At 43.2% G+C, this 243,793-nt stretch overlaps 1 protein-coding gene across 3 annotated transcripts; it reads left to right on the top strand.

Moving 5' to 3' along the window:
• Positions 1-2,274: 2,274 nt before the first annotated feature.
• gabrg1 (gamma-aminobutyric acid type A receptor subunit gamma1) lies at positions 2,275-176,604 on the top strand. 3 transcript variants are annotated; one of them, XM_087987787.1, is made up of 11 exons: positions 2,275-2,399; positions 70,757-70,905; positions 82,744-82,811; positions 103,784-104,004; positions 121,071-121,153; positions 135,414-135,551; positions 140,090-140,242; positions 148,888-149,093; positions 155,899-156,049; positions 160,529-160,629; positions 171,474-176,604. In XM_087987787.1, exons 1-11 carry the CDS (start codon positions 2,293-2,295, stop codon positions 171,615-171,617), a joined length of 1,521 nt encoding a protein of 506 aa, XP_087843913.1. In that variant the 5' UTR covers positions 2,275-2,292; the 3' UTR covers positions 171,618-176,604. The 3 variants fall into 3 exon arrangements, with proteins under 3 accessions (XP_087843913.1, XP_087843915.1, XP_043556427.1); XM_087987789.1 differs by lacking the exons at positions 135,414-135,551; positions 140,090-140,242; XM_043700492.2 differs by lacking the exon at positions 171,474-176,604 and having other exon boundaries at positions 155,899-160,662.
• Positions 176,605-243,793: the final 67,189 nt, after the last annotated feature.

Below are 243,793 nucleotides of genomic sequence, written 5' to 3'. Positions count from 1 at the left end.
CTGCTGCCTCACAGCGCCAGAGACCCGGGTTCAATTCCTGCCTCAGGCGACTGACTGTATGGAGTTTGCACATTCTCCCTGTGTCTGCATGGGTTTCCTCCGGGTGCTCCGGTTTCCTCCCACAGTCCAAAAATGTGCAGGTTAGGTGAATTGGCCGTGCTAAATTGCCCGTAGTGTTAGATGAACGGGTAAATGTAGGGGAATGGGTCTGGGTGAGTTGTGCTTTGGTGGGTCGGTGTGGACTTGTTGGGCCAAAGGGCCTGTTTCCATACTGTAAGTAATCTAAAGGAATCTAATCCAAAGTACTCCTCCATTTCCATGCATTGTGCAACATCTAGTCCATTGCCTCATCAAATAAAAGTGCTCAACATATCTTACTGGTAAATGATTAAATTACCTTGTTCCTTGGCACTTTCACTTTTAATATCATCTGCTGGCAGAAATATCTTCTTTCAAGTGCTCCTAGATTTGTGGCTATGAATTGCAGGTTTGGACCCTTTCACATATACTTAGGTTTCTGCATTTCGCACTGATTCTCCTAAATAATGCTACAATTTTCAGCAATCTCCCACTATATCCAGCAACCACATAGACTGGAATTATGTTAGCGTTAGCTCAGATGGAGAGGATCAAATTTGGATTTCATGAGTCTGATGGGATACTCCCCACTTGCCTGGATAAGTACAGCTTCAGCAACATTCAAGACGCTTGACACCATCCAGGAGAAAATAACCCTCTTGACTGGCACTCCATCTAACACCTTCAAAATTCACACCCGTCACCACCAACCTAGCGACAGCAGTGTGTAACATTGACAAAATACACTACAGGGCGTTCTGCTATAACATGCGGTTTGTCAGCGTGAATTGGCTATAATGTAATTGAGAAATTGTGGATTTATTTGGATAAGGCAAAGTTCCGACTGAATGGATAAAGCGATTTTTCTATGAGCGAACTTCTACAACGCGATTTCCTTTAGTGGTTTTCCATCATGCAATTTTCTGTAGCATGAAGTTGTAGAGGGGCACTACAAACTGTTGTGTTGTAGCAGAATGCCCTGTACAGAAATTCACCCAGGCTTCTTAGACAGTGAATTCTACCATCTAGAAAGACAATGGAAGTAGGTACGGGGAAGGCTATCACCTGCAGGTTTCCAAACAAGCCACACACTCTCTTGATTTGGAAATGTATTGTCGTTCCTTCACTGTCATTGGACTGAAATTCTGGAACTCTCTGTCTAAGGGCATTGTGGGTGTACCTCCATCATATGAACTGTATTGGTTGGAGAATGCAGCTAACCACAATCTTTTCAAGGGCATTAAAGATTAATTAATAAAATTGGCCCAGTCAGTGACACCCACATCCCATTTTTTTTTAAAGTATATAGGTATGCTATTTCTGAAAAAAAAGTTAAAATGATTTGACTGATCAATCTTATGCAACTAATACATATATGCTGATCAAATACAGAATTTATTTAGTAAATGGATTGATGCTTGACTCAGTCCAATCCAGGCCTTATAGATATTTTTTCATCAGCCTATTCAGAGATTACACACCTCTGCAGCATGTGGGACTCAAACATAGGCTCCTGGCCCAGAAGCATCTTAGTAGCCCCTTAGCAAGGTGTTGGATTTATTTTTAATAGGAACATGGTCAGATTTGTTATAACAGACCTCTAAAGCAGGTGGGACCTGAACCCAGGCCACCTGGCCTATAGGTAGGGACACTACCACTGTGCCACAAGACCCTTTGTAAAGAATTGAGTGCTGTCAGAGAAACCAGTGGTTTTGGTCCATGCTTTAACTGTCTGGGCTAACTGGCTAACAACACGATCCCATTGTACATCTTTGCTGAATACAGTTACATTAGAATAATTTTAGAATTTATTGCCAACTAGACTTATCTACTCCTTTAAGAGGCATTTACATATATTATTTTTAAATCTTAATATAACAGCTTGAACTCATGCTGAACAAACGGCCAGAATTGTGTGTTTATCATCTTTAGATGAGAATTTCACGCAGCATGTTGTAAATATTGCACCTTTAACAGAAACACAACAAATTTTCAATGCAATTGATTGTGAATCACAACTGAGCTTGCAAGTCCCACCCCACTGTGCTCTGATTTGCAGGAAAGCTCATCGATATAATTTATAGAAGGATTCTCTAAGCTCTGTGGTTGTTTTCACTGTCTGTTAGCATTTGTCGGTATAGTTCCGGTTGCAGGCTGGTTTGGATTCTTGTACAGCAGCAGAGTCAGGGTTTTCCCACCAATACTGGGTCTACGATGGGTTCACAGAAACACTGTTTTTTCACATTTTTGCTTTATGCACCTTCTTCCTTTTCCTTCAGATTGTATCTCTCTGTTTTGGTGGTGTTTGTTTTGAGAACCTGGTAAGTGCCTGGTCAAAAAAAAATGTTGCAATTGCGCCTGACAAAGGGAGCTCGCTTTTTTTTTGCTTAGTACACTGCTTGCACATCAATTCAATCTTATAAATGTATGCAGCAGTGTCCTTGAAAGCTGTTTCAGGATAACTGCTGTAACATATTCAGGATACATTTTGTATTTTTCCTCAACATGTAAGTTAAGCTAAAACAGCAATGGTTGTGTGTTCTACAATGTTTATTTATTTAAATTCTCAAAATGTGCTGCTAATTTACCTAGTATAACATGCTGTAATGCATATTTATACAATAACTGGGCTGTCATCTGTTAATTACCCTAACACGTTTTTTTTTAACTTTTTGCTAATCTGATGGCTAAATACTACCATTATTTGGTCAGTTCTGATCTTTATAAAGCAATACGCTATAGAATTGGGACTTAATGTGATGTACAGGGTTGTTCATAAATTTAAACAGGACATTTGAATTGTTATAGAAATTAACTTCAAAATTGCTATGGTGAAATTATTTGATGTATTGTTCCATTGCAGTGTTTTATTAAGGTGTATAAATTTTGCTTCAATGGATGACATTTACTCCTATTGTCATAACTGATATGTGTAAGAAACTGTTAACCTGTCCATTCTGAAGTTGTTTCAGGGATTCCTTGCTGTTGGATTACTAGAATTATAATTCTTTAACTTCTGGTCAAGAAGTCAAACAAGTTTGTGATCTCAAAATATTGCTCACTTTGAGTTATTTGCCACGGAATTGTGAATGTTTGTTTGAATATGTTAAATAGTGCCTCACAGCCATCCTGAAAATTACATTTTAAAACATTCAGTTCAGACATACAAGTCTTGCAGTTGACAATTGCCACACTGCAGATGCCCTCCATAAAACCCTCCTGGTTTGTTAAAGTTTTAAACCATCACCTTAAATGGCAGTAAGTTCATGTAAAGTTTTCTTACATTTTACCCTCTTAATGGACTGTTTGGATGTTTTCAAGCAATTAAAATTGCTCCTGACCACAGCTTACTATTTGGTGATATGGTTATACCAGATTTTTCACAACATTGCCATTCTTTGACCCCAAGCAAAGCTTTTCTGGAGAAATTGTCCATATTCCTCTTCTAACATTGCTCATTTGCCATCTTGCCCCTGCTGGTATCCTGTGCCCCAACCCCCCCCCCCCCCCCCCCCCCAAAACATTCATACTTCTCAAGACTTCACTTATTGTAATATTCTTTTGGTCAAACTCCATTCTCTTGCACTCAAGGCATCAGCATATTTTAAAAATTGCCTATATTCTCTCCTGCATCAAGATCTGCTTGCAGCTGAGCTGCTCTGGCTTAAGAACTCCCACCATCTCCAAGTTAAAATTTGTGCTGTTTCGTTCCCTTCATGATCGCGTAATTCCCATTTCTTTCACCTTTCCTACTTCTGCATTTTATCCCCATACTCCTTACTTTGACTCTAACCATTGGTGTATTTTAATCTTTGACCTTTTTTCCTTTGACAGGTTCACCTTAAGCTAACAAGGGAATTCCCTTTAGCTTCTCTGGAGCTTTCTTGGCTTTTTATAAAAAAAAAATAAGCATTTCATAAACTTCAATGAAAGTTCACTTGCCCCTCCTGTCTATCCTTGGTCTAGGGTTCACTGATTACAAATTGGTGAAGCATCTTGAAGTAGTTTTCAATGCTGGAGGAGATGTAGCATAATGGCTATGTCACAAGACTAAAACCCAGTAACTCCAGGTTAATGCTCTGAGGTCATGGATTCAAGTCTCCACCATGATATAGTTAAAGAGATTGTAGGTAGTTTCATGTGTAGCAAAAAGTTGCGGATGGCACAGTGGCTCAGTGGTTAGTATTGCTGCCTCACACTGCCAGGGAACTGAGGTGCGATTCCAGCCACAGGTAACTGTCTGTCTGTGTAAAGTTGGCACATTCTCCCCATGTCTGCATGAGTTTCCTCCGGGTGCTCCGGTTTCCTCCCACAATCCAAAGATGTGCAGGTTAGGTAAATTGGCCATGCTAAGTTGCCCATAGTGTTCAGGAATGTTTAGGTTAGGTGCATTGGTCGGGGTAAATATAGGGTAGGGGAATGGATTTGGGTGGGTTACTCTTGTTGGGCTGAAGGGCCTGTTTTCACACAATAAAGATTCTATGAATCTTGTGTGTAATACAAAAAAGTATAAATGGACCAACCTAGTTAGGTGTAAGAGTCTCACTTGGCAGTGAAACTGTAGTTGTAGACTGCAGGTTAGTGTCAAGTTGCCCATAAAATGGGAACAAAATGAGTGTAGAGGTTATTTCCGATAATATTGATAAGAGACATACAGTAAATCAAATTGGGACTTGTGCCTCATTTTAATTTCATTAGGAAGCTGCCAGTGCTATTGTTGAGAGCTCACTAATTTTATTTGGGGGTGGGAGGAATGGCTGTATTGTGAATTGCTTGAGTCACAGTTCTCATTGTTTTACAGAATGAGAGCATCTCCTGGAAGCTGCAGCTCACCTTGCTCTGATTTGCCAATCTTCCTCATGGTTAGTCTTCAGCTCCTGTGTTCTCAAGGCAGTTAAATAATGCCACATGTTCCTTAAGTCCATTAGGGCAGCAAACGTAGCTACCGATGGGTCTATGGCAGGCTGGAAGAGCCAGCTAGAGACTCCTGAGTGCAGCTGAGGATTCCTTTCTAAATCAGACTGGTGTGGCCTCTTTAGGCCTTGTGATACAGTGGGAAACACTCTCTGGTTTTCCATGCTAGAAGTGAGGTTAGGATCTCCCTCCAGGGCATGCTGGGCAAGGGAGCGTGCATCAGTCTGTACATCCTTCCAGCACACAAAAGGGTAGATATTCCTGGTTAACTATGTGATGGAAAGAATATGAGTCTCTGATAGAATGTGAGAGTCTTTGCCAGCTTAATTTCTAGCTCTGGGATGTTAAAAAATAGGTGTATTGCTGCAGCGGGTTGGACTCCTGAGGAAGCTGATTGGCTTAATAGCCAGTGTTTGATAGATTAGTGCCAACAGCATGGGATCCACCCCTTCCGCCCCAGGCATTCTGACTGAAGTGGATTTGATACTTGCCTTCATCTGTCTCTGGAGAAGACCATGCACTTGGGTTGGGACTCTCTTTCGGATGAAGGTGTAATTTGTTTTTGGTTCTGCAAGCAATACTTAATTTCTCAATTGTTAGCAAGTTTTTTTAAGACGATTTGTAGCTCAGGTTGGGGTTTTTGATGTAGGTTTGCTCACTGAGCTGGAAGGTTCATTTCCAGACGTTTTGTCACCCTATTAGGTAACATCTGCAGTGGGCCTCAGGCGAAGCACTGCTGAAAATTCCTGCTTTCTATTTATATGTTTGGGTTCCTTTGGGTTGGTGATGTCATTTCCTGTGGTGATGTCATTTCCTGTGGTGATGTTATTTCCTGTGGTTAAGTCACTTCCTGTTTCTTTTCTATCAACAAACACATCGAGTTAGACCCATTTACCACCCCCTGAGAAAAGGAACAGAAAGTGACTTCACCACAGGAAATGACATCACCAACCCAAAGAAACCAAAATGTATAAATAGAAAGCAGGAATTTTCAGCAGTACTTCTCCATTATATTAAGTTATGTTTTTTATACTGCAGTAGCCACCTCCTGCCAGTCCAATCTCCATCCTGACTGGTTAACCGAAGTGCTAGGAGAAAGTGAGGCCTGCAGATGCTGGAGATCAGATACGAAAGTGTGGTGCTGGAAAAGCACATCCAGTCAGGCAGCATCCAAAGAGCAGGAGAATCGACATTTCAGGCATAAGCCTGATGAAGGGCTTATGCCTGAGACTCGATTCTCTTGCTTCTCGGATGCTGCCTGACCTGCTGTGCTTTTCCAGCGCCACACTCATGGTTAATGAAGTGTCACAGGTACTTTAGTATGAATGAAAAATGTTTTGTACAATGAAGCTGAAGCTATTTTCATAGTTTCATAAGAGTTAGTATTTTGATTGAATAGTAGAATGCCACTTTCCCCAAACCCTTGATTATTTATCCATTAAAGAATCTATTGTTGTAATGGAGGCAAGTATCAAGTGTTTCGTCAATCATTTTATTTCCCCCTCGCCTTTCCAGGTCTGGCTTTATTAAGAAAATTCCAGTTCAATCAGTTGTTTAGTTGGTTTGTTTTGATCCCAATAGAGATTGGTCCCTTCAAAATAAATTTAAACTTCCAGTGACTGACTAAAAGAATTACACAAGATATAAATTTAAGACTTGAGAGCAACTTTACCTAATCATATTCTTGCGGGCAGCTTTTTATTTTAAACTAAACAAGAAATGCACTTTTTGGTTAGACATCTGAAGTCGCATGTTCCAGTTGTGCTTGACATTCATGTGGTTGGTTCATTCTCCAAGAATCAGTCAGTGATTGTTAGCTTCCAAGGATTCACTACTCTGCTTCCAATTCCAACTTTAAATCTCCAAACTGACTTCCATGTCAAAGGTTTTCCTAGAGATTTCTTCCTTTTGCCAAAGCTAAGCAAATCATCCAGTCTCACTTTGGTCTTCAGCTTTATGAATTGTAATTGTATTTGAAGTATCTATTGAAAAGAATCCTCTATGTATTTCATGATTTAAAACTTGATCCCATTAAAAGAAGACTAACATTGGCATCCAGGACAGCTAATTCGTTCAGAACTCCTTGAATTTGTAAATCAAAATAAACTTGCAGCTCACTCCATGTAATAATGACATGTGGAAGCCATAAAGTACTGATGCTACTTGGTAGCGCTTGGGGGTCATGCAAACAAACTTCTCCTGAAACTGCAAGCATTTTTCAATTGGGGACATGGACAGAGTACCTTTGTTTTCAATTTCTATAATAAAGCCATTTGAGTAGCTTGCTAGGTTGCCAGTTTCATACCCCTTATCTGCTTTTTATGAGCTCTTGTATCCACCCTGAAAGTTGTAAACCGCTCATTGGATAAGACCTTCAATCTGGTACAAATGAGATTTGTTTTAATTTAATGAGTTAATGCCTTGACTGAGTTTGATTTTCCAGTAAGAAAGAATCACACCAACCCGTTTTCCCCCATTAATGAAATGGGTTTTGGTGCTTTACCATCAATAGGGGTAGATTTTGGTGTCTCCAGAGTTGACAGATGCTCTTGTCACAATCCAGAGATGTGAACATCTTGCACCACCTCTCCAATAAATCAGTCTAGGCCTCACTGTTCCCACAGAAACAAAGCTACCCAGGTTTGTCAAATTGATTGAAAGGTCATCACTTTTTTTTAGATTAAGTTCAATAATCTCATAACATACTAACTTGGACACTTTTTTTGTATTTGTAATGTGTCTGGCACTTTACTGTCATGGTGAACAAGGAAATAATTTAGCATTCCATTGAAACAATGGCAAGAGACTAATTTGAGACATTATGAAATTGTCAGCTCACTGTGCTCAACAGCCTGAAAAGATCATTTTCTCTTTCTGCTTCTTTGCGTAAGAAACCAGTTCAACTAAACCAAGGAGTTAGGATGGTGAATAATATTGTTGAACTTACCTATTTTCACTCCAGCAAGTTACCAGCTATAGCATAAATTTTTGTTTGCCTTGAACCAGAAACATTTCAACAGACTGCAGTTGCACACATTGATCACCAAATATAAATTAGCTAGTTACTAAATGTTTGGTTGCAAGGTAATTGAGTTCAGAACAACTGCCTTCGAATTGAAAATGGATGGATGAAATGCAAAAATAATTGTTGTTAGATGTTGTCTTTGGTACATTGCTACCCAAAGTATTATGATTGTCTCCAATTTTTTTTACTATTCAACAAATTCAACTCATCCATTGACTATTTACACAAGTTGGTTGACCGGACATGATAGCATAGCAATATAAGTGAGTGCAAGTTGTATAATTCAGTGTTTTATTTGGATAAGATTTTCTTTTTATATACTCAGTGTCTGGCATGTACAGTACTCTTCACTACAGTAGGAAGGAGCAGCTCTTGCATTTATTCTGCCTTCGGCCATTTACAAAGCCTCAGGGCATTTCGGGTTCAATCTCTGATTGAGCTTTGCATGAACACAGGGCAGGAAACCAATAGCTCAGCTTCTGGCCTTGGAACTTTCTCTCTGCTGCAGAGCTATAGAACATTTTTTTTTTAACACTTGCTTATGGAATCTCCATCCTGTCTCTAGGAGATCTTCATTTATTCTCTATGTAGGATTGCATAGCGATCAATATTGAGGCAAAATGCTGAGTGTTGCTATCCGTTATTGCAAATTGAGTTGCCTTAGTGGTACCCTTTCAGAGTGTAGTGGAATAGAGTACACTGATGTGGGTCTGGAGTTGCATAGAGGACAGACCAGATAGGAATGATATGTTTCCTTCCCCAAGGAACATGAATGAATCAGTGGGCTTTTATGACAATGGACAGTGGTTATATTATATTATATTAGATCAGACTCCCTACAGTGTGGAAACAGGCCCTTCAGCCCAACCAGTCCACATTGACCCTCCGAAGAGTAACCCACCCAGACCCATTTCCCTCTGACTAATTGACCTAACACTATGGTGCAACTTAATATGGCCAATTCACCTGACCTGGACATCTTTGGATCGTGGGAGGAAACCCACGCAGACATGGGGAGAATGTGCAAACTCCACACAGACAGTCGCCCGAGGCTGGAATTGAACCTGGGACCCTGGTGCTGTGAGGCAGCAGTGCTAACCACTGAGCCACTGTGCCACCCCAACTATGTCCCACAATATCCATTTGGGGCTCTGCATTACTAGTCCAGTGACATTACTATTGCACTACTGGCTCCTCTACTTAAAAGATAACAGGTCCAACAATCATACTTTCATGAATTTGAATCTTCCAAATTCCTTGCCACATTCACCCTTACTAAACTTGAGGTCACACAAAGCTTTGCTTTGCTGCTTGTTTCTAAACCAGTTTCTGCTCACTTATCACTGCTCGCTGACTTGCTTTGGGCTCTGAGTAGATATCGTCTTGAGTTTTAAAATTCTCATCCTTGTTTTTCAACACTTGTTCAAGAATTAAAATCAGATGCTGATTAAAATCAGATGCTAACCTCTGGGACACCCTCCCTAGAATTTTCTTGCCCTCCCCTTAAGATACTCCTTAAAACCTACCTTTTTGCCTAAGATTTTGATTAACTGACTTACTATCATCTTTTGGTTTGGTGTCATGCTTTAATGCCAAATTACATCAAGAGCCTGTTTTTTTTTGTTTGATTGCATTGAAGATCCCTTACAAAATTGTTGTTGTGCTTGATGCAGGTGCAGGCCCAATTCCATGTTTTTAATTGCGTGTGGGGATGCAGTGGGAGCAGTGTCCGGAGATAATGGCTTACTGCTCCTGCTTGCTATTCTCTGTCTGGAAATGATCATTCCACGCACAATGAATGAAATCTATTTTATTTTCATGTGGTGATAACCATGAAATATCCTAACACCCTGAAGATGACTGATGTTGCATACAGTGTTGAAAGCCAGACAGTTGAAGTTTCCATCCTCCAGCTGCTTGTCTCTGACCAGTCTGGGCTTTCTTTCGAAGGAGAATCGTCACCAACCATTGTTAAAACTGAAACCACCTCCAAAAGGTTGAGAAGTGATTTGGTGCAGTAAACTGGGGTGAGGAGTTGCAGGAGTAGCTGTAAGAAGCGATCCAGTCTGCTTTACTGCTACTCTTGTGTTTTGTGCTCACATGACCACTCTAACTTGCTTAAAACCAGATTGGCTCCTGCTGTGACAACTCTAAGTTATCTTAGAGAGAGATTCTCCCCCACCCCCAGTAGAACAGCCAAAACACTGAGTTTTGTTTCTGGATGTCTCTTGCATAGTTCGATTTTGCTCTTGCAATTTCGAGTACCACTTTTGTTGTCTCTGCCTACATACTGAATTTTAAATGTGTTTTGGCATCCATATTTCAAAGACCTTTTGTATCCCTCTGCAGATCTTTCCTTATTGACCAGGTTTCTGAGGTATACAGGAAAGTACATTTTTTAAAAAAAGATAGTATCTGATTAGATCTTTTTTTAAAAATGTGAATTTTCTTGAGACTCCCTTTTTTTAAGATTTTTTCTAAATATTTTTAATATTACTTCAAGGCCTGTCATTCTAACTTCTACATCACATCTGCCATCTTCTCTTATCCCTACATGAAAACAATCTTATCTATACGTTTTCAGCATTATACCATCCATTTTAATTGCTACTCTTGTGTATTCCTTCTAATTGTCATTGATTTTGGTCATACTCATCCATATTTTGTCTACTAATTCCGCAAATGCGGTCATCAATGCACTGCAGTTTCATTCTTGCCTTCAATTGTTGTCATTGAAGTATCAAAATTCTATATGCTTGTTGTGCAGATTTATTAATTTTTGTCAACAGTCCACCTCCTTATCATAGTTCTCACTTGACTTGAAACATTTGATTTCTTTTACTCTGAGCCTTGCTATTTGGTCCAAATATGTCCTGGATAAATCTCCTTCTTACACTGTCAGTAATGCATCTTTTAACTTTCTGGTCGTAAACATGATCAAACATATTTATTCATAATCTGTGAAACATATACAAATCTTCTCTTTTTTTTTACTACAAGATAAGATTACTCTTGGGTTAAATTTTCCACTATTTCTCCTGGTCAAATCCAGATTGATTTCTGCTCCTAAACATCTGTTTCTCTCTTCTGATTTTCAAAATCACTTGAGCTCATTAAGCTTGGTTCTAAACTGCTTGTTCTCTACAGATTTTGGTTTCTTGGGCAACTTTTAATGAATGCCTTAAGTCACTTGACACATCTGTTTTTTTTTTGCTTCATAAATTAAAAGAACAAAAAAATTGCTGGAGAAGCCCAGCAGATTTGGCAGCATCTGTCACGAGAAAACAGAGTTCATGTTTCTGGTCCAGTGACCTTTTTCACTGTACTCTTTTTGAGTATGTGACAATAAAGCTAATTCATTTATTTATTCTTTCGTTCTGAGGGTGAGTCCTTTTTGGTTTTCCTTGGATTAGTTCAGTCTTCTGGATTGCAGTGGTTTGCTATAGTATACCTGACCAGGAAACCCCTACTCTTTCCAATGGACCTGATGGCTGTTGGTAAGGAATTGCAAACTGGCCACCAACCTGTTTGGCCATCTTATAAAGACCTTCCGTAGCCAACACGTCCTGCCGTGTGACTTCAAACCAGAGAAAGGGAGGCTACAACTTATACAGGAACTTGTACTTGGAATGAATCCAATGGTATACCCTTTATCACAAAATTGTTAATTCTGTCTTTATTCCTGAAGGATTCTTGAATGTTTTCTTGTTGTTTCATGACTGAGTAAAGTATCAAAGGAATTATTTGGTACAATACTAAACGAGTGTGTACTGATGAGAAGCTAGAGTTGACAAGTAAGAGAAACTAGCTTTGTGTTAAATTCATTTTCAAAACTCTCCATCTGCTTTGAACGAGAGGGGGTCTATTAGTGCCCACTTCACACACAGCAGTGACAAGATGAGGTATTTAGGTGGTGTTGGGAGAGGGCCTTGCCAAGTGTTTATCCTGGCAGGTTTCTTGGTGTGCATCAGGACACTCATCATCGATGCATTCCAGGCTTTTTGGAGGACCACTGAACGTTATGAATGGACTGGGGGCATTCTGGTGAAGTTCGCCGATGATATGAACTTAGGCAGATAGGCAGGTAGTTCTGAGGAGGTGGGAAGGCTGCAGAAAGATTTAGACCATTTAGGAGAGTGGTCCAAGAACTGGCTGATGAAATTCAATATGAGCAAATGTGAGGTCTTGCACTTTGGGGGAAAAAAAGAATACAGGCATTGACTATTTCCTAAATGGTGAGAAAATTCATAAAGCCAAAATACAAAGGGATCTGGGAGCGCTACTCCAGGATTCTCTAAAGGTTGACTTGCAGGTTGAGTCCGTGATTAAGAAAGCAAATGTAATGTTGTCATTTGTCTCAAGAGATTTCGAATGTAAAAGCAGTGACGTGCTACTGAGACTTTAAAAAGCTCTGGTTAGGCCCCATTAAGAATACTGTGTACAGTTTTGGGCACCACACCTCAGGAAGGACATACTGGCACTGGAGCATGTCCAGCGGAGATTCACACTGACGATCCCTGAAATGGAAGGCCTAACATACGAGGGACGGCTGAGGATCCTGGGATTGCATTTATTGGAGTTTAGAAGGTTGAGAGGAGATCTAATAGAAACTTACAAGATAATGCATGGCTTAGAAAGGGTGGACACTGGGAATTTGTTTCTGTCAGGTCGGGATACTAGGACCTGTGGGCACAGCCTTACAATTAGAGGGGGGCAGTTTGAAAAGGAAATGAGGAGACATTTTTTCAGCCCCAGAGTGGTGGGCCTGTGGAATTCATTGCCACGGAGCACAGTGGAGACCGGGACTTTAAATGTCTTCAAGGCAGAGATTTATAAATTCTTAATCTCTCAAGGAATTAAGGGATATGGGGAGAGTGCGGGTAGATAGCATTGAAATGCCTATCAGCCATGATTGATTGGCGAATAGCCTTACTTCCACTCCTGTATCTTATGGTCTTATTATGTGCTATGTGCTGCCTCTCACCTCTTCATCACCAGTCCCTGTCAGCATGGTACCGGCTGAGACCCTCTAGTGTATCATTGTCCCAGCACTGGATGCTATACATGCTGAAGAGCCTCTGATTTGGAATCATAGAATCCAAACAGTGTGGAAACAGGCCATTCCACATTGACTGTCCGAAGAGTAACCCACCCAGACTCGTTCCCCTACCCTGTTAGTCTGCAATTATCCCTGAATAATGCACCTAACCTACACATCTCTGAACACTGTGGGCAATTTAGCATGGCCAATTCATCTAACTCGCACATCTTTGGATTGTGGGAGGAAACTGGAGCACCCGGAGGGAACCCACACAGACATGGGGAGAATATGCAAACTCCACACTGGCAATTGCCTGAGGCTGGAATCGAACCAGGGTCCCTGGTGCTGTGAGGCAGCAATGCCAACCACTGAGTCACCGTATTGCCCTGAATAGTTGGCAGCTGTGAGGTAGGATTTTTATTCCCCCCCCCAACCTGAGGGGTGATAATAAACCTCCTAAATGGTTCTACTGTGAAGTCTTTCTCCTCTTCATTCCTCCTCCATAAAATGTATACACATGAGATCAACAATAAACACTTGTTTTCTACAGGGACTGCTACCTCCTCTTGTGGTTTATCCCTCTAGGATTATGGAGGACTTTGGACATAACAGCATTTTGAGTTACTATTGCTGTTGCTGTTGAGAATGAGTGAGAAAGAGACCTTAAATCAGGCACTTTGAACTTTTTCCATTTGGCAGCTCCTATAAATTAGAAGTTGAGAAAAGCCAGGTCCCGAGTGGGGATGGAGGAGACAACCTCTATGTCTGGGGGCACCCAAAAAGAAATTGGCCATTTGTTTTGGTGTGGAAGATCTCACTGATGCCCTTGACTCATGTGGCATGTGGGGTAGATTCTCATGTGGCATGAGCTCAACTAAATGTGGGTTCTCTGCCTTAAACTGGCACCTGGCCTTCCTCTGCATGGTTGATGAAATCCTCAATATCCTCCCACTTTGGTACTGTGCTGGACCACTTGATCTACTCAAGAATTCTACTAAGTCCTGGTTGGGCCATCAAATGTTGCAGCCCATTGCGATCTGAACCAACTTTGTTACAGCAATGTCACACCTACTTGCGGAACGTTTCAGAGAACACCGCTGGGACACCTGGACCAACCAACCCAACCACCCCGTGGCTCAACACTTCAACTCCCCCTCCCACTCCACCAAGGACATGCAGGTCCTTGGACTCCTCCATCGCACCACGACGACTGGAGGAAGAGCGCCTCATCTTCTGTCTAGGAACCCTCCAATCACAAGGGATGACCTTAGATTTCTCCAGTTTCCTCATTTCCCCTCCCCCCACCTTGTCTCAGTCAAATCCCTCGAACTCAGCACCGCCTTCCTAACCTGCAATCTTCTTCCTGACCTCTCCGCCCCCACCCCACTCCGGCCTATCACCCTCACCTTGACCTCCCTCCACCTATCGCATTTCCAACGCCCCTCCCCCAAGTCCCTCCTCCCTACCTTATCTTAGCCTGCTTGTCACACTTTCCTCATTCCTGAAGAAGGGCTCATGCCCGAAACGTCGATTCTCCTGCTCCTTGGTTGTTGCCTGACCTGCGCTTTTCCAGCAGCACATTTTCAGCTCTGATCTCCAGCATCTGCAGTCCTCACTTTCTCCTTGTCACAGCAATGGTCTGTCACCTGTTTACCTGTCCTTTCAGGAGAAGGCATTCATTAGGGGCATCCAACACTAATTTTGTTTAAATCTGCCAGTATTCGGATTGGAAATGCATTTTGCCAATTGGATCAAAGTTTTGTTCATAACTGCAGCGTGTCTATGGTTAACAGGTCTTTGACCCACTACTCCACTCACCCTCTCTGTTTGTAAGTGGGTGGTGAATTATGGCTGTCCCTTGTTTGACGATGTTTTATATCCTGGAGGAATTCCTACACTTCTTCCAAGGGTGGTCAGGTTTGGCTACGCATGGGCCAGTGTGAAAGTGATCCCCTTGGCTTATGGTGTGATGTGCTCCTCACGTTGACAGAACCAGTTGACCTGTAGACAATGCAAGAATGTCAAGTGTTTGTTTCTGTGGTGTCCTCTGCAAAGATCAACTGGGGGAAATGTTCAGGACTCTGTCGGTCAGTGAATGGACTTCCCTGGTGGCGGATCTGTGGTTTTTCCTCCCAGAATACTACCTGCCTCCTCTACATGTGAGCTATCTTGACACCATTGAGCAATTCCAGTTGGCAAACTGTCAAGACCAGGCGGCCAAAGTCATCACTTGCCCAGGCTGCGCGGCAGGGCTGCAGAGTTCCTACAAGGATAGGGTTGCCCATAAACTAACTGCTGTAATGTGGCAATACCACTTTGTCAAACTCAAGGGAGAGGGATCAAAGACTCAGATGCTTGCCAAGTTCTGAAAGAAAATGTGGTGCTGCTTTTCTGCTGCGGTTTTTAGGTTCCTGCTTTTGTGTGGTCAGGTATTAAAGTGTACTTGCAACCATATAGCAAGCTTTCTGCCCTTTTTTTGTGATTTGTTGTATCCTACCTGTTGGTGGATTACTATCATCTCATCCCATCTATTTTGGACGGTTGCCTATCCTTCTTGCTGGTCATGGTTCCTCCCCATCAGGAATGGTGACTGTCATTAATGAGACACCCACTCAGGGAACAGCATCTCTGCCAATCACCAGTAACCATCCTAATGTTTCAGTAACCCTCATGGAAAGCTGAAATCAAATGCTGTAGAAACAGTAGGCCTGGAACCATCCATACAGAGTATTAATATTAGGTGAGTCAGAGTATTGTACAACATAGAAGCAGACCCTTCAGCCCAACTAGCCCATGTCAACCACATTCCCAAATCTAAACTATTCTGTCTTGCCTCCGTATGGCCCATATCCCTCAACCTTTCCTAATCGTGAACTTATCCGAACATCTTTTTAAATGTTGTAACTGCATCCATCACTTCCTCTGCAGTTCATTCCATATGAACCACTTATTTTTTTGAAAAACAAGGTTGCCCCTCATGTCCTTTTTTTAAAAAACTTTCTCCTCAGCTTATAAATATGCCCCTTAGTTTTGAACTCCCAACTCTTTGTCAGAACAGGAATATGCTGTTTGCTGACTTCCTGATCATGAGTTGAATTTGTTGGGAATCGTGTTAGTTATCCCTGTCGCATCACCTCCTGCAATGGGGAATTTTCAAGCCACGATAGCACTACCTGCTATAAAACCACAACATAGCAATATTAGCTGTCATTCTACATGTCCCAAAGGCATTTTACTCATACGTGAGGAGTAAGAGAATGATCAGGGAGAGGTAGGGCTGGTCAGGGATATCGTAGGGAACTTGTACGTGGAGTCTGAGCAGATATGGGAAGCCCTAAATAAGGTTTTTACTTCGGTTTTCACTAAGGAAAGGGACCTTGTTGTGAATGAGAACTTTGAGGAGCTGGGATACAGGCTTGACCAGATCAAGATTGATGAAGTTGATGTGCTGGAAATTTTGGCAAACATTATGATTGATAAGTCCCCAGGACCAGAGCAGATTTATCCTAGGCTGCTCCGGGAAGGGAGAAAGGAGGTTGCTAAGACGCTGGCGAGGATATTTGCTCTCTCACTCTCCAGGGTGTTGTACCGGAGGATTGGAAGGAGGCGAATGTTGTTCCTCTTTTCAAGAAGGGTAATAGGGAAAGAATTCTGAAGGATAGGATTTATGACTATTTGGAAAAGCAGAGCGTGATTAAAGGCAGTTAGCATGGCTCTGTGAGGGGCAGGTCATGCCTCACAAATCTTATTGAGTTCTTTGAGGTGACAAGGCAGGTCGATGCAGGTTGAGCAGTGGATGTGATGTATATGGACTTCAGCAAGGCAGTTGATAAGGTTTTCCATGGTAGGCTCATTTCGTAAAGTCAGGAAGTATGGGATACGGGGAGATTTGGCTATCTGGATTCAGAATTGGTTGACTGACAGAAGGCAGAGAGTAGTTGTAGATGGAAAGTATTCTGCCTGGAGGCCAGTGTTGAGTGGTGTCCCGCAGGGCTCTGTTCTTGGGCCTCTGCTCTTTGTAGTTTTATAAATTACTTGGATGAGGAGGTTGAGGGGTGGGTTAGTAAATTTGCGGATGACACAAAGGTTGGAGGTGCCGTTGATAGTATAGAGGGCCACTGCAGTGTGACATAGACAGGATGCAGATGGAGTTCAACCTGGATAAATGCGAAGTGATTCATTTTGGAAGGTCGAACTCGAATGCTGAAATAGGATTAAAGACAGGATTCTTGGCAGAGTGGAGGAACAGAGGGATCTGGGTGTGCAAGTACATAGGTTCAGCAAAGTTGCCACCCAAATGGATAGGGTTGTTAAGAAAGCATATGGTGTTTTGGCTTTCATTAACAGGGGGATTGAGTTTAAGAGTTGCGAGGTTTGGCTACAGCTCTACAGGTCCCTGGTGAGAACACACTTGGAATATTTTGCCCAGTTCTGGTCACCCTACTATAGGAAAGACACAGAGGCTTTGGAGAGGGTGCAAAGAAGGTTTACCAGGATGCTGCCTGGACTGGAGAACTTGAATCATGAAGAGAGGCTGACTAAGCTCGAACTTTTCTCTCTGGAGAGAAAGAAGAAGAGAGGTGACCTGATCGAGACATACAAGGTAATGATAGGCATGGATAGAGTCAATAGCCAGAGACTTTTCTCCACTGGCATGAGGGGTCATAGTTTTAAGATAGTAGGAGAAAGGTTCTTTTTATAGAGAGTTGTGAATTCATTGCCAGCGGTGGTGGTGGAAGCAGAGTCATTAGGGACATTTAAGCGACTGCTGGACATGCACATGGATAGCAGTGAATTGAGGGGTGCGTAGGTTAGGTTATTTTACATTAGGATTAATCCTCGGCACAACATCGTGGGCCAAAGGGCCTGTTTTGTATGTACATTGTGTAAAAAATGCTGCTTTTTTAAAACCAAAATACTATGTTTTAAGAATAGCTACCAAGCATGTGCAAATGGTGCTGAGGCATAATGATGCCAAATGACACAACTGGGGTTTGGCTTGCAGCGCACCCAATTAAGATGTTCTTGTCACCTGGAAATAGCTATTCATTAATAGTTGTTGCTGTTCACGCTTGTGTTAATGTCTTTGCCAAGTTGTTTTGAGGCTGTTGTACTGCTTTGCTAAACATGGCTGTATATATATCCCAGGTCAAGCAGCATCCGAGGAGTAGGAGAATCAATGTTTCGGGCATGAACCCTTCATCAGGCACCACAACCTCGACTCTGATCTCCAGCACGTGCAGTCCTCACTTTCTCCTGTATAAGTATCCCAAAGAGATGACTAAACCATGGGTCATGTGGATAGTTAAATGATGGATGTGGTACTTGTTTTTAGACTTCATCGGCATTCTTGCTCATTTGCTTTGAGGAGGATGGGTGCCAGGCCTGCTTGAAGCAATTTTTAAGATGCTGTGTCCACCGGAAAACTATTTCTAAATGTAAATACTTCTATGGAATTCTTTGGACTTGTGGAACATGGTCATGAACCAACATTTTGTTAAATTGCTTTTGAGAAGGTGGTAGTGAGCTACTTTCTTGAATGACTATGTGCTTTCCATATTATTAGGGAGGAAATATTCTGGCTTTAGAACTGAAAGAATGGTGGTAATTTCCAAGTCAAGATGGTAAATGGCTTGGAGGGAAACTTCCAGGTGATGGTGGTATTGCCATGTATATGGTGCCACCACCTTTCTGGATGAAAGAGGCAGCACCTTCCAAACCCACAACCAAAGGAGCCTTGGCAAATTTCTGCAATGGTTTTTGTAAATGCTAGTAGCAGTAGAGCGTACATGGAGTGATGGTGGAGGAAGTGGATGGCACCACAAACGGACAAGAGGTTGCTTTGTCCTGGATTGTGTCAAGCTTCTTGAGTGGTGTTGGAGCTGCACTCATCCAGGCAAGTGGGCGTATTCTATCACACTCTTGACTTGTATCTTGTAGATAATGGGCAGGCTTTGGGAGTCAGAAGGTGAGTTAAACTCTGCAGCATTGCTAGCTTCTGACCTGCTCTTGTAAGCACAGTATTTATGGTAAGTCCAGTGAAGTTTCTGGTCAATAATAACCCCCAAGATGTTGATAATCAGCGATTCAGTGGTAACTGAGTTCTAGTGGTGGGGTTGCACATTTTTTTTCTCTCTCTCTCTCTAAAAACCTCGATCTCTCCCAGAACCTGAAGGTTGTGCAAACCAGTGACAATATCCAAGTTGTTCCTTCCACCAAATTGGAATAAGGCTTTTATTACTTTGTCCTTGAATGTCTCTAGTGACTCCCATTTTTAAATTACTACAGTCAGGTTGACTTCTATTTTTGGCATACCAAGTCGCCTGTCTGTAATTCCTGCAAATATAAGGCTGTCTGTATGAGGTGTGAAGTTTAGAATTCGTTTGAATGGCAAGGGATGGTGACTAGCTGGTCATTCCTTAGCATTTGTGGCGTGAATGCAACTTGACAGTTGTCAACTCAACACACAGATAGAAGTTGCTGGAAAAACTCAGCAGGTCTGGCAGTAACTGTGAAGAGAAATCAGAGTTAACGTTTGTGAATCCAGTGTCTGAGGACTGGGTGATGGTCACTCCTACCAGTACAATCATGGACGGATGCATCTACACCGGATAGATTGGTAAAGATGAGGTCCTGTTGTTAATTTCCCTCACCAACGGCTGCAGACCAGCCTAGTACCTTTGTCCCTAAATCCTATTTTTTTATATTGCTTCTCACCATGTTTCATTACATGCAACATTTCACACTCCCTCTTCTGTGAAGATGGAGAGCACCATTGAGAATCCTGCTCATGTTTGTGGAGTGGAAGACCTATTACTCTGGTTTCCTCAGAAGATGACTAAGGAGAGAGTAGGAGCTCTTGGTTATCAAGGTAAATGTAAAGAATATCTTGGGTTTCCTTACAACTGGTTGCCGATAGTTTTTCATGGATTTACTTTTTGACTATTTTCCTTGACTACTTCTACAGTTTTAAAAAACATTACTTGAGGCCCTCTGGTAGTACTGAGTTCCTGGTATTTGCATTGAGCTTCCTTTTTTTGCCCTGTTCTATTCCAATGCTGCTCTATACACAAGGTAGGGTGTGGATTTTTGAGAATTAAAATATCTTTTCTCGTTTGCGGGAGGACATGTAGAACTTAGAACATAGAAAAGTACAGCACAGAACAGGCCCTTTGGCTCATGATGTTGTGCCAAGGTTTAATACTAATGTAAAATATAGTAACTTAACCTATGCACTCCTCAACTCGCTGCTTTCCATGTGCATGTCTAGCAGTCACTTAAATGTCCCTAATGACTCTGCTTCCATCACCACTGCTGGCAATGCATTCCATGCATTCACAACTCTCTGCATAAAGAACCTACCTCTGACATCCCCTCTATATCTTTCCCCTAATATCTTAAAATTATGACCCCTCGTACCCGTTAACCCTGCCGTGGAGAAGAATCTCTGGCTATTGACTCTATCTATTCCTCTGATTATCTTGTACATCTCGATCAGGTCTCCTCTCTTCCTCCTTCTCTCCAGAGAGACAAGTCTGAGCTTTATCAACCTTTCTTCATAAGGCAAGCCCTCCAGTCCAGGCAGCATCCTGGTAAACCTTCTTTGCACCCTCTCCAAAGCCTCTGTATCTTTCCTATAGTAGGGTGACCAGAACTGGACACAATATTCCAAGTGTAGTCTCATCAGGGACTTGTAGAGCTGTAGCAAAACCTCACGGCTTTTAAACTCGATCCCCCTGTTAGTGAAAGCCAAAACACCATATGCTTTCTGAACAACCCTATCCACTTGGGTTGCAACTTTGAGGGATCTATGTACTTGCACATTCAAATCCCTCTGTTCCTCCACACTGCCAAGAATCCTGTCTTTAATCCTATATTCAGCATTTGAGTTCGACCTTCCAAAATGCATCACTTCGCATTTATCCAGATTGAACTCCATCTGCCATTTCTCAGCCCAGCTCTGAATCCTGTCTATGTCGCACTGCAGCCTGCAATCACCCTCTATACTATCGAAACACCTCCAACCTGTGTCATCTGCAAATTTACTAACCCACCCCTCACCCTCCTCATCTAAGTCATTTATAAAAACTACAAAGAGCAGAGGCCCAAGAACAGAATTCTGCAGGACCGCACTCAACACTGACCTCCAGGCAGAATATTTTCCATCTACAACCACTCTCTGCCTTCTGTCAGCAAGCCAATTCTGAATCCAGATAGCCAAATCTCCCTGTATCCCATACTTCCTGACTTTATGAATGAGTCTACCATGAGGAAGCTTATCAAATGCCTTGCTGAAGTCCATATACATCACGTTCACTGCTCAACCTTCATCGACCTGTCTTGTCACCTTCTCGAAGAACTCGATAAGATTTGTGAGGCATGACCTGCCCCTCACAAAGCCATGCTGACTGCCTTTAATCACATTTTACTTTTCCAAATAGTCATAAATCCTATCCCTCCGAATTCTTTCCAAAACCTTGCTGACCACACACTTAAGACTGACTGGTCTGTAATTGCCAAGGATTTCCGTGTTACCCTTTTTGAAAAGAACAACATTTGCCTCCCTCCAAACTCCGGTACGACTCCCTGGAGAGTGAGGAAGTGAAGATCTTCACCAGCAGCTTAGCAACCTTGTTTCTCGCTTCCCGGAGCAGCCTAGGATAAATCTGGTCTGGCCCTGGGGACTTATCAATCTTAATGTTTTCCCAAGTTTCCAGCACATTAACTTCATCAATCTTGATCTGGTCAAGCCTGTATCCCAGCTCCTCAAAGTTCTCATTCACAACGAGGTCCCTTTCCTTGGTGAAACCAAGCCAAAAAACTCATTTAGGGCTTCCCCTATCTGCTCAGACTCCATGCACAAGTTCCCTACGCTATCCCCGATCAGCCCTACCTTCTCCCTGATCATTCTCTTATTCCTCACGTATGAGTAAAATGCTTTTGGGTTCTCCCTAATCCTATTTGCCAAGCCTTTTTCATGCCCCCTCGTGGGTCTCCTCAGTCCATTTCTGAGCTCCTTTCTCGCAAGCCTGTAATCCTCTAAAGCTGTGCTAGACCCTTGCTTCCTCCACCTTACATTCGCTGCCTTCTTCCTTTTGATGAGAAGCTCCTCTGTTCTAGTCATCCAAGGTTCCTTAATCTTACCCCTTCTTATCTACCTCAGAGGAATAAATGCATGCATCACTCGCAACAACTGTTGCTGAAACAATCTCCGCATATCTGCTGTGTCCTTTCTATGGAACAATTGCTCCTAGTCTGTACTTCCCAACTCCTGTCTGATAGCATCATAATTTTCTTTTCCCCAGTTAAATATCTTCCCTCTGTAACTGCTCCTTTCCCTCTCCAAGGCTATGGTAAATGTGAGGCAGTTGTGATCACTGTCACCAAAGTGTTGTCCCACTGCGAAATCTGACACCGGTCCTGGCTCGTTGCCAAGCACCAAATCTAAAATGGCCTCTCCCCTCATCGGTCTGTCTACATACTGAGTAAGGAAACCCTCCTGAACACACCTGACAAAAAACGACTCCATCGAAATCATCTGGACCTAGGAGGTTCCAGTCGATATTGGGAAAGTTGAAATTACCCATAACAACAATCCTGCTACTTTTGCATTTGTTCCAGAATCTGATTGCCTATGAGTTCTTCAATCTCTCTACTGCTATTAGGTGGTCTGTAGAAAACTCCCAATGTGGTGGCTGTTCCCTTGCTGTTCCTAACTTCCACCCATACTGACTCAGCAGACAGGCGTTACTCAACGACCTTCATTTCTGTAGCTGTGATGCACTCTCTGATTAGCAATGCTACACCCCCTCTTCTTTTTCCACCCTCCCTGTTCTTTTTAAATGTTTTAAACCCTGGAACATCAAGCAAACATTCCTGCCCCTGTGAAACCCACATCTCTGTTATGGCCACAACATCGCAGCCACAAGTTCACATGTTGTGAACTGTTTTTATTGCTGATAACCTTCAAGTTACTATTTTCTTGAAACTTTGCTAAATCATTTAATTCGGTCAAATTGGACTCCAACACTCCCTTTCCACACCCACATTAATAACTTTTCTTTTCCCCCCCAAGTCTATCTTCACCCTTTTTTTGTATGATCGTTATCACCAAACTACAGTCTCACTAACACTTTTCGCCTAACAAGACTATACCCTTGGACACAAAGGGCAAAGCCACCTCTTCTCTTGGGCTCACTATATTCTGCTTCAAAGTTAGCTGCGAATCTTCAATATTGCTAATGATTTTTCAATCCTGCTTCTTCAAGTTTGTTTACACCTTCTCTTTTCCTGCAGTTTCTTTTGGGGATGTTGAGATTTTTAAGAATGCTTTTCCTCTTCAGTCAATCTATATAGCCTCTCTTGATCCTTTTTCATTTGGCATAACATGCCTTCCAACTGCTACAATTGTAGCAGTTCTCCATACACCACATGGGCTGCACAGCATCTTCAGGTAAGGCAAGGGCAGTGGGATCTGCCTCCTAATCTCAACGTCTTGGTGCTCAGACGTTGAGACCCTAGTACGTTATTACTCCCTGGATGTAGAATATCGAACAGTGAAGTACTGTCCTTCCTATCTGCCATGCGGGTTCATCTCTGCCATCCTGACAGTGGGCTACGTTTTCATCCCATGTGGAAGTGAAGTGTCCTCTTAATGAAGCTTACAACGTTAAAAATGGACAGAATACCCCAAGGCCTCATTTAGCTGGTGATTTCCACCAGACCAATCTTGAGGGTGCTACCAAAATACCATCAACATGTCTTCTGCCCTACCAGGGGGCTGAGCATCCTTGACCATTGCTACACAACCATCAAAGATGCCTCCTAACCCATACTGTGTCTGTACTTTGAAAAATCAGATCACAGTGCTGTGTTCTTCCTCCAGTTTAGTTGAAGTTGAAGTTGAAGTAGAAGTTGAAAACATGAGGACCCAATACAGACCCAATACAGCGCTGGTCTGAGGCAGCAGAAGAGCTTCTGCAAGACTACTTGGAATTGGTGGACTGGTCCATATTCAAGAATTCAGCCAACTTAGATGAGTATGCCGCCACCATCCCAGACTTCATTAGTAAGTATATAGAGGACAGCATGCCAACGAAATCAATCTGTATGTTCCTCAACTGGATGAACACAGCCCAAGTCGTCAAGCAAGCCAACCTTCCATCCATTGATTTCATTTACACTTCTCGCTGCCTTCAAAGGCAGCCAACATCAAAGAGCCCTCTCACCCAGTTATAATTACTTCCAACCTTTTTTCCATCAGGCAGAACATACAGAAGCTTAAACACATGTCCCAACGGATTCAAGAACAGCTTCTTCCCCGCTGTTATTAGATTTCTGAATGGACCTCTCAAATTTCAAATCTAATATTGATCTTGCTTTTTGTGCACCTTCTCTGCAGCTGTAAAATTGTATTCTTTGCTCTTTTCTATTACCCTCATGCACTTTGTGTGGTGTGCCTGGACTGCACACAAAACCAGATTTTCCACTGTACCTAGGTATGTGTGACAATAACAAAATCAAATCTATATTGTAACCTGTCTGCTCCATCTCACACACCAGCAGACTCCAACTAGGAATGTTTAACCAGTCATTTCTTCTTCTCAGACCATGTTTCAGTATCAGATAAGGTACTAATTCAAGCCATTTGCATTCACATCCTCTTCACTAGACTACTTCTTCCATTGGTGTTTATACCATTTAAGTACCACCAAATTACTTTGTTATGCTTTCAACCATTTTGGTTGGCCGTCTAAACTCATTTAATGCCTTTCATTTCCAATTTTGCTTCTCTGCAGACTGAATCTCTGCTCTTGTTCTCTTTCCATTGTCAGGTTAGTTTAAATCCTCTCCAGCAGCACCAGCAAAGCAGTGTGCTGATGCACAAACCCTCTGTCTAGACCAGGTCCCACCTAACCAAAAATCTAGCATAGTGCACCAGGAACCTAAAGCCTTACTTCCTGCATCATTGCTAATCTGTGAATCAGAGGGCTCAGTGTGAGGAGAGATGTTGAGGTTGAGTGGACAGGAGGTAAAACTGATTAGACCCCTCACACTTATCAGCTTTTGTTAATGTGAGGAGAGTGGTGGTTGTTTGGCTTTTATTTGGATCAATACATTGTGCTAATCTAAGAAGCCTTCCAAATGAGGTTTTTAATGTGGTTTTATGATTTAATCTTGAAAGATGTAACTAATTCATGGTAATGGGGTCGTACTAGAGGAGTGATGAACTAACTTTCTACCCTTAAGTGAATTAAAAGTTACTTTTTTAAGATTGCATCAGGAAGCACTGAAAATTTGAATGGGTCATGTCAATGGGCTGCCCAATTCTACAGACAATTGCTAGGCAGTCTATCATATAAATTTAAGGCCCTGGAATTAAAGTGAGCAAGGCCTCATATTGCACCCTAGACCCTCCATTAGTTTAAAATGCACTCTTGAGTCACAATTCTTCCAAATTGGAAGTGAGCTGTTTGGGAGCTTGCGTTTAAGTACAAAAGGGCAACCTAGGTTACAAGTATGTGCACTGAATAAAGCTGAATATACACAATTGATACAGTTCTCTTTTTCTTTATGAACCAACCTACCTGTTTAAAGCAGAGTGGTGCTGGAAAAGCACAGCAGGTCAAGCAGCATCCGAGGAGCAGGAAAATCGTCGTTTCAGGCAAAAGCCCTTCATCAGGAATAGAGGCAGGAAGCCTCCAGGGTGGAGAGATAAATGGGGTGTGGGGGGGGATGCTGGGGGGTAGGGAGAAGGTAGCAAAGTGTACAATAGGTGAATGGGGGTGGGGATGGGGGTGATAGGTCAGAGAGGAGGGTGGAGTGGATAGGTGGGAAGGGAGATTGGCAGGTAGGACAGGTCACGAGGACAGTGCTAAGCTGGAGTCCTCACTTTTGCCTATCTGTTTAAAGGCTGAGCTCAAAAATATTCAGATTGAGTAGATTTTATTTTTAAAGTCAGCGTCTATTTAAGATGGGGGGCCAGAAAGCTCCGAGGATCCTGCTGAAACCTCGTGTCCTGAAGCTCCTGTGATATCCACAGTCCTGAAAAACAAGTGTGAACATTTTGAATCTGTTTTCAGAAATGTGCAAAGCTCATTTTGAGCTGTGAAACCAATTAGAACGAGAAAGATGCTTATTTTAATCTCTGATCAGGAATTTTACAGGACAAACAGAATGCAATCAATGTATAATTTCGGGTTCTTTTTGGCTCTAAATGATAATGGTTTTGTTATTATTTAAAGCTATTATTTAAATCTGTCTCATCAATTGTTTGTTTCTTATCCAGCTTGCCCTCTTGAATCTAATCTGTCAGTTTTCCAGATTTGAATTCCACTTAGTGCTTTCTTTTAGTTTTGGGCATTGACTACTCCATTTTAATATGTTACTGTTGACTAATCTTCTATCAATTACCTGACCAATTCTTCTATCATCTGCCAGCTCTTTAATCATAACTCCTACATTGAAGATGAAATCATTAAATGTATACCAATAAAGCAAGAGGTCTGGTATTGAGCCTCCAAAGCCATATTCAAATCAGTAACAAGCCTCATGAAAACTGGACAGATCAATGGCCAGCAGCATTTTCATCTCAAATGATAGCCATCTCTGGATTTAATTTTCTCTAGATATTAATTGACATTCCCTCACTGAAACTTTCTAATCAGCACTTTGAGAGTTACCAGTAATTTAGACCATCAGTATAAATGTTGTGTGTATTGGAGGTAGGTCAAAAGCTGGTAATGAGTGAAGCATCTTCTCCGGTACTTGTCCAACATTGACAGGGTATTAGTCAGGAGCATAATGGCATGCTGGCAGTTTGAATGCAGACTCAACAACACTCCTGAATCTCAGCACCCTCGCAGAAACTGCACTAATCATTGACTGCTTCAGTATCTGAGTCTGCAATTTGTGTGGAACGTTGTGGAAACAACTCCACTTGTAACTTTGGGAAGGTCATTGAAGCAGCTGAAGATGGTTAGCATGAGGACACTACCATGAGAAACTCCTGTAAAGCTGTCTTCAAGCTGAGATTACTGACCTTCAACCATAACCATCTTCCTTTTTGTCTAGTACAATTCCAACTAGCAGAGTTGTCCCTGATTCCCACTGACCTCTGTTTTGCCTGAACTGTTTAATGTCATACTCTGTCAGATATGGCCTTGGTGTCAAAGGCTATCACTTTCCTCCCCTCTAGAAATCAGCTTTGCGTTTTTGTCCATGTTTTAAGCCAGGTCAGTAATGTGGTCATGAGTGTTAGTGAGCTTGATAGCTCTGACACCTTCCAACATTTTTGTGATCTCGACTAGACTGCGGTAGGATTTGACTGACTGACTGGATAGAATTGGTACGTGGGCAATCTTTGACGTTTCTGGTCGATGCCAGTGTTGTAGCTGTAGTTAAACTGTGTGGCTAGGGACACAGTAAGTTCTGGAGCATACATTTTCAATATTACATCTTAAGGATGTTGTCATTCTGTAGCCTTTGCCATATCCAGTGCATTCAGCTATCTGTGATATCACATGAATTACATTGGCCTTTAGCCAATGTTTATGTTGGGGGATTGGGAAGAGTTTGAAATCAATCATACATGCTGCGTTCTAGCTGAAAACAGGTGCAAATGACAAACATTCGCAATGTTGTGTTCTAGTGGCTGTACTTTACATTTAAATTATTTAGCAGTGACATTGGTCATCCTCACATGTAGTGAAGTAGTTTGTACATTGCCTGCTTGATTTGTAAGAGATGGCTTTAATTATTAATACTTGACGACAAGATCAAACACTGCCTAGTAATGTCATGGAATGGTTCATTCAACTGTCTATTTCTTTCTTTAAAGCTTTGGCCAGCAGAAATCACTACAAAAACAACCCGCCACTGCACAGAATTGCTGTTTATCTTCAATTTTCACTATTTTAACTTAGCTTCTCATTTTAACATGCACCATAATGGCTTGTCTCAACTTGAAATCCATTGCCTCTGTTGTAAACCAATACACTGTGTAAACTAACCATGTGCAGTTGTGTTGCAAATTATCACAGCTTGGGTCTAAATAACCTGGATGTCCAAACTTTTTTGCCAGGGACTAGTAAGCTGAATTGGTTAGGATGGATAGTGTTGGGTTCAGAATGACTCAGAGTGGATACTGTTCTAATTGTGGATGTAGTAGGTTTGAACTCTCTCTCTCTCCTCACCTGCTCATGTTTGAGGTGTGGAGCCCTTCAGGTGATTATAACCAGTTGGCTGTCTCTTACAGAGAAAGGTGCCTATATTATTGATCTAATTATCAAAAAATTTAACTAAGTTCTGGAGAAATAAGTGCCAATGGATAATATAGCAGTTTGTCCATTGGACAACTTATTGTTTTTCTGAACAATAATGCATTTCTTTTAGTTAATTTTGGCTAGTTCAATTAAAGGTATTTTGTAGTTTGCCTGGGTGAAGTACTAATTTGTTTAATTTGAATTAAACAAAATGAAAATGGTCTACATGGAAGACTGTAGGAATTGTCTGGAAAATTGAAGATTCTGCTAGACCATTCTTCTACACCTGGAGTCCCTCTGAATTCTTCACTTTGCTGGAGGTTCTGTTGCAATTTAAGTAAATAGTTACCCTGGAGCTAGCTGCTCTTTTCCCTCCGTACTCTACACTCATGGCACTTGAACCTCTCACTTGCCTTCTGTAATTAGCCAGTTTGACAACTCCAATGAAATAGCATAAATAACTTTTTCCTCACTGTCATCCATTCTGAGGAAAGGTCACTGAACCTGATGCATTAATCCTGATTTCTCTCCACAAATGCTGCAGCACTTGGTGAGCCTTTCCAACAATTTCTGTTTTTTTTTTGTTTCTGATTTTCAGAATCCACCGTTTTTTCAGTTTATTTTTCCTGTGAAAGGTTCTGTGTGCTGCTGCATCCTTAAACTTGTAGAATACATTAACTGACTCCTGAGAAAGAGATGTAGTTTGCCTTTCCCTGTCTGATCAATGATGTAAGGGATCTGACAATGGAAGGATGGTTCCACATTTTGGAAGGAGCCTGATTGCCTCATCCTGTTTGTGAAGATTCCAAATACATGAAGATTGGACTTCTTGGAGTAGCAAAAGTTTCTGATCATCATACTTTGCTTACTCAACGACAGATTGAAATTTATATTGGGCTTTGGAACAAATGTGATTTGGACTTTCAGAAAGCCTTTGATAAGATACCACAAAGGAGATTAGTGAGTAAAATTAGGGCATATGGTATTGGGGGCAAGGTTTTGACTTGGATTGAAAATTGGCTGACTGACAGGAAGCAAAGAGTAGTGATAAACGGGTCCCTTTTGGAATGGCAGGCGGTGACCAGTGGGGTACTACAAGGTTCGGTGCTGGGACGGTAGCTGTTCACAATATACATCAATGATATAGGTGAAGGCATTAAAAGTAATTTTAGCAAATTTGCTGATGACACAAAGCTGGGTGGCAGGGTAAAATGTGAGGAGGATGTTATGAGAATACAGGGTGACTTGGACAGGCTAGGTGAGTGGACGGATGCATGGCAGATGCAGTTTAATGTGGATAAATGTGTGGTTATCCACTTTGGTGGCAAGAACAGGAAGGCAGATTACTATCTAAATGGAGTGAAGTTAGGTAAAGGGGAAGTACAATGAGATCTAGGTGTTCTTGTACATTAGTCAATGAAAGCAAGCATGCAGCAGGCGTGAAGAAAGCTAATGGCATGCTGGCCTTCATAACAAGAGGAATTGAGTATAGGAGCAAAGAGGTCCTTCTGCAGCTATACAGGACCCTGGTGAGTCTGCACCTGGAGTATTATGTGCAGTTTTCGTCTCCAAATTTGAGGAAGGACATTCTAGCTATTGAGGCAATGCAGCCAAGGTTCACGAGGTCAATTCCCGGAATGGGGTGACTATCATATGTTGAAAGATTGGAGCGACTGGGCTTGTATACACTTGAGTTTAGAAGGATGAGAGGGAATCTGATTGAGACGTATAAAATTTATTAATGGATTGGACACTCTGGAGGAAGCATGTTTCTGCTGATGGGTGAGTCCAAAACCAGAGGACACAGTTTAAAAATAAGGGGTAGGCCACTTAGAACAGAGTTGAGGAGAGACTCCTTCACCCAGAGAGCAGTGGATATATGGAATGCTCTGCCCCAGAAGGCAGTGGAGGCCAATTCTCTGGATACTTTCAAGAAAGAGTTGGATAGAGCTCTTAGAGATAGTGGAATCAAGGGGTATAGGATAAGGCAGGAACAGGATACTGATTGTGGATGATTAGCCATGATCATAATGAATGGTGGTCCTGGCTCGAAGGGCCAAATGGCCTACTCCTGCACCTATTGTCTATTGTTTCCAACTGATAACATGCATGTTAACAGTCCCTTGAGTTATGAAATGGCCGTTAATGAAAATGGTGTTAGTGTGATTCCATTGGTTGAAATGTGAAATTAATTTGATTTGAATTTATGCATGTTCAATCTGTTAGCATCAGTATTTTTTCTATGGGGTCAACATGAAAGGAGCTGAAATCTTAGCGAGATGAAATCACCTGTTTTAATCCAGTTGCATTGTGGTATTTTTTAAAAATGCCATTGCAGGCACACCCAGAGTTTTTGTTTTGTTTTAGCTACGTATGGTGGAGCCCCAGATTGTGGAGCTGTCTGCCTCTGGATTTTAGTCACTTTTGAAAGAGACAAGCTGTATCAAACCATACCTCTCAGACTGTACTTCTGACTTCTGTTCACTGAATGTTTACCCAATTATTAACAAAGTCAAGCATAGATTCCTTTGAAGTCACTTAAATCAAGAAGATATATCAGCAAAACCAACAAATTTAAAGCTGTTTATTCTACCAAGTGCTTTTCTTTCTAAAACTTTTCCCTTTTTTTGTTGTTCTGGCCATTGAGCTTGGGAATTCTCACCTCCATTAGAAGAACAACAAATCGATGATGCAGGGGTGAATGCTAAGTCACATCTGCTGCAGATAAATGGTGATTTAAATTTTTCTGAATTCTTGCCACTAGATGGTCAGGCAGTTAAAGCCCACCAGGAGACCTGCTGATGACTCACTCTTGCTCTGTCTTCAACTTTGATTTGTTTTTCTGTATCAGTGGTTTGAATTTTCCTGTCAAGTTGGGGTTGATTTTTGATGTATACATATAGGATACAGGTCACATAATCACTTCTTCAGATGAAGAGGAGTCTAATGAAGGAAAGAAGAAAGCCCCAAAGGTAATTTATTTTTGACTTTGTGGTTTCTGCTCTTTGTGGTTACAAAGGGAAGCTTATTCATGCTGCCTACTTGTTATTCTGCAGGTGATGGCTTCAAGCAGGCAACTACACGAGTGCATATAGATCTCATTAAACCATTCTGGTTTTGCAATACTAAAGTCAGACTTGTTTCACGTTCATATCTCCCTTGCCTGATTCCAGCTTAGTGAAGCTTGTAGAATGTCAGCATCAACAGTGAATTCTGCCACTTGTAGTATTTGCCTAATCTTCCTGATAGTCATAATCTTTAATACTGTGTTAACTGGATGTGGCGATGAGGAGATTTAGACTGGAGATGTGTGTGACAGTAAAGTGAGAGCTATGGCTATTAGAAGAAACTGAACTTTCCTCTTCAGGATAACAGAGGAGGCTTTTCATCTGCGATTGGGAAAACTTTGGCACTTATCAAATCCTTGGATTTCCTTTGACGTTTTCTATATTTTTTGAATGTAAAATAGCAAGAAACAGGAATACATTATTATAAGTAAAAATGATTTTAGCTTCAATAAATCTTGCATGACAGGCAGAGTTTGGAGAATTTGAGCCATCACAATGGCATATAAGCAAAAGAAGTATTGTTTCTGCCTGTCTTCAGAGGAAGACGAAATGTCCCAAAAATTAAGCTGCATGTAGAACGAGAAGAATGTCTATAGGAGTAAAGACAATGTCACCATAGTCTTACCAGATAAGGGGGCTGCTCAGTCTCACTAAGGATGTGACTGTGGTGGAGAAAGTGAGGTCTGCAGATGCTGGAGATCTGTGGTGGTTTAACCTGAAGATCATCATACCTTGGGCAAGGGGAGAGGTAACCTCAGCTGGTGCAGGAATTGAACCTATGCTGATGGCATATAAGCCAGCTGTCTAGCCAACTAAGCTAACCTGGGGCTAAGCTGTTGCATCCAAGACCCAAAGGCCTTCACCTACAGTGCTCACATAGCTATAGAATAGTGGATGCCTTGGTGATCTTTCAAGATTCTGTACCATAGATACAATCTTATGATCTGCAGATACAAGTCCCACAAGAAATTAATAAACAAAATTTAAAGTGTGTGGATTGGGTTAATATATTAGCCTGGATTAAAAATTGCTTAGAGTGAATATGATCTGTTACTTTAAAATGTTTGTCCTTTTTTATTCACAGGTTGTAAGGCAGTGGTGTTGAACTGGCTACTTGGAGACTGACTTCAGTATGGGCAGCACGGTGGCTCAGTGTTTAGCACTGCTGCCTCACAGTGGCAGGGACTCTGGTTTGATTCTCACCTTGGAGAACTGTCTGTGTGGAGTTTGCACACTCTCCCCGTATCTGCATGGATTTCTTCCGGGTGCTCCAGTTTCTTTCCACAATCCAAAGATGTGCAAGTTAGGTGAATTGGCCATGCTAAATGTCCCATAGTGTTAAGTGCATTAGTCAGGGGTAAATGTAGGGGAATGGGTCTGGGTGGGTTACTCTTCAGAGGGTCGCTGTGGACCTGCTAGGCCGAAGGGCCTGTTTCCACACTGTAGGGAAATTAATCTTTAAATACCATGAGGCCTTTAGGTTTTTAAAGTTGGAACAATTGAGGCAGCCTGAAATAGGTGTGGTCAGTTCTGTCAGATCCAGATTTTTGGGTTTGGTTTAGTCAGTAACATCAGAAGCAATTTGGGTCTCCAGTTTCTTTCTGAATTTTCTGTTTCTTCCTCCAGGAATCTGGCTGAATTTGCCATTTTTGTCAAGAGGTGTGTTATGGGATGTTACTATAATGGAATAGTTAATTAGCAATAGGTATTATATCTATTATTTGCCTACGTTTTCAGTAGTTAAGTTGTTCTAAATTCCTTTCTTGTTTGCATTTTTACTATTGTGTTTAAATAATCAGTGCTTTTCTTAACATAGGGTAGTTTGACCAGTTGCATCACGTCTGGAACATTCAATTCACATCTACCTTTTTTAAAATGAGAAAGTTAGGGACTAGGCTACCACCTTAATATTTTCTTGGGGTCTGGTCCTCAGAAAGGAAGGTTAACTGGGTCATTACCAAGTTAGCAAACTGTGACCTGTGGGTTATCACAAGAATCCGTACTTGGGACCCCAGCTGTTCACAGCCCACATCAATGATTTAGAAATTGGGGCCAGTTGAGGCTAAAAGGGACCCGAGTCTCGCCTTAATTCACCAATGAAATCTAGTATTAGCCTTGTGATAAAGGGTGTTTGAATGTAGGATTCTTGCTTCTAAAGTATAGAACACTTGTGAGATTGCAGTAGGGGGAGTGTAGGAGAGATTCACCAAACCAGTTCCTATAAATGGTGGGCTATCCTATTGGGAGAGCTTTGTGAAAGTGAGTAAGTAGTTTTGAGTTTTAAAACCTCCTAAACCCGGAAATTTCTTAGTGATAAACAGGTAGATGCAGAAAGGATGTTGGCTTGGGCTTTGGGGTTGAGAATGAGGGAACACATTTTTGGAAACAATTGAGGACTAAAGTGAGAAGGAACTTCCTGAGTGGTGAATCTTTGAATTTTTTTTAATCCCAGAGGGTTGTGCACGAACAATCTGAGTCAGAGATGTACAGCACAGAAACAGTCCCTTCAGTCCAACTCGACCATGCTGATCCGATATCCTAAATTAATCTAATCTATTTTGCTAGCACTTGGCCCACGTCCCTCTAAATCCTTCCTATTCATATACTCTTCCATATGCCTTTTAAATGCTGTTATTGTACCAGCCTCTACCACTTACCCTGGCAACTCATTCCATACACTCATCAACCTCTGTGTGAAAAAGTTTCCCCTTGGGGCCCCTTTTTAAATCTTTCCTCTCTCTCCCTAAACCTATGCCCTCTAGCCCTGGACTCCCACACCTCAGGAAAAAGGCCTTGTCTATTTACCCTATCCATGCCCCTCATTATTTTATAAACCTCTATAAGGTCACCCGTCAGCTTCCAATGCTGACAGCCCCAGCCTATTCAGCCTCTCCCTAATAGCTCAAATCCTCCAACTATGGCAACATCCTTGTAAATCTTTTCTGAGCCCTTTCAAGTCTCACAACATCCTTTCAATAGGAAGGAGACCAGAATTGCATGCAATATTCCAAAAGTGGCCTAACCAATGTCCTGTACAGCTGCAACATGACTTCTCAACTCCTGTACTCAATACTCTGATCAATAAGCACTGTACTACTTTTTTTTTGGGTTATTAACTGCTTCTTTCCAGTTGGATGAAGTGACTTAATCAATCTCTCTATAACAAAATCACTTTTGAAAATCATTTAACAAGTCTGATCTCACACTGAAGAATCTGACAAACTGATTGATCAATAAAGACAAACATACCACCTTTCTTAAACAGTGGCACCATGCTAGCCACCCTCCAGTCTTACAGCACTTCACCTGTGACTATTGATGATACAAACATCTCAGCAAGAGGCCTAGCAATCACTTCCCTACCTTCCCACAGAGGTCTACAGGTTTTGGGGATTTATCCACCTTTTGTGTTTTAAGGCATCCAGCACTACCTTCTCTGTAACATGGACATTTTTCAGAATGTCACCATCTATTTCCTCACAACTATATCTTCCATGTACTTCTCCAGTGAACTGATGCAAAATAACTGTGTTTAAGTTGGAGACATCAGTCAACTGATATGGGAATAGCATGGGAATATGGTTTTGTGGGAGATGATCAGTCATGGTCTAGAATGGAGAAACTCACCAGGTCTGCGGTCTGGAGTGTTCCTATTTCAAGCCCAGTTACTCTACTTGCTTTTTATGCTGCTGACAAAGCAGGAGGAAGAACAAGTGGGCCTGGTGAAGTTACCCAGAGTTGAAACTTTATTGCTGGAACAGCACAGCAGGTCAGGCAGCATCCAGGGAACAGGAGATTCGATGTTTCGGGCACAGGCCCTTCTTCAGGAGAAGAAGGGCCTGTGCCCGAAACGTCGAATCTCCTGTTCCCTGGATGCTGCCTGACCTGCTGTGCTGTTCCAGCAATAAAGTTTCAACCTTGATCTCCAGCATCTGCAGACCTCACTTTCTCCTCGAAGTTACCCAGAGCAAAAGAGAATGTGTATAGTAGAAAAGGAAAGATAGCCTTTAGTGATGGGGATGAATATCAGAAAATGGGTTAGCTCTGTTGAGAGCAAATCCATGCAAACAAAACACAGGGAATGGAAGGAAGGGGGTAAGGAAGTTCTGTTAAAATGGAGAACCATGATAATGCTGTGAAGTTGTTGAACTGAGTCCTGAAGGCTACAAAAGTGGAAAATGGGGTGTCGTTCCTCCAGCTTGTATTGAGCTTTATTAGAACATTATAGCCAGACCAGGAAATGTTAGTATGAGACCAAGATGATTTATTGAAGTGACACACAGATTGTAAAGTCAGTCATTCTTGGACCAGAGGTATTCTGCAATGCAGTCTGTGTTTTATCTCTACTGTGTAAAGGACACTGCATGGCGACCAGCAGATATAGTAGACAAGATTCCAGGAAATGCAAGTAAAGCACTTTCACCTAGAAAGGTGTGTTTTTGGCTTTGGACAGTGAAGAGGGAGCAAGTGTTACACTATTGACAATAGTGATAGAATGTGCCATGAGATGTTATGAATGATTGAATAAGTCAGGATGCCAAAGAGGGAATAGTTCCTGCTGAATGGAATTGGGAAGTGAAGATGCTTAAACTGCTGGAGGAGTGCGAGAGCATGAGCCTTTTTTAATATGGAGACTGGAGTGAAATGTGAAGACAATGGGATCCCTATCATTCCTTGGAAGGAAAGGGTTTTCATGGGATGGGTGAGGACAGAAGCAAAGCTGAGGGCTCTGTCAACTACTGTGTTGGGCAGTTACTTCTAATTAATATCTTGGTGTCCATTGCATGTGTTGGGAGGATGGAATGTTGTCCTTGCAGGAATCATCTTGAGTAGTTTTCTTCTGTTCTAGGTGAAGGCTTGAGGGGCTGAATGGCTCCAACTCTTATTTTCCTATGAACCACAATCCATAAATTTGGGATAAGTGTTCAGCTTCTACTTGAACTTGGAGAATAATTCTAATCTCTCAAGTGAAAAATCAACAGGACCAGCTTGGGCAACTATCTAGTTGTGATTTCTGTTTGCATTTGAGTGAAGATTCTGCCTGCTTCAGGTTGGCTCCTGCTCTGTTCCCAAAATTATAGGGATGACCTGGAGTGAGAATGGGACTGTAAGCACTGTACTACTTTTTTGGGGGGGGGTTATTAACTGCTTCTTTCCAGTTGGATGAAGTGACTTAATCAATCTCTCTATAACAAAATCACTTTTGAAAATCTTTTAACAAGTCTGATCTCACACTGAAGAATCTGACAAACTGATTCAAAGCTAAGTGAAGCAGTGTGTTGCTTGCTTTTTAAATGTCTACTTGATGAATGCTGATTACATTTTTATAGAATTCGTTCTTATACCTGTGTTTTTCAGGTCATCTTGTTTAATGTTAATTCCAGAAATATAGGTGTTTTTTTTAATCCAATGGTGTTTCTACTGGGTTAACATGTACTGATTTCTAATTACTTCGATATTCAGTGTCATTACACCCTAATTTTGTGCAATTCTCACATTCGCTGAAGCTTCAAGGTAGCAACTAAAATTGTGACTGCCATTTCTGTGATCAGATATGCTTTCTTCCCCTTTTGTCTCCGTGCTGTTTTTACATACAGAAAAGGCTGCTGCCAATTCAATTGCTGTCAACCAGCAATCAGAGGTGATGATGTAGTTACTGGATGAGTAATCAAGAGACCCATGGCACAAGGACGTGAGTTTGAATCCCACAATGGCAAGTGATAAATTCAATTCAATAAAATCTGGAAGTAACACAAGCCCAGTGCCAGTTGAAAACAAGTGTATCCAAATGGGCAGACAGGGTTTAAGGTGAATCAATAAAAATGTGGTGACACACCTCTTACACATTTCAGAATATGTACTTTTCTTCCACAAACAATCCCTAAAAGGAGGACAAAGCATCTGAAGAATTGGAAAGCTTCCGTATTGAGGAAAAAGCATATAATCGCACAAAGACTAGTGGCAGGTCAGCTGATTGGTCGGAATATAAAGAATGACTAATCACTAAGGTTAAGAGGAAGAAATTCCCTTAAACTAGCTGGGAAGGTAAAAATGGTTAGTAAGAATAGACACATACCAACCAAATCAATAATATCTTAATCACTCCTGTTATCAGACTTTTGAATGGCTCTCATGATCTTTCTCTGTAGCTGTAACACTATATTCTGCATTCTGTCCTGTACTTATGTAAGGCGTGATTGGGCTGGATAGGACTCAAAACAATACTTTTCACTGTATCTCAGTACCTGTGACAATAATAAAATCTATTCAAATATCTGTATCTTATGAAAAATGTAAGTAAATTGTAGTCCCTAGAATGAGAAATGGAAGTTCATTGTTAGATCAATGACAAGAGCAAATATTTGATTCTGTCTTCTTCATTGAGGAGACATAAAGATTCCAGAAGTAACTCTAACTTATAAGGTGGAAGGGAAACAGCAACTCCATTGTCATTTCTTCATGAGGGGAGCTTTCCTAAGCAAACTGAAGGAGCTGTGGGATGACCAGTCTGTGTAAAAATGGACTTTATTCCAAGTATTAAAGGAACTGGTTTAATAAGCTACTGGGTGCATTGCTCACTTTGCAAAAATCCCTCAAGAAAATACAATAAAGGAGGAAGCAAAAACTGGAAATTATTGGTCAGTTAGCTTGACGCCTGTCATGAGGAAGGTGTTAGACTCTATCTCTGGATATTCTAACTGTGTACTTAGGTAAAATTCCAATTTATGATAAACAGCCAGTTTTTGTCAGAGGAAAACCTTGTTTAATCTATTTATTGGAGTCCTTTAAAGTAGTAACATGTCATGTGCTCAAAGGGGAGCCAGTCGACTATATTGTTGTATTTTCAGAAGACATCTGATAAGATTGCTGCATCAAAGGTTTTTGTGGAAAAAAATAAAAGTACAGTAGCGTGGCATTCAATTAGCCTTAGTAGAAAATTGGACAAATATAAATGTTGAATTGGAAGGATGTGACATTAGCACGGTAAATAGTAAGGAGGACAACTTTAGACAACAGAGCTTCTATAACAAACAGGTCAGATGGGAAGAACAGTGGTAAATGACTACATTTTCTAAATCCTGACATTTCAACTAATACACTTGAAGATTAACAATGCAAGGGATACATGAGTAAGGGACTACAGTGGAATGATAGGATCATAGGTCCTTGAAGGCAATAGAATAGATCGGTAAAGTGGTTAAAAAGGCATTGGATACTTGCCTTTTATTCGTCAAGGTGCTGAATAAAAGAACAGGGAGGTTATGATGGTGTTGTATAAGATTTGTTGGGCCATTGTAGACCTGGCTACCTATAAGAATGATTGATTGATTGTGCTTGAGGATGCAGAGGAGATTAACCAGGACATTGTTTGGTCTGGGATGTTTCTGCTCTGAAGAGAACCTGGACAAGTTGTTTTTTTCTTTCAGCAGGAAAGGCTGGGAGTAAAACTGATGTAGGATGTAGATGAAAGAAACTTCTCCCTTGATGGTCTATGACCAGGAGTTGTCAGTTGAATGGACTGATTTGCCAGGGCCATTTCAGAGGCCATTAGGATAAAGTGGCACTGGAGTCAATGTAGGTTACACTAGGTAGAGATAACAGATTTTTTTTTTCTGTATACAAATATACAAAATAGGAGTAGACCATTCAGCTCAAGGCTGCTCCACCATTCAAAGATGATCATGATGAAGAATGGAGGCATGAGGGGACTAATACTTTTTTTTCATGCTGGACATTGAGGGAGACAGGAACCAATGCAACATTTTAAGTATTTGCATGAGCACTTCAAATGCTGCAGTATACAAGGTTATAAGGTAAGAGATGGAAAATAGAACGAGAAAAGATAGGTGCTTGACTGGTGCATACATGAAAGCAGAAGAATATCCTTTCCATGCTCTATAACTGACAAGTGGAGTCCTGTACAACTCTCCACTGGGGGCTCAACCTTGTGCCATCTCCATCAGTTACTTCGATGAGAATGCAGCTTGAGCCAATGTGCTTTTCAAGGGATACCAAGGAAGGCAGGTATGTTGTGAAGAAGCTGTAAGAGGTTGCAGACAAATGAATAGTTTGAGGAATTAGGGAAAAGTCTGGCAGATGGAGTATTATATGGGAAATTGTGAAGTTACTTGCTGTAGTAGGAAGAATGAAAAACCAAAGTGTTTTAATTAAATGGAGAATCAGATGCAGAATTCTCCAAGGTGCAGGGGTTTTGAGTGTTCTAAAACACTGGTCAAAGCTATTAACCAGGCACTACACATGATCAGGAAGTTGAATGCAATGCTACCCTTTGTGAAGAATTGAACATGAAAGGTCATTGAACTTCCGTTTTACATAAGCTATTGGTGAGACCACTTTTCAAATGCTGTGTGCACTTTTGGTCGGAAGTATTTAGATACAGTGGAGGTGGTTCAGTGGAGGTTTACTGGATTGATACCTGGAATGGGTGGACTATCCTGAGGATAGGTTGTACAGGCCAGGCTTGTTTTCATTGGTGTTTAAAGTGAGGAGTGACTTGACTTAGAACATAGAACATAGAAGAATACAGCGCAGTACAGGCCCTTCGGCCCTCGATGTTGCGCCGATCCAAGCCCACCTAACCTACACTAGCCCACTATCCTCCATATGCCTATCCAATGCCCGCTTAAATGCCCATAATGAGGGAGAGTCCACCACTGCTACTGGCAGGGCATTCCATGAACTCACGACTCGCTGAGTAAAGAACCTACCCCTAACATCTGTCCTATACCTACCCCCCTTTATACACTTCAAACTTGAAGTGTATAAAATCCTGGATGGTCTTGACAAGTTGATGTGCAAAGCGTAATTTACTTTTGTGGGTCAGTCAGAGATAAGGGCAGATTTTTCCCACTGCATACTGTATGATTTTGTAAATCTGATTCTATTGGCTGTGGAAGTGGGGTTATTAGATATTTAAGGCAGAATGAATTAGGAATTTGGCGAGCATTTCAAATGTACCAGGTAGTGGAATGTGGAATTTTGAAAACCATGATCATCTTTTGAATGGTGGAGCAGCCTTGAGCTGATTGGTCTGCTTCTATTTTGTATATTTGTATATCAAATAGCCCATCTGATTTACCAGTTTTTGAAGAAAATTCTGTCCTGTCTACCTGGTCTAACCTACATGTGACTCCAGCGCCACTTACTTTACCCTAATGGCCTCTGAAATGGCCCTGGCAAGTCACTCCATTCAACTGACAATCAAGGATATGCAATAAAAGACACACAAATCTCAAAACAAATTTTAAATTGCTGCTCCACTCTGATTTTCAAACAGTTTTTCCTCTCTCCCTTTGTTAACAGTAGCTGTTTGTAGTGTAGTCTGGTCAATTTTCTTGGCAAAACAGAAAACATTCACTTTGATATTAAAAAAAAGTCTATTACAGTCAGCACCAGCAAAAAAAATGTCCAAATGCATGATCAAAGTAATTGGTGATTACAGGTAATTGTGGGAAAATATTACATTTCTAAATGTGTGTTTCCATTTAGGGAACTGTGTATTTTTCACTTGTAACAGGGTGAAGTATTGTTTGATAGAGGTCAATTTTCAGCAATTCTGCTATAGTTCCTCTCCTCACATTCACCTTTGGGTCCCTGATGGACAGCTGCCTGAAACCCCATTCTCTCAGCCACTGTTCAGACTGGAGGCAGTGATAACAAACATTTGGCATTTTTTTTAATAAAGCTCCTAAACACACACAATCCCAAGAAACATTGGCGCATTTTTAAAAAGAAAATTCTACGGAACCACATGCAGATATTAGGCCACATGACCAAATGCTTTATTTGAAAAGACAAAGTTTCCAGGAACATCTTGAAAGAAAAAGGTAGAGAGTTATGAAACATGAGAGTTACTTGCTCTCGAGCATTGGCAACTTGTCACCAACAACAGTCCATGTTTTTTTTTACAAAAAGAAAGTTATTAAAATCCCTCATACCTTGGTGTTTGCCATTGGCATTGGCTCTCATCCACAGGACTCTTGTTGGCAGTTAATGTCAGACATGTGGACCACAAATGAGACATTGGCAGCTAACTACCGTAGCAATTATCTTCACAGTTGGCAAAGCTCAGACACTTCATTGTTGGGGCACAGTAGGCAACTGAATTGACTGACAAAGTGGTAGTTGTTCATACCTTCCCCGTGGATGTCAGAATAATTTTGAGAAATCTCTACCTTTTTTTAACTGCAGAATTTAACTAAAATGTACTCTAGGCCAGGGATTCTAACATTTTATTTTGTTTCTGAAGCACCCTAGTCCATACTGTTTTCAGTCTATACCGTCCATAGCACCCCATAGAATAATAAGCACTTCTATAGAAATCAGGTGCTCTAAAAAATGGTATTAATTTTATGTTTTATAATTGAGGGTGGGGAGTTGGTTAACTGAGTTTGTTAGATAACTAGAGTACAATACAGAATAAAGCCAATGAAATGGTGAGACATTGTCAAGGAATAGGATAACTAGGTTTGCTTCCTTTTATTGGGCAGCAATTTACCATGCACTTGTTGGACGAAATGTTCTTCTTTGCTGTTACAATCCTACAATACTATGCAAAACTTGTCGGAATATGGAATAACTGAATTAAAAATATGCATTGTTTAGTGATTTTTGTTTTCCCCCATTCTCAAGTCATTAATCTTGCTCTTGTTTTACAATTCAAGTTGGTGCAGTCTCTTAGGAAACTGCATCAGGTTAATTGGGCAACTATCAGTGTTCTTAGTTGCAAAGGAGATTGCCAGGAGTTATCAGTAATTTTTCTCTGCTAGCCTGTGATTTTTTTAAACACTGTTGGAAATGTTAGCAAATGGCAAACAGTCTTAATTGATAACCAAGGTTAGGGAAATGTCATTGGATTGGATTAGTGGTTATGACAAATGCTGTATCAGTTGTTGCTTCACCACAGTGCATGACTAAAGAGACAAAATATTAACGTTTTCTCCTGAGAATGGATACAGTGTCTCCTTGACAACACTAATTAAAAACATTTAGCCAGTGGTTTTTATGGCAGACACTTATCCCCTACATGTATTCACTATAGGTACCTTGTTATGAGTTCTTTATATGATTTGTTCGGTAGTCCAAACTTGTATTGTGGTTAAAAGAGAGATAGGATGTCAAGGCTTTCTTGTACTCATCAAGCAAATGTACCAATTTTCAAATGGTCAAATGATTGCCAGGGAGAAATTCAACAAAAGCTATTGTGATAACTGTCCCTGATGCATTGTACATTTTCAAAACTGTCTTGATTTTTTTTCTGCAGAAGACTGAGATATATTTGTATATTTGTAGCATCTCGCAAGTGCAAATTTGTCAGTGAGTGTGACTGAGTCTTCAATTTCACTAGTGACCAATTCATCTTAAGATGGAAATGAGGATTTTCTTGCAAAGGGTTATGATTGTGTGTGGAATTCTTTTCCAGAGCAGTGGAGGATCTCACCATCCACACAAAGGTACCTTCAAACAATGGGTGCCAAGATTACCACTGATTTTCTACGTCTATGTAAATTATATATCTTGTGACTGACAATTTCACCAGATTCCCTTTTTGTTCAACAATTTTAAAGATGCCAATGGTGCAACTGTTGACATGTCAACTACCATATTCAATACATTCATTGTCAGCCTATTTGAGGTACAGTGATCCACAGATCATTAATGTACCCATTTTCTATGATGTACAGGAATGAGGTTTTTAAAGTACTATCTCTCTTTATCCTTGCTACCTTCATTCAAGTAGGCTGTCAAAATTGTATATAAATTGTTGATCATTAAATGTAAAATAACTTGTTCAAGATTTTTGAACAGCTGTTAAATTTATGTTACTCATCAAGATAATAGTGTACCCTTTGTAACAGCTTTTGTTTGGAACACAGATCCTCTTGTAGTCCTTCCTACCTTCCGACCTACCTAGTGATTGTCTCACTTTCTCTTTAATGTGTCAATGTTGCAAGGACATCAGCAACCAACATGGAGACAGTTATTCCACTTGATCCAAGACACTGTGCAAGAGATTATTTGCCTGCAGGCATGAGTCAGTTATCAGACTCCCATTTATTGACATTAACTCTGCCTTCAACACCATAACTCGAACCAAATTCTGAGACCTAGGTCTCTACTGCCCCCTCTGTAACTGGATCCTCAACTTCCGGACCAGCAGACAGCAATCTGTACGGATAGGTGAGAGTACCTCCTCCACAGTAATCCTCAATACCGATGCCCCGAAAGGTGGTGTACTCAACCCCTTACTATATTCCTTATACACTCTCTTGACCATGTGGCCAAATTCCGCTCTACCTCCATTTACAGCTTTGCTGATGACACCACTATAATGGGTCAGATCACAAACAAGACAGCACAGGAAATAGACTGCTTGATGGCATGGTATAAAGTCAATACTCTCTCCCTCAAAATGAAGGAGTTGGTCATCTACCTGAGGAAGTGGAGTTGAGGACATGCCCCTGTCTGTACCAATGGTGATTAGGTAGTCAAGAACTTCAAATTCCTAGGAGTCCTATTCATCCTTGTCGATGCCACAGTCAAGAAAGCACACAAATGCCTCCTCTTCTTCCTCAGAAGGTTAAGGAAATTTGGCATGTCCAGAATGACTCTTATCCATTTTAATAGATGCACCATAGAAACCATCCTATTGGATACATTGCAATTTGGGTATCACAACTGCTGTACCAAAGACCACGAGAATTTAGAATTGTGAACACATCCCAATTTATCATGAAAGCTAGCTTCCCTTCTACTGACTCTGTCTATACTTCCCACTGCCTCAGGAAGGTAGCCAACACAATCCAAGACCCCTCCCGCCGCTGTCCATAGTTCCCGCCTCTTCCATCGGTCAGTTTGAAAACGTGCGAACAGTTTCAAGAATACCTTCTTCCCCACTGTTATCAGACTTGTGAATGGACTCTCATAATATCAGTTGATCTTTCTCTGCACATTCCCTATAGCTGTCACACTATGTTCTGCACTCTGTTCTATTACCCTGATGCACTTCTGTAAGCTGTGATTTCTGATTAGCATGCAGAACAAACGTTCACTGTATCTTGATACATGTGACAATAATAAATCAGATCAAATTACTTGACCTTCAGCCCATCAGGTGTGCACTGATTTTTATTTTAGCTAATCCCATTTACCAGTGAATCTGGATTCCTACCATCTGATTAAAAAGATCTTTGCTCATCCCCTTTAAACTGCCTGTCTTTTAAAATGATGCCCCTTGTCATAGACCCTTCAACTAAGGGGAACAGCTCTTCCTACCCATATGTACATTCCCCTCCATCTTATGCACCCTTGATCATATTCCACCTCCACTTTCTTTGCTCTAAAGAAAACAACCTGAGCTTATTCAGCCTCTCTCTTCACATCTGAAATACCGTTCATACCCGGCAATATCCTGGTGAATCTCTTCGGCAGTCACATCCTTCCTATGGTCGGCCCAGTGTGGACTCATGGCAGCGGCGGTGACATTGGTGGAGGCAAGATGGTGCTGAGGAATGGCGATAGGATTCCAGGGGCAGTGTGGCTCCAGGACACTGCTGGGCCTGTATATCTGACTGTGGAGGCAGTGATGTTCCAGCTACCGTGGAATATGGAGACCCGGGGCACCTGAGTGTTGGCAGACAGAGGAAATTAGACTTTTGGCTTTGTTTTTCTGAAGGTGAGGTAGTGATCTGTACATTTTTCTTTTGGTTGTTTCTCTTCATTCTGCTTGTTTTTAAATCCTGTCTTATATATATCAAGATGGTGCTGGAGAATGATGACTTTGTACACTTTTCATTGTACTTCTGTATTTCTGGGCTCTAGTACACATTATAGAGTCATAGAGATATACAGCACAGAAACAGACCCTTCGGTCCAACTTGTCCATGATGATCAGATATCCCAACCATCGAGTCCCACCTGTCAGCACCCGGCCCATATCCCTCCAAACCGTAAAGAAAAATCTAAATCTAGATTTTCTTTCACAATCTGCTTACCTTCACCAGGAAGTCATCTAGTTTTTAGTTAATGCTATGATGTTACCAAACACACTTCAATGTTGAGAAGGATTTAATAAAACTAAAGTGTGAAGCTGGACGTTTTCTTTTTCCTGAATGGGGTAAATTTGAGCACTGGGTCACCCAATATTCTTCTGTCTTCCTTGTCCTTTACCTTCTTTTTGCCCTGGCCTGTGCTCGGATTACTAACCTTCCAGCTGTAGAGTGTAAATGTTCGTGGGCATGAGAATCTGTTTTCCTCTCTGCCCCTCATCACCAGGCTCCAGGGGCAGTAGTAAATGATGCTAGGCTCAGTACAACAGCTGAAAGGCTCTCCATCTTCCTAAGTAGACAGGTCCAGGAGAAGTCTCCTTCAGGATGAGGCATTCACATTGGAATGAAGTTTTCTCAGCATAGCAAAGCCCCACTGTGTCAGGGGAAATAATGAAGTTAATGGTACAGGCAGGACACGGCTTAACTTCTTTAATGCCTAATGAGAGAATTCCCACCCACCTATCTATTTAAAGACTGGCACAAGTGACATTAGCTGTGGTGGAACAATTAAAAACATTTTAATATCTGGTTATATTATCAAAAAAACCTGAAATTTATCTGCTAAATATAATAATCATTTTCAGACAGACACAATGAGCAAGCCTTATCCGTTTGTCACAGGTTACCCTAGATTTAAGTAAATAAGTCACATTAGTGAGTCTATAAGTCAAATGAATCACAATAGTTGAGTGCAAAAATTTAGGATATTTATACAAACTTGAATTTCTTGCTATAGCAGTGAAGTGTCAACTGTTGAAATGCATGCTGGGATTCTCGCCAGCTGCTTTTTAGGTGATTATTTTAAATACTTTACAAATCATGCATATGTGTGTCTAGATTTCTGATCATCAACCAAGTGAGAGAAGCTCTTTATTACATGTTTGGAATGGAAAGTGGCTTTGAGCAATTCAGTCACACACACATTGGCTCCAAATTCTCTCATTTGAGTTGGATGTGTAATCACAACATTGGAGACTACCTGCTGCCCAGGAACACAAATGTGAAATAACTGCTTGCTTAATTCTCCATGGCAGCACTGACCTGGCTGATGTGGCTCCTACCCTGTTTATATGTCACTTCATTGTAGATGACCGGTGGGTTTTTTCTCCAAGTCCAATATCTTTTAACATCCCAAGGATCTGCGCTATTGAACTGATTATTTGGATTCAAAAAGGGGTCTTTCAAATGCCATGTCCCTGGGACAGTTCTTATACAAGTCACCATGTGGGTGGTATTAGAGTCATAGAAATGTACAGCATGGAAACAGACCCTTCGGTCCAACCCGTCCATGCTGACCAGATATCCTAACCTCATCTAGTCCCCTTTGCCAGCACTTGGCCAATATCACTCTAAACCCTTCCTATTCATTGTTAAAAATCAGACAACAGCAGGTTATAGTCCCACAGTTTATTTAGAAGCACTAGCTTTGAAGTGCTGCTCCTTCATCAGGTGGTTGTGGAGTATAAGATCATAAGACACAGAATTTATAGCAAAAGTGTGATGTAACTGTAATTGTATATTGAAAAAGACCTGGATTGGTTAAGTCTCTCATCTTTTAGAATGAACATGTTGGTTTTAGTTCTTTCATGTGTAAATTGCGGAACATTTTTAAGGTTACATTCTCAAATGAACTTTAACAATTGGTGTCATGTCAGCCCAGATAATGTATTGAAGGTGTTAGCTTCTTTGTGTGAGGCTGTCTGTGCCACAATATTCAGACTGATTCTAATCTAAAAAAAAACAGATTTACAGAATCTTACATGGATTCATGCAGTTTTTGAGCGAAATAAAATGTAAATCTGCAAGTACAAATTCACCCCACATAAACCCAAGGCGTAAACCCAAGGTCCTGGTTGAGGCCATTCCCATGGGTACTGAACTTGGCTATCAGCCTCTGCTTGGCCACAGTGTGTTGTTGTCTGTCCCGAAGTCTGCCTTGGAGGATGGTCACCGAAAGGTCCGAGGTTGAATGTCCTGGAGGCTGAAGTGTTCCCCAACAGGGAGGGAACACTCCAGTCTGTTGATTGTTGTGCAGTGTCCGTTCATCAATTGCCATAGCCTCTGCTCAGTTTCACCAGTGTACCGTGCCTCAGGGCATCCTTGCCTGCAGCGTATGAGATTACAATGTTGTCTGAGTTGCATGAGTACCTGCCATGTACATGGTGGGAGGTGTCCCTACGCGTAATGGTGGTGTCCGTGTCGACACACTGACACATTTTGCAGCACCGACCCTGACAATATTGTATGGTGTTGTCCTGAAAGCTGGGCAGCTGGCTGCAAACAACGATCTGTTTGAGGTTCGGTGGTTGTTTTAAAGGCGAGAAGTGGAGATGTAGGGAAGGTCTTGGCGAGGTGTTCATCCTCATTGATTATGTGTTGCAGGTTGCGAAGAACATGGTGTAGTTTTTCAGCTCCTCGGAAGTACTGGACTTCCTATTCATATACCCATCCAGATACCTTTTTAAATGCTGTAATTGTACCAGCCTCCACCACTTCCTCTGGCAGGTTATCCCATATAAACACCAATCTCTGTGTGAAAATGTTGTCCCCTAGGTCCCTTTTAAATCTTTTCCCTCTCATCCTAAACCTATGCCCTCTAGTTCTGGACTCCCCCACCCCAGGGAAATGACCTTGGCTATTTACCCTATCCATGTTCCTCATTTTATAAACGTTCACAAGGTCACCCCTCAGCCTCTGATGTTCCAGGGAAAACAGTCCCAGCCTATTCAACTTCTCCCTATAGCTCAAAGCCTCCAACCCTGGCAACATCCTTGTACATCTTTTCTGAACCCTTTCAAGTTTCACGACATCCTTCCTATAGCAGGGAGACCAGAATTGCACGCAATATTCCAAAAGTAGCTTAACCAATGTCCTGCACATTCACAACAGGACCTCCCAACTCCTTTACTCAGTGTTTTGACCAGATGACTCCAAATGTTTTGACCAAGGAAGGAAAGCATACTAAACGCCACCTTCACTATCCTACCTACCTGTGAATCCACTTTCAAGATGCACTCCAAGATCTCCTTGTTCAGTAACACTCCCCAGGACCTTTACCATTTAAGTGTATAAATCATGCCCTGATTTGCCTTTCCAAAATGTAGTACATCACATTTATCTAAATTATTCTCCATCTGTCACTCCTTGGCCCATTGGCCCGTCTGATCAAGATCCTGTTGTAATCAGAGGTAACCTTCTTCACTGTCCACTACACCTCCAATTTTGGTGTCATCTGCAAACTTACTAACTGTAACTCTTATGCTCACATCCAAATCATTTATATGAATGACAAAAGTTAGTGGACCCAAAACCAATCCTTGTGGCACACCACTGGTCACAGGCGTCCAGTCTGAAAAACAACCCTCCACCACCATGCTCTGTCTTCTACTTTCAGCCAGTTCTGTATCCAAATGGCTAGTTCTCCCTGTATTCCATGAGATCTAACCTTGCTAACCAGTCTACAATGAGGAAATTGTTGAACTTACTGAAGTTCATATAGATAATGCCCACCACTCTGCCCTCATCCATCCTCTTCATTATTTCTTAAAAAAACTGTCAAGTTAAAGAGACATGGTTTCCATGCACAAAGCCATTGTTGACTATCTCTAATCAGTCCTTGCCTATCCAAATACATGTAAATCCTGTCCCTCAGGATTCCCTCCAACAACTTGCCCACCACTGATGTCAGGCTCACCGACCTATAGTTCCCTGGCTTTTCCTTACCACATTTTTTTCTTAAGTAGTGGCACCATGTTAGCCAACATTCAGTCTTCCAGCACCTTACCTGTGACAACCAATGATACAAATATCTCAGCAAGGGGCCCAACAATCACTTCCTTTGCTTTAAGGGTACACCTGATCAGGCCCTTGGAATTTATCCACCTTTATGCATTTTAAGACAACTTCTCCTCCTCCGTTATTTGGGCATTTTTCAAGATATCACCATCCATTTCCACACGTTTGATATCTTCCATGTCTTTCTCCACAGTAACCACTGATGCAAAGTGTTCATTTAGTATCTCCCCCATCTCCTGCAGTTCCAAACATGGGCTGCCTTGCTAATCTTTGGGTCCTATTCTCTCCCTAGTTAACCCTTTGTTCTTAATGTATTTATAAAATATCTTTGGATTCTCCTTAACCCTATTTGTGAAAGCTATCTCATGTCACCTTTTTGCCCTCCTGATTTCCCTCTTAACCAGAATATGTAACCGCTATACTTAAGGAGATGGCCTTTTGAACAATAATAGTGCAGATTTCGCAAGGGACAGTTAAAGTACTATAGTTTATTATTGTGCAGAGTCAGGTTGGACATAACACCAGTTGGTCACAGTTCCTAAATGAATATGAACGGACAGTTGTTAATTTTTTTGTGTGCTAGCATGCATGGAACTATGTATTTTCTGTTTATTTATTGGATGTAATTTTTCTTTTAATCTTTCACCCATGGATTGTGGACATCTGTGGCTGGCTTAGCATTTATTACACTTTGAGTTGCCCTGGAATTGAGCAATGTGTTTGGGTCACTTCAGAAGGGCAGGCAAGATTCAATCACTGTATAAGGGTCCATAGACACTCCTGTAGGCTAGGCAGGGTAACGATGACAGAATTTCTTTTTAAGAGACATTAAGACACCCAGATAAATGTTGCTGACCATCAACAGGGTCAGGTTTGGGCAAGCCATGAGGCTAGCTTAGAATTCCGGATTCACACACCTTTAAATTCTACCATTTATCATGATGGGATTTGAACCGAGTAAACTAGCCTGAGCCTCTGGATCGTTCATCCAGTGCCACTACCATGACATCACTATCTCTCATGCTGATCGCTTGAATGAACCATGCACAAATTTCTTCCGTTCTTTTGGTAATTACTCTGTCTATCTCCTGACATGATTCCTCTGTTATTCATGGTGCTGGCTGATTTGTGTTATATCATGTAATAATTCAGAAGGACTTTGTTTTCTTGTTACATTTGACTCATCTCAGTCTACTGATCTGTCAGTCTGTGGATGGAGACAAGGGATTATACTTTCTCCTTTTCAGCTCCTCAAGGTAATTATAATTATACCTGACCATAGGAATAAAGACAGAAAACGATGTTCTGCTCAGGTCAAGTACCATCTATAGTGATTTAAGTTTACAATTATTATTGTTTTGGGGAGCCGGGACTTTAAAGTAGAAGTGAATGTGTTTTCTCCTTTTCAGTTCGATGAAGATTACTTTACTTTTTTTCAGTTTCTGAAATTCATTAATTTTAGCAGTTTTTTTTCCAAAAAATCCTATAACTTCAGCAATTATTTTGTCCTTTTAGCTTATGTGTTCGTTTTATTGGAGCATTTAGAATCCAGAGAGAAATGAATGGAGAGGGGCTACAAACAGATCATGATCTGAGGACTTGAGCTGTCCTTAGTAGTCACGTTACACAGCTGGAAAATACCCCAGAACTTTTGTCAAATTCAGTAAGGGAAAAAGTTATCTTGTGACTGAGTATCTCAGTCGGTATTGATGAAATTAAATTGGTAAATGTGCAAAACTTCGTCAAAAGAAAATACTGGAAACTTTATCAATTTAAAGAATGAAGATGGGAATGGTACCTGAATGGAGACTCTAAAAGTGGAGGGTTTTCTTTCCTGTTTGTGATGACATTATCAAATTTTCATCTACCTTTTCTCCCCTCGCATAAACACATTTGTATTTGGCTAAATGCACACTGGCAATCTTACATTAAGTATATTCAAATAGAGTCATAGAGATGTACAGCATGGAAACAGACCCTTCGGTCCAACCCGTCCATGCTGACCAGATATCCCAACCCAATCTAGTCCCACCTGCCAGCACCCGGCCCATATCCCTCCAAACCCTTCCTATTCATATACGCATCCAAATGCCATTTAAATGTTGCAATTAGGTGATCAAATAGGTTTTGTTTTAAAACTTATGATCTATTGAGCTAGGTTTTACTTTGGAGTTTGACTGGTCCAGTACTACCATCACCTGGGATCCCAATCTTGTCAACCACATTTCAGGCCATCAAGCTTTCATCATGAAGCTTGGTTGGTTCATACTCACTGTCTTCAGAGCAAAAGGAGCATCACATCTGTAAATTCTCAAGGGTAGTGGGAAGTTTTTAAACATAACACCACCACCAAACAGACCCCCCCCCCTCCCACGTTTCTACTCGGCAGGATTTTGCTGATTAATGGGGAGTGTGCTGGAAAGTGGAGCTGAGGTCATATTGAGATCAGCCATGACTGCTGAATGGCAGAGCAGACTCAAGGGGCTGAATTGTCTACTCTTGCTACTAGATCTTATGCTATGGGATGAATAGCCAAATTGATGAGGTTGTATATGCTTGTTGATTGCATTAGGGATGTTTACAGACCCAGTTTAGACCTGAGCAATTTGAGTCTGCTCACTAAACTGACAACTGTTGACTGGCAGGTTGTCTTGGCCCACAGAGAGCTCGACTCTTCCCTGAACCAGACTTTTCCTGACTGCATGTCTCCTTTATTCCTTATCAAATATTGCAGAATCATTAGAGTCTTCAGCAGTTGCTCAAAATTCCCACTGATTTGCATTCTACCCACTGACAGCGATGTCTTTCCTCTAATTTAGGTGAAGTCAGTACTGGACTGGAATGATGAGACTCAGGCCCCACACTCTGAGATAAGGTTACTGTCTGTCCGCTTTAGGCAATACCTAATACCTTGAGTTGAAATCAGGATTTAAAGATTGATAAACAATTGATGTCTAGGTGTTTGAGATTCACACTAGCCTGTGGATGTTTGTTTGTATATAAATTGTGATGCTACATCCTGTTCCAACATTCTCCAACAAACTCCGTGATTAGGTATGATTAGATTACTTACAGTGTGGAAACAGGCCCTTCGGCCCAACAAGTCCACACCGCCCCGCCAAAGCGCAACACACCCATACCCCTACATTTACCCCTTACCTAACACTACGGGCAATTTAGCATGGTCAATTCACCTAATCTGCACATCTTTGGACTGTGGGAGGAAACAAGAGCACCCGGGGGAAACCCACGCAGACACGGGGAGAACGTGCACACTCCACACAGTCAGTCGCCTGAGGCTGGAATTGAACCCGGGTCTCTGGCGCTGTGAGGCAGCAGTGCTAACCACTGTGCCACCGTGCCGCCCACAGCACTGAGTATGGAGTCACTAGCCATTTCAATTTGTTTTTATGTTACTTCTGAGATTCATAGTGTTATTTGTATTCTCTAGATTTTCATTGCTAATTCTATTCTACTATCAGCAACAGAAGTAATCATTGAGTAAATATTAGACTAATTCATTAAACAAACAATGACATAGGTGCAGTTTCTTCACACTACAGGTATATTTCTTTATATACATGGGATGATTTTCCCAAGGAGTGACAATCACAGTCAGATTACCAGTTTGTTCCATTAGATTTTTCTGTTAAAAAAGAGTTCCGCACTTCTTCAGGTAGGAGATTCTAATCATGGCTCTTACAGAAATGCACAGCTTAGCTGAACTCTAACTGCTCCATTTGTGGTGCAGGTGAAGTATAATGTAGATAAATGTGAGCAAAAACAGGTAGGCAGATTATTATCTGAATAGTGATAGATTGGGAAAGGGGGAGATGCAATTAAACCCAAGTGTCCATGCACACCAGTTTTGAAAGTAAGCCAATCAAAGATGCAAACAGTATGTTGACCTTCATTAGTGAGAAGATTTATGTACAGGAGCAGGAATGTCTTGCTGCAGTTGTACAGGGTCTGGCTGAGATTATACCTGGAGTATTATGTGCAGTTTTGGTCACCTTTTATTGGAGGAAGGATGTTTGGTCTATGGAGGGAGTGCAGCAAAGGTTTATCAGACTGATTCCTGGTAAGGCAGGACTCACTATGAACAGAGACTGGATCAGTTAGGACTGTACTCAGTGGAGGTTAGAAGAATGAGGGAGAAGGAAGGATCTCATAGAAACGTATAAAATTCTAACCGGATGAGATTGCATAAACACGATGTTCCTAATAACTGGGAACTCCAGAACCAAGGACACAGTCGAGGCCATTTAGGACTGAGATAAGGAGGAATTTTGTCACGCATAGAGTGGTGTGACAAGGTTGTCACTTTGAAAAAATCATTTTGTCCTGGGTGTTTTTTTTTGAAGAGGTTGTGAAGGCAGTTGTGCCGAAGTGTATAGGTTCAAGAGGCTTTATTTAAAACAGTTTAACAATGGAAGGAGATCACACAGTTTTCCCAGTTCTGGTTTTCTAGGTTTTTTTTAGCTGTAGCAGTCACAATATGTTTGAATCTAGATTGGTTGCAAGCTTCAATAAATGATTCCTAACTGACTTTCTAGTAAATCTCTTCAGTTGTTATTCCCTCCTGCCTGTAAGAATCTGTGTTTCAATTTACCTTTTTGGTAAGGGGTGTGTTTATCGGATGTTACTATATTGGAACAGTTAATCAATTAAGTTATGATATCTGTATTCAGTTAAGTTTTTCCAGTAGTTAATTTATAAATTCTGCCACCTTTTATTCATGTTTTAACTGTAGTCTTTAAATTGTGCTTTGCTTAAAGCCAAGTGGTTTGACCAGTTGCATCACAGCTGGAACATCCACTTCACATCTGCTTTTAAAATAAGAAAATGTTGGGCTCTAGGCTATCTTCTTGAAATATTTTGAGGAGGTTTGGTCTGGTCCATAAGTGGTGTGCCTGTGGAATTCTCTGCCACAGAAAGCAACTGAGACAAATGTTTTCAAGGAGGAGTTGAGTATAGTTTTGATGGCTGAAAGAACCAGGTTATGGGGAGAAAGCAGAAACAAGGTAATGAGTTGGATGATCAGGCAAATTGAATGATGGAGAAGGTTTGAAGGGCCAAATTATCTACTCCTCCTATTTTTGATGTTTCTAGTACAAATAAAAATTCAACTCTCCTCAACAACCTTAGGAATACTCAAATCTCAATTAATGATTACCCTGTCTCCACGTTGAAGTTCCTCCTTCAGTTGACATGGCTGTAATTGGTTTGTAGAGTTTTCTTACTGAATTCTAAGCACTTTCAGAGCAAACACATGGGAGCTGATGATCTGGAAAACAGCAATTTTCTGCCTTTAGGGTTTCCTTCTAAGCCACTTGGGTCTTTTTTTCTCCAGCCCTGACATTTTGGATACTAAAATAGCAGCACTGTCTTGCATTGACTGAATCTACACAGACTGCCTGGCCTGTTTGTATTCTCTTCAACTCTTTTTACTAATACATCACTAAATTATACATCGTTAAAAATATATGTATTAACATACCGGGACACCCTGGTACAACTCGCAGAACAAACCTAAAGTGAAACTAAAGCCACGTCACCCCTTCCTCAAAGGTAAACTTGTCATAGTCCTCCCAGGCTATTGGGCTGCCCTCTCAGAGGGAGGGCTGGTGTTGGCTTAACCAGAGAGTCGCCAAACCTCAGACAAAGGCAGAGGTTAAGAAAGTGAGCCCTTCCATGGTAACTTTTTAAATAGAATAGGATTTCAACCAATGTTGTTGGTATCACTCTGCATTGCAAACCAGCCGACTGAGCTAACCAAACTCTTCTCCTTAACACACACTATAGAAAAACAAATTAAACTTAAAGCTAGATGTAGTTTTGCCAATTTTAAAACCAAGATTTACAAATAATAGTAATGTGAGTCTTCATGCTTTTTTTAGTTTCCTGATTATTGAATGCATCTCAGTTTATTTTCATATTCTTCAAAAACATTAAGACAAATCCTGGAATTATAAATCAGCAACCTCTGCTGCATAGTGGCTGCAGCACAGTCAAAATACTCCATACTTAAATTGCTGGAGAAACTCAGCAGGTCTGGCAGCTTCTGTGGGGAGAAAGCACAACTAATGTTTTGAGTCCAGTTCTGTCCTACCTGCTGAATTTCTCTAGCAATTTATATTTTTATTTCAGATTTTCAGCACCCACAGTTCTTTGTTTAATGCTTAGTACTTAAATTGAGATATACCTGATGTGGGCATGGGTCTTCGGAGTATTCAAATACTGTTGGATTGCTGGTACATGATTTCAATAATGTTGTTTTCAATATGTAATTACCACTCTAAATGAATGAAAAAAATTAAACAAGCATACCTCAGGATCCATTAGTTTACTTTGAACTGGTTATGATTTAAAAAAAAATGCTCAATTTGTCTTTGGCATTGATTTTGTGCAATAGTCACAGCAAGACCATTTTTCTCTTCTCTCATCTCTGCAAGCAGGGTGATACCTCTGGCTTTGTAGATTTTCCTCTTCAACAGGCTGAGTTCTGCTGTCCAAAGAGCTGCATCTCTGTTAACTATTGAAAAGTTGAAGCATTGTCCCGTGTGTTACTTGGTTATGGTGATCTTGAATCACCTGCAAATTGATCAGATGAAAAACTTCCATTGATCCAAATTTGCTCCAGTGTTGGTTTTATATCCTCCACGTTTGGAAGCCCAGTCACTTTGTAGAAGCTTTGGATCCTTCTTTTCAAATGAGAAATGACAAATGGGTTGCTTCTGGCAAAGAATGCAGGAGTGGTCGATTTTAATGCATCTGTAAATAGACAGCTGATTTAATGTCATGAATCTCACTAGTAGTAGCTTGAAATGATTTGTGAGGACATTGATTATAGTGATATCTTTAATGGCAACAGAGCAAGCTAGATCCCAGCTTGAGGGTCTGGGTTGAGGAGGTGATGAATTTGGATGATTCCTCTCAGTGAATCATAAGTTATCCCGTCAGTTACATCTGAGATTTTGCGATTATAATTCAGGGCTGTAACAGATTGCTTTGTTTTGTGTTCTTTTGCCAAATCCTCTTGCTGATTAGTAAAGTGAGAGAAAGTGGTCTCAACCATGCTATCAAGCAGCACTTACATAGCACAAAACTGATCTCTGATACTTTGTGTTCCACAAGAGGTACTCGGCTCCTGACCTCATTACAGCCTTGGTTCAAACATGGACAAAAGAGCTGCATTCCAGAGGGGAGTTGAGAGTCACAGCCCTTGACATCAAGGCTGCTTTCAACCAAATATCCTGTCTTCACATTGAGAATAGCCTCCAATGTATTGTGCGGCACTACCACCAGGCATGCCTACAAATGAGGTGCCAACCTGGTGAAGCTACCAAACAGGACTAGTTGCTTGCCAAACAACATAAGCAGCAGGTGATAGATAGAGCTAAGCGATCCCACAGCGAATGGATCAGATCGAAGTTCTGCAGTCCTGCCATATCCAGACATGAATGTTGGTGGATAATTAAACAACTCACGGAAGGAAGAGGCTCCACAAATATCCCCATCCTCAATGATGGAAGAGTCCAGGATATAGTGCAAAACAAAAGGCTCAGCCAGAAGTACAGAGTGGATGATCCATCTCTCCTCCTCCAGTGGTCCCCAACATTATCGATACCAGTCTTCAGCCAATTTCGAGGAACAGTTGGAGACACTTGGATAATACAAAGGCTATGGGATCTGACAACATTTCGGCAATATTACTGAGGACTTGTGCTCCAGAACTTGCTACTCCCCTAGCCAAGCAGTTCCAGTACAGTTACAACACTGGCATCTCCCCAGCAATGTGGGGCAAACTGCCCAGGTATGTCCTGTACATAAAAACACAGGACAAATCCAACCAGGTCAATTACCGCCCCATCAGTCTGCTCTCGATCATCAGAAAGTGATGGAAGGTGTCATCAACAGTGCTGTCAAGCAGCACCTGCTCAGCAATAACTTGCTCAGCGATGCTCAGTTTGGCTTCTGCCAGGTTCATTCAGCATCTCTATCTCATTACAACCTTTGTCCAAACATTTGGCAAAGGAACTGAATTCCAGAAGTGAGGTGAGAGTTGCTCAGGGTAGTGTCCTCGGCCCAAACTCCTTCAGCTGCTTCTTCAAAAATCTTCCCTCCATCATAAGGTTGGAAGCAGCGATGTTCACTGATGATTGCATAATGCTCTGCACCATTGGTGACTCCTCAGATACTGAACCATGTTCAAATGCAGCAAGACCTGAGCAATATCCAGGTTGGAGCTGACAAGTGGCAAGTAACATTCTTGTCACACAAATGCCAGGCAATAACAGACACTCTAACCACCATCCCTTCACAGTCAATGGTGTTACCATCTCTGAATCCCCCACTATCAGCATCTTTGAGGTTCCCATTGACTAGGAACTAACATGACTCTCCACATAAGCACAGTGGGTACAGAGCAGGTCAGAGGCTAGGAATACTGCGGCAAGTAACTCCCCTTCCCAAAACCTGTCCACCATCTACAAGGCACCAGTCAGGAGTATGATGGAATACTCCCCACTTACCTGGATGGGTGCAGCTCCAATGACACAGGAAGCTTGACCCCATCCAGGACAAAACAGCTGACTTGATTGGCACCCAATCCACTAACATCCCCTTCCACTTACCACTGTTGTATTGATACCGAATGGCAGGATGCAGATTTAAAATAATTGAAAGGAGCAAAAGCATCAGAATAAGATTAGGAACTCATTGGAGAGTCTGGGCAGGTAGATTTATTCAAACATACAGAACAGAATTACACTATTAATTGGTAAGGAAAAATATGCAGGGTTACAGGAAGAAGGTGAGAGAATGGCACTGAGTGAGTTGCTCATTTGGAGAGCAGCTGTAAACACAAAGGCCAAATTGACTTGTTCTGTGAAACAGAGGAAGTAGAAAAGCCCTATATGCTAGTTGAGGACCAAAGTTCAGGCAGAAGTTTAGGATTACACTGCTGGAGTTTGAAGGACATGAGGGGCAAAATAATTTGCCTGTGTTTTTTAAAAAAGAGTCAATTAACCATAAACGATCTAAAGAACTGCAGAGGATTAATTTGTGCCCAGTGTGCAATCAACAGGATCAAATTTTTAATATGTATTGAGATCAGCTCATGCACATGCTGATGCGTCAAAGTGAAAATTACTTTTCTTCGCCAAATCAAGCATCCTGTGCCAAGTGGGCTGAAACCCAAAATCTGAAATCCGCTGGTTAAGCACAGTGCTGGCAAAGGTCTCTCCTGAAATGCATCAGTGCGGAAATGTTTTCAAAGTATTTTTGCTCTTATGAGATATGCTGGCAATTAAAAGCATGCCTGGAAGCACCAGCTAGCGTATCTGCATACTAATCACCTTCTATGAAGACGCAATTATAAGTGGAGGAGGCCACAGAACATTAGTGAAGATAACTGAGACAGAAGTAGCTGGTGGTGTAGCGATAGTATCACTGGACAAATAATCCAGAGAATCAGGGTAATTCTCTGGGCGTACAGATTTGAATCCTACCATGCCAGAAGCTGGGATATAAATTCAAAGATGACAAAGCTCCAAAAAGTGAGTCATTAATATTAATCATTGCCCCAAACACCCATCTAGTTCACTCATGTTGTTTCATGTATTGATTGAGATATGTCATTCTTAGGATGTTTGGGACAATCAGCAATGGTTTCATCATTGGGCCAGCTTTCTTTTCTAGATTTTTTAAAATTGAATTCAAATTTCATCATCTGTTATGGTGGGATTTGAACCTGTGTTCATAGATGATGTGCCTGGGTTAGAGGGTTTACTAGTCCAATAACATAACCACTATGCCACTGCCTCCATCTTCCTTGTCCTCATTCTGAATGCACTTCACACATTCGCTCATATCTCTGAATGCCCTTTTTAATACAGTCTCTTGAAACTGCCAAACTGAGTTCAGCTGGCAATGATGTTTCAGGTACTTTTGCACCTCAGGCAAATATTCACATTGAGCTTAGTTGTCAAAACAAACTATAACAGTGCCAGACAATGGAATCTCAACTGAAAGACCAGATCACTTTTATTTTCCCCCAAGTTATTGCAGATGGCTTGTCATGCAAAGAATCCAGAAGCAGGTGGCTTATCTTCCCTCATGTTAATGCTGATATTTATTTGGATCCAAGCTCTGGCACTGTGATACATGTTCTAGTCATGTCCACTAAAACCATCTGAGATGTCTTGGATAGATTCATTGCCACCAATCCTTCTTATTCGTATTAGAGTAAATTAACTGATGCCTGAGTGGGGAAGGATGCTCACATACAAGTCTTCAGCTTGGACTCTATATGTCAATGTCATAAACCTAGTCTATGTAATGTAATGAGCTATTAAATACCAAGTTACATGAGAGTCCTTTTGTAAGTCCTCAGGCTAGACTTAACAGTAAATGGACATCACTGTTAGCTACATTGATGTAACATTGAAATTGAACTGAAACAGAACACTAATTCACACTAACAGCAACAGCCTGTTATATTCTGAGACAAAATCTGAAACTGCTGGAGAAACACAGTGGGTCTGGCAGCATCTGTGGAGAGAACGCAGAGTTAATCTTTCAGGTCTAGTGACCCTTCTTCAGAACTTTGTGTCATTAGACCTGAGAGATTAATTGTGCTTTCTCTCCACAGATGCTGCCAGACCTGCTGAGTTTTTCCAGCAGTTTCTGATTTTGTTTCTGATTTCCAGCATCTGCAGTACTTTAGTTTTTAGTCTCTTAAGATATATTCTGGGCAGGACTTATGATGTCAGTTAACCCTTTCAAGTACAAACTGCTTTATATGACAATTCTCCTCAAACCATTCTTTGATATTGGATTCTTTCACCACTTTATCAAAAATAGTAAAGTACGTTATCACCAAGCCGTCTCCCCCCAGGTCTCTCAGTTTATGAATGGCTGATGACTTGTGTTGAAAGTCTGTTGCATGAGGAGGCAATATTCTGGTACGGTTCACTGTCACATTGGAACTTTGGATCCATGATTTCCTTTTGCAGAAAAGGTTTCTAACATTTTGATGTTGCTTTAGAATGTGGTTCTTTTCCTTTGAGGATCTTTTAGTTTTCTCAAATCACCTTCAAGAATTTGTCATGTTTCTGAGAAGAAAAGTAATTGCTTTCAGGTAGTAAAGAGAAAGAGTTGCCCGTGATCCTTTCATTCTCATATGCCTTTGGATATTATCATTTTTACTGGTTCAATTATAAACCATAAGGATGACTGTTGTTTTGGAACTACATCTACTAAACAACTGAATGAACTGTATTAAAAGCCTGCTTGTGGTCTGCTCCCAGTGGCTGTGGTGTTAGGACGTCTGATGATCAGTTTTACAAGTTTTGTTTCTGGTTGGAAGACGGTTGAGTAACTTCTCCCGACATGTAACATCAGTGTAATATTCTGATCTCCATCGTGAAGAGTTGTACTTGAGCATAATTAATATTGAATGGCATATATTTCCTCCTTTGATGCAGCATTCATTCTTCTGATACTTATTGTTAAGTAGAGTTAGATATTTGGCAGATGAAATGGTTAACATTCTTCAACATGCTGCAGAAGTTTAAGAAAGTATTTTCTGCTCAGAAATGAGAAGTGTTTGCTTTTGATGTTTCACATGACAATGGCCTTATGATCCAGACATAACAGACAAATTTAGTTTATGATCTGGCTAGGGACAGTATCTTTTGTTTTTTTTAAAACTAGATGAAGTGTGAGGTTCAGAAGTTGCAATAGAATAAAGACACAAGTTTCAAACTAACTCCAATAAACTTTACTATGCAATGTTAGAATAGTAATAAAATCCATTACATACAGGAATAATATTTGATAAACATGGGTAATAAACTAAACTGTGATTGAATACCCTACAGTGTACATTAAATAACAAGTGGATGCAAGACAGAATTCTCTCAAGTTTATGTCAAATGTTAATGTTGCTTGGTGAATCTCATTAAACTTCACAAGCAAACACAGTTCTTCTCTTTTGCTGATCTGGCCTTGAAACTTTCTCTCAAGAACCACTCTGTTATGGACTACCTGAATGATTGATTGTGCCTGCTCTGGTTACTTGCCTTCCTTTCCTAGATCTATGTTGCCCTGTGATCTGGAAACATTACTCCCTCACAGGCACATCAGCTTTTTACAAGCAGTGAGCTTCACCAATCCAGTACAACTCGTGGATTTTTCTGCCCTTAAACCTTACGCAGTTGCATCCAGTGAGCACTGCGTTAGGGTTTTTCAACACCCATTCTAAGCTCTAATGAACCCACTATTGCACAAAGGCTTACTTTTCAATACCCTCACAGCTCTCAGTACTTCCTCAACTCTGACTGCAACACCACCTGCCTACCAAATCCTGTAACTTGTTTGAGTTCTGCCACACTGAGACTTGTTCTTGACTTCTGACTGACTCTCCTACATTACCTGTGTAGTTTATCTGTATCCAACAGTACCACTCAAACAAAACCGTGCTAATATGCAATCTCGTCCCTGTTTCTGTCTCGCATTCTCACTGTTTTTTAATAACATTTTGAACTACTCTTCATTGACACTCAATTGGTCCTACAGTGACGTACAGAAGACCTTACAAAAAGCCCTTCCCCTTTTGGGCAGAATCAAATGTTGCCATATTGTAACATTTGGAACTATTTGTTTCATAAATGTTACCAGTCAAAAATTGCTGCTTTGCTCAGTATAAATGATAGATACACATGGAGAATTTCATTATAGTCTCAATTTTAAGACTACTTTCAGCATTATTTTGATTTTAAGTTGTGTTCTGCCTGTGCTATGTAATACCGTGTTAGATGGTTGTAGTGTAATTTTCTTCAATTAACGTTTTGTTTCCAAATCATACAGTAACCGAGGGTCAACTTGCTTACACAGAGTGGTTTGTGTTGGAATAAGCTTCCAGAGGAAACAGTTACAATGTTTAAAAGACATATGAATAACAAATGTTTAGGGGGATATGGTTAAAATCACACAACACCAGGTGATAGTCCAACAGGTTTATTTGGAAGTACTAGCTTTGGGAGCTCCACTCTTTCAAGTAGCAAGTGGGGCAGCATCATAAGACACAGAATTTGTAGCAAAAGGTCATGGTTCATGCAACTGATAAGATATATTGAACATATAGAAATATGGCCCAAGTGCAAGCAGGTGGGACTAGTTCAGTTTGGGATTATGGTCGGCATGGACTGGTTGGACTGAAGGGTGTATTTCCATGCTGTATGACTCGATAACACTTGTCCCAGCGTCAAATTTGAACTTAATAAGATGACCATGAACGTATTGATTCCGATGATACCCTTAGGAAGGTTTAATTTGATCATCTGAGATGGTATGCTGTCGTATAAGCTTATGCATTTCATTGAAGTTTTATTTATCGTCCTGCCTTTCTTCCAAACGTGTTCTTAAAAAGGTGTTAATCTTTTGTGCAAGTATACATTTATTTCTTCTGTAGTTCAAAGTAGTCTTTGATGTTTTGTACATTATCTGGAAATGACCCATTTCCTTACAAGTTTGCCGTGGCATATAGCTGGAATTGTTTCTGTTAGTTGTATTTTTTCATGCCATATCCAGAACAGAAACTTCTACCTTCAAAGAATTTGAAGATTTAAATTGGTTTATATTGTGTGAAATTTTGGTGCTATTGATAACTTTAAAAGTCTGAATCTTCTTGACCTAGGTTGACTTTCTGTTCCCATCATTCTCCAGTGGTTTTAGATTTCTGCTTTCACCACCAAATGTATAGTTATTGTAAATATGTCAGCCAGCTGGACATCATAGAATGAATTCCCTGATTGGGCCAGGTTAGCAGCCCCAATCAGAGAGCCCTGACTGTTATAAAAGGGTTGAGTATCAGGGATACTGATAACACTGTCTCATGCAGGCACCAGACTATAGTCAAGGACTGATTACTTATAAATAAAGGGCAACTTGGTGACAGAATACTGGCTTCTGTGGGGTTACGTCAATATGGACAGCTCTTTCCATCATGAGATCCTATTTTGTTTGTAACATCTCTGAAAGAAATAAACCAGTAATTCGTATAAAAATTCTGTCTCAAATTTAGTTTTTTTGTGCATCTCCATAATCTCTCAATTTTAAAAACTAATCTTCTATTGACCTACAAAAAAAATCTACTTTAAGATATGAGCTCACTGGCTTTTCTTTTCTGGTCCTGAAGTAATTCTATCTCATGAAATGTCATTTTTATAGTTCCCTGTCTAAGTATGTGTAATCATCTGCTTGAAGGTACAACAGCTTTTTCAATTTTCATTATATTGAATTGCTGTTATTTCTCTTATTTAAATGTTTGACTTGAAAGCTGTTTTAGGATTTATTTTATAGACATAGCTGGTTTTACTGTTCAGTGTTTTAACTGTTATAATTTTTGTATTGAGTATCTTTTCAGTTCTTTTAAAAACGTTGTAATCTTTTACATTACTGGATAATGAAGATGCATTGCTAATAAAGGTTTGCTGCTAAGAAACTTTATTGTTTTAATGGTGATTTTTTAAACTTCTGTCTTTGTTTTTTTCCTATCAGAGATTAACTGTAACTTCTGTTAATTAAAGTTGGAAAGGTTTTAAAAAAGTCTGTAAAGAATCTCTAATTTCTCCTGGAAAACCATCAAGTATTTAAAGATAATTTAAATACTTTACAAACAATAAATACTGTATTTTTCCAAGATGGAGTAAAAGTCTGTAAAATTATGCCATTTGCCCTTTTCCTTAGTGGTTTTGCACTGTTTTTAACAATATTGATTTCTCCGTTTTCTTCTCATGCTTTTCCATGAGAACCGTGCACTTTAAAACCTAACAAAATGGCATTGTGCTGTTTTTCTGTTTTTAAGACTGTTCTCCCTTGTAGAACAAAAATGTTTTTGATTCAAAAATGATTCTTTAATAAGAGTTTCTTATGCTTTTTGTTTTTCTCATTCTAATCAGTCAAATTTTCCCATGCTTTTAATTATGTTCCTCATGAATGAATGTTTACTACACATTTTTGTATTCACCAGCTTTTCCCAACAATTTTGATAAAGTATAATGCTTGTTTATTAAATATAGTGAGTTAAGCTTTCTTTAGTTTTCAGCCTCTTTTGTATCTTTGCGTTTAAGGAAAAATACTTATATTTAAGAATTTTTACATTTTCGTTGATGAATTTTATTTACTTCAATATTGACTACTTTATTCCAGATTTATGATTCATGATTTTCTCCTTTGTAGCTTTGCTAAGACTCTCCAGGGTCTACACAAGCTTATCCAGTAGTCCTAACAATTCCTGGCTTCTTCATGCTTCTATAAGGAAGCTTAATACTGAAATTTCCTAAGTAATTTTTTTTTAACAACTGGCTGCTGCATTCACAGAAACCGACTGGCTCTGTGCCCTTCAATGCTGCTGAATATTTAATGATGCACAGTTTTCTGCTTGGAATCCTGATCTTCCTTCATCTTGTTCTTGAATGGTCGTAGTTTTCATAGAGCTGAAAATTTCTTCAAAAGGTTATATCTAGCATATTATATAAGCCAGTGATGCCCCTCCATGATACATGTGATGAAAGCCATACTGCTATCACCATGGTATATTTTTGGAGACTGGCTCTCCCCAGTATGGTATCTGTTAGGGTCATGTTAATCAAAAGCATCTGAGATAACTTAGGTATACTCACTGCAGTAATTTTTATTTTAATTTGTATTAGTCTGTTACTAATAACGACTAGTAATATGATGTCCAAAAGAAATTTACAGTAGAACTCAGGCTCAGTCCTGATAAATGGACAAGGTTTATTACATCATATCTACTAGCCAGTTATATTACATCAGAGTTCCTTATTAAGACCTCAGGTTAGATTTAAGAGTGAATACACTGACTGTTGGTCAGAAACACAATAGGTACTGGAGTAGATTGCCATTCAATACGATCATAGTTGATACACGACTTAGTACTTTCTTCCTGCTTTCGCCCATACCCTTTGATCCCTTTAGTGCTAAGAACTTAGACTGAGCCCATAGACTTAACACTGAATTGGACCAAACTATAATACTGTTTAGCTCCTCCCAGCAGTAGATCTTTTATATATTGATGGGCGAAATTTAACTCCTGATGGCAGCTAACCCTTTCAGGTAATAACTACCTTGTACAACAAATATTGAAGATTAATTTTTCCTATTTTACAGCGCTGTACACATATCACTTCAGGTCATTATACTAGAGTTCTTAAGCACTCTAATGCCTTTAAATGCTTACACTATGCAAGTTAATTTAATAATCAGCTTAACTTTGCTATAGGATAGAGTCCTGCTATCAATTTCTCCCCTTCTCCCAATCTATACCTCTTACCCTCTCTCAATTTGGTTTTCCTAAGATTTCCAAAACCTGCCTGACACACTGAGACATGATATCAATTTTCCCTAGTCCTGTCAACATTGACCATCACAGGCTGGGCATGTGGCCTCTCAACCAAAACTTAAATCAATCATCTTCCAGCTATTTGGAGTTCTTTGAGAGGAAATTACAAATTTTCAGTCCCACCCCCTCCATGATGTTGATTTTCCCATTCTTTCCCATTCATCAAGAGTAAAGATGTTTTACTGCAATCACACGGGGCTTCTATGAGACTGTAACTGTTCCTCATAAAAGGAATAAGAGGGCTTACATTTTGAATAATTTTTGAAATGTAATGTGAAGGTAAGTGTTTTCACACAGTGCGTACTTAGGATATGTTGTGGAGATTGGTTCAATTGAACCAATCAGAAGGAAATTGTTTTTAATCCAAATGATCACCCAATGTGTGGGGATATGGCGGAGAAGTTAGGTAATGCTGTTCATTTGAAGAGCCAATGCAGACCTGATTGGACGAATGGCCTTCTGGCTGTAACACTTCTGTGATTCTGTGTCAGGTTAGTTTTGGTCTTTGTAAGAAAGTAAGTATGCACTTGCCTTTAGAGGGGGTGTTAAAACTGTTAAATAGATGCTATGGAGAGAGGGCTGCCCTGTGAGGGAAGATTCTGTAGAATAATTCCATATCTTCCACAATTTAGATGCATGATCTTGCAATGTACAACATGACTGTGTTGATTCAGGATCTGTATCTGTGACTAAAGAATCTACAGCAAATGATACTCAATCTCACAACAAAGAGATGGCCATTTAGAAGTTTAATTAAGAAGAATTTTATCGCACTTTTTTTGTGAATCTTAGTAAAAATTCCAGAGATCTGTATATGACCAATTATTGAGCATACTCAAAACTGTGATTGATATATTCTGGGAAACCATAGGAATGTATAATATAGGGACAAAGTACTGACGAGGCTGTAAATTAGCTGTGCTCACATTACACAGTGGAGCTCATGAGGGGCAATGTGAGCCGATTCACAATCCTATTTCTTCTCCTCTTGTATGCACCGACCACTGCCATTGTGTAGCCCATGCCATGATGATGCACTCTACACTTAGTCTTGCAGAGCTGTGTAAGATCATCTTCACGATCATCTGCAGTTTCATATCAGTGAAGATCAAAGTCTCTTCCACTAGCCACACCAAAGATAACAGGGTTAGATGCTATTAGCAACTGAGTGCCCTGGCTTAGCAGCACAGATTTCATGCCTTCCTGCATGCTTGACACTCGCTTCCGACTGGCAATGAAAACCTGTCCATAGCGTGAGACTATTGATGAATGAGGAATTGGGATTATACTTACTGTATTCTGGTGGTCTCTTTGCAACAGTCCTGACAGACAGATACTTTTTAAGTTTTCTGACTTCCTGTTCCTCATGCTGACCTGTTCATTGTGGAGTTGATGGCTAGTGTTGTTGCTTCATAATGCTGAGATTGTACAGTGTGCAGCAGACCAGTACGAATCCTGATCACCACATTCCTGACACCTCCAGGGTTGTTCAGGCAGTGGGAACATTGTTTTTTGCAGCATCCATTTTCTCTCTCATTTATTTTGTCAGCATGGTTTCCATGTATACGTGCTGTGTGTATGTGCATGAGTCACATCGAAAGTTAAAAAGCATCTAGTCTCTTGCCTTGCTTCTCGCTGGCAAGGGAGAATGAAATGTAATTAGCTCTCAAAGAAAAGTATATGTCAGTGACCTCCCTTAAGAACTAATGGATGGCCAACTGTAAAATACCACAACTATCACTGGCTGCAGGCTGGAAGGAGCCAGGCCGTAACCGTTCTTCAGCAAGTCACCTTGATCATCCCCAGTGTTGTATTTTCAGGCCGATGTGTTTTATCTTCAGGAGACCAAGCACTTCTGGTTCGTGAAAAGGGTAATTTGCGACCAGCAGTCTTTCTAGATATTTTGAAATCAGCTTGACTACACTTGCTGACCCCCATTTCCTGTAAGGATTCTATTCCCATTTCCCCAGTTTCTCCATCTCTGTCACATCTGTTCTGATGATGTCACTTGCCATTTGGGAGCTTCCTATGTGACCATTTTCCTCAACTGAGATTGTGTAACCACATTCCTTCTGTCTGTAGAAATGACCCTGACTTTCCAGTTGCTTGCTATTTCAATAAACCTGCTGTCAAGCTAAAATGTCTGTCTCAGGCTGGCTGTTCCAACCAGCACAATGCAGCAGCACGTCATTTTCCACTTAGGCACTTTATCCCCTGGAGGTCTCAATATTGAATGCCACAGCATCAAAGCTGGACTCCCATGACATCTGCCCTCCATTTTTATTACATTCTTCTCACCCCACCACCACCCTGTGTCTAGTTTGTGTTGTTAACTCTGCTCTCGCCTCACACACTTTAATTTACACCTATGTTACATCTCTCTTTGTTTCCCTCTCCCTAACTAGCAACCCATTGTCTTTTGCACTGGGGCTCCCCACCACCTATTCCCCTTGCCCGTCCTCTGTCTGTGTCAAGAATATTTTTTAAATGCCATTTTCCAACCTCTTTCATTTCTGAGGAGCCATAACGGACTTGAAACATTCACTTCATTTCTCTTTCCACTCTCTCCATCATTCTCTGTTTGTTTTGAAATGAGTCTGTTCAGATGTGAATTGACACACATCTGCAGTAGGTAGGAAATCAAACCAAGCCTTCTGGCTCAGAGGCAGGGAAACAACCACAAAATCTCTATCCTCTAGCCAGGTTTGTCGTGTCTATCTCCATTGGAGCCTCAAGACATCGTTTCGCTGAATGATTGTGCGATATCATCAGGTTGGGTGGAGTCAATGCAACTTCAACATTAACTCTTACAAGACCATCTGTTACATGAGAACAGATACACATTCCTTGCTCTGTTCTAAAGATATTTTAGTATTCTTTCATAAGATTTTAAGTGTTACTGGCAAGGTGACATTTGTTTTTCATCCCAAATTTCTCTTGAGACAGTGAGGTGTCATCTTGAACCACTGCTGTCCATGGTATTGGGGCTGTGGGTATATATACCAATGTGCTTTTCAGAAAGAAGTGTCAGGTATATGACCCAGCCACAGTAAAGGAACGACAATATAATTGCCTCAAGTTGGTGAGTGGCTTGGAGGGGAACTTGCAGGTAATGGTTCTCCTGTGTATTTGCTGCCCTTTGTCCTTCTAGGTAGTGGATGCCATGTGTTTTGGAAGGTGCAATTGATGGATTTTTTTTTGGGGGGGTGGTATTTGGTGCAGTTTATTTTGTAGTTGGTATATACTTCGACCACTGTGCATTGATGGAGGGGAATGGAGATGGGGGAATTGAATGTCTGATGTGGTAGCTAGGATGCTGACCATGTGGGATGTTTTGTCCTGGATGATGTTGAGCTGCACTAATGCTGTTGGAGTTGCACTCATCCACACGAGTGGAGAACATTCCATAACACTGCTGATTTGTGCTTTGCAGATGGTTAATGGGCCTTTGGGGTATCACAAGATGAGAAGGTAGCAAAGAGTACAATAGGTGAATGGGGGTGGGGATGGAGATGATCGGTCAGAGAGGAGTGTGGGGGAAGGTAGCAAAGAGTACAATAGGTGAATGGAGGTGGGGATGGAGATGATAGGTCAGAGGGGAGGTTGAAAAGGGAGATTGACAGGTAGGATAGGTCATGAGGACAGTGTTGCCTTGGATGGTAGTGAGGGAGGAGGTGTGGGCGCAGGTTTTGCAATTCCTGGCACCCTCCCCTGCCACCGCAGGAATTGCAAAACCTGTGCCCTCACCACCATCCAAGGCAGCACTGTCCTCATGACCTGTCCTACCTGCCAATCTCCCTTCCCACCTATTCACTCCACTCTCCTCTCTGACCGATCACCTCCATCCTCACCCCCATTCACCCATTGTACTCTTTGCTACCTTCTCCCAAGATCCCCCCCTCCCACCCCTCAATTTATCTCTCCACTGTGGGTGGCACAGTGGTTAGCACTGCTGCCTCACAGTGCCAGAGACCCGGGTTCAATTCCTGCCTCAGGCGACTGACTGTGTGGAGTTTGCACATTCTCCCCGTGTCTGCGTGGGTTTCCTCCGGGTGCTCCGGTTTCCTCCCACAGTCCAAAGGTGTGCAGATCAGGTGAATTGGCCATGCTAAATTGCCCGTAGTGTTAGGTAAGGGGTAGATGTAGGGGTATGGGTGGGTTGCGCTTCGGCGGGGCAGTGTGGACTTGTTGGGCCGAAGGGCCTGTTTCCACACTGTAAGTAATCTAATCTAATCACCCTGGATGCTTCCGGCCTCTATTCCTGAAGCCCAAAATGTCGATTCTTCTGTTCCTCGGATGCTGCCTGACCTGCTTGAGCTTTTCCAGCACCACTCTGATCTAAACACATAAATAATATTCTCTAGCCACCTAATCTCCATCTTAGCTGTCCCCTCAAGTTGTTTCAGTATAATTACCTCACATTTGTTTGAACTAAATGGTTATAGGCGTAACCTGTTCAACCTTTCCTCATAATGCAAGCTGTTCATTCTGGGAATTAGAAGCGTGATCTTTCTGTCAACTGATTCTGAAAAAGTTGTTTTTCTCTTCAAATAAGGAGGCTAAAATTGTACATAGTATTTCAGATGTGGTATCACAAGTACTCTGTATAGCTACCATAACATAAGAAGAAACTGGCTAATGGATTACTAACAAAATGTTATAAAATTATGGTAATTGGGAAAAAGACAGATAAGAATTATTTTTCACTGCTGTGAGATGTTATAATCGAGTCCACCTTTTTGCAAAGGTGCAGAAGCGTATTGATTTTCAAGAAAAGATTGCATAAGGAATTGTTGGGTTATGGGGGAAAATCAAAAAATGAGATTAATTCTTTCATTGAATCTTTGGAAAGGACTTTTATGATTCAAGGTATTTCTTCAATTACTTTTGCAATAACATTCAGCCAAGAAAGATATTGAAATACAGAATCATTTGAGTGTTGCGCAGGTGAACAATGGCAAGAAATTGTGTTCTCTATCTTTGCTTTGATTTTGTTGATATTGAAATTTCCTGCTGTAATTGTCTTTTATTTCTTCTTAACCCTGTTTCTGATATGCATTTTTTATGTATCCAGTGCAAACAAAGTAGATGATGAAGATTATGAAGATACAGTGTTAAATAAAACATGGGTCCTGGCACCAAGAGTCCATGAAAGTGATGTCACCAATATTCTGAATGACTTATTGAAAGGATATGACAACAAACTTCGACCAGATATTGGAGGTAAGATGTTTAATACATTATTAGTTTTATCACATTATATATTATAATAATGTGAGAACTGAAAAAAGTATAGAGGGAAAAGATGAAAGTTAAGAGTAAGTTGGCTTGTAATATAAAAGAAGATTTCAAGACTGTTTTTAACTATCTAAAAGGTAAGAGAGGCAAGAATGGGCATTGAACTGCTGGAAAATGAAGTTGGGCAAGTAGTAATGGAAGAGGAACTGAATAGGTACTTTTCCATCAGTTTTCATAAATGAAGACACCAGCAGCATACCAGAACTTCAGAAGAGTCAGGGGACAGAGGTGAATCTAATGGCCAGCAGTAAGGAGAAGGTACTGGGGAAGCTGAAAGGTCTGAAGGCGGAAGAATCATTCAGACCAGATGGACTACACCCGGAGTTCAGAGGGGATAGTTGAACAGATTGTGAAGGCGTTGGTGGTGATCTTTCAGCAATCATTGGAGTCAGGGAAGGCCCGAGAGGACTGGAAAATGGATAATGTAATTACCCCTGTTTAAGAAGGGAGAGAGGCAGAATATGGGAAATTATAAGCTAGTTAGCCCGACTTTGGTAAGATTTTAGAGTACTTTATTAAGGATGAGATTCTAGTGTACTTGGAAGTGCATGATAAAATAGGGCTGAGTCAGCACAGCTTTGTCAAGGAGAGGTCATGCCTAACAAATCTGTTAGAATTATTAGAGGAGGTAATGCGGAAATATTAACAAAACGTCTGTGGACATGATATATTGGGTTTCTGAAGGCCTTTGACACTCTGTTGCACAGGAGGTGCTAATTAAGTTCAGAGCCCGTGGTGTTAGGTGCAAGCTATTGGCATGGAGAGCAGATTGCTGACTGGCAGAGAGGGATAAAGGGGTCTTTTTCAGGATAGCAGACAGTGTCCAGTGGAGTTCTGCAGAGGTCACTGTTGGGTCACAACTGTTCACATACATATTAATGATTTAGACAAATGAACTGAGGGCATTGTTGCTAAGTTTGCAGATGACACAAAGACAGGTGGAGGGACAGGTGGTGTTGAGGAAGCGGAGAGGCTGCAGAAGGCCAGGAGAATAGGCAAAGAAGTGGCAAATAGAATAGAATGTGGGAAAGCGTAAAATTATGCACTTTAGAAGGAAGAATAGAGGCAGTTGGATTGTTTTCTAAACAGGAAAAGGCTTCAAAAATCTGGAGTACCTAGGGACTTGGGAGTCCTTCTGCAGGATTCTCTTAAGGTTAATATGCAGGCTCAATTGGCAGTTAGGAAGATAAATGCAATGTTAGCATTTATTTCAAGAGGGCTAAATACGAGGTTTGGGATCTACTAATGAGGCTGTCCAAGGCACTGGTCAGACCATATTTGGAATATTGTGAGCAGTTTTTGGCCCTGTGTCTAAGGAAGGGCTGCTGGCATTGGAGGGGGTTCAGAGGAGGTTTACAAGAATGATCCTGGAAGTTAAAGGCTTGGCACATGAGGAACAGTATGTCTGTACTCAATGGAGTTAAGAAGGATGAGGGGGAACTGATTTAAATTTGCATAATACTGGGAGACCCAGATAGAATGGACATGAAGAAGATGTTTCCACCTGTAGGAGAGACTGGGAGCAGAGGACACAGTGAAGGGTTGATCCTTTAGGACAGAGATTAGGAGGAATTTCTTCAGACTGAGGGAGCTGAACCTATGGAACTCATTGCCACTGAAGGCTGGGGTGGCCCAGTCATTGAGTATATTTAAGACTGAGATAGATAAGATCTTGATTAGTAAGGGGATCAAGGGTTATGGGGAGAAGGCAGGACAACGAGATTGATCAAAGCTGGTATGTTTTTTCCAAAGGGCAGAGTGGGCTAGCTGGGTTGAATGGTGTAATTCTGCTCCTGTACCTTCTGGTCTTATGATATGTGAATCTATTCAGCATTTGCATCCATTTTGACAGTTCATTGCATTAACAATGCCTTTTTTAAATCAGTCATTTAGAATATATGACTTTGGGTTATTTGCCATTGAACAGAACGATTACATTTCAATGTCCTTTGCACTGTGCTTTCAACAGTAAAATTAGGAGGCTGCCACTATTGATACAGAAAGGCAACAACATAGGCTTCAGAGCACCTTGGTGGTGGTTATGTCAGTTTTCATCACTACTGACTGTAACACCATAAAACCTGGATTGTGGCACTGATGCAGGGAAATTCCATTAGTAATGACTCCACTATACTCTCTGGATTCATGGGAGAACAGCCTAAAAATATATTTGTGTCTTCCTTGGAACCAGCTTCCCAAGCAGTCAGTCAAAATTCTTTCAAAGTCAGCTGTGATCAACTCAACCTTCCATTCAACTGGCCAAAAGCCACCTACCCCAATATGTGTTGTTTTCTCAACTATCAAGTGGTCAACTTTCCAAGGGAGACCAAAGCAGCACTAAGGACTAAAACTCTCTTCCCTGAAGCCCAGTGGCATTGACCTGAATGATTGAGAGGACTTTGCTACCAATCTTTCAAAATGGTGACAACTTGTCCATCAATTTCAATCACATTTTGTATGGCAGCACTTCAATGATGAGGCAGAATGGTGGCATGGAAGGAAACAAAAACGGGCAAATACTGCACTCTGGATCCCACTAAACTGTGGGAATTCCTGTCCTGAGTGTGCAATACATGGTCCAAGATCAGGACGCATGGCAGAAAATTGCCACACTGTCATTCTTGAATCAAGGGGCATTTGACTGTGATGGGCTTCACCTTTCTCCGGTGTTTTCCCAAAGTCCTTCACTGGTCATGTTACCAGGGACATGCAGGAACCAAGGCCTAGCAAATGGAGGTGATGATGAGAACATTACTTTTCAGGATGATGTCAAATCCATCCAATCCAGCTGGTCCCTTTGAAGCATTGAAAGACAAATAGCAGGCCGAGACAATCGATCAGCACAGAGAGGGCTGAGGTGCTGCTAGAAGGTGAAAAGTTATTTTGAGCACAGTATGTAACCATGTCAAGAGATTTCTGTCCAGGATTGCAGAGGCAGCAGGGTCCTAGCGGTGTTGCTACAGATTGCAACCTTTTTTCTCCATTTGCTCTGTGCCCCTGACAACGTCCTGCTGTCCTTGTTCAATGAAGTGACAATGGCTGATACCACGTGGTCACTTCCTGCCACAGGGCTGAGCCGGTGCCTTGTCTCTGGCAGCCCACAAAGTGCAAACAACCCAGGCTGTTCCTTCCTTTTGCCAGTCATGGAGACATGGCAGTGAAGGACTTGCTAGTAGGTGCTAGCCACTCTAATCATCACAAACATATCTATCAAATGGCAGGATCTGTCTTGCTGGTGTATCCTCTGAGGTTTTTATGCTCTCTTCCTCAGATGTGGAGGGAGGGAGGCCATTCATTGCTGCCTTCTTGATACTGTGGGAATGCCAATCATAGCAACAGGTGACAAAAGACGAAGAATAGAAGTTCAGATGTTGCCTTGATGTGTGCAGCTCGAGCAACACTGAAGAAACTTGACACCACCCAGGACAAAGCAGCCCGCTTGATTGGCACCACATCTACAAGCATCCACTCTCCCAATCACTGGTGCTCAGTAGCAGCAGCACTCTAAAAGTCGCATTGTAGGAATTTACTAAAGATCCTCAAGTAGCACCATCCACCCTACGACCACTTCCATCCAGAAGGACAAGGGCATCAGATAGATGGGAATGTCATTACCGGCAAGTTCCCCTCCAAGCTACTCATCAAAGAATGAAGAACAATACAGCTTGGGCCAGCCCTTGGCTGCTCCGACAAATTTGTCCCTTCCACATTAAAGCTGTCTTACAGGATCCAAATCCTTCTATTTGCTTCCTCTTCTTGTCTTCGTCCAAGTGCTTCTTGGAAGTAGACACAATAGCAGCATTCATCAGCTCCACTGGCAGTATATTCCAAGTACTCATCATCTTTTGTGTGAAAAACTTGCCACGCACATCTCCTTTTTAAACTCCATCCCTTCTGCACCTTAAACCTGTGTCCCTTTAGTAATTACCCCTCCACCCTGGGGAAAAAAAACTCACGCTTTCCACTCTATCCATGCCATTCACAATCTTTTAAGCTTCTATCAGGTGGTTCCAGTGAAAACAAATTCAGTCTATCCAACATTTCTTCATAGCCCAAATCCCCGAGACCAGGCAACATCCTAGTAAACTTTTTCTGTACCCTGACCATAGCACCCACATCCTTCTGGTACTGTGGTGACCAGAACTGTATGCAGTGTTTCAAATGTGGCCTAACTAAAATTCTATACAGCAGCAGCATAACTTGTCTATCCTTATACTCAATGCCCCTTACGAACAAGACCAGCATTCCACAGACCTTTTTTACTACCTTATCTACCTGCACTGCCACCATCAGTGATCTACACACCCAGATCCCTCTGTATTTCAACACTTCTAAGGGTTTTGTCATTCACTGTAAACCTGTACTTGACCTTCCAAAATGCAACACTTCATATTTGTCCTGATTAAACTCCAACTGCCATTTTACTGCCCATACTTCCAGCTGATCTATATCCTGCTGTATCCTCTGACAGTCCTCCTCACTATCCACAACTCCACCAATCTTTATATCATCTAGAAACTTACTAATTAGACTAGCTATGTTTTCCTCCAAACCATTTACATAGACCACGCGCAGCAAAGGTCCCAGCACTGATCCCTGCGGAAAACCACTAGTCACAACCCTCCATTCTGAAAAGCATCCTTCTACTGCTACCCTCTGTCTCCTATGACTAAGCCAGTTCTGTATCCATCTTACACTCTCACCCCTGATGCCATGTGCACTAGTTTGCCATGAGGGATCTTGTCAAAGGTTTTAGTGGAGACCATGTAGACAACATTAACCACTTTTCCCTCATCAATCACCTTTATCCCCTCCTCAAGAAAACTCGATCAAGTCTGTGAGGTACAATGTTCCCCGCACAAAGCTATGCTGTCTATTGCTAATAAATCCATTCACTTCTAAATGCATTTAGATCTTTTCCCCGATAATTCTTTATTAATTTCCCTACAAACAATGTGAGGCTCACTGGCCTATAATATCCAGGATTATCCCCGTTTTCGTTTTAAACAATGCAACAACGTTAGCTATTCTGCACTTCTGTGGGACCTCCCCTGTGGTAAAAGAGAATACAATGTTAACGGTGTAGCAATTTGTTCTCTTGCCTCCCTCTATATTCTGGGATAGATCCCATCAGGATTCGGGGTCTTATCTATCTTAATACTTTTTAAGATGCACGACACCGCGTCCTTTTTAATAGCAACTTGGTTTAGAAATTCAACACTCCCTTCCCTGAGATCATCCTTGACCAATTCCTTCCCTTTGGTGAATACCAGCCACAAAATATTCATTTAGGACCTCACCTACCTCTTCTGGCTCCACACAGATTCTCTCTTTTGTCCTTGAGTGGGCTAACCCTTCCCCTGGCTGCCATCTTGCTTTTTATATTTCTATAAACACTGGGATTTTCCTTAATCCTGTTTGCTAATGACTTTTCATGACCCCTTTTAGCCCTTCTAACACCTTGTTTAAGTTCTTTCCTACTTTCCTTATATACTTCAAGGGCTTCATCAGTTCCTATCTTCCTAAACCTAACATATGCTTCCTTTTTCTTTCTGACCAAGGTCATAACATCCCTGGTCATCCACAGTTCACATACCTTGCCATACCTATCCTTCATTCCCGCAGGAACGTGCTGCTCCTGAACACTTAGTCACTGTCGTTTTGAAATATTCCCACATGTCTGATGTAGACTTACCCTCAAACAACCACCTTCAATCAACATTCTCCAGTTCCTGCCTAATATTTGTTGTTGTTCACCTTCCCCCAATTCAACACCTTCACCCAAGGACTGTTGTTATCCCTATCTGTCAATATCTTAAAATTCAGTATTATGGTCACTACTCCCGAAATGCTCCTCCACTGAAACTTTACTCACCTGGCCATACTCATTTCCCAAAACCAGGTCCAGTATTACCCCTTCCCTGATTGGGCTGTTTACATACTGTGTCAAGACGTCCTCCTGAATGGTCCATAAAAATTCTGCCCCATCCATGTCCCAGTCAATATAGGTGAAGTTAAAATCACCCATCGCAACAACCCTGCTGTTTTTACATTATTCTAACATCTGTCAACATATTCTCTCCTCTATCTCCCACTGACTGTAGTATACCCCCAGCGTTATGATTTCACTTTTCCTATTTCTGACTTCTACCCATACTGCTTCACTTTGAGTACCCTGATGTGTCCTCCCTCAGCACAGCTGTGAGATACTCCTTTATCAGTAATGCAAGACCCCCACCCCCCTTTTACATCTGTTTCTATCACACCTGGAACATCTGAATCCTGGGACATTCAGCTGCCAGGTCTGTCCCTCTTTTAGACAAGTCTCCATAATTACAATGTCATAGAGCTTTGGTTAGTACTTGGAACTGAGTTCATTTACCTTGCCTGTTATACTTCTCACATTAAAACACATACATTTCCGACCACCTCCTCTGCTCTGTTCAGCTGTGTTTCCTTGTATGTGCTTGTTCTTAGTCTTGTTTGCCTTGGTTTCTACTTCTCCCACAATTTCTGTCTCTACTACCCTACTCTTCTGGTTCCCATTCCCCCTGATACACTAAAGCCTCCCTAACCAGTCTACCTAGTATCCCCTACCCTACTATCCCCTAACCCCACCCCTCACCCACCCAAGGACATCAATCCCTGTCCTGCCCAGGTGTAGCCCATCCACTTTGTACGTTCTCACCTCCCCCGGAACCAGTCCCAATGCCCCATCAATCTGAAACCCTCCCCCTGACACCATCGTGTTCATCCTATATATCCTGCTGTTTCTACTCTGACTAGCTTGTGGCACTGGTCGTAATCCTGAGAACTATTTTTGAAGTCCTGCATTTCAACTTTCTACTCCGTTCTCTACGGTCTGCTTTAGGACCTCATCCCTTTCTTTTTAAACCTATATCGTTAGTACTAACGTGTACCATGACCACTGGCTGTTCACCCTACCCCTCCAGAATATCCTGTAACCACTCCGAGACATCCAGGACCATAGCACCAGGGAGGCAACACACTATCCTGGACTCTCTTTTGCAGCTGTTGTTTTGCCTTGGAAATATATTTCCATTCAAGTGTTGGTACAAAATCCTGGAATTCCCTCCCTAAGAGCATTGTGGGTCTATCTACAGCACATGGGCTACAACATTTTTCTTAAGGGCAACTTGGGATGGGCAATAAATTCTGGCTCAGTGAAGGATGCCTACGTCCCATGAGTGAACAAGAAAACTTTATTAATAATACCATTTTCAGGGGGCTAATTGAAGAATAGTACAATGGACAATGTTTGTGTCTTTCTTGTTTGCTGAGACATGGATGTTTCTATATCTTTAAAGGGCATGTCTTGGTCATCACAGGCAAGCGTCAAAATCCTTCCTTCTGAAGAGTGCGATGCTGCCTGTTGAATCCCCTCCACCACTACTTTTGGCCCTGTAGTTGGCCATTTACTATTGGACTGAGAGAAAGGATGGATTGAGTGAGATGAAAATGGGAGACACGGCTATTAGTGTTGATGCACATGATGGGGAAGAGTGGTGAGGTGTCCAAAGTGACTGAGCATGCAGCATGGAGGCATGTAGGGTAGTAATGTGGAAGAAATGAGTTTTCAAAGTCTGAGAGAAAATGTTGCATGCCAGTAGTGAGCATGTGTCTTGGTGAGGGAGGTGCATTGGCAGAGACAGACTGAATGTAAAGAAGCAGCGAATAGACAGTGACACCTATCCTGATGGTTCAGAGAAGGTCGTTGGCATTCTTGGAGCATTGCTCAGCATTTCTCTTGGTGACTAAGACTCCAATGATCTGGATAGCAACCTCTGACCAGGCTGGCAGGGGCTCGTGTTTGTGCCCTGCCTATGTAACCCTCTCACTATCCACCAGGACTCTGCCTGCAAAGTCCTGGCAATTTTCCTTCATGTCACATTTTGGGCAAGTTACTTTAAATGTGCAAACACCTCTGGACTGCCAGTACTTGACTGGGTGTACATTGGCATCTTCAGCATGGTGCTGGTACAGGAATCTGAGGATGTCCTTGCAGTGTTGAATACTTCTGTCTATGGTGAATGGGAGAATGGTGCTAACATGAGCTGAGCAGGGCACCATAGGGGGGTCATACCTAGGTAATAAGGCACATTTGGGACGATTACATGATAAACCTTTCTCGCCTTGGGGAGAGCAACCATTCAGAATGTTGATAATGTGGGATTTAGCGGTGTTTCAGGGGCTCATACAATTTGTGGATTCCCCATCATGGAATTACGTATATTGAAGGTTTGCAAATAAGTTCCCCATGGTTTTCCAGCCATAACCGATTTTGGAAAGCAGAAATTTTCATTGATACCAGATGCCTCACCTGATTCGAATAAGGAGCAGCTGATATATACTGGCTATTACAGCAGAGTCTAACATTATGCTAATTTAGTGACTGAACTGAGAGCAATGAATATTTCCCAAACTTTCATGTTGCTTCCTTTTGTTTATAGTCATTACAATATTACACCAATGAATTGCATCTTGTAGCTATAACTACTATGTTATTCTAGCAGTTTCTCAATACATCTGCAAAATCTGAAGGTTTCCAACTAGCTGTATGGAAATCACTCTTGTTCCTCCGGAATTACTAATGAGTATAATCAGCGGGAGATACCCAACAGAATTCTCCTTTTCAAAATTACATTTCACACCTTTTCAAATTAATTATGTTAAGTACTAAAATTCCACTGTCAGCAATTTCAAGAGTGATAGCAAACTCCTTCTGTCTAAATAGTAAATAATCTATTACTGAATTGGAATTTTGAATGGGCATTACCTTTTTTTTGATGGTTTAGAATTGAATGTTAATATTCAAACATTGCTTTGCTGTTTCACAACATCTCTAATCTGCCATCTGTGCAGACAGTATAAATATTTCCCTTTCGATGCACAGAACATCATTCACATATGGAGTTAAATACAGACGGTAAGAGAGAACTTGGTTAAGTTGAATTTTCTGCTGAAAAGTATTTAAAATAAAATTGATCAAATATCAAAACTTTCATTGAAATCTGCTGAAGTCAACAAGACATTGAGAAAGGTCTGATTATTAAGACATTATACTCAATGTCTTTTGGTTTAACAAAAGGATACCAGAGAAATGCTGGGATAGTTTATCTGCACCCAGCACTGTAATTACTATTATTCATGCTGATATTGCAGCCTAAGTGGACTTGCTGCATGAAAAAGAAGGTAGCATTGACAAGAAATTGTGTTTAGCTCCAGATGTTATCTTAGAAAAAGGTAAATTTACTAATACTAGGCAAAAAGAAGAGAATTGGCAGCAGGAGGGTGCAGATCCGATCCAGTCTCAGCTGTTTGTAGGTTCTCTCCAAAGCAAGGCCAAGGCAAGCTTGGCATCTCTCGAGCCGTCCTCTGAAGAAACATACTACCTGCTTGACAAGAGGTGGCTCTCATTATATATGGCAGAATTATGAGCAGCTTCCGGAAGCCTATCCAGGGAAGTCTGATGAGCATTGCAGTCATTGAAGTCGATTGACAAACAGCTTTGCCTCAGCTTGTAGCAGCTTGGTGTATGTTGAACCATGAATAAACAGTTAATTCCAAGCTGCATATGCTTGTCAGCACTGTCAGTCCATTGCAAGCTGATTGCAAGGCACAAACTCATTTGCTCACAAGCTACAATGTAGGGTGGTATTTTTTCTATCACTTGCCTGATACTTTCCAAAATTTCAACGTGTCAGAACAAGTTTCCTGCTTGCAAAATGAAATAGAAGGTAGTAATTCAAAGTTTATCTTTATATCAGTCAGTCAAAAGGAGCAGTCGTTTTTGGACTAGGTAGCACTTGATAGCATTAGGGAAGTGGCCTGTATTGTCTAACTGGAGGAGTTCTCAAAGAATAAGTCTGTAACATAATTAATACTTTATTTCATTTGTTTCCTCAAATCATTGATTTTGTATAAGGTAATAATTCTGAAGTAATTAATTTTGAAGCTGCATTGAGAGCCACCCAATCTGATGTTACACAGCTTTGCATAGAAAAGAGTCATCCAACATAAGTTTCCAATGGAAATACATCTCTCACTTCTGGCTGATCCCTTACTGATTGTCTTCGTAATTATGTCTGACAAGACAAAGTAACTGCATTTAAATATAGCTGGTGTCTTACATTATATCTTGTGATGTAAGAAAAGTGCCTCTTCTCATTTAAAATGCAACAGAAGTTTACCCTCTTTGATTCAACACAGAAAAGAGGATTTGGGGCAGCACTACCCAAACCACAACCACCACCAGGATTGTACCACAAAGCACAACATCTGGTTAGCTCTCTACGTTACAACAAACACCATGTCTTGTTAGCTTTATTTCAGCCACCAGTCCCAATTGTGTACTGCTGTTCCTATTCCATCCTTCTCAACAAATCTGAAAGTTGGTGACATTGTATCGAGCTGCACTCTGTGATAATACATTAACTTTTTATTTCTAAGTAAATAGTTTGATTACAGTGAATTAACAACTAGCTTTAAATCTTGCTCTTTTTTCACACTAATAAGCAGTGATAAAATGGAAACCCTTCACTATCAAACATGTTTTCACTTAGCAAATTAAAGCTAAGTTAAGCATTTACTCTGTTTTCAACAACCAATAATACAGATGCACCATTTGGGAGAATAAGACAATCACAGTCATACAGTATGCAAACAGACTCTTTGGTTCAACTTGTCCATGCTTACCCAGTTTCCTAAACTGAACTAGTCTCATTTGCCAGTGTTTGGCTCATGTCCCCTTATACCTGTCCAAATGTCTTCTAAGTATTGTAATTGTACATCCCACCACCGCTTCCCCAGGCAACTTGTTCCATGTATGCACCACGCTCTGTGTGAGTGTGCGCTGGGTGAAGCACAGCAAAATGAATATAAGTATCTGGTGAAATTAAGGTGAACTTCAATATGCCACTGGGTAACCAGCATGTATCTTTACTTGGGTGCAGAGCCCTGGAACTGGGAGCTCAATGGCCACTAGCCACATGTAGCTCACCTAGATGTGGATGATTCTAATCAGTAAAGAGTAAATAGGTCAGAGACACCGTCCTTCATGAGGTGATTTCTGTCTCCTACTTGCACAGCATATTGATATAAATTTTATGTTTTTTGGGGGTTTATTAGTAAAATGATAAGATGAAAGATTGTGCTCATGTTTTTGATAATTGGGAATAATTTATTTTCTTGGTAACTAATTGGTGGTCGATTATTAGTTAAGTGTACATGTGAAGTACATCTACTAGGTGAGTTGTATTGAAACGTTTTCTGGTTTGTGACTAGTCAACAAAATCTATTGAACTCATTATAATTTTCTCCATTTAGATACCTGAAGCTCTTATTCCCCCTATAAAATTGCAACATTAGCGTGCTTTTAGTGTTAAAGAGAGTATTTTATTGTTTTAAGCGAAATTTGTAAAGTTAAAAGGGCCATATATAAACACTAAGGCAGAGATAATATCTAATGATTTAAAAAAAACCCTATTGTTTCCTTACTTAACCATCCAACTGCAATTTCAAAGTTCTTTTTTAATATTCAAACTGTAATTATAAATAAGAATAAATGAAATTTTGCTTGTAAAGCTACTTAACACAGAAAATTATTCATAGCATACTATTACAGCAAAAACAATTTTTGATAAACACATTTTTGGTCTGCTAGAATTAGTACAAAAAAGCATTATAAATAGATGTTGTTATCTTTCTGCTATGGTTCCAACCTGAAATGTGGTACATTTCCAGTGAGGCCAACTATGATTGAAAGTGATGTCTACGTGAACAGCATTGGACCAGTTGATGCGATCAATATGGTAAGTCAATCATTTTGTATGGGATATATGTTTTTCATTGTGTATCTGTTTCACTTTTGCATTTACTTTATTGCTTAATTGTCAGTTTTCCACATGGTGTTTGTAGATATGATTTTTCTCAATTCATGCTATTGCGACTTTGCTGTATCAGTGAATAAGAAGAAAGTTGTTGAAACTTCCCTTTGTACTTTAAGATCAATATTTGTTTTTCAGAAATGCCAAGTACAAAGAATTTTATTTTTCAACAAAAATTGAGTCAACAATTTCTGAGTACCTTTTCCATAGAGGCTTGAGAGAACAGATCAACATTCCTCCTGCAATGTTTATTTGCCATCTTGAAATGCAGATACTAATATTTCAGTGCTCAATTGATATAGATCCTAAAATTCTTTAGGTACTGTCTTGAACTCCTTGGCGGAATGCTATCACAGTTCCAAGGAATTCATTCTTCTATTTCCCTCTTCATTTATCTAAACATCGCTAAACAAATAACTATACATGTTCAGAATTCAAGTGAAGACGAGTATGGTCCTTTACCTGGTTTGGGTCTGTTCCACGTAATTTAATTCCTGAATAGGTTAGTACTGCTGATTCCTTGAGATGGCTATGCCTTTAAGTGCCACAAACAGGCCCTAAGGCTTGCTCAATCTGCACACTTCTTTCTTGTGCTACAAATATTCTCTCTCCCCAAAAGTGGATTTGATGCTTCAAACTGTAGGTGAAGGCCTAGTTCAAAGGGCCTTGCCCAGTTTCCACAGAACAGCTGACATCTAATTCTTTGTTATGCTGTGAGTCTCTTGGTAGACATCTGTCCAATCAGCGATACCTCAGTTGGAAAGAGCAAGTAATCTCATATTGATGATGCATTGTTTGAAATGTAGAAATCAAATTCAAGTCAGAATGGTAGTGATTATCAGAAATGCTTCTCCTTATTTTCCACTATATCACCTTGTAGGGTAATTTCATTTGCGATAATGATCATTGATTAAAATTTCAACCATTTTGAATTGCCCAGGATAGTTTTAGCATTTGAACTTCATCACTATTTCTTGCTTTGAGAGGTTTGACCGTCAGATTCTTCAAACCTTAATCTCAAATCCACATTGCATAATTGCTCTTCTCTGCTGGAAATGACATGCCAATCAAAGAACAAAGAAACTTTACATCCCAGGAACAGGCCCTTTAACCCTCCAGGCCTGAGCTAATCCGAATCTACTGTCTAAACATGTCGCCCAATTCCTAAGCATCTATATCCCTCTGCAACTCACCTACTCATGCATCTGCCCAGATGCATCTTAAATGAATCTACCATGCCTGCCTCTACTACCTCTGATGGCAACATGTTTCAGGACCTACCACCCTCTGTGTAAAGTACTTGCCGCGTGTATCCCCCTTAAACCTTTCATCTCTCAGCTTGAAAGCGTGACTGTTCATTTTGAATCCTTCACCCTGGGAAAAAAGCTTATCTCTATCTACCCTGTCTATACCCTTCTGATTTTGTAGACCTCAATCAAGTCCCCTCCTCAATCTCCTTTTTTCTTAGGAAAACAAAACTAACCTACTCAAACTCTCTTCATAGCTAGCACCTTCCATACCAGACAACATTCTTGTAAACCTTCTCTGTACCCTCTCCAAAGTGTCCACATCCTTTTGGTAATGTGGCGACCAGAACTGTACACAGTATTCTAAATGCAGCCGAACCAACACCGTGTACAATTTTAACATGACCTGCCAGCTCTTATACTCAATATCCTGTCTGACGAAGGAAAGCATACCATATATCGTCTTGACCACTCTCGCCACCTGTGCAGCAACCTTCAGGGTACAATGGACCTGAACTCCCATATCTCTCTGCTCATCAACTTTTCCCAAGGCTCTTCCATTTACAGAAGAATCATAGGCAGTGGGAGTGATATATAATCTTTATTCCTTACATGCAGGAAAGTATTTTATGCATGTCCCCTTCCATTTTACTAATCATATCAACAATGTTGCTCACTAGGTCCTACATTCATGATTGTTGACATTATAACCAAAGTATAATTATTCATTTCTGGAGGTAGAAAACTAATTTTTATCTGGTCTTATCAACTTATTCACAGTACAGATGAAATTTGGTCTGCAGATTTAAAAAAAAGACGTCAGTTACAAGTTGTTCTGCTATAACATGCATTTCATCAACTTGATTTCGCTGTAACACGTTTGGCAAATGGGTACACAGTTTCTAAAGCACGAACTGTGTGTTGGCTGTAGCGTGATTTTATCGGTAGTATTTTAAGTGTTATTTGTATACTGCGATTCTTGTACAGCGTGGGGTCACCCAGGAATACAACTATTGCACCATTAGAAGAAAGGACTGTACCAAAGTTTCGTTCATTGGAATTTTCCCCATGTTATAGGGAATAGTTTCTTGTATTAGATCCTAGGGAGGCAGAAACTGCAATCTCACTGTGCTGTCACTGGACGGCTGTAATATTACCACTGCAATCTTTCCAGTCATTTGGGACCATTCAAAAAATCTATCCTGTATTTATTGTGGAAAAGCTACTTTATTGTCTGCTTTAGTCTAATTAAGTAATCGCAAGGGTCAAGTTTAAATCGGTTCACTTGCAGAATTCTGATAGACTCTAAAATATTTTAAAGCACACCGGTTGTTTTAATGGCTCACATCTCATATCTTAAATTTCCTAATTTATTTCATTCCTTTGACCATCAATCAGAATACAGGAGTTCAGTAAAAATAAAGTGACTCTACACAAAGTTGTGAAGATATTAAACTTTGACTGAATGTGCTGACATCGTGTCCTTTACCTTTCTAAGTTTTCTTATAGTTAAATGTGTTAATAAATGTGTGGAATATTTTTTTAAAACACATTCAAATGCTGGTGGTAAGTATTTAACTGTGAGAAACCTCTTCTCTCCAAATATTACACTCTACTGCTAAATATAATTTTCTCTACCTGATTGAGTTGGAAATTGTCAGTAATTTGTTTATTTTGATGTGACCAATAAAATGGCATCCTGGAGTTAAACTGGTGAAATACAGTCTAACCTCTTAACAGCCGCAAATGGCTAGAAGTATTTCTAGTGTTAATATCACTTTTGGTAATGATCAATGTTTGGTCTGAGTGGTCAAAGCATTGCCTTGAGAAATGAATGAACTTATTTTACTGAAACAGGCACAGATTATGCATGTTCATTTCTCAAGTCAATAGACAATAGACAATAGGTGCAGGAGTAGGCCATTCTGCCCTTCGAGCCTGTACCACCATTCAATATGATCATGGCTGATCATCCTTAATCAGTATCCTGTTCCTGCCTTATCTCCATAAATTTTGAGAGCTCTATCAAGGGACACAACCCTTGAGGGCCTCCACTGCCTTCTGGGGCAGAGCATTCCACACAGCCACCTCTCTCTGGGTGAAGAAGTTTCTCCTCATCTCTGTCCTAAATGGCCTACCCCTTATTTTTAAGCTGTGTCCTCTGGTTCGGGACTCACCCATCAGCGGAAACATGTTTCCTGCCTCCAAAGTGTCCAGTCCTTTAATGTCTTGATTACTCTGGGTCAACCTGCCTGGTTTAAAATTTTAAAACAGCCTAATAGTCAATTGTCACTCATTATTTCAACTTTCATGGCGACACCTCTGCAAATCAAAGTCCACTTGTCAAACAATCAGCATTCTTCCCATTCAGTATGAATGTTGGCTTTCCCCTTGAATTGGTATTCTTGTGAACTGTCCTGATGAGTTCAAGATGAAGAAAAGCTTCAGCAAAAAGTTCTTTTTTTTTCTCAGCAATACTAATGAGCAAGATCATTTATTAATCTCATAATTCTGTTTTCTATGCTGATGCAATCCTGTCAAGTTCTACAATCTCGGTGGAGAGCAGTTACATTTTTGTTTAAAAAAAGTTGAAATTCCAATTATTTACTGAAATGAATGAAGCCATAGCATTCAACACCTTAAAACAGAATTTTATCTTGTTATACAAGAGTCAAACAAAGCAAACAGTAAATATTATCTTGGCCAGTTTCCTATACTCTAAAACCCAGAATCAATCTGAAATAAACATGAATTAATAGGCAAATTGTGGTCACTTTTAAACTGTCCAGTAAAATAACAAATACACTGAAATCTGGTTTTTAATGAAGTGGCTCTATTGAAAAGGCAGGTCAATAGACTCAGCCTTAAAATCCTTCCTAACTCTGTCTTCCATAAGAAGAATTTCAGCTCCTCCCATTCTAGGTCTGAGCCTGAACCTCAGCTGACAACAGTACAACACCAACACAAGTTTCTGTGTGCTTGGTCTTCATCACAAATGGCATATTTCTGGGGAGCCTGCTCAACTCAGTCTGGATGCCATAGATCCACCAAAGTTGTCTTCAAGTAACAGAAACAGCTGAATTGAACTGTACAGTAAATGGAAAAGTCCTGCGGAAAATTGATGTACAGAGATCTGGGTGTTCAGGTCCATTGTTCCCTGAAGGTGGCAATGCAGGTCAGTAGAGTGGTCAAGAAGGCATACAGCACACTTTCCTTCATCGGACGGGGTATTGAGTACAAGTTGTATAAGACTTTGTTTCAGCCACGTTTGGAATATTGCATACAGTTCTAGTCACCACATTACCAAAAGGATGTAGATGCTTTGGAGAGGGTGCAGAGGAGGTTCACCAGGATTGTTGCCTGGTATGGAGGGTGCTAGATATGAGGAGTAATTGAGTAGATTAGGATTATTTTCATTGGAAAGAAGAAGGTTGGGGGGGAACCTGATTGAGGCCTCCAAAATTATGAGAGGTGTAGACAGGGTGGACAGCAAGAGTTTTTTTTCCCAGCATGGAGAACTCAATTACTAGGGGTCATGAGTTCTAAGTGAGAGGGGCAAAGTTTAGGGGAGATATACAATGAAAGGTTCTTCATGCAGACCGTGGTGGGTACCTGGAATGATACACCAGCTGTTGGGGATGGCAAAGTTATGCAGTGGGTGACTCACTCGTAGGTCCAATTCAGGGGAACAATAAATTGTGCCACACAAACCTTAAGTTATTGACTGTTTATTTGTGAGCTCACTGGAAGTACAAGTCAACCAACTAGTCACAAGTTACTCTGACGAGATACAGAGAGTTGCATGATTATATAGATTACAATCTTTTAATAATTAGCAAACTGTTAATTGCAGGATTAGGCAAATTTAGGTACTTTGCCCAGTCACTAGCCTCAGTCACATAGTGTCTGGACAATGCTAGTTAGTAGCTGATAAGCAAGTGGTAGTATATAATAGGTTATTGTAAAAGAAGAACATTCCCATTGTGAGAAAGAGTTTACTATCAGGTATCAGTACATCTGCAAGGTCAACCACCTCACTGAGCCTGGGAAAGTCCAAACTTAGCAAGCAGACACTAATGCGAGATTCAGAATGGTTTCCAGGCTTTTATTATGTGAAAAGATTGGCTGCTTTGGATTTAACAAATCTCCTACACCATTATAAAAGATGAAAGTTTTAATCTAAGATTGTTTACTGTATCACATTTCCATGACACTGGATTCCTTTGGCTATAAATTCTTTGAGTTTGATCTTAACCTCCACCACCACCTGATGAAGGATCAGTGCTCTGAAAGCTAGTGCTTCCAAATACACCTGTTGGACTATAACCTGGTGTTGTGTGATTTTTAACTTTGTCCACCCCAGTTCAACACCAGCACCTCCAAGTTGTTATTAGGCATGCTGCCATCCTGCTCTAGAAATGAGAGAGCAGACTGGAAGCAGTGTGGTGTGCCACCTGAAGGAGGAATTGAATGGATGTAATCTCTGAAGAGAGATTGTATTGGTGATGAGTGACACCATTGCCCTTAACATTTATGTTGCAGCAACCCTCCAAGCGCTTTAGGTGTCAGCTACCTCTTCATAATTCAAACCATTTAGAAACTATCTGAAACCCTGTATCATCATACAGTCAACCATATAAACTAAGCATTGAACTGGAATTAGCTTCCATAGCTGGGAAGATAGGTGTTTGCGAAACACCAATAAGCAGAACATTGAGTACTATCATTTCTTTGCTGGACAGAGACTGTAAAACACCCTAGAAAAGCACTTGATGGTTGAGGCAATATAAATGTTAATAATAGCATACATTTGCCAACTCACTATTGTTAATTTTATTCTTAGAGTCACACAGCACCGAAACAGACCATTCAGTCCAATCAGTCCATGTTGAACATAATCTCAAACTAAACTAGTCCTAGTCCCACCTGCCTGCTTCTGGCCCATATTCCCCTACCCCCCCTCCCCCTCCCAAACTTTCCTATTCATTAAAATATCCAAATGCCTTTTAAATGTTGTAATTGTACCCGCATCCACCACTTCCTCAGGAAGTTCATTTCACACACAAATCACCCTCTATGTGTAAAACATTTCCCTCATGTCTTTTTTAAATCTCTCTCCTCTCACCTTAAAAATGTGCCCCCTAATTTTGATATCCCCATCCTTGGGAAAAGACAATTACCATTAACTCTGTCTATATTTATTATTTTATAAACTTCTGTCAGTCGCATCTCAACCGCCTATGCTGCAGTGGAAAAGAACCTCAGCCTATTCAACTTAGACAATAGACAATAGGTACAGGAGTAGGCCATTCTGCCCTTCGAGTCTGCACCACCATTCAATATGATCATGGCTGATCATCCTTAATCAGTATCCTGTTCCTGCCTTATCTCCATAACCCTTGATTCCACTATCCTTGAGAGCTCAATCCAACTCTTTCTTTAACGAATCCAGAGACTGGGCCTCCATTGCCCTCTGGGACAGAGCATTCCACACAGCCACCACTCTCTGGGTGAAGAAGTTTCTCCTCATCTGTGTCCTAAATGGTCTACCCCGTATTTTTAAGCTGTGTCCTCTGGTTCGGCACTCACCCATCAGCGGAAACATGTTTCCTGCCTCCAGAGTGTCCAATCCTTTAATAATCTTATATGTCTCAATCAGATCCCCTCTCAGTCTTCTAAACTCAAGGGTATACAAGCCCAGTCGCTCCAGTCTTTCAGCCTAAGGTAGTCCCGCCATCCAGGAATTGACCTCGTGAACCTACGCTGCACTCACTCAATAGCCAGAATGTCTTTCCTCAAATTTGGAGACCAGGACTGCACACAGTATTCCAGATGTGGTCTCACCAGGGCCCTGTACAGCTGCAGAAGAACCTCTTTGCTTCTATACTCAATCCCTCTTGTTATGAAGGCCAGCATGCTATTAGTCTTCTTTACTACCTGCTGTACCTGCATGCTTACCTTCATTGACTGGTGTACAAGAACACCCAGATCTCTTTGTCCTGCCCCTTTACCTAAATTGATTCCATTTAGGTAGTAATCTGTCTTCCTGTTCTTGCCACCAAAGTGGATAATCATACATTTATCCACATTAAACTGCATCTGCCATGCATCTGACCACTCAGCTAACCTGTCCAGGTCACCCTGTAATCTCCTAACATCCTCCTCACATTTCACCCTGCCACCCAGCTTATTATCATCAGTAAATTTGCTAATGTTATTACTAATACCATCTTCTATATCATTAACATATATTGTAAAAAGCTGCGGTCCCAGCACTGATCCCTGCGGTACCCCACTGGTCACTGCCTGCCATTCCGAAATGGAGCCGTTTATCATTACCCTTTGTTTCCTATCAGCCAACCAACTTTCAATCCAAGTTAGTACTTTGCCCCCAATACCATGTGCCCTAAGTTTACTCACTAACCTCCTATGTGGGACTTTATCAAAAGCTTTCTAAAAATCCAGGTACACGACATCTACTGGATCTCCCTCAACATCTTCAGAGTTACATCCTCAAAACATTCCAGAAGATTAGTCAAGCATGATTTCCCCTTCATAAATCCATGCTGACTACTGTCCAGATATGTCGTAATTTCATCCTTTATAATAGACTCCAGCATCTTTCCCACACTGAGATCAGACTAACTGGTCTATAATTTCCTGCTTTTTCTCTCACACCTTTCTTAAAAAGTGGTGCAACATTAGCCACCCTCTAATCCGCAGGAACTGATCCTGAATCTATCGAACTCTGGAAAATAATCACCAACGCATCCACGGTTTGTCGAGTCACCTCCTTCAGTACCCTGGGATGTAGACCATTAGGCCGCGGGGACTTATCAACCTTCAGACCTAACAGTCTGTCCAACACCAATTCCTGGCAAATATAAATTCGCTTAAGTTCAGGTCCTTCAGCCACTGTTACCTCAGGGAGATTGCTCATGTCTTCCCCAGTGAACACAGATCTGAAGTACCAATTCAATTCTTCTGCCATTTCTTTGTTCTCCGTAATATATTCCCCTGTTTCTGTCTTCAAGGGCCCAATTTTAGTCTTAACCATATTTTTGCCTTTCACATTCCTAAAAAAGCTTTTACTATCCTCCTTTATATTTTTGGCCAGTTTACCTTCGTACCTCATTTTTTCTCTGTGTATTTCTTTCTTAGTAATCCTCTGTTGTTCTTTAAAAGCTCTGTGCAATGTCCAACTCTTCCGCTCTGCCTCCACGCCAACTTTTGATTGACAGACCTGGCCGCCTCGCAGACTGGCAGTGTCATCTGTCTCTACTGTTTCCAAAAGATTCAACTTGTTCCTGACAGGTACTTCCCCCGGGGTCTCTTGCACCTGTCTCCTCTCTGCCTTCCTCATCGTCTGCTCTCTTCTGGTACGATTGGTGTAATAACCTCGCTGAAAGATCTCGTTCTCTCGGATGAGCCTAAGGTCATCGAGTTCTTTCATCAGTGCTGCAATATGCTCTGTCAGTAGCTGAACGTACACACACTTTCCACACTTATACGAGCCAGACACACCAGAGTCGTTGACCTCCCACATCATGCACGTAGCACACTGAACCAGCTTGGCAGTCATGTCTTCACCCTCTTCAACTGTGGCGTAATCACTTCACTCAACCTCCTTGTCGAAGACTCCTGAGCTAAAGCCTCACTCTTCAATCCACAGGAACTTCCTTGGACCCTCTTTTTGGGGCAAATCTGTGGACTTTTAATTTAGGTTAGAGGAGGCCCTACTATGTAGGACCTGGGGTCTAGAACACACCCACTCAAATATGCGCCACGACTTCACTTCTGCCCAGCTCCCGCTGCTCTCTGCAAAAAAAGCGTTGCACATTTCCTCTGATTTTAGTTGGGATAACTGTGTTTTACTTTGAAAATAATGACCTATTCTAAGAAATATTAAAGTGATTTTAAAACAATATGTTTTGCTGAAATATGTGTCTCATTTGTTGTTGCTATTTTGTGCAGAAACCTGTAGGGAACCTGTTTGCTGTTGGCATTGCTTTTGCACTTTGACCCTAAATTCAACAGCAAAGAACAATAATGGGTTAGTTGAATAATTACTGGTCAGCCAAGATGGTAAAGGTAGCTATTATCTCTAAGGGTGAAAAACCTTGCTGTGCTTTGAGGGATCTCTATTGCTGAAATTTTGTGTAATTTGCTTTTAGATGCTGCATCTGCTGTAATTTCTACAGGTGGTACAGTTTCGTTTGAAATAAGTGCCAAATGTCCGTATCTGTGCTGGTGTGCACTTAGCATGTCACTTCACCACTGATCTCTGTGACAGGATGGAAAATGAGGTTCTTTGATCTATCTCATTGCTATTTGTAAGCATTATACTAATGAGTTGAAGCGTGTCATGATTATTTTTGGAACATTGGACATCAAAGCAGCTGTTGGAAAATTCCCAAGGGGTGCCCAATTTCATGTTACAATTCAGAGATCCTTGCAATCTTAGAAGGGATGTTTGCTCACCAGGAGCATGGGTTGCTGGCAGGGCAACTATACTGTACCATCTATTCTGAGTTATGATTTGTAGTGCTTTTTCAAAGTACATTTTGTATCCTTGCTGCATTTATTTGCATATCATTTAACTATTCTGCTGCTGACAAACACACTGCATAGCATGTGGAGCAACAATCTATATGGCATGTTTAACAGAACAAAGCTTCCAAAGCTTCACATGAGCATTATAAAATAAAATATTGCACTAAGCCACATAAGAGGAATTTAAGCAAAATGACCTAAAGCTTGGAAAAAGTGCCAGGTTTTAAGTTAAAAATCACACAACACCAGGTTATAGTCCAACAGGTTTATTTGGAAGCTTCCAATTATACCTGTTGGACTATAACCTGATGTTGTGTGATTTTTAACTTTGTACACCTCATTCCAACACCGGCATCTCCAAATCCAGGTTTTAAGGTGTGACTTAAAGGGAGAAGGTGAGATAGAGAAGACAAGGTATTCATGAACTCAAAGCCTAGGCAACACTGACAGTGAATGAGTAAAATTGGAGTTACTCAAGAGGCCAGAATTAGATGAATACAAATATATAAAGTTGGAGGTGGATTGCAGGAATAGGGAGAGTTGAGGTCATAGATGGACTTTTAACTATGAATGAGATTATTAAAATCAAGGTGTTGTTTGACTGGGAGCCAATGCAGCTCGGTAGTGGACGTGACAGCAGAGTTTTAAATGTCCTTATGTTTAGAGAGGCATATTGTCTGAGAGACCAACCAGGACTGCATTCAAATAGCAAGTCTAGAGGTCATGAATGCATGAATCAGGGTTTCAGCAGCAGATGAGCTGAGACTATGGATTATATTACAGAGGTGGAAATAGGTGCTGTTAGTGATGGCATGAATATATAGCTGGTAACTCATCCTACTGTAATGGCGTATTGGTGAACAGACTGATATGCTGTCAGACAGCTGCCAGAGAGAAGGTTAGATTACTTACAGTGTGGAAACAGGCCCTTCGGCCCACCAAGTCCACACCGACCCGCCGAAGCGCAACCCACCCATACCCCTACATTTACCCCTTACCTAACACTACGGGCAATTTAGCGTGGCCAATTCACCTGACCTGCACATCTTTGGACTGTGGGAGGAAACCGGAGCACCCGGAGGAAACCCACGCAGACACGGGGAGAATGTGCAAACTCCACACAGTCAGTCACCTGAGGTGGGAATTGAACCCGGGTCTCTGGCGCTGTGAGGCAGCGTGCTAAGTGCTAAGGTGTAGTTGCTTGCTAAGGAATGGAGGTTTGAGTGGGGATTGAGGAACGTGGCTTTAGCATTCCCAGTATTTAATTGGAAGACATTTCTGCTGACCCAATAGCGTGTGTCAAAACGTCAGTTTGAAATTTTAAACGCTGCGTGGAAGTCAAGAGGGGTCTGGTGGTTTAGAGCTGTGTTTGTCAGCATACGATAACAAAGAAAAAGTTGTTTGCCTTCAGGTGATGTCGCTGAGATTCAGAATGGAGATGAGAAATAAGAGGAACCAAAGATAATTCACTCTGGACTCATTTCAACATGGAAGCATGAAAGGTGACCTTATTGGAACATGTAGGATTCTGAGAGGACTTGGCAGGGTAGATGTGGGAATGTTTATTTTCCCCAATGTCGGTGAGTCTGGGACCAGAGGGAATAATCTCAGGATAAGGGGTCACCTTTTTAAGACAAAAATGAAGAGGAATCTCTTCTCTGAGGGTGATGAATCCGGAGAATTCTTTACTGTGAAGGGCTAATGAGGCTGGGACTTGCAGTATATTCAAGGTTGAGACAGACAGATTTTTAATTAGTCAAGGAATCCGTGGATATGGGAAGAAAGACCTGAAAGAGGAATTGAGGATTATCAGACCAGCCATGATTCTCACTGAATGGTGGAGCAGACATAGTCAGAGATTTGTAGTGCTGTACAGCACGGAAACAGACATTGCAGTCCAACTCGTCCATGCTGACCATACATCCTAAATAAATCTAGTCCCATTTGCCAGCTTTTGGCCTTACATCCCAATAAATCCTTCATTTTAATATACCCATCCAGATGCCTTTTAAATGATATAGTTGTACCAGCCTCCAGTACTTCTCCTTGGTGGCTCATTCCATACACGGACCACCCTCTCCATGAAAAAGCTGTCCCTTTTAAATCTTTCTCCTCTGCCCCATGCCATCTAGTTTTGGACTTCCCTACCCTGGGAAAAGTCCTTGTCAATTTACACTATCCATGTCCCTCATGATTTTAAAAACCTCTATAAGGTCACCTCTCTGCCTCTGATGCTCCAACGAAAACAGTCCTAGCCTATTCTACCTTTCGCTGTAGCTCAAACCCTCCAATCCTAGCAACATCATTAGAATTCTTTTGAGAACCTTTTCATGTTTCACAACATCCTTCCTATAGCAGGAAGACCAGAGTTGCTTGCAGTATTCCAAAAGTCATTGGCCTTACCAGTGTCCTGCACAGTCGTAACATGACCTCCCAACTCAATGCTGGCTGAATGGTCTACTTCTGCTGTTATGACTACAATCTTATGAAATTGAAATCCCCTACTATTATGACCCTATTTTACAATGTTTGTCTTTCTTACTGTCTCTGAAATTTGTCTGGATATCTGTCCTGCTATCTCTTCCTGATTTTGTTTGTTTAGGATCTATGGTATACACCCAAAAATGTAATTGCTTCCCTTGTTGTTAGTTTCTATCTGTATAAATCCATTTGAGGAGCATTCTAAGATATCATCGCTCCTTATAGGAGTAAATGACTCATTGATCCATATTGCAACACCACCTCCTCTTTTACACCATCCTATGTCCTGAAATATTGAGCTGCCAGTCCTGTCTCTTCCTCAACCATGTCTCCATAAAGCAATGCTGTCATTTCAAAGTACTGTGCATTTCTCACAAGATTTCTTGCTTAAAATAAATGCCACTCAACCTTATCATACTGATGATCTGTGGGTCTCTCGGTTCCGCAATTGGTCAATTAATGCACGTGTAAACGACTGTTTGTCTAACATGCAAAAAAATCATTTATTATATATTACACCGCTGGGTTGGGCAGACTCTGATTCACCCAGAAGTATGAAAAGTTATTGGCGATCAAAAGAATCCAACAACTTTACAGAAATTGCATAAGGTTTGTATACATTATTCATCATCAAACATGGAGCATGATCGCATAGTAACAACCAATCAATACATGATATCACTTCATGGGTAGTTGCTTGAACCAATGATATTGATTAAGTCATAATGATTTATGTCACCTTTACAAAGATTTGCAGCTTGCAAAATGTAGTATAGTATTTCCTCTACAAGGACTCGCAGCTTGCAAAATGTGGTTAGTTTTTTTATATAGCTTTAGAGACTAGCTGCAGATGGTCACATAGGAACAGGGAACCATTTTGTCTCTAACTGCAATTTAGAATTAACTGTTTTTTGGAATTACATAAGTCTGTGGTTTCTTGTTTCTGTCTGGTTCAGTGCAATCTAATTTAGCAATGCAGAAGCCATTTTGTGCAGCTCATTGATCCATTTTGTCCTACCTCCCAGAGGCCCATATCCTCAATACTCCCTTGTGCCTTAACTTTCTATGCTGTGCCTGCCAGATTGACTTGGCTATATTTTTCTATTTTTGTCTGTTCATCACCCACTATTGTATCTCTACTCATTCCCTGTTAAATTAGTTAAAAACCTCACCAACAGCACAAGCAACCCCTCCACCCACCTTCCCCACAAAGGTATTGGTTGCATTATGGCTCACTTTCACCTGTGACTTGCAAAGGTCCACCCCCCCCCCCCCCCCCCCCCGCCCCCCGCAGAAATAGACCCGATGATCCAGGAATCTAAAGCCCTTCTTCGGCACAAACTCTCCAGCCACACTTTCATCCATTCTATCTGCATATTTCTCACCTATTAGCGGGCGGAATTTTTGACATCCCACTTTTTAATCTGATGCCTAGCTCCATAGGTTCATATTAAAGGACCTCATGACTCTTTCTACCCATGCCTTTGGTCCCAATGTGAACAACGACCTCCGACTGTTCACCTCCCCCGCACCTTCAGAATACAGTGCAGCGGTTCAATGATATCCTTGACCCTGGCCCCAGGAAGCCAGTGCACCACCCTGGAGTCACATCTGTGCCTGCAGTATTGTTTGTCTGTCCTGCTTACTCTTGAGTCTGCTGCGTCTACAGGATGTTTTCTCTCTCTCCTTATTTGTGAAGCTGATTCTGATTACATTCCCACAGCCCTGTCATTCTCACCACTTTCCAAATCAGCAAAGCTGTTCTTGAGTGAGCTGTACTCTGGGGCTTTCCTGAGTGCCTCCCTTCTTTTGACTGATCCTTCTCTGACTGTGTATTTCCTTAATCTGTGGGATGACAGCATCTAAAAAGATGCAGTGCACATAATTCTCAGCCTCACGGGTACACTGCTGTGCCTGCAGCCGATGCTCAAGCTCGAATCACTTGAGCTGATCAAACCAGAGGCACTTTCTGCCCATGTGCTCATTCAGACTGCCAGGAATGTTTAAGGTATCCCATACAGACTCTACAATAGGTATTTCTGCATTACCCTGCCATGCATTTGGCTTTTAAAAAAACTTACCCTACATTTAGTAACTCCATGCTCTTGTGTAATTCACTGCTTCTCAATTGTAATTATATTTTTCAAAGTTCTATTATGCCAGACTCAAAGACACTATGGTTAAAATGATCAATTCCTTCCACTGTTTCCTGCTGGACAACATTATTTCCAACCTTGATATTCAGTAGTTTATTTACCCAATATAGGCCAATGGTGCTGCTTTGAAAAAGTACCATAAAGACTAAATTCCCACAGTGTGGTAACAGTCCCTTCGGCTCAACCAGTCCACACCGACCCTCTGAAGAGTAACCCACCCAGACCCAACTCCCTCTGACTGACAGACCTAACACTATGGACAATTTAGCATGGCCAATCCACCTGATCTGCACATCTTTGGATTGTGGGAGGAAACCGGAGCACCTGGAGGAAACCTACGCAGACAGAGGGAGAATATGCAAACTCCACACAGACAGAATCGAACCCAGGTCCCTGGCCCTGTGAAGCAGCAGTGCTAATCACTGAGCTACCATGCCACCCCACGGCACAGTGATGTCTTGCTTTACCAGTGTTGCTTTACATAATTAAGATCACAAAAAAAAGGAATAGGTGTAAGCCATTTGATCTTTTGAGCCTGCTTCACCATTCAGTTTACTCTTCCAGTACAGTTACATCTACCTGACAATGTCGAAGATTACCTAATAAAAACTGAAAGAACTGCGGGTGCTGTTCTGAGGAAGGGTCACTGGACCAGAAATGGTAACTTTGATTTTTCATTACAGATGCTGGTAGACCTGCTGAGTTTTTCCAGCAATTTCTGTTTCTTTTAGAACATAGCCCAGGTATGTTCTTTCCACAAAAAACAGGACAAATCCAACCTGACCAATTACTGCCCCTCAGGCTTCTCTCGATCATCAATAAAGTGATGGAAAGTGTCATCAACAGTGCTACAAAGCAGTACCGGCTCAGCAGTAATCTGCTCAGCGATGCCCAGTTTGGGTTCCATCAGGGCCTGACCTCGTTACATGGACGAAAGAGCTGAATTCCAGAGGAAGGTGAGAGTGACAGCCCTTGACATCAAGGCTACATTCAACTGAGTGTGGCATCACTGACCCATAGCAAAACTGGAATCAATGGGTATTGGGCACAAACTCTAAACTGGTTGGAGTTATACCTAATATATAGGAAAATTGTTATGATTGTTGGAGATTGGTCATCTCAGCACCAAGACATCTCTAAGGAATTCTTCAGGGTAGTATGCTAGGCCTAACCATCTTCAGCTGTTTCATTAATGACCTTGCCTCCATCAGAAGATCAGGATGTTTGCAAATGGCTACATAAGGTTCAGCTCCATACATAAGTCCTCAGACACTGAAGCAGTCCATTTCTAAATGCAAGAAGATCTGGACAATATCCAGGCTGTACTGACAAGTGGCAAATAACATTCGTGTCACACAAATACCATGCTATAACCATCAACAATAAGAGACAATCTAACCACTGCCCCTTGACATTCAATAGTGTTACTATCACTGAATCCCTCACTATCAACATCTTTGGGGTTATCATTGACCAGAAACTTAACTGGACTTGCCACATAAACACAATGGCTACAAGAGCAGGTCAGAGGTTAGGAATACTTGAGTGACTAACTCACCTCCTTACTCCTCAAAGCCTGTCCTCCATCTATAAGGCAGAAGTCAGGAATGTGATGGAATACACCTCACTGGCCTGGATGGGTGCAGCTCCAACACCATTACAAAAGCTTGACACCAATCTAGGACAAAGCAGCCCACTTGATCGGCACTCCGCTCCCTCCACTACCGATGCTCAGTGGCAGCAGTACACACTATCTGCAAGATGTACTGCAGAAATGCAGAAATTCACAGACAGCACCCTCCAAACCCACGACCCCTTCCATCTCTAATGACAAGGGCAGCAGAACACCATCACCTTAAAATTCCCCACCAATGGCATTGTGAGTCAACCTACCATAGGTGGATTGCAACAGTCCAAAAAGGTAGCTCACCACCACCTTCTCGAAGGCAACTTGGGACAGGCAATGAATACTGGCTAGCTAGCAACACCCACAACCCTCAAATCAATTTTGAAAAAAGCAAAATACTGTAGGTGCTGGAAATCTGAAGCAAACACAGAAAATGCTGAAGAAGCTTAGGTGTTTTCTGAAGAAGAGTCATATCAGAACTGAAACACTACCTCTGTTTCTCTGTCCCTAAGTGCTGCCAGACCTGCTGAGTTCCTCCAGTGTTTTCTCCAATTGATTCAATATGGCTGATCTTATGCCTCAGTTCTACCTTCCTTACTCACCCCTAAATCCTATCTGTGCCCATTTCCCTTTATTCCCATTATATCTACAATTAATGAGTTAAGCCTTAAATACTCAATAACTGAGCATTCACTGCTCTTCAGGATAATGAATTCTAAAGATTTATAATGATTAAGTGAAATCACTTCTCTTCTGTTCTAATCTACATGTCTGAACCTTTCTTCTGAGACTGTCATTCATAGTTCTAGACTCCCCACCCAGTGGGAGCATTTCTATCTCTAATTACCCTTTGAGAATGTTGCATGCTTCAATTAAATCATCAATCATCCTTTTTAATTCGAGAGAGTGCTAGCCTAGTGTACTTGATTGTTAAAAATCATTTAGAGCAGCAGTAATCCATAACTAATCATGATCTGTGATCGTTCACAGTTGCCACGGTGTGATCATCATTAGCGATCCGTCACTTTCTTTAGAAAACAATCTATTATAAAATTTGTCCAAATGCTACAACCCATCAGGAGTTATATTTGCTTAAAAAAATTGAATTAGCCGTTATTAATAATATGGGTTGGACGAGCTTTATATTTCCTAAAAATAAAATGCTCTGTGCTCCTTATTTGTTAACTTCCTATTGCATTATCCTGTAGAAATCCAGCAAGAATAGTTTAGAAAATAACATAAAGCTTGCACCCAATAAATAACATTTGCTGGTCATTGAAATGCATGGCTGTTTCAGGTTGTTATATAAATATTAAATGTTGAACAATTACAAATTTATGGAGACATTTGAAATAATTGCGTGAAATGTTTTTATAGCTCAGCTCAAGCACTCGAAGCTCTCCAAACTAATAGGCTTGACTTCTTTTCGGGTTGCAGTCAACACGCCTCTTTTAGGCATCCATGTATGGCTTCATTTATTTCAACGTTTAAACATTTATACTTCAGAGATTTTTAACACACCACCTATTGAGAACTAGATGTATAATCCTGAAAATGGTCTGAAGAGAACATCACTTAGCATAAAACACATCAATAATTTACATAAAATGTACTGTTCTGACCTTCAGTGGCCTCTTAAGCTCATTGCAGGGTCACATTTAGAAACTAGTTAGTGAACAGGAAGGAAAATGGAGTAGGTAGTCAGGATCTGTGAGTGAAATGTCATGTTTCTCTGTCAGGTCACATCACAGAACGTTGATATCCAGAAAATATTTGCTCAGTAGCCTACCAACGAACAGAAATGTTTATAAATCCATCATACTTCTCAGTGTATCAGATTAATGTCTTTTGATGGGAGCTGTGTGCATGCCTCATAGCAGGAGTCAGGATGTCGGGAAGAAAATATATCAGATCATGGAAAAGGCAACTTAGAAAGACACTATTACAATAATCATGAGGAACTTCAATATGCAATTGGACTGGGAAAATCAGATAACTGATCTCAAGAAAAGGAACCTGTGGAATGTCTGCAAGATGTTTTTTTTAGAGCAGCTTGTGGTAGAGTTCTCTGGGGAAGAGGCGATTCTGGCTTTGGTGATGTGTAATGAGGCAGACTGGATTAGGGATCTTAGGGTGAAGGAACCCCTAGAGAGGCAGTGACCATTGTATGATAGAATTCACCTTGCAATTTGAGAGGGAGATGCTGGAATCAGATGCAACGGTATTACAACTGAGACAAGGTAACTACAGAGCCGTGAGGGAGGAGCCAGCCAGAGTTGATTGTAAAAGAGCCGAGCAGGGAAATCAGTAGATCAGCAATGGAAGGGGTTTCTGGGGGTAATGGGGGATGCACAGCAGAAATCCATCCCAAGGAAAAAGAAATGTATGAAGCAACCATGTCTGACAAGAGAAGTCAGGGACAGCATAAAGGCAAAAGAAAGAGCATAAAAGTGGTGAAGTTTAGTGGGAAGCTTTTAAAAACCAGCAGAGGAAAAATAAAAAAAAGGGAGAAACGATGAAATACAGGGATAAGCTAGCTAGTAATATAACAGAAGATTGCCAGAGGTTTCTTCGATAAATGCAATGTTAGAGAGAGCGAAATGCGGACATTGAGCCGTTAAAAAATGAGGCTGAAGAAACGGGCATGGGTAACTAAGAAATGGCCGAGGAACTGAATAGACACTGCATCAATTTTCACAGAAGAAGACACTAGCAGCATACCAAGAGAGTCAAGGTAATGGCCATCACTAAGGAGAAGGTGCTAGGGAAGCTGAAAGGTCTGAAGGCAGATGAATCACTCGGACTAGTTGGACTACACCCCAGGGTTCTGACGGAGAGATCTGAGGAGATTGTCGAGATATCGGTGGTTATCTTTCAGGAATCGCTGTAGTCAGGGATATTCCCAGAGGACTACAAAATGTCTCATGTAACACCCCTGTTTAAGAAGGGAGGAAGGCAGAAATCAGAAAGTTATATTAATTCCCGATGAAGGGCTTATGCCCGAAACATCGATTCTCCTGCTCCTCGGATGCTGCCTGGCCTGCTGTGTTTTTCCAGCATCACATTTTTCAACTCAGAAAGTTATAGGCTGGTTAGCCTGACCTTGTTCTTTGGTAAGATTTTAGAATCTGTTATTAAAGATGCGATTGCAGAGTAGTTAGAAGTGCCTTGGAAAATAGGGCCAAGTGAGCACAGGTTATGCCTGAAAAATCTTTTAGAATTCTTTAAGGAGGTAATGAGCAAGGTAAACAAAGGAAAACCAGTGGACACAATCTATTGGGTTTCCAGAAGGTCTTTGACAAGGTGCCAAATGGGAGGCTGCTAATAAAAGCCTATGGTGTTAGGGGCAAGGTACTGACACAGATAAATGATTGGCTCACTGGTAGAAAGTAGAGAATGGGGATAAATGGTTTTATTTTCATGATGCCAGCTAGTGACTAGTGGAGTTCTGTATGGATCAGTGATGGGATCATGCAACAGATAAATGATCTGGATGAAGAAACTGAGAGCATTGTTAAGTTTGTAGATGATGCAAAGATAGGTGGAGAGGCAAGTAGTGTTGAGGAAGCAGGGAGGCTGCAGAAACACAGGCTAGGAGAATGGGTAAAGAAATGGCACATGGTATACCAAGTGAGAAAGTGTGAGTTTACGCACCTTAGTAGGAAAAATAGAGGCATAGACTATTTCCTAAACGGATTAAGACTTTAGAAATCTCAGAAAGTTCAGGATTCTGTAAAGGTTAGCAAGCAGATTTAGTTGGAAGACAAATGACAATGTTAGCATTCATTTCATGAGGATTCAAATACCAGAGCAGTGAAGTATTTCTGAGGCTGTATAATGCTGTGGTCAGACCGCATTTGGAATATTGTTGGCAGTTTTGGACCCCAAATCTAAGGAAGGACATGCTGGTGTTGGGGAATGTCCAAAAGAGGTTTACAAGAATGAATCCAGGGCTGAAGGGCATGTTGTTTGAGGAGTGACTGGCTCTGCACTCGATGGAGGCCTGGATAGATTGGATATGGAGAAGATGTTTCCACTGGTAGGAGAGACCAGGACACTAGGACGTGCCTCAGAGAGAAAGGACAACCCTTTAGAACTGAGATGAGGAAGAATTTCTTCAGCCAGAGGGTGATGAATCTAAGGAGGTCATTGCCGCAGAGGGCTGTGGAAACCAAGTCTTTGAAGTGTATTTAAGACAGAGATAGGTTCTTGATTGGTAAGGGAATCAAGGCTTGTGGAGGGAAGACAAGAGAATGGGGTTGAGAGACATATGAGCCATGATCAAATGATGGAGCAGACTAGCTGGGCCGAATGGCCCAAATCTGCTCTTATATGTTATGGTTATTCCAAGCACCTTAAATCCTGTCTTTAAATCACAAACATTAACTTGAAAGTAGATTATGTTCAGTTACTTGACCAGGTTCAACTTTTTGCAATTTTCTAAAGAGAAATTGAAGATTTGTCTAATTTGTTTATGATTTTTACTTTTGTCTATAAAACTCAGAGTAGGCTTTTTAAAAATCTTTTGGAATAATCCTTAAGTGTCGTTTCCATTCGTTGTTGAATTTTGTTTTAAACATCTGAAGCATCGAGTTTACTGCATCAACATTTTGGTTTTGATATTATTGTTAAGTTAGATTTGATGCTGAAAACAATTTTGTGTAGAAGACATGTCCATGGTGTTTGATATTATGTTGGATTTATTAAACTGCCTTCAATATCCAAGAAATTATAAAGCACAGGAAAATTATTTAAGGATGCCATAAAGCAAATATAGTTCACACTTAATAATGGAAATGTTGAAAGAGGAATATGATTCTGATTCTTTTTCAGGAATATACCATTGACATATTTTTTGCACAGTCTTGGTATGATAGCAGACTGAAATTTAATGGTACAATGAAGGTTCTCCTGCTAAATAGTAACATGGTTGGCAAAATCTGGATTCCGGACACATTTTTCCGAAACTCAAGGAAATCGGATGCTCACTGGATAACAACTCCCAATCGATTGCTACGTATTGGGAATGATGGAAGAATACTGTATACACTAAGGTAAGGCAGTTGGATAAAATACTGAACACTGTGGATCAAGCAATTCACTGGAAATACTTCAGTTCTATTTCCTTCCAAACTAAATGAAGAATTTAATTTATATTAAAGTTTGGGGTTTTAAAAAGTTCCATGTGTTATTGTGGTTGTGAACTGGTGTCAGTGGGAGCAGTGCCAAAACTGTCAGTAGACAGTTGGCTTACGGTTTTGTAAATATACTGATAATTTTTTGTGCAGAAAAATGCTTGCCAACAACATTAAGTATTAATGTTAAGCGAAGGGTATATTTTATTAAATATTATTGACTGGGGAATTAATGGCAAGGATGTCATTCAATTTCATTTGGGGAAGTTCTCCTGGAATCAACAAAAAGTCTCTATATATCCAATCTGTAATGCAGAAGACTCAATATAAGGTTTTCAGTAACCTTTAAGAGAAAAATGCACCAGGGTACAAAACTTTGTTGGTTTTATTTTACAAATAGCCCCTGTGCTCATTGCTGAGTAGCCACAAACTTTGCTCATAAATGCAACAAGTCTGTTATCAGCATGTCCTGTAAAATCATGAGTCAAATGACTTCAAACAGAATGTGCTAATTAATATCCTGAATTCAGAGTTATTTTGTGTGTTTGTTATAATTTTAACATGATTTAATTTTCCTGCAGAAAAATACTCATCCATTTCCATTCCTGAGTAACAGCTACTCAAAATAATATGTAAAGCCTGTATAGAGTTGTGTGTCACCAATCGATGAATTCTTTCAGTAGAACCTGGCCAACCAGTGCGTACCAGCACTGATGATTCATTACTCATTTTGATATTTGTCACGAATTTTAATGCAAGATTGATTACAAGTCTTGTCAGATCGGTTCAAATACTTTTCTTCAATGAGGATATTAGAATACTGAAGCAATGACTGCTTGCATTACATTCAAACCCTAATCTGGCATCTGATCGAGACCTGTTCCATGAAAACCAGGTTGAGCTTTTCAAGTGTAGCTAATAAGTTAAGTTCAATGTAATTCTGCTTGGGCATGTATTCGTGAGTGCACAATCTTAAGGCCTGTAAAGAGATGAGAAAGAAATATCAGCACTTGAGGACAACTACCATCATAATATGGAAATGTTAATGGATCTGTTCTGGAAACAGACAACACTACAACAATAAAGTATATTCAAATAACACCTTTAAAGCAAATTCTCAGTCAGACTGTAGTCAGTGGGGAATAGGGGATGAAACTTTCCAATAGGTAAACTCATACAAGCTGCAAAGGGAAATCATTACTGATGTTGAGAACCAAGCAACTCAACCACAAGATGTCATTAGGGCCGTGCCCTACACCTAACTAACTTCAACTTTGCATATAGTGGCTTGGTAATACAGAATTTCAGTTTTGCTGAAGCTTGTGTTAATTAGAACAGATGCACAATATAAACTTTGAATTTTAGCATTCTTGTCTGTCCCGATGAGTGCAAGACAATAAGCTTTACTTCAGTGTTGTTGAACCTACTTGTGGGCTCCTGTCTGAGAAGGCTTTTTATTCAAAGACAATTAGTGCTTGGTCAAATCATTGGACACTGAGCAACAAGGACAATGACACGCATTTGAATGATGACAGTGAATTATCCCAGCCACAAGACACTTGTGGTTGGTAAACAGAAGCTGCAAAATGCTACCAGTGCTGGTACCTGAAAATACAACATGAGCATTGGTGTGGATTTGATTTCATTCACACCTGAAACGACTTTAACTCTTGAAGAACAGTACTGTTTTAAGAAGACAGAGACAATATTTTCTTTTATTCATTCAGGGGATGTGGGTGTCATTGGTAAGGCCAGCATTTAATACCAATCTCTAATTGCCCAGAGGGTAGTTAAGTAAAGGCAGCATTTCCTTCCCTAAAGGAGAAGAATGAACCACTTGGATTTTTCCTCACAATTGACAATAGTTTTGTGGTTATTCTAATTTCAAATATTTATTGAATTCAAATTCCAACATCTGCCATGGCAGAATTTGAACCCAGCTACCCAGAATATTGTCCAGAATCAGGGTCTCTGGGTTAATACTACTAGCCCATCACCTCCCCATCAGTCATAGAAATGGGTGGTAAGCTGTTCATTTCCTTATTAGATGATTTAAAAAAAGTTGGCAAGAGTCATCTCAATGGATAGAGATTCCAACTCTGACTTATGAGATCAAACAAGTGTAGGAGAATCTACAAAAGATGGCTGATGCACTTTCCAGAGCGACTGTTGACAGCCTTTACAACAAATAATGAGGAACCGATTAGTGGCATTGAATTATATATTTGGGCTACAGCGATCCAGTGGTCAGCAACCCAAAACAGACTCAAAATCTGACCGGAAGAAAAGAAAGACCAAGAATGTTGGTATTGAATGCAAGGTTGACCAGATCAAAGAACTGATGGGGTGGCCCATGTAGACCTATTTTGGACTTGGACAGCATTTCTCAATTATAGATGACCTGCTGTTTGATGATAGGCTGGTCGTTCGAGTTTTTCTGTAAAATAACATGCCAGACCAGATACTCCAAGTGGCCAAATAGAGAGCTGGGCTTGGTTATCTGTGCAGAGCCCTGGATCTCAATGTGTTTGAGGCTTTCATAGCTGACTGTGAAACTTGCACCATTCATAGACTTGAGCAAAGAGAGCAAGTGATCTCCACCAGGCCATCGGAAAGAGTGAATATTGACTTATTGATGTTCAATGGCTGTTCTTATCTTTATTGCTGCTATTTTTCATGGTGGATACAGGTAAAGCAGGTTTGAAAGTGCTAACATCAAAGTAGTTATCAGGGTGTTATTTGAAATGTTCACTATATTTGGCACTCCACTTGTAGTCATGTCTGACAATGCACTTCAGTTTCCTAATGGGTGCTCAATAATGAATGGTCAGCTTGAGATTAGTTCAACATTTGTATGTATAACCAGTTTGAAAAGATAATCACAGTTGAAGGGGAAAGCTGAGCATGGGGTCAAGAGTATTCTTGTTTCGTGGAAAACATTGACTTTCATGCAGCCTTCTTGGATTAGCGGTCCACCCCATTCCAATGTTGTTTATTGCTTTCAGAATTGCTGATGGGGTGAAAGCTGAAAACGTCACTCCCTAGAAGGAAGCGATTAACTCTGCAGTTGAGTCTAAGGGGATATAAGAATGTTTGTTGAAAAAAAAGGAGAGTCTTAACAATAGATATCATTGTGCATGATGACTTGCACATGGATGTGGGACAAAGAACAAAGAAAATTACAGCACAGGAACAGGCCCTTCAGCCCTCCAAGTCTCCACTCGATCTAAACCTGTCGCCTATTTTCTAAGGCTCTATATCCCTTTGCTTCCTGCCCATTTATATATCTGTCGAGATACATCTTAAATGTCGCTATCATGCCTGCCTCTACCACTTCTGCTGGCAACACATTCTAGGCACACCACACTCTGCATAAAGAACTCTCCATGCATATCTTCCTTAAACTTTTCCCTTCTCACTTTGAAGCTGTGACCGCTCGTAATTGAGTCCTCTGCTCTGGGTAAAAGCTTCTTGCCATCTACCCTGTCTACACCTCTCATGACTTTGCAGACCTCAATCAGGTTCTCCCTCAACCTCCATCTCTCTAATGAAAGTAATCCTAATCTACTCAGCTTCTGTTCATAGCTAGCGCTCTCCATACCAAGCAACATCCTGGTGAACCTCCTCTGCACCCTCTCCAAAGCATCCACATCCTTTTGGTAATGTGGTGACCAGAACTGTATGCAGTATTCCAAATGTGGCCGAACCAAAGTCTTATACAACTGTAACATGGCCTGCCAACTCTTGTACTCAGTACCCTATCTGATGAAGGAAAGCATGTCTTCTTAACCACTCTGTTGACCTGCGTTGCCACCTTCAGGGTTCCATGGACCTGAACACCCAGATCTCTCTGTACATCAATTTTCCCGAGGACTTTTCCATTTACTGCATAGTTCGCGCTTGAATTGGATCTTCCAAAATACATCACCTCGCATTTGCCTGGATTGAACTCCATCTGCCATTTCTCCTCCCAACTCTCCAATTCTGCTGTATTGTTTGACAGTCCCCTTCACCATCTGCTACTCCACCAATCTAAGTGACATCTGCAAACCTGCTAATCAGACCACCTATACCTTCCTCAAGATCATTTATATATATCACAAACAACAGTAGTCCTAGCACAGATCCCTGTGGAACACCACTGGTCACAGTTCTCCATTTTGAAAAATTCCCTTTCACTACTGCTCTCTTTCTCCCGCTGCCCAGCCATTTTTTTATCCATTTAGCTAGTATACCCTGGACCCCGTGCAACTTCACCTTCTCCATCAGCCTACAATGGGAAACCTTATCAAATGCCTTACTAAGTCCATGTAAGTGTCATCTACAGCCCTTACCTCATCAATCAACTTTGTCACTTCCTCAAAGAATTCTAATAAGTTGGTAAGACATGGCCTTCCCTGCATAAAACCATATTACCTATCACTGATAAGCCCATTTTTTCCAAATGAGAATAGAACCCATCCCTCTATCTTTTCCAGCATCTTACCTACCACTGATGTCATGCTGTCGGGTCTATAATTACCTGGATTATCCCTGCTATTCCTCTTAAACAAGAGGACAACACTAGCAATTCTCCAGTCTTCCAGGACCTTACCGTGTTCAAGGATACTGTAAAAATATCTGTTAGGGCTCCACCTTTTTCCTCTCTCACATCCCTCAGTAACCTGGGATAGATCCCATCCGGACCTGGGGACTTGTCCACCTTAATACCTTTTAGAATATCCAACACTTCCTACCTCCTTATGCCAACTTGACCAAAAGTAATCAAACATCAACCCCTAAGCTCAACATCTGTCATGTCCCTCTCCTGGATGAAGAATGATGCAAAGTACTCGTTAAGAATCTCACCCATTTTCTTTGACTCCATGCATAACTTTCCTCCTTTTGTCTTTGAGTGAGCCAACCCTTTCTCTAGTTACCCTCATGTTCCTTATATATGAATAAAAGGGTTTGGAATTTTCCTTAACTCTACTCGCTAAATGAATTTCATGACCCCTTTTAGTGCTCTTAATTCCTCGTTCGGCTTAGGGATATTTCTCCGACATTCTACCAAAGCTTTGTTTGTCTTCAGTCACCTAGACCTTATGTATGCTTCCTTTTTCCACTTAGCCGGTCTCACAATTTCACCTGTCATCCATGGTTCCCTAAACTTGCCATTCCTATCCCCCATTTTCACAAGGACATGTCTGTCCTGCAATCTAATCAAACTCTTTTTAAAAGCCTCCCACAGATCACATGGATTTACCTTCAAGCAACTGCTTCCAATTTACATTCCCCAATTTACATTCTAAAACTTAGGGAATTGTGATCACTATTCTCAAAGTAATCCCCTACTGAAACTTCAACCACCTAGCTGGACTCATTCCCCAACACCAGGCCCAGTATGACCCCTTCCTGAGTTGGACCATTTACATTCTGGTCTAGAAAACCCTCCTGAATGCTCCTCTGCTACATCTAGACCTCTAATACTAAGTGTATCCCAATTAATGTTGGGAAAATTAAAATCTCCTATCACCACTACCCTGTTGCTCGTACATCTTTCCATAATCTGTTTACATATGTGTACCTCTATTTTACGGTCGCTGTTGGGAGGCCTGTAGTAAAGACCCAAAATTATTATGGCACTCTTCCTATTTCTGAGCTCTGCTCATATTGCCTTGCTGCTCAAGTGCTCCATAGTGCTCTCCTTCAGCACAGCTGTGATATCCTCTCTGACCAGTAATGCAACTCCTTCACCCTTTCTACCTCCCTCTCTATCCCAGCTGAAGCATCTATATCCTGGGATATTTAGTTGCCAACCATGCCCTTCCTTCAACCATGTCTCAGTAAGAGCAATAACATTATACTCCCACATACTAATCCAAGCCCTAAGTTCATCTGCCTTACCTACTACACTTCTTGCATTAAAACAAATGCACCTCAGACCATCTGTCTGTTTGCGTTCATGATCTGCTTCCTGGCTATTCTTACCCTTTGACGTGCTGACTTCAGTATCTAGTTACTTACAGGCTTTAGTTACTACCTCCTTACTGTCCACTAACTTCCTCATTTGGTTCCCATCCCCCGCCACATTAGTTTAAACCCTCTCCAACAGCGTTAGCAAAAGCATCCCCAAGGACACTGGCCCAGGTGCAGACCCATTCAATTTTAATGGTCCCAACTCCCACAGGACCGGTCCCAATGCCCCCAAAATTTGAACCGCTCCCTTCTGCAAGCCACGCAAGCATCCCGCCTATTCTTTCATTTCTATTCTGACTCACATGTGGCACTGGTAGCAATCCTGAGATTACTACCTCCGGAGGTCCTATTTTTTAACTTGGCTCCTAACTCCCTGAATTCTGCTTTTAGGACCTCATCCCATTTATCACCCATATCATTAGTGCCTACATGCACCACGAGTTGGCTGTTCACCTTCCCCCTTCAGAATGTTCTGCAGCCGATCTGAGACATCCTTGGCCCATGCAACTGGGAGGCAACATACCATTCTGCAGTCTCGTTTTAGACCAAGAACTGCCTACCTACTCCCTTTACAATTGCATCCCCTATGGGTATAGCACTTGCACTCTTTTTCCCACCCTCCTGAACAGCAGAGCCCACAACGGTGCCATGAACCTGATGAGCCATCTCCCCCAACAGTATCCAAAATAGTATACCTGTTTTGGAGGGACGTGACCACAGTGGACATTTGAACTGCCTTCCTGCTCTTTCTCTGGCTTTTGATCACCCGTTCCCTTTCTCCCTCATCAATCCTAATCTGTCGTGTGACCAATTTGCTAAACATGCCATCTACGACTTCCTCAGCATCACGAATGCTCCCAAGTGAGTCCATCCGCAGCTCCAGAGCCATCATGCGGTCTAACAAGAGCTGGAGCTGGACACACTTCCTGCAAATGAAGGAGTCAGAGACATCAGCCATGATACTGAGCTCTCATATTGAGCAAGAGGAGCATTACACGGGTCTGAGATCTCCTGCCCGTTTTAATCTTAAGATTAACATAGTCTTAATTTAGAAAGACGAAAAAGGAAAGAGAAGATTTTACCAATTACACGATACACAAAAATAAAAAAGCCTTGCCTAATCAACACACCACAGAGCCTTTCTTTTGGGTAGAGGAGGAGGGCAGGTGGGAGACACTACAAGTGTCGTGGCTCGGGTTCAGCTGCTGCCCAAATATATTAGCTCACTCACCTACCCAGAACGCAATTCGACCGCACCCACTCAGCTCCTCTCACTCTCCCCGCTCCCACTCAGCTCCTCACACTCTCCCCGCTCCCACTCAGCTCCTCACTCTCCCCGCTCCCACTCAGCACCTCTCACTCTCCCCCTCCCACTCAGCTCCTCACTCTCCCCGCTCCCACTCTGCTCCTCACTCTCCCCCCTCCCACTCAGCACCTCTCACTCTCCCCGCTCCCACTCAGCTCCTCACTCTCCCCGCTCCCACTCAGCTCCTCACTCTCCCCGCTCCCACTCAGCTCCTCACTCTCCCCCCCTCCCACTCAGCACCTCTCACTCTCCCCGCTCCCACTCAGCTCCTCACTCTCCCTGCTCCCACTCAGCTCCTCACTCTCCCCGCTCCCACTCAGCTCCTCTCACTCTCCCCCTCCCACTCAGCTCCTCACTCTCCCCGCTCCCACTCAGCTCCTCGCTCTCCCCCTCCCACTCAGCTCCTCACTCTCCCCCTCCCACTCAGCTCCTCACTCTCCCTGCTCCCACTCAGCTCCTCACTCTCCCCGCTCCCACTCAGCTCCTCTCACTCTCCCCCTCCCACTCAGCTCCTCACTCTCCCCGCTCCCACTCAGCTCCTCGCTCTCCCCCTCCCACTCAGCTCCTCACTCTCCCCCTCCCACTCAGCTCCTCACTCTCCCCACTCCCACTCAGCTCCTCTCGCTCACCCCCCCCACTCAGCTCCTCATGCTCCCCACTCCCACTCAGCTCCTCACTCTCCTCACTCCCACTCAGCTCCTCACTCTTCCCGCTCCCACTCAGCTCCTCTCACTCTCCCCCCTCCCACTCAGCACCTCACTCTCCCCGCTCCCACTCAGCTCCTCGCTCTCCTCCCCCACTCAGCCCCTCACTCTCCCCGCTCCCACTCAGCTCCTCACTCTCCCCGCTCCCACTCAGCTCCTCGCTCTCCCCCCCCACTCAGCTCCTCACTCTCCCCGCTCCCACTCAGCTCCTCACTCTCCCCGCTCCCACTCAGCTCCTCACTCTCCCCCCCCACTCAGCTCCTCGCTCTCCCCCCTCCCACTCAGCTCCTCACTCTCCCCACTCCCACTCAGCTCCTCTCGCTCACCCCCCCCACTCAGCTCCTCGTGCTCCCCACTCCCACTCAGCTCCTCACTCTCCTCACTCCCACTCAGCTCCTCACTCTTCCCGCTCCCACTCAGCTCCTCTCACTCTCCCCCCTCCCACTCAGCACCTCACTCTCCCCGCTCCCACTCAGCTCCTCACTCTCCCCGCTCCCACTCAGCTCCTCGCTCTCCCCCCTCCCACTCAGTTCCTCACTCTCCCCGCTCCCACTCAGCTCCTCGCTTTCCCACTCCCACTCAGCTCCTCACCCTCCCCACTCCCACTCAGCTCCTCACTCTCCTCGCTCCCACTCTGCTCCTCGCTCTCACTGCACCAGGTCAGCTCCTCACACTCCCCACTCCCACTCAGCTCCTTGCTCTTATCACTCCCACTCAACTCCTCTCGCTCTCACCCCCCCCCCACAGCTCCTCGCGCTCCCCCCTCCCACTCAGCTCCTCACTCTCCTCACTCCCACTCAGCTCCTCACTCTCCCTGCTCCCACCCAGCTCCTCGCTCTCCCCCCCCACTCAGCTCCTCCCTCTCCTCACTCCCACTAAGCTCCTCACTCTCCCCGCTCCCACTCAGCTCCTCGCTCTCCCCCATCCCACTCAGCTCCTCACTCAACCCCCCACTCAGCTCCTCACTCTCCCCGCTCCCACTCAGCTCCTCACTCTCCCCGCTCCCACTCAGCTCCTCATCCTCCCCACTCCCACTCAGCTCCTCACTCTACCCCCCCCCACTCAGCTCCTCACTCTCCCCACTCCCACTCAGCTCCTCACTCTCCCCGCTCCCACTCTGCTCCTCGCTCTCACTGCACCAAGTCAGCTCCTCACACTCCCCACTCCTACTCAGCTCCTCGCTCTTATCACTCCCACTCAGCTCCTCTCGCTCTCCCCCCCCACTCAGCTCCTCGCTCTCCACCATCCCACTCATCTCCTCACTCTCCCCGCTCCCACTCAGCTCCTCACTCTCCCCGCTCCCACTCAGCTCCTCGCTCTTATCACTCCCACTCAGCTCCTCGCTCTCCCCACTCCCACTCAGCTCCTCGCTCTCCCCCCCACTCAGCTCCTCGCTCTCCTCACTCCCACTCAGCTCCTCTCTCTCCCCGCTCCCACTCAGCTCCTCGCTCTCCCCCCCACTCAGCTCCTCGCTCTCCTCACTCCCACTCAGCTCCTCACTCTCCCCGCTCCCACTCAGCTCCTCACTCTCCCCACTCCCTCTCAGCTCCTCACTCTCCCCGCTCCCACTCAGCTCCTCGCTCTCCCCACTCCCACTCAGCTCCTCACTCTCCCCGCTCCCACTCAGCTCCTCGCTCTTATCACTCCCACTCAGCTCCTCGCTCTCCCCACTCCCACTCAGCTCCTCGCTCTCCCCCATCCCACTCAGCCCCTCACTCTCCCCGCTCCCACTCATTTCACTCTCCCCGCTCCTACTCAGCTCCTCACTCTCCTCACTCCCACTCAGCTCCTCACTCTTCCCGCTCCCACTCAGCTCCTCTCACTCTCCCCCCTCCCACTCAGTTCCTCACTCTCCCCGCTCCCACTCAGCTCCTCGCTTTCCCACTCCCACTCAGCTCCTCACCCTCCCCACTCCCACTCAGCCCCTCACTCTCCCCGCTCCCACTCTGCTCCTCGCTCTCACTGCACCAGGTCAGCTCCTCACACTCCCCACTCCCACTCAGCTCCTTGCTCTTATCACTCCCACTCAACTCCTCTCGCTCTCACCCCCCCCCCCACTCAGCTCCTCGCGCTCCCCCCTCCCACTCAGCTCCTCACTCTCCTCACTCCCACTCAGCTCCTCACTCTCCCTGCTCCCACCCAGCTCCTCGCTCTCCCCCCCCACTCAGCTCCTCCCTCTCCTCACTCCCACTAAGCTCCTCACTCTCCCCGCTCCCACTCAGCTCCTCGCTCTCCCCCATCCCACTCAGCTCCTCACTCAACCCCCCACTCAGCTCCTCACTCTCCCCGCTCCCACTCAGCTCCTCACTCTCCCCGCTCCCACTCATCTCCTCATCCTCCCCACTCCCACTCAGCTCCTCACTCTACCCCCCCCACTCAGCTACTCACTCTCCCCACTCCCACTCAGCTCCTCACTCTCCCCACTCCCACTCTGCTCCTCGCTCTCACTGCACCAAGTCAGCTCCTCACACTCCCCACTCCCACTCAGCTCCTCGCTCTTATCACTCCCACTCAGCTCCTCTCGCTCTCCCCCCCCACTCAGCTCCTCGCTCTCCCCCATCCCACTCATCTCCTCACTCTCCCCGCTCCCACTCAGCTCCTCACTCTCCTCGCTCCCACTCAGCTCCTCGCTCTTATCACTCCCACTCAGCTCCTCGCTCTCCCCACTCCCACTCAGCTCCTTGCTCTCCCCCCCACTCAGCTCCTCGCTCTCCTCACTCCCACTCAGCTCCTCACTCTCCCCGCTCCCACTCAGCTCCTCGCTCTCCCCCCCACTCAGCTCCTCGCTCTCCTCACTCCCACTCAGCTCCTCACTCTCCCCGCTCCCACTCAGCTCCTCACTCTCCCCACTCCCTCTCAGCTCCTCACTCTCCCGGCTCCCACTCAGCTCCTCGCTCTCCCCACTCCCACTCAGCTCCTCACTCTCCCCGCTCCCACTCAGCTCCTCGCTCTTATCACTCCCACTCAGCTCCTCGCTCTCCCCACTCCCACTCAGCTCCTCGCTCTCCCCCATCCCACTCAGCCCCTCACTCTCCCCGCTCCCACTCATCTCACTCTCCCCGCTCCTACTCAGCTCCTCACTCTCCCCGTTCCCACTCAGCTCCTCGCTCTTATCACTCCCACTCAGCTCCTCGCTCTCCCCACTCCCACTCAGCTCCTCGCTCTCCCCATCCCACTCAGCCCCTCACTCTCCCCGCTCCCACTCATCTCCTCACTCCCCCGCTCCCACTCAGCTCATCACTCTCCCCACTCCCACTCAGCTCCTCACTCTCCCCCCTCCCACTCAGCTCCTCACACTCCCCACTCCCACTCAGCTCCTTGCTCTTATCACTCCCACTCAGCTCCTCGCTCTCCCCTCTCCCACTCAGCTCCTCGCTCTCCCCTCTCCCACTCAGCTCCTCGCTCTCCCCCCTCCCACTCAGCTCCTCACTCTCCCCGCTCCCACTCTGCTCCTCGCTCTCACTGCACCAAGTCAGCTCCTCACACTCCCCACTCCCACTCAGTTCCTCACTCTTACCCCTCCCACTCAGCTCCTCACTCTCCCCCCTCCCACTCAGCTCCTCACCCTCCCCGCTCCCACTCAGCTCCTCGCTCTTATCACTCTCACTCAGCTCCTCAGTCTCCCCGCTCCCACTCTGCTCCTCGCTCTTATTACTCCCACTCAGCTCCACTCGCTCTCCCCCCCCCACTCAGCTCCTCGCTCTCCCCCATCCCACTCATCTCCTCACTCTCCCCGCTCCCACTCAGCTCCTCACTCTCCCCGTTCCCACTCAACTTCTCGCTCTCCCCCCGCACTCAGCTCCTCACTCTCCCCCCTCCCACTCAGCTCCTCGCTCTCCTCTCCCACACAGCTCCTCACTCTCCCCGCTCCCACTCTGCTCCTCACTCTCCCCCCTCCCACTCAGCTCCTCGCTCTCCCCATCCCACTCAGCCCCTCACTCTCACCACTCCCACTCATCTCCTCACTCTCCCCGCTCCCACTCATCTCCTCACTCCCCCGCTCCCACTCAGCTCCTCACTCTCCCCACTCCCACTCAGCTCCTCACTCTACACCCTCCCACTCAGCTCCTCACACTCCCCACTCCCACTCAGCTCCTCGCTCTTATCACTCCCACTCAGCTCCTCGCTCTCCCCTCTCCCACTCAGCTCCTCACTCTCCCCGCTCCCATTAAGCTCCTCGCTCTCCCCCCTCCCACTGAGCTCCTCACTCTCCCCGCTCCCACTCTGCTCCTCGCTCTCACTGCACCAAGTCAGCTCCTCACACTCCCCACTCCCACTCAGCTCCTCGCTCTTATCACTCCCACTCAGCTCCTCTCGCGCTCCCCCCCCACTCAGCTCCTCGCTCTCCCCCCTCCCACTCATCTCCTCACGCTCCCCACTCCCACTCATATCCTCACTCTCCCCGCTCCCACTCAGCTCCTCACTCTCCCCACTCCCACTCAGCTCCTCACTCTCCCCCCTCCCACTCAGCTCCTCACACTCCCCACTCCCACTCAGTTCCTCGCTCTTACCCCTCCCACTCAGCTCCTCACTCTCCCCCCTCCCACTCAGCTCCTCACTCTCCCCGCTCCCACTCTGCTCCTCACTCTCCCCCCTCCCACTCAGCTCCTCGCTCTCCCCCTGCCACCCAGCTCCTCACTCTCCCCGCTCCCACTCTGCTCCTCACTCTCCCCACTCCCACTCAGCTCCTCTCGCTCTCCCCAGTCCCACTCAGCTCCTCACGCTCCCCCCCCCCCCCCCCCCCCCCCCACTCAGCTCCTCACTCTCCCCGCTCCCACTCAGCTCCTCTCGCTCTTCTCTAGGTGAGAGAAAAGCTTTGGTGAGGTCGGTGAAATTTGTGCAGAGTAATGATCCTGGGTGAATTAATGTTGAGGATTTATTGAGCTCTGTCCATTCTGATGATGTCACATAGTCTTTGGATAGAGAAACTGTTTTTGGCGAGGTTCTGATTGAGACAAATGTGACGAACCTGGCTCCTGATAGTTAAAATGATGCCAGCCAGTTAAATATTAGTTGTACTATTGCTATCATGCAAGAAACTATACTTTATTATGTAAAACAAGTGCCATTTGTTAAGACTATGATGGCCAATCTGTATTTGAGACAGAAAGTTAATTTAGTTGGGTGGCAGCTGGTGTGTGCTACAGGGTAGTGCCAACTGTGTGGCCTCAATTCCTCCACTGGTGATGTTCCAATGAAAGACTGTTTATGTAATCTGCTCACAAGGTATGCTGACCCTCAGATTAAACCATTAATTGTAATCAGTGAGGACCCCTCTGATTCAGTAGGGCTATGGCAACTTTACATGTACTAACGAATTCTGTATATTGCTTCAGACACTGATTAGTGTCAAACTGGAAGTGCAGCTAATTTGTTTCAAGAATTCACCACAACCTGTGAAACTGCATGGACTGTGGATTTCGGGCAGCATGGTGGCTCAGTGTTTAGCACTGCAGCCTCACAGCACCAGGAACCCAGGTTTGATTCCAGCCTCAGGCATTCTCCCCATGTCTGCATGGGTCCCCTCTGGGTGCTCTGGTTTCCTCCCACAGTCCAAAGATGTGCAGGTGAGGTGAATTGGCCATGCTAAATTGCCCATAGTGTTCAGGGGTGTTTAAGTTAGATGTACTAGTCAGGGGTAAATGTAAAAGTAATGAGGTAGCAGAATGGAGCTGGGTGGATGTCTTCAGAGGGTCGGTGTGGACTTGTTGGGTTAACTGGCCTGCTTCCAGACTGGCCCATATTGTAGGGATTCTATGACTATGGATTTCCATCAGTTCTCTTGAAGGCAGGTAATCTTCTCAAAGCAGACTGACTATGTATCAGTCCCCATCTAGAACTTATTATGCTTATTAACCCAAAGGTTGAGAGAGCTGTTGAATTGCAGAAATTTAAGTGCAAACTTCATTGACTCATTGATTTCCTGGTTTGCTGGTCATGGTGGAGTAGGGACTATAAGGAGCAATGAGGTTATAGATTGTGGTTGAATATAATTCTGTGCCTGCTGATGGCCCACAGTGACTCATGGGTGTCCAGGTTTGACTTACTAGATCTGTTCATAATCTATCCTATTTAGCAAGGTGGCAGTGTCACACAACGTGGTTAAGGGTATCCTCAATGTGAAGATGGGACTTTGAATCCACAAAGACTGTGACGCCCATTCCTCCTAATACTGTCATGACAGATTTATCTGCGACAGGCAAATGGAAGAGAACAAAGTCAAGGATGCTTTTTTTCCCCAGTTGTAGGTCTTCTCAAACACCAGCTTCAGACCCAGTCTAGCAGCCTTGTCCTTTTGTCTCTGTTAGTAGTGGTACTATATCAAGTCACTTTCAGTGATGGTGAAGTTCCTCACCCAGAATACATTATATGCATTTGCTGCTCAGTGTTTGTTCCAATTGGTGTTGAGCATGGAAGAATACTAATACATTAACTGTGATGTGTGGGTAGGAGGATGGTGTTTGGGGGAGGGTGGAATTAGCTGGGGGAGGGGTGCATTGAGGAGGGGGCTGACATTTGATAATCCACAACAGATTATTCCTTCCATATGTTCGACCTGTTGCCATTAGGCTTCCTCATCTAATTCTGCTAACTCTGGAGTTAATGTTGACAACTGTCAGGAAGCTCACCTTTGACTACGTAACCACTATGCCACAGACACTGCTGGGTCTGACCTGCCAGTGGGACAGTATACACACACCAGGATTGTTGGCCCTGGGACCTTGTCTCAGAGGTATAATCAGGTACATATGACTATGGTAGAGAGGTGTTTGACTAATATTGAGACAGCTCTCACAATGTTGACGCAAACGTCCAAGAAGGAGTTTGCAGTATTGACCAAGCTAGAGTTGATGTCATTGTTTCCATTGTTTATGTCAATACTGGATGGTTTGTTCAGTTTCATTGCTTTAAGACTTTGGATTGGTTTGATACAACTGAGAGACATGCTAGGCTCTTTCCAGCAGTCATGAGTCACCGACATTGCTGTGGGTCTGGAGTCACATGTAGGCCAAACCGGTGTAAGGACAGTAGATTTAATTCCTCAAAGGACACCAGTGTACCAGATGCATTTGTGTAATAATTTTGGAGTTATCATCAGAATAGTTTTTTAAATTGAAATTAAATTCCACCAATTACCAAGCAGAAGTTGAACACGTGATCTCAGTTCAAGCCTGGGCTTCTGGTTTACTAGACATGTGTCACTATTTCTATGTCACTGTCTCGCTGCGATGGAAGCTGACTGAAAGGGGACATGCTGCGTGCTTCAGACACATCAAATGCTGCTTTACTACTTCATCCAGTCTACATTAAGTGGATCTTAATGTATCTGACATTAAGTGATCAGCTCTTTTTGGGTAAATCTACTGGTATTCATCTATAATACCTTCCCATTCTATATGAATTATATATACCTAACACATTCATGTGGTCCTAGTCTTTGTGGTTTTAAGATAGTTGTTCTAATACAATAGTTACTGTTTCCAAAGTTCTGTTAACTATATTGTCCATTCTTTGGTTGGAACGACTCTGAAACAAACATCACCACAACAATACCTCCTCTGTCAATTCAGCCTATTAGCACTTTCATTAAGCCAGATGCAGGAAGACCACATTCTAAAGGGAATAACAAATTTACACTGCAAAGTTAAAAAGGTACTGATTGGCTAATAAGTGGACTCTAATTGGTTGAGGCATTGCCATGGAGAAAGCACCAGGGAATAGTTGACCGTAAACCTTGGTTTAAACTTAGAAAAGCTGTCTGTGCTGGTTATGGTGCTGCCTTGGTGGAATACATAAGGGAACTATTGTGCCTATTCATTTTTTTTGTTGTAAAAGTTGCAATGCCTGGCTATATTCTTCCTGTTTCTAAATGTCTTGCATATGGATATATGTGGATTGTAGCAAGTGTAGGTGAGCCACATTGGCAATCCAACGGGTAATTTTAAACTGGGGTTTTTACTACTATTTATCACAGGCTGAACTTTGCTGGTCAATATACTAACTGGCATTCCCACAGCTTTAACTGTTGTACGATTATCCTTATCCCAAAAATTGGTCCTGAGCCATTTGTTGTCCATGCAAACTTGACGCTGCAAAGGGCAAATTAAAGCTTTTCTACAGGGTAATATCTACCTCAGTCAAATCATTGCACAATGTACATTGGACAAACTCATCAATAACATAATGCCAGCACTGCCGGTCCTGAAAAGTGCTCTGTGTATCTGAAGATTTCCTGGAAGGGAGAGGTTGTTCACAAACACGAGCAACAAGCCATTGCACACTGATATTACACGGTAGCAACATAAGTGGTGTTTTCCAACAGCTGAAAGGAGATTCTGTCCATCACACAAATGAGCGATGGAGTGTACAAATCTCAGTGTCAGTGCAATGCCAAGTACGTGGATCATATATCCCAACAACTGGTGGATTCAATGATACATCATATCTCTTTGGCTGTTCATAACTGACTGAGTTCCAACCAGATTGCAAGCCCCAGCAGGCAAAGTTCAGAATATAATCTATAACATTAGATATGATTCTGTGTGTTATTGAATGATCATAAGTGTGCTAATTACACTAACAACCAAGTACAGATTACCAGTTAACACTCCGGGGGGGGGGCGCATCTAGATGTTACATATACAGGGCCCTATCCTCTGCAAAAATACAGAGCCTATATCCAGACTTTGCAGCTATTCCCTTCTGTGTTCCCCATGGCAATATCTTGACCAATCAGATCCACCTTGCCAACCAGTCAACACCATATTTCTGCTGCAGTAAAAGTTATAGTTCCCCTTGATATTTCCCATTCTTACATCTGTCCTAATGAATGCGAGATGAAAAGCTTCAATGATATGTATCCTTCTTAACCATTACACAAGTGCTGTACAACAGGTACCAATGTTCCTTAAGATGCATATTAAAATGAACACTAATAAATGTACATTAATATTAACATTAGTTTTGATTGGACAAAGTTGATGATTTTATTTTTCCCTTTTTGTTTGCCACATTAGATTAACCATCAATGCTGAATGCTATCTTCAGCTTCATGACTTTCCTATGGATCATCATTCCTGTCCTCTGGAATTCTCAAGCTGTAAGTGTGGCATCATGTGCACCTTTATTTCTAGTACAAAATAATTTGGGATATAAATAATGCTGTAACAACAGCAAATTACTTGGTAGGTGCGTCAAGTAATCGATAGGCTATTAACTTCACTATATAATGGCCTAAAAGAATTAGATGGTGCATTGTAGCCTTGTTGTATGCAATGATCCTTCAAAGCACCATTAGTCAAATGCAGCTTTATTGTCTGAACATGTTGGCTCACTTCATGCTGGTCTATTGCTTATGACAAAGTAATCTACCTAAACCAATAATTTGCAAACTACATCGTAGTGTTAAAAACTGATAAAGATTATTTTAGAATTGTTTGAGTAAAACTCTCTCCCCATTATCTGACATAAACATTTTAACAATTTTATTTTGAGTCTCTAGAAACTAATTTTGTTTTGCTTTCTTTGAGTCATGTGAACAAATCTTTTTCATAATTTATTGTTGAGATGATTTCATCAATTTTTGGTTCTTGAAGGCTAAATATTGCATTTAGTGTTTTGAAAAGAATAGAATGACAGGCTGGTTCCAGCACAGAAGAAGGCCATTCAACCCATCCAAGATGATTATGTGAAGCAGCAATTCATCCTCACTCCCCTTCCCTGCCTTTTCCCTGTCTCAGATAAGATGACCAAAACTGCACCCAGTACTCTAGCTGTGGTTTCACTAAGCTCCTATAAAATTGAAGCAATCGATCATGATTCCTGTACTCACCTCCTCTTGCAATAAAGGCTAATATTCCATGAGGCTTCCTTTAAGGGCAGCACAATGGCTCAGTGGTTAGCATTGTGCCTCATAGTACCAGGGCCCTGAGTTCGATTCCAGTCTCCGGTGACTGTAAGTGTGAAGAGTGCACGTTCTCCCCGTGTCTGCATGGGTTTCCTCCGAATGCTCTGGTTTCTTCCCACAATCCAAAGATGTGCAAGTTAGGTGGAATGGCCATGCCACATCGCCACGTAGTGTGCAGGCTAGGTGTGTTAGCCATGGGAAATGCAGGGTTACAGGGATGAGGTGGGTCTAGGTGGGATGTTCTTCAAAGGGCTGGTGTGGATTCTTAAAGGGCCAAATGGTCCACTACCACATGGTAAAGATTCTATGAGTTTGCTGCACCTGCATGTTAGCCTTCAGAGAAATCATATTTAGTAGCAGATTAGGGTTGGGGGTAGGGGTGTTGGGAGAGAGTGATGTGGGGGTCAAGGTACAGTCACTGCCACAGAAATATCCAAAACAAACTTGAGATGCCTGCCGTTAACCCAATCAGGAAGGAGGGTGGCTCTGCTGGATTTGGATAATCAGTTTCTTTTGCAGCTGTTGATTTGGGAGCTCAGCTGTCAGGAAGGAGAGTGTGTCAGAAAAAGAAGCATTACACATTGATCCTAACAAGAGACAACATGGGAATGGTGTCTTCACACATTGGCATCATAAAAACCAATCCAGGTGGTGGAGGCAGAACAGTGTGTACCAGGTAGGAGCATGAAGAGGACAGTCAGACATAATCTCTCATTTTAGATTCAGTTTAATTGTAATACTTCGTGTAATTGAAAGAATAGACTGAATTTGTTTGGCCGAACCAACATAAACATTTATTTTACTGATTAATTATCCAACCAATGCAGGTAAAAGTATGATTTCACATGTTTCACGGAATTTTTAAAAATAAGTACAATAAAGTGGAAAGGAGTAATTCTTAATAAAGCAGTGATTTTCAATCAACTCACTTCAGGACACCAGCTTATGACTTTTAGCTGTCTGGGCACATGTCTCTCATTCTGTTCTGTTGACTGATGGAGTTATACAGCATGGAAACAGATCCTTCAGTCCAACTCATCCATGCCAATCAGATATCCTAAACTGAACTGCATTTGGCCCATATCCCTCTAAACCTTTCCAATTCATGTACCTATCCAAGTGTCTTTTGAATATTGTGCCTCTACCATTTACCCTGGCAGCTCATTCCTTACATGCCCCACCCTCTGTGTGGAGAGGTTGCCTCTCAGGTCCATTTTAAATCTTTCCCCTCTCGCCTTCAACCTACGCCCTGTAGTTTTGGACTCCCCTACCCTTGGGAAAAGACTTTGGCGATTCACCTGAACTGAGCCCCTTATGATTTTATAAGCCTCTATAACGTCACGGCTCAGCCTCTGACAGTCCAGGGGAAAATGTCCCAGCTTGTCAAGCCTCTCCTTCTAACTCAAGCCCCCCCAGTCATGGTAACATCTTGTAACTCTTTTCTGTACCCTTTCTAGTTTAACAACATCCTTCCTATAGCAGGGTGGTCAGAATTGAGTGCAGTATTCCAAAAGTGGCTTCACCACTATCTTGTAAAGTTGTAACATAACATCCCAACTCCTGTATTTAATGTTATAATCAATGAAGGCAAGCATGCCAAAGCCCCTGTCTACCTGCGACATCATTTTCAAGGCACTATGAATCGTCACCCCTAGGTCCCTTTGATGTTCCATTGTTTTCTGGCTGCTTTGCTGGGCATTGGTCTGCTGAGCATTGTGTGCCATGGTTATGTTTATGTTCTTGAGAGTGATGCTTATCTTACAGATATTACTTCCTATGATCTCCTGACTGATTGATTGTATCCCTTGTATCAGTTACTTATGTCAACATTCCTTTTGTTACAGCTTAGTTTACTAACTTTATAGATCACTACCAAAATATGGCACCACCAGAGTAATTTATTGTCCACTTTGAAGATATATAATGTCTTGTGCTAATGATCAGCATTGTACAGAGATGTCTCAACTGATTCATCCAAATATTCTTGAAAATTCCCCAGCCTGTCAATATCGTTTAGTTAAAGAAAATATTTAGTAAGTTAACCAAAGGCATTATCACAGGACAACTAAGGTTTTTGTTCTCCCAGAGAAAGTGTCATATTATCATGAATTGAACCCTATCACTGATTGCAGTGTGTTCCACAGTAGGTCGCTAAGTATCATTGCAAGACATAGTTAATTTGAATTTCAACGTAATATATCTGCAAATGCCAGTTTTATACTTCAACTATTATGCATATAAAATAATTAATTTACAAAGCTAAATCAATATAGGACACTGTTGCAACCATATAACCATACAAATAGTCTCTTTCAGCATTTGTTTATTTTAACTCAAGGCTAAATTACATCTTCCACTAAACACAGAAATACAGGCATACTTTGACAACATGGTATTTTATTGACGCAATTGAGCTAAATAAAACTTAATTCTTCATTTGTGAATCAGGTTAAAATAATTAGTTTTCATTTAGTTATTGAAACTAAACTCAAACCTACAGTAAGAATATACTGACAATGCAGGCCACGTCTCAATATGACTGAAAACTAATACAGAAGGTGCCTGAAGCTAACCTGAAAAATGGTGATTGACATATGTCACATAGTGCAGCAACAGCTTGCACTAAAATCTTACCTCTGCATACCTGCCACTGGCTGTACAATGTTATCATAGCTCTGAATTTAGGTATCAGGCTCTTTCTATTTCAGAGGGAATCAATAATACACAACTGCGCCGATTGAACTTTGCTCCTTCTTTTAAAGGGTTTCTTTGCAAAGTAAAATAGGAATCAAAGGCCTTAATGATGTTTCCTTATTTGCCTGTTTCTTCTTTGATCCCATGTCAAATCAAAATGATGTCAGCACTGCTGCTGATTGTACACAGCAATGCTGTAGCCTGATCCTTGTCAGGCCTGTCTGCGAGTCCAGAGGTGATCTGAGACCTGTCAAAGTGGAGGCATCAATTGATCTCGTGTGGTCTTAGTAAAGAACCATTGTTTAGACCATAATACTGTAACAAATCGGAGTGGAATTAGGCCATTTGGCCCATCGGGTCTGCTTCTCCATTTGATCATGGCTAATATGTTTCTCAACCCCATTCTCCTGCCTTTTCCCGTAACCATTGATCTCCTTACTAATGATGAACGTATCTGTCTCTGTCTTAAATATACTCAATGTCTTGACCTCACAGGCTTTTGTGGCAATGAGTTCCACAATTTCACCATCCTCAGGTTGAAGAAATTCCTCCTGATTTGATTTATTATCGTCACATGTACCGAGATACAGTGAAAATTATTGTTTTACATGCTATCCAGACAAATCATACCTTAAATAAGTCATCAGGGTAATAGAACAGATTGTAGAATATAATGTTACAGCTACAGAGAAGGCACAGAGAAAGATCAACTCTAATATATAAGAGGTCCATTCACAAGTCTGATAACAGTAAGGAAGTTTTGCTTAAATCTGTTGGTATGTGTTTTCAAACTTCTGTATCTTTTGCCTGATGGAAGTGGGTGGAAAAGAATATAACCAAAGTGGGAGGGGTCTTTGATTATGTTGATTGCTTAACGAGGCAGTGGAATGTGTAGGCAGAGTCAGTGGAAGGATGGCTGGTTCATGATGGACTGGGCTGTGCTTACAACTCTCTGCAATTTCTTGCAGTTGCCATACCACCCTATGATGCATCCAGATAGGATGTTTTCTATGGTGCATCTATAAAAATTGGTAAATAGGTACATTGGTATGCTTTCTCGACTATAGCGTAGATGTGGGTGGACCGGGATAGATTGTTGGTGGTGTTTAATCCTCGGAACTTGAAGCTCTCGACCACCTCCCCCTCAGCCCTATTGAGAAAGACGGGGCATGCCCTCCACTCCACTTCCTGAAGTCAATGACCAGCTCTTTCAATTTGCTGACATTGAGGGAGAAATTGTGGTCTCTACACCATCCCACTAAGTTGTCTGTCTCTTTCCTGTACTTTCTACCTTGTTGTTTGAATTCCAACCCAATACAGTGGTGACATCAGCAAATTTATAAGTGGAGTTAAAGCTGAATTTGGCCAAGCAGTCGTGTGTCTATAAGGAGTGTAGTAAGGGGCTGAGTACATAGCCGTGTGGGGCTCCGGTATTGATGGTTGTCATGGAGGAGTGTTGTTGCCTATCTTTACTGATTGCAGTGTATGGTTCAGCAAGTTGAGGGATCCTCATCTCAGTTCAAAACGGTCATCCCTCCACTCTGAGGTTGTGCCCGCAGGTCCTACTCTTTCCTAGTAACAGGAACATCTTCTCCACATCCACTCTGTCCAGGCTTCGCAGTATATTGTAAATTTCAATGAGATCCCCCCTCATCCTACTAAATTTCACTGAGTACAGGCTCAGAGTCCTCAACTGCTCCTCATATGACAAGCCCTTCGTCTCCAGGATCATTCTTGTGAGCTTCCTCTGGACCCCAGCACATCTTTCCTCAGATACAGTGCCCAAAAACTGCTCACAGTATTCCAGAAAAAAAGAAGTGTTTAGGTAGAGCCCTTCATGTTGTTCTAATACATGCTGCCATTGCCTTTAGCTATCCCATACTATCCTATGATGTAACCCCGTTCTTGCACTGTGTCTTACGTCATTGCCTCCTTGTGTTTATCCGCATGACTTCCACCATTATGACCGTGTATTGAAATGACTTTACCACCACATTAATCACCCACTGTGGGCAATCCAACACCAGTCATCAATGAGCCAGTCAGATAGACACCCAACTACTTTGATAGTCTTTTCCACGTTCTATGAGTTGTAGACTCATTGACCACTCCCACATTTGCAAGAGCAGATTGGACAGACAAGCTTTCATGCTGTAACAGATGTATGTACCAGACTATGCACCATAAAGCTACAGATATGAACTGTCACTTAGACATCTGTGTGCTTGTGGTGAACAGCTCACCTTATCAGAACAAAGCAGGGAGTAAAATTGCTGCCAGCACATGTGTAACTTTTCATATCCAACAGCAGTGCTAGGCACTACTAAGATTCCTGTCCATGCTTGCTTTGTGGTTGCTGGAGTGTTATACTGTAGGATGTCTCTCCTACAACACCTCCACCAGAAGCTGGAGATCCAAACTGCTAAACTTAGAAGCTGACTCTCCCATTCTTTCACATGCTGAGCTCTGTGGGATATTCCAGCAATACCAATATAGAACAAAAAGGGTTGTGAGGCATGTAATCTACATTGCCCTGTAGCACATTTGTGCACTTTCATGAATTAACCATTTTTTTCTGTCTTATCAGTAAATACTTGGGATGGTACTGTGGGTGGGTGGTGGGGAGGGAATGTCTTTCCAGAGATGTGATGAATTTTGCTGCTGTCACTACCTGATGGCATGCTGTACTCTGAATTGGAATGACCCTGTGGATTTATTCTGTGCGAATTGTGCTGCTCTGCTGTTCCTCCATGCAGCTGAGACAGAACTGATCAGGGGTAAAGTAAATGGATGCATCTCGATTGATGGGTGGTAACGGCGCAAAGGTCCGTGCTACTTGCACTGTGTATCACAAATTCCCCCATGGCATAACACTAACCTCTGTTGATACAGATTACCTGAAGGTGCCCGGAGTGCCAAAACGTTGCCATAGGGCTATGTTTATGATGCCTCTCCATGGTTATGTGGTTTAATGTGCTTCTGTACAATTTGAATTAGCAACAGAAATGGCTGGTTTATCATATTAAAAGCGACTGATGGGTCATCAGTTCCAGCAAAAGCAAGCAGTTGGACAACATTTAGAGATTTAGAGACATAGAGTCATAGAGATGTACAGAATGGAAACAGACCCTTCGGTCCAACCCGTCCATGCCGACCAGATAGCCCAACCCAATCTAGTTCCACCTGCCAGCACCCGGCCCGTATCCCTCCAAACCCTTCCTATTCATCCAAATGCCTCTTAAATGTTGCGATTGTACCAGCCTCCACCACTTCCTCTGGCAGCTCATTCCATACACGTGTCACCCTCTGTGTGAAAATGTTGCCCCTTAGGTCTCTTTTATATCTTTCCCCTCTCACCCTAAACCTATGCCCTCTAGTTCTGGACTCCCCCACCCCAGGGAAAAGACTTTGATATTTATCCTATTCATGCCCCTCATAATTGTGTAAACCTCTATAAGGTCACCCCTCAGCCGCCGACACTCCAGGGAAAACAGCCCCAGTCTGTTCAGCCTCTCCCTGTAGCTCACATCCTCCAACCCTGGCAACATCCTTGTAAATCTTTTCTGAACCCTTTCAAGTTTTACAACATCGGAGAACAGAATTGCACGCAATATTTCAACAGTGGCCTGACCAATGTCCTGTACAGCCACAACATGACCTCCCAACTCCTATACTCAATACTCTGACCAATAAAGGAAAGCATACCAAACACCTTCTTCACTATCCTATCTACCTGCGACTCCACTTTCAAGGAGCTATGAATCTGCACTCCCCAGGTCTCTTTGTTCAGCAACACTCCCTAGGACCTTAACATTAAGTGTATAAGTCCTGCTAAGATTTGCTTTCCCAAAATGCAACACCTCACATTTATCTGAATTAAACTCCATCTGCCACTTCTCAGCCCACTGGCCTATCTGGTCCAGATCCTGTTGTAATCTGAGGTAACCCTCTTCGCTGTCCACTACACCTCCAATTTTGGTGTCATCTGCAAACTTACTAACTGTACCTCTTATGCTCGCATCCAAATCATTTATGTAAATGGCAACAAGTAGCGGGCCCAGCACCGATCCTTGTGGCACCCCACTGGTCACATGCCTCCAGTCTGAAAAATAACCCTCCACTACCACCCTCTGTCTTCTACCTTTGAGCCAGTTCTGTATCCAAATGGCTAGTTCTCCCTGTATTCCATGAGATCTAACCTTGCTAATCAGTCTCCCATGGGGAACCTTGTCAAACGCCTTACTGAAGTCCATATAGATCACATCTACTGCCCTCATCAATCTTCTTTGTTACTTCTTCAAAAAAACTCAATCAAGTTTGTGAGACATGATTTCCCACGTACAAAGCCATGTTGACTATCCCGAATCAGTCCTTGCCTTTCCAAATACATGTACATCCTGTCCCTCAGGATTCCCTCCAACAACATGCCCACCACCGAGGTCAGGCTCACTGGTCTATAATTCCCTAGCTTGTCTTTACTGCCCTTCTTAAACAGTGGCACCACGTTTGCCAACCTCCAGTCTTCCGGCACCTCACCTGTGACTGTCGATGATACAAATATCTCAGCAAGAGGCTCAGTAATCACTTCTCTAGCTTACCACAGAATTCTCGGGTACACCTGATCAGGTCCTGGGGATTTATCCACTTTTAACCGCTTCAAGACATCCAGCACTTCCTCCTCTGTAATCTGGACATTTTGCAAGATGTCACCATCTATTTCCCTACAGTCTATATCTTCCATATCCTTTTCCACAGTCAATACTGATGCAAAATATTCATTTAGTATCTCCCCCATTTTCTGTGGCTCCACACAAGGCCACCTTGCTGATCTTTGAGGGGCCCTATTCTCTCCCTAGTTACCCTTTTGTCCTTAACATATTTGTAAAAACCCTTTGGATTCTCCTTAATTCTATTTGCCAAAGCTAATGTACACTTAATTCCTCAGTGGCCAAGGCACAGTCGCATCAGCCTGGATTTCCTGGTCCACAAATGGATGATCTTACTGGTGTACATTTTAAATGTGACTGAGTTGCCCAACCAATGCTGGGCCCAACGTTGCCTCTCTCTAACAGGTTAGCAGGTCCAATTCCTCTTACACCCTCCCCCCACCCTACTTCCCTGTACACTTTCTCCCAAATCTGGCTTTTCAACCTGTGAGTTTTCCCAAATCTGCATTCCTGACCTACAAGTGACAATTCTGCCATGCTTCCTGAGCTAAACTCAAATGCAAGTTAAACTCGTTGAAACACGGATTGCAGTTGAACTTTGTTTCAAATGCAGAACTTATTTGAATCACTAGAATTAAAGATTTAGTGAGGCTGCAAGAAACTCAGTTCCAAATATTGTCTCAGTCATTAATCCAACCGTCCATCCCACATTTTAAAAGTTTTAGATTTTCACTGCCTTAGATGAAAATGGTGAAGGAAATTGCCTGATCCTATGAGAAAGTGGGAGAAAGAAAGGACTGCAGATGCTGGAGATCAGAGTCGAGAGTGTGGAAAAGCACAGTGCTCCGACAGCATCCGAGGAGCAGGAGAGTCGACGTTTCATGCATAAGCTCTTCATCAGGAACGCGAGTCAAATGGGAGGGTGGGGGTAAGGCTGGGGGAACGTAGCTGGGAAGGCATTAGGTAGATGGAGGTGTGGGGTGATGGTGATAGATCGGAGGGGAGGGTGAAGCGGATGGGTGGGAAGGAAGATGGTTGGGTAGGACAGTTCAAGAGAATGGTGCCAAGTTGGAGGGTCGAATCTGGGATGAGGTTGGTGGAGGGGAGGTGAGGAAACTGGTGAAATCGAGGTTGTTGCTGTGTGGTTGGAGGGTCCCAAAGTGGAAGATGAGGTGTTCTTCCTCTAGGTATCGGGTGGCTCAGATTTGGTGATGGAGGAGGCCCAAGACTTGCATGTCCTTGGCGGAGTGGGAGGGGGGGGTTGAAGTGGTTGGCCACAGGGCAGTGGGGTTGTTAGGTGTGTGTGTCCCAGAGATGTTCCCTGAAACAATCTTTAAGTTGGCGTCCTGTCTCCTTAATGTAGAGGAGAACACATCAAGACCAATGGACACAGGAGATGAGATTTGTGGATGCGCAGGAAAATCTCCATTGGATGTGGAAGGATCCTTTGGTACCTTGGGTAAAGGTGAGGGGAGAGGTGTCTAGTAAGTGTTTAGAGATCCACTCCATTCATTCACTGATAAAGATCAAAATGTGATATATGAGAAAATGTCAGGCAATTGTTTCACTTGCTCCTTCTGGAGAAACAGAGACATTTCATTTTTATCATTGCCTTGCTTCCAAACAAGGAAAAAGTGAGGACTGCAGGTGCTAGAGATCAGAGTCGAAGACTGGTGCTGGAAAAGCACAGCCAGTCCGGCAGCATCCGAGGAGTAGGAGAATCGATGTTTCGAGCATAAGCTCATCTTCACGAATGTGGGGGTGGCCCAAGGGGGCTGAGAGATAAATGGGAGGGGGGTGGGGCTGGGGGGAAGGTAGATGGGAATGTGATAGGTAGATGAAGGTGGGGTAATGGTGAAAGGTCGAAGAGGACAGTGGAACAGATAGGTGGGAAGGAAAATGGACAGTTCAAGAGGGCGGTGCCAAGCTAGAGGATCAGAGTTAAGGCAGGGGAGGGGAAATGGAGAAATTTGTGAAATCCACATTGATCCCTTGTGGTTGGAGAGTCCCAAGGCGGAATATAAGGCGTTCTTCCTCCAGGCGTCAGGTGGCTAGAATTTGGCGATGGAGGAGGCCCAGGATTTGCATGTCCTTGGTGGAGTAGGAGCGGGAGTTAAAGTGTTCAGCCACAGGGTGGTGGGGTTGTTTAGTGAGTGTGTCCCAGATATGTTCTCGGAAATGTTCCACATGTTTCCCTCTTGTCTCGCCAAAGCAGAGGAGACCACATTGAGAGCAACGGGTACAGTAGATGATGTATGTGGAAGTGCAGGCAAATCTCTGTTGGATGTGCAAGGACTCTTTGGGGCCTTGGATAGAGGTGAGGGGGAGGTGTGGGCGCAGGTTTTACACTTCTTGCAGTGGCAGGGGAAGGTGCCCGAAGTTGAGAGTGGGCTGTTGGTGGGCATGGACCTAAGAAGGGCGTCGTGGAGGGAATGGTCTCTCCAGAACACAGATAGGGGTGGGGAGGGAAATATATCCCTGGTGGTGGAGTCTGTTGTGGAAAAGGATGATGCAATATATCTGGAGGTTGGTGGGGTGGAAGGTGAGGACCGAGGTGTTCTGTCCTTATTGTTTTTGGAAAGGTGAGTTTCAAGGGCGGAGATATGGGAAGTGGAGGAGATGTGTTGGAGTGCATTGTTGACCACATGGGAGGGTAAATGGTGTCTTTGAAGAAGGCGGCCATCTGGGATGTTCTGTGGTGGAATTGGTCCGCTGGGGAGCAGATGTGGTAGAGGGGGAGGAATTTGGAATAAGGGATAGCGTTCATGAAGTTCATGAACTGTTCAACCTCCTCGTCCTTCATCATGGTGAATGGAGGTATACAGGGACTTGGATGTCCATGGTGTCCAGCCCCAACCTCTCACCCTCAGAACGCGCAGATCTCCAATCCCAACCTCACCATCAAATCAGCGGATGGGGGGGGGAGGGGGGGGATGCAGTGCAGTGGTAGTTTGGCACACCGACCTCTACACCGCTGAAGCCAGGCGACAACTCACGCACACCTCCTCTTACCGCCCCCCTCGACCACAACCTCACCTTCCATCACCAAACCATCATCTCCTAGACCATCCACAACCTCATCACCTCAGGGGATCTCTCACCAACAGCTTCCAATCTCATAGTTTGGGAACCTAGTACTGCCCCAGTTCTACCTCCCATCAAATATTCACAAACCTGACTGCCCCAGTTGACCCATTGACTCAGCCTGCTGCTGTCCCACCGAACTTACCTCTGCATATCTTGACATCGTACTGTCCCCTTTGGTCCAGCAACTTCTCACATACATTCAGGACACAACCCACACCCTCCACCTCCTCCATGACCTCCGCTTCCCTGGCCCCCAATACCTCATCTTCACCATGGACAGCCAATCCCTGTACACATCTGTCCACCATGATGAAGGCCTCCAAGCACTCCATTTCTTACTGTCCTGCCACCCCAACCAGTACCCTTCAACTGACACACTCATTTGATTGCTGAACTGGTCCTCGTCCTCAACAGCTTTTCTTTCCAATCCTCCCAGTTCCTCCAGACAAAAGGGATAGCCGTGGGCACCCATATGGGCCCCAGTATGCCTGCCTTTTTCTGGGGTATGTGGAACAGTCCATCTTCTGCAGCTACACTGACACCATCCCCCACCTTTTCCTCCGCTACATCAGTGACTGTATTGGCGCCACCTAGTGCTCCCACGAGAGGGTTGAACAGTTCATCAACTTCACGAACACCTTCCACTGTGACCTCAAGTACACCCGGACCATCTCGGACAACTTGCTCCTCTTCCTGGACCTCTCCATCTCTATTTCCGGTGACCGTCTCAACACAGACATCTACTACAAAGCCACCGTTTTCCACAGCTACCTGGACTACACCTCCTCCTGTAGAAGCGCTATCCCTTATTCCCAATCCGTCCGCCTCCCAGGAGGACCAGTTCCACCATAGAACTTCCCAGGTGGCCTCCTTCTGCAAACACCGCAATTTCCCCTCCCACATAGTTGACAATGCCCTCCAGCACATCATCTCCACCTCCTGTATCTCTGCTCTTGAATGCCACCCCTTCCTACGCAACAAGGACAGAACCCCCCTGGTCCTCACCTTCCACCCCACCAACCTCCATATACAATGCATCATCATCCGCCATTTCTGCCACCTACATACAACAAATCATCCTTTGCCACTTCCACCACCTACAAACAGACCCCACCACCATAGATATATTTCCCACCCCCCCCCTATCTGCATTCCGGAGAGACCATTCCTTCCGCGATTCCTTTGTTAGGTCCACAGCCCCACCAACCCACCCTCCACTCTTGGCAACTTACCTTGTCACCGTAACAAGTGCAAAACCTGCGTCCAGACCTCCCCGCTCACTTCTGTCCAAGGCCCCAAAGGGTCCTTCCACATCTGACAGAGATTTGCCTGTACTTCCACACACAACATCTACTGTGTCCATTGCTCTTAATGTGATCTCCTCTACATTGGGGAGACAGGCCACCAACTTGTGGAACATTTAAGAGAATATCTCTGGGACACCCGCACTGAACAACTTCACTACCATGTGGCTGAACACTTTATCTCCCCCTCCCACTCTGCCAAGGATATGCAAGTCCTAGGCCTCCTACACCACCAAACTCTAGCTACCGAGGCCTGGAGGAAGAATGTTTCACCTTCCGCCTTGGGACCCTCCAACCACACGGATTGATGTGGATTTCACCAGTTTCGTCATTTCCCCTCCCCACCTTACCCCAGATCCAGCCCTGCAACCTGGCACTGCCCTCTTGAACTGTCCTACCTGCCCATCTTCCTTCCGACCTATCAGCTCCACCTACCTCTCTGACCTATCACCTTCGCCCCTACCTTCATCTACCTATTCCCACCTACCTCATCCCTCGTCCCACCCCCATCCCATTTATCTTTCAGCTCCCTTGGGCTACCCCCCCCCCCTCATTCCTGATGAAGAGTTTATGCTCGAAACGTCGACTGTCCTGCACCTGGGATGCTGCCTGACCTGTGCTTTTCCAGCACCACACCCTTCAACTCTTGCTTCCAAACAACACTAGTCCATAGGTTTGATATAGTTTGTATTCACTATGACAAGAAGAGGCTGCATTTGTTTTGCCATATCTCTAGCTATTGGTATTGACCCTGAAAGTTTGTCAAATGGAAGAACCAGCTCTGCCTTCCATCAGGGTTATCGGAGTCAAGCCCCACAAAAATTTAGGCTCAGTGTTTTATTGAAGAAAGGTATTTAATTATTTTTAATTTGAGAAACCTTTTACTGAAATGTAAAGCTGACTAAATTGCAATGTGGCAAGCCACGTTGAATTGCCCTGATGCTGATTGAATTTAAATAATTCAAATAACTTTGGTTATCCAGGAGAAGCTAGTGAATGGTTGTATAAGACGTTCAAGGCCTGTTCATTGAACTGCTTAGCCCCAAATCTATGTCCAACCAATCATAGAATCTCTACAGTGTGGAAACAGGCCATTTGGGCCAACAGGTCCACACCGACCGTCCAATGTGTATCCCACCCAGACCTATTCCTTGCCCTAATGCTCTACATTTCCCATGACTAATGAACCTAACCTACATATCCCTGAACACGATGGTCAATTCACTTGACCCTGTACATCTTTAGACTGTGGGAGGAAACTGGAGTACTTGGAGGAAACCCACAGGGCGACACGGGGAGAATGTGTAAACTCCACACAGACCGTCTCCCAAGACTGGAATCGAACCTGGGTTCCTGGCGCTGTGAGGCAGCAGTGCTCATCGCTGAGCCACTGTGTTGCCCTTGAGAGGAATAGATTTTTTTCTCTCAAATTGTTTGACATCAGAGCCTAGAGATCAGAATCCTAACATTCCTAGCGTAAGTGCCAGGAGTCACTGAGGTCATCATTTTGCAGGTCAACAGACCCCTATGTATCTGCCACTACACTTCATTTGAGTTATGCATTTTAAGCCAACCAAACCCAAGCAGAAAATCTACATTAATCTGTCCACTGACGACAAGCATTTACTTTCGAAGTAGACTTTTGAAGTCAGTACGAGTTAATGTCTTTTTTTTGCTATTTCTCATAAATTTCCTTTGCAGATGGGTACCCAAAAAATGAAATTGTGTATCGCTGGAAGAAAGATCCAGTTGAAATTGCTCATCAAAAGCATTGGCGACTTTATCAGTTTGCATTTGATGGATTCAGAAACACAACTGATGTAATGCATACCCAGTCTGGTAAGACAACACAGTACTGCTTCAGGAAAAATGTTGAAAATTGCACAGCAAATTTCTATTTTTTTTATGTTAGGCATGATTACATTCTGATCAAACAAAAGAGTATGATAAAAAGCAAATCCCTTGGTACCACTCTTTGTAAGTATGTAGTCAAGTGTTGCATTATATGATGGAGTCCAAAAAACAGACCAGTTTGTTATCTTGTTGATACAGAATTATTGCAGCTCAGCTGACACTGGGATTTCCATAAGTCAGCAGACTGAGCTGAGACATGGAAAGCTAATCTAGAGTCTGAAATCCTGTTTGTTCCCTGCAGAACCTGCTAGACATGGGTGTCAAGAGAGAACGTAGCATCAGGTTCAGCTTGAGGACTTGACTTCAGCAGTGAGAAAATAGCAATGCTCATACTGTTAAAATTCACTCTCAAGAAAACCACTGCTTAGCAAACTACTAAAGGTAGCTGGCACCTGTGAAACAATATTTAGCAAGTGTCAGTACCATCAAATTATTTTAAGACATAAAACTCACGAACATAAGGAGAGTTGAAGAGTAGAATCAAGCAGTGTGTAAAATCAGCATTACACCTGATAATGACAACATCAAAGTGTGTGGGTTCTGTTAAGCAGCTGAGCAGCACCGACATTAGAAATGGCCAGTGCTGAGGCTGTCATGTGGAAGAGTGGGTATGTCCATGCCAGGCTGCCCTCTCAGACAATTTGGTTTTTTTGAGTATGCCAATGCCTGGCACTCAGATTGGGATGGTGCACATTTCAATTGCTATGCCTCAGCTGCAGGGTCAGTCATTTCCATTGAAGGGTGTGATCATAGTGGAGACTTGTGGCCCGAGTAACGTACTGGACAATTATCAGGGTTAATGGTGGTGCCCCTGGCTGCTTTGCTTGGGCAAAATGCAGGACAGTGGTTCAGGAGGACAGCTTTCACCCTCCCACTACTGCTGTCCAGCTGGTGCCTTCCCTGTTGCCTGTCAGCCAGCACCTTCAGCTTTGGCTGTGACAGACAAGTTAATGCAATTAGAGCCATATTCCAGGCCGTGAGGCAAAGGGAGCTGTGGGAATTGGACCTGAAGTATTGGATGTACCTATGGAGATGAAGGCTGCTTTAACCTGTTAGATGATCAGTGCTGCAAGAGCCTGAGATGGCTGAGATTCCAAGCAAATGGCCACTCAGATTTGTGCCTTTTGTGGTGAAAGAAACATCCATTTATTCTAATCTCATTTTCTAGCAATTGTCCCATTGCCTTGTTTGCTATGATGTTTCAAGTGTTCATCTAAATAAGTCTTAAACATCTTTATTGTTCCTGTCTATACCACCTTTTCAGGCAGTGCGTTCCAGATATCTGCAACCCTCTGGATAAAAGCTAAATCTCCAAATCCCCTTTAAGCCTCCTGCTCCTGACCTTAAAACTATGTCCCCTGGTTATTCACTCCTCTACTAAGAGGAAAAGTTTCTCCCTATTTACATTGTTTATGGTCTTCAGTACTTTGAACACTCCAATCAGGTCTCACTCAGCCTGCTCTGTTCTGGAAAACAACTCCTGTCTATCTAGTGCCTCTTCATAATTGAACTGTTCCAGCTCAGGCAGTATCCTAGTGAATCTCCTATATACACTCTATACAGCCTTCCTAGCATGAGGTGACCAGAAATGCAGACAGTAATCCAGCTGTGGCCAAACTAACACCATAGACAATTCCATCATATCCTCATTGTGCTTGTATTCAGTGCCTTGACTAATAAAGGCAAAGTATCCCATGAGCCTTCTCAACCATCTTATTTATCTGCCCCTCTGTCTTCAAGGATCTATGGACATGGACACCAAAGTCCCTCTGATCCTCTGTACTTCCGAGGGTATTACCAGTCAAAGTGTACTTCTGCGTCTTGTTAGTCGTCCCAAAATGCAACACCTCACACTTTTCAGGATTAAATTCCGGATTTGCCACTGTTCAGTCCACCTGACCAGTCTGCCAATATTGTCTTGCAGTCTAAGGCTTTCTTTCTTACTATTGACCACATCACCAACTTTAGACTCAGCTGCAAACTTACTGATCACACCTCCTACATCAACGTCCAGATCATTCAACAACAAACAGCAAGGGACCCAGCACAAAACTCATGTGGTATGCCACTGGATACAGGCTTCCCATGACAAAAAAAAAACTTTTTGACCATTATGCTCTGCTTCCTGCTACTACGCCAATTTTTTCAAACAGTCTGCCGTGCAAAAAGCTTGTCAAAAACCTGATCTATCTTGATCATCAGGTAGACAGACCTGAGAATTAAAATTAGCATTAAACTATTCTTTCTGCAATTCCATGTCAGTGATGACCCAACCAGTCAGCATCCTGTTTATGTTATACTTGTGGGACTTGAGCATTGCTGGCTGGTCAGCATTTATGGCTCGTTCCTAGTTGACCTTGAGAAGGCGATGGTGAGCTGCCTTCTTGAACCACTGCAGTCTACATGCCATAAGTATACACACATGGCCTTAGGGAGGGAGTTCCAGGCTTTTGACTCTGAGACAGTGAAGGAATGGTGATATATTTCCAAATCAAAGCGGTGAGTTGCTCTGAGGAGACTCAGAGGTGGTGGTGCAAGTATCTGCTGCACTGTATCTCTTGATGGAAATAATCGTGCATGCTATATAAAGTTATGTCCTTTTTACCAAGCCTGTATCTTGAGTCCCAGGCATGATCAGTGCCAGATAAAAAGCATTGACTTCTTGAGTCCTTTTAGCAATGCAAAAGGCGAAAAATATACTTGTGTGCATCAATTTACAAAATAGTTGAAGAAACAACAGTGGTACAATGAAATGGATTAGTTCTTTCAAAGAGCCCAGAGATTGGAAAGGCCTTATTTTGTGCTTCAGGATTCAATGATTCCATTTAATTCTATTGGCACTGCTTCAGTGTATATCCAACGTACATGCTGGTGAAAAATGATTGCTTGTCAACAAAGCAACAGACTTATCATTCATTTCACCACAATTCCTGTTTTCTCCAGTCAAAACAATTATAGAGTCATCAAGTCATAGAGACGTACAGCATGGAAACAGACACTTTGGTCAACTTGTCTATGCTGATCAAATATCCTAAATTAATCCATTCCCATTTGCCAGCACTTGGCCCATATCCCTCTAAACCCTTCCTTTCATGTATCCATCCAAATGCCTTTTAAATGTTGCATTGTACCAGCATCCACCACTTCCTCTGGCAGCTTATTCCATACACTCACCACTCTCTACGTGAAAACGTTGTCCCTTAGGTCCCTTTTAAATCTTCCCCTCTCACCTTCAACCTATGTTTTCTAGTTCTGGACTCCCCCACTTGTTTATTTACCCTATCCATGCCCCTTATGATTTTATAAACCACCATAAGGTCACCCCTCAGCCTCTGATATTCCAGGGAAAACAGCCCCAGCCAATTCAGCTCTCCCATAACTCAAGCCCTCCAACTCTGAAAGCATCCGTGTAAATCTTTTCTGAACCCTTTCAAGTTTCCCAACATCCTTCCGATAGGAGGCAGACCAGAATTGCACGCAATATTCCAAAGTGGCCTAACCAGTGTCCTGTACAGCCGCAACATGACCTCCCAACTCCTATTCTCAATACATTGACAAATAAAGGAAAGTGTACCAAACACCTTCTTCACTATCCTATCTACCTGCAACTCCACTTTCAAGGAACTATGAACCTGCACTGCAAGATCTCTTTGTTCAGCAACATTCCCCAGGACCTTACCATTAAGTGTATAAGTCCTGCCCTGATTTGCCTTTCCAAAATACAGCCCCTTACATTTATCTAAATTAAATTCCATCTGCTACTCTTTGGCCCATTGGCCCATCTGATCAAGATCCCTTTGTACTCTAAGGTGACCTTCTTGACTGTCCACTACACCTCCAATTTTGGTGTCATCTGCATCAGTTGCTGTCCTTCACTGAACATCAGCTATGTGAGGCTAAATGAGAATCTCCACTCATCTAATGGAGTCAGTAGGCACTTGTTTCAGGATGTACCCAGTATTATTTTCATATCCTGGTCTGCTCCCACAGTTGGGGCATAGCATTCAGTATTCCAAACATCTTGGTTGCACTTGTAAGATTGAAGGCCTTACCCTATGAAACAAGTCTTTGCCTAATGTCTGGCTGTCGAGGGCTGCACAGGAATCTATCAAATAGACCGCGAATGTTTGTCCATCTGATTGCTCTGAGATACCTGTATCTCGGTTTTATTTGCAAGCCATCACAAATAAATAAATATGTTAGAACGTCCATGCACTAGTTAATCACCACAGATTTAAAAGAAATCGCTCGCTAGCCTGTTCACATAGGAGGCACCTCTAGAATACCATAATATTCTTGAATAATTCTAAGTGCACCTACAATATAATCAAGGAAGATATGTAATCAATTCTATTGAAAAGATGAACAGGAAAGAACAATTTTCATTTACTGACTCATCCTTTAAAAAAATACTGTTATTCAGTAAAATTAAGTAAAATGTAATTTAATTTTTCTCTTCATAGGAGATTATGTCATAATGACAATATTCTTTGATCTAAGTAGAAGAATGGGGTACTTCACAATTCAGACCTACATACCTTGCTCACTTACAGTTGTCTTGTCATGGGTCTCGTTCTGGATCAATAAAGATGCTGTACCAGCGAGAACATCATTAGGTATGATTTGACTCCTGACATTATCTGCTTTTTAGTGTCAATATGTTGAGCTATTTATAAAGCATTAACATGTATAAACTGCTTTTTTAAAAACTTAATATTCATAAGAAATTAATATAGTCTAAGAGACAATAGGGAAGAAATGAAGTTCTTTAATGCCTGTTTTATAAGGCAGGATGAGAAACCAACAAGCACTCAACCGCTTCATGCTGTCATTTGAATGGGTGTCTAGAGGGCCTTCTCTTTCCCTGCAGATAGAGATCATCTCTCCTCCTTCCCATGTCCACCCCAAGACCTCTAGTGCCAGATCCAAAATACTTGGAGCTCATTCTTTCCCAAATTAGATACTCTTCAATCATAAATCCCACCACCCATAACCTGTCCCCAACCCCATTTTAGATAGTGAAGGCTAGCTTTAATTGGTGGTAGCCGCTTGTGATATCGAGCCTGTTAATGTGAGTAGCCAATGACCAGCACAGTTCATGTTAGCTGCACACAGTAATCACGTACACCACATGATGACTGCGCTGCCCGCATTGCAGTCAATGGGTCCAGGCCATTGCTCATTGAAATTCCTGTGCCCATTTTCAGGGTTTTTCAATTTAGTTTTCAAAGAGTTTTTATTCCATCCAAATAAATCTGAAGGAAGTGTAATTACAGCAGTGCATAGGTGAAAGTCATTTTCTTCAAAACAAGGCAATAAGATTGAGAAAGCTATTGTTGCTCATTTCTACTTACATTTGGTGTTACTGGGAGCATGACTGTGACTGTCTTGTCATCGATTCAGAATTTGTTTATGAAACAGTTTAAGGAGGCAGACCTTAAACATTGCATAAATTGTTGGATAACTAGAACTTGAACAAAAACAATATTTTCAAATTTAAATATTTAAGGCTACAGTTTTACAAGAATGCTAAAAACATGCATGTGTGCTGTCTGGGACACATTTCTCTTACCAAGTTTGTTTGGAAGTATTTGGCTGCCATCGTGAAAATTTCCATTAGCTTGGGCCAAAGTTACAAATAGAACACAGAAACCTAGAAAATAGGAGCAGAATGAGGCCACTTGGCCCTTTCAGCCTACTCTGATGTTTAATATGATCATAGCTGTTTAACCAAGTCAGTATCCTGTTCACGCTTTCTCCCCATTCTGTTTGATACCTTGAGCCGTAAGAACTATATTTAACTCCTTTTAATTGAATCTTTTGGCTTCAGAAGCAGATACAACTCACATAAGATACATATTTACTAATCTACCTGTTAAAAGATATATTACACACCTCTGAAACAAGTGGACATTGAACCTGTGCCTTTTGGTTCAGAGGTAGCCCCAAGTAGGATATTGGGGTTTAGATTAGAGTGGTGCTGGAAAAGCATAGCATCCGAGGAGCTGTAAAATCGATGTTTCGGGCAAAAGCCCTTCATCAGGAATACAGGCAGAGTGCCTGAAGGGTGGAGAGATAAATGAGAGGAGGGTGAGGTTGGGGAGAGTACAGTAGGTGAGTGGGGGAGGGGATGAAGGTGATAGGTCAGGGAGGAGGGTGGAATGGATAGGTGGAAAGGAAGATAGGCAGGTAGGACAAGTCATGGGGACAGTGCTGAGCTGGAAGTTTGGAGCTGGGGTGAGGTGGGGGAAGGAGAAATTAGGAAACTGATGAAGTCCACATTGATGCCCTGGGGTTGAAGTATTCCGAGGCGGAAGATGAGGCGTTCTTCCTCCAGGCGTCGTGTGGTGAGGGAACGGCAGTGAAGGAGGCCCAGGACCTCCATGTCCTCGGCTGAGTGGGAGGGGGAGTTGAAATGTTGGGCCACAGGGCGGTGTGGTTTGATTAGTGCAGGTGTCCCAGAGATGTTCCCTAAAGCGCTCTGCTAGGAGTCTTCCAGTCTCCCCAATGTGGAGGAGACCGCATTGGGAGCAACGGATACAATAAATGATATTGGTGGATGTGCAGGTAAAACTTTGATGGATGTGGAAGGCTCCTTTGGGGTCTTGGATGGAGGTGAGGAAGGAGGTGTGGGCGCAGGATTTGCAATTCCTGCGGTGGCAGGGGAAGGTGCCAGGACGGGAGGGTGGGTTGTTGGGGGGCGTGGACCTGCCCAAGTAATCACAAAGGGAACGGTCTTTGCGGAAGGTGGAAAGGGGTGGGGAGGGAAATATATCCCTGGTGGTGGGGTCCATTTGGAGGTGGTGGAAATGTCGGCGGATGATTTGGTTTATGCGAAGGTTGGTGGGGTGGAAGGTGAGCACCAGGGGCGTTCTGTCCTTGTTACGGTTGGAGGGGTGGGGTCTGAGGGCGGAGGTGCGGGATGTAGACGAGATGCGTTGGAGGGCATCTTTAACCACGTGGAAAGGGAAATTGTGGTCTCTAAAAAAGGAGGCCATCTGGTATGTTCTGTGGTGGAACGGCTTCTGCCGTATCTGCTCCCAGACTACTTCTGGGGCGGAATTATGCTCCAATTCTTTTTACTTTCCACATGCTGCTCCTGACTTGTGCCCAATCAAACAATCTGTTTTGCTGAAAGCTACACAAACAATAAAGGCTTTGGTGAATAAAAGGAGAAGCAATTTCAATTAAACTTTCTTGGAAGTAGTGTTTTAGTCAGTGTTTCAGCAAGCACTATGTCTTTCATATAGCGAAACTGATATATTAATTGAATGTTTGAAAATTCAAACTGCTTAATTAATAACACTAACGTTAACTCTCTACCACCCTCCCAACATCTCTCTCTCTCTCTTATTCACTCTCTCCACTGTTTCTGTGTTGCTGGGTTACTTGACTGACATCCAGTCTCAGGCGAACCGCAGTGTCTTTCTGTAAGACAAGCTAACCAAATTTTTCAGTCTCTTTTTTGTTTCATTCCCTCTCCAGGTTGAATTGGATTATTTATCATTTTGATCTCCTGTTTGACTCTAAGCTGATTCCATATCTTTTGTTTCACAGAGTCTGCTTTATTCAACTCTATAAGCTCACTTGCTTTTTACTTCAGTCTATCTGTTGCTGAAACCTTCATAGATACCTTTGCTATCTTTATATTCAACTAATCCAAAGCTTTGCTGATACAAGGCCATTCTTCCTACACCAGAAATCTCCCTACTGTATTTCCTGTACTGCCACAACGCACTAAGTCAGTTTGTGCACCATTCCTCATTCATCTACATTTTATTGTGTGCTCCAATAGATTTATCTTAAGTTCTTATCCATGGGTTTAATTCTCTGAATACTGATGTGTTCTCTGTGTAACACCTGTCAAACAGTTATTTTCTCTGATAGGCATCTTGTGCCTTTTTCCTTTCATCAACTCACTATTGGCTAGGTCTTGGTCTTGACCTGTTTAGATCCACAGTGCTGTTCTAACCTTAAATCCTTCTCAGAATTGTATTCATAAAACCATCTTAAAAGACCGTCCTCCTTAACTCATCTCTTTAACAATAATTTTGCTTTCACCTCTTATAATCTCATCTTTGATTCCATGTTAGTTTTTCAGTTTTGACCCTGTGAAACACCTCAGGACACTTTTCCATGTTAAAGGTGTTACATAACTGTCTTTGTTGCGATACAGGATTATTTTGAAATAATATTTATTTCTGTCAGGACAAGACTTCTGCCTGACTTAAAGCTGTGCCCTGACTGTGCTATGTTTGGGTCAGTCCTTTTCACTGACTGGGTCTAAGGGCCTAGTTAGTTTACAGTGTGAGAGGATCAACCCTGGTAAGTCTACACAAGAATGAGCTTTCATCTTTAAGATGCAGTTAAAACCATGATAGGGATTAGGTACAAATTACATTAGTTTGTTAGACATTGTTCCTAAGTCAATGAGGATAACGTGGATAAAGCATGACATCAAAAAAGGTGGTACTTCATACATTCTCTAATGTGAACACCTTCAGAGTCATTACCTTGTTTAATATTCCATCCAATCTTTTCTCCCATAATTAACATTAACCAATACTCAATCTTCCCCCAAGTCTTGGACTTGGCAAATTCACACATACTGAAGGTTTCACAATTCTTGAAGAATGTGTTCTCTTCGAACTTGGAAGTACTGATAGTCATAGTCGTGGAGTCATACAGCACAGAAACAGACCTTTCAGCCTTTTCAATCCATGCTGAACCAGTCCAGTCCAATCCCCAACTAAACTAGTCCCATCTGCCTGCTCTGGACATTTTCCTCTCCTCAGTCATGGTGCTGGAAGATTGCTGCTTGCTCAGCATTATCCCGTTCACTAGCACTGATAATTCCACACTGGAAGACAAAGAATTGAAATGTTGGTCTGGGATTTAAGCTGTCTGATCATCTCTCATCAAACCAAAATGTGTAATTCCAACTTGTTCTGCAGACAGTTTTGCTGTCTGAATAACTTCAGTGAAATATTCCTCACTGAGCTCAGGTGGGTTATACTGCTCATTCTTATTGTCAATATTTGTTCCTTCTCTCAAACTACACGTACTTCTGTCATTTAAAGATTCTGCAGTGTTCACAGGGATGTAAGACATTCCACTTAGCATTGTACATTTCCTTCCTGTTGATAAAATGAAACAGTTCTCTTAAGCCAATTCAAGTATGTCAGTAGATCCTTTCGTCTTTTTCGGTTCAGCCATGAGTCTAGGAAGACCAATGAAATTTTCTACCAGCTTCCTCTTGACCAGTTGGATAACAGTCATTTGTTACCAGACCCACCTGTTTTCTGACTGGCTTTACTTTGAAGTGACTGGGTATCACTTGGTTTCTTGACCTCTTAAAACTAGTTAAATACTTTCTTCTACCTTTTGGCTATTTGGGGTCAAGGCATGCACTTAGGCTTAAAAGTGAGAAGCGTGGATTATAAATCACAAATAGACGCTCAGCTTTCCTTTGCTTTTTCTGTTGTAGAGTTGCTTGTATTATACCTTCAATCTTGACTGTTAGGCTACCTGGACCACGTTGTTTCATCTCTGTAGGCTGCAACATTTGCTTCTTCAGCAAATGGTATTTGTTTTGATAAGACTATGACATTTGACCCCTGTATCATGCTTAAAATTAATTAAATGTTTATTGACATATACAGGTGCTGTCAGTCAGATCACCAACTTCCCCTCAGAATGCATTGAGTACTTTTTCTCATGCTTCTGGTTTGAATGCATTAATATTACAGGAGTCACCATTTGACTTCTTTCTGCTCTGTAACAGCAGCATACTTCTGCACGTCCTCTGGAAGTGGTCTATTGTTTCACAAATACATCAGTCATTTGTTATAACTGGAGATGGCTTGTCCTGTAAGGCTTTGTTGTTCCTTCGAGCTGACTCTTAGCTGACCCTAATTCTTTCTTTTTGACTTTGTGTCAGTTCCATCATCTTTCCAAGAGAATTTCTCTCCACAAGGCAGACCAGTTTTCCCAACACAAGCCCATCTCATTAACCATCTACGTCACCTCCACAGCCCCTCTTCTCATCTGATTTTAGCCCCATTCTACCACTTTGTGAACCCAGATGGCTCAGCTCACTACTGCCAGGATATCCCAGAATGGACTGGCATCTCTGATGTTGGCACCATCTTTTAAAGGCCATTGTGCACTCAGGCAAACATTGCGTTATGCTGGAGTTGCCCTGCATGGTTCCTGGTATTTGAGCCTTTATCCCATGGATACATGTGATTGGTACGCATGGTGCATGCCCTGAGATGTTGTGTCTGGTGTCCAATATTGATGAATAGAGAGATGACTAATGAAATTATCAATGGATTACTTGATCCTGCATATTTCTGTTAACTCTTATTATTTCAAGAATAATGTTTGTTCTCAAAGTGAGTTAATTGTCAAAAGCTTGTAGAAATCCTTCAAGTATATATGAGCCTTCATACGTTTTGACTATTTATAATGTCATCATCTGTAGGTCCTATGCAATACAATTGTGTATTTACTTGTATGATAAGTACTTTACATCTGATTGAAGCAAATTGGTATCTCGAGAATTGTTTTCCCCAGGATATCCAAACATATGTTCCATTTGATCCATCTGTGCTGTCAAATTTTGTAAGTCACATTATTTCTTCTGCCAACTTTTCTAGTTTGTTATTTAATCTTACTGCAGAGTGTAAAACCTTGAAACCCTACCCTTTGGCTGCTGTAATATCTTTTCCATGAAAACATTTACATCTGGAAGTAGCACCACTGCTTTATTTTCCTTACCTGAAAGCTTTTACACAGTGCAGCATAGTGACGTTCTATTCTCTACCTTCCGTTAAAGCTTTTAATCCTGTAACATAGTAATACATATAAAACTGTATTTCTTCATGGGATTTTTGCCAATTATTTGCAGTCATTAGCTGCCTTCTGCATACAAAATAGAGGCGTCCTGCCATTTCACAGGCAAAACCGACATTTTCCCCACTCTCCCAGGGCCTAATGCACAATACACATCCTTTTCCACAACTCCCCCAAATAAAGCCTAGTGCCTGTGGCCTGTTTAAAAAAAACTTCCATTTTGAAATGAAAATTAAAGTATGGATCTGCCAACCCCCCCCCCCCCCCCCCCCCCCCCCCCCCACAGTTTCAAAGGTCTTCCAATCATTTACTTCTATTAAACTCTGTTTCAATCTTTAAATGGCCCTTTTTTGTTGTCTTCATTTTTCATTTTGCTTTATGATGTTTCCAGTGCTGAGACCATAGTATAAAGTACTTCAGTGTGCCTTATGATGCCCATTCGATGTGACAGCAAAGCTCATTAAAAGCTGTCTACTCCTATTTTTACTTCTGGTCTTCTCAGCCTGATATTTTTGGTCCATCTATTTTTCCTTACCAAATGACTCTAAAACAAGGACCCTAACTTTATGGACAGAGATCTAATATGTTGACTTGCTAACTAAACATCTAACCAGGCAATGCCCCTATAGACCTTGGCTTTCCAATGAAATCTGTGACTGTCAGATGTGACTTGTCTTTAAGCGCTTTCTACCCTCACTGATTCTTCTATGCTTCTTACCAGGTCTAAAGTAATGACTACCATAGAGTGTTGTTTCTCCCAAATTTGACATTTCACAAGTTTCTGTTGACAGTTTGTTAGACAAGAGCATGCAGCTGTTGACTGTCTATGTAAGTAGCTCTTAAAACAGTAAATTCTTTAAAGCTGTAAACTCATTTGGTCTTCTGGAAATTTCTTCTCCTTTGTCCATTCAATGTTTGCATTGTTTTGCCTACGATGACATCCATCACTCCTAACCATGTCATACTTTAGGATATAAAGACACTGCCACCAATCCTCATTCCTATAACTGGTTCAAAGTGCTAATTAGCTTACAGTGGTAATGTATTAACCATTATTGTGTCCTAAAAAAAGCTCTTAGTTTATTAGTTACTAAGAATATAAGGGGATCTGTGGATATAAGTTTATATTCCATGAGATTCTAAAGGGGCAGCTATGCTCATTGAGCGCAATGTACTGATTCTAAACCTTATCTCAATCCAACCCAGTGTGACCATCAGCCTAATGCAGTTTCCAATATCAACTCTTTCAGAACCAATGCTCTATACAAAACTGATACAGGCATTTGTCTTCTGGGAAGCCACCCAGCCTCCATTAAGAAGTGCCATTGAAATGGGGCTGGAGTGTGTTTGGAGCAGCCTCAGTGATCTAGGGCAGTGCAAGTCCAAAAGCCCACAGTTCTTTCTCAAAAGGTTTCTCCTACTTGTTGAAGCTAGTGCATTATAACCGAGTGGTTGATTGAGGAGGCCCTACCGCTGCACTGAAAACCGTATTGCATTTGAGATTTACATAAATGGAAGGGATATGTGCTAACCTTTCACATTCCAATAATGTGTCCATCCATATATATATATATATAGTGTTCTATGTATAAATACGCCCAGTCAGCAAATCATAAGTGGTTCGAAAATAAGGTAGGAACATGCTGCATTGCTCCCTCAAATTCAAAGAAACAAAATAAAAATGGGCAGGAAGTCCCAGCCCTTCCCTTTATTTAAACCTTGCGACATCAACCCAATGTCTGACCTACAATCAGGAAGCATTCAACTTTGGTTAAACATTTCTGTGAATTTAATTACAAAGTAAGCATTTGCACAGCAGGAAACCAAAGAACTGCAGATGCTGGAAATCAGAATGAAGGATCTGGTTCTCAAGAATGGTCACTGAATCTGAAACATTAACTATGCTTTCTCTCTACAGATGCTGTCAGGCCTGCTGAGTGTTTCCAGCAGTTTCTGATTTTGTTTCAATTGCAGAGTACTGTCCCTGACACAGTCTGACCACGGATCTAAAGTTTGACCTTGCGATGCCTAATACTTCAGTTAATTGTCTTGATCAGCTGGGTTTTAACACTTTCTTGGCATTTGTCTTGATGAGATGTATTAGAAAAATGCAGCGGAGAAAACGAATCCTGTGTCTGGTTGTTCCTCCCTGTAATTATTTCTCCGGCTACTTCCCATTGCAATGCTAATACTAGCAGCCATGGAAAAATGAGGATTTTTGGCTTTCCTATTGGCGACTTGTGGAAGGTGTGCATGAACAAAAACCTGCAGCAATGATATTTGAGGCAACCAATGCAAAAACATCGATGGACATTGGATGGACTTTGATGCTAACAAGTTTTGCACATTGAAGACAAAATCTCACATGTTGCGTGGTATTAATAAGTTTTTTCATGTTTACTAGGTATTACAACAGTTCTAACTATGACGACACTCAGTACAATTTCACGGAAATCGCTGCCAAAGGTATCCTACATCACTGCCATGGATCTCTTTGTATCTGTTTGTTTCCTTTTTGTCTTCGCTGCTCTCATGGAATATGGGACCCTGCATTATTTTGTCAGCAACAGAAACAACAGCAAAAAAAAGAAGCAGAAATCCAAACCATCTGTAAGTTCTTTTTTAAAAATAAACTTATTTTACTGAAGATCAATAAAAACATATTAGACTTTTTTTTAAGAAAAGCAAGTTGAATTTTAGAAAATGTTACTTGTACCTTGAAATTACACATAAACACCTGACATGATTACACAAAGTCCTTTTGTCTCCCATCTTTGAGCATCCAACCAAGCCATTAAATATATGTTTTTCTGGATGCATGTTAAAGGTCCCTAGGCATTATTCAAAGAAACTTTGGAATTTCTGGTCTCTGGATAACATCCATCCCTCAAATAATACCAATGAACCCAATTATCTGGTCATTTAATCTCACTGCTCATTGTCAGACCTTGCAGTGAGTAAAGTTGGCTGCTGTCTTTACTACATTGCAACAAGTGATTATATTTCATAAGTATTTAATTGCCTGGAGTGCATTGATAAATGTAAATTCTTTCTTTCTCAATGAATTACTGAGTGTGTTGATGTCTGTTGAAGTAGCAGCCAAAGACATTTCAGATGCTAGTCATCATGCAGAAATTTTCAAGGCTTTAATATCCATTTAGGAAACATTGTCAGCAAAATAAAACAACATTGTAATATGATTATAATGTCTGTTTTCATTATTGAAGAGAATTATGTGATTAAAATGGCTGAGTTGGTTGTCGACCATACAGCATGAAGAATAGTGTGCTGCATATTTATAACATGGATTTTGTGACCAATATTGTAGCAAGATGTGGACTGATGTGCCATTTGACAAGTTTTGTTGTATGCTGCTGTTAAATTAAGAAGAAAGTTAGAGAAACAAAGAGAGGGCATGAATAATATTGAAAATTAAAATCCGTTTTGGTGCATTTGGTGTAGTCTACACGTATTTTAGTAAGAGTGACAGGAATTTGCATGGTAGAATGGTTAAAAATGTAAACGTCCATGAGATCCTAGGGAAAGTGGCAATGTAGAGCTGAAATTGCCTTAGTAGCAGGATACAAAGAGTAATAGCTAATTAATGTTTTTGTGACTGGAAAACTGTTTCTAGTGAGATTCTGCTCGACACAGTCCTACAACCCCTGCTTGGTAGTCATCATCCTACGGGCTTTGCTTTTTATGGTTTATATCAATCATGTAGCTGATATGTTGGATTTATTAATGATTTGAAAGATTGATAAACTGGTGTATGCTTACTAATAGGAAAAAGTGAGGACTGCAGATGCTGGAGTACCACAGTTGAAAAATGTCGTGCTGGAAAAACACAGCAGGCCAGGAGCATCTGAGGAGCAAGAGAATCGACGTTTTGGGCATAAGCCCTTCTTCAGGAATGAGGCTGGTGTGCCAAGCAGGCCTGAGATAAAGGGTAGGGGGGAGGGAATTTGGGGGAGGGGGTTCTGGGAATACAATAGGTGGAAGGAGGTGAGAGAGAGGGTGATAGGCCAGAGAGGGGGTGGGGGCGGAGAGGTCGGGAAGAAGATTGCAGGTCAAGAGGGTGGTGCTGAATCCGGGGATAAGGTGGGGGGAGGGGAAATGAGGAAGCTGAAGAAATCTACATTCATTCCGTGTGGTTGGAGGGCTGGAGAAATCTACATTCATCTGCCTACTGAACACTTTAACTCCCACTCCCACTCCGCCAAGGACATCCAGGTCCTTGGCCTCCTCCATCGCCAGACCCTGACCACACGGCGCCTGGAGGAAGAGTGCCTCATCTTCCACCTACACCTCCGGCGCATCTGCTCCCAGGAGGACCAATTCCACTACCGAACAACCCAAACACCGCAATTTCCCCTCCGACGTGGTTGACGATGCTCTCCACCGCATCTCCTCCACTTCCTGCATCTCGGCCCTTGAACCCCGCCCCTCCAATTGCCACCAGGACAGAACCCCACTGGTCCTCACCTTCCTCCCCACCAACCTCCGGATACATCGTATCATCCTTCGTCATTTCCGCCACCTCCAGACAGACCCCACTACCAGGGATATATTTCCCTCCCCACCCCTATCAGCGTTCCGGAGAGACCACTCCCTTCGTGACTCCCTCGTCAGGTCCACACCTCCACCAACCCAACCTCCACTCCCGGCACCTTCCCCTGCAACCGCAAGAAGTGCAAAACTTGCGCCCACACCTCCCCCCTCACCTCCCTCCAAGGCCCCAATGGATCCTTCCATATTCGTCACAAATTCACCTGCACCTCCACACATATCATTTACTGTGTCCGTTGCACCCGATGTGGTCTCCTCTACATTGGGGAGACAGGCCGCCTACTTGCGGAACGTTTCTGGGACATCCGCACCAACCAACCCAACCGTCCCGTGGCTGAACACTTTAACTCCCCCTCCCACTCTGCCAAGGACATGCAGGTCCTTGGCCTCCTCCATCGCCAGACCCTGACCACACGACGCCTGGAGGAAGAGCGCCTCACCTTCCGCCTAGGAACCCTCCAACCACACGGGATGAATGTAGATTTCTCCAGCTTCCTCATTTCCCCTCCCCCACCTAATCTCACTCCCAACCCCCGGATTCAGCACCACCCTCTTGACCTTCAATCTTCTTCCCGACCTCTCCGCCCCCACCCCCTCTCTGGCCTATCACCCTCACCCTCACCTCCTTCCACCTATCGTATTCCCAGCGCCCCTCCCCCAAATTCCCTCTTCAGTACCCCACTTGGCACACCAGCCTCATTCCTGAAGAAGGGCTTATGTCCGAGGTCGATTCTCCTGCTCCTCGGATGCTGCCTGGCCTGCTGTGTTTTTCCAGCACGACATTTTTCAACTATGCTTATTAGTAAACAAGAAAACATAGAAGAAAGAAGGCAATGCCTGTGCATTTTGACTCAAATCTTCCAATATGAGTAGTTAGCACTGACACTCCTTAGGTTGTTGATGCACTTTGGTATCCAGAGTAAGTCCCCATGTACAGTCAGCTCTGCTATAACATGGTAGTTCCATTTTCATGCAATCCCATGTTGTAAGAAAATCTTGTAATAGCAGCACCATTTAAACTAATGGGGCCGGAATGCCGTTCTAACCAACACACCCTTTAAAACTTCATGCTTTAGAGATAGTGTCCCCAATTCATCCATAGTGTTATAGCAGATTCATGTTAACGAAGTATACATTGTAGTGGCACAACCTAGAAACACCTCTGTAGTACTTCTGCAGAAAATTTAGAATTCTGATTTCCAGTTTTATTCTGCCCAGACTGCTCTAAGATTCCAATGCCTTTGGGATCAGACAGCCAAAATCACAAGATCATGATTATATAAGACATGTTTTGTTTTTCCTGAAACAATTGACTTCCAATCAGCAAGTGAAGTCAAATGGCTGAAGTCACTTGCCTGAAGTCCTTATCATTTTAGGCTGAGGATTAGTCGGAGCACCAATTAAATGGAAGAAAGTGATTAATGAAATGGGCATTACAAGCATAGCCAACTTGAATCATGTCATTTGCTTCAGAGCTCAGGGAGTCCCGCTTGTGAATTCCACATGATATTAATCATAATATTCTGAACAAACCTCCCCCCATTGCCTGCTTCCCTTGGCTTGAAAAATTGTCTCAGTAGGGAGAATCAAAAGTGAAAATGTTGATAAAGGCACAGCAAGACATCATAAGATATAGAAGCAGAAGTAGTCCATTCAGCCCATTGAGTCTGCTCCACCATGCAAGGGGAACATGGCTGATCTGATTCTCCTAAACTCCACTTTTCCTGTTATTCTCCATTACTTTGATTCTCTTGCTGATTAAAAATCTATCTATCATAGCCTTGAATGGAAAGGCTGCAAAGAGCAGAAAATGGGCACAATTTCTGGGACATGACAATCAACAGAAGAAATTTTATAATTACATAAAAGGAAAGCAGATAGTCAGGAGTAATGTTGGCCGACTAAAGACTGAAAGTGGGGCTATTGTCAATGACCATTGGGAAATGGCAAACATGTTGAATAATTACTTTGCCTCAGTATTTACAGTAGAAACAAGGTAGATTGCTGATAGCTCTGAGGAAATTAATAGTGGGTCAGGAACAGGGACTGAATAAAATTCATTTAAGTAAAACATCATTAACGAGAAAATAAATAGAATTGAAGAGTGACATATCCTCAGGACCTGCCGGTTTCATCCGAGGTTATTAAAGGAAGTTGGGGACCACATTGTAGACACCCTAATTATAATCTATCAGAGTTCCCTGGATACAAGGGCCATCCCTCTGGATTGGAAAATTGCACGTCACTCCACTTATTAAGAAGGGTGAAAGAGGAAAACCAGGGAATTACAGACCAGCTAGTCTAATATCTGTGGTGGGGAAATTGTTGGAGTCTATAATCAAAATGGGACAACTGAACACCTGAACACCTCAAATTTTCAGTTAATCAGGCAGAACCAGCATGGATTCATGACAAGTAGGTCATGCCTGACAAACCTCATTGAAGAAGTGACTGAGGTAGTGAACATGGATGTTCTATGGTCTATGGATGTTCTTTATATGGACTTGCAGAAGGCATTTCATAAAGTCTTACATTAAAGACTGTTAACTAAGGTAGAAGCCCACAGAACTGAGGGCAAATTTCTGACATGGCTGAGAAACTGGTTAAGTAGCAAGTGACAGAAAGTAGCGATAATGGGTAGGTATGCAAATTGGCAGGACGTGACAAGTTGTGTCCCACAAGGATTTATGTTAGTGCCTCAATTGTTGCATTATGTATTGACGACTTGGTTAATGGCATAGAAAGTCATATGATGGTACAATGTTCGGCAGCATTACAGACAGCATAGACGATAGCATAAAATTACAAAGGGATGTTGATAGACTAGGTAAATAGGCAAAACTATGGCAGATAAAATTCAAAGTAATCAACAGCGTGGTTATATATTTCAAACTGAAAAAGAATGGATCAGGGCACTTTCTTTATGGTATGAAGTTAAGTACAGTGGTGGTCCAAAGAGACTTCAGGGTTCAGGCGCATTAGATCTTTCAAATGGCATGAACAGGTGCAGAAAGCAATAAAGAAAGCTAATGGAATGCTGACCTTTATATCTAGAAGACTGGAGTACAAGGATGCTCAAGTTGTACAGCAGCTATACAAGCCCTGGTTAGACCCCACTGGGAGTACTGTGAGCAGTTCTGGGCAGCACACCTTAGAGAGGATACAATAGCCTTGGAGGGAATATGACGTAGAGTCATAGAGATGTACAGCACGGAAACAAACCCTTCGGTCCATCTCGTCCATGCTGACCAGATATCCCAACCTAATCTAGTTCCATTTGCCAGCACTTGGCCCATACCCCTTTAAACCCTTCCTATTCATATACCCATTCAGATGCCTTTTAAATGTTGCAATTGTACCAGCCTCCACCACTTCCTCTGGCAGCTCCTTCCATACCCGTACCACCCTCTGCGTGAAAAGGTTGCTTCTTAGGCCCCTTTTATATCTTTCCCCTCTCACCCTAAACCTATGGCCTTTAGTTCTGGACTCCCCAATTACTTGTTACCTTGTCAAAGTATTCCATTGAATTTGTCAGGTCTGAGTTCTCTTTCTTAAAGCCACAGTTCTGTTTTTTTCTTCTTTCATGCCCCTACGTAGTGTCAAGATTGTGGTGCTGGAAAAGCACAGCAGGTCAGTTAGCATCTGAGGAGCAGGAGAATCGACGTTTTGGGCATAAGCCCTTCAGCATCTGCAGTGCTCACTTTCTCCTCATTTTCTTCCTACTTACAGTGTCAAGTATTGTTTACACTTTCTTAGTTGCCTGTTAACTTGCTCTGCCACAGTCACAGATTTGTAAATATATTCTTCCAGATTCTTCTGTTTCTGCCCTCCTCTGAATATTTCCATTTAGATTGGCACATATCAAATTGCTTACTTGAAAAAAAATTGTAAAAATTGTATCAACTGTTATACTCAGTGACATGACAGATCAGAAAGCATCTAGTTGATTTGTGAATCTCCCAAAACAATATTGATTACAAATAAATAATATTGGACAATCATTTTAGATACAAGTTTTAATAAAACATAAAACCCCAGATAAAACAATCTAATTGATTGCATTTTAAATCAAATTTTAAAATGTTGGTATTATTTTCTCATTTACTTTTAAAAACATATTTATGTCTGAGAAAATACCGCTTTATGGAATTGTTTCAAGCTGTAGAGTACTCCATCTATTGAGTTGTCATCCTAAGTCACGGTAGTGTGAGGAGTGCTGAGTGCACAACAGATACTCTTCCCCAGCGAATGGGTGAAAACTGAAGTAAAACAGCCAGAAACTTTGATTCACTGACTGGTCACAGAATTGCTTTCCCATCTGTGCAGTGACAGCAGAGAGGGAACAGAAAATACATCATGCAATCATAGGTTAAATCTTTTCCTCAACCTGTGAGCTGATACAGTAGCTACTATGATATTTTAAAGACTTGTTCATAATTTTGATTGTGCTGGTATTTCTATGCAAATAGCTGGAGGGTTAGAAACTAGAGGACATAATATTAAAATAATTGTCAAAGGAACCAGAGTTCTGGAATCTGGAACAGACTGTGCAAAAGGTTGGTGGAAGCAGATTCAGTTGTCAGTTTTAAAAAAGGAATTGGACAAATAGTATTGGCTGTGAAAAGGCCTCTGGTGGTGAATGATTCACTGAAGAGTTCAAGACTGACACTTGATGAGTTATAAATTGTGAGCATCAACACTTCAAAGATTCACATGTTCCCTTTTGTGTTTCTGAGATAGTTGTTAGCCTTTGATATGTTGAATCTTTGCTATATCGATCTTTGCAGAATTCAAATTCTGGCTGAAAATTGTGATTCTATAATGTGATTTTCCACTGTATTTGCAGAAATCACCTGTTATTAAAGTCCGTCCAGGATCAACATTAATTCAGGTGAACAACATTGCACACCTACAAGAACGGGATGATTATGGTTACGAGTGTTTGGATGGCAAAGATTGTAAGAGCTTCTTCTGCTGTTTCGAGGAGTGTCGTACAGGTGCATGGAGGCAGGGTCAAATACATATCCGTATCACCAAAATTGATTCCTACTCTAGAATATTCTTCCCTACAGCATTCGGTCTGTTCAATCTGGTTTATTGGATCGCATACCTTTACCTATAAAAAGTACAATTCAGTGACATAAGAGGAGGATGAATAAATCTGCAGTGGTAGAATTTTAGCCTATACAACATTTGATTGTGTTGAAATCATCTTTGAATCAGTTGACTTACTGCCAAATGTGCAGCTTATCATGAATTCTTGTGCCATATACACGAGTCATGCACATTTTCAAATAATGATATTTTTCAAGATGTAAATTTGATAAAATACATACATTTATATTCACTTTAACACTTGCGATTTTGTCATACAATGGACAGCTGATGGGATATGTGACCCACATTGCATCTTGGACAGTATATAACAAGTTATCTAGGATAAATCTGGACAAACCCAATCGTTCATTGCAAGAAGAACAATTTAGTTCTAAAACCTAAATAGAATTAAAGCTAATCTAAATTGGAATGTGAAATGCCACATGCTTAACTATGAGCTCCAAACAGGCCCATTTTCTGCTCAATACTTTAATTTACAAGACATGATGGTATTTTGACCAAAACTATAAATACAATAAATCTTTAGCACATTTTCAAACTGAAGTTTTTACAGTAGTCTATAGTAACACTCAGCACTTCACTAAGTGATGTGATTTCTAAGAAGGTATTTATTTAAGCTATGTAAAATTCACCATAAAACCTATCAATAAATGTGTTTCTGACATTTTCATGAGTTGCTGATCATGTTTGCATTTCATAAAGACTAAGTGCACTTAACATCAATGTGATCTTGGTCAGCAAGTTGTGATATGACAAAAAGGCATCAGCCATCTTGGGTGCCATTATTACTGAGAAAGATGCAGATCCTCTAAGCCCCAAATTGATTCTTTCCCAGGGAGTCAGTTGCCTGAAGTTTATTCAGGTGACTTCACACTTGAATTGCATTGCACAACTTTTATCAATAAAAAAAGCAGCTTTAGCTTTGCATCAGTACAAACTGTGCATTCTAACTGCCTAATAAATATATCAGGTTTTATATCATAATTTAAGTGTCTTCAGTCTAGCGCCCTGGCAAGTCTTTATATTCAAATTGTCCAGGAGTTACTGCTGTACATGTTTGGCAGCCATCCTAGGTTCTAAACCTGTAGGTATGCTTTATGGTGAGTAATACAAAGCCTTAACTGCAAATGAAAATAAGAATTTAGCATTCATTTTGAAACTAACAATAAAGAAATCTATCAAGAGAAAATTGTACAGCTTCTCCAAATACTAATATAATCTCAAGGGAAAAATAATATCCAAAAATACATTGTAAGATGGATATTGCATTTTTTAATGAATACAAACCCCAGCATTATGTTCATTACTGATATGTATATAATAGAAAGTGGGCAACAATAAATGCAGTTTTATTGGTGTATTCAATACACAGATTAATATGGATGTAAGCAAATCTTTTGTACTATTCAACAAAATGCCCACATTAAATAATATTACTTTTATATAATCCCATTTAGTATTTAGAAGCAGTACCCAAATCCAATAAACTGAAATTCTGGCATTTCTTAATAATTCGATAATATAGACATTTCAGTGTATCTGCTGAGTTTTGACATATGGACATGATATAGCAACTGTCATTTGAATTTTATACAACAAATATTATATTTTACTATTCAATTTTTGTCAGAATACCTTCAGTTAATTTCAGCTTTTATTTTCCTTGCCTGAACATCTATGACATCAGAGATTAGTTTAAAATAAGTATTATTCAAGAGAGCAGTTAAAGGAAATGGCATCAGATTAGAAGGAAGAATGGTGCCAGCACAATTTTGATTCACAGTGTTCTAAACATACCTAGTGCTAAACTTACTGTAAAATAGAATACTTCATAATGTATGCTGTACGTCAATTTATCCAATATTATAAACACTATATTAAAACATCCAGAATAAAAAGCTTAAAACAGAATCGTACAACTGGAAAGACAGATTTATCCCTCCTCTAGCTTTGTCGCTACCACCTGCTTACTTCAACTATGCTTTCACCTTATGCTGTTCTTTCAGCATAATTACTGTTTAAGAAGTTCTCTCTGCTCTAACTGACATGTAGAAATTAACATGTTTTTAAAAAGTACCAATTAATGTTGTGGCAGAGAATATTTGACTCCACTGTGCTATTTTGAACCGGCATGTGTCATCTCACCCAGAACATGTTGATTGCTTTAGGCTTGTTGCCAGCTGCCCAATGCATTTGGAGTCTAGATACCTAACACATGCACCATTTGCAAAGAGGGAGCTTCGGCAGGAAGGTGTTGATTGCATTTTCGATTTGTTCAGGATGTCACGTGCCTGTTTGAGTTTTGGGTTGTATGACGTATCAGTTAGTGAGTGCTGCTTTTTGATGATCCATGGCAGGTTACATGGAGGACAAGCCATTGATAGGTTTGTTTTGAATTGTAGAGCTCTGAACGTTTTTCTTCAATCCCGAAGGACTCAATTACTTTATTTAACTCTTTTGCTCAAATAATTGATATTATTTGAACTGCAGGGGCAAATACTTGGAGATCACCTTAGCAGCAGTAAAATTTTAATCTTCATCAGCATGGGCCCAAGTCACTTAAAAGAAAATCCAGAAAAATGTTTGGGATTAAAGGGGGCAGGGGAGAGGAGTGGGACTTTCCCAGGCAGGAGGTGGTGGGTTTGCCTGCGTGTGAGGAATTACATCCTTAAAAGTTACATCAGCTTGAGATTCCCCTACTTTCAGTACTGAAGTGTGATTGAAGGAGGGTGGGTAACCTGTCTAAGAAATTAAGTTGCTTAAGAAGCTAGTGAATTTTTTTTTAGCCCTTAATCCTGGAAATTTCAGTCAGGGCACCAGTATCCAGTGACTCACAATTGTCACTAAAGAGAGTGCAATAGCAGGAAGAGTATCTTCAATGAAACTGAGAAACATGGAAGGCTGTGTTTGATCAGCTCCACTGAAGAGCTGTAATCATGGCCTGGTGAGAAATTATGATCACTGCTGGACAGGTGACTGTTAGCTTGTTGGAAATCACCCTTCACTTGTCTCACAGTTTAGTCAGCCTTCCCTGCAGCTTCCTCAGCTCCACCTTACAACTTTGACAAGAAGGACAAGGACAAGAGCAGCACCTCCATGGGAGGTGAGGTACCTCAGGAGGGAGGAGTGGCAGCAGTTGCAACGTATGTTGGTCTTGGGGAGTTTTTTGCTGGAGAATGCTGGGGAAGTCAGAGTACAGGCCTTTGTAGCTGAAAGTGTTATGGCACTCCCTTGTCCTAATACCCTGAGTTTCTGGACCATCAAGATGAACTGTCTCCAGGTTGGAGGGACCATACTCTGGCTGCTTACTTTCTAATGCATTCCTGTTTGTGCTGTTTGGAAGAGTAGTTCACTTCCTCCCATCTTCAGAAAAACTCACCTCACTACAGTCATAGAGTCATACAGATGTACAGCACAAAAACAGAACCTTTGGCCCAACTTATCCATGCTGAACAGATATCCCAACCCAATCTAGACCCACCTACCAGCACCCAGCTGATATCCCTCCAAACCCTTCCTATTCATATACCCATCCAAATGCCTTTTAAATTTTTCAATTGTACCAGTCTCCACCACATCCTCTGGCAGCTCATTCCAGACACGTGCCACCGTCTGTGTGAAAAAGTTGCCCCTTAGGTCTCTCTTATATCTTTTCCCTCTCACACTAAACCTATGCCCTCTAGTTCTAGACTCCCCGACCCCAGGGAAAAGATTTTATCTATTTATCCTATCCGTGACCCTCATGATTCAGCATGAAGACCTCCAGGAGGAACCCTCCTGGACCGCCTCTACATTCCCGTGGATGGAGCAGGCCAGTGATCTTTGTAACAAGTAGTGTGTATCTTTCATCAGAAATCTTTCTTTGGCAGAGTGTAAGTATCTTCCCTGATTGGTCTGAGAAGCCAAAATATGGATATTTGATGTCACAGAGCAGGGAAAGAGTCGTGGTAACTCAGGTCCCTGACCCACAAATGATCCCACCGGTCTGACAGGGACAAAATCGACAAAAAGTCCCGTAATGTATGCACAAGATCTTAAAGCAAGAGTCAATGCTGGAAGATCATGTGGCAAAGGACAGTTGCCAAGTGTGGCTCCCTGAGGTGAGAATCAGTATTACTTTATTATCTGATTGTCAGACACGTTGGCGATGTCTGATATTACATACATTATCACCAATACCTGATCAGAATCACCTGGAGTTATCTTTGTTGTTTTGGCAGGTATGATTCCATAACAATATTTCAATTATTTACTTATAAGCTTCCATCTTCTGATTTATTGTTGCAGATTGATACATTCTTCTCTAATTGAAGGCACTCTTCTGAATAGCCCTGTAAATAATAATCTCCTTTTCCAAGCAGGGCCTGTGAGATCAGAATTCTTAGGCTCTACAACAAGGCAGGAACTAAACTGGATCTCCAGGCATACATTACCTCTTTTCCTGAGCTTCAGACTTCAGGTCAGTAAATCTAGCCGCCCTCATAGCCTCCTGTTTTCAATTAAATTTTATCATTAACCCCAACACAACCTCCATTCTTCAGATACAGGGATTTAAATATCTGCTCAATTTATTTAACCCAGCTGCAAGAATGGGGAACTGACTTTCCAGGCCAAGATTACACACAAAGCTGAATATTAGGAGTTAAGAACAGATGAAATTCCTCAGAAAATGTTAATATCACGCAGTTAATATTCAAACAGCATTACAACACAGTTTTAAAGCTGGGATGAAATTATTGCTTAGAAATCTAATGGGCTTATGTACAATATGCAATGTCCTTTAATACGGCTTCATTGTTTAAATCTCCAAATGTTTGAATTTAGTTTCCTTTGCTTACACTGGACTGAATATATTTATGAAGAGATGATAAAGTGCAGGTTAATAGCTCCTTGAAAGTGGAGTCACAGGTAGATAGGATAGTGAATAAGACGTTTGGTATGCTTTCCTTTATTGGTCAGAGTATTGAGTACAGGAGTTGGGAGGTCATGTTGTAGCTGTACAGGACATTGATTAGGCCACTTTTGGAATATTGCATGCAATTCTGGACTCCTTCCTATCAGAAAGATGGTGTGAAACTTGAAAAGGTTCAGAAAACTTTACAAGGATGCTGCCAGGGTTGGAGGGTTTGAGCTATAGGGAGAGGCTGAACAGGCTGGGACTGTTTTCCCTGAAGCGTCGGAGGCTGAGGGGTGACCTTGTAGAGGTTTACAAAATTATGAGGGGCATGGATAGGGTAAATAGGCAAAGTCTTTTCTCTGGGGTCAGGGAATCCAGAACTAGAGGGCACAGGTTTAGGGTGAGAGGGGAAAGATATAAAAGAGACCTAAGGGGCAACTTTTTCACACAGAGGGTGGAACGGGTATGGAATGAGCTGCCAGAGGAAGTGGTGGAGGCTGGTACAATTGCAACATTTAAGAGGCATTTGGATGCGTATATGAATAGGAAGGATTTGGAGGGATATGGGCCGGGTGCTGGCAGGTGGGACTAGATTAGGTTGGGATATTTGGTTGGCATGGACGGGTTGGACCGAAGGGTCTATTTCCAAGCTGTACATCTCTATGACTCTATAATTGTGAACATACTACAAGGCCCAGTATATCCAGGCATTGAATCTTGCAATGACCTGCTAAAGCATGAACTTGTATTTAAATTCTAATTAAATTGAAGTTTAGAGGCAAGCTGGGTTTCAGTGCAGTTCAGAGTTGTCAGAATTGGTTCTTTTACAGGAAATGATTTTATTAAATACTAAAAGGAGTAAACTACCTTTCCTTTCAGCATGCTGGTTATATGATCTTGTTTCTGAATGTATTTTACATCTATTTAAGTGCAGATAGTAAAGTTTTGAACTTTTCAGCCAAGTGAACTCCAGTACACCATATTTCCCGCTGTAATGTCAGTGGTTTTAGTAGTAGGTGTACCATTTAATGTCTAATTCCAGCCTATTCTGTTCACATCTGGCATAGCATTAAGTCATCTTGCTGTGGGGTCATTACTATAAGTAATACAAGCCTATGCCAGAAGATGCAGCTTAGGGAAATCATGACATCCATCATTATCAAACGCTGTAATGTGTTTGTGATAGCATTTGTTTGTGACAGCACTGCACCAGGTAATGCCCTCCTTATAAATATATAGATGGTGCACATCGCTACAATTGTGCATCAGTAATAAAGAAAGTGACTATTGAAAAATTATATTAGATTGCTTTGCCCTGTCTGCTATTGCAGTTTGTAAATGCTGGAGCAGAACACTTCTGAGCAAGTGGAGGCACATCCATCACATTGCCTTTTCCCTGTTTTCCAGCTCAAGGTACATGTTAGTTCTGTCAATCTGGTAAGATCCAAATGTGAAATAGGTTTCGTCGAGTCAAGAGGTGAATTTCTGCCACCGAATTCCCAGTCTCTTGCAGCTATTGTGTTTGTAAGGCAGTCCACTTTAATGTCTGGTCAGGGGTGAGCTCCAGGATGTTGGTGGTGAGAAGTTCAGCAACAGTTATACCATTGAATGTCAACAGGAGCTGATTGCACTTTCTCTTGTGAGAGAAGATAATTATAAAGCATTTGTGTGTTACAAAAGTTAATTGCACTTATCAACCCAGATGTTGCTGCGTAAGGGCACAGACTGCACCAGTATCTAAGGAGATGCAAATGGATCTGAACAAATGCACAATCATCAGCAAACATCCCACTTCTGACCTTATGGTGGAGTGAAGGTTATTGATGAAGCAACTGAAGATAGTTGAGCCAAGGATTCCGATTAGAGGATCAGTGTGCATGCTCTGCCGACTCTTGTAATCAGATCTGTAGCTTCAGAGGATCACACTGTCAGTCAGTAACTGTGAATTTGTTCTAGGCCTCAGTGTCTCACATTTGGATCTTACTAAACTGACATAACTAACATTTCCCTGTTTTCCAGCTCAATGCTGCAACAGAGAAGCTCAGATTACCAGGAGTAGAGATGGGTGATGACCCATGTGCTTTGACAAACTTGTATTTTCCTTCAATTAAGATAAAACTAGATTGGCCCATATTCATGAAAAGGGTTAACTAATTTTCTGATTATGACATAAGCAGTTAATAAATAAATGTCCATGTGACTTGGCATTACTATGTAATGTACGGCTAAGAAGCAAGGCTAATTGCAGTAGGGTTGGTCAGCTTGGCTTTTGTGCTTGGCAGTTCAGAAAGTTGAGGATTTGGTGTAAAGCAAAAGCTGGCAAGGTTTTCTGAATAAAACTTTTTCTGTTTGGCAGTTTTAAGACAGATCTTGGTCTTGAAGCAGGACTCTCAGAATCAGTCAAAACTGTTTTGCTGCAAGTGCTATACTGTCAGAAAGGACAAAAGATTAGATTAGATTAGATTAGATTACTTACAGTATGGAAACAGGCCCTTCGGCCCAACAAGTCCACACCGCCCCGCCGAAGCGCAACCCACCCATACCCCTACATTTACCCCTTTAACCTAACACTACGGGCAATTTAGCATGGCCAATTCACCTGACCTGCACATTTTTTTTTTGGATTGTGGGAGGAAACCGGAGCACCCGGAGGAAACCCACGCAGACACGGGGAGAACGTGCAAACTCCACACAGTCAGTCACCTGAGTCGGGAATTGAACCCGGGTCTCTGGCGCTGTGAGGCAGCAGTGCTAACCACTGTGCCACCGTGCCGCCCACAAACACTGAGTACTGGAAGGGTGAGTGATCATAGATTGATCAAAACCAATTACAGTATTCTAGTGTTGACAGATCTCATCAGGTCATTTTTAGGGTCTGGAGAAGGGACTCTGGAGATTCTGTACTATGAGAACTTCAGGGACTTGAGAGAGAAAGGTTTGCAGACATGTAATTTGTCGATATTAGTCACATGTGACAAGTTAAGTGGAATATAACCATTGGTGGATGCAGTTCAAGGACAGAAATGTTTAGATGCGAAGTGAGAAATTAAAAGTGAGGCAGTCAGAGTTGGAAAGATTGAGAGATTGTATATGGTCCCACATGTGTGCCGGAAGTAAGATTGAGAGATTATATATGGTCCCACATGTGTGCAGGAAGTAAGATTGAGAGATTGTATATGGTCCCACGTGTGCAGGAAGTAAGAATGAGAGATTGTATATGATCCCACATGTGTGCAGGAAGTAAGATTGAGAGATTGTATATGGTCCCACGTGTGCAGGAAGTAAGAATGAGAGATTGTATATGATCCCACATGTGTGCAGGAAGTAAGATTGAGAGATTGTATATGGTCCCACGTGTGCAGGAAGTAAGATTGAGAGATTGTATATGGTCCCACATGTGTGCAGGAAGTAAGATTGAGAGATTGTATATGGTCTCACATGTGTGCAGGAAGTAAGATTGAGAGATTGTTTATGGTCCCACATGTGTGCAGGAAGTAAGATTGAGAGATTGTTTATGGTCCCACATGTGTGCAGGAAGTAAGATTGAGAGATTGTTTATGGTCCCACATGTGTGCAGGAAGTAAGAATGAGAGATTGTATATGATCCCACATGTGTGCAGGAAGTAAGATTGAGAGATTGTATATGGTCCCACATGTGTGCAGGAAGTAAGATTGAGAGATTGTTTATGGTCCCACATGTGTGCAGGAAGTAAGATTGAGAGATTGTTTATGGTCCCACATGTGTGCAGGAAGTAAGATTGAGAGATTGTTTATGGTCCCACATGTGTGCAGAAAGTAAGATTGAGAGATTGTTTATGGTCTCACATGTGTGCAGGAAGTAAGATTGAGAGATTGTATATGGTCCCACGTGTGCAGGAAGTAAGAATGAGAGATTGTATATGATCCCACATGTGTGCAGGAAGTAAGATTGAGAGATTGTATATGGTCCCACATGTGTGCAGGAAGTAAGAATGAGAGATTGTATATGGTCCCACATGTGTGTAGGAAGTAAGATTGAGAGATTGTATATGGTCCCACATGTGTGCAGGAAGTAAGATTGAGAGATTGTATATGGTCCCACATGTGTGCAGGAAGTAAGAATGCTTGTGAGGTGTGTCTTTGTGGTATCTTTTTATTTGAAATAAAATTTAAAAATTATAATAATTTTTGATCTGTTATAATTTGAACTATGTTAGGTTTCAGTTTCAATTAGCTACATATGTCTGAGGAGCAGATTGAGTCATCCAGCAAAGGAGGGTGTCTCCCCTGCAGTTACAATACGGGGTCGGACGTCCAGGTACCATATTTAAAGAGCATCCAGCTGGGTATTCAGCCCTGCAAGACCTGAATGTCAGTGAAGCAGGAGGTAAAGTCATTTTTTTCAACTCTGTGTAAAACCTATTGTTACATCACCATTCGGTCTAAGAGCTGTTTCTCCTCCAGACCATCCAGGAAAAGTAGGAGGTCCTGTTTCCCAGAGAGGCCGTCCATGGAGATCTCAGCACAGGTTAGCAGCAATGGGGCTGACTCAATAACCTGATGTCTGTGCAGAAAGAAGACAAAGTGGCATTATGTAATCACTATGTGGCACTCAGGGGCATCAAGAAGTTTAAATGGTGAGTGCAGAGGCCTGTCAGGGTTGGGTTGTAATCTTCACAATAGATGGAACATGTGGAATGAATAATGTGGGACCTGTTTCATGTTGTGAATGCTGTACTAGTTGTAGGACATTGTAAGTGTCAAACACTTTCTGGAGGGCACACACGTAAATGGATATGCACCCATTGGGAAAATAATCGACCAAGCTGTCTGAATGGCAAAGGTAGCACAGATGCCTAATCACTGTGGATGTGAATCTGCAAACTGATGATTAATTTAAGTTTATTGATTTGTTTTCTACTTTCATTTTGCTGCTCGTCAGTGCAGTTGTTGTATGCATTCAAATGTTTGCATCTCATTCCTGATCAGTTCTGGATGATGTGGGCAACATGATGTGGATGCAACATTCAAAACAATATTTCACATCATCAGTAGTCAAGTGATTATTGCAATGCATCTGAGACTGAAATGTCAATCAAAGAATGTCAGATACTGTTTACCTCTTTAAAGTTTTTGTGAAGGTCGGCAGCTTGGGTGCTGGTTGGATTTGTTGTTAGTCTGCTCACCGAGCTGGTGGGATTGTTGGCAGACATTTGCAGGTGACATCATCAGTGCTGTGTTGCCTCCTGTGAAGTGCTGCTGTACTGTTCTGCTTTGAATTGATGTGGTTCAGTTTGAGCTGTTTCTGGTTGGTGCTGGTTCTGGTTTTCCATTGCAGCAATTTGTATAATGGGTCCAGGTCAGTAGGTCGTTGATGGAGTTTGAGAATGAGTACCATTCCCTTTGAACCAGCACCAACTAGAAACAGCTCAAACTGAACCACATCAATTCCAAGTGGATTCCCAATTCCCAGCAGCGTTTCACAGGAGGCAACACAGCATTGATGATGTCACCTGGAATGGGGACAAAATATCTGCCAACAATTCCACAAGCTCGGCGAGCAGACCAACAATGAATCCAAATGTTTAGCTGGTTCTCATTGCTCAGAGGCTGAGCCTCCGCATCCAAGTCATTCCATGTCTTGTTGGGTGTCCTCATGATTGAGGCCTTTGCAGTGTGTTACCCCCATTTGGAGGATATATCAGTGAGACATGTGTGACTTGGCACTGAGTTACAAGCGCATGTGGCATCCAGTGCAACATGTATGTGGGCTTGTTTGTGATGGGGCCTGCAACAGTTTTCCTTCCAGTTGCCAAGGTTGCATAAATGTGGCATATTAGATAGGTCAAGTCCCAGTCCTGACAGCAAATACATCACAATGTTGTTTGACCAGCAGTATAAGTGCAACATGCATCCCTTCAAATCACGCTCACAATTGCAAGACCAGCAGTGGTGAGTGAAAATGCCAAATTCAGTGCAAACACCAGAACAAAAGTCCAATGCAATAAAACAAAGGTGTACACACCCAGGAGGGTACCCTGGGCTCCGAGTTAATAGAGGACAATGCACAGTGAATTAGAGATGTTGTAGTGCCTCACTTAGTCTTGAATCGGGTGGTAATGATTTATCTCCGGTCTGCATGGCGCATTGCACCACTGACCTGGCATCTTTTGCTGCATCTAAAACACTCACTCCCTCATATGCAGCATCAGCTTCCCCTACTCCTTATTACATAAGCCAGATTTCTCTCTCGGTGTCTCCGAAAATTTCCACTCCCTTTTCAAAGCAAATTTGCAGAGGGCACAACATACCATAACATTGCAGGAGACTCATTCTAGTTAGTACTGTTGCATTCTGCCTGAATGATCCAAAACATATTTAGCAGCTCAATAGTCTGCAGCATTGTTGCCTTTGATGAGACATGGTCACTATTATATCACTCCTCAGCCACACTTGGTGTGTTCCACACTTGTGTCAGTTGCTAGGTTTTATGTGGGTAACCCTATGTCCAAGGAGCCAACCATGGAGCTGATGAAGTGGAGCAAAGACTTGTGGCAAACGTGAGAATGAATGATTTTTTAAGACATCTGAAACATTTATTACTGGTGCTCTCACAGTGAAAGCTTCACCTTCAGAGAGTGAAATCACTTTGTGTAAATGAATACTGCTGGCCGCTCACAAAGAGCTCTTCGTACAGTAGAACCATAGAAAAATTACAGCACCTAACAACTCAGACCAGCATGTCTATGCTTGTCATGGCTGCATAAACTAACTGCACTCAAAACACACTTTCTAGCACACGGTCTGTAGCCTTGCAGGTTACAACACTTCATGTGCATATCAGGTTCCCTTTAAATGAGTTGAGGGTTTCTACCTCAGCCACCACACTAAATGGTGAATTCCAGATATCCACACCCTCTGGGTGAAAACATTTTCCTTTTCAGCATGATAAATGGATCTTCTCTGCCCACACTGTTCAAGCTCCTCATCAGTTTGTGCACCAAGTCACCAATCAGTCTCCTCTCTTTCAAGGAAAATAATCCTAGCCTATACACTTTTTTCATCAACTTTCAAGCCTAGGCAACATTCTTCTAGAAACACCAAGAATGATGGAAAATTCAGCAAGCCTGGCAGTATATATGGAGAGAGAAGCAGAGTTAATGTTAAGAGTCTGGCATGACTTCTTCAGAACTGAAAGGATCTGTTTTCCAACACCTTTCTGTATTTCTGGCAGAGACAAACGATAAGCAAAAGGGCAGATGGTGTAGAGGCCCAGTGCAAAAGACAAAGGGGTTGCTGACATTCTTTTAACTCTCTTCAGTACTCATGAAAGCAGTTGTTGCCTTCTGGTGACCAGAACTGTGTACAGAACTCCAACTGTGGCCTAACCAGTGTCTACATTATTGCAGCACTGCATCGCTGCTTTGGAATGAAATACCTCACCCATGAAGGAAAACATTCCATATGTCTTCTTTACTGCCTTATCCACCTGTCCTGCCACCTTCAGGGACCTTTGAGCACACACTCCAATGTCTCTCACTTTCTCCACTGACTCGTTACTCTCTCATTTGTTGTGCATTACTTTGTTTTGTCGAATCCCTAAATGCGTAACATCACGCTTTGCCAGATTGCATTTTTTTTGCCATTTTGCTGCTGACTCAGCCAAACTGCAGCTATCTTCCTTCAGTTGATAGCTATCCTTTTTACCACCAACTCCTTGGCTAATTTTTGCGTCATCTACAAATTTCTGAATTGTACTTCACACAATTCAGTCTAAATCATTGACATGTATCATACCACTGAGGCCTGTGGAATACCAATGGAAATTGCTATCAATTTGTATTGACAAGAAAACTCCATCGATCATTATCTTTTGTTTCCTGTTACTGAACTAACTTAAATCCAACTATTCACCTTCCCCTATATCGCTGGGGCTTTACTTTTTTTTAACAGTCTCCCATGTGAGACCTTTACCAAATCCTTTCTTAATATCTACATTGACAACATCCACTGCACTCCCCTCACCAATCCTTCTTGTTATTTCCTCACAACATTTCTATCAAGTTAGTAAAAGACAATATCATCTTAACAAAATCATGCTGACTACCCCAGTTAACCTATGCCTCTCCAAGCAATACTCAATCCTATCTCTCAAATATCAAAGTCAGTAATTTGCCTGCCACCATGCAATCTTAATCTTAATCGTGGCCTATTGCAGGTCAGTCAATATTTCCCAAAGAAAGCAACCCTCCAACTCCAATAAGTACATCATCTGTTGCACGCCACTGGATGCAGTCATCACAAAGGCCATTTTTTGCTTGCAGATAACTTTTCTGGAAAGGTACACTTATTTCTGGCAGGATTGCCTTTTATTGAGTGTATATCACATACAAATGACAAATCCTGACACTTGGCTTTGTGATGCTGAATCTGCCATCAAACCTGTGAACACATTATTGTAGTGTCAACCAGATCTCAGGAAGCTCATCTTTTGCCTCTGGCCAGGGTAAACAAAATGTTGACTGGGCCTCCTGCTCCCATCCTCAATCTGAACACTGTAGCGCCCTCCCCTGCCTCTTGCACAAAACCCTGCCTCAAACACAGCAAGTCCCGCTCACAACTCAAACACATAGGCCTTCCAGAGCTTTGGGTCCTGGGTATTGGGCTGTACCTGTCCCACAGTAAAGTTCCCCAGACCAAGCTTCCTGCTTTTGAGAGCAGCACATGATGCTGCCCCTCACGATGTGTTCGGTTTTATGCCCTATTCCTCATCGTGAAGTTGGTACTAGATCCCAGAAACACCCCCATGGATGTCTAACCAATATATCAGACAGTAAACAGACAAGATCACTCAGATAATTGTGTTCCAAGGCAGCCAAGTATTTCTGTGTAACTGCAGGTCGGAACAATCTTATATTTCATTATTATAACAATTGCACTATTTAAAAGCATGTCTGATATTGTGGAAGAAATATAAAAACCAACAAAGTTTTCTATTTATATCTTGCCTTCCTATTATTTAATAATAAATTACAAGAAACATTTTAAAGTCAACAGTCACTATACTTTCACCTTCAGAATATGTTTCCTGAATTGCTTGGAAGTTTGGAATATGGTAATGCATTTCTTTTAGCCATTTTTAAAAATCTTGAAACAGTGAAAACAAGTCATGTGCATTTTTATCCATACACATTACTACCTTATTTAATTATACTGCCTTAATTATCTTTAGCTACTGTCAATCATTAACACATTCAAGAGATGTTCAGCAACTTTCTTTGCAATTGATATTTTATGTTTTTACCTTCTTATGATGTTCACCTTGGACGATGTCTACTTGTTTGTCCTCTCTGAAGTTGCGCTACAAATTTACTATTTCTGTCAGATGGGGGTGTTTAGTAATTTAGCAATGTTTGACTGAGTCCAGTATATAATGTTTGACAAAAGTCTGGTTAATTATGATTAGAAAAGACCTGGAACCCTTCTTTCATAAAATACCACAAAATAACACTCCGTGTCTCCCAAGAGTGAAACATCAGATGAAATGTTGAATCAATGAAGGAACCGAAAAGCAAACGCAGAATGTAGTAGTATCTGTTAGTTTGGTTTATTTGGTAGAATTAATTTCTCAAAATCAAAAGGTTGTAGTTTCAAACCCTATTTCCAACTTACATAAGGAAAGATGCAGAGTGAATTCTGTTGCTGAAATAAACACTGTGAGAATAGATAGTTCAGAGCACATGCAAGTGAAAAAGCCATCCAGCGTTCTTTCAAAGTGGTACTTTTCCTGCATAATCTGAGTAAATCTCTGTTGTATTTGAACTTGACACGAGTATAGAGCTGAAAGAAATGCTACTTTAGCACGGTGTTTTGGATGAGAATGAAATCTATCTTATGTAAATGCAAAAAAAAGGTGATGGCAATATTTGAAGAAGAGTTTTTGTGGTGTCTCAACTAACATTACTGAAATCAGATTGGCTGATCATTCATCTCATTGATTGTGGGAACTCTCTGTATTCATTCACATGTAACAATATACATTTGCAAACTTTTTTTAATGTGACAAAGTTTAAAATGTTTCTGAAAGATGTGATTAAGTCTGATACATAAGTGCAGATTAATTCTTATGTGAATTAATTGACTGTCTTGCTTTCTCATAACAAAGTCAGATTTTTAGCCATTTTTCATAACTTGATGACTAACAAGTTTATAAAGCATGTATATAAATTCAAAATTGTGCCCTACAAAATAAATGATGAGGTATTGGGTTTGACAGTAGCTATTGTGCATGTCATAATTAAGTCACAAACATAACCACTTGTAAAATTGCTGCCTCTATGCGCCCAAATAACTTTTCCCTTAAAGACAAAACCAACCTGTGAAGTATTGCATAAATCTTTTCCTTTCTTTGCTTCGTGCAATTTTAGGAGCTTCACTTCAGTTGGACAGTTCTGCCACTGCTGTTTGATTCTTCTCTACTTAAAGTCTCTCACCTATGCAAAGTGTCTGCAATGGGTGACCAATTTACCACATATCTCTCAAACGGCATCACTGAAGCTCAAATTAATTAGTGCTGCATTCACAAACAGTGAAAATTAAATTCTGTTTCTGAACATACCACAAGAAGTTTGCCCTGTGGTACAAATAAACGGTAATTGTGAAATTGCATTTAGATTTTAGTTTGCAGTTTTTTTCCAATAACAAGAAGTTGGTCATTGCTACCACTTGTGAATTCCCAGTGAGCTCACTGAAGGATTAAGAACATTTGCCAGACTCCTCAGTCCTCTATTATGAAAGATGCCTGCATCAAAGTTGGCCTGCTTTCTGGTATGTATTGTGATTCATAAATACACATGCGATAATACATTGTGATCAAGTTCCTGTGTCAGCCATAATCTTCTACTTCATTGATTTCTAGATCCTACCTGTCATTAGCTCTATAGGGAAGTTGGGAAATAACATATTTTACAATGATTGATGTAAAATTTGCTTAAATAAAGACTGATGAAAACGTTTTCCTGCCTTCCCTCCTGTCTGAAATGTGGGTGTGTGAAACAGCAAGCCTAAAATGGAAGAAATTGAGGAAAATTTAGAATGTAAATGCTCCTAAAAATAATATGTTAATATAACACTAATTAAAGTACTCAGTGAATTAAATTACACTGGACGTTGAATCAAGAAAATTAAACTTTGCTTGACACAATTCATTAGAGAATATTGTACGAAATGTAAAATCTGCAGAGCTCTTTAGTAGCTGCAATAAGTCAGTGCAGAAATAGCAAGGCTAGATCTTGCAATGAGATATTGAAAATCACATGACAAGGTTAGCAGTATTAAATATTATAGATATTCATTAAGACAACAGTATGTTATTGGACCATATTAATGAGTTCCATAATGTTTAGCAATTCTGAACATGACTGTGAATTTGTCCATTTGTAATCTTGCTGTAATGTAACTTTTGAATTTGAGAATTCACTATAGAAGCTGCAATGGAAATTCTTCAGGGACAAGTGGCTGTAAATGTTTCCTACGAATCTATCTTGTCATTTTCCATAACATTTCTGTGCGTGTTCACCTTGTGAACTTTGTAGAAACTGAAACTGTGAACATAGTGAAATAATACACAGAAAAATCCTCCAATAGCTTTATCACAGAGCTGTTTTATTTACAAATATATTCTTGTATGTAGTATTTAAAGAAAATAAAAATGATTTCGAGGTACTTTTTGCAAACTTGTCAGAAAATAGTTGACATTCTACTCAGAGCTGCCATCTTTCACTCTCAGCTAAACTCAAGCATAGAAGATGAATAGAAAATAATTGGACCTTGAATCTCCTCATTACTGTGTGTTTGGTGTTTGAGCATTGTAGGATATCTGGAACTGTGTTCAGCCATAGAATGTCACATTTCAATATCCAGGTTGTGAAATGATGGCAAAGATATAAGGTTCAATGAGGAGGGTAATTACTATTCATGGAAAGTTTGTAAAAAAAAGTTTCAAAGGAAATATCAAAGTCTAATTTTACAGATAAGCATGTGAAAATAAAATTGCCATGTACAGATATCCTGCAATATCCCTTTGAATGAGTTCAATTGAAAAAAAATGTTTTCTAAAAGAATTTCATACTCTGGTAATCCCATTCCATAAAATTTTCTATTATAAATGTTTCTGGTATCCTAGCTAATGATGAAAATACATATGAAATACTCTGGAGAATTATTCCTCTGTTATTTGTAATTTATCTTAAACTCGATTATAAAAATTGTGTTTACAGTTGTATTACTAATTACAAATGGAGTAATCTGCCCCTGTAACATACCTGTTGCTGTAACATGCTACTTTTTTACAGTTCTCAAAGACAGTAGGGTGGTTGCTGTGACTTACCTAAGTTTATGAAACAACAGTGTGATATGTGTAGTGTGCTTTTATCTTGGTTGTGTTTTGGTGCATTTTACATTTTGTTTGTAATAATATACTATCACTGAATCTGGTAATTTACTATTGGTTTCTCATGGCAGGTCATAATAATGCACTGCACTCTTTGATAGATTTTATATAGGATTTGTTCCTGTCACAACCATTGTTGGCCATTAGTATTCTCTGATTTTGGATTTCTATTTGCTATTTATGTCCTTTAGAATTCAAAATTCCAACAGTTTGTTTATTTACATAAACTATTCAAACACCTGCATTGATCATTCTATTTACATTTAATAAAGTAATATTACTCTTAATTACTTCTAGTTAGCCCTGTCCGCAGAAAATAAAGTCATGCACAACCCTCATGAACAACAATAACAACAACTTACACTTCTTATAAGCAATCTGTTCAGAAAAAGTATTACTTGGGACTTGAACGCAGGTCTCTAGGTCCAGAGATAGGGACATTACCACTGCCACAAGATCCTTGAACATACACTTACATACATATGGCATAGTGCAATATCCCAACACTCAATATAGCATCACACCACATAAAGGCATGATGTGTCAAAAAGGCATATCTTCTGTGGGGGAGATAAGTGGGCAGGTTTACTGTGGGAACTTTATAGCGAGGGACTGGGTTATAAACATATGGCTGGCAGTGGTAAAATGATTGAAGTTGGGGTCCAGTAAGGCCAAAAGTGGAGGAGTGCAGAGATCTTCGAGAGACGTAGGACTCGAGATAGTTGTAGGGATAGGGAAGGGTGATGCCATGTTGGGATTTGAGCATTTTGATGTTAAATCTTAAAATTTAAGGCATTACTCCACTGAAAATCAAAGTTGATCCTTGATAATGGTCAAACAGTCCAATAGCCAGTTCACCTCATTCAATGTCATGCTTTTACCAATGGAACTGAAATGTTTGTGTAATAACAATTTGTAAATGTGCATTATCCTCAGTGAAACCCTTCTGAAATAAGTAAACCTACTATATGATGGACTAGATTTTGCTTTGAGCACCAAATAATTAGAGTCTAGATTAGAGTGGTGCTGGAAAAGCACAGCAGGTCAGGCAGCATCCGAAGGGTCCTGCTCCTTGGATGCTGCCTAACCTGCTGTGCTTTTCCAGTAATACTCTAATCTAGACTCTGATTTCCAGCATCTGCAGTCCTCATTTTTTCCACTAAATAATTAGTACTTGCTGTGAAATAGACTTGCACTCAATGGGGTTTTTCAAAGCAAGGTAGAAAACAGAGTTTAAATAAACTCCATAGGCCATCTGTGCCCGATATGAACAGTTCATGAAAGCTAAGTATTCCCTTAGCCAGTTATAATGAAAGATCATGAATGAGCAGCTTATAACAAGCAAGAAATGCAATTTAAAATAATGAATTTAATGTCAGCTGAGATACAGAAAGCAAAGTAAAGAGAGGGACTGAAACAGAGAGTTAAGGGAGAACAGGATCAAACAGACAAAGCTTTTAAAAATTGTAAATCTCCAACAATAATTACAGCTGAAGGATTGTGACCACATGTTGTAAATATTAAATTTCAGTGCAAGAGTTGTTGTTTAACAATAATCAAGTCTTATCACAACATTTAAAGAATACTTACACTGGAATGGAGAAGGCCTAATATTTTTATGGTGAGTTTAGTGAAGAGCATCTATAATGTCAGTGGAGTAAATATAGTCCATTTAGTGCAGTTGGATAATGAATAAAGTGACAAGATAGCCATTTTCACACACATTATGATAAATAAATGCATCTGAGACAGCAGCTTCTAGCATTTTGACTTTAATTTTATCTGTTCACTCACTGGAAATTATGGTCTGATTTGTGCGCAAGTAACAGTGAGCTCTCAATTATTCGGTAGTCTCACAATCTTGTTTTTTTTAAGGCCACAGTGGCTTTCTCGATATCACAGATTTTTATCTTACATCCACAGATACATGACATAATAGGTTTCTTACCGACTAGTTTTATGCACCCTACTTATTTATCCAGAGAGTAATTAATAAATGGAACTTACAACCACAATGAATGATGGTGGTAAACAGCACAGACACACCTAACTTGTCAGCTAGCACGATGGAAAAATAAATAGCAGGATATGCTGCTAAGATAAGATGAAGTGGGATGGGATGAGGCTTATGTGAAATAAAAATACTGACATAGACATGTTGGGATGAATTGTTTGTTTCTGTTATTTCTGTAAGTTCTTTTAATTCTGTGCACTGTATTAAGCATGGCCCCTAATATTTATTCCATGACAATGTCCATATTAAATGCATTCGATATAAAATGTCATGAAACAGTATGGTAAAATTCAACACATTTGACTTCCTGAAACAAACAAAGAGGCTAAAATTCTGACATATAGTTGCATGTTGTAATTTATTTAATTAATTAACATTTTACTTTAAATTATGGAAAGACAATCTGAAATTAGAGGAACTTATTAATTATAAGTATGACAAAGCAAAAGAAGGTGGATATCATTAAGTTTCTTTAAGTAGTTCAATTTGCAGCAATCCTTCTATTGCCTCACAACATGGCAATCAATTTATCCAGCCCCTCATTAAAATAGCTATTACACTCGAACAATATTGAATCTTGGCAACCCTAGTTCTAATTTGTAAATGGGTTTTTTCTGCTGTAATTGTGGGCTGTAAAAAAAGACAACTTCAGTGTCTCCAGTATATCTAGTATTTCCAGAAAATCTGGATTTCAGTTTAACAAAAATGGAAATGCTGTTGACTTCATACCTGTGGTAACTGCATGTGCAATTTGATGTTATGCGTCCTCTTCCTTTATGTGTCTATGTATTGTGATTTGCCGAAATCTAACTGGTTACACTGTGAATAATAACAAACTGGTGCCTGCAAACCTTGCTTCTGTGTATAATAACAGCTGCTGAATCCAATATTGTTTAGTTACAAATCTTACAGGTAAACAATATTGCATGAACGGGCAACAATGTCACCGGCTGAAGTTATGTTTGATCAGGGTTGAACAATACAGTAAGAAACCTTGTAAATTTAATACAAATCCATGCACAAAGTGCTGAAAGATGATAAATGCATGTATGTTTTATTTCAACTCCTAGTATTAAAACAAGCTGATTTACTATTTACAATCGATCTCTGGGTTTTTTTGTAAGAAACTTTGTTATTTTACTCCATAAAATTGAATAAAGAGCACCTATGTTAACAATAGCAAGGTAATTTATAAAGGGAAGGAGAATTATTTATTTAATGAATGCTTAGCTTAGTACTACAGCATTCTAAGAGTTAACTAACTTGCTACCTGTGGAGCCTTCCATCTGATTGCATTTAGTTTGACCAGTTTATCAAAGATCAGCAATAATGCTGTTGATTTCTGTCTATTGCAAAATAAAAGATTTGCATTAATGTTTGGTTATGCGGAGTTTGGACTAAATTGCATTTTAAAAATGTTTTTTAACCCAACACAAAACATTTAGTGTCAATGAGCTTAAAGAACCAAGACAGTGCAGTGAGGAGGTGCGTTGAGAAAATCTAATCTCACCTAATCTATGACCTCTTAAAAGTCCAATGTTATATTTGACTTTGGTCCATTTGTTGGCAACTAATAATGGGAAAGTTTGCTATATTTGCACTTTATATAGAAGGAGCAAGGTGACTTGAGAAATACAAGGATGGAAGAAGTAAACTGCCAGAAGCAATCTTATCCCAGGGTAAAGGTATCTAAATGACACCTCAGTTTCTTAGATGTGGGAACACAACTGCTTTTAACTTCCCTCCCAAACCACATAGCATTGTGACATGGACCTACCATCATTGGGTTGATAGCCTTTTCTGTCAATTGTGTGAGGGCATCTTCACTACAAGGGTAATAGCAGTTCTAGGAGAATGCTAGGATTGTGGCAGTAGACAATCAGAGATAAGCAGACTGCATAGCAAAATGAGCTGGTGTGAGAATAATCTGAAGATTTAAGCAAGTTGAGAGTGACTCATGAGAGTAATATAGAAATGTATTTTTATTCAGATTAAAAGCTTAGGGTTTTGCTGGCATTGACCATGTACTCGTATAATACTTTGTGGCTGATGACTAACTGACCGTTTGAAACTGAATCATGTCTGAAAGGTATTTAAAACATCATTGCTTGACCTCCATGTTCATGAAGTAATGAATGAGGACTATTTAAATGGACTTTGGTGCAAGCGAAGAAAAAAGTGCGTCACATCATTTCACATTGAAATCTATTTATTCTTTTGAAAGAATAATTGAAAGAAAATCTAAAGGTTATACTTCCTGTGCGAGCTGTGTCTGCATTGCTGCCAACCATGCACAATTAGTGACAATTACATGTGCCAGAACATTAGAGCAACAGACTCTGAAACATCCAATATTTATCCTTTAGCCAATGGGTTATTCTTGAAAGCAAAAGTGTGTTATTTCAGAAAATCCATTTCTGCAAAGAAATCTGCTTTTTCACATTTTTTCCCAGAGAGAAAGAGAGATTGCATATGTATTTTGAGGACATTTAAGGGGTAAACATTTATATTTTATATTACCGACTGTATGTTACGTAGGCATTTTAACTTTTATCAAATAACTTTTGTTCAAATCATAAACCCATAATTGAGTTTATTAAGAAACTTGTTTTTGTTTTAACACCTGATATAGACAGAACAAGTTTAATTAGTCACTTTGGTATGTAGATAAAATATTTCCATTTTATATTGTGACCCACAGAGTGGTGGGACAAGAGTAACGCTACACTCCTCCAGCCTCAGTCCTAACAGGAGTAGCACGTAGTAGATTTTTTTCCCTAACAGAAATGAGTGAATTCATTGGACAGAACTTTAATGACACTTGGCTAAGTGTCAATTTCTAGTGAGTTATCTCATGCAATTTGAGAGTGTTGTCATCATTATGTATGTACTACTTCCCTGTAGCACCATATTCATCTTATTGTGGAGTGGAAGGACTTCCCACTGCTGGGAATTTCTGGGATTTGTGCCACCACCTCCATATTTAAAGCCCAGTATTAGTTCGGTCACTGGCAGCCACAAGTAAATGGTCATAGTACACAGGAAAGAATTATATCTGAGGGCACATAGGTGATAACGGGTGACACTTCACTGGAAGTAAAACAATATGTTTGTAAATGTATTGCTATTTTACGTCATCACCTTTATGACTGACTCTTATTGTAACTGCAGTTACAAGAATGAAGTGAGACAGACTACCCACCTTTCATCCTATAGCATGTTCAAACCCCGTCCAAGAGAGTGCTTGTTTTCATCTTGTATGTCTTGGTATCACAAGTGCACGTCTAAATACTTCTTACATGTTGAGTGTTTCTGCCTCTACTACCTTTACAGGTAGAGAGTTCCAGATTTTCACCATCCTGAATGAAAATGTTTTTCTTCACATCTCCTTCTGCTTTCTCCTTCCTGTCTACCCTATCTATGCTACTCACAATACATCTCAATCATGTCCCCCTCTATCCATTCTGCTTTAAATTAAATAACCCCAGTCTGTCCAATCTGTCTTCATAACTGAAACTCTCCAGCCCAAGTAACATTCTGGTACATCTGCTCTGCATCTTTTCCTGTGTAATCACATCCCTCCTATAATGTAGCTTCCAGAACTGCACACAATACTCTATAACTGTGGCACAACTAACATTTAAACAGTTCCAATATAACCTCCCTGCTCTTAAATTCTATGCCTCAACTAAAAAAAGGCCTTCCTAGCCACTTTATCTACCCATCCCTCCACCTTAAGAGACCAGTGGACATGCACGCCAAGGTTTCTTTGATCCTCAGTGCTTTCCCACTGTTCATCATATATTCCCTTGCCTTGTTTATCTTAGCCAAACACATCACCTGGTACGATTACAACTTTTAATAGGCATCTGGATGGGTACATGAATGGGACTAGATTAATTTAACATATCTGGTCAGCATGGACGAGTTGGACCGAAGGTCTGTTTCTCTGCTGAACAACTCTATGACTCCATGCCTGTATCCAAATTGAATTCCATTTGGCACTAATTAGTCCATCTGACCAGCCTATCTATATCCTCTCATAATCTAAGGTTATCCTCCTCACTATTTCCAACCTCATTGATCTTCATATCATCCATGAACTTACTGATCGACCATTCTACATTCTAGTCCAAACCATTTATAAATTCCACAAACAGTGAGGGGTCCAACACTGCTCCCAGTGGGACCCCACTTGTCATAGAATTCTAGTCATAAAACACCCTCCACCAACACCCATTGCTTCATGCCACTCAGCTAGTTCTGGATCCAATCACAAAGACCTCCTTGGATCCCATTACTATCAGTCACCCCCTGCAGGAGACCTTATCAAACATCTTTGAGAAACTTTATTCAGATGTGATGACTTAGATTTGTTTCTTTTTTAGCAGAATTTTTTTTAAAAAAGGCCTCAACTTACAGCATCTTTTGTAAAAAAGATATGATGAGTTGAGAATTCTTACGTCTATCTCTGGATCAGTCCCATCCCTGGTGGGTCTGCCCATTATCCTCACTGCAAGGTTTGCAAAAAAGAGGAAATAAAGAGGAGTTTAAATGTTGTCCAATTTAATCCTAAAGGTGATGCAAAGCCTGAAAGCTCCTATTGTAAAAGCTACAGATTATTTAGCTTTTAAGTACCAGCCTTCTTGCTCCAAATCATTGAATTCTTCCAGCACAGAAGGAAGCCATTTGTCCCATGATGTTTGTACCAACACATTAAATGAGCATCATTACCTAGTACCTAAATAAAAACCCAAAGAACTGCGGATGCTGTAAATCAGAAACAAAAACAGAAGTTGCTGGAAAAGCTCAGCAGGTCTGGCAGCATCTGTGAAGAGAAATCAGAATTAACATTTGGACCCAACATGTTAACTCTGATTACCTAGTACCTGTTGGTCAGAACATACAGCACTCATCCCACCCATTGCTATTGTTTTATTGTGGAGGTGCCAGTGTTGGACTGGGATGGACAAGGTCAAAAGTCAGGAGACACCAGGTTATAGTCCAACAGGTTTATTTAAAACCACAAGCTTTCGGAGCGTTGCCTCTGACAAAGGACGACATTCTGAACGCTTGTGAATTCAAATAAATCTGTTGGACTATAACCTGGTGCCGTCTGACTACTGGCCTTATTGTCTCAGTGGAGCATAACTGACCTTGTTAATAGCCAACTTCTGCTCTCTGTTTAAATATACTGCTCTTTGCTGGTGACACAACATCTGCAGAACCTTATGACCCGGAAGGAACCTGTATTAATTTCCAGGCCTGGCCTCATGAATAAACAAAAGCTTGTCTGTTCTGTTTTCCTTTTTACATAAGCTGTTACCCCCAGTCCAAAAGTCATATTTAACTCATAGTACCCAATTCATAGCAATTAACCAAAATTAATAAAAGCATAAAAATAAAAATAATGAAACTCAGCAATGGCTCTTACAGCATTGCAAAATAGGCTGAGGGATCTCTCTCTTTTCCAATGTCTTATAGTCTAATGTTGATTTCATCCTTTCTTTTCCTGCTTCAGTTGCGCAAAGATTATATGGTGCACTGCATCTGTGTAGTATCCCCTGGGAGACTACACAGATCCCCTGGGAGCTCCCCTGGGAGACTGATGCAAGCATTGCAATCTCTTCTTCAGGAGGCCCGTCATCTACTCCATAATAGCCCCAGCCAAAGAATGGACTACATAGTATCCACACTTTGGAGTCAGGCAGAGGGGTGTGTAATGGAGTCATCTGCCACGGTAAAGCTTGCAAAAAAATCAGGAATCTGTCAGTTCTCTTTACAGTGTGGATGCAGGCCATTCCTCCCATCAAGTTCACACTAACCCTCTGAAGAGCATTCCACTCAGACCCACCTGCTTAACCTAAACCTGCATTTCTCATTCACCGAGCTTGCACATCCCTGGACACTATGGTTAATTTAGCATGGTCAATCCATCTAATCCACACATCTTTGGACTGTAGGATGAAACCATCCACAAGACACCCACGCAAACACTGCGAGAATGTGCAAACACCACCCTGGCGCTGTGATGCAGCAGTGCTAACCACTGAGCCATCATGCCACCAACACAGGGTGGACAAAATGGCCTTTATTCTGATGTCTGCAAAATAGGCCATGTCAAGTTAATATAATACGAGATTGAATGTGTGGTTCGCAAATGAAACATCACATAAAAAATAGGACCCATTGCATATCACAGCATACTGGCCAATGCTTACAGTTCAGGGTGAGAGGACATCTGCTCCATTCTTGAGTGCAGCCTCGAAGATCTTAGATGGTCTTTGTGAATTGTAGCCTGTGTCTGCTACTTTTAAGGTCATCTTCTTCACAGCAATGGCGATGTTCAGTTTGAAATGACCGATATCTTGGTGAAGATTGCTTGTGACCAGGATTTGTAGTCCACAGATGGACACTGTATGCACTCATATACAGGCTTCTTTGCTTAGAGTTGACCTGTGCTGTGGTAGGTGCCTTTTCAAAAGGGCCTAGTGTTGCTTACCAGTAAAACCGTGTGCTCAGACAAAAGAGAAACACTTACTCTGCCCCCTCAGTATGTGGCCCATTTCCATGTGTGCTTATGATTTGGCTGAAGATGGAAAGCAGGCCAGGTGAAGCCAGTGAGGATCAGCCTGATAATCTAACCAGCTCCCCCCACCCTACCTCACACCCCCCCCGACAGATTGTCATGCTCCTTTCTTCCTTGCACGCCCTGTTAATCCCAACAGTTCAGAATTCCCGCACATTTCATCCAACATTTTCATTTATAAAACCATTTCCCAATATTACTCCCCGAGCCTCATCCTTACATCACAGCCATTATGCAGCACCCTCCTCCGCTGTCAGAACCAGAGTGAGGTGAACTATTAATGACCCCCACTATCCCACATCCCCCACACAGTAACCTATGTTTACCAATGGACTATCATCTCCTGCCCTTAACCTCACTTAACAATTACTGTCCCTCTCCCTTCCAACATGCTGTCTCCAATCTTTGCAATGGACTTCCTCAACTTCCCCACCATACCACCAGCCCGAATAAGTCCCTTTGATTTTCAGTAGGCAGAGCCAGTGGACCTGACTGTAGTCAACACTTTCACGACAGACTTGCAATGACATGCCCAGCTGTCGAGTGACTGCACCCCTGAATGTTATCTATACAGCTCTCCTACTACTTACTGCTGGGTGACTGACTATGGCCTGCTCCATGGACTGGCATAATATGGAACTCTGATCTCCCTCAATGGCTGGCTGACCATGTCCATACCCCTGGAATGAGATTGGACACTGTCCTTAACTAACTGGGACAAGCTCCCCTTGATGGATAACAGCCACCTTTGACTTGATCTTGAAACACGGCTATACGTTTGTTGTGTATTTATCACATGAGCTGCTGGCATATGCTGTAGGTGTGACAATGACATTGCATGATGCCATACAGTAACATATCTAGGTCTCTAACCGATCACTGCTGACAAATGTGGTGCTGCCTAATTGGCTTTATGTCTGTGCTGAATGGCAAGATAAGATAAACAGACAGTGAGCATTTAAGATCTGAATGAGGCAGCAATGCACAAAAAAAAAGCAAGATCAGGGCGGTGCTGGAAAAGCACAGCAGGTCAGGCAGCATCTGAGGAGCCAGAAAATCGATGTTTCGGACACAAGCCCTTCATCATGAATGAGGTTGGGAGCCTTGGGGGTGGAGAGATAAATTGGTGGGGCTGGGGGGGCAAGGTAGCTGAGAGTGCAATAGGTGGATGGAGGTGGGGGTAATGGTGATAGGTCAGAGGTGACGGTGGAGCGATAGGTGGGAAGGAAGATGGACAGATGGGACAGGTCATGAGGACAGTGCTGAGCTGGAAGGTCGGAACTGGAGTAAGGTGGGGGGAGGGGAATGAGGAAATTGATGAAGTCCACATTGATGCCATGGGTTTGGAGAGTCCCGAGGCAGAAGATGAGGTCTTCTTCCTCCAGGCGTTGGGTGGTAAGGGAGTGGCGATGGAGGACGCCTAGGATCTGCACGTCCTCAGCAGAGTGGTAGGGTGAGTTGAAATATTCAGCCACAGGGCGGTGGGGTTGGTTGATGGAAGTGTCCTGGAGATGTTCTCTGAAGCGCTCTGCGAGTAGGCGTCCAGTCTCCCTAATGTAGAGCAGACCGCATCTGGAGCAACGGATACAGTAAATGACATGTGTGGAAGTGCAGGTAAAACTTTGATGGATGTGGAAGGCTCCTTTGGGACCTTGGATGGAGGTGAGGGAGGAGGTGTGGGCACAGGTTTTGCAATTCCTATGGTGGCAGGGGAAGGTGCCAGGAGGGGAGGGTGAGTTGTTAGGGGGCTTGGACCTGACAAGGTATTCGCAGAAGGATTAGTCTTTACGGAAAGCAGATGGGGTAGGGTAGGAAATATATCTCTGGTAGCGGGATCCATTTGTAGGTGGTGGAAATGGCGGACGATGATGAGATGTATGCAGAGGTTGGTGGGGTGGAAGATGAGGACCAGGGGGTTCTGTCCTTGTTGCAGTTGGAGGAGTGGGGTTCGGGGGCGGAGGTGCGGGATGTGGATGAAATGTGCTGGAGGACATCATCAATCACGTGGAAAGGGAATTTGTGGTCTTTACAGAAGGAGGCCATCTGGTGTGTTCTGTGATGGAACTGGTCCTCCTGGGAGCAGATGCGGCGGAGGTGGAGGAATTAGGAATAAGAGATCGCATTTTTGCAGGAAGTAGAGTGGGAAGAGGTGTAATCCAGGTAACTGTGGGAGTCGGTGGGTTTGTAGAAAATGGGGGGTCAGTGTTGAGTCGGTCACCGTTGATGGAGATGGAGATGTCCAGGAAGGGGAGAGAAGTGTTAGAGATGGTCCAGGTGAATTTAAGGTCAGGGTGGAATATATTGGTGAAATTGATGAACTGTTCAACCTCCTCGTGGGAGCACGAGGTGGCGCCAATGCAGTCATCAATGTAGTGGAGGAAGAGGTGGGGAGTGATGCCAGTGTAACTACGGAAGTTGGACTGTTCTACATAACTGACAAAGAGATAGGCATAGCTGGGGCCCATGCGGGTGCCCACGACTACCCCTTTCATCTGGAGGAAATTGGGAGGATTCGAAGGAGAAATTGTTGAGAATGTGGATCAGTTCAGCCAAACGAATAAGAGTGTCAGTGAACAGGAACTGGGGGGGAACAAGGGGAGAGGAAGAAACGGAGGGCTTGGAGGCCCTGGTCATGGTGGTAGGAAGAGTATAGGGACTGGATGTCCATGGTGATGATGAGGTATTAAGGGCAAGGGAAACGGAGGTCTAAGAGGAGGTGGACGGCGTGGGTGGTATCCCGAGCGTATCTGGGGTGTTCCTGGACTAGGGTATATAGGACAGTATTGAGGTAGGTAGAACAGAATTTGGTGGGGCAGGAGCAGGCTGAGATGATGGGTCAGCCGGGGTAGTCAGGCTTGTGGATCTTGGGTAGGAGGTAGAATCAGATGGTTGGGATTGGAGCAGAGGGAGTGGAGGGCTGCGTGTTGTGAAGGTGAGAGGTTGGAGTAGGGGAGGAATGTAGATAGGTTGAGGTGGTCAATATCACGGCAGCAGTTGGAAATAAAGAGGTCGAGGGCGGGTAACAGATCAGGTGGATGGGGTGTGTTGGAGGCGGGCGAAGAGGTCCTCAGAAGGTGGGCGGGAGTCTTGATTGTAAATGTGAGCTTGGAGGTGGAGACGGTGGAAGAAGTGTTCGCCATCACAATGCATATTGGGTTCATTGATGCGCAAATGGAAGCAAGGCCTTTGCTGAGGACTGATCATTCGTCCTCAGTAAGGGGAGGTCTGGGGGGATAGTGAAACTTGGCAGGGCTGGGAGCTTGGACCTGGTATAGGGCTGGGGCTGGGAGTGGGGGCGGAGACTGTGACTGGAGCGGGCATGATAGTGGAGGGACCGGGGGGGGTAATGTCATTTACGGGAGTGATGCTCACCCTGCGGTTCTGAGGTGGGTTTCGTACAACAAACTTTTATATACCCACCTTCCAGAGGCTTCCCTCGGCCTCCTGAACTGCTCGGCCGCCATCAGCCATGAGACTGTGCCAGCAATCTCCACTGTGGCGATCAATGATGTCATCTCCGTCCCCACCTGCAGCCACAGCAAAACATGTCGCCTCCACAACCGCCAGCTAGCCAATTGTTGCTGCGATCACGACGAGATCCACCGCTGCAGAGACCAACGCAAGGCCCAACCGCAACCACACTTCCGCCCACTCTGTGGCCGCCGTTGCAGCCACTTCTGCCTCCAATGACATCACCCAATCCACGTGTGTTGTCACTTCCGCCCCCACAGCTTCCGTCGTCGCAACCACTTCCAACCCGACGTACGCCACTCACGTGCACACCACCGACATGCCCCCCCCCCCCCATAGATCCCACTGTCACCACCCCCACTGGGAGGTCCTCTGACCTATCCTCCCCCCTAGGCACTGGGTGCCCAAAGATCAGGAGCGTGGGACTGAAGTACAACCAAAAGCAGAGAAGAAGGTTTTTATTTTTTTTTGTGAGACACAGTGAAAGACACAAGTTGCAAGAATCTTTTTTTTTCTAAAACCCCTACACTACCGCCCAACTGCGATAGTGCTTATTTTTTCCCCAGCACCCATGGTGTGTGTGTGCAGATGTGAGACACAGTGAAAGGCACAAGGTGCACAAATCTTTATTCAAATTTCCACCACCAGGAATAAAGGAAACACCCGAGTGACCAGTGACAAGCAGTGCCCTTCACATCAAAAGGCAGTGCTGTGTGATCAAACAGTGAAGGGGAGGACAGGGATTAAATCAAAATAGAGTTGGAGGGGGAAATATTGCACACCACTCCCTGCGGCGCCCACCTCTCCCTGAACACATCCAGGGTGTTGGTGGACACCGCGTGCTCCTTCTCCAAGGACACCCGGGCTCTAACGTAACCGCGGATGAGGGGCAGGCAGTCGGCCCTAATGACCCCCTCCACGGCCCGTAGCCTGGACCTGTTTATGGCCAGTTTGGCCAGGCCCAGGAGCAGACCCACGAGGAGGTCTTCAGACCTGCCCTCCCTCCTCCGTACCGAGTGCCCGAAGATCAGGAGTGTGGGACTGAAGTGCAGCCAAAAGCAGAGAAGGAGGTTTTTGAGAAAATCAAAAAGCGAGTGCAAACGCCCACACCCAATATATACACGGTCCACGGACTCCACAGCGCCACAGAACAAGCAGTTGGGCTGGGAGTCCGTGAACCACCGCAATCTGCGGTTGCAGGGGACTGCTGCATGCAGAACCCTCCACCCCAGATCCCCGAGAGAAAGGGGGAGGACTCCGCGAAGAGAGCCCTCCACTGGGGATCCCCACCGCCCGGTGGCAAATGGGCACGCCAAGGTGTGTCCGGACGGTGGATGAGGGAGAAAAGGTGGACAGTGTGCAGCAGCAGTCGATACAGGGCCCGCCTTTTTACGTCCTTAAAAGGGACAAAATTAAAATTCCGGAGGCGGCTCAGGTTGTGGGGCACAGATTTCCGTGGGAAGTACAGGACCTTGGGGCCAATGTGAAATTCCGTACGGGCTGGGGTATAGGGACTGGATGTCCATGGTGATGATGAGGTATTAAGGGCAAGGGAAACGGAGGTCTTAGAGGAGGTGGACGGCGTGGGTGGTATCCCGAGCGTATCTGGGGTGTTCCTGGACTAGGGTATATAGGACAGTATTGAGGTAGGTAGAACAGAATTTGGTGGGGCAGGAGCAGGCTGAGATGATGGGTCAGCCGGGGTAGTCAGGCTTGTGGATCTTGGGTAGGAGGTAGAATCAGATGGTTGGGATTGGAGCAGAGGGAGTGGAGGGCTGCGTGTTGTGAAGGTGAGAGGTTGGAGTAGGGGAGGAATGTAGATAGGTTGAGGTGGTCAATATCACGGCAGCAGTTGGAAATAAAGAGGTCGAGGGCGGGTAACAGATCAGGTGGATGGGGTGTGTTGGAGGCGGGCGAAGAGGTCCTCAGAAGGTGGGCGGGAGTCTTGATTGTAAATGTGAGCTTGGAGGTGGAGACGGTGGAAGAAGTGTTCGCCATCACAATGCATATTGGGTTCATTGATGCGCAAATGGAAGCAAGGCCTTTGCTGAGGACTGATCATTCGTCCTCAGTAAGGGGAGGTCTGGGGGGATAGTGAAACTTGGCAGGGCTGGGAGCTTGGACCTGGTATAGGGCTGGGGCTGGGAGTGGGGGCGGAGACTGTGACTGGAGCGGGCATGATAGTGGAGGGACCGGGGGGGGGTAATGTCATTTACGGGAGTGATGCTCACCCTGCGGTTCTGAGGTGGGTTTCGTACAACAAACTTTTATATACCCACCTTCCAGAGGCTTCCCTTGGCCTCCTGAACTGCTCGGCCGCCATCAGCCATGAGACTGTGCCAGCAATCACCACCGTGGCGATCAATGATGTCATCTCCGTCCCCACCTGCAGCCACAGCAAAACATGTCGCCTCCACAACCGCCAGCTAGCCAATTGTTGCTGCGATCACGACGAGATCCACCGCTGCAGAGACCAACGCAAGGCCCAACCGCAACCACACTTCCGCCCACTCTGTGGCCGCCGTTGCAGCCACTTCTGCCTCCAATGACATCACCCAATCCACGTGTGTTGTCACTTCCGCCCCCACAGCTTCCGTCGTCGCAACCACTTCCAACCCGACGTACGCCACTCACGTGCACACCACCGACATGCCCCCCCCCATAGATCCCACTGTCACCACCCCCACAGGGAGGTCCTCTGACCTATCCTCCCCCCTACGCACTGGGTGCCCAAAGATCAGGAGCGTGGGACTGAAGTACAACCAAAAGCAGAGAAGAAGGTTTTTATTTTTTTTTGTGAGACACAGTGAAAGACACAAGGTGCAAGAATCTTTTTTTTTCTAAAACCCCTACACTACCGCCCAACTGCGATAGTGCTTATTTTTTCCCCAGCACCCATGGTGTGTGTGTGCAGATGTGAGACACAGTGAAAGGCACAAGGTGCACGAATCTTTATTCAAATTTCCACCACCAGGAATAAAGGAAACACCCGAGTGACCAGTGACAAGCAGTGCCCTTCACATCAAAAGGCAGTGCTGTGTGATCAAACAGTGAAGGGGAGGACAGGGATTAAATCAAAATAGAGTTGGAGGGGGAAATATTGCACACCACTCCCTGCGGCGCCCACCTCTCCCTGAACACATCCAGGGTGTTGGTGGACACCGCGTGCTCCTTCTCCAAGGACACCCGGGCTCTAACGTAACCGCGGATGAGGGGCAGGCAGTCGGCCCTAATGACCCCCTCCACGGCCCGTAGCCTGGACCTGTTTATGGCCAGTTTGGCCAGGCCCAGGAGCAGACCCACGAGGAGGTCTTCAGACCTGCCCTCCCTCCTCCGTACCGAGTGCCCGAAGATCAGGAGTGTGGGACTGAAGTGCAGCCAAAAGCAGAGAAGGAGGTTTTTGAGAAAATCAAAAAGCGAGTGCAAACGCCCACACCCAATATATACACGGTCCACGGACTCCACAGCGCCACAGAACAAGCAGTTGGGCTGGGAGTCCGTGAACCACCGCAATCTGCGGTTGCAGGGGACTGCTGCGTGCAGCACCCTCCACCCCAGATCCCCGAGAGAAAGGGGGAGGACTCCCACGTAGAGAGCCCTCCACTGGGGATCCCCACCGCCCGGTGGCAAATGGGCACGCCAAGGTGTGTCCGGACGGTGGATGAGGGAGAAGAGGTGGACAGTGTGCAGCAGCAGTCGATACAGGGCCCGCCTTTTTACGTCCTTAAAAGGGACAAAATTAAAATTCCGGAGGCGGCTCAGGTTGTGGGGCACAGATTTCCGTGGGAAGTACAGGACCTTGGGGCCAATGTGAAATTCCGTACGGGCTGGGGTGAGCGCAGAGGGAATCCCACCGCACACCTGAGCATCCTCCAACTGGTGTACTACGTCGGGTCCGAGCACCGCCGTTTTAAGGCGTCAGATGGCGGTGGCCACGTACCGGACGTCTACCGCTCCCCTGCTCGCTATGTCCTGCGGCAGCGTCCAGCCCAGGCACCCGGCGGTCACCCTTGCTGCCACAGCCCTCCCCTCCGACAGCCACTCGAACCCGCGAGTACGGAGGTGCTCCCTGACGACAGCCGCTACTCCTGCCGAAGGGTAGGCGCGGTGCGATTTGACCATATTCCAGACAGTGATCAGGTCCTAGTAAAAGACAGGCAGTGCCCTGAGGGCGACCTCCAAACCATCACAGTTGATGAACAGGAGCTGCGTGTCATAGTTGAGATTACGCACCTAGTGAAAAAAAATATATCGCCAGGGTGCACCACCTTGGAGAAGGGTCAACGTAAAGGTATCGCTACAAGGTCTGAAGGCGGAATGTCGCGACCTGGGTGCTAGCGCACACCAACGACTGACCGCCCTCCTCAATAGGGCGACTCGCGCAGCGACCCAGTGCATCTTTTTGTCCCAGAAGAAGTCGACCAACGTTCTCTGGAGGTCAGCGACAAAACCAAGAGGAGGGACCAAAGTGACCAGCCAGCACCACAGCATGGCAGCCACCAGCTGGTTTATGACCAGCACTCGACTCCTATAAGATAGCACTCAGAGCAGTCCTGTCCAGCAGCCGAGGCGAGCCGAGACTTTGGCCTCCAGCTCCTGCCAGTTGGCTGGCCAGGATTCCTCAACTGGGCTGAGGTAGATCCCCAGATGGAGGAGATGGGTGGTACTCCAGCTGAACCCCCATAACTCCTCCGGCAGAGAGTCCACCCGCCACGGACCGACCAGTAGTCCGGAACATTTGGCCCAGTTGATCCTGGCGGAAGACGCTGCCGAGTACACGGCCTGGCACTCATGCATCCTCCCCAGGTCAGCCGGGTTGGTGAAAGTGAGGAGCTCGTCGTCGGTGTAGGCCGAGAGGACGGCCCCCGTGCCCGCGCCGCGTAGAACCAGCCCCGACGACCTCCTCCGCAAGAGGCGCAGGAAAGGCTCCACGCACAGAGACTACAGCTGGCCAACAGGGAGCAACCTTGACGTACTCATCTCCTGAAGCAAAGGGGCGCCGTCAGGGACCCGTTAACTTTAACCAGACACTCTGCAGTGGTGTACAAAAGTCCGATCCGGGCGACGAACTGCGTCCCAAACCCGAATGCTCGCAGAGTCCCAAGCAGGTACTCGTGATCGACCCTGTCGAATGCCTTCTCCTGATCGAGAGACAGGAAGGCGCTCGGCAGACCAGCCCGTCGACAGAAATGGATCAGGTCCCGGACCAGGTGGACGTTGTCGTGTATCCTCCGGCCTGGGACCGTGTAGGACTGGTCCAGGTGAATCATGTGGGCCAGCACGGAGGCCAGGCGAGAAGGCAACACCCTGGCGATGATTTTGTAGTCCGTGCTGAGGAGGGAGACCAACGCCAGTTTCTTTAAAGAACGAAGGTCCCCCTTCTTTGGCTCTTATGTATTCTTCAATGTATAATTTCAGTTACATCACACTGCAAACTTTTGCTATAAATTCTGTGTTACGATCGAGCCCTCTACAATCACCCGATGAAGGAGCGTCGCTCCGAAAGCTAGTGTGCTTCCAATTAAACCTGTTGGACTATAACCTGGTGTTGTGTGATTTTTAACTTTGTACACCCCAGTCCAACACCGGCATCTCCGAATCATTAACAAAAAAGGGTTTTGTGATTTACACATGAAAGAAGTGAAACTATCACTGTATTCTAACAGATGAAAGGCTTAACAGACAATCAATTCTTCAATGTATAATTTCAGTTACATCACACTGCAAATTTTTGCTATAAATTCTGTGTTACGATCGAGCCCTCCACAATCACCTGATGAAGGAGCGTCGCTCCGAAAGCTAGTGTGCTTCCAATTAAACCTGTTGGACTATAAGCTGGTGTTGTGTGATTTTTAACTGTGTACACCCCAGTCCAACACCAGCATATCCAAATCATGACTTCTCGATCCTAGACTTCTGCCTCTTCATTGACCCCCTCGTGTACTCCTGACCAGAAAACGCAGATGTGAGCCTTGCCCATGTCCCACCATAGCCTCAGGGAGGGGAAGCTTCCCCATTTCCTTCTCCAGCCGGCCCCAGAAGTTAAGAAACGAGTCCTGGAACCGCACGTCATCCAGCAGCAGGTTGTTAAAGTGCCCCAGCACACGGAGCCGAGCCGGGCGCCGAAGGGAAGGAGTTCCGCCCGAACCAGGTGATGGTTCATGCACGACACCTGCCATGTGGAGCCGCCGGAAAACAGGAGGCGTACGCTCACGAAACATACAGATGGTCGATTCTGGACGCTCTGACTCCAGGCCTCATGGAGGTGAAGGTGAGGGAGTCGGGATGGAGATTCCGCCAGACGTCCACGAGGTCGAAGGACTTGACCAAGTCTCCCAACCTCCTCCCCGACGCCCAACCAGTCCGGGGAGGAGGATGCAGTTAAAATCTCATTGATGGAGGCGAGATGAGCCGATACTTGTCCGTAGAAGCTCGCTTGCCTCAGTCTGACCACTGGAGCGTAGCGTCAGGGCCTGGCACAGGCTCCCTGACTCACACAATCTCTGGCTGAAAATGCGGGGTCAGCAAGATAGCCACCCCGCCAGATCTGTGGGTGAGGTGAATCATGTAGACCAGTGCGTAGTCACTCCCCAGGATGTCCCAGAACGTCCTGAAGAACTCCACAGTCAGCCCATCCAGCCCCGGGGACTTGCCACTCCAGGAACCAGGTGGCTTCGTCTCCCAGGGTAGTGTGGGTTTCTTGCAGGAAGCACACCGCATACTTCCCGTCCTGAAGGACTGAGAAGGTCTGGAAGCTGCGCTGTGACTCCCTGCTGCCGTTGATGTTGACCTGGCCTTGGTAGCCTTCATGTCAGCAGTATTGTGTAACCACCGCCAGTACAGTTAAAACAACATACATTTACTGGAGGGCAAGGGAAGGGCACAGAAGTCTGTCGCCCTTACCAGGAGTGCACCCAGGAAGTTTCTGACTCGCTTTCGCTCATTTGAATCCAGCCCAGCTGCTTGGTGAGCAGCCTGTGCCGACCAGTACACTTGCTCAAAGCAGCTCCAGCGTCGAGTGCCAGTTGGACTCTGTCCCGGCGACTTTGAGTTTTCTCGACAAACTCCTGGAGTTCCTCGAGGGGGATGGGGGGGGCTCAGTGGGAGGCACCTGGGACTCAAAAACGTCGCTGGAGACAGACTCCGCGTCGTCCCCAGTGTCCACCACCGAACCCGAACCTTCCTTCAGGAAGTCGCCCTTGGTCACCGGCCCCTTCCCCACCGTGGGAGTTGGGGCTGGTCCAGCACTGCCAACTGGCCTCAAACCCTTAGCGACCCCCCCGGCCCAAGGTCAACAGCAGTAATCTCCTCAGTGCACCCTTTCCCAGAGTGCCACAAGGTCGGGTCATCGGGTGGCAGAGACTCGGGGCTCCGCTCCTCTCCTGACACCGGGACGCCGGGCTCTTTAGGGAAAATGTCCTTCCCTAGGGCCAAGGTGCCCAGAAAAACAGTTTGGGAGGGGGAGTGAGGATAACACTTTCCTCCACTTCACCATTCGATGACCCGGCAGTATTTAAATTGCCTGGACCACGGACCACATTGGTCTCTATTTTGGTCCCGGGGGCTGGTGGAACGGCAGCAGCAGAAGGGCCTGAGGTTCAGGTAGGATAGGCTGCGGTGCAGGACAGGCAGGAGACATCATGGGCTCATCCCCTGGGGAGGGACAGCACTGCTGGTGTGTCACTGGGATGTCCCTCCCCTCCTGGGGGCAGTGCCTCTTCCCTAGGGAGAGAGGAGGTAATTTAAGGGCCTTCCCCTCCCCGCCCAACTTGGTGGTCATGGGGTTTGAGGCTCCTCACCCCAGCTTCTCCTGGAACACTATTGGCTGGGGGAAAGCAGGGGGTGTGGTGAGGATGGGGAGAGTCAATTGTGTCACCTCGTGATCCACCCTGCGATGTTAGGTGAGTTTGGGTGGGGCAGTGATCCAACTTCCTGCCCAGGATCCGGGGATGCAGCTGCTGCAGGATGGGAGGGAGACCCAGCAGATTCCCAGAGGTCAGGACCTGGGCACGGGGGAAGATGGGCAGTGTTTCTGCTCCGGTCAGGCACAGGGGCCCCAGGGGTGACCACAACAGGACGGTGTGGGCTGGGCAGCCTTCTGGGTGGGGCAGTTCTTTCTTATGTGCCCCACCTCACGGCTCAAGTGGCACCGCACATGTCCGCCGTCCAGAAGACGCGGTTGGCCATGCACTTGTGGAGGAGGGTAAATGAGTCCTTTTTGACACCTTCCCGGGGCAGGCAGAAAAACACTTGGCACTGGAAGGAGTATACGTGTTGGAGAGCAGGGTCCGTCAGACTGAGCAGGAGCGGTTGGACACCCAACCAGATCTCCCCCAAAGATTGGAAATGGCAATGAAGGGCGGGATGTTGGAGATCACGACTCTCTGGACCATGACTTCTAAGAGGTCGACGGGTAGGAATGTCCCACTCACATTGAGTCCCTCCTGCACAGCCAGCTAGACCGCCTGCTCAGTCTTCAGGAAAAACATGGCCTTCCCGTACATGTGGGCTGCAGCAACGATGGCCAGTGGGCCGACCACACTAGCCAAGGCCTTACTGCAGGCCTCGATGGTCATGTTGTGATGGGATAGGCCTTAACCCCCAGGAGTTTGGTCAGGTGCCTGAAAGGGGCTGGAGTTGTGGCCAAGCCTAAGGCAGCAGCTACCCCAGCATAAGTGCGGCTGGGGCCTGCGGTATTGGGGCTCGTCATGCTGTGCTGCTGGATGTTCTTCTGGATGACCTAGGCAGCAGCAACAACAGTCTCTGGTGTTGTAGGGCCCCAAGCAGCATCAGCAGAGGCAGGCCCAGGGCAACAGCAACAATCTTAAGTCCAGAGGTGGGCCCCAGGCAGCAGCGGCAGACTTATATCCTGGGGGGGACCCAAGGTAAGTCCCAGGCAGTAGCATCTTAGGTCCTTAGGGGGAAGTGAGCCAAGGCAAGTCCCAGGCAGCAGCAGTGGATGCAGGCCCCAGGTACAGCAGCAGAGGCAGGCCCAGGCAGGGCATAGGCAGCAGCAGCAGAGGTGTAGGCAAGGCTCAGGCTGCAGCAGCAGCGGTGGTGGTGGCTGCCTATGTAGCTGAGCACAGTTCAAAACACAAACAACAAAATAACCCAAACAAAAAAGAAACAAATATCTTCCAAATCAAAAGGGGGTAAGAGACAAGGAAATTCTTCTCCTCCTGAGAGCCAGCGGGAGCATACCGACTGTAGCACTAGCCAGCACAGAGTCAGTTCCCTAAACTGAGAGTCTAAATCTCCTGGTTTAAAAATATCTTCCCCCCCCCCCCACACTACCACCTTACTGCCATAGTGCTTATATTTTTCTCCAGCACTCATGTTGTGTGTGTGCAGGTGTGAGACACAGTGAAAGACATAAGGTGTACAAATATTTTTTTTTCTCTTTTTTCTTTTTTCCCACTTTTTTCTTTTTTTCTTTTTCTTTTCATTACCCCCACACTCCCGCCTAACTGCGGTAGTGCTTATTTTTTCCCCAGCACCCATGGTGCGTGTGTGCAGGTGTGAGACACAGTGAAAGGCACAACATGCATGTATCTTTATTCTATTTCCACCATCAGGAAGAAAAGAAACACCCAAGTGGTCAGTGACAAGCAGTGCCCTTCACATCAAAGGGTAATGCTGTGGATTAAACACTGAAGGAGAGGACAGGTATTAAATCAAAATAGAGCTGGAGGGGGAAATAATACACTCCAATCCCTGCGGCGCCCACCTCTCCCTGAACAACTCCAGGGTGTTGGTGGACACCGCATGCACCTTCTTCAGAGGCACCCGGGCTCTAACGTAACTGCGGAAGAGGGGCAGGCAGTTGGCCCTAATGACCCCCTCCACGGCTCGCTGTCTGGACCTGTTTATGGCCAGATTGGCCAGGCTCAGGAACAGACCCACGAAGAGATCCTCTGACACACCACCCCCCTCTGCACCGGGTGCCCGAAGATCAGGAGTGTGGGACTGAAGTACAACCAAAAGCAGAGGAGGAGGTTTTTAAGAAAATCAAAAAGCGAGTGCAAACGCTCACACCCAATATACACGTGGTCCACGGACTCCACAGCGCCACAGAACAAGCAGTTGGGCTGGGAGTCCGTGAACCACCGCAATCTGCGGTTGCAGGGGACTGCTGCGTGCAGCACCCTCCACCCCAGATCCCCGAGAGAAAGGGGGAGGACTCCCGCGTAGAGAGCCCTCCACTGGGGGTCCCCACCGCCCGGTGGCAAATGGGGACGCCAAGGTGTGTCCAGGCGGTGGATGAGGGAGAAGAGGTGAACAGTGTGCAGCAGCAGTCAATACAGGGCACACCGTTTTATGTCCCTAAAAGGGGCAAAACTAAAATTTCGGAGTCAGCTCAAGTTGTGGGGCACAGGTTCCTGGGGGAAGTACGGAACCTTGGGGCCAATGTGAAATTCCATCCGGGCTGGGGTGAGCGTGGGCCCGATCCCACCGCACACCTGAGCATCCTCCAACTGGTGCACTACGTCGGGTCCGAGCACCGCCGTTTTAAGGCGTCGGATGGTGGTGGCCACGTACCAGGTGTCAACCACTGCCCTGCTCGCTATGTCCCGCGGCAGCGTCCAGCCCAGGCCCCCACCACCCAGCACGTCCCCGACCGTGGTCACCCTCGCAGCCATGGCCCTCCCCTCCAACAGCCACTCGAACCCATGAGTACGGAGGTGCGGATTCCTGAGCAACGGCTCCCTGTGATCGGGTCCTGGTAAAAGACAGGCAGCATCCTGAGGGCGACCTGTAAACTGTCGCAGTCGATGAACACGAGCTGCAAGTTGTAGTTGAGGTTGCACACTTGGCAGAAATATTACCTCGGTGGAGGCTCATTGTCAAACTATTGCTGCAAGGTCTGAAGTCGGAAAGTCGCCACCTGGGTGCGGACACGCACCAGAACTTTGTTTTATATAACTGAATTCCATGTTGGTCCAAAATATGACTTAGTGATTTTATGGGGCTGGTACATATTCCCTCCTCATGGCCCTCATCATCATGGCCAGAGATTTTGGGAACTGTATACCAAGGTGGAGGACGAGAAAAGCAAATGGTGATCTGGGGACTGCCAGGTGTACGTTGGAATAGATATGATCTCGTTTCTCCCCGATGCATTGGAGAATAGTCAATTATGTATAACTAAAGTGAGATTAGATATTAATGAGAAAAAAATGCATGCTAATAGGTCTCTCATTTCTCAATGGTAAGATTCTCACCTCGCTATTCAAACCTTAGATGGAAAATCCAACTTTTCTTTCTCAACGTCGAGAAGCTAATTTTTCTGATCCTGCCTTATTTTACAATTTCTCGTCATTGCCCATATTATTCAGAAGTTGAGAAAATCCACCCCATTTCCTTGTTTTACAACAATGAAATTGTTTCATGGATATTGCTGACAATTATAGGTCTTCATTCTAGATGTTTTGAATTCATTTGTAAATGTAGTTTTCCTCGTTGAGCTGGAAGGTTCGTTTTCAGATGTTTCAACACCACACTAGGTAACATCTTCAGTGAGCCTTCGAATGAAGCACTGGTGATGTGGCCCGCTTTCTATTTATATGTTTGAGTTTCCTAGGGTTGGTGATGGCATTTCCTGTGGTCACACATTTCCTATGGTGATGTCATTTCCTGTTCTTTTTCTTTGGGGGTTGTAAATAGGATCCTATACAGTGTATTCAAAAAGAACAGGTACCCAATGAACACAGTCCATCGATTTCTGAGTGACAAGCCCAAACAAGCAGAAAAAAAATCGTGCAGAAACCCTAGCCACTCTCCCCTACATCAAAGACATCTCAGAAATGACTGCCAGGCTACTCAGATCTCTTGGCATCATGGTAGCCCACAAACCCACCAATACACTAAAACAGAAGCTAATGAACTTGAAAGACCCTATACAGAAAACAAGCAAAACTAATGTCATTTACAAAATACGTTGCAATAACTGTAACAAACACTGCATTGGACAAACAGGCATAAAACTAGCCACCAGGGTACATGAACATCAACTAGCCACAAAATGACATGACCACTCTCACTTGTACCTTACATACGGATGAGGAAGGACTCCACTTCAACTGGGACAACACATCCATCCTCGGACGAGCCAAACAGCGACATGTACGAGAATTTCTAGAAGCATGGCATTCCAAATAGAACTCTATCAACAAATACATTGACTTGGATCCCATTTACCACCCCCTGAGAGAAAGAACAGGAAATGACATCATCGGAAATCCTGTCACCATAGAAATGACATCACCAACCCTAGGAAAATCAAACATATAAATTAAAAGTGGGCTGCACCACCAATGCTTCATCCAGAGGCTCACTGAAGGTGTTACCTAGTATGGTGATGAAATGTCTGAAAATGAACCTTCCAGCTCAGTGAACAAACCTCCATCCAGAACCTCAATCTGAGCACCAAATCAAAAAGCGCTGAATTCATTTATTTTTCACCGATAGCATTATGAGAAGGAGAATGAATCAGCTTCCTTTCATTTTTAACCCCTTTTCAGTCAATCATAACAAATATTATTACTTCTAGTCAGCACCCAGCTATAGGCTTTAATGAAAACACCATACTGGTAAAAATGAATAGGACTGAAAATGTGTTGCTGGAAAAGCGCAGCAGGTCAGGCAGCATCCAAGGAGCAGGAGAATCGACGTTTCGAGCATGAGCCCTCCTTGGATGCTGCCTGACCTGCTGCGCTTTTCCAGCAACACATTTTCAGATCTGATCTCCAGCATCTGCAGTCCTCACTTTCTCCTAAAAATGAATAGGAGCCAATTTCAAAGTTGATTTCAGAGAAAGAGACAATTTTTGTTCTCTACTAACCATGAGAAAGATTATAAAACTACAACATCAAACACAACAGAACTGAGTGTTACTCAGTTGTGTGACAGCTAACAGAAAGTAGGAGTACAAGGACGGGTACTCAAATTGATAATATGTGACCAGTGGTGATCTGCAAGGATCTGTGTAAGGGCCTCAATTGTTCGTAGTATTTATTAATGACTTGGAAAATGGCATAGAAGGTCACATATCCAGTTTTGTTGATGACACAAAGTTAGACAGCATTATAGACAGTACAGATGATAGCATAAAGTTACATGCAAATATTGGGAGTTTAAGCGAATGGGCAAAACTGTGGCAGATGGAGCTCAAACTAAATAAATGTGTGATTAAGCTTTTTGGACTGAAAAAGGAAATATCAGGGTACTTTCTAGATGTATGAAATTAAATGCAGTGGAAGTCCAACAAGATTTGGAGGTTCAAGTGCAGAGAGAGTCAAACAGTCAGGGCAGGCAGGGACAAAGCAGAGAACAAGGTAGGACTGATAAATTACACTGCATTTATTCAATGCAAGGGGCCTAACAGAGAAGGCAGATGAACTCAAGGCATGGTTAGGGACATGGGACTGGGATGTCATAGTAATTACAGAAACATGGCTCAGGGATGGGCAGGACTGGCAGCTTAATGTTCCAGGATACAAATGCTACAGGAAGGACAGAAAGCGAGGTAAGAGAGGAGGGGGAGTGGCGTTATTGATAAGGGATAGCATTACAGCTATGCTGTGGGAGGATATTCCCAGAAATATATCCAGGGAAGTCATTTAGGTGGAACTGAGAAATAAGAAAGGGATGATCACCTTCTTGGGATTGTAATATAGACCCCCTAATAGTCAGAGGGAAATTGAGAAACAAATTTGTAAGGAGATCTCAGTTACCTTTCAGAATAATAGGGTGGTTATGGTAGGGGATTTTAACTTTCCAAACATAGACTGGGACTGCCATAGTCTTAAGGATTTAGCTGGAGAGGAATGTGTACAAGAAAATTTTCTGATTCAATATGTGGATGTACCTAGTAGAGAAGGTACAAAACTTGACCTACTCTTTGGAAATAAGGCAGGGCAGGTGACTGAGGTGTCAGTGGGAGAGCACTTTGGGGCCAGCGAACATAATTCTATTAGTTTTAAAATACTGATGGATAAAGACAGACCAAATCTAAAAGTTGAAGTGCTAAATTGGAGAAAGGCCAATTTTGACAGTATTAAGCAAGAACTTTCAAAAGTGGTTGGAGCCAGATGTTCGCAGGTAAAGGGACGGCTGGAAAAAAGGGAAGCCTTCAGAAATGAGAGAACAAGAGTCTAGAGAAAGTATATTCCAGTCAGGATGAAAGGAAAGGCTGGTAGGTGTAGGGAATGCTGGGTGACGAAAGAAATTGAGGGTTTGGTGAAATAAAAAAGGAAGCAGATGTCACATATAGACAGGATGAATAAATATAAAGTGAAGAAGAGTATAAAGGCAGTAGGACTATACTTAAGAGGAAAATCAGGTGGGCAAAAAGGGGGCATGAGATAGCTTTGGCAAATAGAGTTGAGAATCCAAAGGGTTCTTACAAATACATTAAGGACAAAGGGTAACTAGGGAGAGAATAGGGCCCCTCAAAGATCAGCAATGCAGCCTTTGTGTGGAGCCACAGAAATTGGGGAGATACTAAACGTGTATTTTGCATCAGTGTTTACTGTGGAAAAGGACATGGAAGATATAGAATGGAGGGAAATAGATGGTGATGTCTTGAAAATTGTCCATGTTACAGAGAAGGAAGTACTGGGTATGTTGAAATGCATAAAGGTGGATAAATCCCCCGGATTTGATCAAGTGTACCCAAGAACTCTGTGAGAAGCTAGGGAAATGATTTCTGGGCCTCTTGCTGAGATATTAGTATCATCGATAGTTAACAGGTGAGGTGCCGGAAGACTGGAGGTTGGCTAATCTGGTGCCACTGTTTAAGAAGGGTGGTAAGGACAAGCCAGGGAACTATAGACCAGTGAGCCTGACGTTGGTGGTGGGCAAGTTGTTGGAGGGAATCCTGAGGGACAGGATGTACATGTATTTGGAAAGGCAAGGACTGATCAGGAATAGTCAACATGGCTTGTCAAACACCTTACTAAAGTCCATATTGATCATGTCTACCACTCTGCCCTCATCAATCCTCTTTGTTACTTCAAAAAACTCAATCAAGTTTGTGAGACATGGGAGACTGGTTAGCAAGGTTAGATCTCATGGAGTACAGGGAGAACTTGCTCAAAGGTGGAAGACAGAGGGTGGTGGTGGAGGGTTGTTTTTCAGACTGGAGGCCTGTGACCAGTGGAGTGCCACAAGGATCGGTGCTGGGTCCACTACTTTTCATCATTTATATAAATGATTTCGATGTGAGCATAAGAGGTATAGTTAGTTAAGTTTGCAGATCACACCAAAATTGAAGGTGTAGTGGAGTGAAGAAGGTTACCTCAGATTACAATGGGATCTTAAACAGATAGGCCAATGGGCTGAGAAATGGCAGATGGAGTTTAATTTAGATAAATGAAAGGTGCTGCATTTTGGGAAAGCAAACCTTAGCAGGACATATACACTTAATGGTAAGGTCTGAAGGAGTGTTGCTGAACAAAGAGACTTTGGAGTGCAGGTTCATAGCTCCTTGAAATTGGAATCGCAGGTAGATAGTTTGGTATGCTTTCCTTTATGGGTCAGAGTATTGAGTACAGGATTTGGGAGGTCATGTCATTGGTACAGGACATTGCTTAGGCCACTGTTGGAATATTGTGTGCAATTCTGGTCTCCTTCCTATCGGAAAGATGTTGTAAAACTTGAAAGGGTTCAGAAAAGATTTACAAGGATGTTGAGCTATAGGGAGAGGTTGAATAGGCTGGGACTGTTTTCTCTGGAGTGTTGGAGGCTGAGGGGTGATCTTATAGAGATTCATTAAATCATGAGGTGCATGGATAGGATAAATAGACAAAGTCTTTTCCCGGGGTGATGGAATCCAGATCTAGAGGGCATAGTTTTAGGGTGAGAGGGGTAAGATATAAAATAGACCAGAGGATGGTACGTATATGGAATGAGCTGCCAGAGGAAGTGGTGGAGGCCAGTACAAGTATAACATGTATACAGTATCTGGATGAGTATATGAATAGGAAGGGTTTGGAGGGATATGGGCCGGGTGCTGCAAGTGGGACTAGATTGGGTTGGGATATCTGATCTGCATGGATAAGTTGGACTAAGGGGTCTGTTTCTGTGCTGTACATCTCTATGACTCTATGATCTTTAAAATGTCACAAAAGGTTCAGAAAATAATCAAGAAAGCTAATGGAATACTGGCCTTTATATCTAAAGGATTGGAATGCAAGCATGCTGAATTATGCTACAATTAAACAAAACCCTGGTTAGACCACACATGGAGGACTTTGAGCAGTTCTGGGCACCATACCTTCTGAATAATATGTTGGCCTTGGAGGGAGCATAATTTGGTTTGCAAGAATTATACTTGGACTTCAGGAGTTAAGTTATGAGGAGAGATAATGCATATTAGGCCTGTATTCTTAGAATTTAGAAGGTTGAGGGATCATCTGTTGAAAGCCTTTAAGATATTAATAAGTAAAGCAGTAGATTAAAGACAATTCACTTCCAATAGTTGCAGATTCTAGAACTAGGGGGCATAGTCTGAGAATTAGGCCAAATGTTCACGAGAGATGTCAAGAAGCACTTCGATACAGTGGTTTAGAAGGTAGTAGATGTTTCATAAATGGCAGTGGATGTTGGATCAGTTACCTTTAAATCTCAGAGAGATAATGTTTCGTTAACCAAAGATTTTAAGGAATGTAGGCTAAAGGCAAATTTGTGGAGTTAGGTCACTGATCTCATTGAATGGTGGAACAGGATCGATGGACTGAATAGTCTACTCCTGTTCCTGTGCTCCTATGTTTCTAAAAGGATAGCATATTTGGTGCAGGCAGGGAGGAGAAAGGCTACATAAGTTAAACAGTCTCAGAGTCCTACAAGCCTCAGACTTTTAACCTGAGACTTCATTTGTTTAATTATTAACTGGTATCTGCAGCACTGACAATGTTTGTGTATATTTCTGAGTCCTCAGTGATTTATCTCCCCCCCAGTTTGTTATTTTTTTCACCAGGTACTATCTTCCATGATGATAGAGGTAAATAGGCAAGGAAGTGATCTTTTAGACCTTGCTGTTCCCAGTGTATGGTCTTTATCTCTGCTCTGCTACTCAAAGTAATTATTAGAATCTGGGAGAAAGTGAGGACTGCAGATGAGGAGATCAGAGTCAAAGAGTGTGGTGCTGGGAAAGTCCCGTGTATAGTCCTGAGTATGGATTCATTGTCTGTCCAAGCCCACTAACTGGAAGGTGAGCCTTTCATCGACCACTTTGTGAAATTAATCCCACACATGTGAACTAAAAGAGGAAGTGTGAATTTTTTAACACAGACTCAGCTGCCTAGCTTTGATGTCCTTAGATAAAAATGGTAATTACAGTAGAGGTAGCTTCATCTATTCTATGTAGGCTTCCTGAAGCTTGCTGGAAAAGCACAGCCTGTCAGGCAGCATCCAAGGAGCAGGAGAGTCGGTGTTTCGAGCATCAGCTCTTCATTAGGAATGACATTCCTGATAAAAGGCTTATGTTCGAAACATCAACTCTCCTGCTCCTTGGATGCTGCCTGACCGGCTGTACTTTTCCAGCACCACACTCTTCGACTCTGATCTCCAGCAGCATCTGCGGTGCTCACTTTCTCCTTCCTGAAGCTTGCCTCAACATGTGGTAATACTGCAACTCCAGCCATTTAAGGTCCATGTACCTTCCTTTATAAAAATCATTTTAGTTGATGAAAGGTCTCAATTATTACAATCAGATGAAAAATGTTACAATTCAGTCGTCTGTTTTTACTGCTTTGATAACAATGATGAATCCAGAGCCTTTGGTTTACCCTGCAGTTAAAAAAAAACACATGCTTCACTCATTAGCTTTTAAAAATGAAAATTCACTTTATCATTTAACTATAAAACTCACTTCAGATATTTGCTAAGTGAATAAAGTTTTGGTTTAATCTAGCAGAGATTGATTATGTCACTGCCATATAGTCAAGAGCAATATGCAGTAATTCTGCTTTTTTTAAAATATCATCATGACTAATCACAGTCTGTGCTTTTGGTTAGATTAACTGTAACAAGTGCTAATTTGAAAGAATATTTCGCTTCTTTCTCACATTTTATTTTAGTGAGAATATCAATCTTTGATTGCAACAATTGCAGAGACATGAGTGTAAAATGACTTACGCTGATCAAGTCTTTTTTGAATCCATCCATTGTTATTTGCATTTGATCTGAAAATACCTTCCGCACAATTCACTGTGCAATATATATAACTGCTCAGACCTCTAATAGCTCCAGTGAACGGGTTTAGCTTTATCTCCTACAATTCCTATAATTCCATTATTGTCTGTCTGTTGTGAATCCCTGTAATCTCCAATGTTTAAATAATGTGTATCTGACTTTAAAAATTGTCATTCCCCTGTAGTTGCAGTGCGTGTGGCTACTTATGTCTCCAATGATTCACTTGTGCTTGAAATAATATACTATTTATGCAGAATTCCTGCGATTCCTTTGTGATCACTTCCATCTAACTGCATTCCTTCTGATTTCTTTTCCTTCCTGGCATGATCCTTTCCAAGCTCATTTGATTTATCCAACCATGAGAAATCCTGCTTTGACATCCTGACTGTAAAATGAATCAGAACTCAGTGTGTTTTCTTACAGCTGCAGTGTTGAGTTCCTAACTACTGTGAATAGCCAGGGCAGTAAAGCATAGCCATGATCACCCACCAACAAACCAGTGGTCTGGTTTCTTCTAATGAGTGTGCCACTGTATTCAGCTGCAGTCACCACCTTTACTCAGCTGCAGCTGTTCAAAGCTATGGGATCATTGCTTGGTGACATGATGCACATATTGGATTCTGAAATTTTGGAAACTATGTAAAACCTGATAAAGGATGGAGGACCTCCTTTGACACTTCCTCCTTTCCAATGAGAGCCTCATACGCTTGTTGCGCCTGATAGAAAAATGATAGGAACGTTTGTTGGTTCAGTTGTGTATGGTTAAAGACCTTATCATGAGCTGGTATTAATGCAAGTGGGGACTTTTACCACCACAGAGCTATAGCTGGGGTCAACATCACGAGACAATATGGTACAATGACAACCTCCCTACTTCATTTGTACATAGCAAAACTGCTTTCAACACTACATATCCAAATAATATATATCTGAATCATATGACAGAATTCCTGTGTCACCTGTTGCCATGACAATGCCCTCTACCTGCAGGATTTCCCTATCCTCTTCCACGTTCGATTGGAAAATCCAATAAAATACCAATGCTCAGCTGCAACATGCATTCCAAGTATAGTGTGCGCCAAGTGACAGCTCAATTGAAGGAAACCAGCTGCAATCAATGGGAAAGAAGACAAACAATAATGCACAGTATTTAGTCAGCTAACATGTGTAAAACAATTTGTTCACAGCTAAGTATCTCCCAACTGAACTTGAAATGGTGCAACAGTTGTAGACTCGCCAGTTTTATGGACGTTTTAATGATCATTGGATAGACATACGGACGAGAATGGAATAGTGTAGGTTAGATGGGCTTCAGATTGGTTTCACAGGTTGGCGCAACATCGAGGACCGAAGGGCCTGTAATGCGCTGTCATGTTCTATGTTCTATGACTGATTTAGCAAACTGTGTGTGTTGATCTTACAGTGCCTGTATTGTACAGGAAATCTGCAAATCAAGAACTGCACTACAAAACTGCATGATGAATCCAGAGTGTATACTTGTTTATTCACTTTGCAAAATTTTTTTTTTAAATCTGTTGTTGCAGAAGCTAGGGAGTGAATTTTCATCACCCAGAAATGGTTGGTTTGGAATTTTAAACTCAAGATCAACTCAGCTCAAACTAGGTATTCCAGTTTTACTGCAGGCAAAAGTGCTTCCCAGAAGCTGGGTGGTTTAGTCAAATATTTTAGAAGGACCGTGTGCTTCAATTTGTAAACTTGCTTCCAGATTTAGTCTAGCTGACAGAATTTCCTGTGCAATTGAAAGTTCGCAATTAAAAGGGAGACACCAGTAGTTGCTTGTAGAGTGGGTACTGTTTGTAGGCCAGAAGGAGGGCTGCTGTCCGTCATCAAGCTGACCTGCCTCTGTCCTGAAGGACACGCCCTCAAAGCATTACTGTATTTCACACCATTCCAACTATTCTGTCCCTTCCACTTGCAAATGGACTTCCTCAGGAGTCCACCATAAGTGAGAACTCAATTTGACAAGATTATTGAATTATCTTCCCATCACAACAATCCTAACCTCTGGTTGGATTTTGACATTCAATCATCAACCAGCCTCACTTACAGCCAACTTTGTACCTATATGCTGTACCCAAATCATCCTAACAGCACCACTCTAACTGTTCCTTGCCTAGGCCCTAATCTGGAACATTCACTGACCAGCAAGGAACAAGCCTACAAATCAGGATAATATCTGGGTGAAAAACGCTTCTAACTACCTTCCTTTGTCACCCACTAATCCATCCTTCATCTGCCTGACAAGGACTGCAACCTGTCTCTAAGCATTCATTTGTATACCTTATTTTTATGGATTGGTTTATCCTTTGTTATCACTTGTTTGAACACTTCAAGCAATTAACATAGCGCACATACCTAAGATGTCAGGATGGTCATCCCTTCTCTGGCCATCAGAACTCTTTTTTAGTTTATAACATGCTGAGGACTATTTGAATTCCTTTACTAGACTCTTGCAGATAAGGAAATACAAGATACTGCCCGATCAACTTAGGAATGTCAACATAGAAACTTGAATCAATAGACGTTGAGAATTCTAGGGATTATTTGTGCGCATTTTCAGAAAGAGAGAAAATATTTATCTGCTAATGTGAACTTGTGCTAGCCAATTCCATAGGAATATTATATCTTTTCTGAAATGAATAATTTATAAATGATTCTATTTTGTACACGTTTACCTCACCCTAAAGAATCCTGGGATCACATCCAAAAGCGTACATTGTCTCTTCAAAGAATAAATGCAAAAAAGTTCAGACCCTCCCAGACCAGGTTGACTCTAAACACTTCAGGCTTCACAATCCTAGGCTATCAAAATCCAACTGAAGTGAAGACTGTTGTTGAAATGTGTATGGCTCCATTCCTGTACCCATGAAAATGGCAATGACTGTGTTCAAGGAGATGGGGGTGGGACTTACAGGCTTTCCATCATTTTTGACATGATTGACAAACTCTCTGAAATGAAGAAAATCCAGGCCTGAATAGATTCTAGCACATCTCCCTTTTGAATCAATAGCATTACAATAAGAATATAGCACATTGACCAATTTGAACAGTTGCATTCTATGAAGAAAACCAGATTTTCAGTGAGGCTGACCTCATACAGATTTATACAAATTTAGATTTTAAAGTGTATAAGTTTTATATTTTGACTGTGAAATTATTCAATATCTGAATTATGGAATAAGCATGCCACAAGTTGAATGATTTGCTCTACATCCAAACTGATGGTAGGATACAGTATTTGAGATTTTACAGCATTGTTTGCAATTCTGATTTCCATCGGAGTCAACATAAATAACAGAAGAATACTGGTTGTAGTTATCAGTGTCTGACCTTCATCCCATCTTGTGCATAGAGACATTGTTCATTATTTTCCACTTGAATAGGAAAATACCAGTTGACAGGGAAAGCTAAAATAGATGAAGCAGTGGAGCGGTTAATTTGTCAGATGAGACTTTGTGAATCTGAGTACTCATAATCTCAGAGCTAGCAGCTCTGTGAACAAGAGGAAATAATGTTTCACTTTCTTTTGCTTAATCTTGATTCAGCTGAGCTGCTGCATCTTTAGGGAAATGTGGGTTATCTGACCTTACATTTCAAGTGACAAAATATCGTTTGGAAACATTGCAGCAGTGTAGACTGTGAATCTGTCTTTCGCAAAAGAAGGAACATTATTTGAGTTAGAACTGCTGTTTGGGCTGTTCCTATGATTCAGCTTATAATGCCAGTGAAGTGATGATATGATGGGGTAGCGGTGCTAAAACTGATTTCAATCATGTACTGACTGTATCCCAATATTGTTGAAAGTGACAATCTGAAATCTAGCTGTATCAGATTTGGACAGTGCTGAAAAATGCAACCAATAGATATACAGAGGTTTCTGAAAGTACACTGAACAGATTAGATTTTGACTTTGTAAGGTACTCAAAGTGGATAGTGAGGTGGCAACTCATTTTACATCTCACCTGATTCTATCTCCATTAACTTCAGTGAATAGTGCCAATTTAGTCAGAATCTCAAAATCTGAGCCATAAACCACACAGAACTGCTTGCTTAATAATTCTGTACTGCATTCTGTATAATATTCAACTCAATCAGACTCAATTGTTAATGCTCTTACTTGGAGTTTAAAGTGCTGATTCAAAACTTCTGCACATTGGCCTGAATTTTCATTCTTGAGGTGAGTAGAAAATTTCTGGCTCCACATGCCAGCATTTGGGGCATTGCCAGGAAAGATTGGGATGTAGTGGGTTGTAGTCAGGGAAGTGATTGTAGGCAGACACAGGCACTGCTGTGGTGCTGAAGTAGTCTGTTTCTCTGCTTAAAAAAACCAATATAATATAAATATCAGGCCAATATAAATGTCAATCATCCAGACCCTTTAAAGTATCAGGAGTAGAAATAGCAAGCACCTGAAATTCAACCTTTTACAATTTTAAACGATGATGGAAATGACAGCAATGATCAAAGAGTCAAAGCTGTCAATCTAAGAGGGGCTCAAGTGTTTCAACAAAGTAATTGATGTCTGGGTAATTAGCCAAACTTCATGTTATATTCTTGGCTGAGAAAGGGAGGAGGGGACAGGAGAATATCATACGGTGCACAAAGGATGGGATAGAGAATGTACTCTTGTGTGGAAGGCAACTCATGGTTCCTGCCAGCTCTGAGGTGCTGTGAACCATGAATCTTTTAAAAGCTGGTCAGACTCAATGAAAATTGCTGAACAGTATATTGTGCCTATCTCCAAAGCAGAGTTAGCCAATTTGGGAGAAAGAGACTGAGAATTATTCTGAAGAATTAAAATACCTGGAAATGGAGTTATCTCAGAACCAGGACCTATCTACTTATTTTTAAATGGGCTTACAAGTCATCTCAGCAAGGCAAAAATCCAGGCTGTGATCAAATCCAACATTGCAGTACAAGACTGTAAGTGTGCTGGAGTACAACCTACTATTCAAGTAGATAGAATCATAGAATAGTTAAAGCACAGAAGGAGGCCATTTGGCTGGTCATATCCATGCTCACTCTGTGCAAGAGCAACTTAGCTAGTCCCGCTCACTTATCTTTTTAAATATACCCCTATAAGAGCAGTCTATTCAGGTGTTTATATTGTTCCTTTATGAAAGGTGCAGTTGAATTTGTCTCCATATTCTCAATCAATGCAGTCCAGTTCCTGACTATTCCCTGCATTAAAATTTCTATAGCATTGTGTAAAGGTTAGTGAGTTCGCTCCGTTTCATTGTCAATCTCTTTCTTTCCACTAACAGCAACAAACATATAGATCATTTATTTCATTATTGGTTGTGGGATTTTCACATGTACCTTTACTTTTGCTGAAAGCCAACGTTAGCAAGGGTGTGAGTGGGGGTGGGGGGAGGTGTGGTAGATCAATGAGTTCCACTTAAACAAAACATTATGTCCATCTCTCTTTGGTGTTGTTCTTCCCTGAACCGAGCTAATGAACTACCATGGGGAGCTTGGTTCCTGCCATTAAGGTAGGAATTCCTGTTGATGGATTCTGAAAACATGAATGCTTAAGAGGACAGGAATTCCCAGCTAGAAAAAATAGAGGAAAAGCTTACATTTATGTAGCACTTTTCTTGAACTCAAGACATCTTACAAGTTGTTTATTTGTGCCCTTATAAAATGGGAGTGCCTGAAACTGTTTGGGCATGCTTGTAATGTCTACGCAAATAAATGCTCATAAAAAATATACAAAGATTGATCCATGTTCTCATATAGAAAGTAAGTCACACCCATGACATATTTTGAGTATAGGGTGAGATATTGACTCACTCAAGACACCTGTGCAGAATTGAAACCAGAGATGAAATCTCTGTTGTATTGTTCACGAGTTGGCAGCCAATATGAACGTAGATGAGGACCTATGAAGAGCAGTGTTATAATAATCAGGTCATCTGTTCGAGTAATTTTGATATTTGTTGAGAGGTATGTATTGACCGGACACTTCGGATAACCCCCCTAATTTTTTCATCAAAATAATGCCAACTGGAGGTGACAGGTGGAATCTTGTATTAATTTTTCATATAGAAGACAGCACCTTTCACTGTGCAGAACATTTTTCAGTACTGCTGTATCAATCTAGATAATGAGCCCACATCTCTGGAGTGGAATTTGAAGACCCAAACATCTGGCTGAGACATTCTTATGCATGCAAGATTTTGCCTGTTAAATGTATCAGAACCTTCTGAGCATGTAACTAAAATGACAGAAGAAAAGGAACGAGTAGTTTTGTATATTTGGATTTCCAAAATGCATTTGACAGAATATCACATAGAAGGTTATTATTACGTATGATAAGGGCTCAAGGGTTGGGGGTAACATGTTAGTATTAGCAGAGAGCCCAGTACATAACATGTGCAGCCACATGTAGCACCTGTAAAATATTCCACTCTCTGTGCACTGTCCAATATCCAAACTTCCATCTAAACTAACTAACAGAAGTGAACCAGTTTGCTGATCATACGAAGTTAGGTGGGAACGTAAGCTGTGAGGAGGACATAAAGGGCCTATGGATGGTAGCTATATCGGCCTATCTGGATGGTAAGATGGGTGCCTGGACCCAAATCTCAGTGCTCAAAATGCCATTGGCAGCACGTCAGCTGTGCTACTCTCTGCTGTCCTTTCACAATATTATGGCAGGTGCAGGAGGCAGCAGGTGGGGTGGCCCATTTTAACCCTTGGTATTTTAAGAAACTGTTTTTTTTCCAGGCCACAATAACAGAAGAAGAAAAGAGGACAAAGAGACAATGAGTGAATCCCTTTCTCTCTTTCTCTATCCATCCTATAAGCTTTAATTCTGCCTGATGTTCAACTATCCCCATGCTACAGGAAATAATTTAAGAATCAATCCAGCAGTGATGACCTAAAGAGTCTGAAGAAAAATCATCCATCCGACTCTGAGATTATTTAAGAGTCTTTGCAATATACTCCTGTCTGTGTGAGAACTGGAGGGTTTTTATCATTCTTGTTTAGACCAAATGTTACGTCCTATTCACTTTGTATTTTTAAAAACTTCCAGGAAAACCTGCCTATGTTTCTTTTATAAGTCATAACACCGAATTGGCAAGCAAACTCTTTTTTAAAAAAAAACTTACTGTCAACCGTATGGATAAAGAGGAGAAGCATTTAATTATTTCTCAATTGTCTGTAACAGACCTGTCTTGAAAATTCCTATTGATCCTGTGAGGCAAGTGCCTATAACATTCATCAAAGTTATATCCCTCCAGAAAAAAGCACACTCAACATAAAGTTCAACTGCTTGGAAGTGGCTAGGAATCATTATATTCAACAAGTCCAAAACCAGAAAATCTTTTAATGTACATAGGAACCTTGTTTATCTGAATATCAGATTATCCGAAGGGGATCTCAAGGTCCCGATAGAAACATTACGACCAAAAACTGTTTCAACCCTTATCGTGTTTTTTGTTTACAGGTGCAATGATTAAAAACGAACTCGCCTCACTGAAATGCTGCCGAGAACAGTCTTGGACAGTCTAGCCACTGTCTCTAAATGACTGACCCCCCCTCGCACTCTGTCTCCTCCCCCCACATTTTCCCTGGAGTTCTACACAGGGTTGAACCCTAAAACCCCCCTTCCCCAGATAGTCTCTCCAACACTGTCCTGTACAGAGGTGGAACTTGTCAAAATGGTGTGTGTGTGTTTGTGTTTGTGTGTGTGTGTGTGTTAGCGACTTTTGAGAAGATTTGTAGCTCGGGTTGAGGTTCTGGATGTAGGTTTGCTCGCTGAGCTGGAAGGTTCATTTCCAGATGTTTTGTCAACCTTCTAGGTAACATCTTCAGTGGGCCTCCAGGTGAAGCACTGTTGATAATTCCTGCTTTCTATTTCTCTGTTTGGGTTTCTTTGGGTTGGTGATGTCATTTCCTGTGGTTACATCATTTCCTGTGGCGATGCCATTTCCTATTCTTTTTCTCAGGGGGTGGTAAATGCGGTCTAACTTGATGTGTTTGTTGATAGAGTTCTGGTTGGAATGCCATGCCTCTAGGAATTCTCTTGCATGTCTCTGTTTGGCTTGTCCTAGAATGGATGTGTTGAAGTGTGTGTGTGTGCTATTGGAGACTTACCCCACAATAGCAGCAGCAGCAGTCTTACTGTTAGTGTACAGTCTGGCTGCCCCGGGGTGGGGGGTGAGGGCAGACAGACGGAAGGCGGGGACACGAACAGGGGGTCAGACGGTGGGTGGAGATGGATGGGGGTGCTGTTGGACAGAGTTGGGGGTGGGAAGGGGCAGGGTGGGAGCAGATGGGGTTGGGGGCGGTTAGGGGGTGGGGTCTTGCACGCAGTGTGCTTTTGACTAGTCTCCTGAACAGGGAGCAGACTTCACAGAAAACTCCGAGTCCCAGAGGGAAATCAATTAACCGAATAATCAATTATTCAAACGAAATAGTGCCTGCTCATCACGTTCAGATAATCGAGGTTCCTCTGTAATCATGAAACAAACTTTCCAAAAAAAAAGTTAATCACTTTTTATCTCATTGTTCAAGGCAAGATGAGGGTAGAAAAGGCCTGGGGTTGAGGTACTTACAAATCTGAGTCAACCTTTAGGTAAATTTATGCTGCATTGCCTCAAAGTCTTTCTAGGTTACAGGTTAATTTTTCGGCAATGATGGCAAAAAGGGGAATCAGGAAGCTCCAAGCTGGTGCTCCACTGTTAGCACTAGACCTCCACCACTGAGCCAGACCAACATTCCTGTCCCATTCTTAGTTGTCCTTGAAGGAGACATCTTGAGGGCAGTTCAGATCAAACAAAACGGGGTGTCATCCTAGCTTCCAGTTAATCCAAAATGTTCCCACTGAGGTGGGAAGGCAGTGTCCTTGACAGATCTTGGGCATTATTTCATTAAATCTTTAATGTGGTTTTCAGTTACACAACTATTTAGGGCATCTAGAGTACCAACACCAACAAGAATAAAACATCTGCTCGGAAAACCTGGACCATCTGTTGAAAAATTGTAAAAGCATGGCCTGCGGAATGCGACACCAGTATTGAAAGTAGTCTGCAGTGAGAAACCTTCCACAGAGGAAACTTGCAAGGGGAAACTATTTTCAGTATAGTCTTAGGAGCAAACGTGACTAAGAACTATTTGAATGACTTGTGTCAGCAGGTTGAGATAATGTATTTTGAATATTATGAAATATTATGCTAATCATTGTGACAGAATAATCATGAGCTTTAGATAACAGAGATCTTTTCCTTGAGGTTCTTCAATGCCAAATTTAGCTCGGTTCTAATTAAACCATACCAAAGATAATTGATTAGGTTTCAGCCACACAACAAATAATATGCAGCACTTCTGCTCAGCTTTGAATATGAAAGTTCTAAAAATGTCTGTACACATGATCCATGACGTATTTCTTTTGCAATGTCAGAACATCAGGAACAAAGGGAAACATTTAACTTCCATTTCCAGCTTTTACTCTCCTTTTACTGATACTCTGCCTAAACATAAGCCTATTTTAGTCTTGAAAGCTTCAATTAACTTAGTTACCACAGCGTTTTGGAAAAGAAGTGATTCATGATTTTTATAATCAATGGCCATCTCTATTTTTGGGATCATTTTCCATTAGGCTTTATTTCCTAACTGTTCTGTGTTAAATACGATTCCTCATCAAAGTTTGAGGCAGCGATACTTGAACTTTTACTTCCCTTGAGAGAAACAGCCAGATATTCCTACTTGGCTACAGAGACAAGTTTCAATCCAAAGATAAAATCTTTGTAATGTGCAAAGTCCAAAACTATTTTGACCCCTTCATCAATCCATCTACCTTCTCAAGTGATTTAAAATATTTTTCAATGTCATGCTCACTAAATATAGGTCCTCAGCACAGACTCATAGTTAAATCAAATCCCTCAATGGAACCGGAATCATCATCCAAGATATTATCTCCTCCTTCCTTCCTTGCTCTAAACCTTTCTTTGGTCAACTCATGCTCTCTCTTTAGATTTCAGCGTTTTTAAATTCCATCTCCTTCTATTTGTCCTTTAATTCACTTTCCACTTCAAGCTTTCTCAACTCTCTATCCCTGCCTATTACACCCTGCTTTTCTTTCTCCTTACTCTCCATCTTCAGCTGTTTTTGTTTTTCTTGAAGTTATACTATTCCATGTTTCTTATTTTAAGTCAAGTCTTTTGATTTCTAACAATATCTTCACCAATTTCAGCAATGACGTCCCATTTTAAGATTTCCTTTTTTATTTCAAGTTTTAAATGTTGGGTAACAACTGAAATGCCTCAACCTTATGAAATTGTCCTTTTACTTCTACCTTTAATTCATCTGCTAACCTCTCATTTTAGCTTTAGTCAAAAATTTCAATATTTTGATTGTTATCTTTTCCGATTCCAGAAAACTGATAAATATTCAAAACCATCTTCATATTCTGCACAATAAACTTCACCATAACACAATCTTTTTACATTTAGAACCACCTGTTATTGAAAAAGAAAGACACAGTTTCCTCTAAACCCAATGAATTCAAATCCAACAAGAACCCTCAAATACTATGATCTAAGCTGCTGTTAGTAGTGGACAAGTCAAGTCCCAGTCTGATTCCTGGCTTGATACATTATTTTTTGTTTTACATTTAATAAGGTGGCCTTTCAGTGAAATCCAAACATGCAAAATTGCAGTTTAACAGTACAACCAAATATTATTACACAAAAGAAAAGAAGATAAAACAAAATAAATCCAAGTTATTTACATATAATCCAATTGGAAACAATTCATGACAAAAACTAGAAATGCAATCCTACCTATCCCAACACTATCACATTATAGTACTTAAAACCGAAGATAAGATTTACTTCTCTGTCACCTGTGTAGGTTTAATTCAATTGCTTATTTTCATTCTGGGACTTGAATGCTTGGTAGCTTTTTCCTTGACACAGGGTAAAAACAAGGACTGCAGATGCTGGAGACCAGAGTCTGGATTAGAGTGGTGCTGGAAAAGCACAGCAGGTCAGGCAGCATCTGAGGAGCAGGAAAATCAACATTTTGGTTAAAAGCCCTTCACAACCGAGCTTATACTTTCTCAGCTTCAATTAACACCTTCAGGATACTAACTAAAAACTTCTGGTTTGGAAATTTTAAACTAAGACTTTCATACTGAAATAATACATTTCCTAAGAGTTTTCGGGGAACTTTCTTCAGGGGTAACTATTTCACATACCTATGTTCTACCAAGACATCTGTGAAGTGAAAAATCAAAAGATTCTCAAAATATGGTAGGGCCCAGGGGAGTGTTGCTGAATAAAGAGATATAGGGGTGCTGGTGCATATTTCCTTGAAAGTGGAGTCACGGGTAGACAGGTTGGTGAAGAAGGTGTTTGGTATGCTTGCCTTCATTAGTCAGAACATTGTCATGTTATGGCTGTACAAGATTTTGGTGTGAGGCCACGTTTAGAATACTGCATACAATTCTAGCCGCCTTTCTGTAAGAAAAATGTTATGAAACTTGAGAGGGTACAGAAACGATTTATAATGATGTTGCCGGGACTGGAGGGCTTGAGTTATAGGGAGAGGCTGAATAGCCTGGGGCTCTTTTCCCTAGAGTGTCGGAGGCTGAGGGGTGACCTTACAGAGGTTTATAAAATCATGAGGGACATTGATAGGCTCTTCTTTCCAACAGTGGGGGGAGTCCAAACCTAGAAAGCAGAAGTTTAAGGTGAGAGGGGAAAGATTTAAAAGGGACTTGGGGCAATTTTTCATGCAGGGGGTGGTGTTTGCTCAGAATGAGCTGCCAGAGAGAGTGGTGGAGGCTGGTAGAATTACAACATTTAAAAGGATGGGTATATGAAGAGGAAGGGTTTGAAGGGATCTGAGCCAAGTGCTGGTAAATGGGACTAGGTCAGATTGGGATATCTGGTTGTTGCAGATGAGATATTCTGAAGGGTCCGTTTCTGTGGTTTATGACTCATTGACTCCATAAGTTTTTCACCTTAACATAAAAGAAAAATTCCAAACAGAAAGCAAGCTAATGCTCTTCAACATTTACTCCATCTGCTCATAAAGTTCTCCCAATGCAAAAAAAATTCCTACTTTCACCCCAGATACTCTCTGCCTCATACTGATTAAAAATAAAATGTGGCTCTAGAAATACTAACAAATTATTTATTAAACACCCTGATGCACAGAACCTAAAGTCTACATGATGCTTGTTTGAAATCCAAACTTTCAAATTAAACAATATTGAAATATATACAAGTCACAGACCTTACATTGTAATTGCAATTGCTAGACTAACAGTGGTAATGGCTCATGATTATGGTCTAATCTATAGAACTATGCCATTTTTTGTCACCTCCAAAAACTCAGAAAAGATGGAGGGTGGGAGAGCAAAGGGAAGGCAATCAGCCAGGATAAAAACAGGACACCTGGGAATGCCACATGCATCTCTTCTTAGAAAAGAGAAGAAGCTGCTGAGGGGGGAAATGAAAATTGGAGGCCTAAGTATTTTGATTGTAATAAAATGAGACATTGTCATTCAGAATGATGGAAGCTGCATGGCATGTCCACGGGGCATATCAGAGTTTGTGAGAATGATCATGGAATGGAAATTAACAAGAAAAATACAACAGATCAAATAATGGCTTTAACAACAAGTGGGAAACTGGAGACAAATACTCCTGTGAGTGCATAAGAGTTGCATAAGGTCGTTAAGAGACATTAAGAAAAGAATGACCCATTTTTCTTCAAATGTACAGCTAAGAGACATGGCAGCTACTCAAAGCTTGCTTTAGAAGAACATTGTTGTACCCAGGGACAATAAACACCAAAGTGTTAGTAAATGGGAGAAGTGGAAAGTATTTCCCATTTTGTTCTACAAAGTGCAACTGGAGAAGGACTTTTTGTCCAGAACATTAATAGTAGTTGTTGTTCATAAATTACCTTTGATAGGATTGACTAATTCCTCAATGTTGTAGTGTGGTCTATTCTCCTACAAGGTCCAAATGAGCTTAAAGAGATTGAATAGTTTCAAGAAAAAGTTCCAAACATTTTTTCATAAGGTTTGTTGATGAGAGTAAATGCTAAACATAGTGCATCACCAGAGATCAAAATAGGACACCAGTATATCCTTACATGTATGGGTGTGACAACCCAATTTCCAGAAACTATTCCTTCAAGGACAACTATAGATAAAGTAATAGTGGAAGAATAAACTCAGTTCTTTATTTTTAATAATCTACCAACTGAAATTCAATCAGAGCAAGGTTCTGCACTCTCATGGTATTTTGGTTTTAGATATTTCCATTTCAATTCTAGCCCTTGAAGAAATGAAATGCCATTTTTATGTCTTTCATCAGTAGGTGAACATAAACACATGCACTAAGACAAAAAAATTACATTCATTGACCCTCTCTCATTTCTTGTAATGTACATACCAAATTCTAAAACTATTTCAGCACATACATGTGCTTGATTTTGCTCTCACATTTCCTTTTTCAGCAAAGTGAACAATTTTTGCTGAATCAATGTGTTACATCAGAACAATCTTGCATTTGAATCTAACAAAATCTAGAAAATTCTGATTGATGTACATTAGTGTTTCTTTGCTACAATGAAACGTGCATACTTCAAAACATTGAAGAACCAGTCATCGGTCCCAATGTCTCCTTTTTCACTCCCTTTTTAAATCCAAATGGCATTACTTGATCTTGCTATAAACCTTCTGGTGTAACAAAAGTTGATATCTCCTTAGATGCAGATGCATCTGTCCATGACATGCAAAGATGTGCAGGTTAGGTGGATTGGCCATGTTAAATTGTGCGTATGTCTAGGCTAAGTGGATTGAATGTATTTTTATGGGAGAGGGAGGGCTCATCGGAGGGTTGGTGTAGGCTTGATGGGCCAAATGGCATTTTCCTGCATTGTAGGCGTTGTATAATGACGGTATTGTTAAGAATGGCTACCTGCCTGATTACAGCAATCTGACTATCTGTGTTGCAGTGTATCAAAGTATCAGCGCTGAGGCAGCAGAAAGAAACATCCACAGCCTGTACACTAAAAGCATCCATCTGCAGAAATGGATGTACCTATGTTCTCCTTTTCCAGAATGAAGACTGAAGAGAAGCATTAACTTAACAGCCTTCCAAAATCCTTGGGTTCACACACAGGTTGCTCCGTTGCCCTACTCTCTCCTTGGTTAACCTTTTCCCTTTAATGTATTTATAAATATCTTAGGCTTTTCCCTAATACTGTAAGGCTGGAAACTTTACAACCTTTAAAAAAAATTTGCATGTGCATTTGAAATATCACAACATTCAAAGATATGGGACAAGTGTAGGAAATTGGGATGAGTGCACCTTTGGTGGTAGGTATTGTTAGTGCAGACTAGACTGGCCTTTTAATCACCGTATGACTAAAACAAAAATCTGTCTTTCCATCTTCAGCTGGGAAGAAGACAGAAAAACCAAGAAAGCTAAAAGGAAAGAATTCTAACAAAAAAATGTAACTATCAAATCAGAGAATGATTATTGATGTGCAGGAATGTTCAAAGTGAAAAAAGAGACAATTTAGCGCACCATTGAAATCTAAACCAATGGTCTTTGAAATTTTGTTTGTCCTGTCTTTTTTTTTCTATTAGTTGTAGCCGTTTCTAACTATTTGTCTTCAGTGGGCCTTAATCATGCTTTAGTGAGGATTTGAAGGGGTACATTGTAAGCTGTACAATCGCAGTACATTAGAAATCCCTTATCTTCACTGCTTTTTGTTAAAGTTTTTGTTAAAGTGTGTTACATACATGGAGTCATTTTTTGTGAATGATGAAAGCTGATGTGCATTGTTTTTCATCCTGAACAGCAGTCTGTCAGACAAATTGGCCTAGACATATGCACATCCAGACATACAATCAAATACAGATAACTGTGAATATTATGATGGGAGGGGAGAAAGCAGTCAGAAGAATATAACTTTGGTCACCAGTCCAAAATCACAAAACTAGGTGGGTTGATTTAATAGTCCTTTTCCTTTCTTTGATGATATGTTAAATGTTATCTGTAAAGTGATGATCATCCTTTAATTCACTGGTTGCTTGGTCAGATCCAGGGTTTCTCTTTCCCTTTGGGTTTTAAAGTGCTTTCTTTCAGCAGCCTAGAATGTATATTTTCCCAGCTCTTTCAATGGAGAGTAGGAGTGGACAATTTGATCCTTACCATTGTGTTTTCTGATTTCTACTTTTGCTTTCTACCACTAAAAGAAATTATAAATTGGGAAATAATGGAAGCATGTAAGAAGGGCTCTACAATTGATCATTTTGTATATGCATTGCTTAGCTTCACATGTTTTTCCAAAGCCACAAATAACTCCTTATATATGATCTCCGTTTTAAATCAGCAACCTTTCTTTTTATATTTTCAGTCCATAGACCAAACAATTAATAGGATATGGTTTCTTACACAATTCTTTGATTGAATATCCTTCGATACTAATATACTAATGTTAACCCCTAATAAGTGAGCAAATCACATTCCTTTCCTGTATGTCTCTTTGCCTTAACTATAGAATACCCTTGGGTACTCAGTTCCCAATCTTTGTCATCTGTAACTACATCTACCTAATGGCAATTAAATCACTTCCATTTTTATTCTGGTCATGAGAAGGACTTGATGAGAATGATGAACAACCGATGGTTAAACAAAGCAGCCATGGAGAGCATCCAGTCAAACACTAAAGCACACACAGTGGCAGTAACTAGTGGCAGGCGAGAGGACTGGAAACACTTTTAGGAACCAGCAGCAGATGATGAAAAAGCTAATAAAGAAGGAGAAATTAGATTATGAAAGCAATTTTTAAAAGAAATATAAAAACAAACAGCAAGACTGTCGAAGAGTATTTTAAAAAAGAGTTGCTAAAGTAAATGCACAACACTTGGAAGATGCAACTGGCGATTTGACAACGAGGAACAGAGAAATGGCGGATAAACAAAACCAATATTTTGCATCGGTCTTCACAGGGTCACACAGTCATAGAGATGTACAACACGGAAACAGACCCTTCGGTCCAACTTGTCCATGCCGACCAGATATCCCAACCCAATCTAGTCCCACCTTCCAGCACCCGGCCCATATCCCTCCAAACCCTTCCTATTCATATACCCATTCAGATGTCTTTCAAATGTTGCATCTATACTAGCCTTAATCACTTCCTCTGGCAGCTCATTCCATACATGTACCACCCTCTGCATGAAAAGTTGCCCCTTAGGTCTCTTCTTTATCTTTCCCCTCACACCCTAAACCTATGCCCTCTAGTTCTGGACTCTCCCACCCCAGGAAGAAGACTTTGTTTATTTATCCTATCCATACCCCTCATGATTTTATAAATCTCTATAAGGTCACTACTCAGCCTCTGATGCTCCAGGGAAAACAGCCCCAGGCTATTCCACTGCTCCCTATAACTCTAACCCTCCTATCCTGGCAACACCCTATAAATCTTTCTGAACCCTTTCAAGTTTCACAACATCTTTCAGATAGGAAGGAGACCAGAATTGCACGCAATATTCCAACAGTGGTCTAACCAATGTCCTGTACAGCCGCAACATGACCTCCCAACTCCTGTACTTAATACTCTGACCAATAAAGGAAAGCATACCAAATGCCTTCTTGACTATCCTATCTACCTGCAACTCCACTTTCAAGGAGCTATGAACCTGCACTCCAAGGTCTCTTTGTTCACTAATACTCCCTAGGAGCTTACCATTAAGTGTATAAGTCCTGCTAAGATTTGCTTTCCCAAAATGCAGCACCTCACATTTATTTAAATTAAACTCCATCTGCCACTTCTTAGCCCATTGGCCCATCTGAATAAGATCCCATTGTAATCTGAGGTAACCTTCTTCACTGTCCACTATACCTCCAATTTTGGTGCCATCAGCAAACTTACTAACTATACCTTCTGTGCTCACATCCAAATCATTTATATAAATAATGAAGAGTAGTTGATCCAGCACCGATCCTTGTGGCACTCCACTGGTCACAGGCCTCCAGTCTGAAAAACAACCATCCACCACCACCCTCTGTCTTCCACCTTTAAGCCAGTTCTGTATCCAAATGGTTAGTTCTCCCTGTATTCCGTGAGATCTAACCTTGCTAATCAGTCTCCCATGGGGAACCTTGTCGAACACCTTACTGAAGTCTATATAGATCACGTCTACCATTCTGCCCTCTTCAATCCTCTTTGTTACTTCTTCAAAAAACTCAATCAACTTTGTGAGAGATGATTTTCTGTGGTACACCTGATCAGGTCCGGGGGATTTAACAACTTTTATGTGTTTCAAGACATCCAGCACTTCCTCCTCTGTAATATGGACATTTTTCAAGTTGTCACCATCTATTTCCTTACATTCTTTATTTTCCATGTCCTTTTCTACAGTAAATGCTGATGAAAAAATATCGTTTAGTAACTCCCCCATCTCCTGCAGTTCCACACAAAGGCCACCTTCATGGTAGAGTACACTGTAAACATCTCAAAGATAGCATGCAAACAAGGTGTCAACGTGCCTCAGAAATCTCTATCCTCCCTCTGACACAAGTCCATCTATATGTTCAATCCTCAGTTCCCCTTTTCTATGTTCACCAATGTATAGAACTGGCAGTAATCCTGAGATTATTGATGAGAGATCCTGCTTTTCAATCTCATTCCTTGCGCTCAGAAATCTACTTCCAGGATCTCATCCTGCTTCCTACCTAAGTCATTGGTACCAACATAGACAACAAGCTCCGGCAGAATATCTAAGTTCTTTCTGTGTTTTTCTTGACCCTGGCAATATGCCACCCTCGAGTCAGGTTCTTGTTTGTAGAAATCTTGGTCTGTTTCTCTACCTAAAGAATAAACTCCCAATACTGCAGTTTGTCCTCCCATGCCATACAGCTAAATCACCCATGATACCACTGAGTTGGATAGGAGTACACCCTAGGTATCATCACTCTCATTAGTTTCCACAGCAAAAAAACTAATTTGTGAGTAAGATTGTGTATAGGGGTTCCTGCACTAACTGCCTGTTGATTTTACTCTGGTGGTCACCATCCACTTATATGCCTGCACAAGCCTATGCTGTGGGCTGTGAAAACGTCTCTAAATGTGCTATCCATGTAGTCCTCACCCTCACAGGTGAACAGCAATAAATCCAGCCACTGTTCTAATCCTGAAACCCAGGGTTCAAGTTTGTGTCTCAGACACATGGTGTGTCCATGACTTCTAAGTCCCCCACTGGCTGCAAGTTCTACATAGCCAAGGTGCCCTGCCATATTTTAAGTGTACAGGGAATTCTTCTGTAATGTGATGGTTGTGCTCTTGTGCAACTCCGCACTATACAAAATGTTGTGCTATAGAAACAACGCTTAAAGTGTTGGTGATATAATTGTGTTACAGTCAACACACGTTTTAAAAGTTTGCACTTTAGAAACAGTGTCCACAATTCGTCAATCGTGCTACAATAAATTCGATGTAACAAAATGTGCATTACAGCAGAACAATCTGTACTGACTATTTGGTAGAAGCAGAATAGCTTACCAGTTACTCAGCAACAACTCCTTCGATTGCATCAGAGTAGAAGAAAGTACTGGATGGTGATGGAGATAAAAAAAAGGGAATAAAGTAACTTGCTCTCACCACACCCCTCCCCCACAGTCTTCATTTAACTCAGCAATAACCAAACTCACTCTTCTTGAAATCTACTCAGTTTGCAAACTGCACAGAGATAGTAGCTATTTGGAATTGTAATGCAAGCACCAGACTGAACCAGTTTAAAAAAATAATTTGTTCATTAATGTTGCAGCTATAATTGGTTAGGCCACTTTTGGAAGACTGCATTCAATTCTGGTCTCCCTGCTATAAGAAGGATGTTGTGAAACTTGAATGGATTCAGACAAGCTTTACAAGGGATATTGCTAGGATTAGAGTATTTGAGCTACAGGGTATGGCTGAATAGCCGGGGGCTAATTTCCCTGGAGCATCGGAGTCTGAGGGGTAACTTTTCAGAGGTTTATGAAATCATGAAGATTATGAACAAGGTGAATAACCATGGTCATTTCCCTGGGGTGGGGGAATCCAAACCTAGAGGGGAGAGGTTTAAGATGAGAGGGGAAGGATTTAAAAGGAGCCTAAGAGGCAACTTTTTCACACAGAGGGTGGTGCGTAAATGGAATGAGGTGCCAGAGGAGGTGGTGGAGGATGGTGCAATTACAACATTTAAAAGGCATCTGGATGGGCACATAAATAAGAAAGGTTTAAAGGGTTATGGGCCAAATGCTGGCAATTGGGACTAGATTAATTAGGATGTCTAGTCGGTTTGGACGAGGTGGACTGAAGGGTCTGTTTCCATGACTCTATGACTCTAATTAATCTCCAGTTAAGCTTGTTTACCCTCCCGAAGGCTGAGAGAAACTTTATCTATTTTTTGTATTATTCCTAGCCCAGTTAAAAAAGAGTTAAATGCTAGCCACAGACTATACTGTTAAAAGATTTAACACTTAATAGCTCATCATTCACAAACTCGCTCTATTCTAGCTCCTATTCCTCAAAAGTGCGCATTAAAGAGAAACTTGATGTTTTGCATTTGATATTGTTCATAGATATTCCCCTTTATTTATTTCCATGTTACTCCAATTCTGTTCAGCACAACCTCAGCCTTAACTTTATGAAATAAATATACCAATGAACTAATTGAGAAAGTTTACACATTCCCTGTTAATTACTATTTAACAGGCATTTAATAAAAAAAAATTGGAAATGGTGTATTGGCATGCATTATTGTGTTTCTTTCCAAGTACAATTTGTAAGTTTGTGCACTAGCAAATGCCAACCATTTTAATGCAATCACACTAAAGACGTATCAATACACAATTAGCATATAGGCATGTTCCAATGTACACATATCACTGCAGATATTCACCATATGTATATTAGAAGGAAAAGTTCAAACAACAGTTTCCAATTTATCTTGAGCTACTGAATATGTTCTGTCTGGGTTTAGGCTTTCAGAATTTTAAGTAATTTTCTATTGTAGTACACGTTCTAAAATAAATTGCCCTTATCACATACCCTGCACAATTAGATCACTAGTAGAAATCATTACAGATTGTCTTTCTGTAAGTAATGTTTGATTGAGATTGATGAATTCAAATAAACTTGTTAAAAATTGGACAATGGGTCAAAATGCCTTCCAAGTCATGTACTTTTTGAAATAAACATAGTAATTTGTCCTTTGAATTATCACTTGGTAAAAAGGAAATGGGTTGAAATCTGAACAGGTGACATTCAGGACATAGAACATAGAACATAAAACAATACAACACAGAACAGACCCTTCCGCCTCAATGTTGTGGCAACTTCTGAACTATTCTAAGCCCATCCCCCTACACTATCCCATCATCATCCATGTGCTTATCCAAGGATTGTTTAAATATCCCTAATGTGGCTGAGGTAACTACATTGGCAGGTAGGGCATTCCATGCCCTTACCCCTCTCTGAGTAAAGAACCTGCCTCTGACATCTGTCTTAAATCTATCACCCCTCAATTTGTAGTTATGCCCCCTTGTACAAGCTGACATCATCATCCTAGGAAAAAGACTCTCACTGTCTACCCTATTTAATCCTCTGATCATTTTGTATGTCTCTATCAAATCCTCTCTCAACCTTCTTCTTTCCAATGAAAACAGACCCAAGTCTCTCAGCCGTTCCTCATAAGACCTTCCCCCCAGACCAGGCAACATCCTGGTAAATCTCCTCTGCACCTTTTCCAACGTTTCCACATCAGTCCCGAAATATGGCGACCAGAACTGTACACAATATTCCAAGTGCGGCCACACTAGCATTTTGTATAGTTGCAGCATGATATTACGGCTCCGGAACTCAATCCCTCTACCAATGAAACCTAACACACCGTATGCTTTCTTAACAGCACTATCCACCTGGGTGGCAACTTTCAGGGATCTATGTACATGGACCCCCAATTCCATTCTGCACATCCACACTACCACAAATCTTTCCATTGACCCGGTATTCTGCCATCCTGTTATTCTTCCCAAAGTGCATCAGCTCACATTTAGGTGCTCCATTTGCCACCTCTCAGTCCAATTCTGCAGCTTATCCAAGTCCCCCTGCAACCTGTAACATTTTTCTACACTGTCCACTACTCCACCGACTTTAGTGTAATCTGCAAATTTATTAATCCATCCACCTATGCCTGCGTCTAAGTCATTAATAAAAATGACAAACAGCTATGGTCCCAAAACAGATCCTTATGGCACACCACGAGTAACCGGACTCCAGGCTGGACATTTTCATCAACCACCATTTGCTGCCTTCTTTCAGAAAGCCAGTTTCCTGTCTGAGACATCCTTGATCCTGGGTCCAGGGAGGCAACATGTCATTCTGATTTTTCACTGCTGCCTACAGAAATGTCTATCTGTGCCTCTGACTAGAGTGTCCCCGATCACAATCGATCGCTTGGAACCTGGTGTACTCCTCGATACATTAGAGCCAGTCACAGTGCCAGAAGCCTGGCTATCAGTGGTACATTCCCTGAGAGTCCATCACCCCCTACAAAGGGGATAACCACAGAAGAAGGCTGGAATACCTGCCTACCTCTGCTACCTTTCCTGGATGTCACCCATCTGCCTGACTGTCTCTGTGGTTTATCTCCCTCCTTGCAACTACCATCCATAACACCCCCCCCCCCCCCCCCAACCCAGCTCCTGTAAATTCCTCATTACCTTTAACTGCCGTTCTAACCCATCCATGCAGTTTGATAGGATTTGCAACCAACCACACTTCCTGCAGACATAATCATCAGTTAGATGGAAACTCTCCCTAATCTCCCACATCCTTCAGGAACGGCACATCACTCACTAAATCTGTGGATTGCACCTTAACAATCCACAGATCCAGAAAATAGGACAGTCTTACTGCTCCAAAAACATTGCTCCAGACTAATGTAGTGCCTGTGCTAAATATTTTTTAAAGTTTAGTAAAAAGACAGATCTCAATAAAAACATATAATCAAAATGAACCCAACATGGATAAGATTCATTTGGAAACATCAAATGCACTAAGAGACTTTGTCAGGGACATGGAAAGGCAAAGTCGAGCATTGGGGTGAGTGTCCCAATATCCAAACAATCCATCTGCCAGAGAAACTCAGGATGACATTCAAGCTTGGGAAAGTAAGCGGCAAGTAACATTAAACCCACACAAGTGCCAGGGCCACTGACCACCTCAAACAAGGGAGAATCCAGTCATTGTCCCTCGATGTACAACAACATTACTGCTGCATCCCTCATCGTCAACATCCTAGGGTTTATAATAGACAAGTGTCAGGAGTGTGAGGGAATATTCCCCACTTGCCCTGATGAGTGCAGCTCCAAAAACACTCAAGAAACTTGACATAATCCAAACTTGTCCCCTACCTTGAACATCATGCTCTCCGCCACATTTGCACTGTGAGATTTCACCAAATCTCCTTCGACAGCACCTTCCAACCTGTGATCTTCACTGGATACAAGGGTGAGGACAGCAGAGGCATTGATCAAAGATGGCAGCAGAATAGGATTCTTGAGCTGGAGCTCATTTGCTCCATCTGTTCTTTTTTTTTATATTGTCTTATTTCACGTTTCTTTTTTTTGTTGTTTGTTTTTCCTTACCTTGCGTCCTTTGGCTGCATTGGTGATGTCTGAGGTGCAGCCAGCATGGACTCCTGGCCTTGAGATTCTCAAGTGAAGCCAGCGCACATTCCCGGCCTCATCATGAACTCCTGTTCTCGATGTGATGCCAGCATGGACCCCTGTTCTCAAGGTGATGCCAGCGTGGACTCCTGTTCTCGAGGTGAAGGCAGCAGGGACCACTGTTCTTGAGGTGATGCTAGCACAGACCTCTGTTCTCGAGGTGAAGCCAGCACAGACCCCTGTTCTCAGGGTGATGCCAACACAGACTCTTGTTCTCGAGGCAACGCCATCACGGACTCCTGTTCTCGAAGTGACACCACCGCGGACTCCTGTTCTTGTGTTGATACCAGTGCAGTTTCGTGTTCTTGAGGTGATGCCAGTGCAGATTTTGGATCTTGCGGTGATGCCAGCACAGACGCCTGTTCTCAAGGTGACGCCAGCATAGACTCCTGATCTCGAGGCGACGCCAGTATGGACTCCTGTTCTCGAGGTGATGCCAGCGTGGACTCCTGTTCTCAAGGTGATGCCAGCACAGACTACTGTTCTCGAGGTGATGCCAGTGCAGATTCTTGTTCTTGAGGTGATGACAACACGGACCCCTGTTCTGAAGGTGATGCCAGTGCAGATTCTTGTTCTTGAGGTGATGCCAGTGCAGATTCTTGTTCTAGAGGTGATGCCAGTGCAGACTTCTGTTCTCGAGGTGATGCCAGCGTGGACTCCTGATCTCGAGGCGATGCCAGCATGGACTCCTGTTCTTGAGGTGATGTCAGCATGGATTCCTGTTCTAGAGGTGATGCCAGTGCGGACTCCTTTTCTTGAGATGATGTCAGCACAGTCACCTGTTCTCGAGGTGATGTCAGCACAGACTCCTGTTCACGAGTTGACGCTGTAGACTCCTTTTCCCGAGGTGATGCCAGCACAGTCGTCTGTTCTCGAGGTGATGTCAGCACAGACTCCTGTTCTCGAGGTGATGTCAGCGCGGACTCTTGTCCTTGCGGTAATGCTAGCCCAGACTCCGGTTCTCGAGGTGCTGCCAGCATGGATTCCTGTTCTTGAGGTAATGCCAGTGCAGATTCTTGTTCTCGAGGTGATGCCAGCACGGACTCCTGTTCTCAAGGTGATGCCAGTGCAGATCTTCTTCTTGAGGTGATGCCAGTGCAGATTCTTGTTCTAGAGGTGATGCCAGCGCAGACTCCTTTTCTCGAGGTGATGCCAGCACAGTCGCCTGTTATCGAGGTGATGTCAGCACAGTCTTCTGTTCTCAAGGTGATGCCCTGGACTCCTTTTCTCGAGGTGATGCCAGCACAGTCACATGTTCTCGAGGTGATGTCAGCACAGACTCCTGTTCTCAAGATGATGGCAGCATGGACTCCTGTTCTTGAGGTGCTGCCAGCGCAGTCTCCTGTTCTCAAGGTGACGCAAGCACAGATTCCCTGTTCTCGAGGTGATGCCAATGCAGATACTTGTTCTTGACGTGATGCGAGTGCAGATTCTTGTTCTAGATGTGATGCCAGCGCAGACTCCTTATCCCGAGGTGATGCCAGCACAGTCACTTGTTCATGAGGTGATGTCAGCACAGACTCCTGTTCTTGAGATAATGCCAGTGCAGATTCTTGTTCTCGAGGTGATGCCAGAATGGACTCCTGTTCTTGAAGTATTGCCAGTGCAGATTCTTGTTCTAGAGGTGATGCCAGCACGGACTCCTGTTCTCAAGGAGATGCCAGCACAGACTCCTGTTCTCGAGGTGATGTCACCACAGACTCCTGTTCTCGAGGTGATGCCAGCATGGACCCTTGTGCTTGAGGTGCTGCCAGTGCAGATTCTTGTTCTTGAGGTGATGCCAATGCGGACTCCTGTTCTCGAGGTGATGCCATCAGACTCCTGTTCTCGAGGTGATGCCAGCACGGACTCCTGTTCTCGAGGTGATGCCAGCGCAGTCCACTGTTCTCGAGGTGATGCCAGCGCAGACTCCTGTTCTTGAGGTGATGCCAGTGAAGACTCTTGATCTCGAGTTAATGCCAGCACAGACTCCTATTCTGGAGGTGATGTCAGCACAGACTCCTGTTCTCGAGGTGATGCCAGCGCGGACACCTGTCCTTGAGGTGATGCTATCCCAGACTCCTGTTCTCGAGGTGATGCCAGCATGGACTCCTATTCCTGAGGTGATGCCAATGCAGATTCTTGTTCTTGAGGTGATGCCAGTGCAGATTCTTGTTCTCGAGGTGATGCCAGTGTGGACTCCTGTTCTCAGGGTGATGCCAACACAGACTCTTGTTCTCGAGGTGACGCCAGTGCAGACTCCTGTTCTCGAAGTGATGCCAGCGTGGACTCCTGTTCTTGTGTTGATACCAGTGCAGATTTGTGTTCTTGAGGTGATGCCAGTGCAGATTTTTGTTCTTGAGGTAATGCCAGCGCGGACTCCTGTTCTCGAGTAGATGCTAGCGTGGACCCCTGTTCTCGAGGCAACGCCAGCACAGGCTACTGTTCTCGAGTTGACGCCAGTGAGGACTCCTGTTCTTGATGTGATACCAGCATGGACTCCTGTTCTCAAAGTGATGCCAACGTGGACTCCTTTTCTAGAGGTGACGCCAGCACAGACTACTGTTCTTGAGGTGATGCCAAAGTGGACTCCTGTTCTCGAGGTGATGTCAGTGCAGATTCTTGTTCTTGAGGTGATGTGAGTGCAGATTCTTGTGCTAGTTGTGATGCCAGCGTGGACTCCTTTTCTTGAGGTGATGCCAGCACAGTCGTTTGTTCTCAAGATGATGCCAGCACAGACTCCTGTCCTTGAGGTGATGCCAGCACAGACTTCTGTTCTCGAGGTGATGCCAGCATGGACTCCTGTAGTTGAGGTGCTGCCAGTGCAGATTCTTGTTCTTGAGGTGATGCCAACACGGACTCTTGTTCTCGAGGTGATGCCAGTACAGATTCTTGTTCTTGAGGTGATGTGAGTGCAGGTTCTTGTTCTAGATGTGATGCCAGCGCGGACTCCTTTTCCCAAGGTGATGCCAGCACAGTCACTTGTTCACGAGATGATGTCAGCACAGCCTCCTGTTCTCGAGTGATGCCAGCGCAGACTCCTGTCCTTGAGGTGATGCTCACCCAGACTCCTGTTCTTGAGGTGATGCCAGCATGGACTCCTGTACTTGAGGTGCTGCCAGTGCAGATTCTTGTTCTTGAGGTGATGCCAACGTGGACTCCTGTTCTCAAGGTGATGCCAGCACAGACTCCTGTTCTCGTGGTGACGCTAGCATGGTCTCCTGTTCTCGAGGTGATGCCAACACAGACTTGTTCTAGAGATGATGCCAGCGCGGACTTCTTGTCTCGAAGTGATGCCAGCACAGTCACATGTTCTCGAGGTGATGTCAGCACATACTCCTGTTCTCAAGTTGATGGCAGCATGGACTCCTATTCTTGAGGTGCTGCCAGTGCAGTCTCCTGTTCTCAAGGTGATGGCAGCATAGACACCTGTTCTCGAGGTGATGGCACCATGGACCCCTGTTCTTGAGGTGCTGCCAGCGAAGTCTCCGGTTCTCAAGGTGATAGCAGCACAGTCTCCTGTTCTTGAGGTGATGCAAGCACAGACTCCTGTTCTCGAATGTATGCCAGTGCAGATTCTTGTTCTTGAGGTGATGCCAGTGCAGATTCTTGTTCTAGAGGTGATGCCAGCGCGGACTCCATTTCTTGAGGTGATGCCAGCACAGTTGCCTGCATCGAGGTGATGTCATAACAGACTCCTGTTCACGAGGTGATGCTGTGGACTCCTTTTCTCGAGGTGATGCCAGCACAGTCACATGTTCTCGAGGTGATGTCAGCACAGACTCCTGTTCTCGAGGTATTGGCACCATGGACCCCTGTTCTTGAGGTGCTGCCAGCGCAGTCTCCTGTCCTTGAGGTAATGCTAGCCCAGACTCCTGTTCTCGAGGTGATGCTAGCATGGACTCCTGTACTTGAGGTGCTGCCAGTGCAGATTCTTGTTTGATGTGATGCCAACGCGGACTCCTGTTCTCGAGGTGATGCCAGCACAGACTCCTGTTCTCGTGGTGACACTAGCGTGGTCTCCTGTTCTCGAGGTGATGCCAACATGGACTTCTGTTCTCAAGGTGATGCCAGTGCAGATTCTTGTTCTTGAGGTGATGCCAGTGCAGATTCTTGTTCTAGAGGTGATGCCAGCGCGGACTCCTTTTCTTGAGGTGATGCTAGCACAGTTGACTGCATCGAGGTGATGTCAGCACAGACTCCTGTTCTCGAGGTGATGCCGTGGACTCCTTTTCTCGAGGTGATGCCAGCACAGTCACATGTTCTCGAGGTGATGTCAGCACAGACTCCTGTTCTCGAGGTATTGGCACCATGGACCCCTGTTCTTGAGGTGCTGCCAGCGCAGTCTCCTGTCCTTGAGGTGATGCTAGCACAGACCTCTGTTCTCGAGGTGAAGCCAGCACAGACCCCTGTTCTCAGGGTGATGCCAACACAGACTCTTGTTCTCGAGGCAACGCCATCACGGACTCCTGTTCTCGAAGTGACACCACCGCGGACTCCTGTTCTTGTGTTGATACCAGTGCAGTTTCGTGTTCTTGAGGTGATGCCAGTGCAGATTTTGGATCTTGCGGTGATGCGAGCACAGACGCCTGTTCTCAAGGTGACGCCAGCATAGACTCCTGATCTCGAGGCGACGCCAGTATGGACTCCTGTTCTCGAGGTGATGCCAGCGTGGACTCCTGTTCTCAAGGTGATGCCAGCACAGACTACTGTTCTCGAGGTGATGCCAGTGCAGATTCTTGTTCTTGAGGTGATGACAACACGGACCCCTGTTCTGAAGGTGATGCCAGTGCAGATTCTTGTTCTTGAGGTGATGCCAGTGCAGATTCTTGTTCTAGAGGTGATGCCAGTGCAGACTTCTGTTCTCGAGGTGATGCCAGCGTGGACTCCTGATCTCGAGGCGATGCCAGCATGGACTCCTGTTCTTGAGGTGATGTCAGCATGGATTCCTGTTCTAGAGGTGATGCCAGTGCGGACTCCTTTTCTTGAGATGATGTCAGCACAGTCACCTGTTCTCGAGGTGATGTCAGCACAGACTCCTGTTCACGAGTTGACGCTGTAGACTCCTTTTCCCGAGGTGATGCCAGCACAGTCGTCTGTTCTCGAGGTGATGTCAGCACAGACTCCTGTTCTCGAGGTGATGTCAGCGCGGACTCTTGTCCTTGCGGTAATGCTAGCCCAGACTCCGGTTCTCGAGGTGCTGCCAGCATGGATTCCTGTTCTTGAGGTAATGCCAGTGCAGATTCTTGTTCTCGAGGTGATGCCAGCACGGACTCCTGTTCTCAAGGTGATGCCAGTGCAGATCTTCTTCTTGAGGTGATGCCAGTGCAGATTCTTGTTCTAGAGGTGATGCCAGCGCAGACTCCTTTTCTCGAGGTGATGCCAGCACAGTCGCCTGTTATCGAGGTGATGTCAGCACAGTCTTCTGTTCTCAAGGTGATGCCCTGGACTCCTTTTCTCGAGGTGATGCCAGCACAGTCACATGTTCTCGAGGTGATGTCAGCACAGACTCCTGTTCTCAAGATGATGGCAGCATGGACTCCTGTTCTTGAGGTGCTGCCAGCGCAGTCTCCTGTTCTCAAGGTGACGCAAGCACAGATTCCCTGTTCTCGAGGTGATGCCAATGCAGATACTTGTTCTTGACGTGATGCGAGTGCAGATTCTTGTTCTAGATGTGATGCCAGCGCAGACTCCTTATCCCGAGGTGATGCCAGCACAGTCACTTGTTCATGAGGTGATGTCAGCACAGACTCCTGTTCTTGAGATAATGCCAGTGCAGATTCTTGTTCTCGAGGTGATGCCAGAATGGACTCCTGTTCTTGAAGTATTGCCAGTGCAGATTCTTGTTCTAGAGGTGATGCCAGCACGGACTCCTGTTCTCAAGGAGATGCCAGCACAGACTCCTGTTCTCGAGGTGATGTCACCACAGACTCCTGTTCTCGAGGTGATGCCAGCATGGACCCTTGTGCTTGAGGTGCTGCCAGTGCAGATTCTTGTTCTTGAGGTGATGCCAATGCGGACTCCTGTTCTCGAGGTGATGCCATCAGACTCCTGTTCTCGAGGTGATGCCAGCACGGACTCCTGTTCTCGAGGTGATGCCAGCGCAGTCCACTGTTCTCGAGGTGATGCCAGCGCAGACTCCTGTTCTTGAGGTGATGCCAGTGAAGACTCTTGATCTCGAGTTAATGCCAGCACAGACTCCTATTCTGGAGGTGATGTCAGCACAGACTCCTGTTCTCGAGGTGATGCCAGCGCGGACACCTGTCCTTGAGGTGATGCTATCCCAGACTCCTGTTCTCGAGGTGATGCCAGCATGGACTCCTATTCCTGAGGTGATGCCAATGCAGATTCTTGTTCTTGAGGTGATGCCAGTGCAGATTCTTGTTCTCGAGGTGATGCCAGTGTGGACTCCTGTTCTCAGGGTGATGCCAACACAGACTCTTGTTCTCGAGGTGACGCCAGTGCAGACTCCTGTTCTCGAAGTGATGCCAGCGTGGACTCCTGTTCTTGTGTTGATACCAGTGCAGATTTGTGTTCTTGAGGTGATGCCAGTGCAGATTTTTGTTCTTGAGGTAATGCCAGCGCGGACTCCTGTTCTCGAGTAGATGCTAGCGTGGACCCCTGTTCTCGAGGCAACGCCAGCACAGGCTACTGTTCTCGAGTTGACGCCAGTGAGGACTCCTGTTCTTGATGTGATACCAGCATGGACTCCTGTTCTCAAAGTGATGCCAACGTGGACTCCTTTTCTAGAGGTGACGCCAGCACAGACTACTGTTCTTGAGGTGATGCCAAAGTGGACTCCTGTTCTCGAGGTGATGTCAGTGCAGATTCTTGTTCTTGAGGTGATGTGAGTGCAGATTCTTGTGCTAGTTGTGATGCCAGCGTGGACTCCTTTTCTTGAGGTGATGCCAGCACAGTCGTTTGTTCTCAAGATGATGCCAGCACAGACTCCTGTCCTTGAGGTGATGCCAGCACAGACTTCTGTTCTCGAGGTGATGCCAGCATGGACTCCTGTAGTTGAGGTGCTGCCAGTGCAGATTCTTGTTCTTGAGGTGATGCCAACACGGACTCTTGTTCTCGAGGTGATGCCAGTACAGATTCTTGTTCTTGAGGTGATGTGAGTGCAGGTTCTTGTTCTAGATGTGATGCCAGCGCGGACTCCTTTTCCCAAGGTGATGCCAGCACAGTCACTTGTTCACGAGATGATGTCAGCACAGCCTCCTGTTCTCGAGTGATGCCAGCGCAGACTCCTGTCCTTGAGGTGATGCTCACCCAGACTCCTGTTCTTGAGGTGATGCCAGCATGGACTCCTGTACTTGAGGTGCTGCCAGTGCAGATTCTTGTTCTTGAGGTGATGCCAACGTGGACTCCTGTTCTCAAGGTGATGCCAGCACAGACTCCTGTTCTCGTGGTGACGCTAGCATGGTCTCCTGTTCTCGAGGTGATGCCAACACAGACTTGTTCTAGAGATGATGCCAGCGCGGACTTCTTGTCTCGAAGTGATGCCAGCACAGTCACATGTTCTCGAGGTGATGTCAGCACATACTCCTGTTCTCAAGTTGATGGCAGCATGGACTCCTATTCTTGAGGTGCTGCCAGTGCAGTCTCCTGTTCTCAAGGTGATGGCAGCATAGACACCTGTTCTCGAGGTGATGGCACCATGGACCCCTGTTCTTGAGGTGCTGCCAGCGAAGTCTCCGGTTCTCAAGGTGATAGCAGCACAGTCTCCTGTTCTTGAGGTGATGCAAGCACAGACTCCTGTTCTCGAATGTATGCCAGTGCAGATTCTTGTTCTTGAGGTGATGCCAGTGCAGATTCTTGTTCTAGAGGTGATGCCAGCGCGGACTCCATTTCTTGAGGTGATGCCAGCACAGTTGCCTGCATCAAGGTGATGTCATAACAGACTCCTGTTCACGAGGTGATGCTGTGGACTCCTTTTCTCGAGGTGATGCCAGCACAGTCACATGTTCTCGAGGTGATGTCAGCACAGACTCCTGTTCTCGAGGTATTGGCACCATGGACCCCTGTTCTTGAGGTGCTGCCAGCGCAGTCTCCTGTCCTTGAGGTAATGCTAGCCCAGACTCCTGTTCTCGAGGTGATGCTAGCATGGACTCCTGTACTTGAGGTGCTGCCAGTGCAGATTCTTGTTTGATGTGATGCCAACGCGGACTCCTGTTCTCGAGGTGATGCCAGCACAGACTCCTGTTCTCGTGGTGACACTAGCGTGGTCTCCTGTTCTCGAGGTGATGCCAACATGGACTTCTGTTCTCAAGGTGATGCCAGTGCAGATTCTTGTTCTTGAGGTGATGCCAGTGCAGATTCTTGTTCTAGAGGTGATGCCAGCGCGGACTCCTTTTCTTGAGGTGATGCTAGCACAGTTGACTGCATCGAGGTGATGTCAGCACAGACTCCTGTTCTCGAGGTGATGCCGTGGACTCCTTTTCTCGAGGTGATGCCAGCACAGTCACATGTTCTCGAGGTGATGTCAGCACAGACTCCTGTTCTCGAGGTATTGGCACCATGGACCCCTGTTCTTGAGGTGCTGCCAGCGCAGTCTCCTGTCCTTGAGGTGATGCTAGCCCAGACTCCTGTTCTCGAGGTGCTGCCAGTGCAGATTCTTGTTTGATGTGATGCCAACGCGGGCTCCTGTTCTCGAGGTGATGCCAGCACAGACTCCTGTTCTCCTGGTGACACTAGCGTGGTCTCCTATTCTCGAGGTGATGCCAACACGGACATCTGTTCTCAAGGTGATGCCAGTGCAGATTCTTGTTCTTGAGGTGCTGCCAGCCCAGACTCCTGTTCTCGAGGTGATGCCATGGACTTCTTTTCTCGAGGTGATGCCAGCACAGTCACATGTTTTCGAGGTGATGCCAGCACAGACTCCTGTTCTCCTGGTGACACTAGCGTGGTCTCCTATTCTCGAGGTGATGCCAACACGGACATCTGTTCTCAAGGTGATGCCAGTGCAGATTCTTGTTCTAGATGTGATACCAGCGCGGACCCCTTTTCTTGAGGTGATGCCAGCACAGTTGCCTGCATCAAGGTGATGTCAGCACAGACTCCTGTTCTCGAGGTGATGCCGTGGACTTCTTTTCTCGAGGTGATGCCAGCACAGTCACATGTTCGGAGGTGATGTCAGCACAGACTCCTGTTCTCGAGGTGATGGCACCATGGACCCGTGTTCTTGAGGTGCTGCCAGCGCAGTCTCCGGTTCTCAAGGTGATGCCAGCACAGACTCCTGTTCTTGAGGTGATGCAAGCACAGACTCCTGTTCTCGAATGTATGCCAGTGCAGTTTCTTGTTTTCGAGGTGATGCCAGAGCCAACTCGTTATCTCGAGTTGATGCCAATGCAGACTCCTATTCTCGAGGTGATGCCAGAACTGTCTCCTGTTCTTGAGGTGATGCCAGCGTGGTCTCCTGTCATCGAGATGACGCAAGCGTGGGCTCCTGTGCTTGAGGTGATGCCAGTGCAGATTCGTTTGCTTGAGGTGAAGCCAGTGCAAACTCCTGTTCTCGACGTGATGTCAGTGTGGACTCCTCGAGGTGATGCCAGAGCGGCCTCCTGTTCTCGAGGTGATGCCAGTGCAGATTCTGGTTCTTGAGGTGATGCCAGTGCAGATTCTTGTTCTCGAGGTGTGCCAGCATGGACCACTGTTCTCGAGGAGATGCCAGCATGGACTCCTTTTCTCGAGGTGATGCCAGCACATTGCCTGTTCTCAAGGTGATGTCAGCACAGACTCCTGTTCTCGAGGTGATGCCAGCGCGGACACCTGTCCTTGAGGTGATGCTATCCCATACTCCTGTTCTCGAGGTGATGTCAGCACAGACTCCTGTTCTCGATGTGATGCCAGCGCGGACACCTGTCCTTGAGGTGATGCTATCCCAGACTCCTGTTCTCGAGGTGATGCCAACATGGACTCCTATTCTTGAGGTGATGCCAATGCAGATTCTTATTCTTGAAATGCTGCCAGCGCAGTCTCCTGTTCTCAAGGTGATGGCAGCACAGACTCCTTTTCTCGAGGTGACGCAAGCACAGACTCCCTGTTCTCGAGGTGATGCCAATGCAGATTCTTGTTCTTGAGGTGATGCGAGTTCAGATTCTTGTTCTAGATGTGATGTCAGCACAGACTCCTTTTCCCGAGGTGATGCCAGCACAGTCACTTGTTCATGAGGTGATGCCAGCGCAGACTCCTGTCCTTGAGGTGATGCTAGCCCAGACTCCTGTTCTCGAGGTGATGCCAGCATGGACTCCTGTACTTGAGGTGCTGCCAGTGCAGATTCTTGTTTGATGTGATGCCAACGCGGACTCCTGTTCTCGAGGTGATGCCATACCAGACTCCAGTTCTCGTGGTGACACTAGCGTGGTCTCCTGTTCTCGAGGTGATGCCAACATGGACGTCTGTTCTCAAGGTGATGCCAGTGCAGATTCTTGTTCTTGAGGTGATGCCAGTGCAGATTCTTGTTCTAGAGGTGATGCCAGCGCAGACTCCATTTCTTGAGGTGATGCTAGCACAGTTGACTGCATCGAGGTGATGTCAGCACAGACTCCTGTTCTCGAGGTGATGCTGTGGACTCCTTTTCTCGAGGTGATGCCAGCACAGTCACATGTTCTCGAGGTGATGTCAGCACAGACTCCTGTTCTCGAGGTATTGGCACCATGGACCCCTGTTCTTGAGGTGCTGCCAGCGCAGTCTCCTGTCCTTGAGGTGATGCTAGCCCAGACTCCTGTTCTCGAGGTGCTGCCAGTGCAGATTCTTGTTTGATGTGATGCCAACGAGGACTCCTGTTCTCGAGGTGATGCCAACACAGACTCCTGTTCTCCTGGTGACACTAGCGTGGTCTCCTATTCTCGAGGTGATGCCAACATGGACTTCTGTTCTCAAGGTGATGCCAGTGCAGATTCTTTTTCTAGATGTGATACCAGCACGGACTCCTTTTCTTGAGGTGATGCCAGCACAGTTGCCTGCATCAAGGTGATGTCAGCACAGACTCCTGTTCTCGAGGTGATGCCGTGGACTTCTTTTCTCGAGGTGATGCCAGCACAGTCACATGTTTTCGAGGTGATGTCAGCACAGACTCCTGTTCTCGAGGTGATGGCACCATGGACCCGTGTTCTTGAGGTGCTGCCAGCGCAGTCTCCGGTTCTCAAGGTGATGCCAGCACAGACTCCTGTTCTTGAGGTGATGCAAGCACAGACTCCTGTTCTCGAATGTATGCCAGTGCAGTTTCTTGTTCTCGAGGTGATGCCAGAGCCAACTCGTGATCTCAAGTTGATGCCAATGCAGACTCCTATTCTCGAGGTGATGCCAGCATTGTCTCCTTTTCTTGAGGTGATGCCAGCTTGGTCTCCTGTTCTCGGGATGACGCAAGCGTGGGCTCCTGTGCTTGAGGTGATGCCAGTGCAGATTCGTTTGCTTGAGGTGAAGCCAGTGCAGACTCCTGTTCTCGACGTGATGTCAGTGTGGACACCTCGAGGTGATGCCAGAGCGGCCTTCTGTTCTCGAAGTGATGCCAGTGCAGATTCCGGTTCTCGAGGTGATGCCAGTGTGGACTCCTGTTCTCAGGGTGATGCCAACACAGACTCTTGTTCTCGAGGTGACGCCAGTGCAGACTCCTGTTCTCAAAGTGATGCAAACGTGGACTCCTGTTCTTGTGTTGATACCAGTGCAGATTCGTGTTCTTGAGGTGATGCCAGTGCAGATTTTTGTTCTTGAGGTAATGCCAGAGCGGACTCCTGTTCTCAAGTAGATGCTAGCGTGGACTCCTGTTCTCGAGGCGACGCCAGCACAGGCTACTGTTCTCGAGTTGACGCCAGTGAGGACTCCTGTTCTCGATGTGATACCAGCATGGACTCCTGTTCTCGAGGTGATGCCAATGTGGACTCCTGTTCTCGAGGTGACGCCAGCACAGACTACTGTTCTTGAGGTGACGCCAGTGCGGATTCCTGATCTCGAGTTGATGCCAGCACGGACCCCTCTTCTTGAGGTGATACCAGTTCAGATTCTTGTTCTTGAGGTGATGCCAAAGTGGACTCCTGTTATTGAGGTGATGCCAATGCAGATTCTTGTTCTTGAGGTGACGCGAGTGCAGATTCTTGTGCTAGATGTGATGCCAGCGTGGACTCCTTTTCTTGAGGTAATGCCAGCACAGTCGCTTGTTCTCAAGGTGATGCCAGCACAGACTCCTGTCCTTGAGGTGATGCCAGCACAGTCACATGTTTCGAGGTGATGTCAGCACAGACTTCTGTTCTCAAGGTGATGGCAGCATGGACTCCTATTCTTGAGATGCTGCCAGCGTGGACTCCTGTAGTTGAGGTGCTGCCAGTGCAGATTCTTGTTCTTGAGGTGATGTGAATGCAGACTCTTGTTCTAGATGTGATGCCAGCGCGGACTCCTTTTCCCAAGGTGACGCCAGCACAGTCATTTGTTCACGAGGTGATGTCAGCACAGCCTCCTGTTCTCAAGTGATGCCAGCGCAGACTCCTGTCCTTGAGGTGATACTAGCCCAGACTCCTGTTCTCGAGGTGATGCCAGCATGGACTCCTGTGCTTGAGGTGCTGCCAGTGCAGATTCTTGTTCTTGAGGTGATGCCAACGCGGACTCCTGTTCTCGAGGGGATGCCAGCACAGACTCCTGTTCTCGTGGTGACACTAGCGTGGTCTCCTGTTCTCAAGGTGATGCCAACACAGACTTCTGTTCTCAAGGTGATGCCGATGCAGATTCTTGTTCTTGAGGTGATGCCGATGCAGATTCTAGTTCTAGAGATGATGCCAGCGCTCCTTTTCTCGAGGTGATGCCAGCACAGTCACATGTTCTCGAGGTGATGTCAGCGCAGTCTCCTGTTCTCAAGGTGATGGCAGCACAGACTCCTGTTCTCGAGGTGATGGCACCATGGACCCCTGTTCTTGAGTGCTGCCAGCGCAGTCTCCTGTTCTCAAGGTGGTAGCAGCACAGACTCCTGTTCTTGAGGTGACACAAGCACAGACTCCTGTTCTCGAATGTATGCCAGTGCAGATTCTTGTTCTCGAGGTGATGCCAGAGCCAACTCGTGATCTCGAGTTGATGCCAACGCAGATTCCTGTTCTCGAGGTGATGCCAGCGTGGTCTCCTGTTCTCGAGATGACGCAAGTGCGGCCTCCTGTTCTTGAGCTGATGCCTGTGCAGATTCGTTTGCTTGAGGTGATGCCAGTGCAGATTCTTATTCTTGAGGTGATGCCAGCACGGACTCCTTTTCTTGAGGTGATGTCAGCACAGACTCCCTGTTCTCGAGGTGATGCCAATGCAGATTCTTGTTCTTGAGGTGATGCGAGTGCAGATCCTTGTTCTAGATGTGATGCCAGCACGGACTCTTTTTCCCGAGGTGATGCCAGCACAGTCACTTGTTCATGAGGTGATGTCAGCCCAGACTCCTGTACTTGAGGTGCTGCCAGTGCAGATTCTTGTTTGATGTGATGCCAACGCGGACTCCTGTTCTCGAGGTGATGCCAGCACAGACTCCTGTTCTCGTGGTGACACTAGCGTGATCTCCTGTTCTCGAGGTGATGCCAACATGGACTTCTGTTCTCAAGGTGATGCCAGTGCAGATTCTTGTTCTTGAGGTGATGCCAGTGCAGATTCTTGTTCTCGAGGTGATCTCAGCGCAAACTCCTGTTCTTGAGGTGATGCCAGAATGGACTCCTGCTCTTAAGGTGATGCCAGCGCAGTCTCCTGTTCTCGAGGTGATGCCAGTGCAGATTCTTGTTCTCGAGTTGATGCCAGCGCAGACTCCTGTTCTCCAAGTATTGTCATCGCAGACTCCTGTTCTCTAGGTGATACCAGGATTTACTCCTGTTCTTGAGATGATGCAAGTGCACATTATTGTTCTTGATGTGATGCCAGTTCAGATCCTGGTTCTTGATGTGATGCCAGCGCAGACTCCTGTTCTTGAGGTGATGCCAGTGTGGTCTCCTGTTCTCGAGGTGATGCCAGAGCGAACTTGTGTTCTCGAGGTGATGCCAACTCAGACTCCTGTTCTTGACGTGATGCCAGCACAGTCTCCTGTTCTCAAGGTGATGCTAGTACAGACTCCTGTTCTCGACGTGATGTCAGCGTGGACTCCTCGAGGTGATGCCAGAGCGGCCTTCTGTTCTCGAGGTGATGCCAGTGCAGATTCTGGTTCTTGAGATAATGCCAATGCAGACTCCTGTTCTCGAGGTGATGCCAGCACAGTCTCCTGTTCTTGAGGTGATTCCAGCGCAGACTTCTGCTCTCTATGTGATGTCAGCGTGGAATCCTGTTCTCGAGGTGATGCCAGAGTGGCATCCTGTTCTCCAGGTGATGCCAGTGCAGATTCTGGTTCTCGAGGTGATGCCAGTGCAGATTCTTGCTCTCGAGGTGATGCCAGCACAGACTTCTGTTCTTGAGGTGATGCCAGCACAGACTCCTATTCTTGAGGTGAAACCAGCACAGACACCTGTTCCAAAGGTGACGCCAGCGCAGACTCCTGTTCTTGAGGTGATGCCAGTGCAGATTCTTGTTCTTGAGGTGATGCCAGCACAGACTCCTGTTCTCGAGGTGACGCCAGGACGGACACCTGTTTTTGAGGTGATATGAACACAGACTCTTGTTCTCAACGTGACGCCAGCACAGACTCCTGTTCTCGAAGTGACGCCAGCGCAGACTCCTGTTCTTGAGGTGATGCCAGTGCAGATTCTTGTTCTAGAGGTGATGCCAACGCAGACTCCACTTCTCGAGGTGATGCCAGTGCAGATTCCTGATCTTAAGGTGACACCAGCACAGACTCCTGTTCCTGAGGTGATGCCAGTGCAGATTCTTGTTCTTGAGGTGATGCCAGTGCAGATTCTCGTTCTCGAGGTGACGCCAGCACAGACTCCTGTTCTTAAGGTGATGCCAGCACAGACTCCTGTTGTCGAGGTGATGCCAGCACAGATTCCTGTTCTTAAGGTGACACCAGCACAGACTCCTGTTCCTGAGGTGATGCCAGTGCAGATTCTCGTTCTCGAGGTCTCACTTTCTCGAGGTGATGCCAGCACAGACTCCTGTTCTCGAAGTGATGCCAGCACAGATTCCTGTTCCCGAGGTGACGCCATCGCAGACTCCTGTTCTTGAGGTGATGCCAGTGCAGATTCTTTTTCTTGAGGTGATGGCAGCACAGACACTTTTTCTCGAGGCGACGCAAGCGCAGAATCCTGTTGTTGAGGTGATGCCATTGCAGATTCTTGTTCTCGAGGTGATGCCAATGCAGACTCCTGTTCTCGAGATGATGCCAGCACAGATCCTTGTTCTTGATGTGATGCCAGTGCAGATTCTTGTTCTTGATGTGATGCCAGGGCAGATTCTTGTTCTCGAGGAGATCTCAGTGCAAACACCTGTTCCTTAGGTGATGCTAGGGTGGACTCCTGCTCTTGAGTGATGCCAGCGCAGACTCCTGTTCTCAAGGTGATGCCAGTGCAGATTCTTGTTCTCGAGGTGATGCCAACGCAGACTCCGTTTCTTGATGTGATGCCAGCACAGACTCTTGTTCTCGAGTTGATGCCAGCTCAGACTCCTGTTCTCGAAGTGATGTCAGCACAGACTCCTGTTCTCGAGGTGATGCCGTGGACTCCTTTTCTCGAGGTGATGCCAGCACAGTCACATGTTCTCGAGGTGATGTCAGCACAGACTCCTGTTCTCGAGGTATTGGCACCATGGACCCCTGTTCTTGAGGTGCTGCCAGCGCAGTCTCCTGTCCTTGAGGTGATGCTAGCCCAGACTCCTGTTCTCGAGGTGCTGCCAGTGCAGATTCTTGTTTGATGTGATGCCAACGCGGACTCCTGTTCTCGAGGTGATGCCAGCACAGACTCCTGTTCTCCTGGTGACACTAGCGTGGTCTCCTATTCTCGAGGTGATGCCAACACGGACATCTGTTCTCAAGGTGATGCCAGTGCAGATTCTTGTTCTTGAGGTGCTGCCAGCCCAGACTCCTGTTCTCGAGGTGATGCCATGGACTTCTTTTCTCGAGGTGATGCCAGCACAGTCACATGTTTTCGAGGTGATGCCAGCACAGACTCCTGTTCTCCTGGTGACACTAGCGTGGTCTCCTATTCTCGAGGTGATGCCAACACGGACATCTGTTCTCAAGGTGATGCCAGTGCAGATTCTTGTTCTAGATGTGATACCAGCGCGGACCCCTTTTCTTGAGGTGATGCCAGCACAGTTGCCTGCATCAAGGTGATGTCAGCACAGACTCCTGTTCTCGAGGTGATGCCGTGGACTTCTTTTCTCGAGGTGATGCCAGCACAGTCACATGTTCGGAGGTGATGTCAGCACAGACTCCTGTTCTCGAGGTGATGGCACCATGGACCCGTGTTCTTGAGGTGCTGCCAGCGCAGTCTCCGGTTCTCAAGGTGATGCCAGCACAGACTCCTGTTCTTGAGGTGATGCAAGCACAGACTCCTGTTCTCGAATGTATGCCAGTGCAGTTTCTTGTTTTCGAGGTGATGCCAGAGCCAACTCGTTATCTCGAGTTGATGCCAATGCAGACTCCTATTCTCGAGGTGATGCCAGAACTGTCTCCTGTTCTTGAGGTGATGCCAGCGTGGTCTCCTGTCATCGAGATGACGCAAGCGTGGGCTCCTGTGCTTGAGGTGATGCCAGTGCAGATTCGTTTGCTTGAGGTGAAGCCAGTGCAAACTCCTGTTCTCGACGTGATGTCAGTGTGGACTCCTCGAGGTGATGCCAGAGCGGCCTCCTGTTCTCGAGGTGATGCCAGTGCAGATTCTGGTTCTTGAGGTGATGCCAGTGCAGATTCTTGTTCTCGAGGTGTGCCAGCATGGACCACTGTTCTCGAGGAGATGCCAGCATGGACTCCTTTTCTCGAGGTGATGCCAGCACATTGCCTGTTCTCAAGGTGATGTCAGCACAGACTCCTGTTCTCGAGGTGATGCCAGCGCGGACACCTGTCCTTGAGGTGATGCTATCCCATACTCCTGTTCTCGAGGTGATGTCAGCACAGACTCCTGTTCTCGATGTGATGCCAGCGCGGACACCTGTCCTTGAGGTGATGCTATCCCAGACTCCTGTTCTCGAGGTGATGCCAACATGGACTCCTATTCTTGAGGTGATGCCAATGCAGATTCTTATTCTTGAAATGCTGCCAGCGCAGTCTCCTGTTCTCAAGGTGATGGCAGCACAGACTCCTTTTCTCGAGGTGACGCAAGCACAGACTCCCTGTTCTCGAGGTGATGCCAATGCAGATTCTTGTTCTTGAGGTGATGCGAGTTCAGATTCTTGTT

The sequence above is a fragment of the Chiloscyllium plagiosum genome, unplaced genomic scaffold (assembly GCF_037043375.1).
Source record: "Chiloscyllium plagiosum isolate Xiang-an unplaced genomic scaffold, Cpla_swu_hap1 HiC_scaffold_1, whole genome shotgun sequence".
Classification (NCBI taxonomy): Eukaryota; Metazoa; Chordata; class Chondrichthyes; order Orectolobiformes; family Hemiscylliidae; genus Chiloscyllium; species Chiloscyllium plagiosum.
Note: the sequence above shows the minus strand (reverse complement) of the source record. Positions and strands in the feature narration are given on the sequence as shown.

Excerpts from the sequence above, each read along its gene's own strand:
- gabrg1 (XM_087987787.1), top strand. The coding sequence starts at position 2,293 with ATGGGTTCACAGAAACACTGTTTTTTCACATTTTTGCTTTATGCACCT. Across the intron at positions 104,005-121,070 it reads AGAATACTGTATACACTAAG|ATTAACCATCAATGCTGAAT; the intron begins GTAAGGCAGTTG and ends TTGCCACATTAG. Across the intron at positions 121,154-135,413 it reads TCCTCTGGAATTCTCAAGCT|ATGGGTACCCAAAAAATGAA; the intron begins GTAAGTGTGGCA and ends TTTCCTTTGCAG.